Raw genomic sequence first — 254881 nt, forward strand, 5'->3', positions numbered from 1 at the left:
TTTATAGCTAGATAAATGTCAGTAATATGCTGTAGTGTAAAGTCTTTTAACTGGGAATAGTCAATTTTTTTAACAACTACTAATGTAAATAGGAAAAGTTATTTAAAATCTATTTTTCTGATGCCTTTTCTTAATATTTTAATTTTTTTTTTAAAAAAAAGAAATGTGCAGCTCAAATTGGATGTGAAACTTTAATCCCAAACTGAAACCATATGTGACAAGAAAAGAAGATTATGTGGATTTCTTGTAGCATTTTATCAAGAGGTTTACAAGGTATTCTAGCATATGCCCTTTCCTGGTCAGGAGTAACAGGACAATGGAAGAGGTTTAGGGTTCCCCTTCCACTAGATTGCAGAGACCTGGGACACAGATCCTGAGGGTGCAGCTTAGTCCAATGTTCAGAATATAAATATTCCTGCTTAAAGAAAAGTATATTAAAAAAAAAAAAAAAAGATTTTTTTTCTTCCTTCCAAAAAAAACTTTTTTTTTTTTTTAAAAAAAAGGAAGAAAAGGAAAAGAAAAAAAAATAAGAGTGAGAAACAGAGAGGAAGGTTGGAAACAATGGCAAAGACAGAATGGGATTATAATGGTCAAGGACACTGAACTACATTTTACCCTACGGTAAATCAATAGACTTCTCCAGGCTGCCCAAAGTGCTGCTGGCAGTCTTCCTCCATCACACACACTGCGCCTGTCTCCTGTGGCTCCCTGTTTGTGGCCAGGTCGAAAGGCAGGCTGAAAGCAGTCCTTGCCTGAAAAGCACCTCCAGAGGCAGCAGATTTGTCAGTCTGAATCCCAAGCTACATCATTTTACTCACAGTAATGGCAGTGACTAGTTAGAAATCAACTGGGGTGCAAGCACACATCGAGGGGGGCTGCTCTGCTGGGAATATGGCCCAGATGTGGCTGGACTGGGGGGTCTCTGCCTGCAGCCTGGCAGTGGGGCATCTCAACTCCACATCATGTGGGCTGTGTGCCTGAGAGCATGGCCAGGACAGGGCTGCAGCCAGACAAACCTCACGGGGATTGTTCTGATCCTGAGCTGTGTTGGCAGGGTTGGTAGCTAGGTCGCGGATGAAGCATCTCCAAGTGCAGGGCTTTGCAATGTTCCTTTTTTTCTCAACTTGTTAAAAAATTGAATTTTCTACTGTGAGTTTGTTCCTGTTTAGGAATGAAGGCAATCGCTACATCTTCTTATAAGCTTTCAGCCTGTTTTGCTGTTGTTTTTTTTTTTTTTCTGTCTTACTAGGCAGTATTGAAGAACTGAGGAATATGGGCACCAAAATCAATTCGTCTGAACAAGACATCTCTAATTGTTCTGTAGTACTTATCCAGGCTCATTCCCTCTCATGGAAACATGCTGAGGGCATTTCTGCCTTGCTGAACAGCCACAGAGCAGCATCCTGTGACAACATTGCCATGGGGTGTTATGCTATGGGGCCAGGTTGCCTCAGAGTTGGTTCAGGGACCAGCCATGCTATACCAAACTATGGGGTCTGGATCAGCTTCTGGCTGCCTAAAAAGCTGCTGTATTTTGTGGATATTTTGTATGTTGCATAAACATAACACTGTTCTACTAGTTGTAGATTAAATCTGGAAGATTTATTGTCTGCCTTGTCTCCCCGAATCCCTATGCTGAGATTAGATATTTTCATCTTTTTTTGGTCCCCAGTCCCCATTTTATCAACAGAAGACATAGACGTTCACCTTGGGGGAGACATTCTTTTTCTTAAAACCATAAAGTTTAAATGGGGAAAAGAATACAGAACAGCAAAAACAAGCTATCATTGCTATCAGATGTCACAGGAAGAAAGCATGACTTGCCCAGTGTCACTTGGAAAACATGTGGTGTAGCTTGCTGTTCCATCCAAATCTATCATGTGATTTTCAGCTTTTCACAATGCCCCTTTTCTTTGCCTGTTTTGTTTGTTTGTTTGTTTGTTGTTTGTTTGTTTGTTTTACTTGGTGGCGATCTGTATGTTTTGAAACTGGAGAGGAAAAGTATATTCATGATTTATTTTGCAATAGTATAGAGTGTAAATACAAGCTATTGCCTTCATGTACATTTATATTTATTGGCTGTGTGAAGTTTAATGTGTCCCAGATTATAGCTGTAAGAGCCACTGAGAATGATCTTCGTCCTAAAAAAGTGTGGAAAGTAGAAAGGCAAGAGCTGGCAGACAACACGCAAGGATTTCCATAGGGAAATACACTCTGTTTTCTATCACTTACTTCTATTGAAACTATCTCAGACCAGAAAGAGTTGTTTTTCCAACATAATAATTTCTAGTCATTTTTGTTCTCATTGCATGAAAAAGCTCTGCTGAGACTAGGGAAATACTAGCAAACCCCAACAACAGCATTGCCCGAGCCTGGCTAAAGTAGTCCCAGGTAAGAGGGAAGCCGCCTCCGCTGCTCTCCTCCTCAGAAACGCAGGCCGATTGCTCTGCTCTGACTACCTGGGGTCACCTCTATGAGTAACATACAGGCCAGAACCTGAGCTCCCTGCCGATTTTGTTGTTTTTAGGTTAAGGAATGTTTTCCCTCTGCTAGCTATCATAGAATCATAGAATATCCCGAATTAGAAGGGACCAATAAGGATCACTGAGTCCAACTCCTGGCACCACACAGGTCTACACAGAAGTTTAGACCATGTGACTAAGTGCACAGTCCAAATGCTTCTTAAACTCTGACAGGCTTGGTGCAGTGGCTGCTTCCCTGAGGAGCCTGTTCCAGTGTGCGAACACCCTCTCAGTGAAGAACCTCTTCCTGATGTCCAGCCTAAACCTCCCCTGCCTCAGGCTGACACCATTCCCGTGGGTCCTATCCCTGGTGACTGGAGAGAATAGATCGGTACCTGCCCCTCCACTCCCCCTCATGAGGAAGCCGTAGACTGTGACGAGGTCTCCCCTCAGCCGCCTCTTTTCCAGGCTGAACAGGCCCACTGACCTCAGCCACTCCTCATATGTCTTCCCCTCCAGGCCCTTCACCATCTTTGTAGCCCTTCTCTGGACACTCTCCAACAATTTAATGTCCTTCTTGTACTGTTGTGCCCAGAACTGCACACAGTACTCGAGGTGAGGCCACACCAGTTCAGAGCAGAGCAGCACAATTACTTCCCTCGACCGACTAGCAACTGCACCCCAGGGTACAGTTGGCCCTCCTGGCTGCCAAGGCATACTGCTGGCTCATGCTCTATCAACAGAGCATTGGCTGATGAGTCTGAAGGCCATGCTGTACACCAGATGTGCAACTTTCTAGCAAAAAGAATGCTCCACGTTGCAGGAGATGACATGCTACTACCATCCATGCTGCTGCTCGCAGACATAAAGCTGCAAGGAAGATGGGGAAGAAAAAAAGTTCTTCTCATTGCAGGATGACAAAATCTGCCTCTCCCTCTTTTGTTGTTGTTGTTGTTGTTTGTGTAATGATTTAAGGCTGGGCAAAGGCATTTTACAAGGTGTTTGCCATGGGGCTGGGGCATACCTGCAACCGGCCCTTCTGCACCACTGATGAATCAGGAGTGACTGTGCAAAGATAGTTGGGAATGAACAGACAAGCTGTGAGAGAACATCAGCATGGGGACATGTTGTGGCAGAAGCTTCTGAAGATGATGACCCCCAGAAGAAGCAGAGGGTGAAGGCAAAGGTCTGGTCAAGGCGTCTGCCCTGCAATGAATGGTTTGTAGCCTCATGCTCTTCTTCGTTCTTCTGTTTTCCACCTGAAAAAAAAAAGGGGAAGACCAACCTGCATTTCATGGGAGCACTATGGCTGCAGCCATTTTGTGTCCTAAGTTCCTGTGTCCCACCACATCCCAAAGCAAAGGAGGAAAAAAAAAAAAAGTGAGTGCTCTCAATTCCAGTGTTGGTTTTTTTTTTTTTTTTTTTTTTTTTTTGCTTTTTTTTTTTTTTTCTTACCAAAATAAGACTTTCATATGTATGAAGCAAAATATTTTGTGTCCCTTTACAAAAATCAACTCAGATACCTTTTTAAAGTCATCTTATAAACAAAGCAAAAAATAATTTGGAAGATGTCTAAATGACTTTGCTTTTTGAAATTCCCTTTCCTACACTAGCCAAAGTTAAAGAAATATTCATTTGAATCCAAAATGCATTTTTGATGACCAAACTCCACACAGGAAAACGGAGAGTGATCCATTAAAAGGATTCAGATGGTAGGATAAGGAGTCTCACATGAATAATGTAGACAGATTGGTCTTTAAGAGACACATTACCTTCTAATTTCTGAAGCAGAGTTTCAGTCACTGAGTTATGTGATGAAATCTCTCTTTTCCCAGCATCTTTGTACCCATAAACAGGAGATTTATCCTTCCAAATGGTGAAGTGTTCTCTCAAGTGCTGCTCAATATTAACATAAAGGACTCCCCATTAATATTTTGGGAGGAGAGTTAGTGGTTTCTTTGGATATCACAAGCTAAGAACATTAGCCAGGTGGGGCTTGGGAACAGACATGATATCTTTTATTAGACAAACTGGTACAGTTGGGAAAAATAAAAATGTTTTCTGGCACACACTGGCTGAAATGAAAGCAGCAAGTTTCAAAGTGAAATACAGAGTGGGAACAGTTGCTCTGAGTTTAACTGTTTGCCTTGGTGGTTAGGCTGTCTGAGACAGAAGGTAAGAAGCAAGGGGTAAGGGAGGATTTTGGTACTAGGAAAGGCAGCTAAGGACAGAGGAGGAGAAGGAGGAGGAGGGAGTTATCACTTGTAGAGCCCAGAGGGGCTAAGGAGTGACTGCTGAGCTCTAATGTTTTCTGAAATCACAGCAATAGAGTGGTCTCTCAAGGAATCAAATACTTTTATCTTACAATAAACTATTGAGTTTCATAGTTTATTTATTTATTTATTACATTTTTGGATTTCTTTTTCTTCTCTTTTCTGCCTTTCCTTATCTTTCCTTCTGTCAGGCCTTTCAAAGTACCAAAAATGAACGATGCCTACAAATTCTCCCCAGTGTTTAGAAAAATTCTTATTTCTCCCTACCTCTTTCTCACCTGTAAAAACTCTCTGTCCCCAGAAACATTATTGGCACAAGGTAGAAATCTGGAAGAGAGAGAGAGGGTAATTTTTAAATGAAATTTCTTTGAATATGATTTTTTTTTTATTAGCAGCTGGAAAAATATTTAATGAAAAGAGTTGGTTTTAAGAGCTAAACTAATGCTACTATAAAAGCAGAAGTAGGGAGTTAAAGGCACCGATAGCAAAGAGAAGCACATGCATGTTTAGAGCCACATATGTGCATACTTTCTGTGTGTCTCACATCTGAGTCATCACCATGTTCCAGCACAGATCACACACTTTGGGGCTGTATTTAATTCACCTTTCTTCCAGGGGCTGTTTTGTTACTGGAAGGTGAAATGACAATTATACAGGGTGAAGTCCACGTGAAATTTCTCCCCCAGACTGGTTAGTCTGCCCAAATGTCAGCAGTCACCCATGTCCCTTGCTGCTGCAGTGACCTCAGCAGCCAGGCAGAAGGGGGGATGCAAACAAAGCCCTGCAGAGTGCCACAGCAGCACCAAGGGGGCACAACTTCACGCTGTGTGCACACACTAAAGCACCCATGCACACGTGTGCTGCCATCTCTCATATTCTATTCTGGCAAGGGGAGCGCATCCACTTGTCAGGCACATCACTCTGTGAGTATTCCTGCTCAGGTTCCGTGTGCCTAGTCTGTCTTGTTGAATGGGCACTTCATAATTTTAAGTAAGGAGGTCTGCTAACAGATACGATACTCTTCAGGGGGGATTCATGCACTCCATCACTTTTGAAGAAGAGGGTGCTGCTTAGTGTAAATAAGAGTGATGGTAGATGTTTTTTCAGACCTGTGCTGCTCATCTATTTGTTTACTGAAGCATCAATCTAAACTAGAGGACTTCATTGATGGATGTAGCACAACCATGCCTGTCTGTATGATACAAATTATATATGATACAGACTTTATTTAACATATATCTATTTTCTTTGTGCATGTTAGCTATGCTCTTCTCTTTATTTATTTAAGGATTTAAATGAGAAGACAAATGAGTTTGGACAGTCCTGTGAGACTTTGCTGTTCTTAACTTTGATTCTTGGCTCTGACACAGATCTCTTATGTGACCTTGATCAAATTGTTTAACACCTCTGAAATGGGTTACTCTCTGTAAATTAGTGATAATAGATTTATCTCTGCTTTCACTTTCAGCTTCTATTTTAATTGGATGCGAAGTGTCCTTTGCTTACTTTGGTTCTACATTTTACTCAGGAGCAGTGTTTAGAGTAATGTGACGTGACTTCTGCTGAAGTCTTTGGTAGTCTTACACTACTATTAAGACTGGGGACTAGTCAGTTCAGTTTAAATAATATAAATGACAAGTGCTTGAAAATTTGATATGAGTGACAATTACATTTTAATTCTCTTTGAGAAGGATTTTTTTTATGCATACCTATTTTAATAAAAAATTGTAAATTCATGCTTCTGCCTAAGCTGGAGAAATATTCAGGTTTGAAGTGCCAAATTTCTAAGAGGCTATTATCAATCACAGCCTTTCTGATCTTGCCAAAGCCAGACAGAAAATCTCAGGAGTAACCCCTCTTTCATGAAATTTGTAGACCAGTTTTTCAGCCTCTAAGAGGTTATGGGAAACTGCATGTCTAACAATAACTATTACCTCTGAGACTTTTATATAACTTTTATATAACTGCAGGAACTCACAGTGCTCCATTTGCTATTTTAGGAATAGTTTAGGGTCTTTCTTGGGTCATTAGTTGAGTTGTGAAATCATATAGTTTTTTGCAGTCACTTTATGTGTTTATATTACTGGAAAAAATATGTTTAAAACCTCCTTTTCTTTTTTTTACATGACAGTGTTGCAGACTTGTTTAGTATCCTCAGTTGCTCAATAGTGAAGAGCTCAAAGGTCACTTTGACATGTGGAGCTAGACATGGAAAGGGCAAGATTTGAGTAATAATGAAGATTTCTTGTCTTGTTCAGAAATTTACTGCATGCATCTGTCCCTGTATCTGCAATATGTTTTGCAATCAAAAATAAGACTGAAATGCTTTTTTTTTTTTTTTTTTTTTTTTTTCCTCAGTGATAACTACTTCCATATATTGCTTTTCATAAGCAGCTTGAGGTTGATGTTATCTTCCTTTGTTCCCATGGACCTTCTTTAGTTTATGGGATTAGATTTCTGACCCAGGCACCCTATTTCTTTTCCTTTACCCAGGATTTCATCTGCTGTTGATCTAATCAACATGTTAATAATAATAATAGCAACAAGGCTTTCTTTCTTAATGTTATATCCTAAAGAAAACCCTTAGAAAACCCTTAATGTTCATAGTTCTCCCCAGAAAGTGGACTGCCCTGAGGCGTTTAGGTTTTTCTTTGTCTGGAGGAATTAAAGATCAACATCTGTCAGAAATATGAGGATGTCTGTAGCTCTGCTTTGGTGCAGGGGAACTAAATGACCTCTCAAGACTCTTTCTAGTTCAATTTTCTGTCTCCACCACATAGCGTTGCAATACGTCTAGAAAGAGCAGAAAAGATCCTGCATATAAATATCCCATTACAGTACTCTTTTTTCAATAACACTTGAAAGGTCAGATTTGAAGGGAAAATCCCCATGCAACATTTAACTACTGTGTTGCTATTGATACACTAATCTCCTATGTATGCTTTAAAAGATAACAACAAAGAAAAAGCAGGAAAAAAAAACAGGTGTTCAATAGTAGCATGAGGAACCTTGGACATATGTTCACCAAGGGCAGAAATTTAAGGATTTTGAAAAAAAAAAAAAAAAGTCTTACCCTGTAGAAGTACTTCATAGACCGGAATACTCTATTTGTGCTTGGAATCACCTGGAAGTACATGGAACCATTGAAGTAAGGATAACAGGTGTCGGTCAATGGTCATAAAGCCAAACATGTAAAAGAACAAACAATTACAATTTCTTGTGTGCATACTAAGCAAAAGTTTCTCTCCTTTCAACCAGTGTTGCATGTTATAATATTTCTTCAGATGGTATAGCTGGGAGTAAATCTAGCAGGCACTGCAGAGTTGGCTGTCTCCATCTGCTCTTTCATCTCAATGGTTAACCTTAATCTCAGGAATATCCACTTTTTTTTTTTTTTTTTTTTTTCTCCTCGTTTCAAATGAAAAGTAATATTAGCCCTTAACTAGCATGGTATGTGGCTACCTACAGAGATGATAGATTTCTTAAATAAATATAGAAGTCCATTCATTTATTAAAAAAACACTCTGGCTAAATTGAATAAACATTGATCGTCTATTAATATTAAGAATGACATGTCTTGCTAATGTTTTGGCTATGGATTGGCATCATTGTTTACTGACATTTTGAAACTGCATTGCAGAATAGATGATGCTCAAATCTGTGTCTGAAAAACCCACCATAATCTTTCTGCAGAGAACTTCAGGGGTGAGGAAAACAGAAAAAGAAAGGATGAAGAGCTGTAAGACGAGACTTGTACAGCAAGTTCAGCAACTCATTTTACCTACTTTATATGCATTTTGTATAAATCAAAGGTCACACTTTGAGTCTATGTTAAATCATCAAATAGCTGCTTTCAAAATGTCAGCAATTCATTGCACAAATAGTCTGCCAAATAATAGTTAATCAAGTATAAATGGCATGCAGATTCTCATGTAAACTTTGGGAAAATTGTTAACCTCAGCTAAATGTAGATAATATTTTTCATGGAAGTCACTTCATACTCTTGCCTTGGCTGATTTAGTCTGGGCACAGCTCTGCTGTAAATCACTTCAGAAATGTGGATTATACTGAAAAGACATGTTTGATCTTATTAACATAACTGTACCTTCTATCCTGTATCTGGGAGTTCCTTGCTGCATGAAAGCAGCCTCTTCACAGATCTATATCACGAGTTGAGAGAATACTTTGGGTCAAACCTTTAAAGAGAAAGTATTTGTGTAATGACCATAAGCCTGGATTTTCCCCCATATTTCACTGTAAGCAGAATGACATACAAAGGAGTTGACAGATTCTCTGGTTACTTCAAAACACAGCCCTTAAGCTCTTGACAAGACCAGCTTTCCTCCCATTTGCACTGAGATTAGCTGTTATGCCACTTGTCCCCTTTCCTTCTTCCCTTTTTCTTGCCAGTGTGTCAGCTCCCTTCTCCTTCACTTTCCTACCACATCGGTTCTGTCAAGGCCACTTCATTTTCACTCTGTTTTCTTTATAGACAGTTGACCCCCCACCCCCACCTCCCCATCCCAGCCCAATTCAGCCCAATTCAGCCCAGGGATGAAGAGGCATGTAAAGGGAAATCCAGCCATCCCTCTTCTTCAAGGAAGTGCAATGAAGGCTGGATGAAAAGTATGCTGCTGAGCCATCTTTACACACAGACCATGTCCCATTTCTTTTCTCATGACTGGATTTTTTATTTATTTTTTTTTCTGATGGAGAAAGAAAGCTTAGAATAGGCTTGGAGCTCACTTACTGGAAATGCACAATGCTTTCTGGTGCAAAGACAGTGGAGCATGGACTCGCCTCGATGCAATCATTGTGTTCGTTCCTTCTCTGACAGACATTCTGCTCTCTAAAGCCAATTTGCTTCATGCCTTTCTTTGCTTGGCGGCTCTGCCCAGTGCTTTGTGTCTCCAAATCTCCATGGGAAGTTTGTTTCTCACTATTTTAAGGAAAGCTCCCTTGCATTCTCTTAAGGTTTTGAGTCATAATGTCTTTTCAGTCCATTTTTCCCGTCACACTTGTGCCCTGTAGCTACACTATGAACCTCTACTGTGATTTATACATGCCCTAATTTATGGTCATTAGTTAGCTATCAGCGTGAGCCACTTTTACTTCAGACCCTAGGTCTGTGATATAAGTGGTCAGGATCGAAGTGTTGCTGAGGTACATTATCTGTGCTTTCTAGCATTTGATATACAGTTTATCTCCTTCTGTTTATTGCAGGAACTTGCAGTGTGCTATGAGCTGTATACAACTAACTAAATAAGTTCTGGCATGTCTCTGCTTGGCCACATCACTTTCCCTTTCCCTTTCCCTGGCTTGCTCAGCCCTTGGATGGGGTCTCCTTCCCCTCTGTAGAGGTCAGGTGAGGGACCCCTGGAGAGGCTGAGCCAGGCCCTTCCCGTGGGCGCTGGGAGTGAGGAGGCCTGGTGCCCAGCTGGGGGCTGTTCAGGTGTCCGTGTTTGAGAGGGGAACACCTCACTACCACAATGGCATTTTGGAGTGACGGGCATTAGTAAAAGTAGACGCAGAGGTGCTTAGGAGGTAGCTGGGTGCAGCAATGCCCTGGGGGGCTGCATGCCATCCCAGGCTGACAGGGGAAAGTTGGTCCTAGCTGTATGCCAGGCAGGGCTGTCAGCTCAGGAAATGTGTCATGTGAGTGGTGTGTTTAGAGGCCATTTGTCCTCCTCAAGGCAGGTTCACCTTGACCAAGGCAATCCTAAGAGAGGTCTAGTCTGTTTATCTTAGGCCTCTTCCATCCTCTCCAGGCCACCTGTATGTGCCAGTGCCTCTGTGTCAGTAATATCCTCCTCCTTGATGAAGTCTGAATATCTTTCTTCCTGTCACTGTGCTGCAGGCAGAGGACAGTATTTCCTCTCTAGAGGGATCTTAGATATATTTGAATATCATCTTATTTCCCCTCAGTCATTGCTGGACTAAATAACTTCAGTTCTTTCACCTGCCCACCCAGGTGACTCTTTTGGGGCAGCTTTTTTTCTGTTCTCCTCTAATTTCTTCCCCTGTTAGTCTTGAAGCATGGTCCCCCCAGCTGGGTACAATACTCCAGCTGGGCTCTTACTGGAGCCAAGCACACTAACTAGAGAGGTGCCAGTGTCTCTCTTTCACATGCACTGCCACGTATCCAGCCTGGTATGTTTGCATTCTCACACAGCACTATGAGCATAGTCAGCTGTAATCCCCTGATCCTCTGCAGAGGGAACACTGCACACACATTTTTTCTCTGTTCTCTGTAGGCAGCTGGTTATTCATATGCTAGGGTGGTGCTTTACATTTGTCCTTAATGAATTGCTTTCAACCAGTGTCAGAGGAACTTTTCAACCTAGCAAGATCCCTCTGAATTATGATCCTGCCCTCCAGAGAGTTTGTTGATACTCCAGAGTTGGGCTATTCTGCAAATAAGTTTATTATCTTTCACCATTCACATTAATTATGGAAAAGGTGAATTGATAATGAAATCCCGAAAATCTGTTTTGACATTTTGTTCAGCATCATACATTCCCAAAGAACTGGTTCCTTGGGACTGCAAAGGAGATGCAACCAGTCTTGTATCAGACATATGACCCATTAGGTGTATGAATGAGTTTGTTCTTCAATGACTAAGAATAATTTATCCATAAGCTTTTTGCCTGCTGTGACACTGTGGTACACAAAAGTGGTTCAGTAATGTGTGTCATCTTCATCTTCCACAGGATAATGCTGATGAACTTTCAAAATGAATGTGTTGATGTGAGTTTACCATCTTTCTTAATATCACATGATGTCATTATAAAAAATTTTGGACCCCTTATCAACTACTTTATCTTCAAGCATTTTTGTAGAACAGCTGAATATGTGCCATCCAGGCAGTCTGCATAGTGTAGAAACAATTTATATTTTACTTATCAGACTGAACTGTCCACCTCCCAGAAGTCTATTGAATTTCAATCCTGTAAGACGTATTTCAAGTAATTAAAGTTGGTTAAGCCTTGCTGGAAAGCAGTACTGGGTGGGAAAGGTATACGTCCATCCTGCAAAATCGTCACATGTAGAAACAAAGAAGCTAAACTAGTGTTTCTGCATAATTCAGCACTGTGTAGGTATGTTAGTTCTAGCAGTAGTATACAAATTTGAATTTGCCTCCAGTTGTGGTGCTAGTAAGTTCTGTAGTGGCATGGGCATCCTTCTCCAATGGCCCTGCTGAATGCCTTAAGTTTGCCTTCTTGGGTCCATACCCCCAAAAGACAGTCCAAGAGCAAAAGCCTCTTCAGCCTCACTACTCTCTACTTTGCAGTAGTAAGTACCCTAAACTGCTGATATGAATATTTGTTTTCAGGATACTATATGCTCCTGAGGTAGACCAGTGTGTTTTCTACTGTTATTCCAGTTTTTTCCAGCCTTTAAATTTTTTAAAAAGTCATTCGTGTAAGCTGGGTATACTGGTGATACTCTGGTAACTATCTGCAGAGATAAAGCTGAAAGCAATATAAATAATGTTTTTCTCCTGTTGAATGCCTCTTACTTAACATTAGCTGTCATTAAAACCAATAGAAGGGATACAGAACAGAGTGAGTTACATTTACTGAATTTAGCCTTTAGATAACTGTGTCAAATAGGTCTTGTTAATTAGGTGTTGCATTAAGACAATTTTGATTATGGCAGCTGTCACTAAGGGCTGTTGTCAGGGATTGTCTTCCAGCTCCTTTTTCTTTATAGGCAAGCATGTCTCAACATTAAGAATACCACTGTGGTGGCTCTTAGGTGTACAGCCAAGCTTTGTGTGGTTTTGTGGAGATGTGGGTACTTTGGATGCTAAGAACAGAAACTGGAAAAGATAATTTAGACATCAATAATTGGACAAATTTGCTGTCTTTAATTAAACAATCAGATAAAGCTGTATATCTGACTTTATATCACTGCACTATCTGGGGGCCTTCTAAATGGATTGCAGTTATTGTGCTCCAGATATACCCTGATAACTTAGACATCTAGAGAATAATGAAGATTACCTTGCAGGGTTCAGTCTCTGACTGGGGTGATGTTTTTTTATAGGAAGAAAGAGAGATAATAGTTTGGGAAGAGAAGGGACAGTGACAGCATGCTGGAAAAGCTTTTCTCATGCTTCAAAGCATCCCCTAGAGACTCTCAGACTCTGATTTAATCATCACAGGAAGATTATTTAATCTATCATTAACCTGGGTTTAAGTTTTTAAAAAACAAGCAATCCATTTATTTTGAAAGGGGAGTTGGGAAAGCAGAAAACAAACATGTCTGTAAAGAAAGCTATCTTTTCTGGGTGACATCTTTTTGACAAGATAAGCATCAGTCAAATGTATGGGAAACTTGATCCTTGTACTTTCTCTTCCCTCTCAGAAAAAGCAAAAAGCCACTCACTTTCATTGTTGTTCTTGTGAAGATGCAGATTCACCAGTGTGCACAATGACTTTTTTAATGAATGGCAGCCTACTCAACTCCTCCGAGTGGGAAATCCTCTGGGAGGATTTGCAGGATACAGATGTCCTTTCCATCCTTCTGCCCCCGCCCGTGAGGGACTGATACCCAACCTCCGTGAGCAGGCCATTAATCTGACATGAAATCTGATTGAATGAAACGGGGTAAATCCCTGTTGGATAACAAAATGCTAGATTAGCAGTTAGCAAACCTTGTGATTAGAGAGATTAACTGCTGAAGACATCATTCTTTCAAATGTAAAGCCTCCATTTTCATTTAGAGTTGGTAGTCCATGAAAAACTACTGTGCTAGCAATTAAGAAACAGTAAACGTGCTGACCTGCAGAAGGGTGAATGAAACCTAAGGTAACTTTGGTAGCAGTATTTCTTGCTCTTTGCTTGTTAGGCACCCCATTTTTCTTCCTCTGGGCATTTAAAGCTGTGTCCTCTCAAGAGACACTGTTTTCTTTAAAGAGAATGTGATTCAGTGTTGGCTACAAGGAACAGAATTCATTCTTTTTGTCATTAGGTTTGTTTCATTAGGTATGGGACAACAGCTTTAAAGCAAAGACGTGCAAATGGCTCCAAAGATCAAAGGCTTCCCCACAATTTTCTGAGCTGCCTCCTGGAAATCTACCATGGGACATTAAAGGTTACAGTGGTCTCCCCTAGTGGCACTTGCAAACTCTATAATTTAAAAAATAATTATTGAAATATGATATGCACTTTAATAGGCACCATTAAATTAGTCAGCTAGTTTAATTCAATATATTTATTTTATGCTTTGAGATGGCAAACAGGAGCTTTACAAAACATACTATACTTTTTTTTTTTTTTCTTCAACAGTGCTGCATCTCTTTCTAAGTATCAGCAGAGAGTCCAGTGCTCTTCTGCTCTAAGCACATCTGCATAAAACCTGAAAATCTGATAACTACCAAATGAAAGGGGAATACCAGTATTATGTCAAAACCTGAAATGAAAGGTTTTGGGGATACTAGTGTTTATATCAATTCCCTTTCTTCACAGAATAAAGATGATTAAAAATGAAAAGAGGAAATGCAGATCAGGAAAAAAAAATAAGAAATGTATTAGGGACATATTTAACAGGTAGCTTTAAATGTAATCTCTCACATTTCTCCCTTTCCAGAGACATGATAGGTAAATAATTAGAGTTAAGCTAAATCACATTAAGAGGTGTCCTCTTGGGGTAAAAAAATAAAAAATAAAAATAAAAAATCTTGGTTTAAGCAACTGCTTTTGAATATTCTGCTGGGATTGAACTGCATCTTTGGGCATCCAAATCCTTTAAACAGTGTGGCTTATACTTGATGCAATGAAGGGAGACTCACTAGATTACGTTCCATGCTCAGACCTGCTGAAATTAACACATCTTTTCCCCTACACAAACAGGAAGATTTAATGTTTCATACAATGTGACTAAAGCACTCTGGACAACACTCAGAGTAGTTTCTCTAGTTGGTATTTTCAGCAGTCTGGTGCTTTGTGCATGAGTAAAAGCCCATGGGAGGAAGTTTCAACCCCATCTGTGGATAAAAATTTTCCACTGTTGCTGCTTGGGAATGAAGGAGCTCACTACCAGCTTGCCAGAACAAAGCTTTCAAAGTCTTTGTCACTTCCATTGTCATCCTGCACCAAACAGAAACCCATCTCCCTGCAACATGTTTTTTCTCCCTCCAGTTGTGCTAGTTTGCTGCACCCCTTCAGAAGGTTAAAATATCATCCACAGTGCTCTCATCTGGTCCTGCCTCACTGTTTTTTAGATCTGAATATTTCTTTAGCCTTGTAGTTTCCAGGAAGAGATGGTAGGCAGCTCAAAGATAAAAAAAACATGTCTGCTTTTAGGATATCTTAATAAATCACTTGAAAACACCTGAACACTTCTGTGGCAGTGTTGTTTATTCTCACAATTTTCAGAAAAATATGATGCTTTTGCTGGGGGTACAAGATTTTCAGCAGAAAACCAAGCACCAAAACCACAAAAAAAAGGATGTGGCAGCTTGCATGCTGTTGCTTTGTAGAAAACTCAACATTGGAAATAAAAAAATAAATCCAGGCCTCTTACAGTGTCTCCTTTAGTATATATTTTGTAAGTAAAGGAGTATGATGTCAGTTGTGGGCAGAACACAAAGGAGGTATAATGAGTCAGCTTATGAGTAACAAGGTTATTTGAATTGTTCATCAATTGTTCATAACAACTCACCAGGCTGGAGCTCACTTGCAAGTAGAGACCAGACCAGCTAGCCTTGTAAATGTGTGCCATCTTATTCTGCAAAGCTCAGTAACATCCCAGCTTTTAGCACTTTATCCATTCCTGGTAATTCCCCTTATAGTTTTCAAGGTGAGGAGTCCCCCCCTGCTGTAAATATTTTTGGGCTATTGATAACAAAATTCTCGTTTGATATTGGGGGTCTTTTCCAACCTTAATGACTCTGTGTTTCCTGTAGCAGGATATTATCCAGCTGTAGTGTGTATAAAGGCAGTTTACTGACTGCATTGCCCCGTATTGTCTAAAGTTTCTGGGTGCTGTCCCCTTGCAGGGTCTCTGCCTTGAGCTGTGTTAAGGGCAGGAGAGCTCCAGGCTTCCTGGGAGTCTGGTTCCTGGGAGATATACCCAAGCCCCCCTTTGCTTTTGGAAATCTCGTCTAAAGATGTGTAACACATAAAGCAACGTGGGTCTTTCTGAAGCAAAAAACTAACTGCTTCCAAGCAGTACCTTATCTGAAATCACCGGGGAGTGGAGAAGTATTTTGGGCTGCTGCACACTTGTATGCATTTCAGGGAGGACGAGCACAGCGTTATCTGGTTCAGGTGTTTCTGTAATTGTGATTCATTAGTATAACACACAGCATTCAGCGTCTAGCACCTGTGTGCTCCTGCTGGGATGGTGTCAGTGCTCTCTGCTGTGATATGAAATGTACGGCTCTACTGGCTAGTTCAAGATATTTTTCTCCTCTGGTAGTCTCTTTTCAGTGTATTTCTTGGCCTCTACAGCTCTGAAGGTGCAGTTGCAAGTAACCTTTAAATGACCCAGGAGCATAAGCAGCATGCTGAGTTTTACCCATCCTCTCAGAGAGGGATTACCCACATGTTCCCAATGACACATGACTGTTCCTCTCTTACCGAAGAGCCATTTCTTGTCCACTGTGAGGGAAGGGGAAGAATAAGGGCACTCAGCACAGATTGCCACAGGGTGACAACTATAAAAGGTGCATAAGGACTAGACAATTTTTAAGGCGGCTAGCTGTGTTTAAAAGCCTCCTATGGTGAGGATGGAGGAGTGAGGTGCCTGTCCCTTCTTTTGGCACTCGTAGGGCTGATATGTGTTCAGTGTTGCATACTGTGGGTGAGGGTCCTTATTTGCCATATTCACAGCTACCTGTGAGAGGTGATGCAGTGCCCAGGGCTCAATGGGCAATTTGTGGAATTTGAGGTCTTTGTATCTGTGGTTTTCATTATTAAGGGTCAGGCTGGAAACCCAGCTTTCCCCCAGACCTCAGCTCATCTGAGCTGAAAGCTGCCATGTGTGAGGCTGCCCCACGCCACCAGCTCCAGGTCCGGGCACATCATGAATGCATGGCCCAAGCATGGGTCTCATCTCCCAGGCTGTGCAACTGCTGTCAAAATCTAGAAATGCAAGAGGGAGTTTCATGTTTTGCCACTGATAGCTATGTAACGATTGTGCTAATGACAACAAAGCTTGAATTGAAGGAGGTTACAAGAGGCAAATGGGAATCAGAATGCATCAGCAGGAAAAAAATATGCATCTCTATCAATCGATTAAGCTGAAATAAAATTGCAGTTGTTTGACAGCTGTAAGTGATTTATCTTTAAATAGCAGCAGCTCTGATCCCTGAGAAATCGTGACTCCTGCAAGCCTGGCAGAGAGTAATTAAGGGACAAGCTCAGCAGTCAATAAATGCCCCTTGGGATTACAGGTTCACAGCAGACCCACAAGATGTAGTCCTCTGACAAAGGGTTCAAAAGGTAATAAGCTGATCCTCATTTGTTTTGCAGTAGCTTATTAATCATGGTATTGGGCTGGGCCCTGTGCACACAACTTAAACAGTTGCTTACATATTTCCAATATTTTTTCTTTTCCACTGAGCTTGCCTTCCCACTTTCTCAAGAATGTTGATGGATGTTAAATTACCCTTACTAAGACCACAGACTGGTGGTGGGAAAGATCACTTGACATTAAAACTAGGCCATTTCTGGAATGAAACACATTAAAGCTATTCAACAGCATCAGTCAATATTGTATTTCTCTCTTATAAACAATGAGGATGTATGCCTGCTGCTGCCAAGACAGAGATCTGATGAGGATATTTGCTTTCCTAATGGATAATCTCTAATCAGGCTTCCCTTGTGCTGCATGCTGCCATGCAGGAAAATAGGCAGGAAAAAATATTTGTTGGGATATGGTGAAAAGGTCACAGTAATCATATTTGCTACCATGTCGATATGTAAGATTGCCCTGTGCTCATCCCCCCCCTCCCTCAGGACAAAATAACTTTCTCAGTCATGGCGTGAATTTACAAGCAGCATCTGAAAGCAAGGAAAATGTTTTTAGTGACACAGAAACGAAGATGCTTTAAAAAGGTGGGGGGTTTTTTGTTTGTTTGTTTTATACAGAAAGTGAGAAGAGCAGGATGGCTGTGAATGGGCTGTTCGTGCCTGTATGTGGAGCTGGGACCTGTCTGTGAGTGGTGTTCCAGCAGCCTAACCAGTGACCTGAAGATGTTTTTGAGGAGGGTAGAAAAGGTCACAGCTCCAAATGAGAAGAGCACTTAGCTGAATCCTTAAATACCACTGGGATTTAAACTGATCCCTAAGCCTCTTCCCCAGCTGCAATTTTAACTAGCTGAAACATCAAATATTCTGTTGAATCAAGGTGAGAGATATGGTGGTCTCAATCTCCCATGCATGTGTCCTTCAGGTCCAGAGGTGGAGCCAGGACAAGATCACCACTGGCCTGAGGCAGGAGCAAACACTGAGAGCAGGTGTCCCTCGAATTCCTTCACTGTCTCATGTTAATCCTTTCTGTAGTTTCTTGAAAGAAAGACAATTAGTGAGGGAGTCACAGGCCATGACAGTAGTGACATAAAAATATCAAGAGAGGAAACAGAGCAAGGGGTTTGGTGCGTGTTGTGTAACTGCTTGGAGGTTTGGGGGAACCCACAGCTCATCAGGTAGTTCACACCTCAAGTCCACCCAAGCTTTGGGGAAGATTTATACTGGAGGAGATTTTATAACCCTTCATAAACCTGCATTCCAGGAGATGGAAGGGAAGGGCACAGATACACACAGGGATGTGTTGCTTCATGAAATCACGGCAGGATAGTTAGCTCCTTTGCTGTAACTATAGTTTGTTAAACTGCCATCTGAGATTAACACAGAAACTTCCTGATACAATGTCACTCTTTCAAGCTACTAAAAAGGAAAAAAGGAAATTAAATATGCTCTATTTATTGTTTCCCCAGGTATTTCTTCTCAGACAGCAAAGGCAGTTTCTTTTTTTTTTTTTCTATCTTTTTTAAGGGGTGGGCCACTAATGTGAAAACTGAAATTGAAAAAGCAACTAAACAAAATACTGTCTCTTAATTTCCGGAAAGTTTTAGTAGATTTTTTAAAAATGGAACTTGGAATTCTTTAACCTCAATATCTAAGGCACAGAAGAATGTCCCTTTAAAAAAAAAAGGGGGGGGAGGGGGGGGGCTGATCATAAATCTGTTATCACTTTGAACCTATTCATTTAAAAATATCTTAGCTAAAGGCTGTGGATGGCAGAGTGATAGAGTTACTCAGACTGAAAAATAATAACTTGCTTTTCAATCATGTTATTAAGACATTACTGGTGGTCTGAAGTGCCTGTTTGTAACCTGAAGATGACATAAATAAAAGAAACTACCTTCAGAAGGATGAAGACGCCTTATCGTAAGATCCTCTATGAGCTCTCAGGGCCAGGGGCTGTTTTTCTTAACTATTGCTTATCAACCCAGCTTGTTACTGTAGTAGGCAACAGACCAAGGCTCCCAAAAGCAAGCATTGATTTGAGAGTTTTCTACCATTGTCACTGAAAAAGAGACTATTCTCCTTGCTTTCCCAGGGGCTGACTGCTGTGAACCCTCAGACAAACTCAGGGAGGACAGATATAGTCCAGAGGAAATGCTGGAAAACAACAATAATAATTCCTGTCTTCAGCAGAAGGAAAAAATAATCTAAGGAGTTCGGGGCCAGGCAGCTTAACTCCAGGTGCCTGGCAAACACTGGCATATACTTCATAAATAATTGGTTGGAAATGAGCAGGAGTTAATATGAATGTGTCAATCCTATCTGATGAATTTCCTTTAGCAGCCTAAGGGGCCCTGTGGGTGAGGGAAGGGCTTCTCCATCTCAATTTTAATAAGCCTTTGATCCTGTCCTGTGTGACATTTTCATAAACAAGTAGGGCAATAGGCCAGATGACATATACCAGACATATTCTGTCTGGTAGCCAGGAGTGTAAAACTGTCCTATTAACTGTTAGTGCCTCACTGTCAAAATAGGAGGAGGATCTTCAGGGATCTGTCCAACATCTGGGTCTTCTTTAAGGTTGGTCTTTAGTGAGTGTGACAAAGGGGACAAACTGAAACACTGGGGAAACTGTGGTTAAAAAAAAAATATGCACTTATGAATGGGCATGGCCCTAAGCTTGTGCTGAAATCATCACTGCCTGTACCGCAGAGGGCTCATTTGCTTTACCCAGTTCAAGCAAGGCAAACCTCATCACAAGGTGTATGAGCAATGGTGCTACCTTCGAGGTACATGAAACAGTTTTTCTGCCCAGCTTCACATGGATTAGACTTTAGGTGGAAGAGCACATCTAGTTTTGGGCATTCTGTTTTGAGAAGGATATGGACTAATAACAGAGAGCATTGGACAAAGCAATGGTAATAACGTGAGTTTTAGAAAAACTGACCCCTGTGGAAAGGCTAAGTGAACAGAGGTGTCTCCTAGCCTATAGTAATAATATAAAAATGTATCACTTCTCAAGTAGAACTTTAGTAAGAAATACCATTCTTTTTCAGGTTGACCTTGCCATGCAAGATCACCAGGGGCTGCACAGGGCAATGGTGTAAGGCAAAGGTGGAAGAGAGATTTCTCCGCTCGGCAGTTTCCACGTTACTTTCTGCTTTTGCAGAAGAAACAGCCATGGATACAAGGCAAACATAATCAGTGGTAAGCAGTATGTTCCCTGGGGGAATACAAGAAGGACAATAAAACTTAACATTTTGCTGAAGCACCTGCGCGATGAACATTACCACAATTAGAAGCAAGTTGACATGACTGGGGCTCACCCAGCCCCACATGCTGTGCAGAAAAGCAGTCAGTGGCTCCTGTACTCTGGTTCCCCTCTTCCAGCCTTTCATTAGGACTAGAGATGGTTGAAGTGTTGGGACCACCCTGGGCAGACCATACCCTTACTCAACCCAGCAAGTAGGATGGCAAGATTCTGCTGCCCATCCACAAGGCACAAAGGCACCGACTCCCTGCATCCACCCTCATCCCTTGCAGGGCATCCATGGGAGTACCTGAATTTCTCAGGTTTTCTTCTGTAGGCAGCCTCAGAGATAAGCAGCTGGCACCAATAAAAGCCCTGAGAGCAACAGAATTATCAAAAGGAAAACATAATAAATATAAACGTACCTCACCTTACTCTAATGTAAAGGCACTGCTATATGGAGGAGGGATGTGGGAGCCTGCTACTCCCACAGTGCTCTTCAGACAGATTTTTTTTTCTTTTTTTTTTTAAAGACTTAATTTCTTCTTCCCAGTTAAAATATTTTGCTGGTGCCCCAAGCTGCAAAAATGGCTTCAAGTCCTGAGCATTGGCTGTATCTCTGTCAGATGTGTTATATTTCTGGTCAAGGTTTGTTGGAAATTGAATATTCTGGGCTCTAATTTCTAAAGTGATTTTTATTTTGAAGTCAAGAATCAATTTATTGGTATCAGGAGCTGGAAGATATGGCACCATGACAATGTCAGTGTTGCCTTCACCTGTTCACTGATAATTATTTCTGTGATTTTATTTTTGCCTTTTGAACAACTAGCACCTGGAGACACGGCATTACCAAATAATCTCATTTTAAAATAAATGAAAAAGAAAGGAGATAAGGGAAAAACAAGTTTGTCACAGATGAGAACCTGAAGAGTGTTCTTTATAGCATCAGAGAAAAGTAAAAATAACTCATTGTATATACCTTAGTGTTAAAAACATTTTTGTACTCATTGTTTATGAGTTAATTGCATGATTTTTTATTTTGATTGTCTAGACCCCAGTTTCTAAACAAGTGTGCAATCTTTTCTTCAAAAGAAATAAAAAGATACCACTCCTAGATTATTGGAAAAAAGATCCCTGTCTCTTGTTTATTTATTTATTTAGAAAGCACATACAGCAATGCATGGGGAGGGGAAGAGAGATGCAAAACAGGTGAGCATACAAATCCATCTCAGAAGAAATAGTGAGACACTTCCCAGGTGATTAGTAGTACATCAGTCTATGTGAGCATTTAAACTGTTGTACCTCTAGATTAAAAAAAGAAACCACAGAGAATTTCTGAAGAACAAGGTAAATGTCTATATTTCAGAAATCCCACCACAATCAACTTGTAGGCAACAAAGTTTTTGTTCTGTTTTTGTTCCTGATTTTTCCTCCGAGGGGTCTCTCTTGCTCATGCTATGGTTTCTTTCCTCAGTGTCCTCCTCTGGTGACAAGTAAGGATACTTGTGAATGAAGACTTCCCCTTAGTTCTTGACCTTTTCTTTAACTTCTTCTGATGCTTGAGTGAAATGCCAAGCTCCTCCATTATAGCATTGAAAGAAAGACACTGGTGGAACATGAAAATTGCATTAGACACTTTTCACTGAAGACAGAGTTTGACCATACCCTCTGACCAAATTGTGGCTCTTAGAAACAAGGACCTCATTTCTCAAAGACAGGATCAGAAAGCTTCTCTGGTGAGTTCTGCCAGCCTTTAGTAAGTCTCTAATGTATAGTAGGTGAAGTCTATAAGTCAGTTTTCTTGCCTAACTTGACTTTCACTGAAATTAATTTAATTTTGGTTTAACTAAAGCTGATTATGAATGCTTCTGAAATTCTACACAGATGACTGTGATATTTTGGTGGCTTCACATCGTAAAACTTATTCTTTTTTTTTTTTTTTCAGCAGGTAAATCTCCTCCTGACCTTAAAAGCAGAAATAGTTTCTTTTAAAAATCCTTACCCACCCCTAAATTATGAATACTAAAGAAGACAAACAAATATTTCGTTGTGATTTAATTATTTTCTCTTCATGAAATTAATAAGCAATTCCAAAATGCAGCACACTCCACAATACTTCTTCCTCTTTGGAATGAATCTTTTTCAAATATTGTGTATCAGAGAAAGAAGAGAAATTACCACAAGAATGAGGTAGCTGAATAGTTTAGAAAGCAAACAGAAATCTTTTTTTCTTTCCACTATCACAACATTAACAAAAACATTTTGGATAAATGGAAAAATCTGTTAAAATCTATTGCTAGGATAATTACTTGTAACACAAAAAGCACAAAGAATCTTTTAAGTGGAAGTATCTAGCAAGGCAAAAGATTGTTCCATGCAAATATGTATAAATAGATTATTTATACATAAAATGAAGTGATGGTAGCAGTGTGAAACTAAGCTTTAAACACCTTACCTCCACCACGCTAAATAAATCCTCCTACCAGACCCTTTCTAGAACAGTAGGACTGCTCAGTTTTAACACAGCTGGTTAAAACAACAGTTCAACAGTTCTTGTCAACAAATGAGAGCAACAGCACACAGACATGGTTCTTTGCATCAAATACAAATTCCCTTCTACAGTGATACCAATGCAAGGAGAGTTGTGTTCAGTCCTTAACCACTAGTAACTCAATGGTGATCTCAACTATAAAAAAGAAAAAAAAAAGAAAAAAGAAAAAAAAGAAAAAAAGGGGGGGGGGGGGAAGAGAGAGAGAGAAAAGAGTAAAAAATTGATATGTTATTGAAGAGGAGAAAATCCAAGCTTTCTACTAGCCAGCTGAATTCCAGTGGAGTATTTGCAAATGCAAAAGAGACTATGAGGTATGAGGGTAGCCTGGATAAAGGTTAGGTCCCTTGTATAAGGTAGTAAAGGGATGCCTGAGTGGTGAACTCCACACACTGCACTTCTTCCAGTCCAGTAGAAACCCTCTGGGTGGAGTCTGTAACCTCGATTCTGCACATGAGACCAACACATCTGTGCATCAGTGTGTCTGTGGTTTAAATGTATATGATTGTGCAGGTATCATCATGTCCATTTGCGGGATGAGCTGCATACAGACTAATATCCCATAGAGTGAATATCCCATAGAGTGTGACATCAAGAGTTTAATGTTTTCTCTTTGAGATGCTTAATTTTTGCTCATCTGAAGTTCTTAAGTATACGTGAATCAAACTACTATAGATTCATGCCAGACCCAAAATGTAGAAGGAATGGGCTGGGTCACTGTGTTACTTTATATATATGTACATATATATATATATTTCAAATTAATATCTGGTAATAGACAGGACTTTGGTGGTGCAATTATCATTTAAATAGCTCCTTTGGCAATGTAATATAGGAATTTCAGTGTTACTGGATCTAGAGTCAAGTGTCTGCTGCAGCCTCATGCCCTCTGGAAGCAGCAGGTGAATGAAGCAAGTATCATACTAGTACAGAACTATTTGTATATTGCTTCAGGCTTTCTTTAGAGCATAGCACCACTTATTTCCAAACCAATAAAAGTATATGCTCTAACTAGATGATTTAGCATGTATAATTTATCTCTACTGTCTTAGTTTTAACTGAGCTTTCAACATCTAAATTACCAAGTGATTCCAGAAATCCATGGCAAATAATGAAGAAGGGACCATATTAATAATTTGTAGGATTGATCAGACTGATTTTTATTTTTTTCCTGTTGTTCTTACCAACTTGTATGCTGTGTGTGTGCTTCTGCATTGTGCATGCAGGGGTGGTTTCTGCAGAAGAAAGAGTACACTTTGCTGCTTTGTTAATATGCCTATATTTGAATTTTCCAAATGGATTTGTATTATTCAGACTATGTAATGATTACAATGTCTTCTAATTTCACCAAAATAGTCCCATGAAGATCATTTTACCTTTGCACATAGATATTTGAAAAATATAACTGGCATTCTATATACGAAGTTTTTAACTTCTGAGGATATGAATTGTGAGGTGTTCAATTGGTTCTACTTTCAACTCTCCTATGAAATTTTAAAAATCATTTTCCAGATATAAGCCTTTTAATAGAAATATTACGAGAAATAGTTCAATAGTTCAAGTTTATTTTTATGACTAGGTCTGATGTTTAGATTGTGTCTCTAAGAATTGATCTTTTGCCTAAATGTTCATCGGTACCAGCTACACCTAAAACTGTAAAAATATTACTATTCTTGTCTTTCCTGCAAACTGATCATGTTTATTCATCCAACAAGGTATGGAACTAAGTCATTTAAAAATCTGAAAGATTCTGTCTGTTGAGACTCTCTCCTCTCCCGTCCTGACAGTGTAAGTCCCCAGTGGGCCGATCCCACTACCCAAAAGAGAAGTCAAAACACACAAGCTCAACACATGTAAGAATAGGCTCAGCCATCCTACAGAAACAGCAGTTTGGGAGAGGCGAAGGAGGACAGTTTACAGTGACAGCTACCTGAGTCTTACACCTTGTAGATCCTCTTCCTGACTTCATAAAAGCACAAAAGCAGATTTATTTTTACTGTTATATTACACCTAGTTTTGAGGGACTTAAAACACCATTGATTTGAGTTTTGTCAAGCTGAAGCAATGAATTAAAGATAGATTTAAGACCTTGTACTGAACTGTCAAAGGTATTCCAAAGGTTATGGTCATAATTACAAGTCTGATCAACTTTATGAGTATTCCTCTATCTGAAATCCTGCCATCTTTGAATAAACATGCTGGAAGTGGCAAAGAGAGTTAAAAGCCTGGGATACACAGGGCCATCTAAAAGAGCAATCTTAGACAATACTTTGAACTTTCAGGGGTTTGGTTAATCATTCAGAAAGGCAGTTATAACATGAGCTTTCTTTTGAGCCCTGGAAAAATAGCTCAAAATCCTGTTTATCTCCAAACTTGTTCATACAATCAGGAAACCGAACAGATGTTTGAAAACCAGGATTGCACTGAACTCTTCAAGCAGCAGAGAACTGTGATATAGAAAGGGTACAGACTCAGCCAAAATGCCTTAGGAGTGACTTGAAAATCATGGACAAGAAACACCATCTGTAGGGACTCTCAAGACAGCCTTCAGAACAACACCGTGTCTGCTGTACAATTGCAGTAGCCTTTAAAAAGGGGATGATGACATTCTAATTCCATTTAAAAGGGTAATATATTGTTCTTTTAATCTCATATTCAGATAGCCAGACCCAAAGGGTTTCTTTAAAAAGCCCTTTTTTTTTAATTATTTTTTTTTTTTATTTTTATACGTGCTGTTAAATGCACTTTAGAGATCTCTGTGAGAATGAGGGTGAAGTAGGAACAGAGCAATACATTTAACAACAGAGTAATATGTTTAACATTAAGCTTTTTGTCAGCTTGACTTTCTCATTCTAGCAGTGCCAAAATGCTGCAGTACATGGCCCGTGCGGATTAAAGGAAATCTTTTAAAAACAGAATGGGTTTGGGCCTCTTTGTGATTTGAGACTCTTCCTCTTTGCCCTTTGGTCATTTCATCAGGATGTAAAAGCTTGCTGAAGAAGGTCTCAAATCTTTCCTTCCACTCCCATACAGAAGACTGTATTAAGCATCATGATAACTCTAAATTCATTATTTAAAGAATAACATAAATTAAGCTAGAATGACTGAAAAAGTTCTATAGTTAGGCTTTATCAGTCTGCTGCTGCTTATGTTGCAGGGCTTCCACTGGAGACAAAACTTTTCTATAGTTTTTTTAACACCTTGCAAAAAAACAAACAAACACAAACAAACAAAAAATAACTAACCAAACAAACAAAAAAAACAGGGTGCTGTGCTGGAGATCTGAAAACTATGGATATCAAAGGATGTAGCCTAAATTTTATTTTGGGAGAATACCTGACCAGCTCAGACACAGGAAGAACAGGATTTTTCTCCTGCTGTGCCTTCCTCGTCATGAAACACCCATAGCTGGGACGCTGACATATGTCTTCTGCTGAAAGAAAAGTGATTTATTTTTTCCTAGTGCACTGAAGGAAAAATATTGAAAATAGTTTCTCCTAGTGAGTAAACTGCTGTTGCAGCACATTAAGAATCTGTTTGAGTATTCTGTCATTGATGGCTAATTGCATGAGGAGATCACTAAATGAAGGATTTTGAACTGTCAGAGTCCATTGAACAGTGACTTTCAGAACAATGTCACAATAATCCATGGATTATTTTAACTGTTTCTCAGTTACATAAACTGCACATCAGTTTCATGTTTACAAGAAAAAAAATAATCAGTAAAGCTTCTTGCTGATATCAGAAACTGTCCTATGCAAACATGGCTGCTCAGTGAAGGCACAGCTGGCCACAGTTGTGTTTGGAGGTGGGGTTACAGCCTGCAAATGGATGGGCCAAGGTTGATGTTTGAAGAGGAGAGAGTATTTATAGACCTAACAACTTCACAAAAAATTATTTTTTGCAAGAACCTAGATAGGGATTTTTTTCCTTCTCCCCCTTCTCCCCCTTTGTTCCAAAAAAGCTAAAGATTTGAAGCTTCAAAGCTTTGATCCAAGAGAGATGGAACAAGGACATGAAACCATGGCAGTACTTTGAGGAAATATCAATCCAGATGTGTAAAGCGTTATTGGTGTGCTTGTTCTAGCTCCGCGGTGCAGGCACATTACTAATCCACCCTGATCCTAGCTCTCTGAAACGGTGATCATACAGCACACTGCCTTTGTTCCTCTCATTCTTCTCCTTTCTCATCCTTTCTCCCCCCTACCCCCTCCCCCATCTTTGTCTAATTGGATTGCAGACTGTGTGATGATGACAGCAACTGGCACTAAATAAAGGTAGGCGTATTGAGCTCAGTCAAATCAACCTGGCAATGGACTGGGACTTGTTTATTCATGACCTCTTTGCTTTCAAATGTTGGTGGATTCTATGTGTCAAAGCTTATGCCTTTTCTTTTCTTTTCTTTTCTTTTCTTTTCTTTTCTTTTCTTTTCTTTTCTTTTCTTTTCTTTTCTTTTTTCTTTTCTTTTCTTTTCTTTTCTTTTTTCTTTTCTTTTCTTTTCTTTTCTTTTCTTTTCTTTTCTTTTCTTTTCTTTTCTTTTCTTTTCTTTTCTTTTCTTTTCTTTTCTTTTCTTTTCAAGACATTATTTTGAATATTCTGGGAACTCTGAGTAAAATGCAACAATAGCAAAATAAAAATTACTATAAACCAATGTAAGGGTATATGTTTATAGCCATTTTTCTCCCCAAATATCTCTGGTTTAAGCTTTCCTGGTACTGCAGTGCCAGAGCTGATGGAGTCTGCTGTGGCTCATCCATCGCAGGCAGAGCTGTTAACTCAATGCTGACACACCTGGGAGAGGACCTAGTCTGACCATTGGGTCCTGGGAGCAGTTGCAAGGTTGCAAATAAGGAAGATGCAATGGTAACAATCTGCGTCTGTAAATGGAGTACTGTTTTGTGGCTAGATTTCAAAGTTTAACAGCTGTAGACGCTGAGTTTTTTAAGGCTTCAGCACTTCTCAAAACCTATTACATCTCTGCCCACAGGTGCCATGCACTTCACAGGAGATGCCACGGACTACGGCTCCATTGAACCTCACTGTTAACCTGAAGGCATCTAACTCCTTCTAGAGCCATGGCAAACCTTGCAAAAGCTGTATTTACAAGTGTAGATTTATTAGTTCTCAGGTGGCATGCCTCCTCTTCACCATCTCAACTGCTGGTGTAACTAAGGAGCTAAGGAGCAGGTCAGGCTTTTTAATAACTTTGTGGTAGGTAGATATGAAGCCCTATTTGGGAAAGGAGGAGTTGCTTTTTAGTCCCCACCAGCAAGCTGAAGTCTGTGAGGTTGCCTGTGGGGACACCTAAATGGGGAAAATGATCACTTTTACTAACAATGTGACTATTTCCTTGACAGATGTGAAAATATTTACCCAAAAAGTGACAGAAAGTTTCAGTATTCTGCATTCATCTAAACAGTGATTAGAAAAATAGTGGAAACTGCAACAGTGAGGATTTTTTGTGCAGAACAGTGATGAAAATAAGCCCATTAGTAATTTTCCTTTCTGAGAGTTCAGAGAAACTGGTTTAAATTGGTTTTGAGCTTCTTCAACTGGGAAACTGCAGACAAGAGTGAATTTTTTATTTTTTAAATAAGGGATAAGGAAGATCTAATTCAGGTCTTCAGTTCTAGGAAGGTTCATTTTATGAAGACACGAAGTTTTCAAAGCTCTGTTCAAACAAGTTAAAATTCCAGATTGAGCAAGACAAATTCTTGCAGCATCTGGAATGAAACGTGAATACCCATGTACACAGATGAACAGTGGCAGAGAAGAGGTGGCATAGCCTAGCCATGAGCAACTTCATCAAAAACAAACAAACAAACAAACAAAACGAAACAAACAAACAAACAAAAAAAAAACCCACAACACAAAACTTGAGCCTACTGCCACTATAAATAATGCTGACTAAAAATTGTAAAATGAATGGAAGAAAAACACAGGTCGCACTGTCTTTTCTCAGGTGCAGCCAGGTGCAAGATTCAAGAGGAGAGCAGAGCTTTGCTGGAGCACTTTGGTGATTGATCATGAAGGCATCCACTCAAACAAGTTTTCTAATTGCAGCAGAGCCCAGAAATGGCCCCTCAATAAAACAGATCGTTAAATTGTTTGATGAGGAGGAACTGCAGTGTGCAAGAAATCATAAAGTAGGTGTGAGGGGTAGAAAATGAATTCATGAAACTAGAGGTAAGCCAAGATATAATGAAATTCAGATAAAAGGTAATTGAGTTTTGAAAATGTGGTTGTTTGCCATGGTTCATGACATCCTATGAGCTGGCATTTCTATATATTTTGTGTATCTCTCCCAAATTGTTGTCATATGTTTTTCTGTGGCAACAACAGATCCAGTTTCCAGCAGATCTCCTCCTGCTGGGACAGTCCCCAGACAAGTGGAGGACTGAAGGAAATCAAATTGATGTCCTTCCAGGATATAGAAAACGTCCAGTACCAGCTTCCTATAAAACAGATTCCTTTTCTTTTTCAATATGCAAAACAATGCCAAGGCAAGACAGTTGAACATAAATTGATATCATGATTTTTACTGGCAGTTATGTCATAAAGGACTTCCCTATGTCACAAAGCCTTACAACAATGAACATCATGAATGGCTCAGGCCAAGTCAACAGTTATGCTATGAAAGGTATATGCTGGGAGTGCCTGAGGGTGCTTTTGCTGAATATGTTCTTAAATGTTAATGGTTACATGGCATAAAATTTAACTGAATGATATGATCTTGTGCTATGATAGTTACTAAGAGGTTTTGTCTAATGAATTTTAAATGGATGAATTAAAATTCATTAAATATTGACACCAGAAGAAATATATGTCAACTAAAAATCTCTGGGTGTTTAAAATAGGGGTTTAGGAAGTCAATGGAGCCCGCAGGTTGTTTTCTGAGGTTTATAGAGAAGTGTCTGTCCCACTTGCTGAATGTTTCAGCACAGACCAAGGAAAACATTTCTCCGTGCTTTCAGTAATGAGACTGTCATGAGTTTACTCAAGTTCTGTTGAAAATGAAAGAGAGGTAAATAATTTTTCTTACCTGAAAAAGGTGAATTACCCCATGAAATGACAAGATGACAATTGTCATATTTCTTAGAAACTACTACAGTCTGTTGCTCTCACCCTTCTTGTAGGTGTAATTATTTTCTGTGATATGCATTTAAACTGCCCAAATTTCCAGGACTTTGACAATTTGCATTAGATAAGCTTATCTCCTGCTGAAGTGAGAGGCACTTTGAAGACATTAACTACATGTTGGTGAGTACAACCTTTGTCATTATGTGCACTGTTAAGGTTTAATGTTTTCATTGGACACACCTTTTTTCTTTCCTGACTATACAGTGTGAATTGAGGGCTGAGTTCGAATCCCTCGCTCCTCTCGGATTAACTTGCCACAGTCTAACTCCGTAGATAAGGTGGTGCCAGAGGTGGAGTTGGACGGATGGGTTTGCTTACACTGTAGTCCATAAAAGAAACAAAAGGCCTTGCATGCAAGAAAAAAAAAATGGAGAAAATGAATAAATGAAAGAAGTAAAATTAAAAATAGACATGAAAATGAGATTCAAAACTGTTTAAATCAAAAGAGATTATATTTATGGAAACAGAAAAGTCATAGACTGTACACAACTCATGCTGTGGATTAGCTTAGTGATAACATACAACGTATAGAATTTTCCATCTAAGCTTCTTATATCACCAGAATAAAAATAAAACAAAGTGAGAGAAATCAAAAAGTAACACTAAAATTCACAGTATTCTCCTCCTGTTCCCCAGAATAAATCTGTGAAAGTCGTATATGATGTTATGTTAACTCATTCAAAGGTTTTAGTTATTGTCATCAGTGACACATTGCTATGAAACAGTAGTAGAGTTCCACAATGTATAGAAGTTGTGCATGTACACATGTATCCATGAACATTTAGTTATTCACCCAACAAATTGCTAAGTAAATTAACAGTCCAGCATGATGTAAAGCTTTAGGTCTATTTTGATTATGACTTCAGGTATACCTTTTCCAGGAGCCTTTTCCAGATTCCTCAAGATTTTCTAAAATATTCTGCACCATATTAGTACTTAGATATTTTTACTGCAATAGTTCTCCAAAACTTATTTCAATAATAAAAAAGCTCCCTAATCTTGAATCAAACCAGGATCTCAATATATTCTTTACACATTTTGTGGTAAAACTAGCGTTATTGTGCTAATCAGAAAGCTACAATATGGGCAAAAAGCATCCATCACTTCTGTCTGATTTACTTAAAAACTTGATTACTAAGGTCTGAAGAATTTCCCCACATGAGCTCCACCTGTTGTTCATTACATGGTGACATTGCCTTTAATGAGGGCTTGCTCAGGTGCACACAGAGAAGTCTACACAGTCAGGAGTTGCCTTCTTCTGCAGCATACTATGAAATCCAAGTCCACTGACACTGGAATTAGGTCCCACGGATTGGACCCTCAGTAACACTAAGTGTCAGCTAGGAAATGAAGATGCCTGGGTAGGATTCAGCTCACTTCTTTCCAGCTGTCTGAACAGCAGGCATGTAGATTTAGCTTCATGTGACCCCGCAGCAGCAGCAAGGAGATAGAGGCATGGCTGCACAGTGCTTCATTCCATCCAGAACCTGATGTCTGCAAATGAGGCACTGTCCTCTCAAGGTCCTTAGCCCTGGCTGCTTGCTGTGACTCCGCTGTCAACCCCTCTTGTGGCCCAGCATCAAAACAATGTAAACCACATCTCTGAGACTGATTTCAAAATGTTCTCTGTCCCCTCCCACTCATCCCTGCTGCCTTTGTTAAAGTTACTTTTCTTGACAGTCGTTTCTGGCTTTTATATTATCACCCTTGTAGGACTACACCTTGGATGGACAGGATGAACTGCCCACTGAAAAGGTCGTGCCTTTCCCATCTAAATGGAAACTGAGCTTAAACAACTCATTTAGAAGTAGAAGCCTGATATTTGGAAACTTGAAGTTAGGGGATATGAACCCACCTCTTGGTGATGGGCACAGGGGCCACCAAGCCGGCAGTGCAATGATATCCCTATGATATATCCTGTAGAAGTGAGCGGGATTTGAACAGCTTTATCAGCTAAGCTGAACAGGACTAAAATAGGGTTTAGGACACTGCTAGCAACAGACCAGGACCAGGGAAGGCAGCCAGAGGGAAAGGATTAGCAGAATAGACTGTGAGTGACTGCCCATGTCTTGTTTCTTTTACGTTGTTTGGAGTCTCAGAAAATGGGTGTTTGCATATTATTTTAATGATTGATTCTGTTTCTCAAAGTGCTATGATATTCAAAGCACAATTTATATACAACAATTTCTTTGTTTTCCCTCTGACCTTTCAAATTGCTTGTTACACTTCAGTGGAGCTATATCCACATTTTATTTGGCTCCATAATCTTACCTTATTGTGGCGTTCATCACCTTTCAGCAGGTTTTCCTGCTTTGAAGTGTATGCACAGAGTGTGTAAACCTCTGGCTGTGAAAGAAATGCTTTCTAGAGCAAGAAGAAAATTACACTGGGGATTTGGAAGTGCATTCCTGTTGTTACTCAAAGGGCTGATGCTAATGCCAAAAAATAAAAAATAAATAAATAAATAAACCCACTTGCATTTATTCCTTTCCAAAATAATTTATACTTGAAATCTTAAAGATCATGCAGAAACTGTTTGATAAATTAATTGCTCTTGTTCTACATTGCCATACTAAGCAGCACTAATTGGACTGTGGATGAGGTACTTCCCTATTCTTAATAATAAATTAGTTGTCTTCAGTGCTAGAAACACATGGTGAGAGTCCAGCAATACAAAATCTGCACTCCAGCAAAGAGACTCATAATGCAGTCACCTCCATATCTACAAACCCCAGCCTCACAGACACATAAGCAAACTGGAAATGGACAACTTACCTGCTCAATATCACTGTTTTTCCTTGATTTATATATAAATTCACCAATGGCTACGAACACTGAAAGAACAAGCCCTGCGGCGAGCACTATGAAGATGCCCCCAATATTCTCCACCCCGAGAGCACTGGCTTCTTTGCTGTCCTCCTCGGGGCAGCCATTGCCTCGCCACCACTTTTCCTTCATCATGTGGAGCTTCCCCTCCTCCTGGAGCTGGAGGATGGCAATGGTGATCTTGTCCCTGTAAGGAGACCCTGCAAGGTAAGAGCAAGACCCGTCAGTGCTGGTTGCAGCAAAGGGAGGAAGGCAGGGAGGAAGCATGTTGCTGTTATCTATTTGCAGCAAAACAGCTTCCTTATCACAAGACTGATTATTCCAGCTAGAAGGTCTTGGTTTCTCTTCAGCTGGAAGGGGAAAGAGAACTATGTGTTGGTATCTGCCCCGGGGACTGGAAAACAGAAGGCTCCTTTGGTGTGGTTGTTTGTTTGGGAATTCATGATAATTTCTAGGGTCTCCTGCTGAGGTTTATTCAAGTCTTGGCAGTGGGTTTTCTTGCTAAATAATCCCTCTATATCATGTTTGAATATTGCTTTGAGCATCCTTTGAGACTTTCCACTTTGCATCTCTTCTATTTACTTCAACATCTGTTTATTTTTCCTACTGCATGTAAAATGAGTAGCTGTCTAAGAAAACCCACAGTCAGTCAAATATATTCTCTTCTCATTTATACCTGCATATGCCCACAACTCCACTTCAACCTATAAGAACACAAACTGGCTGGGTCTTTTATTTCCGTGACTTGCAACAATATTGGCATTGCAAGCTGAAAATAGCAACTATTTAATGCTTTTTATTTTCAGGCCAACAGCTTGCTAAATGATGCATCTTCAGGCTCAACAGCATTAATGTCTCTGTACAGTATCTGGCAAATGGCAGGGTCACATTGGGCAGTTCAATCTGTTTAGGTTTGCTTCTCATGCACTGTTCCGGCTGTCCAGCTTCCAAAATCTCTGTTGCCTGTGATTCATTTCAGCCAGAAGCTCTTTCAGATGCACAAGTCTGTAGCCCCAAAGGGGGGAAAAAGGGAGAGATTTTCCCCTCAACCTGATTTTGCAGCAGAGCATAGTTAAGGGGAAATTGCTACCAATTAACTTTTTCTGTGCTGCCAGTCACTGAAGTTATCAACAATAATAGCAGCAATCCTTTATTAATTATAATAGATAAGCAAAAGTTGGTTTTGGCATTGTGAGGAAGACTGTTGTTTATGTATATTATGACAGCAAGCAGGAGAGGGTTACAAGAAAGGCAGTTGGTTCTAAAGATATATTATCTATCTATCTATCTACCTATCTATATCTTGGGTACATATATATATGCATTCAACCCCTGCCATGCTGTATTCACTGAAATTGCGATGTTTTAGTGTCTGGGCTGAAATACAGCCAATGCGGCCAATCTCTCATCCATGTACCTAACTGCAATTCATTCTTTCCTCTCCTTTAGCACATTAGTAAGACTACTCCTTGTAGCTGGAATTTCACAAGTAGTCAAATTTAAGTGCAAATTGAAGCAGTTGCAATTCTTGATCCGATCAACAAACTTTAAGGCAGAAGGCGCGCCAGGATTTCAGTGGTAGCAGGGTGGAAGTAGATGTGGACATTTGTGGAAAGTGTGGAAAATCTCATGAGGCACCACTTTTGTGTCTTCATGCATCTAAACGGCCTTGGAAATTTGGGCTTAGCTTCACCTTTCCTACACTGTTGTGCAGGACACTATTAACAATAATTGTACCATGAATACAAGCCTCTGTCTCTCTTTCCATTTCCCCTAGCCTGCAGCACTGTCTGAGGAGAGTCAGTGTGAAAAACATGGCAGCTCCTCAGTTGTTGCGCCAACACTCAGCTATTTTTCAGTGTATCCTACTGCCAACAATAGGACATGCTGTGACCACAGATGCCAAGAGACATGTGTCAGATTATACAAAGTCCATCTGGGAAGCCAGCACTCAGCAGCCACTGCTTTGGGTAGCCAGCTTTGAAAGGAAAATATACTGGCTGTAAGAATGGATGACTTCTATGCATGCCATTAAAGGACCAAAAATAAGCACAACAGAAAACGAAACAGAAACACCTTCAAAAATGTTTTTAACACAGAGAGGTGAATTATTACTATGGAAAACAGGAACGCCTCCCAGAAGGAAAAGCAGAATTGTTTCTGCCTTAGGAGTGGTTTGTCGCCCTGACGGCTGGAGTTTGTTATATTGTAGGACTCATCTATTTTCCTTCGACTGAAAGGACAGAGCTGTTAGGCAAAGTGAAGCATCCTAAGTCACGGCACAGGATTTGTGGGGATGTTCATTCTTCCTTGTGATGTTTTTGTTGCCAGCGGGATTATCACAATTCATCTTGAGGGTAACAGGTACATCTATATTTCTATGCGTGCTTTTAAAGTTTGTCAAGTATGCCTGAAGTGCTGGATTGGTGGTGTTTTATCGGTGAGCACTAAAACTGCACACAAATCCATCTCAACACTTCTTTGAATATTCAGCACATCATTTATGGCCATTGAGCTATTAACAACCTACCTCACAGGCCAGGAAATACATCCATCTACTTCCTTAGCAGTCTCCCAAGTAACTGGTAATAGCTTTAGTGTTAGAATTACTTGCATCAGCACTGGCAGTGATGCTGGAAGTAATACCTGTCCTGATACCTATAACAGCATTGGTTTCTTCAGACAGATTCCTCCCAGGGTGACATTTTGCACAGCTTTTGCCTAGAGGTGCCTCTGTTACAGCCATGCTTCTAGGCTGCAGCAAGCTTACCATCAACTATCACTGCTGATTTTTCATTGGTAATGTTCTTTGCCAAGGATCTAAAGAAAACCCTCCTCCCTGTGACCCATGTGCTCAGTAATAAATATAAATGGAGGTTTTTGTTGCTACACCTGAATCCTGATCATCCTACCTCAGCAAAATGGAGAAGGAAGACAGAATATATATATATATATATACATACGTTTATTTATTTATTTTTACTTGCAGAGGTTGCTGTGATTAAAGAGGTGAAATTTCCTGTGCATTCATGGATTAATTGTTTCCTTGGGAACCAAGTGTTGATAGTATTCAGCTCATTCACTAGAAATTTTAGAGTGTAAGGTGTACTTTGGCTGCTGCAAACCATAGCCACATGGTTGTATATTCTCCTGAAGGAACAAATGCAGATTCAGATTTGCTGAAACTTTGGTGTTGAGGATCAAAGACAAGTCTTGTTTTCCATACAGATTCTGCAGTGCAATACTTTTGAATGCTATGAGAGTATAACAGAGGCTTTGGGGTCTATGTGAATAGTAGAAAGGTCTCCACAGCTTCATTAGTCTTTATTTGTCTGTCTTTAACTTTTTAAAATTTTAAAATGCCTGATGATACTGCATCATTCCAAAGTGCTTGTAGGTATCTATTGCCCTGATTTTTTTCTGTTTTTTCTTAAGAAAGAAATCAAGGCACATTTATCATACAAGAAACATCTTATAAATATATTTCACAGCTGTATTTCCAATGGATGCACTTTCTCTGAGGATTACCATCTGTTCCAATTATTCTGTCATTGTTCTTGGTTTAAAGTATGGCAGCTTTATATCTGCAATGAAACTCTTGCCATGCATTTGTCTTTATTTGGAGATATTTTAGCTTTTGTACTATTTTCCTCAGGGAGAAAGGCTGTTCTCACACAGACAGTGTGGAAGAATATAGTTAAAATATTATCTGTATGATAATCTGAGGTGCCCAGCAACATAAAGAAACACATGTCAAAGTGCAGTGGTGTTTTTCCTCTCTTATTTATATCTGATCTGCCAAGCAACTGATGGACCAAATACTTTACCTGTTATACCTGTATAACATAGTTAATTCCCCCGAAGCCAATAGAATTGCATAGCTATTAGCAGAGTGTGACATGGTAAATGTATATATGAACAGTCTGGAGAGGTATATCATACAAGAAGAAGATCTGTCTGCATAGTACCATTACTCACATGAACCCAGAGTAAAATAAAAACAAAAACAATCAAAATTAAAAAAACACATACACAAAACCCAAAAACCTGACACTTTCTAATTCTCTATGATTAGAAAAATATTGAAAAGGACACTGGATATGTTAGAAAAGGTCTGCTGGAAAGAGTTCCCAGAGACTGAAAATCTCTGCTTAGCTTGAAACCCTGAAGTCCCTGATGCAGATGCAGAACCTTTCAATTGCTTTTCATTGTACTCATGCACTGAGTCACAAAATGGAATAAAAATCAGTCTCCTATCATGTAGCTTTCTTGCAGATGTGTATGTTGGATGTAACATTTATTCTGCCCACTACTACTTTCACAGAGACACTACCTGACTCCTCCAAGTAAGCTGAAATTCAGTAGAACAACTTGGACATCGAGCAGCACAGGAACACCCTGTTTGTTCCACGTGGGATGCTCCAGAAGGCAAGCAGGCTACTTAATTTTGCTCTGCAGATGTAGCCTGCACTACTACATCTATGTTCTCTCCTGCCTGTAGAGTCTGCTTGCAGGTGAGTGGAGCCAAGAGGTGGTCTTTTGCTTTAAAGGAAGCTCCCGGGGTCTCTTTTGCTGAGAAAATTATCTAAGGCACTAGGGCATCATTCAGATGGCTATCAATGCATCTGAATAGGACATTCCTGGGTGTGCTCTACAGCACCTGTGCTGGAAAGCATCTTACCGATAGGGGTTCCCACACCGTAGCCTTTGGAGTCGATAAGCCCCCCAATCTGGGTGAGGTTGCAGTTCCTCTGGGTCACATACTCGATGCTGGTTGACTCCATCAGCAGTGCGTAGTCCGTTGTGAGCACACGCTGGATCCCCTCATCATTGTTCTTCACCAGCGCTGTCTGCTGCCTGCTGCTCATGAACGCCCACATCTTCTCATACGTGGATATCTTGGATTTCTAAGGAGGGAAAACGAGGACGTAGAATCATACCAGCACCCAAATTACACTTGTAAAATTTTCCTCTGCCTTTGGTTGTGAATGATGCCAATAGCATATCTTGAATGAAAGGGAATTTGTAGAACGGTTTTCCTTCCCACAGCCTTTTTCTCTTGCTGTGTTTTATGCTGAGAAATCTTTTTTTTTTTTTTTTTTTTTTTTTTTCTTCCTTTGCAGTGCCAGGAACTTCATTACTGGCACAACTGTGAAGTGCTTTGAAGTTTTTTGGGCTAATGCTGTTACATGGATTACAGCAAATGACTACACATAGCCCAGCTAAATTAATGCAGCTGGATACTGTTGCACTCAGAAGCAGCGTTTCTGCCTGTCAGGGCAAATGCACTGTTCCAAAAGCCTGATGATGAATAAAGTACTGGCTCTTTTGTATTGATATCATTTGCTTAGAAATCATGTACTTCAAGGATAAAGCTTGAGAAACAAACCCAAAGTGACTTCTGAGTAAACTTCTGCTTTCAGCTTCTCATTGCAATCAGACTTAAGGTCCTAATCCTTCTCCCACTGAAGTTTAGGGAGATTTTTTGCCACTGGCCTCAGAAGGAGCGTGCACGTGGCCTGTGTCAATACCCAGCTGCAGAGGGAAGAGGGAGGCCAGCAGCCCCAGCCACCTACACGCAGTGCTGGGCATCCCTTCCCCCACTCCTCTCCCTGTGCTGCAGGGAAGGGCTGTTGGAGGGGGTGGAAAGACAAACTGAACCTGCTTAGGGACTTCTCAGGGGCACTGTGCCTGCTGCCCTCAAGATGTGCTACTTACAACCCCAAAACCTTCAAGCTAGTGCTAACACGATTAAGCCTCCCTCTTCCCCTGTGTGCTGTCCAAAACCGCTGAGCACACAATGCCACTTTTGGATGAAATAGCACGTTAGGCCTACGGGCAGTTGGACCATCAGATAGTTTGTCTCAAGATGGCATAGCCAACTGTTGCTGAACTATGCTGTGCCACAACCTAGCACAAGCCAGCCACCCACAAAACAGCTTTGGGATGTACATACAAGTCCCTACACACTTATACTCTCCCACTTCTAGGGCAGAATATCCTTCCCCTCCTTCACGGGCCCTATATCTGGTTTGTAGCCATCAGAGCTGATTTTAGGCTCACTGTGTGGAGACCCTAAGTGCTCATTACACACAGGTGTCTAGGGGATTCCTGTGAGAAGCTGATTTTCTGGTTCTCTGAGCTTTAAATGTTAACTTGCTTTTCCTGTGAATTCAATACCTGTGAATTTCACCTAAATTTCACCCAAGTTTGTTAAGCCACTGGATACCACTAAACTTTGAATATAGTTAAGTGGCTCTTTACAAGAAGAAGCCATTTGTACTGCTCAGCTGGGAACACTTTTTGAAATTGATGATACATTTATGCAGTAGATTGAATCCAATGTTGAATTTACTGGAAAGATGTATTCCTTATTCAGATGAGTTTGAAAGAAAGATCTCAGCTTCTCAACTTACCAACTTGCATTTTTATTTTTTTTCAGGATATATCATATGCTGTACTCTGGCCTTTGGATTCTCATTGATTTCAATGGAAACATGCCTGCATATCAGCAGGTAGGAGCTGGCAAGACTTGCAATGTCAGATTAAGATCTATTATCACAGAGGGGCAAGAAAGCAATGGAAGATATATAGATGTGTTGGAAACAGAGCAGGACAACACTCTGGAGAAATATGTTCTTGTCATGATTTGCAGGTGTGAAACATCTTGCCTCCATTTAGATTTTGACTAAATTTGGACATTCACACACATGGAGAATGCTGTCTGAGCTCTCACTGCTTTGTCTGCCTGGAGCCCCATCACCTCACCAGGGTGCTCCTTAGTTCTCCATGCCCTGTTTTCAGGGTACTTTCCTCTGCTACAGTCAGGTTTGTCAGACCAGTGGCTCCAAGATTTGCACACAGGGAGGAAGCTGACTCCAGGGCTCCTTCAAAGCCAGGACTCTTGTCTTCCAGAAGTAACTTCAGATGGTTTTGTTTTCATTCCTACTACTACCTGGTTAGAAGGCATAGCCACTGCAGAAACTTTCTTGAAATTTTAGCCACTCTAGAAAGAAGTTGTCTGGAGAGACTATTCACAACAGTGTAAGGCATCTAGAATTAGTGGAAAACCACAACTGTTTGTATCTGCATTATAAGCAAGACTAAATAAAAAGAGCCATGTGAATTGGCATAAACACAAGCTGAGTTTTCAGAAAGGCCATGGAAATACTTTTCTTTTCTCACATGGTTGCTAACCTGCATCCCATCCAATAAACACCTTGTGTAAAGCCACACTGCGGGGGCTTGCCTCTGCTACTTGAAGCAGAAAGTCTTAGACCAAAGTTCTTTAGAGTTTACTTTGTGCCTGGATCACTTGATGCTTTCAGAAAACCCTTTTCTGTGTGTGTCACGTGCAGACTTGAAAATCAGCCCCACCTGATCATGTACCACATGTCAGGCACTGTGTCCTTTCTTCTGTGGTGAGGCACTGACAGCATGTATTGTTTTTCCTTTAAAAAAAAGTGTTGTTCTGAGGGGGTCTGTTGTTTCCCTTGGCATGCCTTAAGTACTAGGTGAAGCTCCGGGATGAGTCAAGACTTGGAATATAGGAAGCACTCCAATTCTATGGGACATCTTTGCTGCCATTAACCTGGTGTCACTGCTTCTTCTTTCCCTTTCCATTTCCCTTTCCCACAGAAACCCTTACTCCTGCCATTTCCTCATTCTGAATATTGGGATTTATATCTTCCCAGGTCACTCGCTGCAGTGTGTGTGTGCTTGCTCAGCTCCAGAAGTATGTGCATTATTTTACAAAGCAAGTGAGGCAAAGTCATGCCCTCGCAGGGCACATAGTCTTCCTGTTGCATACCTAAGTATTTCTTGCATTTATTGTACAAATATCCACACTGTGATATTTTTGAAGTTTTGGCCAGTGTAAGGAAATCATAATATTTTGAGGGTCTTGAAAGGCTTCTGTAATAAAAATAACAATGTTTTTATATAGCACCGTGTGTTTACAAGTGTGTCACTGGTTTACAAGTGTGTTAAACTGTATTTTCCATGCATCTTTCACTATGTCACCTTCATTTTGCTAGCTTATCCATCTCCATTCTGTAAAAAAAAACTAGTGTCCTTTCACTTGTGTTTGCGTACACACATATTTCAGGCACAAATAAGTTAGCATGCATTGTCTATAAATATTTAATCACCTTGTCTGAAATGTTATTAAATTTAAGAGGTTTGCATTCTTTTAAGCCTACAAATTTTACTCATAAGGATTAATTGTGAAATAAAAACAAAACCAACCAACCAACAACAAAAAAAACCCACGACAGTGTAGAACTGGAAAAAGCTCTAGAAATTTGTTTTGAACTTCTTGTAATGAAATTACAATTTATTTCCACTGAAAGATCATGGAAGCAACAGGTTTTGAAGATTTCTCACTCTGGTGCTGAATCTGACTTCAGAATAGCAATGATGTTGGGTGTCTTTGGGCAGTGAGGAGCTCTTAGACCAAGGGAATGTCCTAGAGCACTCCTCAGGCTGCTTCCTGCTGCCTTGCATTCTTTACTGGGGTTTTGTCCTTGCCTTATGTATTTTCCAGGAATATCTCAAGATGGGTTTCCCAGCATTTCTTAACAGAAATGTCAGCTCATCCTTTCAAGAACCGACTCTAATGAGGCTCTGAAAAGTACTGTATTTTGTGCATTTCTTTCAGAACAGAACATTTCTGCTCAGCACAGAGAGCCATTAGAGGAGGAGTTCACCCCTGACAGCTCCATCAGGGATAGCCTACCATCAGCTCTACTACATAATTGAAATGACCTTGGTGAACACTGCTAGTTTTGAGAGATGACCCAAATACTGTAGCCAAGATCCCTTTTATGCATGTGGAAATACTCACTTTTCCTCACGTGGAAACATGAGGGGGTGCAGTTAAAGCAAGGCAGGGAGATACAGGCAGGAACACCAGGGGAGAAGGCTCTCAGCTCAGGGGCTGAGGCTTCTCATGCAGACGTGAGTGTTATTTTGTCCCACATGTTTCTTCACCGGGGTGTCTCATCCTCAAAGGTACCACATATTTGACTGTCTATAAACATCACTATGAGATGTTACAGTGAAAAACATTATACCAATTCAGTCAGTGCTTAACTTCCCTGCTGAGACTACCGATGAAGCTGCTAATTAATTCTAATTGTCACAGGATTTTTGTGCATATATCCTATATTTATAGCTTGTTGGCTTTTACGTTGACATTTTATGAGATTAACCCATTTTGTATGTAATTAATACTCATAGTGAGAAAAAAAAAAAAAAGAAAGAAAAGAAAAAGCATTTATCTATAAAGCAATTAGCCACAGAAAATGACCTTTTACTCACGATGTGTTTATGTGCATACGTGGCCTGTATATTAATATTATATGTGTTGACCATGAACCATTTTAAGAAAGGGACAAACCAACTTGCATTTTGACTACCTGCAGTATTTTTCTAGTGCATACATGTATGTGGCCTGCGGAATTGATCTTAGCCAGGTGCTTGTAAGAAGCTGAGGTCCTGCCTTGAGAAACAGTTGGGGGGATAACTGTGCCCTGGTCCCCTTCATATTCTCCCATCAGAGGCATGGGTTTGCCCCTCAGAGCAAAGGCCACTAATTGTTCACAAGTTGGTCTGACCACTCAGAGCTGGCTGATGTCATCTTACCTTGAAGAAGGTCATCGTGGATCCATCTCTAACAGCCCCGTACTCTATCTTGGTTTGCTTTGCCAGATCGTCAGCTGAATCGATGGGGGATTCCATCCTCTCTACTGTCAGGAAGGCAGCCAGGTTGGCAGTATAAGATGAGATTATGATTAAGGTGAAAAACCACCATATTCCTCCAACTATTCTGGTAGAAAGAGCTTTGGGCATCAGCTCTGATCCTGTTACAATATTATCAAAACAATCATATTAAAATGATGCTTAGAGATACCTTTCCTGATACGAAAGACTATTTCTAGGCACAGAATGCTTTTATGAGCCATAATACAATAAAATGATTTAAACAGTAATCTCACAGATGCACATCTAACATTTATAATGATAACACACTGTGAAGGGGATGTATGCCATGATACACGACAAATGGAATTATCCTTGGGTCTAAACCCCATTACCTCTCTGAGCTAATGTGCAATGGGCCATTAACCTCTTACATCCCTAACAAGCTGTACTAGTATTTTTTATCTGCTTTCTGAATTCCTCTTTGCCAGTATACTGCAATTGATATTTTCAATGTGATGTCTTTAGCAGAAAGCTGTTCCACTTTTAAGCTGTCTAGGAAAAATGCTTTACAAGAGAAAGATGTCTGGTGTTCCTCCTATCCACATACCTAAATAGAAACAGGGCAATCAATATGGTTCCAGTGAATTCATAAACCTGTGTGAACCTGAGCTCAAAATGTAGAATATGTCTTGCTACAAACACGTGACTTACATTTTAAAACTCAGAGGGTGAATGGAACTACCCTGTGGATGTACAGGACAATGCAAAGTTTTGGACACTGAACTTAACACTAATTATGGCTGAAAAGGTTTTAGCAGATCTGCCTGCATGTCACACCAACAAGTACCAAAATGATCTGCCATAGTCATAAAAATCTCACAGAAGAGCATGTTCGCAGATTGGGTGTTAAGTGCACTTAAATGCTTCTTAGCATCTCATACAGAATGTAAGCAACATAGGTACTCAGATGTCCAAACATTCTCAAGTTTTATGCTTTTTTTTTTTTTTTTTTTTTTTTTCCTAATTTAGCTTATTATGGTGGAATTTAGGATGTGGTTTACTTAGATATCCGTATGAATACTTTTGACATCAAAGTTAAATGTTGGCATAATTTTGTTGATGAAGAATGGACTTAAGAAATTACTCCAGTGTTTGATGTAACAAACACTTCTATTACTGGAAAAACATGCTGGTAGTATGTTATCTCTCCAAAACTATTAGATGATTTCTGTAAGAAATTTAAGCAGGTCACAGAGAATATTTTCAGACTTTGCTAAAACTCTGAATGTGACTTCTGGGGCAAAGACTGAAAGTGTAACAACTTTCCAAACATCTAGAAAACAGATTTAACTCAGCTTTGTAAACAAGTAGACATGTCTCTTAAAGGTCAATGCCTGAGCATAGCCCTAGGGTTTCAGTAGGCTGACAGAATTGCCAAGCTGCAAGAGCAGATGCTCTGCCTGTGCAGCCCTGGTGCTGCACGGATTTCAAATTAGGCCAGCAGTCCGAAAGCAAAAGCTCTCACTTAAAATTTGAGGCCAAATATACACATTTCTAAAGCTGTAGCTTGATCTGGGTTTACGTTTGTGGTCTGCTGTACTTTCCTTGCTTTTCAGATAAGTTTTTTTTTTTTTTTCTTTTTTTTTTTTTTTTTCTATACCATGAAATCTTTTCATTTTTGCTGCTTTCAGGAAAAGTGTGTGTTTACTTCTAAGCTGGGGTTGACCTGCAAAGGCTGGCTTCTAGGAGAGCTGATCCAGGTTATCCTGAAGGTTTAATTTTTTAAAAAACTTATGCAGCTACACACATGCAAATTCTACACTTGAGCCCTGATGATAGGACCTAGCTCCAATGTATACAGACACATACTGCATAATAGCCAGCTACCTTGCAGAGATCCTAACAAGCAGCCACAAAATCTGCCACCATGTGCAGCCATATGGCAGCACAAGCGTGTAGGCGGAGAAGCCCTGTATGTTGAATCTGTGGGGTGAGATGCCAAACCTCCTGTGATTTCCCCTACCAAAATATTATTTGTGGAAAAGCAGCAAAATACATTCAGTTCAATTAAGCTCAAGATTCCCTGGCCTATTAATTATGCAGTGTGCTTCGATTTTGTTTCTGGGAGGTGCTGAGTGCACTCTGCTCCCAGCTGAACCAATCAGGCCCAGCATCTCTTTTGATCGGTCCCCTGATTATTTCAGTGTTCACCTTTCTGAGGGCCCTGACTGCAGCAAAGAGCATTAGTATATACTTAATGCTTCCTTCACCCCAAGCTCTCTCCTGAACTGGGTGCTGCTGCTCTGCCCACCACCTGGTTGGAGAGGGGCTCTGGCAGAAAATTTGTCTTCCTGAAAGCAGTGGTTTCTCTGAATGAATTTGATGGAATGTGCCCTGTTTGGATGCTTTCAGAGTATGTATAACATGTCTGAGACTTTCAGGGGGAAAAACAGTGGAAAAAAACATCTAAATAGAAATGTTGCTAGCAAGACTGAGGGTCGGGGACAATACTTGCTGAAGTCTCTCTAGTGCCTTTTTATGGCAGACATGACAGCCAATCCTGATCCAGACTTTGCTCACGCTCTGTAGAAAAGAGAAAGTCTGATCATCACATTTTAAAATTTAATAACAAATGGCTTCCAATCAAGCATAGCAAGCAGCTGCTGTCAACAAGAAAGAGTGTAACAGTAGATGCAGAGTCTCACAACCATTCACTTCATGTTCAAGCTCTTCACATTAACGATGATGCACTTACAGTCACACGCACCACAAGTTTGTACATGGAAACATTTGTGTTGCCTTACAAATGTTTTTTCTTTCTTTCTGTCATTTATTTTGTTTTTAGGCTTCTTGAAAGACAAGCAGAGTCTGGTTGGGGCTGACTGTCATGTACCCAAGGTAGTGGTAACGAGCAGACACTGCATCCCACAGTTTGCTGTGGATGATGGTAAACTCCAAAAAAAGGCAGTACATCGAAACACAAAATCCTAGGGCACTTTCACACACACGGCAGTCACAGTTAGGTACACACACCTGCCTGATACTGTAAAACCTCAGCCTGTGTTTCACTGATCACTTGGAAGGACAATAAAACAACAACAAAAAAAAAAAAAACAGAAGGGCTCCTCCTTCACGCAGCCGCCTTCAAAGCCATGTCTATGAGGAAGCTCTACAACCTGTCAATGCATTAGTGCACCAATAAAAGCAAGGGTATCCTAGGTACAAGACAAACTTTACTCTCTACCATGTCTAGTAAATCCTCCTAATGGTTCTTTTACTGCTACTCATGTCTGTTAAAGAGGGAAGAATAAACTGTACCTGGATGAGTGTAGAGATGGTTTTACATTCCTTACTTAAATGTTTAGGAATTTAATACCGAAGCAATCTGGGATTTCTTCTGGATTGCCTTTTTGGTTGTTGTCGTGGGGTGGGTTTTTTTGTTCAGCATTGATTCAACTGGAAATGTTTGTCAGAAAATATTTTCATCCCTTTCAGTGGACCCCAGTTTTGGTGAACAGTGATTTAATTGGAAACCTTGGAATATACATGCCATAACCAAATGTGATTAGTACACATATCTGTTTTACTTCGCATATGGAGTGAGCTTCACTGCCCTTCCTTGTCAATTGAGTATAATGTCAGCTGTTTCCAAAATCATCAGCAACAGGGACTTGTGACTGTGTTAAGTTAATGCTTCTAGGGTTGAATGCGTTTACAGAAGGATGGGACTCATACCTGCAGAAAAGCCATAAAAAAAAGGTTTGGTTTTGGTTTTAAACAAAGCGTTTGACAAGTGCCAACAAACTTAACAATCCTTCTGAAGAAAGAGCATCATCTTTTTGGTTTGGCAGTAAAAATAATTTTCCTAGGCTGTTACTGTTTCTACTGGGATGGAGCCCAATTGAGAAGATATTTTCCTGTTGCCAAACCTCTAAAATCAACAGACTCAACTTCAGCATAAAGAACATCATATCCTTCTAGTGAATATTTTCTATTTTAGCTCCAGCAGCTCCGATGAGACCCTGTCCGCTTGCCTCTCTCCCGGATGTTTCCTCTCCTTGCTCCTGCTGCAGCCCTATTTCTGGACTCTGCAGGTTCCCCTTCTCTGCCTTCTTCCAGCTCCAGAGACTTGTTGCTTTCTTCCTTTCCTACTTCACCTGGGTTCTGAGATCGGGTTTTACAGTATAAGTTGTAATTACAGAGGGTGGAGTTTACCAGCACAGAAGCCCTTGAGCAGACTGTGGGACGTGTGCAATAACGAAGTGTAACCGGTGTACCTTGCTGCATGAGAGCTCCAACTCCAAACCAGAAACTATTTAGTAAAGTAAAATTGTTTTCCACCACATCTGAGTCTGGGTTGCACGGGTGGGGGTTATACCATTCATAGGGTGTAAACCTGTGGCAGTTAACAGAAACAATCTGTAAACATCAAGTAGAGTACACACAGTGGCAGCAGACCTGCTGAACAACACACAAAATGAGGAGATTAATGAAGAAAACACAAGAAAAAGGAAACCTTAGTGGAAAGGCTGTCCACGGGATGTCTAGCAGCTGCCTCACGCAAGCTGTGGAGCAGCACTGCCACACCAGGAGCAGTTTCCACAGCCTTACTGCTAGCACAGGGACTGCATCCTTACTCCTGCTCCTCTTTGGTTACCGCCCTCATGGCTGGGGCTGCTGGAACGGCCCAAATCCCCCAGGACTTTGCTGCCCGTGCCACTCCCAGGCAGACATTGGGGTGGGGACAGCTGGAAGCCCTCTTGCTGCTTCGTGGCAAGGCATTTGGAGAACAATGAAGGAGGAGCAGCCCTCTCAAGACAAACCCTTTTAGCTGCCTGTGGTCAAGACACTCGATGCTGAATGCCTTCACCCTTCACAAAGCTGCCCTGGCAGCAGGGAAAAAAGCTGGCGGTGGCTGGAAGGCACAGGGGAGCGGCTGCAGCGGCTGAAAGCCATAGGCCATGCTGTCGGCAGTGTGTAGGAAGAATTACGCAGACGATTGCCTTGAACAGAGGAATTCTGCTCTATTCCCCATGCACCGTGCCGCAAATGGAAACCGTACCCCTTCTGGTCTGCAAAACACTTGGCAGAGTTACTTTAAAGACCGTTCCTCCCCAAGGTACCTTGCCTGCTGTTGCTTCCCACTGCTGCATGGCTTGCTACATACTTTCTCATGACGTTTATGAATATAGTTTTAATTGACAATGTCATGCCAATACATTTTAATTACTGTTTCAACAATATAATTAAGCACTGAATTTACGCACGGTTGCAAGCAGAGTGCCTTGCTCAGCTGAAGTAATGAACTCTGATAGTAATGAACCCGCTAATTGAAACAGTATGTAGCTTAGGATGCCATTAGCTGAACAATATTACCATTACTAGTACCACAGTGGTTAAAAATTATAACAAAAGACGCAGTTTTCAGATTCAAGATACAACAGTTCTGCATATACCAGTTAGAAGAAAGCAATCACCAAGTTATAGGTTTCAGAAAGTCTTTGAGTAGCAATGAAATGGTTCCCAGCACAGTTTGTGCACATGTGGGTAAACACATCCTGAACAAGAGACTCAGCATTAAGAAATGTACACAGCCTGGACACCCAATGGACAGCAAAGTGAAGCAGTCCCACACTGTGAGTTCAGTCACAGGTATGGGAGTGCTACTATGGGACAGTAAGAAGATGTACAAACAGCTCTGTGGGACCTAATTGGGAAGCCCAAAGCTGGGATGGGACAAACATCTCCATCACACATGGTTTGATTTTGGGGTGGTCCTGTGTGGAGCCAGGAGCTGGACCTGATGATCTTGGAGGACTGCTTAGCGTTAGGTCAGAGGTTGGACTCGGTGATCTTGAAGGTCTCTTCCAACCTAGAGGTTTCTGTGATTCTGTGATACCTGTGGGCCCCTTCCAACTCAGTATGTCTATGATTCTATGACACTACAGCCACTGAAACAGCCAAACTGCATTTGTTGGAAAGTGGCAATGAAATTCTGGCAGAAAAACTCTTTCTGCCAGACAGGAAAGATTTTTTATCACAACGGATATATGTTTTAATGTGATACTAGGGCTTATATTACTTTTCCACCTTAACAAAAAAGCTGGTTTTCTTCTTGTGTTTTTATTGCTGTGCTGAGATCCAAGAAGAGAATAAGTTATAGTTTAGCTCTGTGTCAGTGCTCACTCAGGTCTTCTGTTTACCTGGTCAATTACCCAGTTTTTCCCAGTTTTCAGTGAGAAACCCATGCTGAGGTTTCTGCTATAGATGAGATGTTCAAGGTTACCTAAACACCTTTTTCTATAGGTGATGTGCAAGCTTATTCACCTTGTATGACTGATGGTTATCTCAGCTGCCTAGCTCTAACATCATTGACATCAACAGCACAGTGGGTATGACATTAGCAATAAACAGAAATTTTGGCAGAAAATGCCTTCTTCATTCACTGCCAGTATACTTGGGAAAAGAGCTTTGTCAGTCTGTAACCTTTAGCAGTGATAAAAACTTCAGTGTTTGAGTTTCAGAATTAATGTAACAATGACAAGGCTGCATGATACTCAAAGAGAAACAAGAAATGGTTCAGCTGTTGAAAAATCTGAAGAAAAATAACAGCAAAATTACCCCAGTCCATGAGAATTATTCCCAAGTTTTTGTCTTCTGCAAAATTATGTCAAAACACCAATAACTGCTTAATTTGCTATGGCATTGTTAAAGTGGTTGATTACAGAGATTCTTTAAAAAACATATATTTTTGTTTTTTACTGAAAACAAGATTGCCAAATATTTACTGAGACATTTGGCAAATCTTACAGAAATCATGGCATATATGAAGACATGAACAGTCCTAGATGTGGACGTTAAGGATGGCTTAGCTTCTTGAAGTAAATTAAAATGTCCAAAGTCTGGAGTAAATTAAGACCACATGTGAGCACAGTTTCATGTACTTCTTCAGCCTACATAGTCATTATCTAATTAGGCATTGGTTTTCAGCACAAGTTCCAATAAAAAAAATAAATAATCAGAAAAGTGCATAAATTCAGAAAATTATCTTAACTATTTTGCTTAACTGGCATGTTCTTCTCCTCTTTCCCTAGAATAGGGAGGTTAAGGGGGTGATACACAAGCTTGATATGTTTAAGGTGTTGCAAGTTGGGTTTTTTGTATTGTTGCAAGTCGGCTATGTATTATAAATGTTTGTGGGTCTATGTTTGTGGGTCACCTTTAATGACATTTGAGCCTTTTAGCCACATTTGACAAATAGGTAGAGGCCTTAAAGGTTATTATGCTCCTGCAAGTTTTGTGAAATGTTGCAGCAGTAGCCCCACTAGGGGAGAAGCTGCAGGATGATCTCCCAGCATGTTCCATGGCAATTAATGCACACAGGAAAGATCTCCTACAAATCCTTCAGCTGCAGGGAAAGTAAACAAGCAAACAAACAAACTTCAATTGGTGATCACAATCCACCAGGAGACACAGATCTGTAGGGAAATCATGCTTCATTAGTTACACGACTCCTGGAACTACTGCCTTTTGGAAAGGTTTAGGAAGCAAAACATAGCACAGTTACACAGGCCAAAGCTACGGATTTACCCAAACACTGCACTGTGGTTTGGAGCAATATTTAGCAGCCAGGAGAGTAAAGCAAACAGGTTTCACAGCTGATGATCTGTGAGCAGTGCGCATTTCCATTCGGTTTATTCCTGGCCATGCATCTGTGTGTAGGCAGATCTGCAAGCAGGCAAGGGACCCTGATGCTTATTTACTCTTGCAGCCTTGATGCTTTTTTATTTTTTTAAAAAAAAAAGAAAAGGAAAAAAAAAAAGAAGAAGAGCTGAGGATAACTTGGGTTTTGTTTTTCTTTCTGCCTATTCTGAGGTGGAGAGGACTGTGGGATGTTTTCAGTCTTGGCACACAACTGCAGAAAAGTCAATCTGTCATGGTTGAGCAAATTTAATATTAGTCATGAGTGAGATCATGATTTGCGTACAGTAAGAGCAGTTATTTATGGTACAGTGAGCCACTGCAAGAGCTTGTGGGAAGCCATGACTAATTGTGTACAGTCTCGTCACTGCTAGGGAGGGATGAACTCTCTTTTTTACCAGGGGCCAACACTAATAAGTTAACCTATGACCCCTCCTCCTCAAATTCCCTCCTCTCTCTTCATGTTCTCAGAAACTTAAAGGAAAAAGTAAATCCCACAGACTTCTGTACTTTGGCACTGGAATAGAAGCATGCAAACAAGTAAAGCTTTCACATAGGTTGACCTCCTGGAGCTAGGCTTGTTCAGTAGACCACAGAGAAATGTATGCCCGAGGCCAACCACTCTCAGCTGAACTGCTCCTGTGAATAAAGGTTTTATAGGGTGTGTCTGTTGATTAGAAAAAAAAAAAAAAAAAAAAAGCAACCGTAGGAAAAGCAGCAAGAGCTCCACTTGACTTGGCTCACACACATGTGGAAGTCAGGCAGAATGTATCAGAATTAATGATTCAGATTACTATGATTTTTGTCATGTTTGAATCAGGATTATGGATGCATCTTTTGGAAAATATACATTATTGCTGATTCTTTAAAGTAGAATGTCATCACTTGCAATAAAAACTGTAGCTTTTCCATGTTACCTTTGCTGTGATGGGAAAGGGTGTTATTTCAATGATACACAACTATAGTTCTTATATTTCATAGTATAAATATTTTCCCAGACCATTTTCCCATGTAACTCATTAATGTGTAAGACATTGCTGTATATGCAAAACAATGCATAATGAAAGTGGAGGAAGCATTAATGATCCTTAGTAAAATGCTCAAAAATACAAATCTCTGTGAAATATTAATAAAAATATATGTTTTAAATTGTGAAAAGAAAAAAATGAAGGATATGATGAGATCAAATAAACAGAGTTGGAAATGAAATTCCGATGCCATTATTTGACGAAAGTGACTATACCAGTTCGCAGAGCCCACAGTTATTGAAGAGTATAAAAAATAATATGCCTCAAATGACCAATTTCCTCTGACAAGTTTCTCAGTTCATCTTCTTTCATGCTTGGTTTTCCCTTACTCAAAATCACACAGCAACTGACTCCCAAACCATGGTCCATGGTCTCTGCAGCCAAGACAAGTGGCTTGTAGCTGGCTTGTGAAACCATATCAGCTGTCTAGAATTTTTAAGGTAAAGTTTGATGTTAAGGGTGTAGAGCGCTCTTCTGTGGCCCACTGGTAGAGAAAATGTGGTACACCTGCTTTTGAGATCATCATGAGCTTTAGGATCCTTTGGAAAAGTGGTGTGTACGTGCTTATTTCTTACTGTTTTTACATTGGGACTTCACTGGGAACCTGCCACTGACAGGCAGGCTGCACCTCAGGACAGTGCTGGGAGAGACCCTTAGTTCTGTACCACCTTGCAGATTGCCCCCTCAGGATCCCAGGCATGGTATCTTGTGTTTCCAAAGGGGAGTGAGCTGAGCTAATTAGCATCAATCAGCAAAAATCTGTTCACAACCTCTCTCCCACCTTTTATATGTACTATTAGTAGGAAAAGAAAAAAAAAAGTGTTTACATACAAGTAATATCAACTGTTTTTCAACATGTAGGTAGTGTGCTGAGGTGCTGTGCTCTGACAGAAGAAGGCTGACACATTTCATCAGATATTTCTCTCCATTCTGCCCTTAAAGAAAGTTAAATCTCATCACATTGCAATATATAAAAGCGATAGCAGTGTTGATGTGAAAATAGCAAGAGACCTTCTAGAACATTATGTTTTAGGGCTGGATAAAATCCTTAGAACAGTATTATACTATAGCTACTTTGCAAAACCAATGTAACACCTGTGAGATGAGAGGTAGTTAATGTGGATGCATCTGAAACTATGTGTTTGTCTTACCTTGCAATGACAAAGAGGACACAACTGACTCCAAGGCAGGCTAGGAGAACATACATCCAAATATCAGGAGAAAGAGGGTTTAAAAATGAGAAAACACCAGGGTTTGTGCCGTTGGGCTTCCGGTACAAGATACTGATTCCCAGCGTCATGAAGGGCTTGGAAAAATCAATTACTTTCTCTCTTACATAGGTAATAGTGAGAGGAGCAACTGCCAGATCAGCTTTCTGAAAACACAAAGGGGAAAATACTCATTCTTTGTCATGTTTTCATGCATACACAATACTCTTGCTTCCATCTCTTCCTCTGAGTAATAAAGCTAAACCCAAACTGACTATAAATACAAAGTGCACAACAAAACTTAACAGTGCTAGGGTATTGCTGCATACCTGACATCCTTTTTCTGCAGGTGGGGGATCCTTGTGGCTTTTTTGTGTGGAAGGTCTGACCAGGGTCACGGGGCTTGGTCTCTGGGGGGGCTAAGTCCTCTGGGGCTCTGTCCCCAGGGAGGATTACATTCACAGACCAGAGCCTGCTGCAGGGCAGAGTTGAGTTCTGCCTTTGCATGTGGAGCTTGTAGCCAAGGGGTGACAACATCCATGCGAGCTCAGTGCCCACTGCCCCCCAACACCCAGGCACTGCTAGATCAGACATAATGCTGTGACCTCCTACTCTAGCAAGAGGTGACAAGACAGAGCAGTGGCTCTGAAAAACTGTAGACTAGTGCAAACATTTCATGTGGGCTGGCTTCACATAAAACACTGCAGGTGAAAGGAGAATAAAGAGAGAATGATTCAATCTTACATGATCTATGAGCTCTTTGACCATCCCATTCCACTCTCCTTTGTCATTCTGGGCTCCATATTTACCGTCAGAAACTAGTTTGACCTCATAGATGAAGCCCAAAATATTTGACAGCTCCTTTAGCAAATCCAGGCAATAACCCTCGAATCTGTCATTTCCATACAAGGGCTTGTCAGACTTCTTGTACATAACATAGGGATCTTCCTATAGAAAAACACAGCAGATGTAGCAACAGAAATAAAGTTTGTTTCAGATTATATCAGTTTCTCTAAATTATGCGAATATTTTATTAATGGATTGCAATTAGTTGGATACCAGTAATTTATGATGTCCATTAAAAGCTGCTCTAGGTGTGTTAACAAATTTACCGAATCAATTAGTGATAACCATAAGGGCCCTAACTGTCAGTGGAACAGACCATTCACAGCTCCCGTGGGCTTTAATTAAGGTAGTGTTTAGCAGCCTCAAAATCAGATCCAAGATTTGTACTCTACGTTGTCCCACCCTGAGGGACAGGAAGGAATATTGGAGGAAAAGCCTAAATACCAGGAAAAGAATCATAAGCAGAACCTAAAATTTTATATTCTACAAGAAATAAATCTCTATTGAAAAAAATCTCTAATGTGTAATATAGCAGTGAGCTGAACAGGTACTTAGAGGAGAAAATGAAGAACAGCATAGATAGATTGCAAACTACTTCACTGCTTTTTTTTTTTTTTTTTTTTTTTTTTTTTAAAGGGATTTTGTGTAGAAGGTCTGGGCAAGAACATTGCTGCAATTTAGTGCAGCAAAAGGCCTTTGGCAACAGAAGAGGAGGGCAGAGGGAGCCTTTGAGCTCTTTCCCTTCCCCGGAGGGGTTAGGCAGAATAATTGAAAAAAGGAAAAAAAAAAAAGGGGGGGGGGAGGGAGGGATGAGGGGGAGGTGTGGAGAGAACACATGAGCAAAACAATTGGGTGAATACCCATTTCCACATTTTCTATTCATCGTAGGAAGGACATACCTCAATCTGTCTGTCTACTATTTGCTGCTTTCTTTCATTCCTCTTCATCTCACTTTCAGTAAACAGAAAAGATGTATAAATAGTGACTATAAAACTGAGCATTTGCATGTGTTTTGGGAAGAATAGTATGCAGGGTGCACCTCTGAAATTTTGAAGTAAGGTAAAGAGTTTTGGAGACAAAGGTTCTCCAGACTCATTCATTGGCAGTGGGGTATTTTGAGTCCCCCTTATTGATGGATGAAAAATTATGCTGGTTCTGAGTCTATAACACAAAATTTGTTTGAAAACAGTCGTTTACCAAAACATGTCTTAGTATGGAGGAAAGGAGCAGTAGAGACACATCAGCCATGCCTGCAACCTGCAGCACGGATGGGGACACCAGCTCTGCCCACCAAGACTTACCAAAATGGTTGTGACGATCAGCGTCCGGTTAGCCAAGGAGTCGGTGATGTTGGTCGACCTGTCTTTGTTGCTGTCCGTCATGTTAAGGCCGCTGTAGGAGTTCCAGACGCCGATCTACACAGAACAGAGCTGGTGAGAGCCTGCCTGTCCGCAGCACACTGGCTGGGGTGAAATGCAGGGTTTCCCTAAATGCTCACAGCCTGGGAAGTGTGCATTGGCTCTAGTCACCACAAAAAGAGACACCAGAAGTACAAGATGCTAGAGAAGGGAAACAGCTGTAGATCTGAATAAGGCAACGACATCGAATGGTTGATTGTCACATTTAGAAAACACAGGGAACATACTGCTCTTTCAAAAGCAGGCTGAAATTGTTCAGCTGTATGAGTATAAGGCATGTCAATACAGTGGTGTACTAGCCAATTTGCTACAAAAGTGGAATATGTTGACTTCCTTTCCCGCTAAAAAAATGTCAAATGTCTATTTTTATGGATTTTTTTGCTTTTGTAAATGGTAGAGTTGCAACATACGCCTAGATTTCTCTTTTCCACTGCAACAGATTAAAAGCTTGAACAAATATGTTGAAGCAGATTGATGGATGCACTGGCCTTTTGGTTCTGCTGTGCCTTCACCAGGTTTAGCAAAGATTATTCTGTCATTTCTTACTACTATATATGACAGAGTGAACAAGGTGAAATCATTTCACCTACTGATCAGTATTTGCTTAGTAAATATAAGCGACCAAAGGCAAAACCAATTTTTGATTCTTTTCTAGCTCCAAATATAGTGAAGAATTGTGGCATTTAATGCCAGATCTGAAGCCTAAAGGGACCCATGATTTCAGTGGATCTGGATTTATACCATATATATATATATGGTATATACCGTATACATGTATATATATAATGACAGAAATTATAACCATGGAGTTGATCTAGTCAAATAAATATCTACTTAACATAAATGCAGTGTGAAAGCATCTTTTTTGTTTGTTTGTTTTAATTTGGTTTACATATACTGTGTGGTTGAGGGCTGGTGTGAGAGAACCTCAGGCAAGTAGCTTGCTCAGTTTGGTTTGTATTTTGGACTTTCGTGGAGAGCACCAGATGGATGGCATGGAGGACTGGTATCGTCCATCCACAGAACTGTCTGCGTTGCTGTGCCACTCTGCCAGCATGTTTCAGCTCTACCTGGGAGGGATCAACTTTCATATCCTCCCTTCTAGGATTGCTAACAAAGCTGCCAAGTGTGTCTAACAAAAAACCTGCTGACTTGTCCTGTGTACTGAAGGTCTGTAACCACCATCAGGTGCTCAGTCATCAGACCCATGCAGGACCCTTTTTCTGTGGCTGTTAACTGATGAAGAGACAGACCCACCTTTGTACCAAACCCAGCAGATTAATTTGTGCCTGCTGATAGTCAATTCAGGGTAATAACTGTATAATGTCTTACAAACTTTGGGTTTGTGTCCCTGGGTGCCATTATTCTTGTGTTTCATAAATATTTTCTCCAAAGTATGCTTAATGGGGATAGTCATGCCATTTATTTTATTTAAAATTTATTTTATTTTTTATTTTTATTTTTTGAAGAGTTTATCAGGCATTCCCTTTGTTTCCAAAATTAGATCAGGTTGAGAAACTGATCTGGAAAGTATACACAGAATAAGATGTTGGATATTATGATAGTCTGTGCCAGGAATATAGTAAATAACCAGTGTCCTTGAATTTGCACCACGGTGGCCGAGTTAATCAAAAGCTGTTCTGCTCGTTGTTACTGACTTGATTCACTTTTATCAGCTGGCAGCAGGGAAGAGGAGAACAACCATGAAGAACATGTAACAACACAGTCACAGGGCATACAAAATACACCAGGAGACCACTCTACATCTGAAGATAAGGATGACACCACAGGTCAACCTTGATTAGAGCAATGGAAGAGATCGGAGAGGCACTGGAAGAATGAGGCCAAGGTAGTACATCACTATGGTGAATCCAGGAGATTTATTGCAGTTTAGTGACAAGTCTGAGAGGTGTCATATGCCCTTCTCAGCAAGCCTGTGTTTTGAACCAACTGTAATTTGGTTTAAATCAATTCAGCATAACACGAAGTGCCTAGAGTCAAAAGCCAGATCAGTTCAATCGCGTTCTGCACGTCAGGTAGGATGATCTATTCACCAGTAATGAGGGAAATGGAGCCCTTTGTGCCTTTGCCTGATTCACTGATATTAAAACAAGGTTATTAAGTACGTCCTTTATAAGAACATGAAAAGAGTGCTGTAGGATGCTTTACACTGGTCTACTCTGTAGCATTAAAAGACACAAAACCAGAACCTTTTAAATTGTGTGTGTGGGAGGGGTGGGAAACAATAAGAGCTGTGCAAAAGATATACAAAAATATAATTCTAAGTGCTATAAGAAAATTTCAACTTGTGAATCCAAAACTCTTTCAACATGGTGAATGCAGTCGTTATTTTCTCCTTACAGAATAGCAAGTGTGTAGTAAAGAAAACTGTGGGTTGTACCTCCAGCAGGGAACAGCACATGGAGCTGGTCTCTGATTCCCTCTTTGGTGCCTTATCCACCAGACAGAGACATCCTATGTTAAAAGAGGACTGAGATTCCTGAGGTGCTTTATAAACAAGCTTAGTTCCAATTTCCATATGTTAGTGAATGACAGCATCCACTTCATCAACTATATTATTTTCTGTAAGGAGCTAATAACACACCCGTCAAAATTTTGAATCAACAATGCTAGCACATTGCCCACACAGTACGCATTCTGTGGGAGTTAAAAAAAAAAGAAACAAAGAAAAAAAAAATCCTGCACATTAAAACTGTCCTGCTGCTGATGCTCATAGACATTTGAAATGGCACAAATTTACCAGTCACGGTAAATCTTAGGTGAATCAGGAAGGATAGCAAATGAGAAAAGGAGAGATTTTGCTGCAGCCAGGAGCCTCTGCTCAAAGAAGGAAAAGGCACAGCTCCAAAGAAATAGCATAATAATTATGATGAAAAAAGATTTTGATGAAAAAGCTGAATCCTGCCAAGGATTATTTAGAGTTTAGTGTTTTAAGTTGGGACAATACTTAGCCTACTACAAAAATTCATATTCTCGGATAGACTATTGTCTCTAAACTGCAATGTGAGAGTCACCATCAAAACCCAAAGGATGAGTCTGATGACCCAACCCAAAGGTTTTTGCATCACCTGTCTGTGTACAAACCTTCTTCCACACTTTATATAAATGATTAGAAACCTCGCCAGCAGCCTTGGTATAAAGAAAAATAAACAAAGTGCTTCATTAAAAATGAAAAGAGAACCAGTCTGGAGAGCTGTGTGGGAGCAATTGTATTTACAGTCTCAATTAACCTGTCAGCAATTATTATGCAGAGTCAAGCCAATGTACACAGAGCACAGGACAGCACAGCCTTGGGCTAACATGAGCTGGTGACGTTACCTACCTTGGGGATCTTTGGACACCCACAGCATCCTCCTCCTGCAATGCCTGTTGGGTACCAGTGCTGGCTGGCTGAGAGCTGGGGCAAGGCCATCCCACCTCCCTCCAGGACACTCCGAGCCCCCTTGTTGTCCAGCACGGTCCCTGGCTGACAGTGTTGGGACTTGCATGATAGGAGCAGTGCCATCCAGCTGTTGTGAAGCATGGCCAAAAACCTCTTTGCCTTTGTGGTCCTCCTTAGTGTCTGCGAGACAAGGAGTGCTCCACACCCTACCCTTCTGCATCTTCAGGACAATTAGTAAGTGGTGAAATAAGGGAAACAAGACATTTGGACATCTTTTTTTTTGTTTTGTTTTGTTTTTGTTTTGTTTTTTGTTCCTGAGGCATGTTTCCCTGAACTTCTTTAAGGAATGTGAGCTTTATTTGGCTTTTGTTTGGAAGCAGAATGAGTTTCTGAGATGGCATCGTGCAGAACTTACTATTTTTTAACAGAGATAATGCAACTAATTTAGTCTCCTGTTCAGCACAATGTATGATAAGCAGTTAGGGATGTGAGGGCAAAAGAACTGATCATGTTCGAAAACACAAAGGATTTTTAACATCTCAACTCTTTTTGAGGCTATTACTCAACCATCTGCTGTTCCCTCTCCCTTGTGTCACACCTATTAAAAGCAGTACATCTAAGTCCAAATTTTATACATATATATATATATATATGCATACATGTATATAATCTTACCCCACTAGTTACAGTGGCAAGAACAGAAGATAACGTGTACTTAGAGTAATTATTGTCATCCAGATAATTATCACCAGTCTCAAATTCCTATCCAGTGTCTCAAAATGCAAGATGCACATTGTAAAACAATTAAAACAATCTTAGTAGCTCTGTTTAACTTTAATTTAAGTAGTCTTGACAGTGTGTTTTAGCCCAACTACAGAAAATACAAGCTGAGGAGAATGGACTTTCCCATGCCACTGTCAAATCAGCTTCCCATCATTATTTTACAAAAGATCTGGTTACCTTTTCTGTTCCTTCTTCCTTGAGACTAATAATGTCTAAATCAAAATCCTTTCGTAAGCCGTCAGTTTTGTTGAAGGTTATGCGCCCTGTCAGGCCATCCCACCGTGCCTGTGTAAATACAGAAAAACACCCTTCCATGTAATGATTAGTAAGAACTACTTGAAAACCATGACAAATATTGTATTTCAAATTAGTCACAGCATTCAATTGCTTATACATGGTTTTTAAAAAATGTGCTGCTTTGTTACTTTGATTAAAAATAGCTTTTTTTTTTTTTTTTCACCCAGTTTCTCTTCAATATATTTTATATTTTATAATCAGGCACAAGTTTGTGACAGTTTATATATATTGATTTGTATATGTATTGTATACTGTAGATAAAAAAAAAAAATCCACTGAAAAGAAAGAAAGAAGTACGTATTACTTGTGCCTGATGACAGAGCAGTTTTGCATTGCATAAGAGTTCACCAAGAAATTTACAAATGTTTGTCCAAACTTTGGGGCTGAATCTTGGAGTGAAGCAGTCTAAATCTACCAGCCTCTCTGAAATGATCCTGCTTACCTCAGCCCAGGATCTTTTAAGTTTTCCATGAGGAAGGGTTAATCAATAGCAATTGCTGCTGAATGGGATCCCTGAGAGGTCTTCCATGAAGGAAAGCTGGGAAACATCCAAAATCACCAAAGCTTTCTAAATACTTTAGTTATGCATTTCATAGTCTTGATGTTGCCTCTGCTACACAGAGAGTCCAGAAACCTAGATTTTTCCAGGAAGAGATAAATGAATGAAGGGCTTTTGTCATTCTTCTTTGGTTTCTTGGACAGTTTATGGTTAAATCTCCCCCATCAGCAGTGGACTCCTAACATCCTTGGACTGCTGAATTGTTTCACTAATTCCTACTCAGTTTGCATTACCAACGAAGAAGGCCCAAGTTCCCAAGTAAGCAAATGAGGCGTATCATTTCAAATAGGAATACTGCCACTGCCTGTGCTCACAGATGCTGATGGTATGAAGAGGATAGCTCTAAAAGCAGGCTTTCAGGAAAAATTCACAGAGTGCTAATAAACACTTTGTAGAGTAACATACACACAAGTTTTATGTATGGATTTGAATTATAGCATAGGAATTGCATATGACTAGTTCTGGTCCAGACAGCATTTTACTGTTCTGTCATAACAAAGTGAATTTATATATTCATATATTTTTATATATTTTTATCCTTGTTTTAGACATTGGCATCAGGAGTAAATTAAAGTGGTGGTCTTTGTACTTCAGCCTGTAAAGCTATGATGATTCCCTGTGCGGTGGAATGCTTCTTCAGTGTGGCAGGATCGATGTCCAGAACTAACTTCTGCAATTGAAGTTTTCTGTTATCTTATAGGCTTCCAAGCAAGCTCACTTTCTTTTAAGTGAGATCTATCTGTCTCTCACATAGTTCCCCTTTCTCCCCAGAGCTGATGCTTATCTACAAAGGAAAGAAAGTGATGGATTTCAAACTCAAGATTATTTTTATAATCTATTTTGGGGAACTCCTATGTTAGATTAAATTCCTCTAAGGTAAAAGAAAAGCTGATAATAAACGATGAGATAATTTCTTCATGTGTGTCAACTATATAAATCTTAAATCTAGAATTTTGTGTAAATAGGTAGGATTTCTAAATGTGGTTAAGTAATGTAAGAGTACAAAACCATGAGCGGAATGAACTTTGCATGAGACTTTCCACCTTAATGACATGGGAACATGAAAATCTCAGCTATAAACAGTGAGAAACTGTGGATTTTGTATGCTGTTATGATAAAGATAACAGGAGGGTAGACATAGGAATGCATTTTGTTATATAATATCTCTTCTCCACTCTTTATTACTCTGACACGGCCCTAATCTCCTATTCGTAAAGATGGAACATTTTAAAAAATATGGTCTTTAGCGATCAATTCCTCCTCGGAGGGCAATTTGCTTCTGTAAAATGCTCACACTTATTGATTACATATCAGATGCTCCGCTTCTCTGCTAACGTGATATGATCTTGAATAAAGGAATAAAGTAGCTAATACATTATGTTTGGAAATGGTATCAGAAGCCTAAATCTCAGTTCTATATGGTGAAATGTGACTTTTGAAAAAGGTGTTGGTGCTTTTGTACCCCCGTATAAAACAAATGGAATCAGAAGATGTTACAAGCTGCACAGATGTATGCTTAAATTTCAAGGTAGTAGGTAAGTGCATATAGCCTTTGTCTACCTTAAGTGCCGGTTAGGTCATTAAATAATGACACAAATGTTACTTAAATTATAAAGAGGAGTCAGCGAGTGTTTCTCAGAAGAGTTAATCCTCAATGTCAAAGGTGTTCTTCAGACCCTGTTTGTGAGACACAGGCCTCAAATAGCATTTAAATTCTATTCTTTTGAAATGTGTATTTGTTTTATTTATTTTAAGTAAAAGCAAAACTTCAGCATAATTTAGTTTCAGACTTTGAGACAGCTGTGGTGCCTCTATGTACAACATGTCCAGATAGATATGTGATGTTTCTTCTCTGACCAGAAAATCAAGTTTTCTCCAAGAGCTGCTGGGAAGGATGAGCTAAGAACTTGCAGTAGATTCTGGGTCTTCCGCAGTCTATAACAAAACTTCTCAGCTGTTAATATGGTTTACCTCCTATAGCACACTTGCCTGATATATGCAAAGGAACTGAAATGTATCATTGCTAGGAAAATATATTTGTATGCCACTTCTAGGTGCCTGTCAGGTAAATTGAAGATACGGGTGCCTATTAGTCATCATGTTCTGGCAAACAGAATGAGCAGCAGTTGCACAGTTCTCAGATGCAATTAATGACCAGAAATGAAGCAGAACTTTCTGAATAGTCAGAAACCACATGACTGTTGAACACAGCAATGAGAAGTCATACTTTTATATGCAAGATTTATAGCAATTTTAATGTTTCTAGTGTCACTCCGTGTTAAATGTTACAGGATATAATAAAAATTGAATCGGAACCTAATCATGTTATTCATCAAAAGAAATTGCTTTTTTGCACTCTGTCCTTGCTTTAATATTGGAGGAACTAAGGACACAATTTGATACTCTTACAGAGAGAATATATTTTGGTTTTGTTGGTATAATTTTGAGTATACCCTGCAGCTTAATTAAAAAATGTGATTTTCAGTAGCTTTCATTTGTAATATCTTTTTGCTTGTCTTTATCCCACTCTGTAAAGGTTGTAGGCTGCCTCTGACAATAGAACGGTGATGAGATGCTGCTCTCTCAGCAGTTTGGTTTGCAGAAGCAGAGTAGTACAATGTTTAGCTGAGACTCAAAATAAGACTTCTCTGTCTTCAATACTGTATTTTATCTGATAATTATAATTCTCATCTATGCTGAGATGTAAATATTTGATGACTTCTTCCCTCTTATTAAATAAAATGGAGAATTAATCCAATATATTAGTTTTGACTATCCATTGAGAAGCAAGTTGTAAAGGACCTTCAGCTATTCAGACACTTTCTTCCTAAACAGACACTTTCTTCCTAAACATTGAAAAGGCAGTAGATAGAAGAGATTACAGATAAATCTTCAGTCCTCTCTGAAGGCTGTCAGGTACCTGATATGGCAAAACTACACAAGGAAACCTAACTAAAACTGTGAAACTTTCTTTTTCTATTTATTTACTTTAAAAGATTAAGATTGCAGGTTAACTACAAAACAACATCTGGGTTAAGTGTACAAATCACAGTATTGGTTTCTATATAAATATACTGATAGAAAATTATAATAACTGTAAAATGAAGCTGACTCAGCTTCTAAGAGCAAACACTCCAGAAGCTTGCTATCTATTCACAGTACCATCATATGGTCTTTATATCAATTTCCCCTTCATCATCTTGAGTCAATGACTATATTAGCCTTAGTTTCAGCCAAGGCCAATCAACAGCTCAATCACAAAATCAATTATTTCAGCTACAGCCAAACTTGCTAAGGTAAAAGAACAGGTACATTTCAGGTTTTGCTGCTTTTGTCTCTAGCAGACCTCACAGATTTGCAGTAGCAAGATATAAATAGATGAGTAAATCATAATGCATAGTGTGTATAATGCATGGACTGAATAAATATCCAGCTTTATGATATAGCTATAATGGGACATTGACAATTTTTATAGCAGATACTGTATTGCAGTACTGCATACAATAAATATCAATCTTTCTCAGACAAATTGATTGCCTTTTTATTATACTTTTTTTTTTTTCTACTCAATAGATGTTTATCCAAATATTTTAGTTAACTATTTATCTGCCCATGGCATATTTACTCTTTCCAAGTCCAGTGTTGAAATAATAGCTACTGGTTAATTATGTTTCAGATTAGATAATTTTGATATTTTTCAAGGTCTTTTTAAAATGTTCAAAGCCTCCTGATAATACAAAAATGCAAAGGCTTGATATTGTTTTAACTTTTTAAACTATTATGTTAAATAATGTTTAATAATGTGCATCCACTTTTTCCTTTCTATTAATAATTTATTCCAATGACCTGTGAAATAAACAGTTTTTCTGAACCTGTTCTTTTGTAATTAACCAAGCAATCTCTTTTGAGTTTCAGACTCAAGTTCTAACCTTTTAATATGATTTAATTTCAAGTTTAAATACTCAAACTGTTCAGAGAATAAGATTCCCCCCATTTCAAAGATATGTCTCGAACTATTGTTAGAAAAAATTATCTGAGACACATGTAGGCACCCCATAAATGCAAATAAAACAGTGACTATATCACTTACAAAATATGTGTACATAATACATGTACAATAAATTGTAATTGTATTACAATAAATTGTAAATGATTATAAATTAAATTTTGGACTATGTAGACAAAGGAAGTTAATAAAACTTCTGAGTGAAAAGCTATTTTAGCACAGTATTACTGCAGAAAATTATCTGTTCTGTTTTTCAGCTCCAAAAAAACCTGTGTAATTCCAGGCTCAAAGTTGCCTTTGTGCAAAATATTCTGACACTTTGCATCTGCCACTGAAACTTGAATTATTGTTTAGGATGAAATTATATTAAATATACGATAAATAACATCTTATGTGAACATTATCTTTGGATAGAAATGAGGTGGTAAATGAGAGCCTTTTTCATTCAAAAGACTTAATTATTCATCCAGGCACATAAAAAGACTACTTTTTTATTTCTCAAGTATTATATTAATTCTCAGATAACTGACCTGAGAAATTCCCACAGTAGACAATGGACCATATTTAGGTATTAAGGTATTTATTATCCAAAACAGCCTCCATATATTCTCTCTCTCTCTCTCTCTCTCTCTCTCTCTCTCTCTTCTCTTGCTGTTCATGTGTAACAAGCTTTTTGAAACCTTATCTTAAAAGCATGCAATCAGAGTTTTTCTATGCATTTAATGGGAGCTTGGAACAGGAATTGATTAGTTGGACTCTTCAGTATCAAAGAAGTACATTCAGAAGCCAGAGTAAAGTCCAGTAAAAGATATGGATATTACCTTATCTACTCAGTTTTGTCAAGGACTGACCCTTGACCCTTGGTTGGTAGCTTTCCCAACCATCTTACAGGTAACCTACAAAGGCAAATAATTGAACTGCATTTTTATGCTGAATATATAGTCAAGAGTATTTGTATTTTTATCAATTTGGCATTGTTTGGTGTATATTAACTATTATAAGTTTCTAGGAAAAAAATAATATCTATTACTGATTTAATGTACATTTCTAAATAACTGCCGTTACAAAGAAGAAGATATTACACTATCATGTAATTGTTTAGAAAACAATGACAACTTACCAGGAATCATCTGGCCTGGAATTCAGGAAGAGAAGATATCTGTTTTCAACTCCACAAATTATGTTTGCCCATTTACCTTTGCACAGTGGCAGAGACGTGCTAGCAGTTTAGTCTTTTTGGACCTATACATACTCCAGAATAACTGTGTAAGATGTTTGGGCTAAAATTAGGAAATTCTTCTCTACCAAAATGGGGCTCTTGAAAGCAAATCAGTTCTGTGTTGAAGAGACATAGAACTTTATATTATATTATAATTTCCTTTAACCACCATCGCACTAGAACATTTTACCTCAGATAAACATTATCAAAGTATAGTGAATGAAGGTGAAGCAACCTCTGTATGTAGTGACGCCATGCTGTTTCAGGTACAGCATCCTTCAGCTTTTAACAACAGGTGGCAGATGAGTACATACAGGGATCTCAAAGACATATCAAGATTACTGGAGTGATAGACCTGTTGTGCTTGGTCAGTATTACCTGTTTATAAAAAAAAAGTAAACAACTGCTTTAGCTATGAACTGCTAATCCAAAATGTCTGATGAGGACTATTGTGCTAACTGCCATCCAAATGCAGAGGTGGATGATGGTGTTTCCTCCAATGGCTCTTAGACTTATTAACAGAGTGGATTCTGATCGTTACAGAATCGTTGTTGATGACTAATGCACATATACATAGGATATGAATTGTGTTGCTTGATGGCAAGAGGTGAGGTGGTGAGTGAGCTCCTTTTTTCATGCTTTTTCCCTACTTTAAACTTACGCTTCTGGACTACAAAATCAGCTATCTGAAAAAATTGTAAAACAGTAGGTTTAAGTACATCTAAATTGTGGCCATGTGCTGACAATACTACAGCTCACTTTTCTACAACTAAATCTTCCAACTCAGTAAATAACATAGCCAAAATGTCCTAATCAAAATGCTAATGACAAGGAAAATATTCCTTTAATTCTCTTGTTGTTTCTTTCCTTTTGGAGGAGAAAGCTTCTGCTTTATTAGAATTGCAGAGACAGTTGATAGATTTAAGAGATTGTGCTATTGCTGCTAGTTACAGTGGAAATCATAATAAATGTGCTCTGAGCTACACATCAACTTATCAGCTCTTACAATTAATCCTCTTATTAAAAGAGATTCTCAAGGATTAAGGAATATAGTGAGTTAGTGTATGACTTTTCCATTATCCCAGTCCAAATCCAGCATAACAGATGTAATAAAAGGAGTTTCAGCATTCACCATTACAGGGCTTTATCTGCCCCACTAAAAATCATGATGTTTCATAGTCTCTTTCCTCCAAGACTGATCCTGTCCTGGGCTTCTAATAAATGGCACTGATGAAAAGGAGGAGGTGTAGGGAGGCTTGTTTTTAGGAAGGAGTTTAGGCAGCTATTATAAGACATTCCTGTCTTGAAACAGGAAATATAAATATTGGGTGAATAGAGAAGGGGGATTTCTTAGGGAAGAAAGGCTTTTCTGTGAACTGCTCAAGAGTGCTTGTTTCCAGAGCAGTGGTTGAGCTTAATAACTTTCAGGTAATCACAATAAAGGCTTTTGGTGTTACAAATTTGATAAATAAACCCTGAATACTTGAGGATGACAGTTCAGGTGGATTCATTTCAGAGCATATGTTTGAAACGCCTTTAAGGTCCTTTAAAGCTTACACTTACTAAATTGCTTTATAATAGCAGAGGTGAGGGAATGGTGTTGAAGGATCAGAAGGAAAAGTTAAACCTTGTCATGTATTCTTCCTAGTGTATTTTATGCTACACAAATACGACTGCTACTGAAGTGGCTGGGTGGGTTATGAACTTGGAAAACAGCTTCATACTATTTTACTGTTAATGGGGAATGGGACTGCATTGTAATAGATACTGTTTGTATAAGCAAGACAGTATAGAGACATCATGTTCCACATAGCTAACAGACTAAATACATTAACTAGACAAGAGCTGTCATCTATCTTTAACAGAGTAGAATTGCAGCATTTCCAGCTACAGGGCTTCTTCGCCTAGATTTCAGGCCCTGTCGCTTTTGTTTTGAATGAGGTGATAGCTACAAGTGCAGATAGTGAACAGCCTGATCATGGCAGCCTACAAAGTGGTGACCTGCTTTGCCCTCTCAGGTAACTGAGGCACAGTTTTGGAGCTGGCCAGAAAAGACTTGCTCATGGTTGCAGAGGCCACAGCAGAGCTAGGAAATAGTGTTCCCACCCAGCATCTTGTGTGGGAAGCATCCTCCCTGCCTGCACTGTTGTCCTATTACAGTGACATTGATCCACTGGACTACAGAGATGACAAGGAACCCATGGGGACTTCATGTGGTACAAAGTTCTGTGTCATTTCCACCTGGGATAACAGTACACGAGTGCTGGCAAATATGTGAATGAGTGAGTGGGAGGCTGCGTGGTTGAGGGACAGATCATTTTAATGAGTACACTGCTTCGAAATCTAAACCATCTGCATTTAACAGTTTTCTTGTAAAGTCGTTGGAGGAAAGACTGTGCATAGTGAATTGCTCAATGGTGGCATGGTTAGGGTTTCTGGGAGCTTTTCCAATACAAATAATTATAATCAAGTTTAGGCCATGCACTAACACTTAAATGGAAATATCAGTGTGGAATAAATGAAGTGCATTTTTAGTAGGCTAGAACATATAAAATATGTTCTGAAAAAAATGATTTTGTGTAGCAAATATAAAAATACACTCCATATATTCAAATAAAAACACTTTGTATGAATTCTTTCTCACTGTTTTTAAACAAATCTACTTTCTACATAATATTTGACAAAGTAAAAATTGAATGGAAGAGAATATACATAATCTTTTTGTCAGATTTCTTGTTTTCATTTTAAACATTTCAGTATCAGAGCCTTGCCAATAATTTTCGTTTATTCAATATGTATTTATTCTTACCATGCAAGTTGTAGGACCGTTATTTTGCTATTTATGTGTGCACAGATCACTGCATAAATTTTAAACTTGAAATTTGATTTCAGAATATGAATCTCTGTTGGCATTAATCTCAGCCATACATTATCTTCATGGAAAGCTGACCTTTATTTTCTCATAAATCATCATGGGATGAAAGTCTAGCAGTTGTTTTGTTTGCTCTTTCAATTAAGAGTTTCCAGTTCAAAGCAATAGGCTTATATCAGAAATGCATACCTTAATTTATGGGCGAGAAGTTTTTAAAAAGTGAACAAAAGAAAAATATTTATTTTAATGAGAGTGGATCAAATCCTAACACCAAATTATCTGGTGTCCTGCTAAACTAAGCAACTGCTTTTTTTTGGATTAACTAAATATTGGAGTATCAGAGCCCAGAGAAAACTGCCACCCATATGTTACAGATGATATATTTTATCTTAACACTGAAACCCAATGAAAAGGATGTAACAGAACAGATATTATTTTATGTTTTGGAATTTAAATATTCTTGTATTTCCTAAGTCATGTGAATAGAGATTTCTGTGCATCAGAAAGGTCAGGTGACTGACACACAGAACTTTCTTCAGGCAGTAGGGGAGATGTTGGGTTCTTGGGTCTCCTAACACCCACAGTCTTGTGGTGCCTGACTATAGATTTTTATAATCATGAAAATGCTCCAACATGTTGATTTTAATAACAACAAATGAGCATTTAAAAAAAAAAAAAAAAAGCAAAAAAAAAAAGCAAAGCAGTATTTTCTTCTATTGTACAAGGTTTTGTGTTTCTTTGTTTGGAGACTCTGAGAATTTTAGCCAAAAATAATGATGAATATCTCCCCAAAGGGATTACTTTCCTTTCTGTCTTATTTTAAAGTCATGGTATTTCTGTAATGAAAAATCTTCAATATCTTTTTCCAGTGATTTTCAACATTCATTTTAGATTTAGTTAGTTATTATCAAGAAATCCCTGAAAATTACACCCTGTGATTTGATACCAGTTCATCAAGACTCTGACTGTTCCTGTCCTCTCAAAATGCTGGTCAGCTCATGAGACTTGGGCAAAATCAATCTGCATGTGGTGATGCAGATTCACTCAGTTTTGGCTTCAGTTCCCTCTATAGGAGCTTCCAAGAAAATATAGTAGTCCTGAGGATGTTTCCTTCCTCCTTACCAAGAGGAAAACAAAACAACAAGATATCATCCATACTGGCGGATCAGAATGAGTGCACAGTTGCCTCATAGTGCACAGTTGACATCCATCTATAGTGCTGGGTAAACATTGAAGAGTCCAGAGATCTCAAGGAGATAAACTTTCAAACATCTATGTGCTGACAAAAAAAAAAAAAAACAAAAAACACAATATCTCAGACCTGCAAAACTGCACTAAAAATGTGAGAAAACAGACTTACTGATGCTTCTTTTTGGTCATAGATCGGTCTGGTGTAGAATAAGCATGTATATAACAGATACCTTGGAACAGAAGGAGGTGGGGTTTTTTTGTTTGTTTGTTTGTTTGTTTGTTTGTTTGTACAATCTCAGCAAAGGTGAGATAGATACGCAGCTGATTTTGTAGAGAAGTATGGGCCAGTGGCTAACGTTCTGAAACACTTTCACTCATAAGAATTCTTACAAACAAGTTTAGCCAGAGGCTTGCAAGATATGTAGTCGTCATAGTCCTCGTATGACCAAGTCCTCCTATCTTTTTGCTTTCCATGGACATTACATGAAGAATTGGTTTAGCTCAAGAATCCTCTTTTACTTGTGGTGCAGGACTCAGCTGCTCCACAGCTCTTTTTGTGGTGGCTGGAAAATATGATGCCTGCTTGTTATCAGCTTCCTAACTATGCTGATGGAAAGGCCTCTCTGCAGACCAAGGCCAACATTTGTTTAAATGCCTTGAGTTTTGATTACAGGAGTGATATTATTCTACATATAAGTACTTTTTTTTTTTTTTTTTTTTTTAAGGAAGAAGCAGAAAATTAAAATATTTACAGCCAATGTAACCAGAATGCAGAGTACCACACTCTGAATTATTGCCATGGTTTCAAAAAACAGGCAAAATTATAACCTAAGTAGGTAAAGATGGTCTTGTTGGATAGCTTCATTTCTTGATGCTGAACCAGTTATTGTCCTCTTGTACAGGGAAGAACTGGACACATTACTATTATTTATTAATTTTACTCTTGAAGCAGAGTGTCATCCACAGACAATCTCATAATGCTAGATACTTCAAAAACTATACAATGTGTTCAACACTTACAGTATCTTTTCTCTGTAAAAATAACTTAAATTAAGCCCTCATTATAGGTTTTTAAGAAGGAAAAGTGATGCAAGCTTCTTCAGGGACTTAGGACTTAATGTTACTAATCCTTGTCTTTGCTGCAGATCAGAGACCGTCTATGAGAAATACCATATATTACCTGAAGAAATAAGAATCATCTAGAAGAAAAACTTATAAATTCTAAGGAAAAAGTTTCTTGAGCTTAAAACCATTTGAGTTGTCTTGGTTTTCCAATCTAGTTGGGACATCTTTGCTCTGAAAAATTACTATAAATAAGTTTATCCATAGACTTGAAAATTATACCATCATGGTAGTCCTTCTATGACTAAGTCTAACTATCTTGTTTCTTTCTGTGATCATTCTGCTAGCCTACATAATGAATTCATTGAGCTCAGAGGATTGTCAAGAATCGTGTTTTTACAACGTGTTATTGATGGTGGTGGTGTTTTTAATAATGTAAAACCAGCAAAAGAAGCCTGCTCTTAATTATTTTATTTATAACATAGATGGATTTCTCTCACTCCTGGTATCTACTAACCAGACGTGCTTGAAACATATCTTGTCAACAACATAACATAAGCTCAAGTGTAGATTTAAATGCTTCAGATTTCTTTTAATCTTTGAGATTTGTGTGTGTGATTCTGTTTGAAGGGATTTAATAAAGTCACTCAAGATAAAGTCTTCATCTCTATGTTCTGAAATACTTCTCAATACAGTTGTTCTTGTAATTGTTACTGGATTTGAGTGAAGGGAATGCACGTTAGTTTACATGATAACTGAATAAAAATCAATTGGCAGTTGTTATTCTGGAGCTTATCTCATGATTTAAAGGGGAACTGATCATTTAATTATGAACACCTGTTTCATGTTTACACACATGGTCGCTTAGGAAAGGTGGAATCATGCTTGCTCGGTTTCTTCCCTCCATGAAAAGAGAATAACCTCATTTTTCTTTCTGGGCTTGCAAAAGATGGTACTCTGTGCAAACACTTCCACAAGGGCTAAAATATTAAAATATCATACATATATATCAATGACAGTAGGTCACTGAGGGAGACAAGCTTCTGACAAGGATTTATTTTTCATTAAATAGATCTTCATGAGCTATTGTAGAACAGTCTTGATCCCAGACAGTGTATTTTATGTATAACAGCCTCCTTCATGGGAACTAGCTGATGACCTCTCTGACCTCAAAGCCATCCTCAGGGCTGGGTGACTTTGGGCAGGCTTACTTTTCCATGCAATTTTCCAAATTTTTCCTACAATCATCATTAGCTCATAGAGCTACCTTTAAAGAGTAGAAGAATACTCTTTTTGTCACTGTAATTGATTATCCTGTAGTTTCAAACATTTTTTTCTAGTGCTTGTCTCTTGTAGTCCTACTAGTAGCACTGCAAGTCTTGGTCATTAGGGAAAACAGGCAGTGGTTCTGATACTACTCTTGCCTGGTATACTTGCCTGAAGTCTTAAGGCTAAGAGAAGACTATTATCACATTAAATTATCAGATTTTTTAATTTTATGTACTCTGAAAATTCAGAAATGGACTCCAATGGGCATACATTCCAACCAACACCAATCAGAAGAAGATATTTTGCCCTAGGATATCCACTTTCCTACTGCTTTCTGGAAGAAGATAACTTGTGTACCTGAAGACTGGGTATGACTTGTGTTTTGATTACCCAATAGGACAGTAACAACATAAAAAATTTAATTTGTCATCTGGGCAGTGAAGAGAGAAGCATCTTATCAGCTCATATAAGGCAGATTCTTTCCACCTTATTTTCTGCTTGTGTCCTCTCTGTTACCATCAGCCTAGCATTTCATAGCATGGGATCATAAAGCAAATGGGATGACTGCAGTGCTTATCACCACCAAGTCATAATGAAACAAACAAAAAAAAAACCAAAAACAAATCACACTAGGGAGCCATTGAAGTTCTTGCTAAGCTCTCACTCCTGAGCTACTCCTTGCATGCAACTTCGTTGTCTGAATATTATTTACTGGGACTGTGGCATTGAACATTTTAGGCCAGTCTGCAAAATGGCTTAAACTATTGTCAGTGCCACATAACTTGTATTTATGTGGGCCCAAACCACCCTTCCACCTGCATGATGTTTTTCTCCATGCCTACTCACTTGATTCCTAATTTATATAGTTCATCCCTCCTTGTTGAGCAAACCATATCCTGACATGAACTAGGAACATATAATTGCATTTGCTATTTAGTTTTCAACACCTGTTATAGCCTTTAAGGGAAATGTAATATTGTCTTATTAAACCTTATCATGTAATTTTAATAACCATCTTCTGGGCTAGAACAGAAACAGGAAGATAAGACCCTTCGAGTGTTTAAATCAGTGTTTTACTGACCATGAAAGACACTATCTTCACAACAATCACTAATTAGCTTACACATCTCACTCCATGCAAGAGAAGCCAGCTGTACATGATAAATGTGAACTGTATAACTGTTTAACATTAAGCTTTGAATTGCATCTACTGAGATACGTCCAGTGTTTTTGGTCAAAGTACTTCTGGCTTAGGATTCAGGACCTTTGCACTATATTTTCAACATCACCCAAAATAGGTATGACACCACTGTAGAAATATACAGGTGCATTCACTGTTTACAAAGTCTTTTGCTGATTTTCAATTTGATTGTAAATTTATTTTTTTTTTAATGTATCAGAAATTGTATGAATAACACTGCTAACTCATTTAGCTTGTGATTTAGTAAAAGAACAAAGGTTGCTGCTTAGATCAAATCATAGAGGAGGGAGGAAGGGAAAGAGAAGTGAGATCTTTGAGATCTCTGAGATCTTTTTCTCATCTTCTGCTCTTGCTTACAGTCATCTGCATATGGCATGGCTGAGATCAGTGTGAGAGAATGAGGTTTACCGGTGCTGTCTCCTGTGACTGTTCCCTCGATCTGTGTCACAGGCTGGGAAGTATTTCAGTTTCCTTAATTCTTAAGTCAGATGTCTGAGCACTGGGGTGACACTTTTTTTTCCTTTTTTTTTTTTTTTTTTTGTACTTTCAAGAAGGGAAGCTTACAAGTAAAACTTAAAATCCATAAAACTGTGTGTGGAGAGTGCTGTGTCAGTAGGTTTCACTGCTTTCTGTGTAGGTGAATCCCTACATTGTAGCCTGCCTATGGCAATTCTAAAATGCTTTCTTGGTTTTGGAGAAAATTACAGCAGTTCTTCTACATATTCTGTAACTGCCACATGTCCCACCTTTCAGATCATTCCAAAAATATTCCTGGACTCGGTCATATGTCCTGACATATTACCTTGTGCCAACAGGACCTGTTCTACCTACCCACATGGTAATGAACTTGGCTTTGACAGGAATCCCATTGTCATGGACAAAAACTAAGGTGAAAGATTAAAAATAGATCTAGGAAACTTCACGTAATTTCTCATTTTCATTTCTACACTGTGCTCTAAAGGAAAAGTTTGCATTTAAGACTCACAATAAAGACTGGATATTGTGTTATTGGGTGTACTGCTCAAACAATCTGCAAAACAGCCAGGCTTAAGTGATGAACCAACTCACTTTTCTTTCACTTTCTAGAATGCTTGTTGTTAGTTTTAGAAGTTAGACATCCATAATAAACATTAACCAAGCAAAATCCATGTGAACTCTTATGTCGTATTAGTCTGAGATTTTATCATCCTATGGTTTAGTAACTTTTTTTTTTTTTTTTTTTGAAAGACCAGGTAGAATTGCCACTAAAATTCAGGTCACAACCTTGTGTCTGTAAGTCAACATTTCTCTGCTAGGAAGGTCAAGAAGAATTGAGTTTCTGGATGCCAGAAATCAGAGGACAGCATATGACAAAGGCACAGGAGCAATAACACAAGCCAGTGTGGTTAAAGAACAGAGGAAGGATTATGCTGTCCATAAGCAGATGGTCTACACTTGCCTCTTTTATCAGATTCATGAATCTGGGTCCAAAACGCCACGGCTTGTGTCTGTGACACTGCAGGGAGCTGACAGTCATTTGGGAGGCACGCTGGGAGGCCACTGCTACCATGTAAACAGCGTCATACATCAGAGCTGCTTCAGTCTGTGTGAAGAGAAAAAAAAATAAAAACACAAACAAACAAACAAACAAAAACCCATACACAACAGAAAGTGTTTATTTAAAGTTCATCTTTGTGTCCAGTCCCTGCTTTTCTCTACTGACAACCATTCTCCTGAGCTGCTAGTATGGAAGAGGTCTCTGTTTCCTTGTTTCCTTCCTGGGCGCTCCATGGAAATCTGAGCTATAAGAAAACATAGTGATTTTTTTGTTTGTTTTGGTTTTTTTTTGGTTGGCTGTTTGGTTTTTGCTTTTGCAGCTCATTTGTGAGTATTTCCAGATGTACACAGGGAGGAAAACACAGGAAGGAGCTTGCAGGTAGCTGTGTGTCATGGAGAGCAGTTTTAACAAGCCTAAGGTGATACATAGCCCAGGTCCCAGCTTTCCAGGAAAATCAGTCCCACCAAGCATCCCAAAGGTATCTATCATTTCTAAGTGTGTACTGCCCTCAGGGATCCCAGCTTTTGGCACAAATGGGTGAAATGTCTCTACTGAGCTTTGGCCATAGCAATTCCCCTGCCACACCTGGCATGCCACCTTAGAGGGAAGTGACTTGTCATTTTGATGTGCCTTGGTAATAAAGTTGAACTTCTACATCTAACTTATAGTTGTCTAAGACAGGGCAGATGAAAATACTCCTAAGATACCAAAATATTACTACAGTAACCAGATGCTTGTTACATTTAGTTTTGTTTTGTTTTGAGAATGGTTTTAGTGGTTTAAAATAATGCCCAGTAAGCCTCAGTCTAATATCACTCACCTTATCAGCCTTTGTCACTGGGAAGTTTTAGAAAAATCTCACCTTCACCTGCATTGCATTTCAGTGCTCTGGTGTGTGAGGTGGGAATGTCTGTGTTTCACTTAATGCACAGGGATTGTAAAAAAGAAGTGCTTACATTTCTTGAAAAGCTAATGAATAATTAAGGAAGGATCTTAAAAAAAGGCAGTAACTGGAGATGAGAAAAACTGGCCTCATTTATATGAACTGCAAAGCTCATCCATTTTTATTCCTTTCCCGTGCAATTCCCATGGGAAATTAATAGATTTGATTCTTTGTCTGTTTCATTTACCTAAGTACATTACGACAGCATCAGTCTTATCAGCATTGGAAGATTTTGCTGGCAATCAAATGTGATCTGAATTTATCAACTAATCTTAATGTACTGCAGATGAGGAATCACTCTTGAAACACCCATCAGAATCTGCCTGGAACAATGCTCCCACAACCCACGCTAATTGAAAATCTTATAAATGACGAGGCAAGAAGGAAGAGACAGCAACAACTGTTCTCAGCGTCAAGAATCTTTAAACAGATATTTGTTGCAAACAGACCCAGTGACTAAAGGCCTGATCCAAAATCCCTCCATGTCAGTGGGAAGTTTTTGATTAATGCCAGTGGACTTGCGATCATTTTCTTTTTGTTTGATGGGAGAGTTGTCCATTCAGGATTGAATATTACATGAGTGATGGTCTGTGTCCAAGTCCTAGGGGTCAGATTTGAGTGGATCTGGAGATGCTTGCTGAAAATGTTTCCATGCATACCTCACTTTGCATTACCACCTGGGACCACCATTGCTTTTACTTGATGACATGGTGCATCCTGCATGGTTGGTATGTTGGGCAGCACTGCCAGGGCTGGCAGTTGGAATCTCATGCAACTTGTTAGTTATCCATCCTGCCATGCAGCAACTGAGAGGTTAGGTTATATTACCTCCTGCACTCATTTGTTTCTGCTCTCATTCTTGTTATGTTTTAGGGCTTGGGGTAGCATTGAGGAAAAAAAGGTCACCCCATTTTCTGAAGCAAAGTGTCTATATGTTGACACCTGTGATTCTGCTTAAGAAGAAAGGCACTAAGAGATAGTCCTGGAATTTGTCTTTCTGATTTTGATATTCTGTTTAAATTATTGCAAAGAAATTCTAAGGTCTTAGAACAACTATGCCTATGTGTGTAATTTGTGCATAAAGTGGGACATGAACTCAAGACTGCCTTGGTCATGCTCTGCTGACCTCCCACAAGCTCAGATCAGGGTAAAAAATATAGCATGAGCCTGAAAGAAGAAATCCTGAAATAACAATAGGACATGTAATCCTGATCTTATAATGTGCAGCTTGTCATAGCCTTACTGTCTAATGAAATATAGCAGTACTGCAGCTCTCCATCAAACTGAATAAGCAGAACTTGCTATGAATATTTAAATGATCACATCCAACGAGGAGCATGCTTTCCTTGGTATTCCTGCTGTTTCAGAGCATCAAGGACACTAAAGTATTATAGAGATGAAAAGGAAGGTTTAAGACTCTAGCAAGGACTTCGTTTTTCCTAAAATCCTAGTTTTATAGCTAGGTGAATGTAGGTGAATAGCTAGATGTGAATACCTACTCTTTCATGTCTTGTCTATTTACATCAGAAGCTCCCAGAGAAACTTTTCTCCCCTGAAAACTGAAAAAAGCTCTTTTTTTTTTTTTTTCTTTTTTTTCTTTTTTTTTTTTTTTTGAAATGCTAGATAGCACACATAATGCATTTCTCTTCAGGATGTCAGGACGCTTCAGAATTTCCTCTGCAATCATCTGCAATAAAGTCTACTTCGTATCACCTCTAACACCATCCAGTATACAAGACACATTATCTTATACTGCAAAAAGATGGCAACCCTTTACCCCACAAACCCAAATGGAGTCACACAGTCTGTGCAATTGTTCCTATTCTCTCCTTTGGTTCATGGGGGGGTGGTAGGCAGGAAATCCTGATTTCCTGGCTTGATGATACCTTCCATTTATCCTTAAATTATATCTTAAAAGCCAGAGTTGCTGTAGATGATGAAATGAAGGGAAAGGGCACTTTTCCAATTTAGAAATGCTATTAACTGTCCACATGTACAATATCTTTCCCTGCAGGTCATAAATCCTATACCTGCTCTGAAAGTTTTTATTTCCTGTTATGTTCTATACTCCATCCAGAACATTAATGGAGAAATGAGGCAGCAGTATATACATTCAACAACAAAAAGATGAACGGTGTAAGCTGGATGGCACTGTGATGGAGAACTGTTATTCATCCCCAGAGCTTCCCAGCAGTGGCTTGTCACATGGGAAAGTACAACAGTGGTTAATGAGGCAAATGCATTCTTGTGTAGAATCACAGGAGAAGGAATCTGTTTTGGAGATTCTGTTTTCCAACATTTGCTTTATGAATGGAAATGCTGGTGGAATTGGTTCACCTCCGCTAGTATAGAGTTGTAAAATGTGCTGTAGACATCACTGCGTCATAGCAGTCATTCACTTACTGTCATCATGCCATCAAGCAGTCCAGTCTCTGGTTTTGGTGGTGCCTGCAGACGCTCCATTGACCATTTCTCAATGACTGATGAAACCTGGGGATTCTCAATGTTGAGCAGACGAAACCCTGTCATATTTACTCCACTGTATCTGTAGGGTTCCAGGTCTAATGCAAATAGATCCTAAATCATCATTAAGAAAACAAACAAAACCAGATGTAGCATTTTTAAAGCAAGATGTTTGGAAGGTACAATTAGGCCAAAACTGTATTTGATTTTTCAATCCAAAGCTTAAGTGCGCTTAAGTGTTCTGTGTTTTTTTTTTGTTTGTTTTTCCTCATGTGAACTCTCTGCTTGCCCTCAAAACCTAGTCACGACTGCTTCAGTTATAAATCTGAATAAACCAAAGCTGTGTGAAATTTATGACAAACCACATATCTGCTTTGTTGGAATGTAAAAATCAGTCCCCCACAACAACGTTATTTTGCAACCAACCCGCACAACACTATCTAATTTTAATTTATAACAGTCCTCCAGCAGCACTACAGCTCTGTCAAACCAACACGAGGAATTAGTTGGCCAACGTCAAGCTTATTTCTCAACTTGGGGAAGGAAAATTCCGAGAGATGTCGAGAGCAATACACTTTTTCTGCTTATGAACCCCATTTTTCTCCTGCCTTGCCTGCTTCAGGTGACTCGCTGCCAATATGCCTAATGGACGTGTCAGGCCAGTGCGCAGTAACTCCGTGCACTGCAGTGCTTGGTGTTTACAGGGCTGGGAAATAATGGATATTCTAAATGGCATAATTGTGTGGCGCGTTCTGCTGCTAGATTTATCAAGCAGTGGGAAGATGCTAACTGCTTTTCAAAGCCTGAAGGCTGGTTTTTCAAAACAACTTTTTGTTGATCCCGGCAAGCTAGTAAAATGACAAATGTGGTGGTCATGGTTTAATACCACAGTAGCCATGAAAATGTCAGCATTTACAATACCACAATGCTGAGATACCACCAATGCTGCTTACTGCTTGTTCTAATGTATGCTCCATGCTACCTTCTGTATACTGTTTTTCTTGGTCACCATTATATGGTAGATTCATTGCTATTGTATAAAACAGTATGATCCACATTAAACACTAAATTTTCACATTTTTCTTGGTGTTAAAATGGGCTCAGAAGAGTGCTATTGCAAACTACTACTTCAAATTCCAAACAGTTTGAGAGTCTTTTCTGACTAATGAATTGATTCGTGGATTCAGAATAAATTTTCACTTCCACATAAAATTTTATATGGAATGGAAATAAAGATTAATCTGATGCACATGAACTGACATAATCCAAATGTCTAGGATTGTTCTAGTAATATTGGCTCTTGGCTGTCTTTCTAGTCTGTCATGCGAATAGATCTTAAACACGGATTGTTATATGTGGTATGTATGGTAAAATGTAGGAATAATGTGTCTGAAATGAATATCCATAGATTTTTACTGTAAAATAAAAATTAATGTTTTTATTTTCTTATCATATTTCCCAAGTGAGATTATAAATATAGGATTTTTTTTGTTTGTTTGTTTGTTTGTTTGTTTGTTTGTCTTCTATATATATGAGTAAACATTTTAGCTATTACCTGTGCTTGTCCAACATGTGCTAAGACAAAGTACACATCTTAACCCCTGAATTACAGTCTTCTTTTTACATTGTACTCAACAAAAATAGCTTGGAGGGACAGGGTCAATGCAATAGACTGTGGTGGTCTTCAACTAGCTAATAATTAGGTGATGCTTTTTAAGCTAGGTAGAGAGAGACTGAAGGGCAAGCTCACATACTGTGCAGGACGGGGACTATACCCCACTGCCTGCAGAAGTCTTGATCTCAGCACCACCACAAAACCTTAAACTCGTGACTCCTGGTATACTAAGGAGTGTTAGTACTCATTCTCCAGGGGATTCCTTGAGTAATTGCAGTAAAATACACCGAGGGAAAGGGTTTACTTGGCCTTTCTGCAACATCGAAATTTCACTCCCAAATCTCCAGTGTTTCTTACCAGTGTTGTAAAAAAGTAGTGGTAGTATTCAGTCATCATTCCCATGGAGAGAATCTGTTGAAAGAGATTAAAAATTGAGTGTACTTTACACTAGACGCTTTCAGTATACTCCACTGTCTTTTGAAAAGCACGGATTAATCTGGAACAATACATTACAGGTTATAAAAGCTTGATTACAATAAAATCTACATTTTTCTTCAGGAGCAAAAAATAACATATTTGTATGTAAATGATGTTTTTATCACCTCTACTCAGGAAAGAGATTAAAGATTGCAAAACTTCTAGGACAAGAAAAATGACTGGCGATAATGAGGAGCTGATTTTTTAAAAGTGAAATTCTTTAGTCTGCAGTTTAGAAGTGTTAAAAGGAAATTTACTAGCAGACAATGGAATTTATAGGAAAAAGTGCTTAGATGCATTATTTTTATTCTACATTACCATGTGAGAACAAGACACTTGGTGAGTGCTCACTGAAGTAAACCAGAAACAAAGAAAAGAAGAAAACTTCTTTAAATGCCTTTTGTTTCACCTGGGGAATTCAGGTCTGCGGGAAGTTGTCAAAATAGCTAGTAGGAACGGATTTTGGTTCCGGAATAATTTTCCAGAGTCAGATGTTTTTAAGACATCTACCTCTGCAAGGTAAGGTGGTGTTTCTGTGGCAAGGATGCCATTTAAATGCAAACTGACTGACGACACTGGGCAGAAAAGGAGGAAGACTTTCTTCCCAGCCCTCACATTGCAGTGGTGCTTTAAGGAAAGTTCTACGGGGATATGTTTTTGCTCCAGCTCTTCTCCAAAAATTGTTGAAAATGCTTACATAAGATACCCCTGATCACATGTACGGGGATGCCCTACAGCTCCAGCACAGCATCACCTATCTTATCACCACATCCATGCATGTTGTTACTGTGACGCAAACATTTTGCCCTCTCTGGGATTGTGTGAAGTGGAGGAACAACTGTGAGCTAGGAAACTAGTGGTAAATTCATTGTCGTGACAGAAACACGGGCAAAGGTTAAGTGTTATTCAGTCTGGATCAGAGTAAAGTAAGCATGTACTATTAATAGTGTTTTAGAACACTTTCAGCAGTGCCTGAATAGCTACTTGAAAGACAGGGGAAAATAATATGATTTGGCTTGCCAATATTCTTTGCCTCTGAAAATCAGTTGCGTGATTGTGTATGGAAATTCCTTACATAAAGAAAGGAAAGAACCTGAACCTTCTAAGCTGCAGAAGATAATAATCAGTGTTAATCACAAACAACTAATCCATTTCCAGCCACTAAAAATCAAGCCAGAAGGCAAGTATTTTATTGAAACACTCCATTGAATTTACATGTCAAAATTGCCTTTTTTATTTCTTATTTTAATAATCCTCTTCTCTTCCATTTCTTAGAGTTATTTTATTACCTGTAAAAATGAGCACTCTAGCAATCATGAAGAGTGATGTTCCTTCCCTATTTATGCACAGAAAATGATATATAGCAGCATCAACGTAAACTTCTGCATGCTGTGTTTCCCAGCTGATTTGACTGGACTCAGTTCTGTTCCCTGAAGCAGCTGGATTTCTGTGACTACAGTCCCTGCTGTGGGAAGGAGGTGTCAGGAAGGATTTTTATGATGCAGGTTTCTTTTTAGCTGAAACTGTACTGAAATAACCCAATTACTTCATATGGGGCACAGAGCAGCCACTCACTAATAATGATTCACGTGTGGTTTGAACCCAGGTAAACCTCTGGATGCCCAAATTTAGCTGGTCCTCTACAGGAAGTTCATAGTTAGTTCATGGTGCTACATTATTATGAAAGCTAGATTATATTAATAAATGGGACAAGGAAGGATACAAATACACAGATTTAAATTATTGATTCATTAGAGTTTTAATTCTAGCCTGAGATACAAAATCTGAAATCAAGTCATTGCATTTCTGTTATCAGAATGTGTAATCTCCAATCTGCCTGTGTAGAAATAGTAAGACAACAGAGGACCAGGACAATGCCAAGTGATATAATGCCTTAAAATACAATTTTAAGTTAACTAGAAGTACATATTAGCTAGAAAGATTATAAAGTGTGTAGCGGGGTGGGTGGGGGGGAAGCATTACTTAGCTTGTGCTGCTGCAGCTACACTGCTCCTGGGTATGCAGCTAGTTAATGCAAGGTAGCCCAGTTATTACTTTCCCCATACAGCCAAGGGCAATAGCCTGAGAGAGAGAAGTGTTTGTCTCCTGAACACATTTCTGATTAAAACATTTTTTGAAAGTATTGATTCCCAAATAATACACGATAAACTGAGCTGGCAGGACACATACACATGCCTGTGAATAATAATGACTTCAAAAGTCATGCTACAGAACTGTATTTGAAAACAAAACAGAACCAGAACACTTGAAAAACAAGGGCAATTGCAGCAATTGCATGTGAAAAATGGGATTTGACCAGCAATGTTATCTGCCATAACCAAAATGCAGGTTCACAATGACCAGTGGTGGAAGGGTGTCCTAGATTTGGCATGGACCTGACACCAAGAGTGCTGTGAGAGAAGCTTGCTGAAGATCTCCCTTCCAAAGAAAGTATTGCAACCACCCAGAAAAGCTTAACCAACATGTCATTTTTGTACTTTCTGTATTAATAATGACTCAATTAGGATGTGAAGCTACAGATAGCTGGAAGGAAGCTCATAAGTGGCACACATGCAATAATAATGTCCTTTTCTGGCTAAGGAATCAGCACTGATGCTGGATCTGTCCCAGGCTGGCCTCTGATTTGCCACTGATCTCTGGCCTCTCATTTAGCACTGGTCACATGAACAAGCTTCACTGGTTGTCTTCCCCTCTAACACTTGTTAACAATGATAATTAGTTAACAGGTACATAGCATTTTTCTGTGACTTGCGAATTAGATTTGTAGATTGACCTAAATAGGGTGCTTTTTATTCACAGATATGAAAGGATTTGCAATAATAATTTATTTCTCTTCTAGGGTAGCATTGTTGCTAAGTAAAATTTCCAGTGAATGGATGGATTTTATAATAGTATCGAATGCCCACTCTAAAAGATGGTATTAGGAAGACAGAAAATGGAGGCAAGTTAAAGCAACAGTGAGAGGAATGTTGGCTATTGTGCTGAAGACCACAAAGCAGTGCCTTAATGACTCGGATGCTCCCATTAGTGTAATTAGAAAAGTTGCACTTGTGTGCTCTCAGCAGCAAGGACTGATTTCCTGCTCTCTGCAACACAGCAGATACAGGGGCTGCAGATTCCAGGAACTACCAAGAGACAGACAATAGTAAAAGCATGGTAGGAGCTTTCAGATTGGGACACCTGAATAACCTGGCAAAGCAGCTGCACAGGCTCTTCCCATAGAGCAAGCGCCCTCCCCACTGCAGAAAATGAGAACAGCCCAGAAGATACAAGCGAAGGCAACGAGATTCGGTTTTGTGTATATAGCTGTCCATAAGAAACTAGAATGGAATTTCATTACATATTCCTATTTAAATAACATTGTGTGCAATTAGTTAAATAATTATGCATCTGATATAAATGTCCTATTTAAATAATAACAGCTTTTACTTGCTGTGGAACTTAGCTGAATGTAAATTAGTGAAACCAGGATAAAATACTCTGCATTCTCCTTGCAGATCTCCTTCCCATCCAGTCCTGTATAAAATCTGTTCTTTAGCCAAACCCAGATATGGGTTATTGTGGTAAATGAGATAAAGAGACTTCCATCTCTAACTATCCATTTCAAATAGGGTGTTTGCACTTATGTGTAGCAGACCTGTGCTTTTAGCTGTAGTTCATGAACTACAGTGTGAATCTGAACAAGCATCAATGATCAAAATATATATGTCAAGTGGACAGAGGCTGTATCAAAATATAATCTCATATGTCTGTAAATTTCTTTGGGTTCCTTGTTCTTGGCTTGCATTATATCTCAGCTCTAACCTCTGTTCATTCGTATTGTGGAAAAAAAAATAATAAAAAAAAAATCTCCTCATTTAGAGCTAGTCTCAGTCTTCCTTCAAGGAGGGCTGTAACCAGACTAATGGAACCGCATCAGATACTTCACTTACTTTCACTTAGCATTTTCCTCACTCATGCTATTATTCAATTTCATGAACATTAAATGAATGCATTTCATTATCCAATTAATTAGTACCACCATTATGTTCTAGGATCAGCAAGATATGCCATGATGAATAAAGTCCCTCTGCCTCCTAGCCTCTAAAATGTTCAACATAAAAGCACTGTGCTTACTGTGCTTTCCTGGACTTCATGCAGGCAGCTTTAATCGTTCCTGACTGGAAACCTTCCATGTAACCTATGTCACACATCCACAGCATCAATCCAGCTTGAAGTGGTAAAAAGTTCCTCCAACATGGACATGAGTCATGTCAAGAAACATGACGAGTTTCACCTCGAGTACTGTGTTCAGTTTTGGGCCCCTCGCTACAAGAAGGACATGGAGGTGCTTGAGTGGGTCCAGAGAAGGGCGACGAAGCTGGTGAGGGGCCTGGAGAACAAGTCCTACAAGGAGCGGCTGAGGGAGCTGGGCTTGTTCAGCCTGGAGAAGAGGAGGCTCAGGGGCGACCTTATCGCTCTCTACAGGTACCTCAAAGGAGGCTGTAGCGAGGTGGGGGTTGGCCTGTTCTCCCACGTGACTGGTGACAGGATGAGGGGGAATGGGCTTAAGTTACGCCAGGGGAGTTTTAGGTTGGATCTTAGGAAGAACTTCTTTACCGAAAGGGTTGTTAGACATTGGAATGGGCTGCCCAGGGAAGTGGTGGAGTCACCATCCCTGGAAGTCTTTAAAAGACATTTAGATGAAGAGCTTAGGAAATTGGTTTAGTGGGGACTGTTAGCGTTAGGTCAGAGGTTGGACTCGATGATCTTGAGGTCTCTTCCAACCTAGAAATTCTGTGTGATTCTGTGATTCTGTTTCCCAGTATTGGAGTCCAGGTGTAAAAAAGGCCCATAGAAATAGGACGGAGTGAAAGCATTGGCCCAGGGGCCCAAAAAGCTGTAGCTGGCTCCTTATGCTTCCTGAAGAGATCCCAGAGAGGTTGGGCAGTGACATTGTCTTTGAAGCTCTGGTGTGGTCATAGTCTCACAGTACAGACTGAAAACACCCCATCACTTTGAAAGTTCACTTGAATTTGCACCATCCACTGAAGTTTCCAAGGCAGCAAAGAACTACATGTGCAAGAAGTATGGGTGGTGGTACTGCAAATAGTTTGATAGCATGGCTAACAAGAACAGAGAAACAGAAGATTCAGAAAAGCAGAGTTATGATGAGAGAGAGAGGAGAACCAGTGAGATGAATATCTCTGCTTCTCACACTGGGGTGTGGGGGTCACCTGGGAGGATCTGCCACAAGTATTTCTTCAGCAGCAGTGAGAACAGAATAATCCTGCCTTTTCATAGCAGATAGTAGGCTTCAGCCTCTCTGACAAGCTAATGGAAGGAGAATACTTTGGAACTGAAATTTTATATTCTCACAGTTATTTTACTTAGAATGTGTACAATGGTGACAAAGTTTTTGCACTTCTGTAGGAACCACATTAGTTATTTTGCTCTTTGTCACGTAGAGAAAGTGAACACAGAAGTCTTTATAAAATGTTTTATGAGTGTCTTAAACCTGATTAAATATGCTTTACGTTTTATAAAATTTATTTTAAAGGTGTGGAGGAAGGAGTAGATAATTTAAGGCTAGTAGCAACATAATTTATGAGATGTGAGTTTGCCTAACAGTAAAATCTATGCCAACTATTGGTGCGTTATAAGAGTAAATTGAAGGTTAACCCTAACAACTTAACCTCTTGAACAAAGTTCCTGATACAAAAAGACAAAATCGAGAAAAAAAAGATACAGTAAGTGCAGAACATATTGGAAGATTTGCACCCCAAACAGATCGCTGTTTGCAATAACTAGAATTAACTGACTTGTGCGATTGCTTACCTAGTCTAGACCAGCACTATATCTCTGTCCACAGAATATTTCAGGTGAGTGTTGTAAACACCATGTTTTTCCCTAAAAAAAAAAAAGTGTTTCTAAATTCCTCATATAATTGATTCAGTCCTGTTGGTCTTAGGCATATTTGGAAGGTGCCTTATTACCTCATGCTCTCAGGGATGTCTGTTATGGAGCTTGGAAAGACAGGAGATGCTATGCACCCTTGCAGAAGGGCAAGATAGGCACAGTATTAAACAACCTGGGTGGCTCCTACAGAGCTTGAGCAGATCCTGAGCTGGGTCTTTGGAGATCACAATTCTACCTTTAGAAACCTCAGCTGCACTTAGCTCCTGCTTTCAGCACCTGACTCCCTACTAGATCTTGCTGCTTGTCAGAACATTTGTTCAATCTTTATGAATTTTAAAGCTCCAGTAACCAATATTTTCAAATAGGCTATGGGAGTGACAGACCAGCTAAAACTTTTTCCATCAGCTCTGCTGGTGCAGTGCATCTTGTTTGAAAACTCTGCTGGTGTAATGTTTTGGCTCAAGTAATTTCAGATACCCTGATGCCTGTGGCATGGGTCATTTTGGGCAGCAGATGTGCTGGTTTGGGAGGTTACCTGTCTACCTGGCACCAGCAACAGAGATGGAAACCTCCTTTAGCCACCATACACCAGCCACACAAAGTTACCAGCCCTCAGGAAGGAATATAGAAAAAAAAAAAAAAAAAAAAAAAAAAAAAAGATTGGAGTAACGATTGGAAAAGTCAGTAATTAATAACCACAATTTCTGTTTACTCCTTCCAGATGTGGATGATGGAAGGGCCAGGTCTCATTAACCTGGTCAGGGACTGTGAAAGGCTGGGCTCTCTGCAGCATGTCAGAGAGAAGGGAAAATGTGTGAGATTAGGGAATAGGTTATTCAGCGTCTTGCAGGCTTTGTATTTTGTTTAAATTAGGTTATTGATTCTCCTGTTCTTGTGCACAAGGAAGAAGAGTGGTTCGATGGCATTTTAGTTGAAGCTATAAATAAGCAAAACATAGTCCTATTTAAGAGAAGAAATCTGTCTTTTGTGCTGGTTTGTAAACAAAACTCAAAGGAGGCAAGTGAAGAGGTCACCTCCCCATGTCCCAAACCTGGTAACGCAACCAGTCCAGGCAGCTCCATGCTGCCAAACACAGCTCCATAAGCTGACACTTTCAGGACATAAATTTCTGATATGCTAATCCTTTCAGTCCCAGAAAGAGCCTGTGGGTATCCCTTGCCCCCCTGTCCCAGCAAAAAAGCTGTGCCACAGCTGGTGTCCCCCACACACTGGTGTAAGCAGCCCCTCCTTGGAGAGCCACTGGTGCTGAGTTGTAGCTTGGAGGCAGGGAAGAGGTGGCCTTTTGCCTCTTACCCAGCCTAGGTGAGGCTTGGAGGAGGTGAGAGATGCTGCCTGCCTGAGGTGGGGGGTGCTCAAAGGAGACGGAGCCAAAGCTAGTAATGAAGGGACACCCTTGGGCTTGGAGGTGGGAGGTACAAACCCTTGTGCAGACTCCTCTGGGGTGAACCTGGGCAGACTTGGAGGGTGAGCAGGATGAAGGAACCTTGCATTTCATAAGTGATGGGGGCCACATGCCAGTGTGACCCTGCTGCAGTTTTAATCTGTGAAATATCATTCCCACCCCCACCGGCTACACGCTTACACCACCCTAATATATCTTCTGTATGGGCTACCAAGCATTTACTACATTACCGTAAATACAGTGGTCAGACAATAAATTGTTGCTTTGGGGACTGCTTTAGGTAGCCATTGGCTGAATTTAATGATGGTATGTGTTTTTTGCTGCTAACATTAAAGATTTTTCTTAAAATAATTTCTATAGTATTCTCTTTAATATATTGTTGCAATTCAGTGTAAATTTATATAGAGGCTTCTGTGTGCAGGGATGAGAATATGAACCATGGTACTTCAAGCAGCTGACCTACAAACAGATGATCCACACATGAATTCAGAGCCCTCCACACCTTTGCATTTCACAGCTGCCTTTGGCAGTGAGGAATATCAACACCTGAGTTACTGCTGCCATCAACTAGATGCAGCCACAGAAGGATCTCATACAAGACATTTTCCTTTTCTTTCTCGCCTATATTTATGATGCTTCCTTTCCTGCAGCTTTGACCTACAGGTGTACCTCCCTTAATTTTCCTGTTTTCTTCCACACTGCCATTCACCATCCTTCTCTGGTCTCTTAAGGCATTGGAGAGCATTATCTGTATTTGCAGCCTGTCAGTTGTCTCCCCCGATCCATTTCCCACACAAACTGTTCTGTCACTTTGCCCTGTCTTAGTGCATCTTTTAGCACTTCCTCTTCTTCTTTTGACACTAAGGTTATTTATTTTTTTATATATATATATTTTTTTACACTCAGTCTGGTACATTTGAAGCTCTGTGCCTCCTGCAGTGTGCCAGACATCTGCACTTTCTTCTTGCAGATCCCTGAAAATCCATGCTGTCAGTTCCCCCACAAATTGCATTTGGGAGCAGCTTGTTCCTGCTGACATGTTTTAATATTTTTGGACAGCCCTCCAGCAAGCAGAGTGCAGCTGGACAGACAGCAGCCTCCAGACAGCAGCTCTCCTACCCACCCCTCTTCTCACATAGAGCTGCATGTTGCAGTGTGCTCCCCATCAGGTGAGAGAGCAGCTATGTGATTGCACACCCTGCCCTTGCTCTTTCCTCATGTTCCCAACATCATGCCTACATCTGGTCTCACTGTAAATACATAACTTGCATGGAGAAAACCCTAAAATATAGTACAGATCAACTTTCCTGACTGCAATAAGTTCAACCCCACCAGCTCACAGGAACTTGTGTACCTGCTCTCAGCTGTGTTGCTCAGCTGATTTAGGACACCACCCTGCAAGTCTGTATTGACAGCACCAAGAGTCTCCAGCATGGAGACAACGGTTTCAGGCTCTGCAGACAAATGCATCCAGTAAGTTGGCTTACCCACTGACACATAATGCTACTCTAAATAATATAAATATTTCAGCCATGGGATGGAAACGTTAGGTCCCAACTTTTATGGGACAACGCATCCTTGTGCATTTAGATCAGTGGAACTTCTCCTGATGGTCTCCTGTGATCAATGTTTCCCATTAGACCAACTGAGAATAACCAAAAAATAAATTAAAAAAAAAAATCCAAATCTACAACTGCAGCAAAAAAAGGGGAACACTCTTCCCAACCCATTACTTGTTTGGTATTATTGTCTACAGGTCAATGAATTGCAGAAGCTGGTGCTTTAGACTTTGATTGTCTGGAAAAATATAGTAAGTGACAACAGCAAATTCTAATTTGCACCACTCTTTGTGTGCCCCTGGTAATGTCCCAACCCATTAACATCAGGCTTTGTGGTGCTTGTCCTTGCCTTGTGTGACTATCCAGCTCTAGCATTTAGGTCAGGGCTATGGAAACCTTGAACAATAGCCTCCTTCCTCTTCTAAAGTACACGTTTTTCCTCTGTTAATGTCTCCACTCCATCTTCTTGCTGCACCAGAGTTTGAAATGTAATGAGGTGGTGCCAGTAGACCACATATTGCTTTGTTACGGGCATGTGAATGCAGAGCTGTGCTATTCTCTGCAGTGGATTAATGCCCTGTTGTTACAGTCAGTGCTGAACTTGATGTGCAGCCTCTGAAGAGGCAATAGCTTGATGTGAGCCACTCTCTAAGCACTCCAAATGGGTCTCTTTCATTTTTTTTTATTTTTTTTTTTTTTTTTTTTTTTGTGGGGGGAAGGCATATAAACTGTATCGATTAAACTAAGACAACCTAAAATAAATGCAACAATCTTCCTAGTCAAGCAGAACCTGAAGTATGAAACAGAAATGCATATTTCCTTCTGCTGGATATTTACAGGCTTCTCTTTAGACATCAATACGGCTGCTGGTTCTTATGGTTCTGTGAAGCCCTGAAATCTTGAGTACTCAGAAATTGCTGCACATTTTCTAGCAGTTTCTGTCCCTGATATTAACTAGTCTATGGCTGAACTGAAAACTGATTCAACTTTAGTGTTTCCCACAAAATGAAAACCAGATAGGCTGATGACTTTCAGGATACAAAATGAGTGTTGTGTGTTTTTACTCCCTTCCCCTTACCTGCTTAAGGATTTCTGCTGCTGTTTCATGTGAGCAATCAAATATCACGTAGAACTCCTTGCCCTTCTTCATCTCCTTGAGTAAAGGCCTGGCATCTTTATTCCCAGAGGGCAGCTGACGGATTTTGATTTTAATGTTGTATCTAGAAGGGGCTTTGATGAGCTCTTGCAGTCGAATTAGACCTGAAAGATGATATGCAATTATACAACTAACCATTATGTGCAGGGAGTATTTATTGTCACTTAAAAAGGGTCTCTTATCAGTCCTAACATATTTCACATATCTAAAGGATAAGTTGTTAACCTCATATTTTCCAGCTTTGGACTGATATAGTTATAGATTTTCCTTTTCATGATTACATTTTGCCTCAGCAACTAAACACTCTGAAATCTATTTGGAATTTGTTGACTCTAGGATATGTTTGTATTGATGCAATATTGATACCGTACATTGCAAAAAAAAAATATAATTCTTCTTTGCTGGCAGCTAATTATTATTTCAGTATTAAACAAGAACCTCCTTATTAAACAAGAAAACCTTACTATCTTTCCTGGCTAATATAAGGCATGAGCAAATGAGGAGAGACAGGGAGAAAAGCTTCCAATGGCAATGTTACCCTAAGTGAGCAACAAGTTGTTAACCTGAGCTAGTGATTAACCTGAGTGCCACTTAACAATAATTATTCTTAATAGGCATCCATATGGCTTTCATTGTCCTCATTTCAGCATACATTGCAATACCCTAGAGAGGGGAACGTTATTTTTCCCTTATCATCAGTTTAGAGACAAAAAGCTCGAGGACATAGTGAAATTAAATGACTTGCTTAAGGTCACTCAGCAAGTCTGAGATCTTCTAACGAATTGAAATACTTTGATATCTAACTCCATATCTGTAAACACAAGAACATGATTTCCAAGACTATGTCTTCAGCTGGTAGAAATCTACAGGGCTTATTTGAAGTCAGTGGAGCTCAACCAGCAGAAGATTTGTCCAAGTATTTAAACACAGTGCAATTCTACTAGCTAATTCAGCACTCCTATGTAATTTGTACTGCCTCCAAAAACAAAGTAAGATAGTTAAGAGTTCTTTGAGGTGTGTGATTACAATTTCTTTCTCATTACCCATGAACTTAATTTTCCCACCAAAAAAAAAAGCCCATGATCTCCTGCTGAGTGAAAGTAAAAGGCTGCCTTAAAAATCTGTATAGGGAGAGAGAATACGAGCAAGAAGCACTTCTTAAACAAAAATCAAAAAATGATTAATATGAAAAAAAGTCATTGCTCTCTTGCTGGGTGTGGGTATATGTTTGTCTTGTTCATGAATGTCCTTGTCTGAATGATCCAATGGTACATATAAGGCAAGGTGAAGGATCACTATTTCTTCTGAGGTTAGCAAGTTATTGCTAAGTTGGCTATTGGTTGTTGGCTTTCACTGTTGATTTTCACTCAATTTATTGGCAATGGTTTTTGAAAAAAAAAGTCTTTGTCTCTGCCTGCAATACTGGGTCTGTTCTTTGGAGGTCTTCAAGTATCAACAATCAATACAGAATATTAAGCATTATGACTATTCAAATGTAAATTACTGCACACACTGTGAGATCGGAACCTGGCTGGTAGCCAGCCTGTGTAAATATGAAACAATTTGAACTCATTATTATGAGAGTGGAGCTCATGCTTCCAACACTGATTAACAAGTAGGAGAGTTTATGCAATCTGTCTGTAAAGCTGTAACTTGTCTGTATCATGCATTCAAGTGCACTGCTGTTGACTGCAGTGCCTCAGACACTATCACAAACAGCGACACTAAGAGGAAAAAATGAGTTTGGGGATGGGGAGAGTCCAGCATGCAGGAAATCTTGCATTTAATTCACAGGAACAGATTGAGTGTTATATCTCTTTCCAGAATCAAAAAGTACTTAGCTGCCAGTATGGTGTAACTGAGAGAACTGAAGAATATTTAAATACCTGCTTCAGTCACATACCACTTGGAATTGCACCTCCCATCACTTCCTACTGCAACACCGAATGAAAGCAAAGTCTGGTTACAGTGTACCAAAGAAATCAAAGAAACATTTAGGTGTGAAAAGTATGCAGGTATTTTCTTGGAGGACCAGACAAAAGCCTGAAGCTGGTGATTGCCATCATAATCAATAACTACAACAAATAACCATCAGTATTCTCATCTTCCTCTTTTTCCTACTCAAGAACTCCAAACCCTTGGACATACTATCACCAAGACTTGACTTGTGACATATCTTAAACATTAAGAGCTTAATCTGACTCCCAGGGGACAGGGATAAAGGCCTGGGCAAGTATGGTTTAGTGGAGTACTTGCTAGTGTTAGGTCAGAGGTTGGACTTGGTGATCTTGGAGGTCTCTTTCGACCTAGATGATTTTGTGATTCTGTGAAGTGCAGCACTTAGAACAGTCACTTTTCTCTTGCTTGGTACGACCATACACCCAGTTAGGAGGCATTAGTGACTCCCCACAAGGCTGGGAAGAAAGTAGTGGTTAAGATGGGAAGGGGTCAGAAGAGACATATCCTGTGCATTGGTTCACCCTCTGCAAAGTGGATGATACGGCCTAGACAACGTTGCAGGACTGTGCTAGAGCAGGAACTTGAGTAGGACAAATACTGTTTTAGAGTATGGACAGGTGGAAGCTGTGTGTCTGGATGTGAACTTCAAAGAGCCTGAAGAAGGTATCAGCCAATTCTATTGAGAGGAAAAGCTCTTTAGAACTTGAAAACAAAAGCTGTAGGGATGGAAGCCGAACTTGTATCACTAACTTGTTTGGGTTACTGTCTGTATTCTTCCGTCTTCTATCCAGACAGCTGAACACTTTCCCCTTTTCCTTTGGAAACAGTGTTGTGATTTTCTCTAGCATTGATGGATTCAGTACTCTTCCAACTTGTCTTTTAGTGGTTTGAACAAGAGAAATGGTTTGCTCTGACGCTTAAGTAAAATGTTTAAATATGTGAAAGTCTTTGAATATTTCATATAAATTTGTAATGTCTAGAACTACTGCAAGTTGTGATTGACATTTTTAGGAGTTCAAACACGCCTAACATGAACATAATGTTCCAACAGGCAAATAGTCATAGACACTAGTGGTAAGTATGGTAGTGTGTGTCAGTAGAAGTTGTTCAAGTTGTTCATCTCCTCCTTCCTCCACCTTCCTCTCCTTTTTTTAATAATAAAACTGTGTAGCTAATTCAGTCATACTTTTAAAATATTAAGAAAAGTTTTTACTGCTATGGGAGAAAGTACTTATTTTTTTATTAGAAAATTGTGTTAGGATTAGCCAAGTTTGATATCTCTTGTAACTGTGCAAGTTCAAAGAAAGCAAATTCAGTAAGAACTAAAATTTTGCACAGTGCAAACAGATAAAACTAATATGACAGAAAGATTTAGTTCCTCTAAATCTTAAAAAAAAAAGAGAGAGAGAGAGAGAGAGAGAGAGAGAGAGAGAGAGAGAGAGAGAGAAAGAAAGAAAGAAAGAAAGAAAGAAAGAAAGAAAGAAAGAAAGAAAGAAAGAAAGAAAGAAAGAAAGAAAGAAAGAAAATGAAAAAAGGTAGGAGAGCTCTCTAACAAATAGGGAAAATCAGTGATTCTTACACAAGATGAGGAAATTGATGTGGCTGCCCTTCTCAGTATCTGGTAGGTTAAAATTATTGAATTCAGAAAAGGTGGAGTAGATGAGAGGCAGAGACAAACCTGCACTGAACAACTATTATTGTTTGAGTTTTTGATAACTGAGGCAAAGTTATGTGTCTGTTACAGATCAATGTGTGAAATAACAATGTGCAGAAGTGGGATATTGGAAAGGATATATTAAAAATCACTGAATCTAACCAAAATACAGGATACATACCCAGCTCTAGCATGTGGAAAGGCAAACAACAGTTTATGGTACTGAAGTTTGGAAAATGCAGTGATCAATGTATCATAAACTTTTCTGCAAGGATTTGTTAGATTGTCTTTAAAGTTCTGGAGACAATTCCTTGTCTTACCTAGGCAGCAAATTGCACTTGATATAAAATAACTCTTTTTAATTAATACCCAGAATAAAGGTAGATTATGGCCTGGGTACTCTAAGAATAAATTGGATTATGCTTAACATGTAAAAATGAAGGAGCAAATATTTGCTTGGGAGTCTTATTTTTTTGCTCAGGAGTCTTATTTTTCATTAGTATAGGAAAGCTATAGGTAATAGGGAGTGGGGTGAAATTTTTCAGAGATCTTATTCTATAGCCCAAAGACATTAATTTACTATCAAGAAAGACAGTAAAAAAAGTTACAGCTGAAAAACAGTTGGATTACAAAAACTGATGGGATGGGAAGTAGCGTTTGAGATAAGAAGGGTAGACATAAGTGATTTGGATCCTTTAGAAGCCCAAGCTCACTCAAATGAGGTAATTTTCTAATTTTATTTTTTTTAATCATTGCTTAGTCCAAACTTGTAACTGTATTTCTCTTGATGGATGTGTCCATTCAGCAATGAAACCCATAACTACAGGAAGTGGGGAGAAACCTCAGCTTGGCAAACAGGCACAATTTTGCGGCCTCTCTACCAGAGGTGGCCATGATGGCACGTGGGCTTGCAGCAATCCTGTAGTGTGAAGGATAAAAGCAGGATCCCCTCAGTCTTCAGAGTAGACTCTTATGGATCATTGCAAGTTCACTGTTACAGCTATGAGTTCATTGTTTGTTTAGAAATGCAAGTGCTCTTCACTTACAATTAGCTTCCGAGAAAAAAAAAAAATCTTTATATTTTTTTTTCTTCTTGTAGTATAAAAATGTCAAACATCAGGATGAGAAATAAAAAGAAGAGCCTGAGCTAAATGGTGCCAATCTATACCAAAATCCAAATACTCTTTATAGTGACCAAAATTGACCTGTTTACTTTCCTGACTCCATGTTAATAAGATGATTGATGGTTAATTTACTTTAGAAATATCTCTACAAATGAAGTCTCTTTAATATCATTCATTTAATATCAATCATTTTTGTAACTGAACATGTACACAGCACCTAGTGTTTTTAAAAGGAGTGGGCTGAAAAAGACCTTTATTTATTTACCCCTAAGTATATTTTGGCATATAGGGCTAGGAGTCCGTAAGAATCCTGCTGAGCTAAACCATCTTAATAGGAATGCAGAAAGATTGCTACTGTAAGCCCAGCCTGACTTGCTCTTTTACCTCCAGCACTCTGGTATACACTGCAACTCTAAGGTGATCAGAATATTTCCACTGAAACCTGCCTCTTGGATCCAGGAAGGGATGTTCTTTTTTTGTGCTGTCTACAGTGTGGAAATAAATCTAACATTTTTAGCCTTAAAACTAAGTTTGGTGTGGTTTTTGTTTGTTTGTTTTTAAAGCAGAATTTTGTCTTTCAGTCAATGTGACTTTTTATATAAATATGGTGTTTTTTTAATTTTTATTTTATTTTATTTTTTACATACTCCTTTTAAATGCTTAGAAAGCTGCTTTCATGACTCAGCCAGGAATGTTTTATGCCAGTATCACAGAATCAACTTAAATGTTGCTTGCACATCTGTAGAGCTCTGAAAGGTGCTATATTTATGTAAGCAATGAGAATCGAAAGGGAAATGCAAATCTCAGAGCAGAGTTGACAGTGAAGTGTTTACTTTGCACCAGTGAGAGTTAACACACACGATTTTTCAGAAATGCATGCAGTTCATCTACATCTTAAAAAATACATAAAAAGATAGTGTTGAAGGATTGGGATGGTGAGAGTTTACATTGGAATAACTGATATGCTTTAGCTACCCCACTGTAAAATGTTGCCGGAGGTAAGAGATCTACCAAAAGGTAAGATCATGCTGTGACACAATCCTCAGCTGGTTTCACCTCATTTACAACTCCAACACTTTGGTCTAGCTAGGATCTTCATGGTGGGTAACTTTACACTGGTTTAGGGGAGGAACTTTAGCAATGGATCCTTGATAACGATAGTTTTGTATTGGCCAATAAAGACCAATTTAAAAATGCAGTCTTCTTTGGGCCCTGGTAATAGAACAGAGCTGTGGTTTGTGCCCCTCCAGTGCTTCTAGCCATCAGCTAATTTCAGTGTCAGGGCTGCTCTGTTCCCAGCTTCAGCCAGCACACCAGCAGATGCTGTGGGCACAAGGAGCTTTGTGTCTTTGCTGGAGATGCTACGGCTACTGCTTGTCCCAGGAGGAGGACAAAGAATGGCACAAGGAGTGAATGATCTTCTCTGAGTTAAGACTCACAGGATGGAAACATTTACATGAATTGCACCTTTTAGATTCAGCATTCAGTATCCAGCTGACAATTGTTTTTTTTTTTTCTGAGACAGTTCTAAGGAATAAGAGAGTCTCTGCATTAAAAATGCTACAGCTTGAACTTTTAGTTTGTAAATGCATTCTTCTAAAGATCAACCCCTCACTGAGACAGGGAATCACAGATCAGCCCCACACTAGAATACTTATCAGTTTGAAGCTGTGTTATTGGTTCCACAAACAGGAAGCAAAATGTAACTCAGGACCAAGAACTGAGGAGCTACCTCCTGGTGACTTCTTAACTTCTGATGAAGTGAACAGCTTTCCAAAAGCCTAGGAATGGAAGCACAACTACGAAGCACAACTGTGCCATAAGAGATCTTTCTCTTCCATATTCTGGGGAAACCTGCTGCAAGAATGCCAAACTGAACTATCACAGGCACTCTCTCACAGAATTTATCCGTGAACCTACATTAACATTAGCAGAAGCACATAGCACGTGACTTGCAACACACCACTTACCTGTGCTGTCTTCATATACTACTGTTACTATTTTCCAGTTGTAGTATAGTACGAGATCCAAAACTGCTCTACTGATGGCTGCATAGTCTGGGTAGAGGTTGATATAAAAAGCATCCTTGTGATCCACTGTAGGGTGTTTCCATCGGGTCTGAATATGTGGGACTTCAAGTGCATTACAAATGGACTGCACAGCACTGACGGAGGAGCTGTGGGAAGGTCCAAAGAGGGCAGCTACACCAAGAGCGAGCTGATCACATGCTGTGGAGAGAGGAGGGAGGGGAGGAAGAAGCTGCTGGTAAGCCAAAGCAGGAAACTCGCATGGTATTTGCTAAGATAATTTATTCTCCATCCATGCTTATCATTTCAAAGTGACAACAGGTAACCATGTTGCTCCAAGACCCACTTGGAAATGGTCCCTGAAAATGGCATTACTGATTAGCAATATATCCTAGAACCAGCTTATAAAAAACAAAACAACTTCTCTGTCCATTGCTTTCAGATTGCATTGATTCCCAAACTGCCTTTCTCTGAATGGCATTATCCTGGAGAAACCAGGAGCTTTCTGACTATGGGCTTGCCAAAGGGATGTCACATGAATTAAGTTTCATGGCAGTGTGTCAGGGAATATGTTCATGGAATCACAACAGACACCATACAGATTCCCCCCATGACTGGCAAACTACTACCAATGTGAGTTGCTTTAATTTCAGGCTACTGAAGTAATATAAACAGTAAAGGGCAATATGATTCATGGCGCTCCATAATTGGTGTTTACAGAAGATGCAGTAAAGCCTAAAGGCCTCAGTAACAACACAGAGAAATAAAGAGCCAACATCACTGATATTTTAATACCTTTCCAAATCAGTCAGATGGTAGTATCAACAAAGGCTTCTTTGTTGATACATTGTGCCTGTATCTCATCCAATGCGGTTAGTATTTCTAGAAAAGAATCCCTTCTGTAGGTGTCTTTTTATTTTTCTTCCCCTCCCATGTCTTTTCAGGCTAACTGACATAAGATGAAGTAATTTTAATTACCTTTGTCCATTTGTAAAATGTACCACAAATGTTTCTAATAAGGTATTTATGGACTGAGACAAACCTCTGCACTGAGTTGCAATGCTGTACTCTTTGTAAGGTAGTTCTTTGTGGAAAATCTAGAAATTACTGCTGTTGGATGAAATACTAAGTATCTGAACACCCACAATGAACAGAGATATTTTAAATTAATATTTAGTGTCTGATAGTAATAGAATATGACAGAAAATCAATTATTTTCTGTTTTCAGTCTACAAATGGGTGTTTTACAGACAGCATAAAATGCACAGGCTTTCAAGGTTTAATTCAGAAGCCTTCTGAAAGGATAACAGGTTTTAATGTGAAATTGCATAAATAATATTAATAATTCATGCAGAGAAGAAATTACTATTGTCTGCATGGATCCCTTGTGCTTTAGTGTGTAGAATTACAAAAATATTTGTAATGAACTCCTTCCTACAGATTAAATGGTGAAGACACTGAAGTATTTTCACAATAGTCACAGAAGAGATTCTCACTATAGAGGGAATGTAAAATCCTCTCTGGAGGTCTGGATTATATGGATTAGAAATGCAGAGTATTTGATTTTTGATAGCATATAGTTCCAGAATATATTTGAAAAAAATAAAAAATAAAAAAGCAATAAACAGAATTTAAAGCTATCCTTGATGTTCTTTGAAAATATTTTTTTCCCAATCTTCAGTAAGAAACTAAAGTGCCGTGAGGAGAATTTAGTAACTTAAACATTTAAAAAACAAAAGCTTAACAGTGTTCTAACATGATTCATGATTTGAAGTGCATTAATTTTCAGCCTTCATTTTCCTTATAGCAAACATATCTTTTAACTTAGACCAAATATATCTTGTACTTTTTACAGAAAGAGATGTTATAATAAAGCGCAAAACACATCTGCAAAGTCTTGGTGACTTATGGGTCTCTTCCCTAACTTGTTTGCATAGATTGTGTGCACACCATAGATTGTGTGCACACCAAGAGCTAGACTGCTGAATATAAATCTTAGCAAACTTCAACGTTGCCTCCTAGAGGTGAAGAAATACACTGTGCCTAAGAAAAGTTGTGTGTTTTTCCCCTTTTCTGTTTACATTTGCAAGTAAAGTGGATTAAAATAATTGGACCATACTTTTCCCTCCAGGAAAACTAAACAATATGCAAAAAATTCCAAACTTGTCCATTCCATGTCTTAGAGTTATATATAACAGAGAAATTGTACTTCTGTCTAACCCACTGAAGTTTTAATATTTCAGGACTGGGGCACTACTGGCCTCTGCTCTTTAAGGTACAATAGAAATCATTTGTTATGAATAATGGATATCTGTGTGCATGTGCTAATTATGGGTTGTGACATCCCACTGTGCTCCCTGTTAGTCAGTGATCATTTTCTGCAAAATTCCAGGTGGCAAATCTATTTTTTGGAAAGAAAAACTGGTTGGACCTGTCTCCTTCCATCTGGGGCTCTTAGCATGCAGACAGGATGTAGGTGTTTTATCAGAAACTAGATGACAAGATCAACTCCAGCTCGATTCTCTTTGAAATATATTTTTTATGTTACTGTTTGTATACACATACTACAATTGGAACAGAAGATCAGGCAGTGGAAAGGTAGTATAGAACATGTATGTTACTGACACAGTAATTGAGATAATTACCTCTTCTCGAGGCTTCAAAACTATCAAAAAGGTTAATTCTCTGGATGTCATAGGTTAATGTTGTATTAGGCATCAGAGTTCTGTTTCTATTAATGTTGGTGACTGCAAACTTGAAAGCCAATTCTTCAATATTAACAGGTTCATTTTCCACGGTTTCAAAGATCCCTCCTGTTGATACAGAGATAAATGAGAAGTATTATTCACCTCTTCATCGCTGTACATAAAAAAGAGAAAAATAAATTATGAGCAACAATAAGCTGACTGTTCATAAAGTAAAACAGTTTAACTTGCTGTTAAAAGCAAAAGCACATTGGACCATTAGTTTTTATCTACAATGTCACTGTAGGTTAACTCGGTATTATGAATGCTGGCTAGGCAAACATCTGTGAAAGATGATACATGTTTATCATTCAGGCTTCTGTAGTAAAATGTTTAAATGCTTGCAAAAACTTCTGTCAAGTTCCCAACTAAAAGCAGTAGTCATATTTATTGGTCTTGTTCCTCCTGCTCAGTGTAATCTATGTTTAGAGATGAAGCTTGGATGTGTTGGAGATATTTTCTGAAGTGTTTCTACAAATCTTGACAGTACAAGTTCCACATTCACAAGTGATATGTAGTTGGAGTAGGAATGGACCGAAAATTTCCACTCGAGGTCTTTGCCTTAAGAGGGCTTTTTTTTTTAATTATTATTCACATGTTACCAACAAATGTTGGCCATTTCTCAGTTTTCTTGGGGACAGGTGAATATTTTTGCTTTATCAAAGCTCATTGCTGTACAAGTTGAACTTGTTGATATAAAGCATCTGAGCCACATGCTGCTCCCACAGAAGATTCTGCCTCTGTGCCAAAGTGATAAGTGATGTCTCCAGTAATGTGGTGTCTACCAGTACCATCATGACTGCTTTATAAGTCCCCTTCAAAGGCCAGTGCTGCATGTAGCATAATTGCTCTCAACTTCCTATTGTTCCTCTAAACTCTTCCATTAGCATCTGTTCTGAACTATTTGAACAATGAGGTGTCCCAGCCCCTCTGTGCAGTTTCAGCTGGGCAACTGCTATTTGAGCACTGCTCAATTTGTCAGGACTTGTTTTCTACCTTTCAAATTGAAATTATATATACTTCTTGCTCCTTGTTAAAACAAGTGATATCAATAAGAACTTTAACATGAAAGTAAGTTTTCCAGAAGAGGACCTGGAAAGAATGAATTTTAGTTTTGGCACTATGAATTACTTTGGCATGTACTCTGAGATGGGAAAGGTGCTTGTGTTTCAAGCCAACATACCATCCCACTTATACTGGGATGTCTACTCCCTCTAGCCTCTAGAGACTATATTATGCCAACAACATATTCAGCCTATCTAGGAGCACTGGGATTTGATGAATGCATAACAAACACAGCTAATTTGAAAAAAAATAGCTCCTTTAAACAGCAATCTCCAGCTTCAGTACTTGATTTTGCAAGTATAATTTACTCATTTAGTGCAAGTCACTAGAGAATACTTTGGATTTCTCACTTACATATTTTCACATTTCCCCATGTGAAATTTGAGCCCTAGATATCGCTTTATATTTTCTGAGCATCAGAATGTATTCAGCTAATGTGCTGCAATCTCTTGCAATTTTGATGTCACCAGTGTAGGAATAGTGCAGTCATTAGCTGATAATCAGGAAATGGAAACACAGTGGAATTAAAACCTGTTTTGAATTTTAACTCAGCAATGAAAACACTGGAGACTATCAAACCCAAGTTGGCAATGTAATCTCTAGCTACTCTTGAATACGCAGCATTATATGTTATTTCTCAAAACCATATGTAACAGCACCTTAACGTGACTTAATCAATTCTACCAACTTAACCAATTTTTTCATTTACTAAATGGATTTCAGACTTTCATTTTAGTTAGATAGATCTTTCAGAGCCTATAATTCCTCATGACAATGACGAACCCAACAAACTTACTTCTTTTCTGATTCAATAAAATTTACTTTCCTTCCTTTCATCTGTGGAAGACAAGTGTTTTCAGTTGGCAATAATGTCAGTTTGTTCTTAGGCCAGCAAGATACACCTTTTGTGTTTTGCTTGGACCCCTACTAGGATTAGCAGAACATTGTTTCATGAGGCAAGGTGGAATCCACTGAGTATAATCAATAGCCTGAGATAACTTTTTAATTAGACAGTTGATGATAACAAAAAAATTTTCCATCATGAAAACTATTACTGTACTGTGCTTTTTCATTTTGTTTGCTTGTTTAGCTTAAAATAACTTTTTTTCAAATATCATGAGATAGTCTTCATGTCCTATGCTTACGCATAAATGCAAACATTTTCTCATTTTAGGACTAGGACTTTTTCCAAACCTCTAATCAGTTGTCTATTAAATTGAGATTAATTTTAATTGATGTATATGCAGGAACTATTTATACTTCATTAGCAGAAATTTGCAGAATTTTTGTTTGGTCCCCTTAAAAAAAATTGAAATTCACTGAGCAGAGGGAAGAAGTAGAAGGAAAGGAGGAGTGATGGATAGCGTGAAAGTTTTGCTAAGCAAACTAATCAAAATAGCACATGCACCATTGTGTATACTTCAAATGTATTCAGATATGTCTCTCTAACAGTCTGCTGTACAATCAATATGTTGGTACCCTTTCAACACATTTTCCAGGTTTCTTTTGTGCATGTTAACATGTCAGTAATGCACTTACAGAGAACTTTGGTTTCATGTTATAATTTATTGGTGAGATAGTCTGGGTAGGTCTGTGTAGGAACAGAACAGGCGGTTACAACATTCATAATTTATGCATGAAATATAATTCATAGAATCACAGATTCATAGAACATTTTGGATAGGAAGGCACCTTAAAGATCATCTTTTTCCAACCCCCCTGCCATGAGCAGGGACACCTCCCACCAGACCAGGTTGCCCGAAGCCCCATCCAGCCTGGCCTTGAACACCTCCAGGGATGGGACATCTACAGCTTCTCTGGGCAACCTGCGCCAGTGCCTCACTGCCCTCACAGTAACAGGTTTCTTCCTAGTATCTAATCTAAATACATGCTCTTTCAGTTTAAAGCCATTACTCCTTGTCTTCTCACTTCACTCCCTGACAAAGAGTCCTTCCCCAGCTTTCCTGTAGGCCCCCTTTAGGTACTGGAAGGCTGCTCTAAGGTCTCCCCAGAGCCTTCTCTTCACCACACTGAACAACCTCAGCTCCCTCAGCCTGTCTTCATAGGAGAGGTGCTCCAGCCCCTTGATCATCTTTGCGGACCCCTCTGTACTCATTTTAATACTTCTATGTCCTTCTTGTGCTGTGTGCCTCAAAGCTGGATACAGTATTCCCCTACTCCATAAGAGCAGAGGGAGAGAATCACCTTCCTCGACCTGCCAGCTCCACTTCTTTTGATGGAGCCCAGGATATAGTCAGTTTCCTGGGCTGAAAAATGCACATGGCTGGCTTGTATTCAGTTTTTCATCACTAATATGCCCAAATCCTTTCCTACAGAGCTTTCCTTCAGCCATTCTTTTAGCTGAAGTAGAGATGTTAAACAAGGTGCCATTTAGAGTCTCTGAAAGATAGTACTCCCCTTCTCCACCCCTATGATAGGGAAATTTTGAGACCACTAGCATCATTCTCCAAGCCAATAAATGTTTATTTAACTGTATGTTCTCTTGGTTAAACCCTGAAGTAAGCACAAAGAGAGAGGCCCTGCTGCCCATGAACAAAGTCCATGAGATAGTTTATGGAGGAAATCATTGTTTGTTGTGAGTGAAGTTTGGGAAAACCTTGAACTACTACTTATTTGAGACTGATTTTTCTGTTGGGACCCATGGGTATAAAAAAAGCTGAATCAGTCTATAAATTTGCATCACAAACAAAGCAGCAAATACAATCTGTCTGTTTCATTCTGTTGTGTTTTCGTCCATATACTCTTAATGAAATCCTGCAATTTAGTGAATAGTTTCTCTTCTCTCATGGTCTGCTGATGACTTACAGTCAAGCTCAGAATATATTGTAAGGTCCAGGTTAAAAGAGAAATAGCAGAGTAAGTGACAAGTTTGACGAAGAACCCGTTTGTCAGATGATTCATTTAAATCAAGTAATTACTGTACAACACTTTAAAAACAAATTAACCAAAGAGTTCTACAAGGGAAGGGAAAAAAATCAATGTTAACTCAAGATATAAATGATGTTCCAGAAATGAGGCTATTACTGCTAAGCACAAAAACAAGCACTGGTTTTCAAGGTAGGCCACTGGTAGCACATACATGGGAGAAAGCTTGGGTTTTGAGTCTTCCCTTTCACCTCCCTCCCCTGTAGCTCAGCCAGGATATGCTCTGCTGCAGCTCCAGCCAACTGAAGGCTGCTTAGCCTCGGGCAGTGGCAGGCCTGTCCTTTCTTCAAGGGTAGTTGGGCACTGGAACAGGCTCCCCAGGTTTCCTCCCCAAGCCTACCAGAGTTCAAGAAGTGTTTGGACAATGCTCTCAAACATATGGTCTGATTTTTGGGTGGTTCTGTGAAGAGCCAGGATTTGGACTCAATGATCCTTGTGGGTCCCTTCCAACTTGGGGTACTCTATGATTTGATGGCTCTGCAGCAGTGCCGTGTTTGCTGCCATGATGTGCAGGTTTCAGTCTATTGAATCAGCTGGAAGCTGAGTACCCCATGTCAGGTGAGTGCAAGACCTATAGAGTCTGCTCTGGTTCTTATGTCAAAACTTCCCAAGGTCTGTGCCAGCATATATGGCTGAGGAGTGTTCTCGTGCTCTGGTCCCACATGCCCTATTGCTTGCAGGCTGCAGAGTGGCAAAGCCAGATGTACATTATCCAATCATACTGCATGCAGGGAGTAACTCTCCATCAGCCACATGCGAGCACATCAGTGGGAGAACCCAGCAGTCATGTTCATTTAACAGATAATCCTGCTTCAGTGCACAACATGTGTGAAAAAAAAAAAAAAAAAAAAAAAAAACCTTTTCCTTTCTACATTTACTTTACAAAGTGATGTCTCAAAGGCTGAAGAAAAAAAGCTGTTTTTTCCCCTACTTTTAATTTAGCCATGGAAAGTAAGAGAAAAATGACTTTTTTCTAATGTTACTCTGACAGAAATGAGATCTGAGCCACATGAGTGACTCCTCTTCAGAAAACAGCAAGGGATGCAAGTCAAACTGACAAATATGACAAAGCATCAGCCCCATTCATCCTTTGAAAAAAAAAAAAAACCTACAGCAAGTAAAATGTCAAAAATATAAAAGCACACCTCAGTAGGCACCTGAAAAAGTAGCTTCAGTCCTTCTGAGCAAGCAAATGTTTCCATTTAACGGGGTCATCACAGACTGAGACAGTTTTAGAAAAGGTCATGGCTGAATTGATTTCCATATCTCTGAATGGGTATCAACATTTTGCTTCAAGACAAGGCACAGCTCAAAAGATTATTATTGGGAAAAAATCTCTGTCCCCACTTTAAAACCAGTCGTAAACAGCAACAGCTAAAAATTGTTGACCTTTCCAATGTCAGTTATCAACCTAGTCTTTTTTTAGTTGGGTTTCCTCAATGCAGAATATCTCACTAACAAATTTCAGTCCCAATACCGTGGATCTAGTATATTCTTTTAGCTGCATGAACACAGAATTGCCTGAGTAGACATGAAAGAATTTCTGTGATTTCAGTCAGTGGTATTATTTGATGCTTTCAAAGCTAAATAGTTAAATGCTAACTTCTCCAAACATATATTTTTAAAGTTGTATCCTGATTGAAGAGATTTTCCTTAGCTATTCTAGAGCTAACATAAGAACAATGCCTTTTTTTTTTTTTTAATGTTGTACTCCCTATTAAATTACTGAAGAAAGCCACTTGGATGAGAAGTTGGCTTGCAGAGAAAAACAGTCCTAATAGCCTGCAAAACAGAGGTGTGAAAATACAGCTGTTTTTTGAGGGTGGTCTATATTACCCTCTGACACCTAAGGGAGAATAAAGAGGAAAAACATGTTCTGCCCTTAAAACAGCCTGAAACTCAGCTGTTGCCATGGACATGCCAAAAGGGCAGTTATTTTTCAAATTTAGATCTTCCTCTGGAACATTCTTATGTTTATTATCTTGTTAGAAAAACTTCAGATTTCCCAATTAAATTTTCCATGTGTCTCTCCAGCTCACTGGTGGCTGCATGAGGCAAATTTATGGCAGGTCTCTGCCCATGCTTACACACTGGACCAGTGGTTAACCTCCTTTGCACAGCATGTAACTGCTATTGAACCACCCTCCAGATATTTTTAAATTCTTTATCACTAAAGTAATTCCTTCTGCTTTTTGACCAGTGAAAAATGCTGGCATTGGACGTAAATCGTGTTTGTGTTGTTAAAACCGAGAAAAGGTAGAGTTGCTGAACACTAGATACAATATTCAAGGACCATAGGTAAAGCTACCAGACACAATGAGATTTAAAAATATATATCGCTGGGATTTTTATCTGCTGACAGCTTTTCCTCCCTTAGTGTACCACCTCTGTCCTACATCCAGCAGTTCCAGCAACTTAATAAGCACAGCTACTTATACATACACATGATTCTTGTAGTAAGCATATTAATACTAATTCAAAGTATCTGGATATTATGACAGAAATTAAAGTGAGAGACAGGAGTTTAAAAACCTCAGAAGCCATATGTAGTTTATGTTCTTATTCAGATTCTACATTCAAAAGGCAAAAGAATGCTATTTGAAAATAAACATACTGACCATGCAGTGTGTTTGAAATATTAAAAGGTACAATCAAATAAGAATGGAAATATATAGTTAGCAACTAAGATTTTCTTCATAAAGACACATGAATTTTTCTCTTCCCTAGGGAAAAAAAAAAAAAAAGTTGTTACAGTTCTCTCCAATTAAGTATAAAACTACATTTCTACGTGGCTGATGTCCAAGTGTCCTTTCCTTGCTCAGAGGATATCCCAGTTTCATAGACTGAGTGTGACATGCACCTTCTCGCCTCCCTGGGGAAATGTTTGTCGCATGAGAGGACACACAGGATCAGTGATGTTGAGGCACATGGCCCAAGGGAAGTCACTGCCCAAGGCTTTGAGACACTGACAGCTTTCAATGGCGTCCTAGTGCCATGATGTGAAGGTGATTTTCTAGCAGGATTTCCAGAAACACCTATCTCCCAGAGGGACTAATGCTTTGAGAAGACTCCCCTGTTTTTCTCAGCACCTTCTGAACACCATGAGGTCCATGAGACCTCATTAAAACCCACCTGTCTGCCACTGAAGAGAAATGAGAGTTCAAATCCTAATAACTGTGCAGCTACATGTCACTGGCTTCCTGAAAGAGAAGCTGTTGCTGATGCCAGGTTAACATAGGAGATTCATAAAGCAAAATTAACATACAGTTTGCCCTTGCTCTCAGTCAATATGGACATGGACTTACACCACTCTGCTGCCTGAATGGCTATGGGCTCACACACACTTCTGACTCTCAGTGGGGCTGGTGGAGTGGTAGGGCTATAGATGCTATTCCAAAATGGAGCTAGGGGAAATAGTACTTATAAAGAATTTTCCTGCAAATAATGTCCACTTACACAGTTAAAGAGGGTGCTGCTGGGACTGGAAACGCTGCTAGAAAACACCCCAAGTGTTTTTCTCCATCCTTGCCTTTTACCAGAGCACTTCTCCTGTGCCACAAAGAGCCTGACTGAGAGCCAGTGCAAGTGTGCTCATCACAGAGCTAAGTTTGGGCATTCATCTTACAGGGAAAGAATAACCAAACAGGTTATTACTTGCAGGCTTACCTTTAGCAGACAGTTTAACAGTATCTTTCTTTTTAAGTTTAGCTCACCAACTGTGTAAGATTAGTCCAGAAATTGGATATTACCTCTAATTTATACATGACCTAAAAACTGCTCTATGTGTGAATTAAAAAAAAAAAAAAAAAAAAAAAAAACTTTCTCAGGAATAATCATCAACAATCATAATTCTATAACCAACAATAATTGCATTTTACGTTCACAAATCCAGGCTGAAATGGGTTTACTCCCCTAGGTTTTAATGGAATTAAATGCATGGGTTTTGCATTCAGCTCACAGAATATAAACTAAACACATTAGCATTCTTTGCACGAGTGAATTTAGCCTTGCAACAGGGACCTTTGAGTTAGGCAGCTATTATCATCCTCATTTTACAGACAGTGAAGCTGAGAGCTTGAATGACTTTTCTGCCATCACTCCCTCTTCAATCTGTTCAAACACTGCCTTGGAAGTCCTCCACACATTGCTCTTTCCTTCAGCCTCTTCCCTCCTTTTTGGAAGCCCCAGTCCTTACCTCAGCATTTGCCATCTTTGCATTCACCCAGCTTGTTTTTCTGCCCATCATGCCTTTGATTTCTTTCTATACCCTGCCAAATGTCATGGCCATCTCACTGCCTGTGCCTGATCCTGGATTTGGAACATGATCTCTGAAACCTTTCATCCTTCTGTAGCCTCCTCCTTTTGGGATGCACTTCAAACAACACTTGAAGCCCATACCTTTTCCCCACTCCTCCTTCATTGTTTCCAGCAATCCAAATCAAAAATAAAAGAGAAAGCAGGCACAAAAGACAAAAATGCAACGTTCTGGTTTTCACCAGGATTACTTGTGTCCCTTACCCTCACCTCTGTGTTTATTTTCTCTGCTGTCTCTGTAGATAGCAAGCATCTCCAGACTACAAAAAATCTCAGATCAGATTTGTTTTTTGAGGTTAGATTATTATTATTATTATTATTATTATTATTATTATTATTATTATTATAAAGGTCACTTTGACAAATTGATGGTCCTAGGTTCAAAACTGCACAAATGAAATCCACCTCTGGGCCCATGTTTAGGACCTGAGTGAATTCCTGCAGCTTCTGTGGAGACTTTGCTACCAGCTTTCACAAGAGGCGGGGTATAGTTTTTCAGGCTTTGAAGTCTGATTCAAAATTGGATTGATTTAGACTGAACCCTCACAGAGAGTCAGACTTTCTGTTACATTCATGCAGCATGGTCAGTGCTTTAGTTGCACGGCGATGAAAGTGGTAGAAACCACATTTCAGTTTCAGCCCTTGCACAGACAGGTGCAAGTGTGAGTGCAGCAGAGCCACCAACACTCACATCAGGTCAAGATGCAGAACTCCCAGAAAACAAGACCTGATTAAAGACTGAGATGAAGGGTGCGAAGAAGGGAAAGGATCTTAAATAGATAATGCTGAAACATCCCTCTATCCAAGACATTCTCTACAAGAGTTGGGAACAGGTTTTTATAATTGTCTTTACACTAGTGAGCTACTGCATTCAGCTATGCTTTTATCGTTTGGAAAGCAAAGGGATAAATGTATGTGTGTATGTACATATATAAAAAGTTGAGCTTATTAAGATACAAAGATCTGCCTTTTCCAGTGGGATCTGTCTGAGTTCAGTTTGTGAGTGTGGAGATATTTCCCAAAGGCTCAATTGGCATGATTCATGTTAAAGAATTTCAAAGTAATGAACTTTTTCTATTTTTACAGGGAAACAACTGGTTGACCTGATTTATACATCTCTTGCAATACAGCAGCAGTACTAGCAAGAAACCAAAGGATCATTTCAGAAGTGCAAATTCTTTATTTGATGGTAGTTTAAAAATGATTGTCTTGCTGCCTGTATTTTATTGTTTTTACTTGATGCAGAGGATAGTCAGCAGGCACTAAAAATGCCAGATAATACATATGTTATTCACATTGTTTGTTATTCTTCCTCCCACAGAACCATACCTGCTTGGGTGAACTAGTTATCCATGCAATGCAGCATTAATTTCGAATGAGAGAAAAACAGGAGAGGGAGAAAATTGGTTCTAATTACCCAGTTACACATGCAACATTGGGTCCCATCTGATGCTATTTTTGGTCATGCAGCAAGGAAAAGGGAATAAGAATTGTTTCCCTTCTCTTCTTGGAGCTAGAATTAGGCAGATGAGCCTTGCAGAGAACGGGCTTTGCTTTTGTTTGAGATGTTTTCCCCAGGAGCAGTGCACCTAGAAAGGGCACAGAAAGAAGTGTGTGCAGGTTTATAGCACCCCACTTTTCTGCTGCACATGTGCACCATCAAGTCTGCAGTGCTGCGCACAGGTGGTATGCTGCATGTTGTGAAAGTACACAGAAAATCAAGTCTCCACCTTCAACAGAGCCATATTTTAATCATTAAGTATATTATGAATTGAGCTGCTCTCTTCAGGACGCCCTAATATCTGCAAGACTCATGCTGCAGTGAGCTGTACTGACAGCAGGACAATGAGGAAGCCCTTATCAAGCAAGGTGGGTGCTTCAAGTGGATGTTTTAGTTCAGTGTGAGCACTGCCAAAATGCTTGTAATGATGGTTCAGGATATAAAGTAATGAATATTTCTGTAATTAATTCCTTTAATTAATGAGATGAGATGATGGGTTTGTTAACTCTGCATTGACCATAGCTCTGTAGCTGGATCCATTCATAGTTTTTACTGTCATTCTCCTGCTTCCTGATTTTTGTGAGGAAACAAAACAAAACAAAACAAAACAAAACACTCTAGGACTCTAGGACTCTACAGAAACAGTGATCTTTACAAAAATAAATAAATAAATACATAAATAAATAAAAATTTAAGGCTTCCAGCAGCAAAGTAGCAGTTAGTCTTTCTCTCTGTCATTAATTCAGCAGAAATAAGACTTTGCTGAAGAAAGTAAATGTTTCTACCAATTTCAATAGGTTTTGATCAAATTCTCTCATGGCTGAGCATCTCTCCCACTAAGCTGTAACAATTTAAATACTCCCACTGGAAGAGAAATTTACTTTCTGGTGTCTCTTTAAATTTTTCAGAGCACTAGTTCACAGATATGTTTTTCCTACATATTTGCCTGGGTCAGAGGATTTCCCTTTCAGACATCTTGTCACATTAATTGCTGATCATATGTTGGACTACAAAATGCTTCTGAAAATGAAAAGGGATGGAAAGACAACATGAAAGTAGAGAAGAAAGACCAATTTCAGAGACAGAGAGAAAAAAAATGTTTATATTAAAGAATAGAAGAAGAGGGAAATAATATCACAGAAATATAAGTAGATGAGGATAACAGGAAGAAAGCTGGCTGAAAGAAGGCTAAAAGACTGATGGCCTTGAGCTGCAGAACTTGCTGGAAGTTTTTCCTTACTGATTTTAGTTGGATCTACCTCAGAACTATTAGAAAGCTTAAAACATATAGTCAGATTTGTTGCAAATACAAAGTAATAGTACTTTATATTTGAGGAAAACCAGGAGTAACTGCTCCAAATAGAGCAATAGAGACCCTATCTAAAACAATGGCAAAGAAAATTGATTTCAGAGGGTTTTTTGCCACATGCTTTCATGTAGGTACCTGCTTATAACGGGAAGCACATCTGTGCAAAAAGTGCTTTACCACCTTCCTTTGCATTTGCTACAAGATCTTGCACTTCCCAGAAAGCAGCAATCAATACAGCATGTACTGCCACTTCACTTTATTTTTCTGCACTCTGACAGCAGCTGACCCATAGAAAGATGTATAGCTTCATTTGGCTGAATCCCTGAAGAGTTTAGCTACTGTAGCTGGAGAGCAGTCCTGAGCTGTGAGGATATAGCTTTGCCATGAAGAAATTGTTGAGTTTGTATATGCAGTGACACTATTTAAGGATTAGCCGTTTTCTCAAGCTCTTAAACAGAAATAGAAAATCAGATTTCATAATCCTAGACTGTTCTTTCAAATGTGCATTATTTAGTAAACAGCCCTTTTATGCATAAACATCAGGTTTATATATTTAAAAGTATAAACTTTTTGTGAGTGCCCATTAAGCACTATTATTTGTAAGATGCTTATGAAAGTAAGGTCTTTAATAAAGCTGAAGAAATCTGAGCTTATCCTGAAAAAGCATGGATAAACTCAGATCACAGACTGTCCAAAAGTACCTCTTTTCCAGAACAGAAGTGGAGGAGGAGAGAGGTTAAAGTTAGTAGGGAAAACATTTTGCACTCTAACTTTAGTTAATCGCTCTTCTCTTTCTGAAATCCAGCTGTTAAAATTCCCCTAAAGGCAGTGCTAGCTATTGATCCAGAAATGATTGACATGGGTTTCTCTCGTGGGGTATGTCAAGGAGCCCACAGCTTAGCAAGCTACAGCAGAGATATCCCCTTGGAGACTATTATGGACACTGTGTTTTAAAAAAGAACAGCCTAACATAGTGGATCAAGAATTTAAATGTTAAAGACACAAAGATTACATTAGCTTTTGTTGTCACACACCGCACATTCTGTAAATGTAAATTTTGGCTTTGTTTCTTTCTGATACACAACAACTGTCTGGGGTAGACTGGTCTGAGGCTGAGGTTGGTTCTCTCACTCTGGAGATGAGAATTAAAATAATTACTCTAAAGTGGAGAGGACTTTACTTGTGACAGTCAGCATCTTTCCCTTCTCCCATGGTAGCCAAATGTCCACTGCAACTTTTCACTAACCCTGCCAAAATCTTGTCCCATGACTGGAGCCTGTGGCCCCACCAGTTCAGGCAACCAATGTGGTCAGTGGGGTAACACCAGGCAGAAAACAAGAAACCTGTTGTAGTTCTGGTGTGTTTATCCTTCCTTTATCCTTCACATCTTCCTGATTCAGCTTCAAAAGCACATCAGAGGCAGCATTTGGAAACTCCTTGACACCGTATTCTTCTGGCCACATCTCTAATCCTGTAAGGTGCAGGTCCTTAGCAGAGTAGGAAGGGGGCCAGTGCAGAAAAGCTGCTGTTCCCTCACTTATCCCCCAGCACAGCCTCTCACTTGCAATGTCATAAACTGTGGCCCCAGGATCACTGTTGTTTTTCCCTATAGTCTGCTTGAGCACTGTTTAGGTGCAAACAGCCCAACAGCCATTTAAATACCACTGTTCCAGAGATGGAGAATTGAGCCAAGTATGCTCAGTCCTGATCAGACAGAAATGATGGCATTTCTTGTAACACTTCAGCAAAGGGAAGCATCAGCTATGTTTTATAGCTATGGATAAAGGTAGATGCTCAGAATCCAGAAGACATGCATTAATAAAACATAGCCAGCTTGACACACTGCTTGCTGAGCTCGTCTTGGCTTATAGGGGAACTATGTAACATGTCTATTAGGAAGAGATTATACTGTGGAAGAGCTTTTGAACTCTGACAAAAAAAAAAAAAAAAAAAAAAAAAAGGCTAAGGACTTCCAGCCCATAAAGCCCCTCTGTGAATAGAGTATGTTCAGATGTTCAGGCCGTGGCTAGCCTAGCAGAAGAGTTTTCCTAAGCCTCTTTTACTGATCTCTCTTACAAATGAGACTTTTGCAATAGGACTGGAAAACTTGCATTCTTCTAGAAAGAGTGGCAAAATACAGGTAAGACTGCAATCAGCTAATCAGACCACATAATGTATTTAATTAAGAAAATATGAATGTAAGGTTTAAAACCACAACCTTTTAAAAAAAGACATGATTAAAATGATTTTTCAGTAAAATACATAAGTCGTTCCATCCCTTAGTCTTTTATTGGAGTAGAGGACAGATATAAAATCAAATGTCACCAGGTTTCCTACAGCATAAATTGTTTTGACCCTCTTGGAATTCCAATCACACCACTGGGAGCCCTTCCCTGACTGTCCCCCATGCTTTGTAAGATGCCAGCAAGATGAAGTAAGCAGATTTTACTCAGGGATTATCTATTATTCCTTAAAGTTTATAGAAATATATTTTTTTCTCCATCCTTCAGTCTCTCTCTTACAAACATTAATGTAGTTTCATCCTTAAATACCCAAGTATCAAAAGGAACACATAGAAAATGAGCTGACAGTTTTCTCAACAAGATATTATTATATTGCAGCCTCAGCATAGCAGGTGCTTTAAAGAAAAATATCAGGATACATTTTCAGTCTTGTAAAGTATAACATCTAAGTAGGCTCATCTAGGATTACATCTTTAAGGATGGGCTTGCAGATTTTGCAACCGATCCACTCTTACATGTAATGTTTAATCAGCACCTGCTCTTTGAGTTGACATATTTCTTTATAATAATGATGGTTGGCTCTTGAAAAGACACTTAGTTGAGATGCCTGCAATTTAAAGCTTTCTTGGTAATTATCAATCTGGAACATTTCTATTCATGAAACTACTGAGGGCCATTTGTGTCTGAAAAATATCTTATTCTCATCTACATTTGCAAATGTTAAAATAACAAGTGTAAACACAGTACATCTGCACCTGATCACAACTTTATGAAATGTTAAATTATGCAACTTCAGTGGAAATTTGGAATGGGAACCTGAACTGGAGCTACTAACAACTAGAGGAACACTGTTTTCTTGTAATGCTTTTTTTTTTTTTTTTTTTCTCCCTCAGAACTTATATTCTTCAAAAACCTCTGTTCTCACCAGACTGATTGGAAAATACTTAGAATGTGTGGAGGAAACTAAGCATTCCCAGTGGTGTTGAGGTTTCAGATGGAGATGGGTTTGAAATATATGTTTTTGAAATTCCTGTGCATACTGGGGCCTGAATTAAATAGGATATAAGAGCCTTAACTCCAGAAATTCTTGCATTAGAGAACTTTCCATGCTGTATCACCACTTTTCTCAATGCTGAATGTCCAGATATGTTCTTTGAATCCAAACTTTTAATTTCTATGATTACATTTGTACATCAGTCTGTGAATTTCAGAGGCCCCCACTCAAATCAGACACAAAAGCTGTTAAAGCAGTATCTTTTATGCAAACCAAATTCATGATGTGTTGGCAAATTTCAGGATACTTAACCCAGCAAACTTCTAACTAGATAAAACCCTAACATGAAATGCCTAGCAATTGCATCTAGTGCATACATAGAAATGCCTATTGCAGCAGCAATCATTCTCAGGCATACCAGTGCTCGAACTTACTAGCTGATTCTTAGGGATGAATTCAGTATAAAACATGATTGGAAAAGACTGTAGCAGCTACGTATGTTTCTCTTTCTTGTTTCTTATTCACAGTGTTTTGAATTTTCCTCCGTGTTTCAAGAGCTATGTGCACCGAATATGATTTGTGCAACAAATACGGAGCCTGTGAAAGGCTCCTAAATTTCCTAAAAAACAAACGAAAAAAAAACCCAAACAATTAAAAAAAAAAAAAAAAAAACACACACACAACTCAAATGTGTTTACATCTGTGCTTATCAACAAGTTTTAAATGAAAATTCAGAATGTATTTACTTTATACTTGGTTGCAAATGAAATTGCTGTAGCATGACTGCACGCAATGATACTTGGATTTTTACCACAAAGCTAAGTAGTCTACTCTTGCATTAGAAAAGATTTCAGTAGCAATAATTTGGCTGAAATAACAAGACATGAGAAGTGCAATAGGCATTATCAGTTTCCTGTAAAAGAGATGTAATCTTTATGCAGATTTTTCTATCTTGAACAGATTTGCTTGTTATGTGCAATGAGTATGTTAGCAGTTGTGCACACTTAAAATTGTGTTGCTCTGAAAATACACTTTTAGATTCTACCTCTCATTGGTTGTTCCATTCAACATTGGGTCTGGACAGGACTATATTCCCTCTTTGTGTTTTTTGTTTTTTGTTTTTTGTTTTTTTCTTTTTCTGATCTAGCTTTACCTATTTTAGACAAACAATGTGATTGAAGCCAAAATCTTCCATTGACCAAGCACAAAGTTTTCCAGAAAATCTCTTATAGGCTCTGCTAAGGCATTACGTACTCCATCTCCTCATGCCTAACCACTCAGTTAACTTCAATGGGAACAACTTCATCAGGAATTATTAACTTGTTAGTTAGATATGTTAGTTATGGTAGATAACACAGTTATTAGTTGTAGTTGTACTATACTTGGTTGCAATTATAAGTTATTGATAGACAAGTTAAATATACACCTTTTGAAAGGTGGGGGAAATTTGGTTGTGGAGAATTTTACAAATGCATTAGTCACATTGAATTTGAAGTACAATATTAAATGATCTAGAAAAGAAAATAAATGAAAGAAAATGACTGTTCACTGAAAAACTGGAAACTACATCTCTGGGCTCCTGAAGTGAATATCATGGTTACTAAATCATTCCTCAGATGTTCACTATATAAAAGCTGAGGCTACTAGGTATAGCTATTATGTATGGTTTTTTTAGACTCATAATTTCATTGTTAGAAATTATGACAAAAAGTCCATAAAACAACCTTGCTATGAAGAGGAAACTGTAATTACTTATAATTATCACAGTGTGTAAAGTATGGCTTGAAACCCATTCCATCAATCATTAGAGAAAAACTTAAGTTTCAAAGTAAAATTACAACTTCAGCTCAGGAGAAATTAGATTTAGTTTTCCTTGTTAGGTGATTCACTTTTCCTTTCTGCATATAAACCTTCCTATACATTGTGTTATTTGTAGTTTTCTTGGCATTTGCTATATCTGAAAGGTCTTCCATTGTTTAGAAGTTAGATGTTAGACCTGTTTCAAAGTGACATCAAGGCTACTCTTTCCCTTAAAATCAAACACTGAGCTCCTCATGTCGCACATTTACAAACCCCTGGGTGGATTTCCATAACAACAGAGCTGAGATTGTTTCAGGTTGCTGGAGCTGTTTCACGCCTGCTGGAGCTGGAGAAAGAGAACTGCCTGAACAGGCAACTCTACCAGCTCTTGTTAGGCATGAGCTATGTCTCTAAAAAAAATATCGAGCTAAGGTTTTCAGAAAATTAATTTAATTTAAGAAGGCCTTCTAAGGGAAATACAACAGATCTCAAGGAAAGTGGGGTAGAAAGCACTGACTGACTAAAAGGGCTTTGGACTTAGGGCACATTGTCATATACACTCTTCAGATTTAAGTAGGCACTGTGAATACTCTCTCAGAGTATATGATTCTTGTCCCACTGAGGTGAATGTAACTTTTTTACCCATATTCAATGAAATTAGTATTTAACCAATATGCCCATTCCTTTGTATTATCATGTTGGTTTTAGTAACTCAAGAAGTAAAATATTAAGGCCAAACCCTGTTATTTAAACTCTTGCTGGCTGGTGCAGATGTGTCAAAGAGGCTGCTTTCACTTATTGTATTGACATACTTCTTTTTCTTTATGCTTTGTTTAGTTATTTTGTACCTACAAAATGCTGGTGCCTGCTGGGCATGACTCTAATCTCAGTATCTATGAAGTATCTCAGGCTACTTCTGTTCACATTCCCAAATGACTTTCTTCCAACATACACTAAAGATAATAAGTGAACCAGACTCATTGATTATTGTATTTAAAGATGCATTTGGTGCAATCATAGATAAGTCTCCAATTATTCTTTTCCCTAACACTTACACCTGAAACACCACCAGTCCATGTGCTACTCGAGGATGAACAAGTCTCCAAAGACCAGGGTGCCCATAGGAAATTTTGTATGATATGAATCACAGAGACAGAGGGAGATTTGTTTCTTTTCTTTCTTTTTTTTTTTTTTTTCCTTCTTTTCTTGTCCACACTCCCCAGCCCCCCAGGGATGTGGCAATTGATGGGGTGTATGATTTTAGAAAACAGAGACAGTTTTAAAGACCATAAGCCAGAACACCTACTCCTTGGCAGGCTGTAATTTATTTGGATCAACGCTGAGTGCCTTTCTGAAAGATGTGGCACAGTCCTGTAGAAGTTAATGGGCTCCATTCTGAGGTAAGAGTATGAAATTCTGCTCCTTTTTATGATGGAAAGGAATTAGGTGTGGATTATCTAATGATCCCACCTGGCATGAAACTTTGTGAAACTCTGAAGGTAGTAATAAATCATAGTTGAACAAGAGGTGGGTTGTTTGTACGTGGCAGGAAAGCTTTCTTTCACAGTTACATATGCCACAACAAGCTGGATAACAGAATTGTGTGCACGTGTGATTTTTGCTTGGTGACAAGGCAAGTGTTGCTTCTAACTATGTATGTTTTCTGTGAGATACTGAACATTGAAAAATGGTCAAATTAACAACTGCAATACATTTTCTATGTAAATTAAATGCTATGTAGACGACACTTGTAGTGATTATAGCTCTCTATGTGACATATGTTTAATGATTTAGATTGGCTCCTGTTGAGAGGGATTTAATTTAAGGCACTTATGGTATTGGGCTCAAATTATTTGCAAGAGTTGATTGAAGCTTATGTTTTACCCTGCAGCTTGTGTTCAGCTAAGGATCATCCACTGAGTACATTTCATTTATCTCTTGCAGGATCTAAACTGTGGGGTTTTGCCACACTTTCCTCTCTCCATACATATTGCTTAACCACTTTCCAACACTATCAGCCATTGGTGTAAAGTCAAATGTGAGAACAAAATTGCTGAACTCTTCTATTTATTTATTTTTTTTTAATTAAGTGCAATTTTTAAGGCTTCCCCACCTATTTCTCTTGGGAACAGGTTTTAGGTGTTCTGCTTCCCATTAAAACTGGCAAGAATTGGTTATCCAACTCCTCAACAAGCTTTTAAAGCCTCCAGTTTTCTGTTTATCTGTACCATTGATCATCAGTGAACTGCTGACTGTAGGAACCTATGGATTCAGAACTTCCACCGTCAAGTTTGATAGCAGTTTAAACTTAATCTGTGGCATGCAGTTACCACTAACCTTCCCTGTGCATTGACATATTATCTCCCCATGTTGATAAACTCTACTGATCAGTGTCTTGCAACCATATGCTCTCCATTAAACATCTGCAGATGCACGTGTATGCCTCTTGCTGGAGTGACATGGGAGATGAGTGCACAGCTTTCACTGAAGTTGTTTGGGTGTGAAAGCATAATTTTGATTCAAAATGTAAAGGCCTTCCATTAACTTTTTTGGCCTTTGTATTGGACCCTCAGCACTCACTTGCCTGGCCCTTATTAACAGTAATGATTGTTAAATCCAGGGGGAGGGTGGGGAATGCAGACTGCAGATGAGAGTAAATAATCAAAATGGATGTGTAATTTCCCTGTAGCACAATGCCAGCTGGCTTAGAAAAGGCAGAGGACAACTGAAGCAATGGTTATTTCATTACTGCTTGAAAACTAGATGTCTGGTGATACTGTTCTGATTTGTCAGGTAGTTGACTGTTCTGGTTCCTAGGATTTCTGTGTGGAAGAGCGGATTAGTCCTTCGGGACTCTCCTGTGCAGGGTCTCAAAATACCCAAAGGACATATGGATGTGTATAGTCTTTTAATGAATTGGAAAAAATCCAGTTGATGTCTACTTGTATTCAAAGAACCTGGTAGGGTGTACAGTACAGTGATGGCACAGGGGACAGAGCAACACAGAAATTCAATCTGCTGCATTGCACGGTCTTGACCAAACAATGGCCATAATGCTTGGAACACTTTACATCTCAACTCTATGTTGTTTGTGCCAGAAAGCCTGTGTCTTTTCGTTCCTGGTCCATAAAGAGAATAGCTGCACAACCCTCTAGCCCAGAAAGATTCTGAAAATACCCACAGAAAATGTGGACTAGAGCTAACTCAAGCTCTGTGCATCATGTAAAGCCTCTAAAGATAGGTTGCAGGACTGGCACTGGCTCATTTAACAGAAGTACAATTTCCATCGCTAAAGCCATCACCAGAATCTGAGACCACGTACCAATAAATGTTCCACTAAATGAAGAACTAGGATGCCTCTCTTCTGGCTGGAAGCTAGTTATACATGTCTTTTGGCCATATTTCATTTCTTAAAGGCAGTGCAAGTATGTCTGTCAGATTTAAAACATAGGTTGAATACTCAGTGAAACCTTAAGAGCAAGCCTTTGATTTAGGAGAGTATTAAATAGAAATTCACTATTGGGGAATATAAGTTTGGGAGGAGAGCAAACTAAGCAATTTTAAGGAGATGAGTTAGAATAATTTGCTAAATAATTTTCACACTGCAAGTGAAATTCTACACTTTTCAGTGTGTGGATATCTTGTATACCTTTATTTTGATTTTTCTTTGCCCCCTAATTATGATTACATTTCCCTTTCCCAAAATATGGAGTATTTCCTGAATCACACCTTTGAATTTATATTCACTGTAGCAAATACAGTCTTTGAAATATTAAATTGTTTTAGGTAGTTGAATGACTATAGACATACTCCTTTTATTTTACATGAAGCTGTGATGCATAGCTCTCTTTACATCTGGGTCAAGGAAGGAAGAACTGCAGTATAGCAGGTCTGTGTGATAGGTTTGATTTACAAGAAGGGAAGTGACTATGCTGTGATTCAAACACTATTGATAGGAGAAAAGAGCCTGCTGGCCTCGGTGGGCTTGTATTCATCATGGCACCTCCAGAACAGCCATTTGCAGAAACACCCTGCTGTGGAGTCTGGAGGAACCTGTGTAAGTGATGCTTTTCTGCTCAGTCCTGTTCCTGGAAAAGTAACCTGTAGTTACCTGGGACTTACAATGTGTATGAAGAAAACAGAAGTCTCAAGAAATAATACTGCAAGTTTGTAAAACTGAAGTGTCAATTGCATATAAATAGCAAGTATATAATAAATTGTTCCATTAAAATAAGAAGATATCTTTCTCAGATCATTTTGCTGAATACATAAACCACAAACATGCTAGCCTCCAGACTATTATTAAATATGTATGCAAATCAGTAGTGCTGAATCCAAACTCCAGCTCCCTAAAACAGACCAAACACCAACTATAGAAAAGAGGTTTGTGTTTGGATGTGGATATGAAAATCTGAATCTTACTTCTCCTATTCATAGTGGCGTTCTGACTTTTTCCTAGGAGCAAAGTTCAGGTACAGACTCGGATCTGAGCATAGATGTGAATTGAAAAGAAGATATAAGGATATAGAACTTTTTGTTTATGAGAAGGAATTTTATTTTATTTTTTATCATTGCTTCCATTCAGATTGTTTGGAGGACAAAGATGTACAACAAACACAAGATTGCCATGTCAGAAATGCAGTTGCTTGTCTGTTGAGATAGCACATACATTGGCCATAATCATGGGATATTCTACTTTTTAATCTCTGCGCTCATACTGTTAATCCTGCCAAAAATAATACCAGTTGAGCTTGACAGGATTTCAACATGTGGTTTTAGCATGCCAAGAAATGATTTCTTAAATTTGTCCTTCATGAACTCTAACAGATGCTTTTTCTCTATTGCAGCTGTATTTTTGTCATATATATCATTTTGTGAGCAAAGGTAGACTAAAGGTATGAATTCTAGAAAAGGCAGTAAAATGTGTTATTAGGTATTTAGAATTCATTTTTATTCAATAAAGTTTCAGCAGTTGACCGAATAAGCTTATTATTATAAAAAATTGCTGTTGGTCCATGCTACATTTCATTCAATGTTTGAGCATTTGCAAAAATGAAAAGCAAGATAAAATAGAAGAAAATTAAAAAGAAAAAGATCACTGGAATTTTTCTGTCTGAGAAATTTCTGTTTCCTTAATTCTTAGAGGGTTTTGTTTTGTTTCGTTTATTTTTTAAGTGTGATCTGATTGGTGTATTAGAGCATGAGTTGGATAATTGTAGATGTATCTATACCTTTAAAATCTTGTGTGGTAACTAGGCATTTTTTAAATACCAAATTATCACAGATTACATGTACTCAAGAAGTCTGGGGGAATAAAACAGCAGAAAGGAAAAGTAGTTGAGCTGCTAACAAAATATGCAGTTTCTCATTAGTGTAGGAATCATCACCAGAAAACTCAGGGGTACCAAATGCTGCTGTACTAGTTTTTAGAAGAAGGTGCTTGGGACTGATTTTGAGGATCGCTGACAAATTTGCTTCCTGGAACACCGATTGAAATGATAAATTACAATATGGAAATTATAAAATGGCTGATAGAAATAACCCAAGTTATGCATATATTATTTTTTTTTATTTATTAATTAAATTAATTCTTGCTATTCAGAAAAGGCACCTCAAAGCCATTGTGAACACTTCTCTGAAAACACTGGTGTAGCATGCAGCAAAGATCTAAAAGGCAAGTAGCGTGAAGAGTTTTAGAGAAGCAATAAAGGCCAAACCAGACAGCATTCTCCCAGAGGGGGAATACATTCACGCTGTAGTGCCCAGAGGAGTGCTGCGCACTCAGCCACAATGCTGCAAGCCCTGTGCTGAGCAGCAAAAATGGCAGTTCCTCCCTATTTGGCAGAAAGTCTCTGCACCTGCTTGTTGGACAGACCCAGAAAGTGTTAACAAGCCTTTTCTTGGCTTTGAGACTCGGGGTCTTCCTATGTTGGAGGTTGCTTTTCTTCTGTCCTGTACCCCTGCAGCTGGGGAAATGTGGGTGGGGGAGGCATGAAGCATGCGTGGCTGCACGGCGTGAGACACCATCTCTGGCTCTGCACCACAGGCTCAGGGGCTGCAGGGATGTCTGCCAGCTGGAAACAAACAGGGGTGGGCTCTCTGCCAGCTGCTGAGGTGCTGCACCTCCCACCTACATACCTACCCCAAAGGCAGAGGGAAAGGGAGGAGGAGGAAGATAGGGAGATGAAGAAGGGAAAGGGAGATGAAGAAGGGAAAGGGAAATGAAGAAGGGAAAGGGAAAGGGAAAGGGAAAGGGAAAGGGAAAGGGAAAGGGAAAGGGAAAGGGAAAGGGAAAGGGAAAGGGAAAGGGAAAGGGAAAGGGAAAAGACATCCTCAGAAGCCTTGTCCAGAGGAGGACAGAGCTGCACAAGCCCTCTTTCCCATTTTTGGGTGTGAATGGGTCACACTTGTTGCTGCCTAAGAGTTCTTCTTATTACTGCAAATAGCTCCTCTTGAAAGCTGTGTGTGGAGTCCACACGTTTCATCATGTCCATCTCATCAGGATGTGAGAAAACCTATTTCTACTTGCCTAAAGTGGCAAGTGCTTTATTTCAGCAGTGATCTTTTTAACTCTTCTAATGCTGTGTACCCTCTGAATAACCAGCTTCCTTGTTTAAGGCATTTCCTTGTAATAAAAAGGAGGAAGGGAGGGAGGAAGGGAGGGAGGGAGGAAACTTTCTCTGAAGGTCCTATGTAATGTTTGTAAATGTTTTAGTGTGGAGGTTGCGCATTTGTTAGGGAAAAAAAAAAAAAAAAAAGCTAAAATTAATTTCATAGTGTTTTTGTTTTGGAAGGAATCTTACCATATACCCTACATAAAGCAAAATGATTTCAGGAAATGCTGACAGGAATTTTATCTAAATTTCTCTGTGGCACTCCTCAAATTCAATTAAAAAAACAATAATCAAAACACTTTTTTTTCACAAAAACAGTTTGAACACGAATTCATTTTTTCACTCTTTTTTTTTCACTGAAAATGTGAGAACTATCTGAAAATCTGTGGGATGCTCTTTTTATGTTATCAGGTTTACTTTTTAGTAAGAAAATACAAAATTACTTACAAAATTAGCCTGAATCACACTTTATACAACACTTAAACTTGATGGTTGAAGTCCTGGTACATGGAGGTTTTGTTATTGACATTTGAATGAGTAAAAAGTTTATATGTGGCTTCTGAAGAAATGTTGTCTTTGTCTCATTATGCTAAGATGTATAAACCCATGCACACGACTGATCCTACTGAGCTCAAGAGGACTAAGGTTAACACTAAGCCAATGCATGCTTCCTTCCTCGGTAGGTGTTAGAGAGCTAAAATATTCTAATCCTGGTATAAGAGATTTCATGCAGATGGATACACAGCATGGGTCTCCAAACCTCAGAAGTTTATGCATGTGTAAAATCTGCTTTTTTTTTTCTTTCCTTTTTTTTTTTTTTTTCTTAAATAGAAGAAAAAGTTTTCTTACTTTTTTTTTTTTTTTTTTTTTTTTTGGGTCTATGGTTGAGAAAATCTTTATAAGGGGTTATTAACAAGAACCTAACAAGGCTCCCAGTTCAATGGAAATAATAATCTACATTAAAAAGTGAGCATTTGGAAAGTTATTTCTGACTGTAGCCTCACTGCAGGAGATTACACTTTGCAGAACACTGACTGCAGATGTGAGATTAGGAAGGAGATTGTTAAAGAAAACAACTACTTCATTCAAAACAGAAAAGAGGGAACCCAAAAGAGACAATATGAATTTTTGAATTAGGTTTTTCAAATACAGATGATAACTGGATAAGAAGGGTTGCTAATACACCTGAAAACGCAGTGATTGGTTCAATTGGAGACTGTCCTCCTTGCCATGCATATGCAATGCCACTTGCTCACTACACTTTGCCCAGATTCTCAGTTTTGAGCTGGTGCTGTCCGGAAGGAAAAGCAGAGAGGCTGGATGTTTGCTTGGTTGTTTGTTTTCTATTTTTAAATCATAGCAAAGCTTTTAGTATTACAAGCAATTTATTTATATATATATATATATTTTGGACTGCATATGTTCTCTTGATGCCTCAGTGATCAAAGGGCGCTTGTACAAAATAAGAACATTTCACTAAAGAAGGCAGCTGCTTTGACAGAAATTTACAGTCACCATTAAGATCTTTAAAAGCAACAACAAAGTGGAACACCAAGAAAGCAAGTTCACACTGAGGTAAACCATATGGGGCTTTTAAGGGGTAAAGCAACCTTTCTGGGGATTTGCTGTGCTTCTTGCTGTGTCCAGAAGGTATAACGTTACCAGAAATGCAGGCAATGTCTTAATCTCCTTGAGGGCATATATTTTCCATATTTCCATTAACTTACCATTATAGCAGCATTATGATTTTTTGCAAAAAAAGAGTTTTCCAGTTTCTCACCTTATGAATATTGCTGATGCAAATTCACACCAAAGAGGAAAATGACATGGAGAAACTACTGCTCTGCTTTTTATTTAAAACACAGCACAAGGGTTGCTTTGATGTCCTGTTACTGACACTGTTTTCTTCCCTTAGCACATGAAATTTTATTATTGGTACTGAAAAAAAAAAAATGCAGATAGGTCTGGATTACTTCATTTTCCGGAGGTACAGCATATGTATGCCAGCAGGGATGCTGGTTTGGCAGCACCCCATTCCAGAACCCGCCCTCCTGGCATTAGCTCAGGCTATGTGTGCTTCATCATGGGGCATATGTCTTTACACGATGGCCCACAGTCACACAGGTAGCTTTCCCTGACTTTCCCTGACCTTATTGTTTTGCATTTTTAACTACTGTGCCTTTGCCACCCTCCTCGTGCCCTGCTGCTGTGCATACGTGTGCCCCACTCAGTGGGCATTTGGCAAGGGCACACTCAGCCTCAGCATGGCCTAACTAGCCAAAATAGTTTGAAAGGGTACAAGAAAGCCTTTGCAAATCAAGCTGCAACTCTATTCAATTTATGTCAACTTAAAATGAAAAACAAAAATAAAACTCATCTCTTGGCAATAGGGCTAGTGCTGACTGCTCACAGATGTAAAAATGCGAGAAAACAGCCTGTGGGGCTGACCACTAGGCTGCAATCATCTTGCTGACAGATCACACTGCATCCATTTTTCCTTCCCCTTCATCTGTTTTTGCCACTGCTAGAGTGATGCGAGATCTTCCAGAAATATGCCAGGCACAATGCCGAGCATGTGGGCGTGGGGTGAAGGGCGCAGCAGCGTCTGCCCTCTTTGCTCTTGCCCAGGAGACCTCTTCTGGATGCCCTTCTCAGCCTCATCTCCAGCACCTGGAGTGATACAGCCTTGGGTGCTGCAGTTAATAACCGAGAGCTACTTGCCCTGCTGGTACAAATCCACCTGGAGAGAGTAGTTTCACCAGCAGAGCACTTGGCATTACAACCTTTGCGTACTCCAGGTGAAACAAGCCACTTAAGCTTCTCTCTGAGGACAAGGAGGCACAAACAAGCTGTCTTTCCACCTTTCATTCATTTCCATCCATCCTCACAAATAAATGAAGCTGGCCAAGCAGAGGTGATTCATATGTGGAGCAAAGAGAAGGAAGGCTTCAGCAGAAATCAGCTGCATGCCTGCAGGTAGCCAGGGTTCATTAACTCAGATGCTCGCAGAGCAAGGTCTGGGAGGACAGCTATGAATATTACTTTTTTCCAATATTCCTGGTTCCTTCCTGACTGTTCTTTCTTCTCTGTCAGCTTCAAGTGCTCGACGGGCTCTGCTGCAGCTGGTGCCAACACATTGCTCTTGGTCCTTTGCTTGAAGAGCTTCGTGGTCTGAAGGCTCCATCCAAACTGATAACCATATATTTATGTATACATATTGCTCTTTTCATAACAATTTTCTGCTGTTTTTCTTCATAACTCTTTGAGATCACTGCTTTAATAAAATTATCTCACGTTCTGAAACATTTGGATAATGAACTAAGTGATACAGCTGTCAGCTCTTTGTTACTCAGCTGACCAGCTGTCACACCGAGAACTGTCTTTTGCAATTGGTAGCCATTGTTTTTGATGTTTAATTCCCTTATTTCATCAAAAGGCTTTCTTTGAAAAGAATATTTGAATCATGCATGTGTTGGAGATGGTTTCTTGTAGCTAGATCATCTGCTAGAAACAACTGGGGTTTCTTGATTAAAGATTTTTTTTTAAAGGAAGCAATATTTATTTTTTTTTCATTTGGGGATTTTTGTTATGAAAGTGATTCCTTTGCATTATACAGACATGAATATAATTAATTTAAAATTCCCAAGTCCAGAACAGCACACCATGTGCAATATTTCCATTGTGCTGAAATGGCTTAGAGACACAGTGCACCACGTGTTGAGTTCCCCTTCCCCTTCCAGCAAGGGGGGGGGAGGGAGAGGGAAGGCAGCAGGAGGCCTTTCATCTTCAGCAAAATTTAATAGGTAGTAGCAGCTGATTGCTACTGATGTCTTACGATAACTCTCTTAGTGTATTTCTTCCACAAGAGTGCTAAAATCAGTCAAAGTTCATGGATGAGAGATGGGAGGTCTTTAAAAAAACAAAACAAAACAAAACAAACAAAACGCAGAATAAAAAGGCCTTACACAATTCTGTATTGGGAAGGTAAGAATCTAGCAAAACTTCAACAGACTTTGCTATTATGGACACATAGTTTGATGCTTCATTTTTCTTCTTATTTTTAAACAACATTAAAAGTTACTCCTAAGCTTCAGTAAATTTGGGGATATACAAGTTCTGCTCTACATGGGAAGATGTTCATGGCTGTGAACAGAACCGTTTCACCAGGGTGAGGACCTGTAGGTCGGATTACAAGTATTATATTGAAGTTAAAACTTGTTGCAAATTAGCATTCAGAAATTCCCCCAAAAAGATTTGTTTTGTGTTTTCCTCCTGAAAACTGGATGGCAAGTAATGTGTATCCATGAGAGAAACATCCAACCTCCCTCCTCAGGGTTTCAGGACCTCTCCGAGAACACCCTGAGGCTGCCTGCTCTGATCTCAGAGCTGGCCCTGCTTGGGGCAGAGGGCTGGACTGGAGTTCTGGGGGCTCTTTTGACCTGAGTGATCTTATAATCCTACGAGCATCTCAATAGTTTCTTTTCTGGAGTAGAAGCTAGCCAGCACAGTTTGCAGAAGTGTCCTTTATCTGAAATAATGCAGATGATGTCCCCTTCTAGAATATTGCATAGGCTCTTCCCTGATTTTTGCATGTACACACATCCTTCTGCACTGCTTTGGTGATGAAAAAGAGTGTTTGACTTATCTCTTAATATGAGAGCATTTATACCAAATTTTGGCTAATCTGTGCTGGGAATCTGCCTCTGCACTTCTCTGCAGTACTCAGCACCTCCCCCAGAAACTGGTAGCATGCAAGGAGTAAACAGAAAGAGCAGAATAGTTTTTGCAGATTGGTTACTCGCAAATATATTCTTTGAGGATCTGTCCCAATGCACATCTCAGCACTGAAAAGGCAATATATATTTTGCATATTTCATTTATTCTGTCTTTTTCTTTTGCATTGTGGTTAGCTTTTGATTTTCATGAAGGCTGAGCTCCTTGTTTTTAATATGAGGAAGGGTGTAGGAAAGTGGGAAGGACTGCAGAGACTTATTTCCATTTACAGATTCAAATATTGACCTCCATATTTGTCTGCTCCATCTATTTGCATTGCATTTTTGGAGATTTGTGACCTTTGCATTTAAGTAGGTGTTGTTCTGACAGCAAACTGTCCCAGAGCAGCTCTGTGGTGCATCATTGTAGTGCAGACAGGCTGCCCAGGCTTGGAATCATCGTTCACATCCAAGAAGCCAAGGTCTTATCCTCATATACTGCATAAAACTACTCACAAGTCAGTGCCTATCCATGGCTAATTCCCTACTTATTTATTTAAAGCATTGCCAACAGACACTGCTTTGTTTTCCATTAAAGGGCCTACAGTTTTACATAAATATCAACGACTAAAGCTCATTATAATTAAACTCCTTAACATTGCTGGGTAACTGTCTGTCCTGGTACAGTGTGCGTATGTACAGAATATTTTTCTGATATTAATAAGCCACTGTATCTGAAATCCCACCATATACAACTGACTGACAAGAGTAATGATGAAACTGAAGCTGTGATATGCTCCCAAGGGAATCATTTTAGGCACAAAGCAGGAACTAACCTTCAATAATGTTTATGCATGTCATCCATTATTACAGCAGTTAAATGCTATGGAAATCCGGTGCCAGAGACAAGCAGGCTTAGGGAACTCAGTGCAGCTTTGATACAAATAGGAGAAAGTCCCTTTGCCTCTTTAGTGTTGAAATTGCTTTTACACCCTAAGTTGGCCCATGTTAACCAATATGCCAGATGGATATAGGAAATTCCTTAGATTTTATGATGCTTTACAACTTGAAAATTACCCAAACCCATTTTCTATAAATTATTCAAGATATTAAGGCCCTAATTGCCAGAATTAGCCTCCAATTCTGTACCCGCAAATAATTACAGGTACAATTTATAGCAAAGAGATGCAAGGGCATATTTTGATATGTGGACTTTTGACTGATGATTACCCCACAAAAGGATGTCTATGGGTTATAAAATGTTCCCAAAGTAATCTGTCTCTGGCAAATTGCTTCCACGAAATTGAAGCCTGAGCTGAAGTCCTCTCAAAAACCCTAAGTTTAAAAGTAATTATATGATTACTGTATATCTTTGTGGGGAACAGCTTTAAAAATCTTTAAAATCTTTCTTTAAAGATGTGCTTTATTGTTATCATCATTTCCCTGGGGTCTGCTGCACTGGCAAACTTACGTTCCATCACCTAAAAATGTCAGTGTGATGCCTTCAGTACACATAAGAAAGATAGATCTTCCTTAATGTTGTTATAAAAACTATTTTCATGTTCCAGCATTTGGATTTATGAAGCATGGTGTATATGTGTTATACATTTTTTTTTTAAAGTAGTAGACTTAGGAAAGTAAATAGGGCTACTATTAGTAAAAATATATAAATAAAAGGAATGATGTTAAAGGAGGCAAAGCGTTAGGGATTTTATAAGGCTTCATTTCCACTCTTCTCCACAGACTTGAGACAGCTTACATCTAAATACTACAAGTATTAGGGTGAAGAGGTTATTTAGATTAATTCCAAATATCTGCTTACACTGAGCCATGTCTAAAGCAGTGTGCCCTCTGGAACCTGTGGGCATGTGTATGTGAGCAGATGTTGTGGCAGAGTTTCTGAACTAATAAAGCTGAAAGTCTTATATGCAAAAATCTGCAAGTAATTTTTATTATCTATTCCTACTTTAGTATGTTACCGCCATCCCTTCAACTGGTTATTAAAAGTGTGGTTATTTGATCTTTGCTTCAGATGCCCATTACTGCAATTGTGAGCTCTGGTCAGATTTCTAACAATTTTGGTGAGGAAATCATTCCATTTAGAACTGGAAGTTAAATATCTGCTGAAAGAAAGAGTGACTAATTCTACCTTGGCAGTCACAGCACGCACCTCAGCAGTACAAAACCTGTGAACCTAGCATATTTTTCTGAAATGCCATCTAAAGCCAGCTTCAGTGAAAAAATGTTCCTGCATATCAGTGGAAAAAAAAAAAAAAAAAAAAAAAAAAAAAAACACCAATTTGACAGAGATTTTAATAGATGATAGCAGGTGGGGAAAGACAGAATTAGAAAAAGTGTGCCTGGTAGTTCGGAGACTTATTCACCATGAGAGTGAGGCTCTAGTGTCTTCAGCAGATGGAGCAGAATAACTCTAGACTTACCTCTCCATACTAAATGCTCCTACCAGTGCCAGTTTTTTTCAAAAAGTTTCACAAGAAAAGGTTTCATCAAGAACTTCTCAAACAAAATGTTTATCACTGCCACCAAAATTGTGACCATCTGGCAATTCAAGAAATTACAAGATTCAGATTTCTTGGTCATGACTCACTGGACCAGGGCTGTTCCCAGTTCTGCTCATAGATTTGTCCTTTGTGTTTGGTTTTGGTAGTAGATAAAGAATATTTCGTGGTCGGCCATTTGTGTAACCTTGAACAGTCCCAGGTAAGTGATTAGGGCAACCAGATACCCCACCCTATCTTATAGGCCAACCAGGTGTAGTGCCTGAAGCCGTAACCATATTGCTCACCTGGAAATGCCCATGCACAGGAGGAGAGAAAGTCTCAATAGGCAGGACCTACAAAGTGACAATGACCTACCTATGAAGTGACAATGTTTCACGTGGCAAGGAAACTGAAGCACAATGTTAACATTTTTTTCTCTGTACTGTGCAGCCACCATATAGCTGGAAAACTTGCCAGAGCTGTTAATTCTCTTGCAGAAAAATGAAAGGTGATTTTTTTAAAAAATGTAAATTGTTATGTTCTTAATCATGCTGATGAGTAAGTATGCAGAGAATTACTAAGGTAGCAAGAGGATGCTTCCTAAGGAACACTGAGGAGCTGAGATATTCCCTACACAGAGCAATGCAGCATTTGGTCAGATTTGGAAAAAGGTTCCCCGGTCAAAATTACCCTGTATTTTCTGACAGCTCCACTTTACTGATGTCTGCGATCTTCTTAATGACCAAGAGCCACCTTTATGGAGTAAATACCTTATAAAAATAATAAATTTATTTCCTACTGAACTCCCATTCTGAAACTTGGCTCCTGTCTTTGCTTTCGAACTGGGTGACTTCATTTCTCTAGAGAATTCTGCAGCTACCATGAAATTTAATGCAAATATCATGGTAATGATAAAGAGATTGTAGCATACATATACACAAGCTTGCATAATGGCACATACCACAAATGTACCATGCATTTGTTAAGACAAGTTATCATAGTGCAGGATTTAGTCAATGGATTCTAACTGCAGTATTGGTATGGAATATTTGGAGTGGGACTTAGCTGACATTTTTCACCATGTCTTCCATTTGGTACATCTACAGAATGCCAGACAGGAGAAACTTCTGGGAATCAGTTCTGAAATCAATATAAAATGTGTGAAATAAGTGGAAATTCCATCCAGAAAGGAGAAGGAATTAATGTTTTATTCAAACTTAAAAAAGAAATAAAATAAAAATTAAATCACAGTCTAAACTTTCTTCAAAGTAAAAGTTCCAGAAAGCTCATACGGACTGAGAACATAAATGGAAAGTACATATGAGAACATGCAAATATGATGAAGGTTACAGTTCTACTGCAGGGTTGCCTGCTCCTGTGACCAAGAAAATAGTGCGCCAGTGTTGTCCAGAAGCACTGATGCCATCTCTTGAAAAGGTGAAGAAAATCTGACTTCAGTAGGAGATGACTGACAGCCAATGTCTTTAGTCTTTTTTACGGCTATGAACTCTGTCTCTATGTCTCTAATGAAGGTAAAAACTGACATCCTCACAGAGATGATGTGGTCATACAAGCCTCTGTCATGGTGGAAAGTAGCTCTTATCCCATAATGTCTTTAAGTCAGCTTGTTAAATAGAAATTAATGCTCTTCTTTTAGCTGTTCTAAATTTAGGCTGGACAGAAAATGAGAAAAAAGAAAGAGTTTTGCAAGGCATGTGTGAACCCTTGCTTTGAAATCCAATTTTTCATAAATTCATGTTGGATCTAATTCTGTACACTTTTACCCAAACCTCCCCCAAAAGTAGGATGAGCTCTGAGTGCCTGAAGAGAGCGGGATGTGTCCCCTGGTAATGTAGTGAGATGAAGCACCATAACAAACAGCATGTCTTGGAACCTGACAGTTATTGACAACAAAAGCTATAAGCACTTTAAAAAAGCAATACTGAAACACCCCAACAAACAGCGTGTAGCAGTCTCACAGAGGCAACTCATGAACTCAGTCATGTCCTGTTGGCCCATGTAGTGGTCAGATGCTCCTTCCTATTCTTAAAGCTGAAGAGAGTAAGACTGGAGGGAGAAAGAGGAATAGGACACACTCCCTACCTCCCCTAGAAGCAGGTGTGACTGACTATAGCTTCAGAAGACAAGATGAGGCCAAGGCAGACTGCCATGTTTCCCTTGCAAAAATTGTAGCCACCCTTCTCTTGTTTGCTCTCTCTGACTTGTGTCCTTTGAACTCATTTCCAGACTAACTGCCCATTGGGGATGCCTTGGGCAGCTTGCCTCTGGCACTAGACCTCCAGTTCCCCAAGCGTAGTCAGAACATGTGGGGATGTAGCATTACCCTTTGCAAAAGAAGAGGAGTTAGGTGTCACTTAGGTCAATGGGGCATACCTAAGCCCATGTGCCCAGATGGGCTACACCTCATTGTGCTAGGAGAGCTGGATGATGCTGTTGCAAGGCCTCCTTCTGTCATCCTAAAAAAGTTGTGGTTATTGTGAAGGTTTCCAATAAGAGAGAAGAAGGTAAACGTCACACACATCTCCAAGAAGGGCAAAAGGGAGGATCCATGTAACTGCAAACTGGTCAGCTTCATCTTAGTCTCTGGGAACGTTACAGAGCAAATCTTTCTGGAAGTCATTCTCAGCCATGTGAGGGACGAGAAGTTCAAAAATGAACTCCTTCCTTTCACAAGGCCCTAGCACAAGGCAAAACAGCTGGCTCAAAGTAGCTGGGGAATGAGATCCTTGGGCTTTTAGGTGAAGGCTTCTACATTTTACCCTGTCAGATTGTTGTTTATGGCCATAATATCCGTGTGGCAGGCATATGTCTCTCTGCAGTGAGGTTGTTGCTCTATTTTCTGCATAGCCGTAGCATGCTGAGTGGAGGTGCTAGCTTTCTGCTGTGAAGTAGGGCAGGAGTAAGACTTTTAACAGCAGGTTTTATTCTTGTAACTTCAGTCTTTCCCTGCAAAGGTCATAAAGAACACATAAAATATTTTATTTTTGCAAATATGCTAAAGCTGTCACATAATCATTGCTTGCTTTTTACTCCCTGACAGGGCAGCTGTTCTAGTTATGGGAAAGGCACATGAGGAGAACTGTGGAATATTAACAAACTGTAAAATTCTAGTGACAAAAAATGAAGGAAATTGAAGCTCTTTTTTTGTTGTTGTTTTTTTTTTGTTTGTTTTTTGTTTTTTGTTCTAGAAATGGTGTAGACTATGTTATATAATTACAGTGAAATAAGGAATGCTGTTTTGCATTAATATCTAAATGAACAACAATAACAACATTCTGCTGAGAACTTTCCACAATAACTAATTCTGCTGGTTATTTTCTCATAAGCATTACTTCTAGCCCCATTTATCAGAGATGTTCCTATGCAAACTAACAAGCAAGCTAACAGTGGTCCAGTTAATTTTTTTAATTATTACTACTATAATGATAATTTTCCAGACATTCTTCAAACATATACAGACATCCCTATGCCAAAGAGACAGAAACCAGTAAACACCATTTACACCACTGGACTATCAGTGGAATACCAGCGTAAGAGAGAACAGTATAATAAAATCTCTCCCCTAAAGCAGTTGAACCCTTCACTAATATTCAAACAAACTTATTGGCAATGACAAGTGCATTGTGCAACAGGGAACAGGTTGTCTCTGCACCTGAACAGGACGTATCCTGAAAGGGGGGAAAGATGACTTCAGACAGAACTGGGAGGACACAACATATAAGAAGGTCAAGTCTCATCTGCTCTTAAAATATGTAAAACCAATGCAGTTTGTGTAAGCCACCTGAACAGTTAAACCATGTCACTCCACTGACACATGAAAATGAACATTAAAATGCATGACTGGTCACACTGACATCTCTTCACCCTAAGCATGTGATAAAAGCTCATGTTTTCATAAAGAGAGGGATCGAATGAGTGCTAGTGTATCTGACTGTGTATTTTGTGGTTACTAGTCCAAGTTCTGCTTTCATAGATGGAAGGAGAAAGTAAGAAAGATGTTGCCCTGTGGCCTACAGATGAATGGTCCAATAAACATGCTCCACCTACCTTTACTGAGTAGTGCTTGTGAAGGAGCAAAGCACACTTCAGTTTACCCATGTAATACATGGAAGAAAGTTTGCCACATTAGTCTAAGATAGTTTCATACATTATAGTTTCACATATGACTTACAGTGTTATGAAGAGAAGGAAAAGACCAAAGTTCAGTGCTGGAATCTTGGAACAGCTAGTGGATACCACATTTCACAAAACACTTGCATGAACTTGTGCATGGACCAAAACATGGTGTTAATGACTACAGAGTTTTGTTTAATGGGAGTTCAACAAGATACGGTACATCAGGATTTTCTGTGTCTGTCTGCTTCCAGGCATTAGATAATCTTGTCTGCGTAAGCTTCAGGAAGGTCAGAAGCTGATTTAGCAGCCTTATCTTTCTGGAAAGGAAACCTTATTCTCAGAGGTGTAATACAAGCACTCACGTAGATAACAAACTATTGAACCTTTCCTGGGAAATCATGAGTGTGATCCTGCCTAGTTTTGCAAGAGCTGAAAGCCGATTCCAAGTTCCTGTCTTTAAGTTTCTATTCCTCAGCCATGCAAACAGTTTTGTATTTTCTAACATAGTCCCTGTTTCAGTCCCACTTGTCTCCTTCCCCTTGTCATGAGTACCCATTAATTTGTTCTCCTGTGCTGGCTCTTTCTTTCCTGGTGCAGTTATGTTTTAATACAGATGAAGAGAACCTTATCACAGTATCCAAAAGCAGTAAGCACTTGAGATGATAGTACAGAAATATAAGATTTGATGTATTTCTCTCATTTTTCAGACCTTTCTTCTTCTACCCCCTATGACCTCCCTTCTAGATGGCCTCTACACATACTGCTGAAAATTGCCTGTTTCCAATTAAAATGAACAAGTATTTCTGTAAATTCTAAACTCTCTGAGAAACACTGTTTCAAAGTAGGGTTATTATATCTCCAAGACACTGCCCACCCTCCCTCACCAAGATATCTTAAGTGCCTAAGCAAGCCCTGGCCCTTCGTGCTCGTTTCCACTCACAGAATGCCTTGTGCTCAGCACAGCTGGGTGTGCAGCCACGTGGTGAATCAGATAAAGAAACAGACACAGCTGGAGAACTAACTATTTCTTCAGACTGTGATCCTTCAGGACAAATCAGTCCTCCACCTGGTTCTCTGTGGAGCCACACAAACAACTGTGCAGGAGCAATGAAAGGCTGGCCTGGGGTGCCAGTGGGTGAGGAGGGCACAGGCTAGCCTCAGCAATACCTGCCAGCAGGAAAAAAATAAATAAATAAATAAATAAATATATATATATAAAACATATACGCAGCAATCAGTTGTTTGTTTTTTTTTTTTTCCCTGCAGCCATCAGTGATTTCCCCTCCCTTGCTTACAAAGCAGTTTGGTTTTGTTTGGTGAAAAGGAAGCAAATGGATTGATTTGGTCTCAGATTAAAACTAAATGACTGCTGTCCAGTAAAGAAATCTCTAAAGAGATTCAATTAGCAGGTACATGGGATAGGAATATACAGTATGAGAGCATTGCAGTTAAATATCTGCTCCCATCACAGTATTCCTTCAGATGCGGGACTAACAAAGTTTGGTATGAATTGGTCATCAGAAGCTAAACAAGTACATCTTTATCAACTCTGCTCTAAGCCAGTTTTCCTCCTTCATTGTCTCAGATTTCCACACAAAGATGTAAAGATTATATAAAAGAAATACTGTGTGAAGACCGATAGCACTGAGAGATTTTGAAGATACAAATAGAGGTTTCTTTGCTATCAGCAATACATTGAGCTTCTTAAGAAGCATTTATTAATAACTTTAAAATAACTGCAATACCACTATTACCACACTGCACCTTGGGTTATGTTGGTAGTTTTGGATCTTGTTTCTAGGGGCTTGTATTAGATCTTGAAAACATGACCACAACTAGAATCAGATGGCATTCTTATCCAGTATTATTTTAATAAGCAATTATAGATACATATTCTCTCCTAAAAATAGATAACCTTTAAGGAGGGCATGGAACATCTATGTTCTATCTATTTCTCAAATCCTGAGTTAGACTAACTGTTGGATTTCAAGGGCATAATTTCAGCTATTGATGTAGACTGGTGGATTCTAATTTAGCCATAATTTAGTCGATACCAGACATAATTCCCTTGCTTAAAAAGTTATTAAAATTTTAATAAAACCAAGGAGATGCTAGGACAAAGTATATTAAGATGGCATAAAAGTTGTGCATACATATTAATTTAAAGACAGACTAGATGTTAATTATAACATCTTAACTGAACATTTCCAAATATGAACATTTTACGATTCTTTTAGAATGCAATCTCAATTCTGAATGCAATGGATTTCAAATGCATAGTAGCAAGAAAGGTCTACCCCTCACCCCCAGATTGTTCTTTTATGGAACTTATATATGTAAGTGCTGAAGGTGAGTTGTTCTTGCATGTTACATGGTACATGTTTCTGTATGTTACTGGTACTGATACAAAAGACCTAATATGGGTCTCACCTCTGTGTAGTGGTGTTGAGTGTGTGCAATGTAATGTATACACCTTCAGCAAGCAATGCAGAGTGAGCTGAAGGAAACAATTTTATCTGGAAACCCAGTGTTTCAATTGCTCATCAAAATAAAGTTCAAAGTCAATTTTTCAGTCTTGTTGAATTTAGGTATAAGTTTTTTTGTTTTTGTTTGTTTGTTTGTTTGTTTTGTTTGTTTGTTTGTTGTTGTTGTTTTTTTTTTTTTTTTTTTTTGTGGTGGTGGGTTTTTTTACCTGCTTGGTTTTGCTTTATTTCCATTCTCCATTTATCAAAGCAAGCCATTATAATAATGTATAGTTGGTGTCTGCTAGCACGTTGCAGAATCTGCAAACAGTAATTTATAGCCATGAGATACATGTGAGAATTTGGATACTGGCTTCTTTCATTTTCAAGTAGATTTAACCTTCAACAAAATCCTAGCATGCATTCAGCTCATTTTCTACAAATTTGTTAAGAACTCAGTCTTTCTTTTACTGAACAATCAAACTAAGATTTTCCCTTAAGTCCTTGAGTACCTATGTGTATACTGCTATTTTATTAGTTAATTTGCCAGCATAGTAGTTGACATGCTCCTGGATTGCTTTGAGAGTGTGTAGAGTATTTGCACTAATATAAATAAATGAAGACTCTTTTCTGGCCTATCTGCAGTGGGGTGTCTCACAAGCAGGTATTATTCAGGGTAATTGCAGTTTGATAAGGCTTTTTGGTTAAATTCTACATCACAAATATATGTTTTCATACACGTCTTATGGGGAATTTTTTCTGTTGAATCTTATATAGCTCAAAAATAAGATTAAATTTGCTAAGGAAAATAACAGCCTTAAAAATGTAAACACATTCACGATGTGTATAGTGAAATACCTTTTATTCATCCAGACCTACAGCAGCAAATGAAATGCATCAGAAGCAGTACAGTAAAGTCTGTACTGGTTCAAAAAAAAGTCTGGATGCATCAGGAACCTCTTGACTTCAGACCACAGTATTAGAGGCTCTGTCATCTGCAGTTTTTCACAGGTCTACATGGAGTGTGTTAGTGGGTCACAGATAGGCTTTGTACTGCAAAACTCCTTGCAGTTGACTCCTTCCTCTGCCAATTTGAGTGGAAAGCATACAGAGCTGCAAAACTGCTAAGCTGAACTGGAGTGCTACTGCAGAGCCTGTCTTCACACATTGACCTCCACGTATACTGGCAGGGTGGCTTTAGAAAGTTTTCATGTATAAAATAGGGCGAGGAGGTCGACTCCACGCATCAGGACTGCCTCCACCAAGAAAGAAAGAAGGGTGATTGTCGTGGGAGACTCTATCCTTAGGGGGACAGAGGGCCCTATTTGTCGGCCTGACCCTACCCGTAGGGAAGTCTGCTGCCTCCCTGGGGCCAGGGTCAGGGACATTGCCAGGAAGCTCCCCAACCTGGTACGCCCCTCAGACTATTATCCTCTTGTGATAGTCCAGGCAGGTAGTGATGACATTGATGACAGAAGCCTGAAGGCTATCAAAAGAGACTTTAGGGGGCTGGGACGGTTAGTGGACGGAGCGGGAGTGCAGGTAGTATTTTCGTCCATCCCTACGTTGACAGGGAGGGGTACGGAGAGGACAAGGAAAGCCCACCTGTTAAACACGTGGCTCCGGGGCTGGTGCCTACGCAGAAATCTTGGGTTTTTCGACCATGGGGCAGTTTACTCAGCACCTGGTCTGATGGCCGTAGATGGGTCCCTATCCTTTAGGGGAAAAAGGATCCTGGGCCAGGAGCTGGCGGGGCTCATTGATAGGGCTTTAAACTAGGTAAGAAGGGGGATGGGGCTGAAGCAAGGACTATTGGGGCTGTGCCAGGGGGAGCAATGGCAAGGCCGGAGGATAAGGTGAAGGCCCAGCTGAAGTGCATCTACACCAATGCACGCAGCATGGGTAACAAACAGGAGGAGCTGGAAGCCATCGTGCAGCGGGCAGGCTACGACTTGGTTGCCATCACGGAAACGTGGTGGGACCAGTCTCATGACTGGAGTGCTGCGATGCCTGGCTATAGGCTCTTCAGAAGGGACAGGCAGCACAGAAGGGGTGGCGGTGTGGCTCTCTATATTAGAGAGTCTTTCGATGTTGTAGAACTCGAGGCTAGGAATGACAAGATCGAGTCCCTTTGGGTTAGGATCGGCAGGGACAACAAGGCTAGTGTCCTGGTCGGGGTCTGCTATAGACCGCCGAACCAGGATGAGGAGACGGATGAGGAGTTCTACAGGCAGCTGACAGAAGTTGCGAATTCGTCGGCGCTTGTACTCGTGGGGGACTTCAACTTCCCTGACATATCCTGGAAGCACAACACAGCCCAGAGGAAGCAGTCTAGGAGGTTTCTGGAGAAAGTGGAAGATAGCTTCCTGACGCAGCTGATTAGTGAACCTACCAGGGGTGGTGCCCTGCTAGACCTTCTCTTCACAAACAGAGAAGGACTGGTGGAGGATGTGATTGTTGGGAGCTGTCTTGGGCAGAGTGACCACGAAATGGTGGAGTTCACTATTCTTGGCGGGGCCAGGAAGGGAACCAGTAAAACCACTGTATTGGACTTTCGGAGGGCTGACTTTGGGCTGCTCAGGACACTAGTTGGTGGAGTCCCATGGGAGGCGGTTCTGAAGGGCAGAGGGGTCCAGAAAGGCTGGGCGCTCTTTAAGAGGCAAATCCTAATGGCGCAGGAGCGGTCTGTCCCCATGTGCCCAAAGATGAGCCAGCGGGGAAGAAGACCAGCCTGGCTCAACAGAGAATTGTGGCTTGAGCTTAGGAGGAAAAAGAGGGTTTATAATCTTTGGAAAATTGGGCAGGCCACTAAGGAGGACTATAAGGATGTAGCGAGGCTGTGCAGGGACAAGATTAGGAAGGCCAAAGCTCATCTGGAGCTCAATCTGGCTACTGCTGTTAAAGATAACAAAAAACGCTTTTATAAATACATCAACACAAAAAGGAGGACTAGGGAGAATCTCCATCCTTTACTGGATGCGGGGGGAAACTTAGTTACAAGAGATGAGGAAAAGGCAGAGGTGCTTAATGCCTTCTTTGCCTCAGTCTTTAGTGGCAAAACCGGTTGCTCTCTGGATACCCAGTACCCAGAACTGGTGGAAGGGGACGGGGAGCAGGATGTGGCCCTCACCATCCATGAAGAACTGGTTGGTGACCTGCTATGGCACTTGGATGTGCACAAATCGATGGGGCCGGATGGGATCCACCCAAGGGTACTGAGAGAACTGGCAGAGGAGCTGGCCAAGCCCCTATCCGTCATTTATCAGCAGTCCTGGCTATCGGGGGAGGTCCCAGCTGACTGGCGACTAGCAAATGTGACGCCCATCTACAAGAAGGGCCGGAGGGCAGACCCGGGGAACTACAGGCCGGTCAGTTTGACCTCAGTACCAGGGAAGCTCATGGAGCGGATCCTCTTGGGAGTCATCATGCGGCACTTGAAGGGCAAGCAGGCGATCAGGCCCAGCCAGCATGGGTTTATGGAAGGCAGGTCCTGCTTGACGAACCTGATCTCCTTCTACGACAAAGTGACGCGCTGGGTGGATGAGGGAAAGGCTGTGGATGTGGTCTACCTTGACTTCAGCAAGGCTTTTGACACCGTCTCCCACAGCATTCTCCTCAAGAAACTGGCTGCTCTTGGCTTGGACTGGCGCACGCTTCGTTGGGTTAGAAACTGGCTGGATAGCCGGGCCCAAAGAGTTGTGGTGAATGGAGCCAAGTCCAGTTGGAGGCCAGTCACTAGTGGCGTCCCCCAGGGCTCGGTGCTGGGGCCGGTCCTCTTTAACATCTTCATCAATGATCTGGATGATGGCATTGAGTGCACCCTCAGTAAGTTTGCAGATGACACCAAGCTAGGTGCGTGTGTCGATCTGCTCGAGGGTAGGAGGGCTCTGCAGGAGGATCTGGATGGGCTGCACCGATGGGCTGAGGTCAACTGTATGAAGTTCAACAAGGCCAAGTGCCAGGTCCTGCACCTGGGGCGCAATAACCCCAAGCAGAACTACAGGCTGGGAGAGGAATGGTTGGAGAGCTGCCAGGCAGAGAAGGACCTGGGAGTGATGGTGGACAGTCGGCTGAATATGAGCCAGCAGTGTGCTCAGGTGGCCAAGAAGGCCAACAGCATCCTGGCTTGTATCAGAAACACTGTGACCAGCAGGGCTAGGGAGGTGATCGTCCCCCTGTACTCGGCTCTGGTGAGGCCGCACCTCGAGTACTGTGTTCAGTTTTGGGCCCCTCGCTACAAGAAGGACATCGAGGTGCTTGAGCGGGTCCAAAGAAGGGCGACGAAGCTGGTGAGGGGCCTGGAGAGCAAGTCCTATGAGGAGCGGCTGAAGGAGCTGGGCTTGTTCAGCCTAGAGAAGAGGAGGCTCAGGGGTGACCTTATTGCTCTGTATAAGTACATTAAAGGAGGCTGTAGAGAGGTGGGGGTTGGCCTGTTCTCCCATGTGCCTGGTGACAGGACGAGGGGGAATGGGCTAAAGTTACGCCAGGGGAGTTTTAGGTTAGATGTTAGGAAGAATTTCTTTACTGAAAGGGTTGTGAGGCACTGGAACGGGCTGCCCAGGGAGGTGGTGGAGTCACCATCCCTGGAAGTCTTCAAAAGACGTTTAGATGTAGAGCTTAGGGATATGGTTTAGTGGGGACTGTTAGTGTTAGGTTAGAGGTTGGACTCGATGATCTTGAGGTCTCTTCCAACCTAGAAATTCTGTGATTCTGTGAAAATCAGTGGTAACCTACATGATTTCAGTTCAGATATGCAGGTTCTGTGTAGAACAGATACACAAAATGAAGGCCTTCTCTTTAGAGAGAGAAGGCCTGATTGATCCTTATGGGTCCCTTCCAGCTCGGGATATTCTATGATTTTATTGGTAATAATGTATTTCAGAAAGGATGAGCAGTTAGCCTACACTGAAAACCTTTCCAAACATTAACCAATATCACATGGTTCAAATTGTTCAGAGGAAAGTATGGGAGTTTTAAAATACAATTGACAATGAAAAATATTATTGTACTTCTGTACATCTGTATGATGTTGCATTATCCTATATATAATGCTCCAGTATAGCTGGAAAGCACATAACAAGCAATGTTAGGAGAAAACCTAGTCATAAGAAAGCTTCTGGTGAAATGTGGTGTTTCTGACCTCCCTTCCCACTGTTTAATCAGATCTATCAGACTAGTAGGCCCTGCAGTATCTTTGTTTTATGACAACATTGGGATCTGATCAATGGCATGACGAAGTAAAAGGAATTTTATGCAAAAGGAATGAATAGAGACTCTAGACTGGCCTTTTTCCTATTGATTATTTGACCTGCATTCTTCCCCTAATTGATGTCTCTTTGCTGCTAATTGCTATGAATATGTTTAGGCATGATTCACCTGATACTCAGTATATCACCCCATGGACAGTTACTCTTTGGTGTGGTTATCCTGCACCAGAAGGTGTAGGCTTCTCTACCAGCACTCAGCTTATCCCCAGATTCAGTAAAAGAGATCAACCAGCTCGGGGCTGAGACCTCGTTTAATTGCAACCAGTTCTGCTGATACGCTAATCTCATGGTGGTTTAGTAGACTGTTAATGAGAGCAATATAGAGAAGAGAAACACAGGGACAGCTGTGCTGGCTCCAACCAAAGAGCAGGCTCTCCTGCTATCTCATCACCAACAGTGGCAAACTGGATATTTAGGAAACAGCATGAAGTATGAGGGAAGCATATAACAGTTTTATTCCCTGAATAGTCAGTATTCATGTATCTTTAGCTCACTCTGTTCTAGAGCCAGAGGTGATGTCCGGGCTTTTCATAGGCTTCACTGGAGTACTCTACCAGGATTTTTCCAATGCATTTTTGAACCTGTGAAAGGCCATTGGCTTCCTCAATGCCCCATGGCAAGGAGTTTCACAGTTTAACTACAAGTTGTGCCAGGAACCACTTTACATTGCTGTTATAAATTTGGCCTTTGCTAGTTTCATTTCATGCCCCTTGGTCCTTATGTTCAGAAAGGCAGTGAACGCTCATTCCTGATTCACCTTCCCCACTGCACTGATGATTCCAGAGCCCTCTGTCTCAGCCTGAGCATCTTTTCAGGCAGGCTCTATATGCTTTCCTGTCATGCTTCAAGATATTTTTATTGCCCTCATCTGAACCTGCCCTATTCCTGAAAAAAACAGGCGACGCTCTCACAAATAACAGGCTGTCAGACTTTCAAATATGCCTCTCAATTAGTATGTGCATACATTTTGCACATGCTTGGATCAAATGACCTTTGTAAATGTGCCTTGCCAATACAGTTACTTGAATATTTCCAACACTACTCTCTGAACGTTATTTGGCTTGTTAATCCTGCTCCCAAGAGTCAACCATTTGGTGAGCTCCAGTCAAATAAATACTCTGTTGAATCTGATCTCACTGTGGCAAACACGCAGAATGCAAACAAACCAAAACCAAACCCCAGAAGTGATACAAACTCTTAAAATCTTACTTGAAATAACTACTATATACGTATATGTGTATGTGGTCTATGCTTTGTGGTTTCTTTAGTCTGTTTTCTTTCAATGAAGGCTACGGCTACTGTCAAAAATAGGAACATTCTCAATAAATCACTTCTGCAGTTATCAAATGTCTTTGGATTCATTTCAGCATTTAATCACCCACAAAAGCTGGTTTTTGCCTCATATGTTTCTGCATCCTTTAATCACAAAGGAATTAACTGCCAAATCCTGTTTTGTTTTATTTTTTTTATTTTTTTTATTTTTTAATATATTCATTTCATGTACTGAGACTAGGAATGATGTTGTGTTTTGTTGGTTGTTTTTGTTTTGTTTTGTTTTTATGAAGCTACCCACAATTCTCCACCCTAAATGAAAATTATTTCTCATTCGGATTGGATCAAGAGGATCGCTGCTCTCTTCCCTCCATCCCCGCATAGCCTGCCTTCTTTCCTCATTCTGTGCTTCTTTTCAATGAACTGCCCTTAATGAAAACTTTTTGTCTCCCTCTACACTCACTTCTCAAACAAATAAAGTTGTTGCTGGGGCTTTGAAGACAGATAGAGATTCACAAAAAGCTTGTAGTTTTTTCAGTAGCGCTTTCCTCTGAAATGATCTGCTGCCGGGGATTACCAGCTAATGCACCTGGAACTACATTAGTTTGTTCAGGCTCTTGGTTTATCTGAAAAACATTTTCCAGTAATCTTATGTACACCATCTGGCTAAACATCCTGCTAGGAGCCAGCCGCTGAGCGGAGAAGGAAGCTCTCTCTTCCCCCAGGCCGTTGCTAAGCAGCTCAAGTAGGAACAACCGAGCCATTGATGCCCTCTTATGCACCAACCTGCATTTGGACACATCCTCTGGCCCCTTCTGGGGCATGGACAAGCAGCCACCACTCTCAGATAAGCTACTGGGAATTTTTACTCCCATCCCCTCCAACTGTCAAGCCAGCATACTTTCTTTTGGTTTTCTTTTTTTCTTTTTTTTTTCTTTTTTTCCCCTACAGTGATTATTTTTGGTGAGCAGGGTGCATTGTCCTTAAGCACTGCAAGTCTTGGGTTCCCCCTAAAACTAGACGTGGCAGCTAGGGACAAATGGAAGGATGCTCTACAGCTATCTGGGTGCTCCCTCTGCACGGCTTCTGCCCATGTACACACGGGACCTCACCGCCTGCTTCAGAGCAGGCAAGTTGACCGGTGAATTCCTGCCAGCAGCTTCCCACTGAAATGAATTCTGCTGAGATCTTGCTCATTAATCTCTGGGATGCTGCAGGTGCATTTATTAATGCAAGAGCCCCATGTTCAAATGCTGTGATCCTTTCTGACACATTAAGCCATTTTTAATTTGCTCTCATCATCTCCAGACTCTCTAGTAGGCATGAGATAACTCTGGGGTCCTAAACAAGCTTCAGTGCTTTAGGTAGAAAGCAGGTGAGTTATTAATCTTATGCAAATGCCTGTTTAATTTTCAGGGATCTTGGCACCCTTGTAAGTGCTGGAAGTCATGGACTATAAAGAGAAAAGGTAATTTCCTGTTTGTTTAATTGATCTTCTGTAACTTTTCTTCTGGCTGGTAAAGCTAGGTAATGGAATTTGCAATGTATAATCATTATTAGAAGTGCCAGTATGACATTTGATTAATCCAGTCTATTTAGGCTTAATAATACATACTTGACTTATGTTCTGGAAGCAAAATTGCCTGCTACTTCCCCTCCTGCTTTCTAAATATATTTATAAATATCCCTAATGTTATTATACATGGACTTATTTCTTCATGCATTATTACTAGTAAGTGACAACTCCCCCAAATGTATGCTCCATCAACAACAGCATGTTTTCTCTAAGCTTTCTACCAACAGGAAACATTTGGTCTACGAAATGTCCAAAAATTCCCTTAAACAACCAGTGCTTTTCTCACTTCCATTCAGGTTGAGGAAGGTCAGCTCTGGCCGCTTCTCAACTGGCAGGTTTCCAGGAGAAACCCAGAGCGTGGTGATGACTCAGGAACCAGCACTGCTCTCATTCAGCATGGAATCAATTTTCTGCAGTGCTAGTTCTTGGATAAAACAGAAAATAACAGTACTTCTGATGGTTTGAGGAAAATAAAGGCCACCTGTCATTTCTTTTCAGTGCAGGACTGTTACACCCAAAACCAGGGACAGATCCAATTCATGAAAGATGTTTTCTCTCCACCCACACCTTTTTGTGTCATTTCTAATAGATACAGCTTCTTTTTGCTCTCCACAGCTCAAGCCACTGTTAAAAATTATTGTATATTATGACAGGTATTGCTTTAACTCAACAATGAACAAAGATATTTACTCTTACAAAGTACTTTGGAGTGAAAACAATATTCTTAAGTAAAGTACAGCCACTGCAAGTGATGCATGAGCATTTTGTAAGATTTGGATTACTTTACAGAACTCTATTTTTTAATTGTGCTAAAGAAAATATTCTATTTCTGGTTTCGTTTCACTTTACGATAATTGCTGTAACTTCTATTTCTATCATAGTAATATTAAGTGCAATCATATCCATTTAATTTGATCATTTATGTTCCACTGCAGTGATCAAAGCAGGCAGCCTACTACTTCATGTTACCATTCGTTACACTTTACTACATCAGATATCCAAATAAATATAATTGTTGTAAACACACGTGAAATGGTGTATTTTATGCAACAAAGTGTTATGAAAAAGCTTTTAGAGTATTTTCAAAGTAAAAAATGGTTCCTTATGCTTTGTTTATACTTCTGTGCTTCATAGCCTGAATTTCATTTGTAAGTCAAAACTGCAAGGGATATGTGATGTTACTGAGCTTTAAAAATAAACAAAGTGTTATTCTGTAGTAGGCTTCAAAAGAGGTTTTATTCACATAGGTTTCATTTAAATGCTTCTCACTATATGTCTTTTGGGGATAGGACTACCTGCAAAGACAACACTGAAACAAAACAAACACTGGGAGGACCGATTTGAAACCAAACCAGTACTGATTTTTAAACCAAAAAATGTTATTTAAAGCAAAGTATCTCTGTAAACCTAGGATCTCACTGGTAGACCAGAAGTGTTTGTTTATTTGCTTTTTAATGGAAGGTGTGCAAGTATCAAGTACAACAGCTGAGATGCTCCTGAGGGAACCCTGCAGAGATGCTGGAGCAGGGCTGGGCAGAAATGAGCTGAGTCCCTGCCCTCAGAGGTAGAGCTGGGACATGGCCCTGCACCATACCAAAGTGCGATTTTTGGAGAGCCTGAGGAGAGCTCCCGCCTTCCTCTTTTGTCAGTGCTGTCATAATTTATGAGTCTACCTCAGTTTTGAAAACGCTAAAATGAACATTCTTCAAACCTTTTCTCTGCCAAAACCATATACCTGAATGTACTAAGAATTTCTATCTATTTTTTTTTTTTTCTGAAGTTTTGTTTTCCAATGAGTAAGTGATTCATCCTTTCCTTCCTTCCTCCTGACAATCTTGTCCTTTGTCTGCAGCTCTTACAAAATGAACCTCTGATGTTGTTTTATGCAATCAGTAGCCAGATGGTGGCTGGACAAGAAGCAGCCTGATTTACCTCAGCGTGGTACTAAACTTCCCCAGCTGCTACTGAGAGACAGCATTCCCTTTTGAATGAAGCATGGCTTGTGGGGCTCACAATAAAGTGGCAAACTTGCCGTAGATAGGTGTTTATGGAGAAATACATTTATTTTTTTTTTTTACTTGACTGTACTTCCATAAGCAAGAAAAATGAAATCTTTGGATGCATCTGTTAAGCTCTATCCCCAAGAGAGTAACATATTGATGTCCTTGCACTATGTATTGGTGAGGGTCCACCAGGAAGGCAGCACATAGTTCTCATCACTTATATTCCAAAAGAACGTGCAGAGTTTGCCCACCAGGATGCTCAGGAAGTGGAAAATCCATCTTCTGAGTGGAGAATAGATGAGAAAGGCTGGATCACAGACCAAAATAATAGCAGCAAAGGAATAAGGTTTCTCTTTCTAAAACAAAATTTTGGTGGCATGGAGATGTCTAAAATACAGAGAGGGAAAGGCTGAAGGACACAACTGGCACATAGACAAGTGAATATGAAGCAGTCATGAATAAATCAAAGACAGCAAAGGAAATGAGGTTGTGGAGCAAACTCTCATCCTGACAGGCTCGCTCTTGCTCACAGATTAAACAACAATTTCTTAGAGGGCTGTGGAGAAAAAAGAAAAAAGAAAAAAAAAGGGGGGGTGGAGGGGAAAGGAAAAGGGGAAGGAAAGAAAAACTCTCACCTACTCCCCCACAAAAAGATTTTGGTTAAGATAGTGTGAAGGAGAGAGGGAACAGAAAGGAGTGACTGCTCAGGATTCCCAGCCACTCTTCAGGGGAAGAGAAGCTGCGTTTATATGGTCTCATCATTCAGCTGGAAATGACAGGCAATGATTTCCAGGCTCTTCCCTCTCCTTTTGGTGACTGTTTAAAAACTGTTTGTGTTGGTTTGGGGGTATTTTATTATACAGAGAATAGGTATATTTGACAAGCCTTAAATATGAATTGCTGCTGTGCTGCATGAAATATCTGATAGCAGACACATTTCTAAACAGTGTTTTGCTGTGATGCCTGTGCTTGTTTCTGCTGAGAAGTTTTCCCTCTCTAGTTTGTTTATCATTATTATATCTTGTCTTGCCTGATGCATTCAATGGTTCGTAAATACAACTTTCATTCTGCAGTTAACAGTCTTGTGGATTTTAATAAATTGCCCTCCAGTCATGCTGCATTTTCCTTCTGCAGAGTGAGCCTTCTTTTGTGCACACAGAAGTACTTATTACACATTCTGTTTTGCAGCGTAAACCTGGGGAAGGTGAATCTTAAAGCACCCTGCTAATGAGCTGAGACCTGCCTTCCACTGTGTGCTGCACAGGCAAGAATAAAGCCATTTGCTTCTTCTACATCCTACCCTTCTAGATAACAGTGCTACCAAAGTATTGCACGTACAATATCCCTGTAATTCCGTTCTATTAAATTCACTTTACCAGTTTAATAGTCCTCCTTATGTAAATGCTGAACTCAGTCATTGAATGCATTTTGATTCTCTGAAACAGCTCTTGGTATCTCTGCAGTACATTGCTTCAACTGAAATTGGAACACTAGAGTTTTTAAAGATTTTTCTTGAAAACTGAGGTACTTAATCTTATTCTGAGAAAGTAAATATTGGTTAATTGAAGTTTAAGCTTGCAAAAAGATTAGAGACATTTAATTAGTCTAAATTATATATCATGCTGTAATATAGTAAATTAGATTAGACAAGCTTAACATTTCAACATTACATTAATGACTGCATACATTTTATTAATATTATAATCTTTAATCTTAGATCCCTTAAGATACTAATAATTCTCTAACCCATCAGTGACTTTAATATTCCTATTTAAAATCATAATCACTTCTAAGATTTTAAATTTAACTTTACGATACAGAAAGTAGCTATATATCAGGAAAAGACAAAATACATATAGTTCAGAATGTGAGATTTCTTTTAAACTTGGATTAATGAAGAGCCTATTTTGCATTACTGATTAACTAGGACCAGCCGCAATAGTTTCCTGTTTGATTTAACTTAAAAGACAACTGCTTTGTTCAAATTTAGCTTATTCTCCCCCAAGAGATGGGCTTGGCAGAGCTAGGTAACTGTTAGTGCCATGTCATCACTCCAAATTTGCAGAAAACACTACCTTGAAAGAAGCTTGTGTTGAAAACATGCAAACAAACAAGGTAAAATAATTCAGGTACACACATTCAACTGATGGCAGAGCTTGTGATGGGTGCATGGCCACCATGTTGACGTTGGGATTTCTTCCTTCATGCCCAGAATGGCTAGAGCTGAAGTAGCACAAGAAGAATGGAAAGATGTGTATGGGAGTATCAGTTACTAGTTATTTCACACAGACTGAGACTAGCACAGCCTGACTGAATCAGAGATCTTCATCTTTGATCTTCACTTCAGTGTCAGGTTTTGGAGAGAGATGTCAGTATTACTATGGCACACCATACCCCAGAAACATTCCCCCAAACCATTCACTTTCACAGGGACACATTCAAGCTTCCACCTTTGATAGACAAGTGCGTTATGGAAGACTTCATTTGCACAGTTTCACTCCAGTTCTTGATGTAGCTCACCAGCAGAGCATTGCAGTGATACGGGATACAGTGGCTCTTTCTGGCTCATGGGCTGAGATTTACATATTTAATAGATTATTTAACCTATTGTATCCAACCCATGAGCAAGACTCCAGAGCACTCCTTCAGAGGAACTAAATACCCTGGGGTATGTGATTTGGATCAGGAGCCTTTGGTTCAGCAGTTAAAGAGCAGCTCATGTTAAGAGCTGTTACCAGCAGGTGATGGCTGACCAGCCTCATGTACCCTCAAAAGCCACGTTCAAAGCTGTAACACTGACAGCCCTAATCTTCTTAATCCTAAAGTCTAAGGCAGCCTGGAGGCTTGCTGGGAAGTTTGTATTGCTACAGTGGGCTGGGACTGCTCTGAAGAGCTGTGTCTCCAAGGCTAAATTTCAGTATCTCTCACCAGCACTATGTTCCTCCGGAAAGCAATAGCTTTATCTTTGCCTTAAAATATTATCTTGCTTCAGAGCTTCAGTTTGTAAGGATACTTTTGTCTGGTTTCCCAAACTGTATTTCCTCATGTTCTACTTTAATCTGTTTCATCTAGGTGCTTATGTTTTAAAAGAAAGCCCCTGACACTGTGCACATACCTCAGTGAGAGAACTGGAGAGGAGCATGTGGGAGTGAGAAAACTCAGGAAAAGCAGAGAATGGTATGTGCTTGAGGGACATTTTAGTACAAGAGGAATAGGAAGAAGAATGGGCAAAACCTATTTTCCTAAGAGCAAAATCAAAGCATTAGTAGATTTAAATGTGAAAAGCAAAATAAAGATGTGATTGTTTCAGCCATTCTGATTTGCACAGTTTCATCCCCTCATTTGCTGTTTTGCCACTTTGCTGTGCAAGCAGAACTATGGAAATTCCATGGTTTTATTCTCATAATTATCTACTGATAAAGAAAAAAGAAGACTTGGCAAGGTCCAGTTTTGTAGCCTTCCTGATGAGCTGTGTAGTGTCAAGAAGACACCACGCAGCAGCAGACAACATAAGTCCTAGTCACAGCACATTATGTAAGAGACCTCCTTAATACTGTGGAACACAAAAACAATTACTACTTGGTTGCTTTATGATAGCTCCTCGAGTTACTCACAGGAATCATGCTTATATACTGTATGCTGTTTATTGCTGTCTTTACTTGTCATTTCAATGCTAAACTTCCCAATCAAAATCAGAATTAGTCCTATGCTTTCATGATTTACTTCAGAATTTTGGTTCCCAGTGTGCCTGGCTGAATATTAAAATGAAACAGAAGGTTGAATGCATCCACACAAGACACAATCAGAATTTCTTCTGTCTTATGGAATCCACAGAGGACAGTCAATAAGTAATTTGGAACTGAAAATGTACATACTTGCAGAATTTTTCCTCTTTCAGGGACATTTTCTTAATTATACTAATTTGTCAAATATATCTTCATTTTTACAAGAAGTTTCCTTTTCAAACATTTGTTAAAAAAAAAGGTAATTGCAACTGGAAAGCAGAAAAATGAAAAGAACTTTAATTATGCATTATAATAACAAATGTGTTCTAGTTCAGGTGAGCCAGACCAATTATATATGATTAGTGAATGGAAACAATTGATGCTTCCGCATTTTCAATTGGGTCTCCTGACCTTTTATGGTGAACATGCTACTATCTGTCTTCCCCTGCTGCTCAAGACAGACCAAATATTTTAATTTATAGAGCCATTTGGAAAAATTATTTCTGTCTCCTTGGAGACAAGTTTTACTAAATTTCATCGGTATTTACTCCAGTCCCACAAAAGGAAGGAATGGAGTAGCTCTTTGTAGCTCTTATTAAATTGCATATGGTCTAACTATGAAAAACAGCTATTAGGCTAGTACTTCTTTTCTTCATATCACATTTTGCATCACTCTGTAAAAACATAGACAAAGATAGATTGAAATGTATATTTAAATTCTACTTAGGAATTATGTGAAATTGAATAAACATTAGTGTTCACTAAAATTTAAATCTGTATGTACAAAACTATGGTTAACTCCAAACTGCCAGTATTTGGCTCTGAAGTGAAGACCATTATGACCTTAGTGTTCCAGCTGAACCCCTACGTTCCCCTGCACTCCTCACTGCATGAATTGTGCAAGAGGCACCAACAACTTTATAATCCAGTCAGAGAAAAAGTATGAGGTATGGCACATAATGAAAACCCAATGACCAAATGAATTACTGAAATCAAATGGCATTTCATTCAGCTTGGCTTAGATGCAATTCTCCTAAGACACTGACCAGTGTCTGGTTCTGCTGGATATCATGGCTATAGAGCCACAACTGCAGCTCCTCAACAAGAGATGTTCAAAATTTTGTAATAGAATATGACTGCAGTGTTGCCAGCTTGAAGAATTTACTGAGTGTTTATTGTCCAGAAAATGTTTCAAAACGCAAAGCAAAAAGTGAACTTTTTGAAAGGACACATAAGGTGATAAGGCATTCGATTTCTTGTGGTAATGTTGACATAATGTAAGAAAAAGTAATTAGAACTCCTACTAAAAAGTAAGTTGTCTTTAATACATCATTCATTTTCCTTTGACTGTGACATGATTTCTGATGTTTACTTTTGCTTAGTACTTCTGAATAGCTCTTTAATCCAATGCTTGAATCATTTGGGATGCTATGTTTCAGAATTCCTTCTTTAGTAGAGACATATAAGAGATTCAGCATGTGAAAGTAAATTGCCAGAAGCTCTAGTAACTAAAATACTTATTTTTTGAAACCTTAGTTTCATACAAATATTGGTAAGAAAATGTGAATCTGTTCCAAATGGGATATGAAAATGGACCAAAAGCATGTAATTGTTTGTCCCCCCTTACTTCATATTGTATTTTTCTTCAAAATTTTTTCTTCTACCAGAAAGCTCAGCCAAGTCTCTGAGAGTGTAGCTGGGTCCTTCCCAGCATCAGCAGAAAGATATTCTGCAGGTAATGTAATATCCTGTAACTCCATTACTTTCAGACTGTGCCTTTGGAGAAACCTATGCAAACTCCCTCAAATCTAATGAGGCTGTACATCACTGGATTCACTTTGAAGGTAATAGGGTTGCACAAAGTGACCTGAGGGCATAATTTGGCTACTTATAATGATGATGAGTGAGAGGAAAGAAACCCCCTTAAGTCTCAGAATCCACAGAGGACCGGAGGACAGGAAAGTGCAGTTTTATTCTGGGTACCTCTGACAGAGCATCAGGGTGGCACAGTAAGTACATCTCCCTGCAGTGAATCTTGGTCACATCTTCTTTGGGCAAAGCTTTGTTTTGAGTCTACTTATGTTATCAAAGAATTAATAACAATTCAATTTATAATCAAATTAACTGCAATCATCTTTATTAAGAAAAGAAACCCTTATTGCTCAAACTTACATGGAGGAGTGTGTGGAGGGCGCGGCAGAGGTATACCCACTAGAAAACATGTGGAAAAGACTATGCATCTAAGAGCCCAACCTTTTTTTTTTTTTCAGACATCAGCAGATGCAATCAATGATACCACCTCTCATAGCCAATGAGACCAAATCAGCTGGAAAGAGGAGAGGATGAATGGAAGAAAAATCCTGCAGGTTTTCCTGGCCTTTTTCTCTTACACTCCTCAAGGGTGTTTGCACAGAAAACTGTGTTTTTATTCCAGATATCTGTGGTGTAAGAACATTAAACATTACTTTCTCAGTTGCAACTGATAAAATGATTTCCCCGATAACCAGTGAGTGCTGCATTTTATCATATGCATTTGGGAGGATACTGATTAATATTTTCATACCAGCAAGCTTGGAGTTTAGCAGAGATTAAAGGGTGATTGTCCCTCATGCATGTTTCACATTCACTTGCAACTAGAATTAATCAAAGCAAAATTGTCTGCACAAATTTGCAGCACAAAATGAGGACTCATTAAATCTTTGCATGTGAAAACATGAAGAGAAACCAATAAGGATAAAAATCATATGGCAGTAAGAAAAAAAAACAAACAGAAATGTGTGTTATTTAATTATGGGCAGGGGCAGGAAAGGGGACAGTTCTTAAAATGCCCATTGACCAACTCTACTGCTTTTTCCTTTCCTATTTAATGCTCTGCTTTCTTCCTTTGCCTGATGCAAACTAGTAGCAGGCATCTCCTCAGAAAGTGATGGTCCCACAAACGTTAGTAGAGCTGAGTTGCTCACTGTCTCCAGATGAATACTTCTCAGAAACCATACTAGGTGATTGCTATATACAATAGTGTACATCTTAATTCCCTTGAAAATAGTATTTATCATATTATGACTCCCATCAAGGTGTCTAGAGGTCACTCTTACCAGGCCTCCTCCACAAAACTTGCTCTCTCTATGTTCAAGAAGCAACGCTGCTCCCTCCACCCCTTGCCATTTTAAGCTTTTCAGTGCACATAGGTAGTACAGTCTGGTGGTCTGCATCATTCCTTAGGAGACAGTTTGAGATGCTACTAAGAGCTTTAATCATGATAGGTAGGGCACCATCTCCTCAAAAACTACTTCTCTAGCTCAGAAATCCTGTACCATAGTCTAGCATCTGAAGCACACTTATCCTCATTAAGTCTCTTTTTTACTAGTTTCCCATGAAAAGAATTTTTCATTTCAACCAATCAAGTAGTTTGAGCAGTTCTGAAGGTCAGTCAGAGGTACAGGAAAAATCAGTATTTCCTTTATGTTGTGTAAGTGCACACAGAGAAGTGGTTTCTGCCCCCAAAACTTGTATCCTGAGTAGACAAAAGTGAATAACAAAACTAAATGACCAGCCTTTATATAGCATCTTAAATCTTAACCTGTGCAACATTTTCTCTGAAAAAACAGAACAGTCCTTCAATTTCTTTTTCACTTACAATGCACTTAATCCTATTCTCTCTATAATTGCTTGCTGAAATGGAAATCAGAGCCCAGCATTAAAAGTACACTCTGTTGGCACACTGGACTGTGCAGAACTGAGAGGTAGGTAGCCACCCCATCCTGGCTTTGCTTGGAGCTCACTTCCACACAGAGGGCCAGCAAAGGGCCTGCGCACATCTAAAATCCCACCAGGGTCTTATTTTGAGGCTTTATGTTTTGTTCTGCACATTATTTCAAACAGCACAGTATGCCAGAATGTGCCAACTGCCTCCAAATATAGGGCAAACAAAGTATTCTATCTTTAACATGTCCTAGAACTGGTGACATTTAAAGGGTGTGTAGAATTTAATACAAAGGAGTTTGGTGAGCTTAACAGATGTTAAATAGCATGTCCTTTCTCTGAGAATAGATACAACCTTTGCATGACATAAATATTTGCTACAGTGAAAGATAATTAATATCACTGCCTTTACCCAGTAATTTCTTCAGATATCTGTCATCCACCCATTCTCTTCATGTTCTTGAGAACTTTAGTTCAGAGGGGGAAGGCAGATTATGCCCTATAACATGGGGGCTAGGATGGACACCCAGATTTAAATCCTCCCACCAGTAGGAAAGATGTCAAAGGTTTGAGGCTAGTCATCCCTCAAAACTCCACACAGTTGGCAGATTCTGCTTGTGAAAATCCCCCAGAAGCTGGGGCTCCTTGTACGCCTCATTCCCTCATATGCAGCACCAGTGAGACCACACCTCGAGTACTGTGTTCAGTTTTGGGGCCCTCACTACAGGAAGAATACTGAAGTATTCAAAAGTGTGCAGAGAAGAGCAATGAAGCTGATGAAGGGACTAGAAAAATAAAATTTATGAGTGGCTGTCCTCATTGGAGTCCTCATCCTTGGAGGTATTTAAAAGAGGGGGGGACATGGAACTGCAGCACATAGTCTGGTGATGGGACTTGGTAGGTCATGTTGATAGACTTGATGATCTTGAAGGTCTTTTCAAAACTAGATGATTCTATGATTCTATTCTATGCTTCTATGAAACTGAAACAAATTATGGTTAACTCAACTTCCTTGGTTGAAGTTATAAACTTCACAAGAATTATACATTGAGAAAAGGTAACTCACATAGTCAGCAGTACCAATTCCATTTCAAATTATTCTACCTGATATATTATGTGAGAAGTTAGCTATTATCTAGCTGCACACCAATAGTGATTATTTATTCATTTGGAAATACATCTCTTCCCAGACTGAAAAGTACTGCTTTTCCCTGAGCTGGAGCCTGCACAAAGAAGGCAATTTACGCATTCCAGAGAAAGCCTACACTGAACATCCCTACAATCTGTTTAAAATTCATCACCTGAGCAGCATGAGTCTTGTCTTCTTGTGAAGACAAAACTAAAACCAGAAGAGGAATACTGCAGCAAAAGTTTTAGCGTGTGTTAGTGTTTCACTTGTAAATTGAGGTATTTTTCAGTTTTACTTTCTCAGCTATTTCAGATTCTATTGTGCTGCAGTCTGATATGGTAGATAATTCATCAGCCTGTATGTCTTTTATTATTATTACTGTTACAAAAACAAACAAACAAACAAACAAAAAACCTTGAGTTTAGGAGAAACAAAACAATAATTTTGCAATATTGTCACAGCACACTGGGTTAGAATATAATAAACCTTGTTATTATGATCTGGGAATAGCAACGAATCACAAGGCATGGTGCGCAAAAGCATTCATTCAAAAAAAGTGAAGGTTTAAAAAATACATAGATAAAATGAAATTTCAAATAAAATGGGAGTCTCAGAAAATGCATTTTCCAGCAAATGAGTTTTTCAGGTCAAAACTGGGATCTGTTCCTATGGCCTCCTACTGTGAGACCAAGCCCTGGGTCCTTATCTTACACCAATATGTAATGACTGTGTGGGAGATCAACACTGAGGTGTACGTTGGAATTTAAATGCACTGACAGTCTGACGGTCCTAAGTCTTGTAAGATATAAACACAATCAGGTGACCCAAGCAAATAGCTTTAGCTCAACAGTTTTCTGCTTTGCTGCAGCTTGAAGACAGCAACTACTCCCAGAACCAACTGCACGTCTTCACTTAGGTAATGCCTTTGACCCCAGCAGGTCATGCTGCTAGCACTTGCAGGACAGAGCTGCCAGGGTGTTTACTGATTTATGATTTGGTAACGCTAAATTACTGGTTTGAAGGGTTTGGATCATTGGTGGAGGCAAGTGGGGTGTTTTTTTTGAGCTAGAGGAGAAACTGTCCACCAGACGAGTTCTTTGGACTACAAGGTCTAAACTGGGTATTGCAGAGTTACATTGTCCTTATTCTCCACTACAGCAGTACCACTGAATGGCATTTCACTCAGCCTAAATGATGAGTTTGCCACCCAAGCAGAAATACAATGAGCTGATGCAGATGAATTTCCGAAGCGCGTGAGGACCTCTCTGCCATGGAAGGCTGCCGGGTAGCACTCCACAGAGTACGCTGTCAGATATGAATTATGCATTGACACTTCACTCCCACATCATTATACCTTTCATTCTGCTGTGTGTGCACAGATAGGATTGATTCACACATCATACACTGTAACATTCATAATGGGCAAAAGCTGGAAACGTTTGCATAGTGAGGAAAAAGAACATGAATAAGTACACATTTGGTATAACCTTATTAGTAGTTGGTCCTCTAGTTTCTAATGGGGCATGAAATGCCATCAGAAAGCTTTTTGCTTTTATCAAAATATTCCCTATTTAGGTAATAATTCAGAAGTAGGCACTTGGGGCCTGATGCAAACTGTCTACTTGCATATGGTCTAGCAAAAGTGAAAAAAACAACATGTTGTGAATTTTGAATATACTGCTTTCCAGAACAATGTTTTATAACAGCCCTGCCAAACATTCAGAACCATCATTTAAGACATCTTGCAGTACAGAGTGATCTCATCCATGCAGTAAATTAATCAGAACAGAAATGTTGCATATCAGCAGTGTCATTATGTGACTGTAACACAGTGCATTGTTTTTTAGAAAAGAATAGACTGAAAAATAATCTGCCCATTTTTTGCTTCAGGATGTTACATTTCTCAGCCAATCTTTTGTGTCTTCACCTTCACACTCAAGAGAGGATCCAAAATACTTATCAGGCATGCTGCCACAAATTCCTGAATGAGATGTTAAGCCAGGATTAATGATCAATTTTCCTCTATCAATCCACCTAAAATTGGATCTGTCTGAAAATCTCGATAAAGTAACACAAAGGTTTAGAAGGGACTTCCTACATAGAAAAAAACAGCTTCTGCATGAGGATATCTATCCATCACTGTTTAAGGATATAATTAATTAGTTTGGCTTGGACTCTATCACTACCTCTCCTATTCACTCCAGGATTGTGAGGAAAAAAATAAAACAAAACAAACAAAAAAAAATCTGGAAACAAAATTTATATTCTGTGTACGCTCTTGTCCACAAAGACTTTCACTGTCACAATGGAAGGATGCAAAGAAAAGAGTGATTACTGAATCCTGTCCCTCAGAGAATTGTTAATGAAAACACATCAATGATTCCAAAGCAAGAGCTTAGATTCATACCCAAATTCTTCTCAAGTATATTGAGAACACCTAACAAAGTCAAATATAGTTTTAGAACAAACATGATTTGCATTTTTAAGTGTTCAAAAAACAACATTAGAATTATTAGGTGTGAAGATTTCTGTGGCCTTTTGGTTAGGCCCATAACACTCCAGGAAATGTTTAATCATTTCAGAGTTTGCATCTACTCAAAATTCTCCACATATTCAGCTTTCTACAGTCCTGACTTTTACATTTCAATTCCATTCACATTTGAAGTGGTGCAGGAATAGTTCAGATCACAAACACGAGTTTAAGGTAGTTCAAAAATAATTACATTTTAATTAATTCTGGTAATTTGGAAGTTGTTTTTAATTTTTCTTTTATTTTTAAGTATGATGTCAAATCATTAATTTATTAACCCAGAAATATTCCTTATCTTGCCACTACAGTAGACAATGGATTTTTTAGATTTAATTTGTATTTTGGGGGTCAATAGGATTTTTGAATACAGACAGATCTGATATTGTACATTTCAATTTTCCATTTTTTGTAGTAAACACAGGGTAAGAAAAAATGCAACATATTGAGATTCCTGTGATAAGAATATAAGATTGAATTTGTGGTTTATTCATTTTTTCACGTTCCTTCGAAAAAGGAATGAAATCAGATAAGAATTACATATGAGAAAAATGGTCACTATTTTCATTTTTGTTCAAAAAACTACAGAGCAGAATCTCTGTGATTTTGCATTTCTGCTGCAGGTTTCACAAAACCAGATCAGAACAACAAAGCATCAGCCGAAATTTTAGATGCAGAAATAGGTTCACATTAAGCAAGTGGAGAATTTGCAGCATTGAATTTTAGGCATCTAATTAAGGTATTTAAATTAGTACTGTAATAAAGTCAATGGAAAGAGGTAGGTACCTAACTGGAGAAGAGGGAATTGCCCTCTGGAGAAATGTCTCCACTGGCACAGCATTCTGTGGGTCCCTAATCTAGACACCAAAGTTCAGTGCTCAAAGTTAACTAATGTGAATATTCCTTCTCTCTAAGGCAGCAATCATGGCAAAATACTACAGGCTAATATGTTAAGGAAGAATTATATTACTTTTTACTTTTATCAGTGTTTTCCATGTCAGTCCACTTAAAGCAGAGGTAGTGGTGCTGCTAATAGATGAATGGTGCCTACTGAAAGGAATACGTTTTCAACTCTGTCTTGCAGGTAGAGCTGATAAAAACCATTCCAAAGATTTTTTTTTTTCAGTGAGCTGCAGTAGTATAATCAAATCCCAACTTCCCACAGGAGGATGGTGGGTTTGGCCCCAATATTTGGAAAAATAAAAATTGGAATAAGGCATTCCAATGGCATACACCGTGACACATTTCCTGTAGAGATGTTGCACACATTTTTGCTTTGCTGAATTTTAAGCCTCCAAGAAGGACATGATCCATCCATATTTCAGAGGGGATCTCCCATGGATGCACAAACAGAGAAACCTCTCAAATGCATTTTTTGGGTGGCACTGTGATACACACCTCATCTGTCTTGTAATGATGTGGCTATGGCCCATACAAGGGGATGCTGTGAGCACTCTTCCCTGCACCTTTGCTCCTGCTGGGGTACAGGGCTTAAAGCTACACGCCTGCAGCAGTGCACAGGGTTATCCTAAAGGAGAGTGACTCCTTAGAGTACTAATCACATTTCCCTTAATTTGGACTCAGAATAAATTCAGGAACATGTAGAAGAGTCCATTTTGAAAAAAGTGTGTACAGTGTACAAAGAAAGACAGAATGAGCATGGATATTCACTCTGCATAATCATTTCTTAGCCATGTTATTATTTCAATTTCCCCAAATTAATATTACATCTCTGGAAAGAAAACTAAGCGAAGTTTTATGTATCTTCAGGTACTTTAATTTTCTCATGTTTTCGCAAGTACACTGAAATTGAGGAAAAGTCTGATTTCTCAGAAGGGCTCTTTTATGTTAGATATTCATCTATATAATTATATTTTGGATTCAAGCTTTTTTTCCCCGTTGTTCTCCAGCTCCATACTAATAACTATTAAATGGTAGAAAATGTCTTTGCAAAACACCTCACTCAAGAATGAGAAGGACTTTGGCCCGCACAGCCTTGCCTTCCTGCACCAGCTCCCTCTCTAATATCCCTGATATGCTCCCTCTGGCAGCTCTGCTCTGCTCCGCCGTGCACTGGAGGCATCGGCCGCAGGACGGACAGTGGATTTCCAGCTCTGCAGAGGTGGCTACGAGGGACAGGAAGCCCTGCCGGCTGTAAGGCCTGGTGCACCTTTTTCATCTGCATCGCTCCACACGAATTGTTTTGGCGGGTAAAGGAAATTTATTATCTTGAGCACTTAGGGCAGTGATTAGAACTGTATTAAATGGCACTTGGAACCCAGCAGACTGAGCAGGCAGAAATGGGTCTGCGGTGCTGAGACGGGGAGAGTACTACAATTGTACATGAGGAAGTAAAATTCAACCAGAATTGGAAAACGAGGAAATGGATGTGATAATGAAGAGTCAATGTAATGAAAGTGTCATGATAGGTGAGATGGAAGAAACAAAAGCAAAGAAAATTGAGAAGTGAAGCTGGAAAAAGGATATTAAATCCTTTCTCTAAGCAGCACATCTAATTCTTATACAAAGGACCATGCTACAGTGATCACAGAGCACTGTCTAACAGGCAAGTGGGTGTAATTAAATACCACTAAAAATCTACTGACTATCCCAAAGGAAAATTAATTCCTTAAAATAGATTGCACCTTTGGAAAGAACTGGACACACATCACAGAATATGTCAACGATGCCATTACCTCCACTGCTAGTTAAGTAAGCTGCCAGGTTTACAAAAGCTTTGTGCCTGCAGAAAATCAAAGATCAGGAAAATATGGCAAAATTTATTATACAACTCTCTCATACAAAAACAAAATGGTTTTCAAATTGAAGATAAAAATACATTAAACAACATTTCAAACATAAAATACCATGGTGTCCATGTGTGCTGGGGCAAGAAAAAAGGGGAACACACTACCGAGGCGGCTTTGATAGACCTGGGAAGTTACCCAGCTCACTGATAGAGAATTTCCATGACACTCTGGGTTCCTCGCATAGCTCTCCAAAGTAGCTCATTAACAGAAAACAATTAATGTTTTCACATCCTATTTATGAGTAGATACCATTTTGCCGAATATTAACTTGGGTTTGCTGCCTACTAAGGGAAGCCTGAAGCTTTCATAATCTGAAATATGAGACATGCCAAGGAAACCAAACAATTTGTAAGATTCAATCTACAGATCAGTTAGACAACTTCAAGCAGAAGCTGCATACAACCCATAACCCCAAGCAAAATCATGCATCCCTTAGAAATCCCATCATGATACCAAGGAAACGTAAATCTCAAATGTGACAGAAAATTTCATTCTCATTCATTCACAGCCACATATCTTCATATAGCTTCAAGCATAGCCACAAAATGTATTATTCTCCATTCAAAAAAATAAAAATACAAATCCATTTCTTCATCCTACATTGCCACATGTGGGAACATGCCACAAACATTCAACAGCTATTATAAATATGCTGCATCTCAAGAGTGTTGTGGCAGTAATCCACAAGACTATTTTATTGTTTTTTCTTAGACAACAGTTTTAAGAGACCCTTCTGTCAGACACACCCTCTCCAGGGACAAGGTGAATATAGCCAGAAGAAGAAACTGAAGGAGCTACCAATGTCCCCAAAGCTGATCAGGATGTTGAAGGTACTATCATGGTCAGCTCAGCTTATTCCAGTTGAGAGTTGGTGCTTTTGAATGTGAGCAACTCTGGAAACCATTGATTTTACCAGACTCACTTTCCTATGACACTCAGCTCACCCAAAAAGAGAAGTAGAAAGGATCTTTTTTCCAGAGGCTGTTTTTTTTTTTGTTTTGTTATTTTGTTTTTTGTTTGTTTGTTTGTTGTTTTTTAACCCACTGAGTCTACTCAGAGGTTTGCTTGGAGTGAAGTGACTAACTTCATTCTCTGTATCTGAGAAGAATTTTCACCCATGTAAAAATGCTAGTTCTGTGTAACAGGGTATGTAGCCAAAATGCAACAACAACAACAAATAAAACCAAACACGGTAAAGAGTAAACAGCTTAATTTCTGCTCAAACACCACATCTGTTTAGAAAAATCCAGACTTGAATATAATCACAGAATACAACTTGAAGTCATTTTCCAATGTGTGAGCTATTAAGTCAAATGCATATTTATATAAAAAACAACAACAACAAACAAAACAAAAAAAAACCACAGCTCTACAGAGAATTAAGTTGTATCGGCTACTTAAAACAACTCTGGTCTGGTGGCATTCTTCACATTTCTCATGCAAGGAGAAAAATATGACTACAATTCTCCATGGACAATATGCAGTTACAATTTTTTCATCAGGGTTTCACAGCAATGATCTTGACAAATGAATCCTGTCAAATTGTCTTTTTTCCCATAAACTTCCTTTGTGATCAGTTTTGATCTTGAGGCTGGTCCAGTCCCTAAGAAAATGCCCCACTGGATCACAGTTATCCCCATCAGATAATAGTGTAGTTTATCCTTAAATTTCCCTTGATCCGTAAATCAAAGAAAAAAAAAAAAAAAAAAGAAAAAAGAGGTAAAATGGAAACCAAACTAGCAAAGGCACGATTTATTTCTGTGGAAATAAAACACATAACAAATTCTGCTTTTATCAGATAAATGCTCCCAGGGCAGAATATCTGTATCTGTGAAAAAGCTTATTTTAATCTGAGGACAGTAGATTTATGTTCACCTCTAAGCACACAACAACAAAAAAATAAAAAAAAAAAGGAAAAATCCACCTCGTGGGGTGAATTTTTATGACCACACAGACTTTAGCATCAAGACAGATGGCAATGGGTCAGCTATCAACCCACCTAGATTGCCATTTTTCAGGCAAATCACAATGTCCCACTCTTCCTTCTTAATAAACAGTCACAAATAGTCACCTATGGCTCCCACAGGAACTTTTAAAAAGTAGACAGCTAGGACTGGGGCACAGGCAGAGCTTGTTTTGGGATCCACTTCTTCCCTATGCTGTTCTCATTAACAGGAAACAGTCTCCAAATTACCTGATTTTGACACAGCTCTCATGTGAGCTCGTTCTTCTTGCCTCTCAATTTTTCTTTGAAAAATTATTAACCTTATCACAGTCAACTTAAAAATAATTGCTATTTCAGCGTGTAAACCTGTGATAGGCCAGATGTTGCTGAGCCATCCAGTGCAGACTTCACATTTTTCCCAGCGCTTGAGGAAATCCTGGGCTGAAATCTCTGGGATTCTGGCCAGGGAAAGACTTGGAATAATTTAGTATTTCTGCTATGTGTTACATTTGTCTGCTTCGTAATACTCAAGCCATTCTTAAAAACACCTGTTTTATTTTTTAAAAAAATTTCTCTCTTTTTTTTTTTTTTTTTTTCTCCTCTGTGAGCAAGCGTTACCTTGGAACTATGTCTGCGTCCTTCTGACAGAAGTTGTTTCACTCCCTTAAACCACAGTGAGCAAATATTTAAATGTCTCATCTGTATTGCAGTGAAGTTTTATCTAATTAGAGGAGGGAAGGAAGATATTCTCCGTAGGCCAACTAAATATTTTATTTGTATGACTGTTTATTCATTTATTTATTCATCATTTGAGAGAATTTTGTTGTTCTGTATATAGACAGGTTTAGGGGACATGCATTTGCACACTGCAAAAGCACTGACAGAATGCTTCTCTGAAGTTTCTCATCTCATAGTTTCTGCACAATGGTCTAGTTTGTGCACCAAGCAATTGGTACACATCGTTCCAAGCCTGAATGACTGACACCTCCTGGAAACCTTTAGTTTTCCATCCGTGTGACTTCCCACACAAAATAGAATGAAAACAAAGCTGATAAGAGAAAAACTATAAAGGGCTGTATAACCCACAAGATTGAAATACATATATAAAGGTTTAATCTTTTAAGCATAAGTAAAACTTCCAACAGGACCATTTGTTCAGCTTCTCTATGGCTAAACCAAAGCAAGTAGGAAGGAAGCAGTGAATGGCATACCAGGAGATGGCACTTAAAATTATCTTCCTGGGACAATTAAGATCACATAACCTGGGGAAAAAAATGCTCTGACACTCAAATTTCACTAAATTTTCAATATGCAAGGGCTCCCTGTGAGTTCTGAACATATCTTTGGAAATACATAAAGTAAGGAAGCACAAAGGGTCCAAAACAGCATGTCACATTGTGTCAACAACAAAAAAGAAAAAGAACAAAGGAGGATTTATTTTTAATAATCCCTTACACTTGAAAACCTATGAAAAGCCTCTCAGACCAGTGGTATGAATGAAGGCAAACAAAATGGTTTATGTCCTCCCTTCCATCAAGAGCTCCCTGCAGGAACAGGTTAGGGGAGAAATTAATCTGAAGTTGTATGGCAGCATGGACGCTCTCGTGCACGCTCCGCTGCAGTGGTCCTGACATCTGGCTAGCTGCCCAGCAGCGGCTGCACTACAGGGCACGCTGGGCTCCCGGATGCATCCCACTCAGCTGCACATTCCCAAGAAATTTCCTATTTCAGACGAGCTGAGTGTGATGACTGCACCACCCTGGGGCAGTCCAATTTTGCACTTGCTTTAACAAGAAAGTGCAGGGAAAATTTGTCGCTTTCAGTACCACTTTTAAGGATGTGTACTCTGTCCAGGATTTTTTTTTTCTTTCTGCTTCCTGTTCATATCCAAAAATATAATTGTCACTGACAGGGCTTTTATTTAGAGCCTGATGATTAAGTAACCATTTTAAGAACCAATTGGTTGTGATGCTAAGTTACACATTTCTGTCCCTTTTGACTCATTTATGACAAATCTCTTTTATTTATTTTACAGAAAGGAGGGCTATATTGGATTCAGAGTCTGGTCTCTGGCTCACTGTTCTTCCACTATGTAGCATTATAATCAACTCAACGATTCTAAAATGAAAATAAAAATGTCTTATTTCTATTTTGGCCTTCATTTACCTCCTACCAAACTGGACAGAAACACCTAAGAGATTACAGGTTATTGTTACTGATTCCCATTATAACAGACAAGGCTGAACTAAATCTAAATCCTACCTGCTGAACTAGCCTCCCGTCCCCTGGGGATTGGAGCGCAACCTGGGGCTCCAGCCCTTCCCTGTTTTATGGCACTGTGTACAGCATGACTCCCCAAAAACGTATTTTCTTTCTGCACCTGACTTTATCACAGCCACAGTGCAACTTTTCACATTTCCTTTGACTTTTACTGTCACTTTTGTCCTCATCCATAACATACAGTCATGCAGCTTCCTCTTCAGGACCAGCTGTTAGGATGATGCTGATGATGTTTGCACTCCAGCATTTTTTTCCCAAGCTTCCATTAAAAGTTGTGTTTTGAAATGTCATAACTTGCCTTGTTTTTGTTCTGTTATTAGCACAACTGGGGTTTGTTGGATTACCGAGGAAGGATAGTTGCCAAATAAAATGTTCGACACAGAGCCTGTGAATGACAGATCCACTATGAAATGAAAATTTGGAGTAAACAAGCCTATAATATATTCTATTTACAATAGAGGGCACACAAAACGTATACATATTTTGTTCAATAGTGATGGTTCTGCTGCTGCTGTTAGGTGGTGAGTCAAAAGCTTTGTAGGGAACAGGTATGCTACAGCTCAAAACATGTTTTTGGAGTTAATATTCTGATTGTCCTCAGTCACCAGGTTTTTGCTTGCATCCCTGAGCAGTTCTGGACTACATAAGCCAGATGCACCACATCTGGACAAAGACAAAACAGAATATATTGTCCAGAAGTGAAGCCTAATGGAAGCCTACCACTGGCAGGCATCTTGTGAGGGCACTGGAGCTCAGCCACCATAGATGCCTGCAGCCACACGAGTGGGGCCGTCAGCTGTTTTGTTCGACGGATTTACAGCACCTTCTGCTAATATTGGGAGAGCCTTGTGCCCAGACACATCTAAAGATACCATACTGAAAGACAGAATAACCTCTTAGTGCTAAAAGTCTGTGTCCTCAGACCTGTATTATTTTTACCTGATTATGAGGACAAGATGCTCATCACTGCAACAAGATGATGCATTTTTGTTTTTTACGTGCAAAATGAACTGCTTGACCTAGGTAGTAAAAGGTTATTTCTATTTACTATAGTTATAAACTAAGCAACTTCACAATGTTCTTCCCTATAACAGATTATTCCATGATATCATGGGTCAAGGCCACTTAGTGATAAGTGACCCTCTCAATTTGCATTGATTTGTAATTTTTATACTACCAAATGCATATAAATTTGATGCTTTAGAATTTCACTCCTATTTCAAATCACATTTCACATTTGCTTCTTTGGTAAAAGTGTGCTTGTATAGCACCTTGCACTATAGACATCCTGTCAGGGCACGTCTACACAGATATTAAGCATCTCTATTGGCTTTCCAAGACAGCTGAATAAAAGCAAGGACTGGAGTCAAACCTGTGGAGCCATGCTGTAGCACTCCCTTGACACAGCACGTTACCCTGGGCTGTGTTCTCCAATTCATTTAAGCCTTCTTTGGACTGAGCTGGCTCCGCTTGCCTGTAGACATCCAAGTACGTATGTCCTTACAAGCCTCTGGGGACTCCCATGGGTAAATGTAGCATGTTGCATATTTCTCAGAGTTCTGAAAAACTAGATTTCCAGGAAAATGAAAAGCAGGAATAGCAAAGGTAATTTTCATTCAAGTAATCCTGGGTTATTTGAATTTGGCATACAACAGTGAATTTCTCCAGTTTGTTCATATTCCTCAGGGTTGCTTCTTGGTGAAATGTGTAACTTTCAGTCTGGGCAAAAATAAGAAAAAAATCCTCCTACTCAACTACTGGTGCCCACCTACATGTATGACTAGTATTTTTCCTTTTCTCTTGAGAAAAGAAAGGAGTATTGGCAGGTGCAATATGGCTGTAAAGAGCGTTTTAAAGACTCTTCATCTCCTCAGGGGTGTCTCTCTCTTGGGAACATCTGTTGTCATGATCTCAGGAGTCCTAGAGTGTACATCCTTCTGTCCTGCTATTAACCCTCCCCCCGAGATAAATAAATCCAATTAGCTCTTCTTGACACAGCTTTAGATAAATTTATATATTTATAGGATTGCATTTTTCTTTCTTTCTTTCTTCTTCTTTTTTTTTTTTTTTTAATCAAAAATGGATTCTCAGCAGAGCTGTAGTTGCTAGAATTTCTGAACTGGAAGGAAAAACAATGGGACTAGTAAATATAAATGTTGCTGTATGCACTAATAGGGCTGGACAACCAGGAAAGACCTCTGGCACATTTCCAAGCACCTGGTCAGACATGGAACTTATCTTTTGTCATTTGAAGTAACACATACCTGGAAAAAACTCACTTTTCCAGTACAGAGTCTTGCTTTGCATCTGCTGATGCGCTGAGGACAGAGAACTAGCAGAGAGAAATATTTAGAAGTGCTTGACATGAGCCTAACACTACTCCAGTGAAGTCTGAGGCTTTACCATCAAGAACATTTGGTGCAATCAAGCCAAATTACAGCACTTTTGTAAATCCCACACGGAAGATACAAGCACTTGGTTATACTGTGCCCAGCATAGCAGCTCCCTGGTTTGTAACGCAATGAAGCACAACACCTGTTTTAAAGAAAATGCTGAAAGCAGTTGCTGCTTGCAAGCAGAAAACCCATTTCAATGGGCATGAGATATGTTATACAAATGGGAACAGACGAGGGTGACAGCAATGTGGGCACAAATAACTAGACTCCTGTTTTTTGTAGCACAAAAATTAGATGACATATAAGACATCAAGGGTACACCTTTTGCTTTCTTCGTTTCACAGATAGCTTTCCTATTTCAAATGAGACAGTGGACCCTGCTCTCTGTGGTTGCTCATGCACATCTCTGACTTGTACACACATATACATTTTCTGAACTTAAAGAAAAATGGCATTTGCCTTGGTGCGGTAAGCCATGTCTCTGTTTAAAAGCCCACAGGATCATTTAGATCAGTGTGTGTTTTACTTCCAGATCTGAACACAGCCCCAGGGAAACATCCTAGCCTTTCCAGACAAGATCAGAGAGCATGTCCCTGTGTCTATTTATACGGGTGCTTATTTTGCTGTTGCATAAAATACATAGCATTACCTGTGGACAAATATAGCTAGCAAGGGTCTATCTTTTCTGTCTCACAGTGTGACCAAAACCATTCTACAGCATGAGACAATTGAGATAACTCCAGACAATAAGGTGCTGAATAAAAGGTGGGAGGTTATTTTCAAAGAAACTCTTGTTTAGCAGGGGGCATAGCCCACTTTCAGAAAAGTTAACTTTATGTAGGATGGAAGTCTTGATGTTATACTTGATGTTATAATCTACATACGGGAAATTACCATTTCCTTTATACCAGTGCCTACACAAAAGTCAACACCTATCTATAGCTGTACAACTGGAGGCTAACATCATAGGCTTTCTATATGAAAAAAGTTAAGCTTTGATCTGTACAAGAAAATGCCCTCCAGAGGCAGAGGGCAGAGTGCTATAAAAATCATGGTTGGGTGACCTCAGAGTGCCATGTCAAAAAAAAAAACAAAACACAATGCCACAGCAGGGTTTTACAGGAGAGAGCTCACCTCTGCAGGGCAGTTTGGGAAATAGGATGTCTTTTTTGGGAGATCAGAAGATGCTGATCCTCTCAGGGCATCCTTTTCTGACAAAAGGGAGAGGGCAGAAGCAAAAGCACAGATGCAAGCTCCAAGCTGTGAAATTCCTGCTACTGTTGCTTAACCTTCACAACTTTCCTCTCAGGACCAAAATTTCCCAGCAGGATGCCTCCAGAGGGAAAAGCAATCACTCTCCCTTCTCTTAGCTGTTTCTTTCCTCTTCCCTCAACAAACAGCACCTTGTTTAACTGCAACTAAAATTTGGATTTGACTGCTAATACTAAGGGGAATAAAGACTGTCTCACCACTCAGGCTCTACCTTTGTGGATGGGACTGCCAACAGACAGAACTGCGCAGAGGAAATGGGATGCAGATACAGCAAACAGCAAGAGTGGTACAGGCAGATGATTATCCTCTCCAGTTTATCCTTTTCATACTTATGGATAAAAGAAAGTACTCAGTGAAATCTGAAATGGAGAAAAGAAAATGCTGCTTGATACAAAGAACAATTAACTTGCAGAATGTGTTGCTACAAGGTGATACCGAGAACAAAGAGGTCAGTGGGATTCAAGAAAAGATGAAACACATGGAGAATGAGAACAGCTATGATTACATCAAATAAGATTAAATGCAGAATTCATGCATGGTAGTAGTAGAGGATAAGAAGCTGGGAAAGAGTTTTCTTGAGGGATAACATTCCATAATTCTCCTTTAAAGGGTTTCTGATTTCTTCCTTGCAAACCTGTAAAAGTAGATACTGCCTGACATTGAAAACCAGAATGAAAAGCTCCAAACATGCTTATGTTGTAATTCCTCTCATTTATGTAACAATTTCTGGGAAGTGCCTATTCTACAGCAATGAACAGTCCGACTGTTGAGCTAAAACTGTATATCTGTGTTTACCTGGGTAAAATTAACCTTCTGTTTCCAAGCTGCTTACATCCATGAGTTTCACAGGACTTGAGGACAGTGTGCAGCCCTGAATACATACCACGTTACCTCACTTTCCCACCAAAGACCCCCTAAGAGGAACAGCACCTGCTTAAACCTTCTCTTCATGTACACAGATAAATTACAAAACACCTCTAGCTCGCACAGAGTAGGGAGAGCTCGCTAATAAATCCACACACCTCCTTTAATTTAACATCTGGGTCTCCAAGTGGCATTCTAATATCGGTTTTGTGATCTGTGGAAAGTAAACTCCAACTGCTCACTGGACCGGGCATAAACTATGTCTGGCAATTTCACAATTTGGTGGATAAATACTTGTGCCTGGGCAAAAATAAAACAACAGATTCTGACTCCGAGGGGAAGCCCATTTGCTGTGATTTATATACTTACTGCAGTGGATAAACACTAATGCCATCATGATTGCCCGTTGTAAAAATCCTGTCATCTGCAGCAACCTGTCTTTTCCATTGGGGCCAACTGTGCTGTCTGACGATAAGCAATAAAGCTCTGGAAGGTGACTGTAAAAGTAGCAGACTGTCAGCAGCAGTCAGAGTTGTCATTGTTTTGTCACTGCCAGTTATTTGAATTTTTAAGACTTACACAGCCAGGAAACTTTCCGCCTTTCTCCCAACTTGCTCGATTTTTCTTTTCCTGCCAGAAATACTGAACATTTTGAGTCTTAACTTAATACAAAGGCATCCCTAACGAAAGAAAAATGAATAAATCCTTATTGCCCATTAGCTGCAAATACATTCTTATACTGTCTTGGTAGCTTTATAAGCACATCCATATTTCTATATTTCTTAGTTCATACTGCAGTGCTCCTTCCAGTTTGGGGCACACCACAATATACCAGGATAAGAGATGTGTATTTGGGAACTTCATGACAGTTTTTGCAATAAACCCTGCATTCTATAATCTCTTAAGAATTCTGCATGCTGTTAAGTACTACAGTTTAACTAGAAAACATGCCTAAATGCAGTTCCACATACTTAAGATTATCATCAACCTGCCAATTCACTCTTATCTAAGATTTTTTCATTCCATTTCCTTTTCTTTATCCTCCTTGTGTCTTTGGTGCTTGAGCTCGTGATGACAGGAGATAGTAGGACTACAGTAAAGAGCTATTGTAGCAGAACTCCAATCACTGAATCTCATAAAAGCGATCACCTTTATAAGGCAAGTCTGTTAGCTTCTGAAGCAGCCTCCAGCTTCAATTTTGAGGGCTGTGAGGGCAGAGAAAAAGAGCACACACTGAATAACGGTGACGGGTAGGAATTTGGAGGGCTATAAGCTACCTTACTATGTCAGCAAAAGCCTACAGTGAAACAGTATAGTACTGCTTCAGAAGGTCTGCCATCCCTGTTATTGTATATGGCCCATAAGTACAAACTGTATAACCATATGCAGGAATCACCACACAAATTATCACCTGCTTTCCTAACATTTCTGTGTCCTTCCTGCATATTGCAGCAGTCTGAGTCACTGAGAAAACACCACATAAGCCCCAGCTCCTCTTCCACCACCACCTTAAAGGACATCATCTCCTTCAGTGGCTCTCTGCTGTCTTTGCAAAGGCTTCTTTTCTTCCTTCTGATTCAAACATATGAATGTTTAAAGGAACGTTTATGAAGATACCTGTGAATATTCTGCATTGTAAAGGGCTTTTACAGTAAGACGAAAAATTCTCTTTGATTTTGTGCTTTATTCATCACCCATAACATAACAGAACGGGGTAAATTTTGAGATGTGTGAAGGATGTAGATCACACGTTTTGAATAATAAACATCAGTGTACTTCTGAACTTCCTGTGCTGCTTGATTTCTTGAAACATGTTTCCCTGTAATGAAGAGAAAGCTGAGCAATACTGATGGGCCTGATATTCCAAAAATTGCTATCAAAGCTTTTCCCTTTGATGTCTGTCTGCATCCTGATTGCACTGTCTCCCAGGCTAGAGAGGAAGGAAAGATATTGTTGGCATAATGCTGCATGGCTTGAATGGAACTAGCATAGCATCTTAATCCACTTTTGCCCCACAAGGAAAACAAATCTCCCCAGATCTAGCCTTTCACAAAAGCACAGGCTTTGCTGCAATAGCAGCGTCAATTTGGTTTTGATTACACAGTTTCACAGGGTGCAGAATGGGGAAATATGTATTTTTGCTATCTCAGCTATAATCTAACTTGTGGGTTCAGAAATCAGATACTTCTGATTTAATTTCTGATTTAAGCCAAAAAAATTAAGTCCCCTCTTTAGCCAGATTTTCTAAGAAAATTAGGTTTGCAAAATGATGCTCTCTGCTCTTCTGTCTCAGTCTTGCTAACACTAATAACTAAACCACTGGCCAACTCTAGCCAACTTTGACAGTTGAGAGAGGTCTCAAAGTTATGCAGTTCCTACAAATTTTGTAAGAGTTTGAGGACTGCTGGAAGTGGCCTCACTGAGAGTGGAGCTCAACAGTTACCTGCAGGTTTGGTCTGATGACTGTGTGTCTCTTGGAGACAGCTCTGCTGCCTCTTGGCAGCTAGTAGTTTGGGGGACAGGTGTCTGGAAATGGAGAAGAAAAAGAACTACTAGTGCTGCTGCAGAGAGGACCTCAAGAAGGAACAAGAAAGGCAGCTGAGGTTACAGTGACTGCAGGATGGGGAGAAGCAGAAGACAATTCTAGGCTTCATTAGGTCATCAAACGCTTTGTTTCCTGGATCCTTCTAAGTAATTTTCTTTCTTTTCTTTCTCTCTCTTTTTTTTTCTCTTTTCTTTTTCTTTCTTTTTCTCTTTTCCTTCACTTTCTCTTTCTCTATCTCTGTCTTTTCTCTCTCTTTCTCTTCTTTCTTTCTTCTTCTATTTCCATTTTTCTCTTCTTCCTGCCTTCCTTTACTTGCAATATACACATTAGTGTGTCTCCGAATAATTGCAGCATCATTATCTAGCAAAAGGGATCTAGCAGTTACATTTCATTCTTTAGTATGCAATACAAACAAACTGAACAGACACAGGTCCTTGAATGATGTAAGTCTATGTGGCTTTTTGGAGGTCAGGGAATTCTTCAGATTTTTATCAGACTGCACCCAAAGTACTTCTGTGTATTTTGAGATGAATGTGTAGGGAAAAAAAAATAAAATCCATACATGATGACTATGTTGCAATCTCGTATTTTATATGTTCACAGTTATCTCTCCTTTCTTTCAGCAACACACTCCAGAGTCCATCAAGTACATCATGGAGACTGGCAGGAGCTAATTCATCCAAAAATACAGAACACACAATTCCTAGTAGCTGTAGGTGGGACAGGATGACCTCTTTTGACCTTAAAATGCTCAGGCAGAATCACAGTCCAAGGAGGAGACAGATACCCTCATAAGATCCTATGTGTGAATACAGACCAGAATTTTAACATTGCAGCACACTATACAGGATCTTTCTATTTCACTTTGGCAGTCATCAAACAGAAACCTACCAGGCTGCCTGCAGTTCTTCAGTCAAGAACAGGTTTCACAGATATGGGGGTCGCCTGTTGCCCCCCATTCGCAGAGAGCTCAGTGACAGCATGAGGGACCATGTGTCCTGTGGACACAGATATATTACACCATGGCTTACCTGCAAAGCTGATCAGTTTGGGTTCCTTCTCCCTAAATCACTTATAAACAGTTTTGCCAGATTAAGTTTAAATGCAACTCTTTTAATCAGGTTACTCAGTACACTACAAGCAAGATTATAAAATGGATGCTGTTATTGCATTACTGATTTTTATCTCCATCGATTCTACTGTATCTTTCATGAATCACCCTACTGAAAATGTGACAGGTTTATGTCAGTCACGACAGGACTATAACAATATTAGCTCTACCATGAATTCAGCGTGACACCAGAATTGTATCATACTTGACCTTATTTGATATATTCATGTACTGATTCAGAAGCTAAGCTGTATGAAGAAGGGAAGGTTCTTTCTAAGACATTCTTCTATATAAATTGAGGTTTGTGCTTTTAGTGTTTGCTGTGCTAGCTCCAGTCACATAATAATATGTAAATAATTATGCTATTTCTAGAAATGGTGGCTAGAAGACATTCCAGCTCTCTTCTTATTCAATCCTGTTCATAGCACCACCAGTAGCTGGAATAATTTACACCTGACTACACTTATTCTTACTATAAACCAGTGATTTTTGACATTCTTTCTATGCCTCTGCTTTGATGAGAATAAGCTGGGCAAAGAAGAAAACCTTTGCAAAAGTTGGAGATCTCAACAAAACCAGCAGCTGGAGGAAAAGAAAATAGGAGAAGGACTTTATCCATTGATTTCCTCAAACTAATGAAATCCAGAACTTCATTTGCAATTTGGATGAACCATAGTAAACTGTCCAACTGTTCTCTTCTGTCAGAATCATACACTTGCCAGAATTTCATCACTATAAACTGGAACAGTTTCATTGACTTTAGGAGAAACAGAGCTAAAATAGCTTCTGGGTCATATTTTTTTCTGAGACCAAGTGATCTCTCACTTAAAGAACTGAGGATCAGAAGAGATAATTTTGTACCCTGTTTTCTCATAGATTTTTTCATAAGAACTCATAGATAAGAGCTTGGTTTTCAAAGAAGTTTCACAGTTTTATCTGCTGAAGATAGGCAGCTTAAAGCTCATGTCAAATCAAACCTCCTGGAGAAGCCGTCTGTGCACTCGCTGGGCTTTTACCTGTTGCCCATGATGTTTATAATAGCACTACTTTACTTACTAGGAATCAATATTTTAATTATAAGCTTTGTTTCCAATGGGTTAAATACGGAGTATGGCTGACCATCATCTTTTTGTATCCTGCCTGTTTTAACTTACAGAAATAATGAAGGAGCAGACTTGCACATATTAATATTCTAAAATGTGAAAATGAATATGTTAAATATTTCCTCTAAAATGTTTCTTTGATTTTTGTTAATTCTGCAATAGAATTAATTCAGCAGTGATAAAAAGATGTAAAAAAGTGACAATTTGACATGAGCAGTAACTGTTATTACATTCAGATTTTTCCCATGTGTTTGGAATTATGGGTCAACAATCAGTGAAGAGACTGTATTAATAGAAATGTATATTCATGTTAATTATAAAATAACATAAATCACTGCATCATTCTAAGAATTTTAATAAAATATGCTCTTGATATTGCAAATAGCTGAGCTACAAGTACAAAAGCCAGGAATTCCAGCATTGATTACAGCTTCCTAGAAAAGACAGTTCTGCATCTTTTAAACTTAGTTATTTAAATTATTTAAAAATCCTATTTCTTGCTGTGCAAACACACAGTCAGCTGGTATCAATGAGCAGCTCAGTCTCCCACCTAAGAAACTCCAGCCCTTACAACAGCAGTTAAAAACCAGTGGAGAGAAATAGTTTCACAACACTCATTTTAGATGTTGCTAAAAATGAGCAATTCCAATATATGTCTTGGAAATAATACTTATCAGTTTTTCTCCATACTAGTTGTGGAGGGTTGACCTTGGCCAGCTGCAAGTGGCCCACCCAGCTGCTGTCTCACTCCCCCTCCTCAACAGGACAGCGGGACAAAATAAGACAAAAAAGCTCATGGGTTGAGATAAAGACAGGGACATCACTTACCAGTTACTATCACAGGCAAAATAGACTTGACTTAGGGAAGATTAATTTAATTTATTGATATATTTGGACAGTGAAAAACGCAAGTCAAAACAACACCTTTCCCCTAACTTCTCCTTTCTCTAGCATGGTCTCTCCACAGGCTGCAGGGGAATCTCTGTGTGGATACCTGGGGCACCTCGTGCCCTCTTCCTCCTTCTCCTCTCCCCTGGATGTCCACAGGGCCATTCCTCACAAATGTTCCCGTCACCACCCCCTGCCATGCAGTGTTTGCCCTCCCTTCCCCAGGCTGTCCCTGAGACATTGCCATCTTGGCTGCTGTACTGACCATGCATAATAACAATTTAACACTCACAGAAATACTCAGGGTGAACATTCATATAATGGCTTCCTGGAATTAACTTTGGGAAAAGGAAGAAAAGGTACGATCTCATCACCCTTATGGGTGCTTATGGACTTGTAGAAATAAATCAGTACCTAAGTGACCATAGGACAGTAGTTGGCATATTAATTATTCTGGATTTATAAAGAAGAATTATCTTTTCCCTCATCACCCTTTCTCATTATCTTGCTGTGTGAAGTATTTCAATACGCTATGGAAACCTGGGCTGACTTTTGCTTACATAAAGTAGTCTGTGAAACACCCTGATTAACACAGAAGAAATCTGCACAGAGAAACACCCCCATCTAACGCAAAGAACCAGAGGGCATAAAGCATATAGCCATCTAATTAGTAGAAAACACTTTCCTTTATTTCCTCTGACTCTGTGCTAAATTGCAGCTCTCACAGAAAGGCTAAGTGAGACCTATACTGCCACCCTGGCTGTCTCTGTTGGTGGAGGGTTTGACATGGTGGACAGGGCCTCAACACACTCACTTGGATGACTCTGCCTGCAGTAGTCCCAGGTGTGCTTGTGCCCACTCTTTTCTTTCCAGCCTAAGGAAGACATTGATGTGCCGCTCCTGAAAGAAGGGCAGTGCAGCTGCCACAGGGGGAATAAGAGAGGTACCAAACTAACGTGTCTCCCCTCCATGAAGGTGACAAGGGCAACATACAAGAGAGGCCATGGGGAACCACGATGCTGGCACTCTTCCCACATTGGTTAATGTCCTCTGGCCCCATGTAGTGTCTAATAATCATGTAGCAATTTTGAGCAAACAGCATCTGGGGAATCTGCAATGTCTGGCTTTTGTGTGCATATGTGCATGTATGCAACACAGTTCATAGGAAGAAACTAAATTCACCCTTTTATACAGAGGCAACAGAACTGTTTTCAACACTTGATCCTGTTGGATTGAGTTGTTTTATATTTCATGTCACTTTAAAGAAGGCACCCACTCACCTTCCTCCCAGGGGCCTGTATTAGACACAGAAGGAAGGAAACACATGAGATCTCCCCACATCGGAAGAGCTAAGAGAAAGAAAAGGGATTGAAGCCAGGAATTCAGCCTGATAGAGGCATGTGTCTAAGTAAAATGGCAGTGCAAAAGTATTTCACTTGGAAGCTGCAGGCAACTGTTTTAAAAAAAAAACACATCTGTATATCATACCTACATTGTGCAACTACAGAAGGTCTAGATGAGATAAATATCTCTAGCTGATTTTCCTTCATGACCGATCTGGTGTCAAGATGACAGCATAAGGATTACAGTTTCCCAGACCAATTGCTGTTCAGGGCACATCCCACACTCACTCCATCTGCAGATGCTTTCTAATGTCAGTACACAGATCACCAACAGGACTTGGTCCCCAGGGAACAGCCTGGCACCCTAGCAGAAAAATAGAAAGGCTTGGGCAGTAAAGTGTGCAGTGAGCCACACTGATGCAAGACAGATTCTTCATTTCAAAAAGAAAAATCTGCATTCTTCAGAAAACAGTGTTCAAAAATTTAATCTTCATTCAGTTCAATGGAGCAGCTTTATAATTTACAGCAGCAGATAAAGCTAGAAGATGTAATGTGAAATATCTGAAGCAGTTCTTCTCCTGTATTAAAATGCACCTTGGGCAACAGAGCTTTAACTTCTCTTAACATATGTTTCTAGCAGATAAGTAAACAATTTGGACGTGAAATGAAAATTTTCAAGATAGTTACAGTCAAAAAAGCATCAACTCGTATTAGACTTCAGCTACAGTGTCCCACTGCCCACTGATAAGTTTTTGGGGGTGGTTTGGCATAGTTAAAAGCAAGCAGCTTTGGAAGAATAAAAAGCTTTTTGTGTACAAGTTGTTGGATCAGAGATAGAGAGAAAAAAAAGACATCATTTTACATCAAAATTCTGAAAGTGGCCTTGGTGGCTGGATTGAACCATAACCTGGAGCATGTGGCCAGGGTAAAGTTGTCAGACAGAGGGGAAGCAGAAACAAAAGGATCAAGGCTTGGAAGTTTAAAGGCTCCTGCACAGACAAGCGATCCACTTGCACTGAACTGCACTGACATTTGGCTTCCTTACAACCACAGGCTTCCTTTAGTCATGTGCATGGTGAACTTTGCGTTTGTTTCTGTTCTGCTCTGTGGGGCTTTGTGCATGGCAGCAATCTCTGATTGAGTGCCGAAGTCATCTTTACACCACCACTGCGACAGCTTAGTGTAGATCACAGAAGAGCAAATCATCATAAGTAAAGTTCGGCGCAGGCCCAGACCAAATGGTTTCTCTTCAAAGTCCCCATACATGCTGGCTCATATACCTGAATACTAAGCTTTTCTTTGCAGCTAGCTCCCTCTCTGCCCAGATCTCTGCCACCAAGCTTAGGGATGTGTTACAGACAAGGATGCTATGTGTCCTTAGAGGGTCTTCTCTTGAACTGTTTCCAAATGGAGAAGGAGGATACCTTGTACTTCTCCTTTCTGCACTACTTGGCCATTAGCAGGCAAACAACTGGAAAATTGTTCGAGGAAGAAAAATATGCCCCTCTTTAGTGGTCTTACTTGAGCACACAGAGCTCTCATGAAGGAAAGGCATATTGCTGTAACAATCGCAGTATTTCACCGTGTAAAACGTCAGGATAAGAATTGCCTATGTTGACTGGTCCAAGCAGGTCTGCTTTAGACAAACCAGACTGCACTCCCACAGCTGTCAGTGCTGCTGCTACCACCATCCTGTCACCACACCTCAAATTTCCAAGGTCCTTAACCAAACAGCAGACCCGAAGCTTTGATCAACTAGACCAGACCTACATGGCTGGCCAGGCTAATGCTGGCTGATCATTTAGGTACTGTAAGTGCTTCTCATCCAGCAAAGGCAAAAGAGCTTTCCCAGAGGGGAGCTCTGTCTCGCCTTTTGTAAGCATTGTCAATAAGACCTTGTAGCATTTGTCAATAAGAAAAGACTCCTGACATTGTCCACTATACAACTGTGTCTCTAGCTGTTTATAACACTGTCAAATATTAGCCATTTGAAGTGACATTTCCCCAATCCTGCATCAGTCTGAACACAGGAGGTTTTAGCTGTTCTTGAGAGTACCAATTATTTTTTTTTGTTTGTTTTCATTTTTCTCATGATTTACAAATATTCTGATAATCGTTTTACTGAGAATATCTTCATACAGGGACTTAAAATTTGATGGCCTAGTGCTATGAATGCAGACACAGTGATGGTGTTTTACCAATGGACAGACCTTACCTGTCAGCACTGTGAACGTTTTGCCCGCATCTGCAAGAATTAACCTGTTCCTTTTCTCTTGTGGTGCCTGGAGACCTATGAGCCAGAAGCCTGTGCTGCCCCTGGGCTTCTCGTCACCAGACACCTTTGGAAAAACACAAGCAGTAGCCTGACTTGTTCTTCTCTAGGGCTGGGTCTGTAGAACAGCCACCTCTACTGGCAATGGGTGGCAAAAGTCTCTACACGGCATCACAGAGCTCCCGCACCACCAGTCATGTTTGCTGTGCCCATTGGGCATCAAGGGAAGGTTTCTGGGTTTTCTGCTTGTTTTTTACAGTCATAGAAAATGATACCAGAAGGTTTTTTTTATATAAACATATAAAAGCATAAGGTGAAAACCAAGAAGATGAGAAATGTCCAACAACTTCAAAACCCATCTTTTGTTACCTAACTATATACATTATTCTACAGGATTTCTGCCTCATTTACTAAATTCTTTTACTAAAGTCTTTTACATTTAATATTTTTAAACATGGATGAATGAATTGGGGGCATAAAATTCTATTAGCTAAACAATTTTGTTTAGCAAAAGCACTGCTTATCATGCAAAATACATTTTAACAATCATAAGGGAATGGCAGTGAGTCTATGTCCTTCCTGAAGCCTGTATATTTATTTACTCATTCTTCTCCCATTCTAACAGACTATCAAAGATCATCTGTTCAATTTAAGTAATTTCCTATGCTTTCTCTGAAGCCTAAGATGAATAAAAGCATTCAAAAACAAAACATGAGAATATTTTAAACAGAAATTATAATTGTATTTGTCTCCAAATTGCAGTGAAGAATTCTTATGTGGCTTCTTACTAGCTTCTTTAATAGCTCTCCAATATCTTATTACTAAATTATTTTATGTGGACAGCAAACGTGCTTTACACATGAGATTGCTGAAGTTATTCATCATGCATTTTGATTCATTGGCCAATCTGACAGTGACTGACAGTCTTTGGAAAAGTATAGTACAGCTAAAAACCTGACCTAACTTTTAAACAGCTTTCTCTGTGATACCAACATAATCAAATAGAGTTTTACATATGTCATGCTGTTGCTGCAGCAACCTGGCCTCCTCTCCTCTGACTACTGATAGGAGTCTCTAAGCTTGATATGGCCTCAGATGTCTTGAGACTAATCTCTTGGGACCATTCCAGAGAAATACAGATTAATTTGCGGTTCCTCAAAAATGAAGTAACTATTTCACATAAACTGCTTTTCACATTCCATCAAGTCTGAGCTTCCTATTCATAACCTTTATAAAAATGACTAGTTTGGCACAGCGCCCCCAAGACATTTAGGAGAAAGCAGTTTGCATGGCAGGAAGGAGGATTAAAATGACTTTGGCTTCTCTTGTATTTTTCTTGAAGGTAAGGAGAGAAAAGGTTATTTTTGAGAAAGCAAAAGCTGCACTTTTTTTTTTTTTCTTCCCAATGTTAACATCTTAATGCATCTAATTTTCAGTTCTTCGTATCCTTGTCAGGGATGAGATCAAGACAATAAAAGCAAACTGTAAGCACTGAGAAAGGTTTGGGTCTGTATCACTGTATACAGCTCAAATGCCATATACAGGGGTGAAAAAAGGAAATTGTACTGTATCCTAAAAGTGTCCATCCTTTGCTAAGACTTATCATGCCTTATTTTCAGAAGAACACCATTCTGCTGAGCAGATGCAAAGACAGAGGCTGGCAAGGATATGACAAACCATGCTGAAAAGATGCTAAGAAATGTAACCAGTGAAAAGTCACTTAAAAGGGACATGGACAATGGTGGCCGCTGAGGGGCTTCTGGTTAAGGTCAAACACAGCACCTAATATTTAGTCTCTACCTAAACTGGGACAGGTCAACACATGCTCTGCTTCTTCAGAGAATCCACCAATGTCAGGGTGGTCTGTGCTGTTTACTTTATACTTCATATCCATGGCTAAGCTCCAAGTGTATGCTAACAGGACAGGACGTAAGACATGACTTCTCATTGCTACCTATAATCTTTTTAGTTAAATACACTTAGGCTTCCATAGCAACTCTTAGCACTTTGTACTACTAATTTCCATGGATCTATGCGTATATTCACCTAATATACAAACTTTAAGAAAATGTCAAAGTTGTAATGCAGTGGACAGAGGTCTAACGTGGTGGCACTCAAGAGACGTCGATTCACTCCCAGCTTTGCCACAAGTTTGTCAGCAAAACACTTCAGTTGTCTGGACTTGGCTTCCCCAACCATAAAATCAAACTACCTATAGAAGCTCTGTGAGGTACTCTGAGCTCTACTGCCTGGAAGATCGCAAAGTTATTATTATTCATGACAATACTTGTTGAAATACAATACAGTTAATACTACATGAATTATGGCAGTAATGAAATGAGCTCAATTCCACCTTTCATTGCATGGTAGACCCCATAAACATCAATTTCCAGGGATTTACCTCCAAATTATATGAGCCCAAAACATAAGGTACATGCAGCTTTTCTTCTCAGCACCATCTTGCAGAATCATGCTAAACCCAATTTATATAAAACCCCTTTCCCTAAGAATAGCACAATTCATATAAGTTGTTCATCATTTAATTGTTCTATTACACTACAATATCCTGCAGTAGTGTTACTGTAGCTATAATGGTCTAAAGATATAAGTATGGCAAAGTCTGCAATGAGAAGTAGCCTTTCTTAGCCTTTTTATTTAGAGGCATAGCCGTGAGACCAGATACATGGGTTGCTCTTGCTATTCACTGTTGGAGAGCAGAGAGCTAGAAACCTACTGGCTTCTGCATGTACTTTCATGGACCATGAAGGCCAAAGCTCTCAGACAGGAGAAGATACTTGGCATTAAAGAAATACACAGCTAAAGTAATACTTACAATATGTTAGGCTGACATACAGACTGCCATTAACTGCAAAAACAGCAGTGGCAGATTAGGCAAGCCTAATTAATCACCTGGGAATCTGGCCTGCATGCTGAGGACATTAATGACACATCTCTCCCTGGGAGGTGAAGGGGAGGTGATCTTTAGTAGAAATGAGTGGCAGCAAGGGCAGTATAAACATTCCGGCAGGACTCCGCTCCATCACATATCCCCGGGGATGTGGAAAATAAACTTGTATCTTCAAATATTGTTTCTTCTTTTCTTACAGCTACCTAATGTTGTTCTTTTAAAATATTTTTTTTTTCCCAAATCCTTTGATCCACAGCATACACTAGTGTCTCTCCTGCTTATTCTGTCCAAACCATTTAGAACTGAAAAGCCTGTATTACTTACAGGGCAGTGAATGTTTTTATATTTTAGCATGTCTGATCTTTTAAAAAGTGTGCTTTTAAAAAACATTCTCTGTATGCTAAAATCACTGTGATGCAAAATCACGGTGATTTTAAGGTCTTGGTGGTGTACCACTGAATTCAGGGAGGGCTCTGTCCCTTCTTCATCTGACAGAAAAAGCAAATCCTCACATCTCTGATCATACTTCTAGCAAAAGTACTGGTTGGGTACTTTTAACTTCGGGTACTTAACAGATAGGGGAAGTTTTGCTGCCCCTTCATATTTATGTAGAACAATGAGTTTTTCACACTTGCTCACTCTAAACAAGTTCTGTTCCTTATTTCCTGAAATACTGCTCTGACTGTCACTTCCACCTACTCAGCATTTCACCAGGGCCTCCATGCCAGTTAGCAATATGGAAGGATAGCTGGTCTTGAACCCTAGCCAGAATCAATGTGTTGGAAACATAATTTTCCTTGAAATAGACAAAGTTTGCATGGGCAGATCTAATGGCAGCATGTGGGAGCAGTTTCAGTGCTACCAGAATTTATAACACTCATCTTTTAAATTTTTGGTGTTACAATCTGAAAGCTCAGACACAAACAACTAGAAGGTGTGATTGCAAAGAGGATGATGGACCAAAGAAAAGAAGCTCAAAACTGAGCCTTTTAGACCATTTCTAGTTCTTTGACCATACTGCCATGCTGTGTTACTCATTCATGTTTCCCAGTTTTGTGCCACCCTAATTTAGTGTGCAGGTACAGGGGATGCTGTAAAAATAATACAGGGAACCCTCTGAAATGCCAGAGAAAAACAAAAAGAAGATATTTTACCAGCCCAATCAGATACTCACTCTTGTGGTTGAAATGAAAGGTTGCCTATTTGGAATAATGAAACAGTTTTAATTTTGAATTGTGATTTTTCTCAGTGAGAACAAATATATTACTTGAAAGCTAATTATTTTCTAGGTAATACTGAATCACCTTCAGCAGAAAGAGAAAAAATAGAGAGGTAAGGGTAATAACATTCCCACTGTAAAGCTTTCCTGAAATCATAAACTCATTATTGCAAACTAAAACCTAAAGTCAACAAAAACTAGGACAAACTGGGCTTGCAGGTTACAGATCCAAAGCTGTAGAGTAAAACTAATCAGTTCTTGGACAGGATTTTTTTTTTTTTTTATTGCAGCACAATCTATAGTCTAGTTGGTCAAATCAAGCCTTTCTGAGAAAAGAAGATTAGAGGCAGTTGTTTAAAATATTGTCGGGAGGGGGGAAAGATGGACAGACAGGATTTAAGCTTTATTACTGACCGGGATATATAAAACAGACTATAATGAAAAAACAGTATTGAGACTGTACTTGTGGCCTGAATAGAAAATGTTAAGTGAAGACAGGGCCATATGGAGGAGTTTATAGCTACAGCAAGAACTGATGCTAAGGCAAATGTCCTCTGAATATGTAAAATTAGGTTGTGGGAAGGATGCAGGTGTAATCAAAAAATCGATTACACCTGAAGAGAAATAAGCTCTTAGGCAAGAAAGAAAAATCAAAGAAAATTTATTTTATTTACAAGGATTGTTCTTCCTCCAGTGGTCACTGCACTGTGCATGAATGTGAAGAATTACTAGGCTAAGTGTCAATCTCTTTGCATAAACAAAATATTTGATGAAAAATACTTATCCTTTGGCAAAATTTCATCAGTTTCATTGCTGCAAAGATTTCATCCTTTATTTTACTGAAGTCCTAACTGAACTGGTGCACATGTGCTATATAAATGCATTTGAAGCCTTGGTGAACCACAGCAGGATGTCCTATTTATCCGCCCACATGGAGCTCACTGCAGCACTACAGACATGCTTTGTCCATTAGGATACACCTTGCATAAGTTAAGAGAATATAACAAATTATTACAGCACAGATACCAATGACCTGGCTGTTTTCCATTTCATTTTCCTGTAACCCACTTGACTTTTGACAAACATAACTCTATCAAATGTGCCATAGCTAATCACCCATCTTCCGAGATGTAAAATGCAGCAGTAATACACCTTTGTGGCATTTTTTTTTATTGTTTTTCATCTCCCTTGGTACTATCTGAAGCCTCTGAGCTCTGGTCTCAGGACCTTTTGTTTGCTTTTCTCCTTCATCCTCTACTGACAAGTGTTCCAGGACAGAAGCAACTCATGTTCGGAGTTTTTGTTAATACAGCTGTGAGTGGTTGGCTGCCTGCTGCATAATCATCAAGCCGCAGTATTCTATGCTATTTGAAGACTATAATTTATGCTTTTACAGCTCATCTATTTCATGCTAAAGCAGATATTTAGGACTTAGGTATACTCTGACAACAGAGATGCATACTGCCAGTTTTCTGGAAAATGAACCTCTCTTCTACAGTCTTCTTCACATACTGAGTAGCACTTCACACCATCCCAGCAATAACAATTTTCTAGCAATGCCACAGGCATCCAGCAAGTGCTGCTGTTGAGGTACCAAGAGCTGGTGGTGTAACCACATTTCTCACTCGAACACCAGTGAGTTGCACACACTCAGTGATCACCATTGCCCAGCTCCATACAATAATTCTCTGGAGAATGGATTGTCAGAAAACAAGGGCAACAAGACATGTAGACCTGATTTTGTCTGATCCTACCCATCATTAGGAAGGGTGGTAAGTAGACAGGGCAGTTGGGGAATTATGAAAGTTTCATCCCTCTAATATACTAAGTATGTCTAAACAGCTCTCCAGGCAATTTAAACCAGCATAGCTCCCCTGAGTTCAATAAAAAGATGCCAATTTACATCAGCTGAGCACTGGCTTCATGACTTTTTAATCACGTGGAGCAACCCAGTATGGCCAACATGTTTCATGATACAAAAGCCTGGAAATACAATGGTACAGAACCCAAAGTAATTCACCCCTCGGCATCATCAAGCCTAAATGGCAGAAGACATAGAAATTGCCAGTGGGATTTTGATTTTAATAATTTAGGTTGCAACCATGCAAATCATAATGCAGTCAAGTGTTTTCCCTGAGATCACCGTATGCATCAAGGCCACTGAGCTCCATTGACCTTTCTATGTCCAAGTACAGCTTCACTGGAGTGCCACTGGAATGCTGGCAATACATTTTTCATCCACCTCTTTTAGGCTATTTTTGACTTGATTAACCATTTAGAGCACGTGAGCAAGGTGTTGCACTATCTCACACTTCATGGAGTACTATCAAAGCCAGCAAGGAGGGAGACTGATGTTTGGACATTTTGGTAGCAATCCTTTAGAAGTACTTGTAGCACGGTAGTCTTCTGTTAAGTGCAGAATGAGGAAATTCAAGCAAATTATAGTGCAGTAAAATGATGAACCTCTGAGTATTTGGGATCTAGTGAACAAGCTGAGGTTAATGCCATCTTATGATATAAAATGCAGTCACACTTCCTACAACATTATGGAACAGAATAACTTCTACACACCTGGTAAGGTTTTTTGTTGTTGTTTTTGTTTTCTAATTAGCATTTTTAATGATGGTAAAATGTGACAGAACTTTCTAAATATAGTTTTTGCCATGTCACACTGAGGAAGCTCAAATATGTATTAATATCATTCCCTTCACAACCCTGCAGAAATAAAATCTTGAAAAGGGTTGACAAAATGTAGCAAATTTGCAGTGAAATTAATTAGGTTTTTGTCTTTATCATTCTGACAGTGTTGGAATGCTAAACTCACACAGGAAAAACCTCCCAGCTCTAGCCCTGCTTGGGGAAATATAAACAGATATTTTCAAATCTATATTGAAAATTTCACCTTATTAGAAAAACCCTATTTCACAGGTTAGGCTGATTTCTGTTTCTGTTTTAAATCATATTGTGGGGCTAGACTTGCATCTTTGAAAACACAACTCGCTAAGCCACTGGGAATTTCGCTGAAGTAAGGAATAAATCAGTGCAGAGCTTGAACCTGAATTCAAATATTCCATTTAACTACAGAAACACACAAAATACTATGGAAAATTACTTCTGATGAAATAGATACTCTTCAGTTAATACCAGCTAATGCTGTTTCTATGAAACCTAAAAATTACTCATTTGCTCATTTTCAGGAATTGTTCGTTTTAGAAATTAATTCTAAGATCTATCCAAGTGTAACTTCCTACATGTATCTGTTAAAAAGTGGCACATTCTCTTTTTAATTAACTTCAGCGATATATTAATAACTTGTATAGTTTCTCAACTATTCTTGATGTCTAATCCAGAGCACAACTTAAATGACTACTATTTATAAATTACCATGCGATAGCACTGAAATGTATTCTTATAGCCTAGTTAGAAGGTTAAGTTGTAATGGCCCAAAGGATAATACGCTAAGAAATAAGACAGTTCCGCATCCAGCATTAGTACCAGATTTTGTTGCTGTTGAGATTTCAGTGCTTTTAAGGCTGTTTCTGCAACTCGGTGCCTTAATTTGTATTCTCCCTTCTCTTATTTGATTTCGTTCATTTTAAGCAAGTGGTACAAGTAGGATAGGCCAGAAGGTTAGGCTGACTCAATGTAAAAACTAGAAATTCTTTGGTATTAAATGAAAAATATTAGGGTCATGAACTTTAAATATACCTTTATATAATGTAGTCTAGTGGGTTATGGGTAGATAAAGATGGTATTTCCTTGGACAGCTCAATTAGTTCATATATCAAGGAAAAAGCTTTTTAGCATAAACGTGAAAGAAATATTCAGTAAGGCACTAAAATTCAAGTACTGTATTACCAGAAACTGAAAACTCTATCTTATCTCAAATTCCTCTGTTTTGTCCTAGTGAATCAGTTTTACTGTTCATATTGCCACCCCTCATTTCTTGTTTAGAGGACTAGAAAAGTAATCATCACCTAGATGCTGAGAAATAGACAGAATTTCTATCACTTGCATGTCCCTTCTCAACTAATTAAATACCAGCAAAAGAATCCATTCATTTGTATTATAAGCCAACAAAATCACAAAAATCCAAAAGCTCCCTAACAGTGGAAAATGCAATTAAACTACCAGTGTATTAATTCAGGCAGCAAACTGCAGCACCATTGTAAAGCAGTGCTTTCCTTTCCTTAATTAACTAAAACACGACGAAGAAAATCTGATGGCTTAATAGCATTTTCTTCACTCAGAAATGCTTTGGGATGATTTTATTATGTTATCACCAAGAGCGCTGAGGGAGTTATTTCCAGTACTTCTGTTTGTCACCTCGAAAAGTGACACACTCCACAGAGAAACTTGCCCCTGTTAACTGGTGTGAAGGATTAATATTTTATGACACCGTTACTTTATAGGCAGGGTAACTATAGTAATAAGAGTACATTTCATATTTTATGCATTCACAGCCACATAACACAAGGAGGATTCATTCTCCAGCAGCATCTCTTTGGATGTGTATTTGTTGCTGTGACTGAAAGCTGAGCAGCTTGCCACTCTTGTTATTGTTTATAGCGTAGCAGAAGTAGCAGACCATAATCAGTATCAGGGTACCACCGCCGCACGCCCTGTCGGAGTGAATCTGCACTGGAGTGACACACACATCTCGCAGCCTGCAAACCATGCAGAGCAATTTTCAGGAAAAGCAATGTGGGCAACTGGCTGGGCGCCTCGCTAGACCGAACATAAGCGGCAATGCAAGTTATGCAATGGGGAGGTTGACAGAGGGAGGAGTGCACACCCTAAATCTCTGCCTGGGTCACTGCAATGCCAATGCCAGCTGAGAAGCCAAGGTTTCACCCTGCATGGAGTGAAGCATTTAGGGAACATTCAGGCAAACATGTTTCCCTTTAAACTCTACAATGCTCCACTTTCTTCAGAGGCTACTCCTGGTAAAGCCAAGTGAGTTAAGGCAGTCTAGCAGCAGCAATCATGCCAAGTGTATTGCCAAGGTATCCTGCTACAGCATGCATCCAAGTTATCTGAGCAGGTTTTACTTTCTCCCACAAGTTTCACTGGCCCTGAATCTCCTGCTCAGTGAAAGCACAAAGCTCGGCATTTCATGTGCTGTGTGCATGCACACAGCCATTCCCCTCAACATTAAACGGGGCACAGCTCCACGGGCAGTGGTGAGTGGAGACAGCAGCAAACTTCAGCTGCACCCCATGAGAAAGAAAAAAGAAGCGAGAGCACGCTGAACGCGAGCAGATGAGTATGTACAGCTTTTCAGCTGCAAGTTGCAGAGTGCCTTAAGGTTTATTATTTTTTTTCTCTCCCCTAGCCTTTGCTCAGCACTTTGAGGGACTGTGCCCCTTAATTTTTCTAAATGCTTCCGTGATCAGCTCCCTTGCTCTCTAAGCCTAGGAGTCGTCTCCCACTTGATTTCTAAAGGAGCACTCGTGAGAAAAGCCGAGCGGGGTTAACACTTGCAGGTTGACAAGCATCCATCTCCTGCTTCGCGCAGGACTCTGCCTTCACCGGTGCATCTTCCAGGGTGGCTTCTCTTCTCTTTACTAGCTCCGTGCTCGGTACTCGCCAAGCCGGAGAGGGGCAGGCAGGGCAACAGAAGCGCGACAGCTTCTGCCCACAGCTTTTCCGCAGTTTTCCCTAACCCCTAACTCCGGCGATACTTTGCATTCACCGTCTCACTTGACTGACACAAGAAACCCACTGTCGGGAGAGAGGCTTCCTGTGAACCGAGCCTTGTTTCCATGGTGCGGGGTTTTCAACTTAAAAATAAATCCCTGTTTTCTGGGGCTCACACGTATGTACAGCACTTGTGGAGCTCTCCCCCCCCTCCCCCCTACCTCCAGGGTTAGGGGCCGGGACCAAAGCAGGGCAAACCCACATCCCCAAAGCGGGACGGGGGCTGGGGAAAACGCCGCCAGGTCGCGATTCGCCTGTCCCAGCTGCCGACCCGAGCCGGGGATCCCCCGACCCCTTCTCGGGGCGCGTTTTGGGGCCGCCGAAGCGCACCGCCGGCTCTCTCCCCGCCGTCCCGAGCGGGTGGGCAGCGGCCCCGCCTCGTCCCCAGCCCCAGCCCCGTTCCCGGCCGTCCCCCCGCTCCCCTCCGCACCGCAAAACTTTCCGAAGCGGCCGAGCCCCGATGCGGGAGGTCCGTGGGGGCACCCCCGGGGCCGGACAGGGGGCACCCCGCGGGAGATGCAGGGAGGCACCGCGCAGAGCCCGGGGAGGGGGGAGACGCGCAGGGGAAAGGGCTGGCAGCCCCCGGGCGGCACTCACCGATCCGCAGCACTTGCTGGCCGCTCCGGGGCAGCCCCGCCGAGGCGCACAGCAGCACGAAGAGGAGCCCCCCGCCGCCACCGCCACCGCCGCCACCCGCTGCCGGGCGCCGGGGCCACCGCGGGCCGAGGGCGCTCGCCATCCTCCGCGCCCGCCTCAGTTCATGCTGGGCTCCGCGGGTGCGGGGCGAGGGCGGCCACCCCCGGTTGTCCCCGGCCACCCCCGGTTGTCCCCGGTTAGCCCCGGCGGGGCGCCGCCGCCGCTCCTCGCCGCCCGCCCATGGTGCGGAGGCTCCGCGCCCGCGCTCCCGCCGCTGCCCTCGCCCCCCGCCGCCGCCGGGAGGGGAGGGGAAGGGCTGGGAAGGGAGGGGAAGGGAGGGGGAGGCTCCTCCCGCGGGGCGGGGCGGCTCCGGAGAGGACACGCGGGGACGCGGACACACGGACGCACGGACACACGGATGGAGGCACCCTGTGTGCGCGCTGCTCCCGTTTGGGGTCCGGGTGTGGGATAAGGGGATGGAGCGCAATGTATTGGGGCCGCTTGCAAAACCGTTAGAGGGACACATCCTCGCAGCGCATCTCCCCCTGTGTAGCGGGAGCCTCAGCAAAGGGGCTGCGGGGCTGCGCACCCGGGGTCGGGACTTGGCAAAGTCCCACCTGTGAAGACGAGGTCGGTTTTGAACATCTGGGCACAGGGCTCATAACGCTCCCCATGCCTGACTTAGCCGGCAGATCACTTCTCCGCCGCGACTCGACGTTCTCAAGTTGTTTTTGAGATCTGCTTTAAAGGCAAAAATGCTTCACTGCGAAATAAACATATGGATCCTGAGCTGATCTGAAAACAGAAAAAAAAAAATCATAATAGGAAAATGACTCCCACCTAGCAACAGAACTAAAACTGCGTAGCTGAGATCCAAAATTGAAATGATTTAAATTTGTTTATTTTGTATTCCTCTCCAGTCTGTCTAACAATTGTTCCAGAAATTAACTCCTCAGAGGAGTCGCAGCACACGCTGAACTGCAAGGGAAATGCAAGCGTCTGCATTCCACCTCCCCGTCAGCCTCAAAGGTTTCCTGAAAAGCCTGCCTCTACCGTTTGCAGAGTAACTCGGTGCTTGTTCAGAACTTCTCACCACCGAGATGCCCAACCAGGATACTGGCTAGTGCACCACTTTGCATTTCTTTTTACACGCGTTTCCAGGATGCAGGATGTGCCTTAATGTAGGATGAGGGGCTCAGCCTGCACTCTTTTATGTCTAGCACCCATCACACCGGCTAAAAGTGACAATTATATTAAATCACTCAAGTAGCTAATAAATATAGCATAGGGTCTCATGTAGGCGACAGAAAGGGAACCCATCAGGCCACCCTGGGCTGTACTGAATGGCTCTGTATCTTTTTAGCACTATTTTATAATCTGTCATCCCCTCTCAAATTCTATTCACAAGAGAAAGAACACATCACCTAATCTGGGAAAATCTCAGTGGCTGAGAAGTGGCTGACAACAGCTGTACATCAGGTACACATCCACCCACTACAAAACCAGACAGCACTGACTGGACTGGCAAGTTCGATTTTCAGCCACAATGGCATGGCTAAAAACAGGGACATAAAAGCAAGTGCCAGTTCCAGAGGGAAATCATACTAATCCCAGTTTACTAAGAAATGGTACTTTTCTGAAAGAAAACAAATAAATTAAGTATTTTGTAAAGAACAAGTAGTGATACTTTCCAAATCACTTGTCCTCAATGTAAATAGGTTCCTGCAAAAAGTCAAAGACAACGCAGCATTCATTGCAGTGAGACAAGTTGAGCAGAACCATACGGTTTTGAAAATACCACTGGTTTTAGACTGCTGTTGAAGTACCTAAGAGCACAAACTGAACAGAATGGGAAGAATAAGAGCATTATAATGACTGTCAGAGGGTGGCAGAGGTTTGTTGACACGTGCTGCCAGTGGGAGACACATGAACAGCTCAAAGTCTGCTAACCCCTTGAGGCAGGAAGGGGATCATAGTGAACTGGATATAGGCACTAGTTTCTGCTTCAGGGTGCAGTTCAGAATTACCTGGATTGTTTTCCACGAGTTCATAGAAAAAAAGAGTGATTGCCTTTAAAAAGATGCCAACAAATATGGAAAAAAATCAAATTGGCTCTTATTTGGCAAACAGCAGCCAATTTTTAAAATGAGAAATAGTCTAGTTGTTATTGTAAAATACCTTTCCTGCCCAGTTTTCTGGTTTTATTTGTGTATATGACCCCTGAGTTCTGCGTTGGCCTGAGCAGATGTGAAATGGAAGGTTGTATTTTCAGAATTATTCACAGGAAAGCTGAGGGACAGGGGCAGGGTCTTGATCCTCCCTTTTTGAGATTTATAATATTTTCTCTTCCCAAAATATCTATAGAAAAAATATTTTAGATTGAGAAAGGCAGCATTTTGAAATGCAAAAGGACAGAAAAAGATTTAAACTAACTGAAATTGCCCTAGAAATATCATTTAGGTTTCTAATTTCTAGCCCATACATCTCTTCCATTGCTTGCCAAGTAGTAAGCCACCCAGTAAATTCTATCCAACAAAATCATGGCATGCTTTACAGGGAACGTTGTTTTATTTCTGGATGATATTTTAAAATTAGAAGTCTCGATAGAGTTCATTTTGCAGGTCTCCAGATATTGATATCCCAGGATCATTAATCTCCTTTTGGACTTTATTCAGAGAGAGTAGGGAAGGGGACCCTAGGTCTCTGGCCAAACTTTTTCCCCCAGTTAAGCAGGTTTGAAAGCATTAGCATGTGAGCTGTTACTCAGCTACCACATTTGCTTACTCATTCATTGCATTGCCAATATTTAGATGAATTTATTAGTAAGATGTGTTGGAACACCTTGAAAGTGAAAGGTGCCTTGTGTAATCAGAGTCTGTGCTGATCGCATAGCATATTATAAATAGTAAGACGGAGTCCTTTACATAGGAATCTGGGGGCTTTATTCTTGTTCACAACATCAAATTCCAATTTAATATAATGTGTGATTATTATGCAATGTTCAAATAATAAGGCTGATAGCTAAAACCACTTCTAATGTCAGGGCCTCGAGACTGAATCTGAGAATGTAAACCATCTCCCTCACATTTTGCATCCATTTTAGAATTCTAGTTTTGAGTTTGGACATCAGTCAAAATATCAGTACTCACAATATCTGTGTGCAAACTTGTAGGAAAGGCTCACCTGGAAATTTTCTCAATTTCTCAGTCAAGTCCTGAGGAATTTTGGCAGTGTTGTGTTACAGTCCTGTTCCCTCAGGACTTCAGGCAGACCTTACCCAGTCTAAACTACTTTCTTTCTGAGTGCAGACCACAGGCTGCAGTTAGCAATCATTGTGGGGAAGCTGTGTTTTCCTCATTTGTCTCCCAACACCCCTCTACCATCATGCAGAACAAGATTCGACAATAGATTGTAGAATATCACGGTAGTAAAAGCTCCAAATGGAGGCATAATAAATCAGACTTCCCCAAGTCTTTCACAACCTACATGCAACACCTGATAACACAAAAATTGATGGCATCATCTAAAAAATAACCACAGCAAGTCAGCATTCTGCTTTTCAAACAAATAGCTGTGATCTTCACAAAATATTTCACTCTGAGTGTGCCTTAGAACAAGGCTGCAGCAGAAGGGTAAAAGAAGAGACAAGAACCTTCCTTTCTTGTCCTTTCCCTTTCCACTTGATCAAACATTTTCCTTCAAAATCATTTGCAAAATAAATATCACTCCGAAAGAGACAGGTTCTGAAAACCTAAATGATTTGTCAAGATCTTAATCTTCGGAGCCCTGTCATCTCTTGAGTCTCCTTCCGTGACAGTCTTGGGCCTGGCTGCTCCGATGTCATTCTGATGTTCCCTGCCTCTTTGCGTGTTCTTTCATGTCTGACCGTCAGGCCAGGATTAGTGCTGCCCCTTCACAGAGACCTCGCCTCACTGAGCTGCTGTCATCACAGTGAAACTGTGCCATGTGCTGGAGAGGAGAGGAGAGGAGAGGAGAGGAGAGGAGAGGAGAGGAGAGGAGAGGAGAGGAGAGGAGAGGAGAGGAGAGGAGAGGAGAGGAGAGGAGAGGAGAGGAGAGGAGAGGAGAGGAGAGGAGAGGAGAGGAGAGGAGAGGAGAGGAGAGGAGAGGAGAGGAGAGGAGAGGAGAGGAGAGGAGAGGAGAGGAGAGGAGAGGAGAGGCGAGGAGAGGAGAGGCGAGGAGAGGCGAGGAGAGGCGAGGAGAGGCGAGGAGAGGCGAGGAGAGGCGAGGAGAGGCGAGGAGAGGCGAGGAGAGGCGAGGAGAGGCGAGGCGAGGCGAGGCGAGGCGAGGAGAGGAGAGGAGAGGCGAGGAGAGGCGAGGAGAGGCGAGGAGAGGCGAGGAGAGGCGAGGAGAGGCGAGGAGAGGCGAGGAGAGGAGAGGAGAGGAGAGGAGAGGAGAGGAGAGGAGAGGAGAGGAGAGGAGAGGAGAGGAGAGGAGAGGAGAGGAGAGGAGAGGAGAGGAGAGGAGAGGAGAGGAGAGGAGAGGAGAGGAGAGGAGAGGAGAGGAGAGGAGAGGAGAGGAGAGGAGAGGAGAGGAGAGGAGAGGAGAGGAGAGGAGAGGAGAGGAGAGGAGAGGAGAGGAGAGGAGAGGAGAGGAGAGGCGAGGAGAGGCGAGGAGAGGAGAGGCGAGGAGAGGCGAGGAGAGGCGAGGAGAGGCGAGGAGAGGCGAGGAGAGGCGAGGAGAGGCGAGGAGAGGCGAGGAGAGGCGAGGAGAGGCGAGGAGAGGCGAGGAGAGGCGAGGAGAGGCGAGGAGAGGAGAGGAGAGGAGAGGAGAGGAGAGGAGAGGAGAGGAGAGGAGAGGAGAGGAGAGGAGAGGAGAGGAGAGGAGAGGAGAGGAGAGGAGAGGAGAGGAGAGGAGAGGAGAGGAGAGGAGAGGAGAGGAGAAACATTTCCACCTCTCGACTGTCTGGGAACACACAAAGAGCAATCCCTGGGCATCCCTGCAGCCAGAGGCAACACAAATAACCTTTATGTCCTCTGAGGGTGCCATTTCCCATAAAGAACAGCTATTCTGGGGAACCTGAGGAAGGCAGCATGATAAGACGCATTTGATCTGTAGAGCAGGGCTGGTGGATATGAGTGATGGAGCACTGTGCAGGTGTGGGCAGGGGAGAGGAGAGAGCTGTTTGAGGGGAATCATTCCAGATCCCCTGGCCTGCCCTCAATTTTGCTTCAGGTGAAGTCAACACAGATGATTTTTTACAATCTTTTCTTCCTCCCCTTTTAACAATGTTACCAAACCACCAGTGAATTTCACATAAGGGAGGAGGTTAAACTACTTTTTAAACGTAAAAACATCAAGGCATGAGTATTTGTGCTGAAGCATAGTAATACATAGGACAGTTAATATAAATTATTCCCCCGAATGAAAATAGCACCATGATTACAGCAACTTAACGCATCACACTTTAAAAGCTCCTTTCAGTTCAAGTGTTTTCTTTATTTATGTTTCCAAACCCATAAATGCAGTTCTCCCCTTTCCAAACTCTTTTCGCTAAAAAACGCTAGAATCTCTTAACAAACTAACATTGATCCACTCCATTGAACTGGCCCAACATTAATCTGCAAAACTGCTTTTCCCTGAGCAGTAGATACTTTTATCCACCATACTATTTAGCTAAAAGACATAAATAACCTGCAACTCAAATGCAACCCACTGAAAATCTTTCTCAGCCAAAGACTTATTACATTTTTTTTTCTCCAATAAATGATATACTAGAGACATCTTGAAAAAGAAAGCTTCTGCTGTATATATTTAGAACATGGTGGCACATCTTCTATTGAAGAAGAGACTTTTATCAAACTCTGTTTCATTGCATTAACAGAAATATAGAAATTTACACTAAAATGAATGGAGTCAATGTGTGAGCTTCCAATATTTGACCAAGAGCAATACTTCTACCTTAAGAAGCTATTGAAAATGTTCTTTTCATATTTCTTTTTCACAGAAGGAAAAAAAAAGAAAAAGAAAAAAAAAAACTTTCAGCAGATAGTGCCAAGGGGAGAAGAGTTAATACTATTTTTTATTAAACTGCATTAAGTATCGTATTTACAGTTTCCCCAGTGTATATTTCTCTTTTCTGCCATTGAGTTAATATTAATTATGAGTAAGTTGATGGGGTAAATTAATGACTGTTCCAAATCTCTACCTAGTATTATTAAAATACGTCTTGACTCACTTTTTTCTTTCCACATTTATTTCAAAAGAGTGGCTTAAATGTCAAAAAGAGAGTATTTCGCTTTAATATTGTAGTACCCCAGCACTGATTAAATCGACTGGGACCTGAGGGAGGAAGGATATTATGATCCTGCTATTTTCTGCCCTTTTCTTCTTGGATTGACAAGAGCAGGAGATTGAGTTCCCTGGATTCTCCAGAGATGTATTTTTCCTGCTCCGACACAATCAGCAACACGGGAATGGACAGAACAGCTTCTCCTTGCCCTCCCAGGGACTCCAGCAGACATTTCACCTCCTACTACCAGCTGAGGCAGCCCTGGGGTGTGAGGTACCTCCCTGCTTCAGCAGATCCTAGAGAATGCAAACTTCTGGGGTCCCTCAGAAATGTCTTGATGCTTTCCACAAGTCACCGTCTCCATTGTACACCTCAGTCCCATCCCAGACTCAGCTGCTTCCTATGCCCAGGGAAGCTGGAGTAGTAGCAAGGAATGCCAAGAGCAGTTCTGGCATTTGTAGGCTCTTTTCCACTCATCCACAGACACGAATAAGGAATTTGGAAAAGATTCTCCACTGCTTAAGAAATAATGTAAGTTTGCCTATAACAAGGAGAGTTTCCTTTTAAACATGTATGATTTATATTGTGATCACTCATATCATCATTTATGCAGCACCTGGCAAAATTAGATTCAGATATGCAGGTTTTGCTTTTAAAGCTCTGCACCCTAAAGATCACAGAAGTCATGTTTATTCTGTGAATATTTTGGCATTTACTTGATGTTTGTAGGATCTATTCTATATATCCCCAAATAATTAAAAATTGCATGGTATGTGTGATTAAATATATATATATGTAAAGGATTTTGACTACGTGTGTAGACAAATAGCTTTATATACACATAATTATCAGGACATAATTTTAAAACCTACTTAGAAGATTTTAATACCTGTATATTACATGCTTGGTATCTATATATGATAATATATGTATATATGTTATACAGATACAAACGTTAATCAACTAAGTCACTGGGTCTTCTTTATTTATATTTACAGTTTCTTTGGCGGCAATGCGCAGCACTTTCAGCTCAGATGGGGTTCCACTGTCACAGAGCACACATGCAAGCAGCGCTGGAAATGAAGCAGTGTGCAGCTCTGTGCCATGCCAGCACTGCTCAGAACTCCGCAATCATGTATTAGCAGACTTTCATCTCCTCTCCCTGTGTGTGCGAGGAATTGGTTGAATACAGGATTGCTTCTGCTGCTTCCCCTCTTCAATCACTATCCACAGGGAGATCCTCTCCCCTCTATGAAGAGCTTATATTAGAAAAAGTAGACAGATGAACAGGAAGGCAGGCACTGTACTTCAACAGGAAGACAGCATGGTCAAGGAAAACACTAAAAAGCAGCTTTTTTATATGTTGATCAAGTTTAATTTTTATTATGAGCATAAGAGTTAGTGGGAATACTGGAAGAATGAATTAGGGTACAAGTGTCAAGGGAAGGGAAAAAGTAGAAGGAAACCTATTAAGAATGAAGGATGGAGGGGAGAAATGGAAGTCCTGGAAGGAAAGAAGAAGAAAGAAGACAGGCAAGTGAGGCTGGAGTGGAAACATTAAGAAGCAGACAAAAAATATTTAGAGTTCATATATCTTGGAAACAGCATTCTCTAATGGCTGCAATCCAAGGATCAAGTAGACCCTGAAATAGTCACAGAGAGGCTGGCATGTGGCAGATGGAGGGGAAGGATTTTTTTTATTTGGGGGTTGAAGAGGGAGCTTTCATTAGCAGTCCCCATTTATACATTCCATGGCACAGCTCTGTGGTGAAATGTGAGAACCCACCTGGGCCTCTCTCTATACTATATCCCTCGAGAACTTTGTTAGTACTGATAAATACTGTCTATTGCTAGGTTTTCAGCAACGCCAGATTTCCATTTTAAGACAAGTGTCTACAGACAGGCAGCACTGCTGCAGCACTGAGTCTTGAGTGGTCTTGGAGAATTTTTTGTTTGTTTGTTTGTTTCCTCCAGTTCAGACCACACTTATCAGTATGTACTTGTGTATGTGTACTTTTTTATGTGCACAGATGTATGAGATAAGCACCCTGCAGCCACCTCAGGCTGCCCTTAGATGATATGACCCAGTGCTGCTCCCAGCTCCCACCTCTCAACCCCCAGCATTGCAGAAATCTGACCTGGAGGGTGCTGTAGGTGCAGTGTGCAATGGGGAGGACATATCTCTGGGAAAGATGTATGGAAAAAGCAAGCCAACATGCCTCTGTGGATCCTTTGTCACTAAGGTTGTTTCATGTAAAGACACCTTTGTGTCATTCTGATGTGGAGCATCACTAACACAGTGCTCTGCTCAGGCCAATTTACTGCATTTCGTATTAGTGCATAAAACCTGGGGCAGTGCAGTGTGGCCAGTACCTTGTATCCATGTGTCTGACAATGAGGTTCATGAGCTGGCCCATATGTCTCATTGTTGATAGATTGTACAGTGCAGATATTTACTCTAATGCTGACAGTAAATTGAACAGACAATGACTGGAGTTTGCTTTTGGCTGGTCCTCCCCTTGCAGCTAACATCACATTGGTCTTGCTGGGATTGAGATTGAACATTTCATTTCCAGCTGTGTTCAGCTCCTTGGGGGGCTGCCCATTCCATTGACTTTGGGGTTTGGTTCAAGTTCTTTCATATTCTGGTGTTTGAAGTAAGCCTCGTATATAATATACTTCCAATAATTACTAAAGGAATTATGCATGAAAACAATTCCAGTATTAAATGCAATCAAGTTAAGGAGAAATGTTCTTTCTGAGTTAGCCTGAAGTTCCTATGTACAAAGAAATTGCATTACTTGAAAACCTCTACCTTAATGTGATATTCTTTTACGGTTGTATTAATAACCCAAAGCCTACACAAATTGCATTTTCATAAATAACTTGGATATATTTTTTAAGTCACTCTCTTTTGCAGTGTTCAAATTAAACTGCTGGATTACATCTGTAAACCAATTTCTTGCATGTTTTGCTTTTTGCCTCTCATATAGCTAATGATGCTGAAGACCTTGGTATTGGCACTACACTGTGAGCTAAAAACAGTCACATTCTCCGTGTTCTCCACTGCTGTCTGGGTTGTTTTGTCCTGACTCCTAACTAATTCACATTCTGTCCACTCTATTGTGTTGCTGCATGAATGCTCTCTGCAACTAGCTGATGACTATCCCATTATTTGACCTAGTAGAAGCACTTTACTGCCTTTTCTGTAGGAAACAGAAGAGGATAATACATCTCAACCAAAATCCTTCGGTTTTCTGTGTTCTGTCAAAAAATTAGGGCTGGCATCGCCAGTTGCTAAAATGTCCCTTTGGAAAAAATACTATATATAACAAGACTCAAATTGGCTCTAAGCATACTTTTTTTTTTTTTTTTTTTTTTTTTTTTCCCTCTCTAGCTATGACACTGCTAGCTATGTAAATCAAAGCCAGGGTCAGAGGAAGATGATCATATCTGAAACAATGATGTTGTAATTGAGAAATTCTCTGTCAGCCTTCCTAGATCTCTTTTGACTTGTGGTTCGTAATTAGCCTGAACTACAGGTGATTGAAACAGTCCAGTTGATGTAGGGCAACTTCTGTATCTCTGACTATGATATGTAGTGTAGTGGTTTTAGGAATGAATACACTTACACAAACTGACAAATTAATCAGAGTAGTTATTTTTACTGCTTTGGATTATTTAAGGCTTCCTTCACAACACTAATTCCTGATTTTTTCCTACTTATGTAATCTAAACACTGCTGTGAATATGCTGATTTTCTCACCATGACCGTTTTGTTTTCCTTTTTTCTATTTTTTTTTCTAGTTAATTTTGGCTTTAGCTCTTTGACCAAAGAGTAAAGAAGACTTACAAACAAAGGAAAGAAGACACTATAAACAAAATATTGAACAAAACACCAGGGAAAGGCTCGTTATTTTGCACCCCTAAGTGCAAGTTGAGACTTGCGAGTATGTGCAAGTCTCACTGACTATCCACATTGGCAGTATTAAAATTCTATGTAGAACTTAGGGCAAGATAATTCAGTATAGCTCCATATGTCTTTATTGGTACTATGCCAACTTATGCCAATGAGGACACAGACCGTTTTGGGCTACCACCCGACTGCATTTTAAAACAGTATGTATCTGGAGTTGTATTAAATGAGAGCAAGGGAATATTAAATCTTCCAAATTAATGGAGTTTTCCCATTTGATTTAAGATTTTAGTGCTACAAGCCAAAACAACTTGAAATCCAGACATAATGACTTGAAATCAATCAGATTTTTATCCTAAACTACACTACAGTCCAGGGACCCAAAAATCCTACCTCTCTCACTGGAGAAGTGCCATTAAAAATACTGAGCTAGTGTTATCCCCTTGCTGCAGTGAGGAGTATTTTCAGGCTCCTTAATATAATACTAAAGTTTAGCAGAAATATCCATGGAGCAATAAAACAGCCTGAGTAAATACATTTTACTCCACTACCAATGAGGTATTTGCTTTTGTGGATTTGGGATTAAATTGGTGGCACTGGACTCAAAAAATCTCATTTTCTCAGATTAGATATAGTGCAGAAAGCATGCAGAGGCCAGAATCTTCACTTATTCTTTTGATATTTTTATGATCAGGATCCTCACTGGTGTTTACTAAAGTATATTTTAACTTCAGTGGAGCAGGCTTTATTCTGAGAGTGGCTCATTAATGCACACATATTCCCTGATACTACTTACAGCTGCATTATCTCCAGCACGTAGTTTTTATTAGCTTTACTAATTTTTTTATAACTTTGCTGGACTATCTTCATGTGTAAATGTCTTATGGAAAATTAACTGAAAACATCCAAAAAAAGGAATGAAAAAAATGGCACAGTTAACCTATTCTAACGTGTACTCCAAGTGTCCCTTTATGATGATAACCTTGAATTTCCCAGAGGAATAAAAGCAGCTTTGGAAGAATGGGGGCAAACTGATAGATCAAGGCTAACCTTTGTGGCCATTCCTAGAACCAAAGCACAGTACATGTGTGGTTCCTGATGTTGTTGGAGACCTTCAGTCCCAAAGCATTACTTCTCCAAGAAAAAAGCACCTGCAAGTTTTCCAGTGTTCCAGGGCACAAGCAAATCAGTAAAAGTGACAGATCTTCGTCAGTAAGACTGCCTATATCCGAGGTAGACTTATACTACATAAAAGCAGATCATTGTTTTCTTTCCCACGTGTGAAATTTTCAGAGCTTTTAATTGAAAACTTTCCTTCAGAGAAATGTTAGTCACAAAAAAAATATTATAAATTAAGTACTTAAATAACATACTGTCTTACTTCCATGTTTCCTTGTTTGTTTCCTTCTGACTTTCAAAAGCTTTTATTTTTAATTGCATGATTAACAAAAATTTCAAACAAATTTTAGAATGTGTGTTCCATCTAGCATCTGTACCACTGAATCAGAGGATGGCAGAGGCTGGAAGGTTTCTCTTGGCATCACCTGGCCCAACACAACTGCTCAGAAAAGACCACCTCCAGGGATGGAAACTTCAGAAGCTCTCTGGGCAACCAGTGCTGGTATTGGACCACCCATACAGTAAAAGAGATCTTTTCTTATGTTCAGAAGCCATATCACAAATGAGAAGCCATCTGAAGCCAAGTGATAGTAGCAGCTGACTTTCTTCTGAGAGGTATGGAAGCACACATTTGCCAACCTGACACACTCTCTAGAGAAGTGTGCTGCTTACCGGAGACTTGTATCAGGGATGTAATTAAGACCACCAAGCCTTGTACAGCCCACTGACTATTATCCACTGCTGTTTCATGTGGACACCAATGATGTCGCCAGGAGCAGTCTGAGGAGTACCAAGAGGCATTACAGAGCACTGGGAGAGGCAGTAAGGGACTCAGGAGCACAGGTAGCTTTTTCATCTGTCCTGCCAGCCAAAGGGAAGGGGATTGAATGGGCCATTCAAATCCAGTATATTGACAGATGGTTACAGGACTGGTGCCACAGACAAGGCTCCAGCTACTTAGACTATGGGACTCGCTTTGAGAAACTTGGTCTGCTGGGGTCCACCTGTCAGAGAAGGGGAAGAGCATCTTTGATCATAGGCTTGCCAAGCTGGTAAAGAAGGCTTTAAACTAAAGGTGCCAGGGGAGGGGAAAGGGGAACTTCAATCCATTCCACTATTCGCAGTTTGGTGCCAGTGAAAACAACAGGTGCCCAGAGCTTGGAGAAGGGTCATGGTTCAGCAGGGGAGCGAGCCCAAGAAATCTAGTTAATATTCAAGGATGACCACTTTAAAACTCAGGAGCAATGCATCCCAACAAAGAAGAATTCAAGCAAAAACACCAGGAGGCCTGCATGGATGAGCAAGGAGCTCTTGGACAAATTCAAGCAGAAAAAGGGAGCCTACAGAGGGTGGAAGCAAGGACAGGTAGCCTGGGAGGAAAACAGAGAAATCGTCCAGGCAGCCAAGGGTCAGTCTAGGAAATCCAAAGCCTCAGTAGAATTAAATCTGGCCAGGGACATCAAGTGCACCAGGAAAGGCTTCTATAACTATGTCAGTGATAAAAGGAAGACTAAGGGAAAATGTAGACCCTCTTCGGAAGGATATGAGAGACCTGGCTACATAGTGTATGGAGAAGGCTGAGGTACTCAATGACTGTTTTACTTCAGTCTTCACTAGCACGAACTCTGAGTCACAGAAGGCAAAGGCAGAAACTGGGAGAATGAAGAACTGCCCACTGTAGAAGATCAGGTTTGAGACCAATCTAAGGAACCTGTAGGTGCACAAGTCCATGGGACCTGATGAGATTCATCCAAGAGTCCTGAGGAATCTGGAGGATAGCATTGCTAAGCCATTATCTATCATATTTGAGAAATCATGGCTGTCAGGTGAAGTTCCCACTGACTGGAGAAGGGGAAACAGAACCCCCATGTTTAAAAAAGGAAAAAAGGAAGACCTGGAGAAATACAGGTCAGTCAGTCTCACTTCTGTGCCCAGCAAGATCATGGAGCCTCTTTATTTTCCTCTTCTAGGAGTAAATTCTGCTTTATATTCTAGGAGGAAACTGTGCTTTATTTTCTTGTTCTAGGAGGAAACTATGCTAAAGCATATGGAAAATAAAGAAGTGACTGGGGACAGCGAACATGGCTTTTTCAACAGAGGCAAATTGTGCCTGAGAAATCTGGTGGCCTTCTTCAATGGGCTTACAGTGTTGGTGGATAAGAGAAAAGCAGCTGACATCACCTACCTAGACTTGTGCAAAGTGTTTAACACTGTCCTGCACAACATCTTTGTCTCTAAATCAGAGAGACATGGATTAGACAGATGGACCACTTGGTGGATAACAAATTGGCTGGATGGTTGCACTTAAAGAGTTGCTACCAACAGCTTGATGTCCAGGTGGAGACCAGCAATAAGTAGCATTTATTGGAAATCAGTATTGGGATTAATGCTGTTTGACATCTTTGTCAGTGGCATAGACAGTGAAATTGAGTGCACCCTCACCTCACCTTGGTGCCAATGACACCAAGCTGTGTGGTGCTGTCAACAAGCTGAAGGGAGAGAAGGGATGACAGGCTTCAGAGGTGGGCCCATGCAAATCTGATAAACCTCAAAACCTTAAAAAATATATGTATTTTAAGCTTTGTTGAGCTCAAAACATTTGCTCCCATCTCATAACTGGTTCATTCTCTGTGATTTTCTTATATGCTTGCATTAATTCATATTGCCAGTTATTGCTCTTGGTTTGGAAAAAAAAAAAATCATGGAAAGTATTTATATTAAAAGACTAAAACTGGAGCAATGTCTATTCTTATCTTTACAGACCAAGTGTCTTGTGTAAAAATTGACTTTTAGGGACTTCTGTTCCTCTGTTAACTACAAAGAATTACAAGGAACATCAATTCCCTGTCCTAAGCGTACACTGAGACAAATTTAGAGACTTTGTATGTGAACACAAGAGAGTTTGACATGCTTTTGAAGTCAAATTAAGGAAGTGATTATGAGAACAGCAGCCAAGGGTTGGACTGCAGGTTTGTGAGCCCTGTATTCTGCCTGTCTCAGCGAGACCAGCAGCAGACCCACAGGGGAGAAATGTAAGACGAGGCACACACAAGGAAGATGTTGGCCCATGCATTCCTTCAACCCTCCATCCCAGCTCTTCCCACATGTGGACCAGGGACCGTGCAGCTGTGCCAAACTCAGTGGACTTGTGAAGATTTAATCCAGTGTGAAGCCAACTCTTTGACACTGTCCATATATGTATGCTTCACATAGGTACGTTACTTCTATCACAGCTACAGAAACAAGTCAAGGGTCATGATGTTTTCTAGAAAAAAAAATGTAGGTGTAAAAGACTTCTTTCTGCCTTGGAGGAGTAGGCTGTCTGTTGTACACAGCGTCAGAACATCCTGTTAATACTTTAGTTCTGGAAAAAAAGGCAGAGATGTATCTTTCATCTCACCCCCAGCCCAAGCACATCAGAGGTCCACCTAAATTTTAACTTCCTTAAGCCTGTTACAAAGAAATAGGTTTGTATTTCAAAGACCACCAGTCTGACTTTTTTCCCAAATGTAGTGTAATTCTAGCAAACTCCAGAATCTGCTTATTATTTGTAGGTGAAGAAAACTGAACTCAGTGGAACAATCCGAGAAAGAAGAGTGCTCCTCATGGTGCCTAAGGCTTGCCAATCTCCTTATAAACACATAAAAAGGAAAAACAGACTGCTTGACAAGACATGGGGAAAAAAAAAAAGCAATCAGATAACACATATACCAAAGAAATTCACTACATAAAATAAGGCAGAATACACAAAATAAGTATAAAATGTTTATCTTCTTTAATCTTTTCTAAGCGTAGTAATTTTAGTTAAAAATTTTCCAGGAAGACATGTGATGTTTAAAACTCCTTGTACTATGGTGATTCTCTATTTTAAATTAAAGAAAAGAACTGCAGCTCAGATTCTGGCTTGGCATATACCTTATTAAATATATAACTTATTGTATAACATCTATGCAAAATTTAACTTTTATTTTTCAAATCAATTTCCATAACTTTTAACATGAATTCATTGAACCCTGAAAATTGATTTTAGCACTAATGATGGTCCAGTACTAATACTAATAGTTGCATTGATTAATATTTTGCATAATCATTCTCTAAATGTTAATTCTTAGGACTTGACTAAATTTCAAAAGATGCCACATTGTGTTTTTTGTTTGTTTGGTTGGTTGGTTTTGTTTTTGTTTTTTTTCCCCAACACATTTTTTGAAAAGTTAGCAAGAAGCAGTCTGGCTATTTCCAAGACAAAACAAATAAACAAACAAACATTATATTTTCCTGATGTTATAAAGCAACAGACAAACATCACAAATCTTTCTTTGAAGAGTTTACTAATGTTCCAGAGGACAAATTTTACAGCACTGAGGTAAAACTTAGTCTTATCTATCTACCATGCTATCTTTCAGGAAAAAGAGGGAAGGCACTGATTTGGCATGCAGACCTGTAATGTCCATGATCTCGTGACCTTTAAATAAGCCCTAATAACCCAACGGATTGTTGTTTCACCAAGTTGTAGATAAATGGGAGACAAACTGAAGTTTTACGTGGAAAAAAAAAAAAAAGTGTTTGGATATTGAACTTCCAAATAAAATACTGGGCCACTCCAATGTGACTATCAGCAGAAAAGAAATGGACCTACAAAATTGCTGGGTGGTTAGAATCTCTTTTGCATAAGAAAATTTGCTGTTTGTCTGCATATATGGGCCACAGATTTAAATGTGCATCTTTTTTCCTCTGCTATGTCAGGAGAAGAAACGTTAAATTAGGTTTCAATGCTGTAGTCCAGTATCATTTATCAGACTCTTCTCCACTGGCTGAAAATGTGGGTTTCTCTAACTCCAGTAGCTCTTGTCAGGATCAGGACTCTTGTCAGGGCTGTTCAGGAAGCTCTTTTCTGTATCAGATACAGGACAAGGTACATTGGATCCAAAGGGTGAATTAGATTTTCTGCTACTCTGTTTTAAATTCTATCCCCACTTTTCCAGGTAGTACAACCACAGTCCTTGAGGAAAGTATAAAGTTCCCTCTTCTGCCTCACTTGCTCTGCACATGGTGTCTAACACAAAAGCTGATGGGAAACAATTGCATTAATGGTTTATCTCCTGTTTACTGAACTACTTAACCACTTTTCTGATGAGAGCTACTCATATTCTACCATTTATTGCTCACAAAGCTCAGCCATTCAGTAATATGCTGTTAAGCATTTGCTGTAGGAAAGTCAAATAGCTATGAAAATGCTACCTGTATGGCAGCTTAGCTAAATGCAAAGTTCAAGTAAATGTATTCACAGACTGCTCTTTTCTGTCCATCATGCTGAGAGACCACCTCACTGCCTATTCTTTCTGTGCTGCTCCCATATACGTGATTATTCTGGCTTTTCTAGAGCTAGTTACTAAGACACTTTACATCTTGTTACTAAGGGTGTGTTGTTTCCTTAACTGAAAGCATTACTGTTTAATCTCCTTTCTTAAATTCTGAAGGTTCAGATATCCTAATCTATTCTCAGTTTCACAGTTTGCTGACAATTTTTTAGAACTGAGCAGCAGAATGTGTGGCCAGAATTCATATTTTTTGCTATCAATTTTTGAAGCACCACCTACGCAATGTTTTCATATTTACCCCCAAGACAGGTACTGTTTTTGACATAGCCTTATGATTTGTCAAACATTATTTGCAGCCTGACTTCTTAATGAAAGAAATCTAAGCATGCCCAGAGTCCCAGTTTAGCTTTTGCCAAACCCATTATATTCACAGTTAACATCCTGAGAACTACCTTCATTGGCACTGGAGTTAGAGGCTTCTATCTTGACTCAGTTGTAAACCCTATTCCTCATTTTCTTGGTCCATCCATTTGGAGTGGTAACTCCATTATCTTGTCTCAAAAACTAGCCCTTACTCTTTCCCAGTGAAAACATTACAACACATTTCATGTTCTTGTCTGAATAACCTGCCAATTAAAATAACCTATGACTTTTTAAATAAATAAGCCTATTTTAATCCCAAACTGTATAAGAAAACAAAGTTTTCTGCTGACACACACACACACACACACACACACAAAATGTTTTGCTTGTGGCAGCAAGACTGTCCCCTTTGAATCTGGATGCTATTGCACTTGACTTGTTGTCTTCTCAGATATAAAAGGTACTTGTAAACCAACACTGAACTCTGTCTTTGTGAATATAACAGTACTTTGCCCTTATGCAAAGTACCTTTAGAACAAAACAGAATATGTTACTTTCATCTAAACGTCAGAAGAAGTATTTTATTTCTCAAAAGTGATCACTTTCTATATGCCATAGAAGTACTAGAGATAAGAGGTAGTTCGTGTTCTGTTAGCCAAGCAAAATTCTCATTGCAGGAGGAAAAAGTTCAAAGTACTATGTTATAGTATTTTTTGCGGAGCATTTAGAAGCCAGTGGCAGCTGGCATTGTAAGAAATTAATACAATGAAGAAATGTTGGCATTTACCATATAACCTCAGTAAAATGTTGCATTCTGCAATTTATTCTGCACTCTCCTCCTTGATGGAAGACCATGGCCCTTCATAATGTGGTCATTTATAATAGTGAATTATGCTCAAATGGTGTTAGGCCTTTCTTACAGTGCTTCCAAAAGAGAACTGAATCTATACTGACATTTAGCAAAATTAATAATAATCTTGAAAAATATAAACCATAGAAAAAACACGCGAAAAGAGGGTCAAATGTCAACAGCAGTGCCGTGTTCACAGAAGCAGCCTTGCTGAAAGTGGTGGGTGGTACGCCACAGGAATAATGCTATCAGGATGGTTATCCCACTGAGAAAGCAAGAGCAAGGAGGAGCCACAGAAGCGGTTGCATATTTATGGTAACTGATCCATTTAAGTGTCATAAATGGTACTGGTCAACCCTGACTTTGGCTGAGGTGTCCATGGCAGAAGAGAGGACAGAGATGACTTGAGGTCAGAGAGGTGCTCCTTGGGAGCACCTATGCTCTGTGCTCTGTGCTGCATTTCTGCCACCATCAGCTGGCTGTGCAGGGAATACGTGCCATTTAACATCATGTCTTCTGCATAAAATTGCTATAACACACCAGAAAAGTTGATGCCACGCTTCAACTGCAAGAATAAAAGTTGTTCTAATTAAGTCTCTTGATATTTGAGTCTTTTAATAGTCTTTTAATAAATATTGTCATATCTTGTAATCAGATTGATGACAAGTTAATTTACCACTGTGAAGATTTTGGCTGAGAGTGGATCTTTGGACTGAAATAGAATTTAAAAAAAAAAAAAAGCATGGAGCTGAGGCAGGACTATAGATGTGTGTTTCATACTGAACAACAAGTGTCATTGACCTTAAAAAGTCTGAACAAAGTAGTTTCCCTCTGCAGTCAACAGAAACATATTCTTCCAGGGGACAGTTTAAAGCAGGAGCCTGTTCTCACCAAAGGAGCCTAGAATATGAGCTTAGTAATTAAGCACCTAAAGTTAGTCAGAAGCAGCAGCCACAAAATGTGCCTACCAGTTTAAGTTAAGCTATTAATTCTACTTCAGCCTATCATCAAAATGACAATCAGAAGAAATAACATCTGCACGAGACACAGCCATGCGCTCTTGGTCCAGTGGATCTTTGTCATCCTTAAGCCCTGTTTTACATGAAAGAGCACAGTCACAAATTAAACTTACATATTCCTCTTCAGCATGCATACGCGATGTTCATCTGTCCTTGTGGGAGTCAGCATTTGAGATAATATACATGCATTGTAATACCTCTGAAGATGTTTATTTAAAATCAGCCACTACAAGATGTTATGCTAATACTGCACAGAATGACATAAATTAGGATGAATTGACTAAGTCCTCAGATCTTATTGCCAGGAACACCCTCTACAGAGAAGCATCAATAGAAAGTGTTATTATTACTGAGATGTGTCAGTCAAATTCAGTCCCATGTTCAGGCTCCACATAAATATGTGTTAAGAAACAATACCTGTCCAAAAGAGGTTACAGAGTGGGGCATGAAAGACTTATCATATTAAAGGATACATTTATTTTAGTTTTCTCTAACAGAAAATAAAGCATACAGGGATTAAGTATATATACCTGGCACCAAATCGGAAGGAACCCAACAAGAAAGCCAAAATCCAAACCAAGCATCTGACTCCACGTTAGTGATTTAACTCTTTCTCTTGTACATAACTAGCTGGCATCATGTCAAACACTGCATAGTGATTTTTACTTTGGGGAAGCAAATTTCTCTAGCATCAGCACAACCCTAATTGTCATATCATGTGTCTCTACTCTTAAAATAAATGATTTATAGCAATTGCCTTTTCAAAGTCCACCCTTAAAACAACTTTCATAAACATTTAAAGCTTTTCAGGTGTAGCATGATGAATGATATTTCTCTGGAGGGAAGAAAAAAGTGTGAATTGTTAGTAGTATCGCTGTTATGAATTCAATACCTTCACTGTTAAGAAACCAGGTGTTTTCACAAGGAATGAAAAATGTTACATGATATGCTGAAGAATAAAAGTGGAATGAGTCATTTAATTTTATCATGAAAATACAAATGCACTAAGTGTCTGAAGTACACACAATTCTCAGTATATGTCCTTCAGTTTGCTGCTCCTCTGAATTCTTGAACACGGTAATTCTTAAAATGAAAGCAGAAAAATCAATGAAATATATTATTCCTGCTGAACCATGTTATTGTAATGATTTGGTATATTTTACTCATTATATTTTTCTCAATTTGAATTGTAGAAGGGGAGGGAAGAGTAGTAGACAGGAGGAAAAGGCAGAAGGGAATACTGTCACAGTCAGATATTACCAGAATTTGTTTCAGTCAATGACATTCTTTAAAGCTGAACTTCAGTAGATTTGTATGCATCAAAATTAATTTTATCTGCATGTCATAATTACTTGCTTTCATTTCAGTGATGTTCTTTTGAAGTATTAAAATGGCAGTTGTGCCCTCTGTGGTGTTAGGCTTCTGACTTAGACCAAAATCCAAACAGATTTGGAATGAAACTGCTTTTGCTGACTTCTCCTAGGCCTATATGGTGCTCAGCTAGATATGTCTGCTGGGGTACATGACCGTACATTCTAAGTGAATAATTTGGGGACGTGTAATTAAGTTGTGTTAACTGTTTGCTGATGTAGTCACTTTACCAGATGAAGAAGATACCAATAAACCTAGATAGTATAAATATATAACAGTTAAATAGCTAGATGGAAGAAATTAAAGCTTCTGCTTAATAGTCCAATCAGGCTTTTAATTATGCAGGAGTCTATAGCAAATGAATTCAGTTGGTCTAACAGATATATATATTTTTAGGGCGGGAACACAAAACTATATATGCAATAGCTTAAGCACATAGGGAAGTAGTCTTCATCCATATGGGTAGCTCCCAGTGTACCTTGAGCACTTAAAACCTGCTATTTCAGTCATTCACTCCAAAGCAATTTGAAAAGAGGGTATATAGGCCAAGATAATGTATTGGTAGCTGAAGAACTCCTGAGCCAGACTGTAAGCTACACAAACCTAGGAACTTTGCTTCCCCAGCATTTTCTTTCAGGGAACAGACAATATTTGCATTGCTGTATCTAGCCTCTTCTTCATATGCTGAGAAAACATATATGAGAATGCTGAGCATGTGCTCAATAAATAGCTTCTAAAATGGATAGTAACTAGCAGTTTGGGATTGCCTTCTGTTGGGAGAATACATTTGCTGGAGAGCTTGATTTTGATTAGTTTTCTCCTTAGGTTGTTTATCCTACTTGTATTCACTGTGTCTTTTTTCTGTAGCATGTGATCATCACTTGGCCATGCGGTGTCTAAACTTTGCTCCATTTATATTAGTTCTAGAGGGTCTCTCAGATAACAGCATAGGTGGAAGAAAAAGCGGAATAGGGTTTTTACAGAGTTTATAACTGTTCTGTGGTACCTGTGACCTAGAGAGTGAGTTTCAATGGTCACATTTTCTTTCTTCCTATTCCACTTCAGCCTGAGCATCTGTTTTTTACTCTCCACTGTATGCCATGGATGCAAAGGGCTACAGTCACTGTATACATGCTTTCAGTTTCAGCTTGAACAAGAACACCGATCCCATGAATTCAATGAACTGGGTACTGAGTCCACAGCCTGGCTGTCTGCTGGTAAAGTTCATTGCAGGCTTACTTTTTGAAGGTGATGCTTCCTAGTTAAAAATAATAGTTTTCAGAAATACAGGTTTAACTACCAAGAAATGAAACTGGATAACAAAACCCAACTCCATTCCCAAGCAGAGAATTTAGAACAGAAAGAATGCTTCCATTAGACATTGGGCAGTGCCTTATGGGATGTTTTCATTTTGGGAAAAGGGAAGAGTATGCGATAACTGCAATACTGAAGGATGATGCCTATTGATAGACAATAAGGCCGGTAATGTCTCTGTTAGGTTTGTTTCTATAAGGCTGACTTCTCTCAATTTTGTGTAAAATAGAGAGAAAATTTTCTTCCTAAGTCTCCAAATAACAGCTTCAGTAACCTCACAGCAATTACCTGGCATTTCATAAGGAGATACTGGCTCACTTTCCATGACAAAATGTTCATTCTGCTCAGATTTGGTGGATTGTTACAGTTCAGTAATCTTAATCCCAGAATGGAAGGTAATTTTTACAATAGATAGGGACCATTCTGTGGCACTGTATTTCACCTCCATTGATTTTAGTTTCTGCAGGCCAAGCAGTTTTTTCTCCCTGACTCCAACTCCTCATCTTTTACATAAAATATGCATTGTTCCGTGCCAGTGACAGAATCTGTGAAAGGGCCATGGAAATCCTATCCATCAACTCTGCAGGAACCAGCTCTGTCTCGCCATCAATCTTCACACTTTCTGACTGGAAAAGGATGCTGTCTGCTCCAAGAGCTGACTCGAAGAAGGGCCTTTAATGTTTGGTTCACTTTCCTCAAGAAGGAGTGCTGCCTTGAAAGAGACGACAGAAGCCGTGGGGAAAATCATAGGAAATAAATGTTACTGACAACACCTGGCTGAACTAAGTGGTGTTTTAAAGGGAGCGTGCTCTCTGGCTGCACATATCCTTCTTTCTTCCTAAACTTCCACACTGTGCTGTGCTGATATTTATTCAGACAGTGCTATGGTTGCCACAGGGGAGTCCTAAGGTGACAAAAAGGTAAGAGGAATACAGAGTACTCCAAATGAGAGGTGAAATATAAAGTAATAAAAGGCTTAGGGTTTCTTTTGGTTGGCTGGGTGGTTTTTGTGTATCTGTGTATTAATACTATCTGATAAATGAAGACCTTCTAGCCAGAATTATAACTCAGCTGGGTCTGTTTATACTTTGGAAAGCAGGAAAAGAAGCTCCCTGCTCAAGGTGATGCTAGAGAAACCCAGCAGGTCCTCAGAGGATGTGACCAAGGCTGTCACATGGGAGTTTCTTACACCTGCTGGAAGAGGGCAGAGGGGCTGATCAACCACCTCTCTTTGGTACATACACATGCAGAGAAATCCTATTTAACATTTTCTTTCCATTCAGGAAAGTCATTGCCATACAGTTCTTCCTAATTTTTCACCTGTGCTCTTTAGTAAGGTGAACAAGATTAGAACAGATTGTAAAAAACAAACAAGCAAAAGAAAAAAAATCATTTAAAAATGACTTTTATATCTTCAGCTTACCTTTAAATGACCTAAATACTAATAGAGGACAAAATCAGCTTTGTAATTGGAGGTCCTTCCCCTTTCTTCACTAGGGTGACTAATTTCTATCTTTTTTGTCTGGAGTGTAGTCAGTGCAGTAGCTATTAGAGTTTAGCTAATGCCATTTTTTTGCCTATATCTACTTTTTTTTTTAAAAGCTTGACTATTATTCTGGTTCCTGCAGCACTGTAGGTGAGCATGGCCCTTTGCAGGCAAATGAAAAGACCATATCATTCTCTTCAGAGCTTAACATTTAAGTTCAAATCTCCAATTCTTATTTTCAGACCAGTATTATACCATGCAGAGCAAAGAGGTGACTGTGGACTCTCTTTCCTGCAGAGATATATTATATGTTGCAGTGACGTCCCTATATTTTCTTGAACAGCTTGAGAGAAAAGTGACATGTTCAAACTGCACTTGCAGATATTTCACAATTTAAAATAAATTCTAGGCATTCATGAGGAATTGTGGTTACTTCATTCATCTAGACTACAAGATGTCTTAATGAGAGGCTATTTTAAGAGGCAGCATGGCTGTGGAGGAAGGTTTGAGAGGTGCGAAAGAATGAATGGAAGGAGAATGGGTGCTCTGAATAATGGAACAGATGAAAACTGAGACATACATCCATAATTAGTGGGATTACACTCAGGATGAATATTGCTTTGTTTTTCTACACTCATGTAAATTCATTATGTGCTGTATGCATATAAAGCTAGCAATTAATTGGATACTCTATCATCAAGTATTGTTTGTAATACAAAGGTTGTATTCTAAAGAAAATAAATCTAAACTTGTTATTAGATGCTACAAAAATGCTCTCATGCAGTGCATTCACATTTTGAAAACAAAAGGAACAAAGTATATCCACCATTTCTCTGTCTCCACTGAACTTTTCAGACAGATGTTAATGCAGACAGTCTACATTTGTTTTACAAGGACCCCCCAAACATCCTGCTCACAAACTGTGCCTCTCCCATTTCCATGGGGGACTGTGATTTGGATTGCTTATTCCTGATGCATTAACACTGTTCTTTGCTAACTAATAACCTTAGCCATGAATCTCAGACTTATTAATGGGCTTTAATGACCCTTACGGGAAAATTCCAGGTTTGATCTCTTTAGTAACTACAAATGCAAATATAAGTCCCTCTCAGTTAACAGCTTGTTATGCTTAAGAAGTAAAGAGCACCGGAAATTATTATGGCCCATATGTTACTAAAAGGGTTTGATGTAGATTAGTGGCTTATGTAACGGGTGGGTCTAACCCACATTGGGCTTAATTTAGGGGTTATTCTCCATTTTAAAGAAAAGGCTTGTTTCCTAATGATATACTTTACTACTAATTTAATTTACATTTTGTTGCTCTTAGGCACAATCAGCATACATTGGAATAAGCATTTAAAGCCCCTTACAAAACAATTTGTTGCTTTTGCCATTATTCTTTTTACTTTTGAGTAGTGTTCTTGTTTCTCCTGATGAAATAGTGCAGTTAGGTTTGAACTGGAATTACAGAAAATGCAAATTAAAACAATGAGTAACAATCTGCAGTCTTCTGGGGGAAATGAAAACAGCTTCAAGGAAGTTCGACAATGATGGAAAATTTTCGAGACCTGGTCTAAACAAAGGCCAAAAGATAGCTCCAGACATACAAAGAAAATTTAGTCAATGTCAATGGTATAGGATAGCACAAGTGGACAGTTACATACCATAGCTGGTAAAAAAAAAAAAAAAAAAAAAAAATGATGTTCATGATGAGTTCTAAATTTATCACTAAAAAACCTTCAAATTTTCAAATTTGAAATGTGGGTTTTTTTGTGTGATTTGTGTTTCCCAATAAACATTAACATTACTTCAGTGTTGCATCTTAGAAAATATCCAGACACTCAACGCAGTTTTTCAGAGAAGACATATGTTCGCTCGTGATGTGTCAGTATTTTATTGCCAACTTGATGTACTCTGGGGCAGTTCTAAAATGCTGAGCTGTTTTAGAAACAGTTCCAAATTAAATCAGAGACATACAGAGATTCAGCTTCTCTGAAAGGCAATTTAAAATAACAATAAAAAGGAAAAAAGACATCCATCTTTTATTAACCAGGTATTAGCCCCAATGCTAATTTGAAATGAATCTAAATGATTCACAAGACATTTCTTTCTTCCACAGAAGTCATATTAATACATTCTCATTACCTCTTTATACATGTACTAACTCAGGTTTTACCACCGTTATGACTAATTTACCAGTAAAGAAATTGGGGCTATTTGTTTGTGATTTCTGATTTTCTCCTGCCCGGGATGTTTTTTAATAAAAACAAACAAACAAAAAACCAAACAAACAAACAAAGAAATAAACCTTGTATTTAATCATGTATCACTCCCTCTCACACTGATATCAAGACTACTTAAGGGAACAGGCTACCTACAACAGCAGGTTAGCGGTTATATATCTAAATTCCTTTAGCATTTTTTTCCTCATAGATGAAGGTCTTTATTATCTCAGACTGCTAATACAGTGGCCCTCATGAGAAGGTTGCAAATCTCTGAAAGCTTCTCCAGAATGTATAATTCTTGATGCCAACAATTAACTTGCCTATTTCCCCAATACAGATATAACTCCCACTTCTGAAAATATATTTATTTTACTCTTACACTGAACTGCTAATCTTCCTTGCTTTAAGGGGTTCATTTTGCTTGTTTTGTTTTGGTTGGTTGTTTTGTTGGTTGAGTTTTTGTTAGATTGCTTTTTTCTCTCTAAAAATCATTTTAAATTTTCATTCCCAGCTTGGAATATGGCAATGTCCTGAAGCAGTCTTCAGGTTACCTGCAAACATTTTACCCAGTTAGCAGTTCCTTTTAATTTCCTCTCACTAAAATTCTTTACTTGATTATAGTTTTACACCTTATGTTATTACTGTGAATTTGTGTTTTGACCTTTCAGACCTAGAAAAATTCAAATTTGCATACTTTAAGGCTCTTTTACCAAGAAGAACTTCAGTGGTTGCATCTCAAATAGGTTATATGGTCTGCTTGAAACTAAATCAAGAATATTTTTTCTTTGTGGATTTTCTGACCATTTAATTAAACAAGCAAACTTTTAAAATGTTTAAAATAATATTTTCTGCTACTTGCCTTATTACAACAGTCTATCTGGAAGACATGAAGTCTTTGGGATTTCTAATCTGGTAGCCTCTTGGTCTTCTTACCACACTATCGTCTTTGTCCCACCTTGGTGGAATGCTCAGTATGACTATTCTTTCTGCAGTGACAAAGAACTAACACTGTAATAATGGTTCACACAGATAGAATACTTAGTTTCCCAGTTTCTCCATCTTTACTGGTTCAGAGCTCTAACACTAATACAAGCAAACATGTTTATTCGGTCTTAGGTGCTTCACCAATTTCTGTGTATGTTCTGAAATGGGGATTTACTTGTTAAAGATACAATTTGCTATTGTTTTTCTGCATTTTACATTTCCATTCTATTCTTTATTTGAGGATATAACAGTTTTGTACTTTATCCCTGTGAAATACACCATCCTGAACTATGTGCTCTTTTCACATTTATTGACTTTCTCCCAGTCTTAGCTTAAAAATCCCCCCTTACCCTTTTAATTTCAGTTATCAGTTATCAGGTTCAGATTTGGATTACACAGACTCTGTCCACAGAGTAATAAATCAGACAGTAATAAATCTTAGCTGTCTTTCCCTGCAGCGTGTTTTCAATGAAGCAATGAGTCTCTGCCTCTCCATCTGCTGCCATGTGTGGGCCTGCTAAGCTTGAACTTCTCTTCCTACCTACACTTAGATTTTTTTCTCCACATCTCTTCTGACCATCACAACACTGTTGACATTTATCCCTATTGTTTTTGAAGAGATCAGTTATGTGCTTCAAGAGGTCTGCCACTTTCGTCCTTGACAGATGAGAGTAGGTTTTCTCTTTATGGAAGAGCCATTATAGTGATCACAAGATTAGATATTTATATGTCAGATAATTGCAACCCTTCATACCATTCACTAGATGCTGAAAAGTTATATGACAGTCCAAATGAGGCTAATGCAAAGTAAAAGCAGCTTTAACAGGGACAGTCTCTTCCCATGTGTTTTCACATACCTATGTGACTACAAATGCAAGTACACAAAGTAATCAGTTTCAAAATAGCCAGGAAATGATCTTGGAATCACTATTGGAAATATGTTGAAAAAGTCAATTTTCTGCTCAGCTGTGGTCTTTAGGAACTGTTTAAAAAGATCAAGAAAATAGACAACATCATTGTGTCACTGAAAATATAAGCAGTTCACCCAACATTGTGTGCCAACCCTGTCAGCCCTGTCACCTTAGGAGTATGAAACAAGATTAGACAACTTGAGGTGAAAGGAGCTAGAGTAGGGAAGGACTTCTGAAGAAGGAGAGGATGAACAGAGTAGGACATTTTAGTTCAGAAAAGAGGCAATAGCAAAGAGAGCAGAAAACATGAACAGCAGGAAGGTAAATGGGGGGTAATCATTTCCTAGTTCCATAAGCATAGAAGCTATCATTCACCAAAGGAAATTACCAGGTGGCATGTTACGACAAGAAAAAAAAATAAATTACTTTTCTACAAAATGCACAAACTGTGGCACGTATTCACAGGTTGTGACTGGGCAAATTCAGAGAGGAAGTGGCTGCAATGTCAGACATAAGGCTCCAATGACAACCTCTGGCTGAAGAAATCCCTAAAATGCAGATTGCTGAAAACAGAGAGAGAACACTCTCCAATTGTTAAAATATTATTTCCTTGACCAAGTACTTCTGATCATATCAGAAACAACAGAAGGGGTAGGCAGATTTTTGGTCTGATGCAGTACAGTTGGTCTTATAACGTCCTTTAAGACCGAAGCCATCCAGAGGAATGAACATAGAAATTGAGGATCCAGATCTTGGCATCTCTCTATTACAACACTGGCCAAATGCACTTCGGTTTTATTGTTTTCCTTTTACTACTTTTATACAGTACAGTATTATTCTATGAAAACACAAGTAGTAAACAAGCTTCTAACTGTTTGTGCAGATTACAGCTTTTATGACAAAAATATTTTCCATCTGGAAATGAGTTTTAATATTCTAGATAGAAGAAATATCTTGTGTGTAAATCTTTCTCTTGTAGATGTTGCTGCTATAGACACAACTTTACGTGATTGAAACAAGTGATTTAAGATTATACCATACTTGCAATCAAGTACCAAATGTATTTGTTGGACATGCAGTTGAGACAAAGAGGAATGCAATGTGTTCTACCCACAACAAAACATAAATAACAAAAAAGGCATAGAGTGAGACACAAAAGATTGTACAGTATTTTTGTGGACTTGTTTGCAATATCTGAATCAAAAGTGTGTTCCTGAAATGGTTTAACATTGACCTGAAACCAAGTTTTATATACTTTTGATAATCTCTTGTTGCAGTTACACAAACAACAGATATATATCAATTGCACATGTAAATGTGGAGGAAATTCTGAGAAGCCATGTGTTGCAAACTCGTTAGCTTGCATACTGAAAATATAGGCAAGAATACTCTGTATTTCAAGAGCACTAGATCAAGAAGGGATTCTTAAATTTAAAAGGGAGGAGAAATTATGATGCCTTGAAGTTTGATTATAACAGAAAGGGGATATTAAAGGTCCAGAGCTCAGGAGAATTTCAACATGGCAGAAAAGTGCCTGGAGGTCCTGGCAGATATCAAGTTGAACATGAGCCAGCAATGTGCCTTAGAAGGTGAACTGTGTTCTAAGCTGCATTAGCCAAAGTGTTGCTATTAGGGTGAGGAAGGCGATCCTTCCCTTCTACTCAACACTAATGAGGACACACATGGGGTGCTGGGTCCAGTTCTGTGACTCCCAGTACAAGAGAGACATGGGGCTACTAGAGAGAGTCCAGGGAAGGGCCACAAAGTTGATGAAGGGACTAGAACATCAGCCCTATGAGGAAAGCCTGAGAGAGCTGGTGTTCTTTAGCCCAGAGAAAAGCAGGTTCAGGGGGGATTTATTGATGGAACTAGATGATCTTTAAGGTCCCTTCCAACCCAAGCCATTATATGATCAATATGATTCTATGAAATAACTGAAAGGACAGTACATAGAGGATGTAGCCAGGCTCTTTTCAGTGGTTCCAGATGACAGGACAAGAGGCAACAGCACAAACTGGAACAAGGGAGGCTTCATCTGAACATCAGAAAACGCTTCTCTACTCTGAAGATGGTGGAGCACTGTCACAGGTTGCCCATAGATGTTGTTGAGTCTTCCTCTTTGGAGACATTCAAAAGTTAACTGGATGTGGTTCTGAGCATTCTGCTGTATGTTTCCCTGCTTGAGTCAGCAGGGGTTAGACCAGATGACCTCCAGAGGTCCCTTCCAACCTCAGCTATTCTGTGATTCTGTGATTCATGGCATCTTCAAGACCAACGCAGAGTAAGATTAAAGAATGACTTGTGTTCCTAGAGCAGAGGGACAACACAGAAACAATATGTGGCTTCACGAAATTTGGGGTTATAAACACAACCACAGGCTGTGAACAGAAAAGCAGAAATGCAAAGAGATCCCTTCAAGATTTCAGAGCAAAAGGATACAAAATATAAGTTGCTATTAGGTAAGAAATGAATGTAAACATTTAATGTAAAATTAAAAATACAGTCGGGAATGAATTGTCATAGAGCAGGAGGTAGTGGGCATATGAAAGGCTCTTTAGGAGGTGTCGCTACATCTTTTTTTCAGTGATTGTCCTCACAATTACTCCTGGGAGTAAAGGAGTACCTTGATCTCTGTGCCCGTTCACTTGGCATCATTTCTGAAACTGGCATGAATTCACTTTCCATCTCCCTTTCTGCTCTGCTTAGGGAGTCCTAAGTCCTAATGGAAGCTGCTATTCACATTATTTTGGAAGCTTTGATCATGAGTTATTTATGCTAACAGTTGCTCTTATCAGCTCTGGCAGCTAAGCTTGCATGTAATGTGATCATATATGAAGTCTTTGGACACTGACTGAAGGAATGAATGCTCCTTCAGAAAAATTCTGTACTTTGCTGGTAAATTAGCAAACCTCTATCAGCCTTAAAGAAGTACACCAGTTTTTGCCGGCTGCAGAACTCCCACTGTTTGTCCAGTGATGCAGTGTGACATCATTACCAGCATGGTGGAGCTATTTGGAGCTGGAGCAACCTAGAGGTTACCAGCTCTCTCCAGCAACACAAATGTCATCAAGCAATGCAAGGCACTACTTATCTATCTGTATGAGCAGCGCACTTTAGTACCAGCTAAGTGTATCTCAGAGCCCATTGGTCTCTGAGAGTTGAACTCCATTCTGGAGTTCAATCATTCAAGAACATTTAGAAAACAAGCAAATCTGAACATTTAAATGATGAACAGATATCCCGTTACCCATTCAAAATTGTACTTTTCTATATAGAACTAGCTAAAAGTATATTTTTAAAAAACTTAGTGGTTTAGAATACACATAATACATCCAAAGAAAGTACTTCATTAAAAATAAAATAAAATAAAATAAATAAAATAAAATAAATAAAATAAAATAAAATTAGTTTTATAGCCTTCTTTATAGACATGAGAAAATGAAGGAATACGTTTTTTTTGAAAGGGGAAAAATGTTAAAGATTTCTTTATTTTTTATTTTTATTTTTTATTTTTTTCTGAAATCAAATTCTTTAAGAAATAGCAGCTGTACTCAAGCTAGAAAGAAAACACTGAGCAGTACCTTCCCCTGCCAGGAGTCAATATTCCCTTTGAATTCACCCCACCTGGGATTTTAGCCATGTTACTAACATTAGTTTTCCAATGTCACTAACCCACATACGTGGATTTATCCCCCCCAATACAAGGCTCAACAGTGCTAAAACAAGATTACAGTCTTGTTATTTCTTCTAGTAAATCTGGTTTGTAAAACACTTTAGGCACTTCTGAGCTGAGTAGGGCTTGCAAGTTGTTTAAATTCACTGCAACAGTAAGCTTGTTGGCACTGATGCTGCTCTCCTGACTGTCATTCATCTCCTCTACTCGGTCCCTTTTAGTTCCTAAAATATTCCATTTCACATGTCGAAAATTAAAGAAAAAAGGAACTTTAATCTTCCATTGTATTTAAAATACATATGCAGGGGCTTTTTTGTTTTGGTTTGTTTTGGTTTGTTTTGGTTTGGTTTTGGTAGGTTTTTTGTTTGTTTCTGTAGTGTGTGTGTGTGTGTGTTTATTTGTTTCTTTTTTTCAGCTGTTACCCATATCACAGTTTGAAAATGAGAAAATTGGGCTGTAACAGATTGTTTGAGTTTGTTTTCCACTATACTGGGTCCAAACTGGGAGCTGTTAATTTTACCTGGGAAGGTACTGTTGAAGTCAAGCTGGAAAATGGAATGAGTAACAGTTAAAATGAAAGAGCTGCACAAGTAGAGGAGACAATGGCTTTGCACTGCTGGAGAAGCAGAAACGTCCTCTGGGACTTTAGGAACCAGCAGGATGAGGCTAGAAGAACCTGATAAAACAGACATAAGAGGTTAGATCAGGATCTGCTTCCTGGTAGGTCACAGGCCTAGTCACAAACACACCTTGTAGAAACCTCAGATATACTCCACTAGGGTACATGGGCCCTTGCTGCCACATCTCTGGTGAGCACTTTTAGCTCCAAGCACACCCTTGGGGCTTGCCTTGAACAAGGGGAATCCATAGGGTCCAGTCAGTTGTCATTGCCCACCATGAGTTAATAAATGCATTGATGTACCAGCAGGGAAGGCCTGCAAGTATGGCAATGCCTTATTTTTGGGAGGCAGTGCAGAGGGGTTGTGCATGCTAACCTCCCCCTGATGCACACCCTACAACGGTCTCTGATGGGCAAGGTGTTCATCTGCAAACCAAAGTCTGCGCTGCAATTGCCAGTTCAATTTGTTTCTTGTCAATAAAACAGTGGAACCACCGGAGCTCTGCATTGCTCACTAGTAATGAAGATTAAATTAATGCCAATATTAGTTCCTCGTTCAACAAAGAAAAAAAAAAGAAAAAAAAAAAAAAAAAAAAAAGACAGCCCAAAAACAATATCCCTGGAAGAAAAAAACAAACCATGTGCAATAGACAGAGCTGTGCTCCCACTGATTATTTTTTTTAATAAACTGAATTACCTTCTATTTGGGGTTTCATTAAATATGAGCCCCCTAAAGCTTGTTTCTTTGTAGTTTGGAGTTTTTAAATCAGGATTTGAAATTCCCAGTTGATGAAGGAGCTGATGAATTTCTTGGCAGCCTTGTTCAAGGATGTATTTTGTGTTAGTTAGGGTTTTTCCTTTTTTCTTTTGTATGGCATTTGGTACCCTCCTTGACTTGTCTGAATGCCTCACGACAAATGTAATTATTCCTGTCAAATGTGTGCAGCCAGCTAGATTCCTCTGGATCTCGTGTGTATAGTTTAATGACACATTTATTGGCATGAAAATCTCAGCAAAAAATTGACTGACTCAGGCAAACTATTTATTGTTATGTGTAGTTCTCCCCATGACTAAAATGCACTTTCAGGAATTAGATAGACCATCTGACAAAAGTCTAGCCTGCTGAAGCTAGTGAGTATTGTACTGTCAAATGGCTATGGGCAGGATTTTAATGGCAGTTTTGTGCTGCTAGTCACCCTGTGGCAGGCTCTCAGCTTGACTGCAGGCAGAGGCAATGCATGGGTTTACCCCAGCTGACAGCCTGGCTGCTCCATTTCACACTCTACAAGCAACCTGTTCCTGCTCAGTAATGTATGCAAGCATGTACTTAGAGTTAAGCATGTGCTTAAATGTTTGCTGAAGTGGGCTTCAAAGCACAAAAAATGGGTATAGTTTCCTCTTCTAACTACCCTTATTTAAATAATTTAATCTGCTATTTTGCATGCTTTTAGGGAAATGATGCTACGAAGGGCTCTGATTACCTGCTGTCAGTGAGCTGCGTGACTTTTTCTAGCTCAAAAACAAAAGCTAACAGTTAAATGCTGCTTCACTGAAAGCAATTACTTTAATGCATTGTCTAAGTGCTCATATAAGAGATACAGTTAATAAAAATGCATTGACTCAAGTGTTCTTATGCACAATGTCCATATTCCTTTAGGCTAGCAGGTAGGAAAGGCTGTGTTCTGAAACACAATTCAGTTTTCTTGCCAATGACTATTTCTACCAGTTACTGTCTTTTGCTTGCAATTCGTGCTACAGAAGATACCAATATTTTTGTCACAGAATGTTGAGTGACATCTTTTCCCTGGAGTGCCGTCTTGTAACTTACATCAAGTACAACTATGTGCTTTTTTTAGTCTGAATTTAAACAGCCTAATGATGGGGTTTAGTCATTACTATAGTGGAAGTTGTGGGCAAATGTGAAAATGGTGTGATCAACACTTTGAGTTCACTTTGATCACTGCTGAAAGACTGTTAGTTGTTTTTCACTAACATGCCTGAAAGAAATTTTCTGACTTTGCTGTGGCTTGTTTTCCTTCTAGCTAGTTCTAAAGCAAATGGTTGATTTTCTTTCTTTCACCCTCCTAAAAGCCACAGTCTAACTCTTCTAATATGCTTTTTTTAGACATTCTGTATTTGGATGTTTGGAGAATTGAATTTGGGACTTTTGTTTTGTTTTGTTTTTCAATTGGAGAAACTCAGGCAAATCAGGTGCTGAAAAGAGCCCCAAAGAGTTACGATTAAGATCTCAAGGGCTGCAGGTTACTTTAGAAGTCCCTTGCATCTCTAGTTCACCATTCACCTGCAGTCTCCCCAGTCTCCACTTACCTGCGGCAGCATTCCCACTGTCATCTTTCTTCTACTGCTTCAAATGCTGTAGCATGTAATTTTAAATTTAAAACATCTCTATCTCTACCCAAAACTCCTGCATGAAATTAGAATTTAAATATGGAAATTGTTAGCTTGACAGCTTTAGCCAAACTAATGAACCTTGAGCTCAGTATTTTCTGTCTTCTATCTCATATTATTTAGGAAATGCTCACAATGGTGCACAATGTCATTTATAAAAGAGAGCTCTGCCATGCTAGTTGCCAAATATCCATGTGCATGCAAAGGCAGGCCTTGTGCCAAGGAAGGTATCACAGTAATCATTCTCAGCTCTCTATTTTCACCACTTACCTGCGGTTAGTAATATCTGCACTTACTCCACATCACAGTACCATCGCCAGCTGTGCAAAAAAATCTTCCAATACTTTTAAAAGCAGAAAATAGGTGCCTGTCCTTTCCCTCTTTTCTTTCTAAGTCTATTTGGACTACTAAGCCTACCGTGTAACAAATCACTAATGCTGATTAGAGAAATCTCCCCTGTAAATGAAGAGAATGCCTCTATCGGTAAAGCAGTAAGAAGAAAATACGCTTTGGCAATTGAAGGAATAGACTGGCTTTGCAACCATTCAATTTCTCAGCAAGCACACTAGACTGTTTTAAGTTTCTCTTCTGTCAGTGCTTGATGTTGAATGCAATATGCATCCCCAGCAAACCATATATATATCAGTCATCAGTGACCAGGTCTGTGTAAGAAGAAAGGAACATTGCAACCTGAAATAGAAATAATGTCTGGATCGCATTTTTACTTTGTGTTTTAAGGATATTTCCCTTTGTAGTACATTACCAGAAAAACTGTACTAAATGCCTTTCTGCTTCCCTAGAGCACTGCCTGCTTATTCCAGGGCTATGATTGATAAAGCTGTGAAATACACAGTCTATACCTGTGAACAGACCAATATGTACATGCAGACAATATTATTTCAGATTGCAGACTCAAACTTTGAGGAATAGCCTTAGGCCCTGCCTTAGGACTCCCTCTGTAGTTGCTTTGATATGACAAATGTAGTCATACATGGACTGATATATAAAAACAAAAGGAATGGGGAGAAGGGGAAAAAAATCCCTAGTCAGTGTTGAGCATGATAGAGTGATTTAAAATGAGACATCAGCCCAAATTCCTTCATGGTCTCAGTGGCAGGAGTTCTGCTGTTGAAGAGATTACACAGTGCAAAACAGGGTTTTCCCTCCATGCATGCTTGAACAGTTTGCTCCCATATTCCTAGGGGAGAGTATGCTTTTGCTTCCTGAGAGATACCAGCTCTTGAGTTAGGTGGGTCTGTCAGAAGATCAACCAAAAAGGAAAAAGTGGATTCCTTGCACAGAAATTCCTGAAGCAGGTTGACAGTGACAATGTCTTTGACTGTGGCATAAGCTCTGTCTGTTCTGAATAGATATTTGCTTGTCTCAGGTCTAAGGAGGCTAAGCACTACTTGTCTGAGATGTATTTGCCTTCTAGCTGTTATATCGTGAATTTATGACTGCAAAAGGAATTTGCAGGACTCATTACCACAATAAATACAAAAGGTGTCAAAATAATGTATTTAATTTGTAAAAGTTTAAAATGAGAAAAATTTAAATTACAGCAAGAGAATGCCTTGGTCCCTTTCCAATATTTTTGCACATAAATATAAAGGTCGGCAAATGGATCTTGCTTTTCCATGGAGACTACAACAACTCTTGATTTAGTAAACCACAAAATTCAATACATTTAAGTTAACAATTACTTAATTCATCATAGCATTTTAATGACTCAGTGTTTACTTTGATTTAAAGTTGTTTTTTAAATTATCTCAGTTCCCTTTTATTCAGGTAGAAGAGATAATCCACTCTGGCATGAAGCATGTGGTGTTAAATAGATCTAAAAATGCCGTAAGACTCTTTAAAAAATTAACACTCCAGAAAATTCATTTCACTGATCTTGTACCTAATAGTAAGATTCCAGAATGCATCATATCAATGCATGATCCTCAAGGTCCCAAGCCTTCTCAGAAGGGAACCATTGCTATCTCCTGTGTTCACGGCCAGGGAATGTCTGGTAGACACAGGCACTCTGTTAAGCCAAGGTTAGCAAGGGATAAGCTCTGGAAATAGGTGTGAGACAATTTAAGATGAGTAATTGTGGTACCACTCCCTCCAGACAAGCACACCCCATGGGAAGATCTTGCTGCAGGAGGCAACCTTGCACGCTCCTGACCAGCCCAAGGTGAAACCGCAAAGGAATCAATTTACTTGTTCAAAGTGGTTAACACAATCGATTCCTTTTTGGCAGCCCTGAATGTCATTTAGGCAGCTCAGATTTCTTTTTCCAAGTACTGCTTACCCTGAGTATAGCCAAACCCCTCTAGATTTCTCCATGATTTTTTCTTTGGCAAAGCAAAAACAAACAAACAAACAAAAAGGCTTCTGTTTTTTGTTTGCTTGCTTGTTTTTATGCTTGGTTTGAGACCCTCCCTTTATTTCAGATGTTTTTGGAGAAAATAACAAAGTTCTGGGGTGCTGTTTTGTATTATATGTGTTTTATTTTTATTTTCTCCTGATCCTCTCTGCCCTATCAGTGTTATATAACACATAACATATTAAGTACATAAAAACTAACAATGTGAAAATTCACTAAGGAGGAAAGAGAACTAGGCACCCATATCTTATTGACTCTGATAGATGAGAAGTTCATGAAGACAAAAGTCCATTATTAATCTACAAAAGAGATGTGATGTAGGAGACACTGTAATCAAAACCTTTTGCCTATTAAGACCAGTATCTTCAAGCATGGGCTAAAAACAAGGTACCTCACTTTTGTGTTTCCAATCTCTTGGCAGTAACTGATTTTCAGAAGTGGAAAAAATATCCATGGTCTGTACAAAATTAACTGGAGCTTTGGGAGATCCAGGCAAGAGAATGTCTGGATTTTCATATCTGAAAAAAAATACAGAAAAGAGGGAAATACAAAATTTCTATGTTTGTCCCAATAGGTGTAGTGTATTCTCACTAAGATTGCCTGAGAAAGGGCCAACTGTACTTTTTGCTTTCAAGATATGATGTATATGTAATCTTCATTACAGTGAGAAGGACTGCTTGCTCACTCATAATCATACGACTTCTCTTCTAAAATAACAGATATGTCAGACATTAAATTTGTAACTGCATCTCAGGCTTTTAAACAGAAAATGCCAGCTATGTGCTGGTTTGAATAAGAAATCATGCTGGAGCGCAGTTCCTAAGTATAGGGGCACTGTTACTGTTCCATTAGCGGATTCAGGTAAGATCATGCATCGTGTGAGTGAAGGCTCTCAAGAATCCCTAACATATATGCAAGACCTTGTTGCTTGAAACTCTACAGTTGCATTAACATGTCATCACTATGCATCAAAATCAAAGACCCGGGCACTTCTGTACCCAGCAGCACTCAGCACATTCTATAAAACTATTAAAAATATGACCTTAGAAAATTGGGTTTAATGCTGCAAATTTGATTCCTGAAATCAGCCCAAGATACCACTTCTGACTGTCTCCTAACTTCTTTAGGAAGTGAATGGATTCTTTTCAGATTTGTATCTCAATTTTATTGAGTCTGATTTATACTGTGTCCTTATTTTCTGGGTCAAAGTTTTGTCCTACTGCATGAAATTGTAGACATTTAATTAACAACTGGAAAATGGAGTTAATCTGACTTAATAGCTGATAAGGATCTCCATCCTATTGTCAGATCCTTTTGCTTTCAGAATTCCTCTGCAAATGTAACATATAATGAAAAAGAAAAAAAAAAAAGAAAAAAAAAAATGCAGACTTTTTTAAAAAACTCTGACTTAACCAAAGATTTTATTTTTTACATCTGCATTTGTGTTCTTCCTAAAATTCTTCTTATCATTTTACCCTTATATATCTATAAATATTCCTTAGACAAACCAGAGCAACTAATTGCGTAAAAAGATGGATACTGTCCCACTCCATTTCAAGTAAGTTCAGCCTTTGATATACTACATAATCAGGGGTGAAAAACATGGTAGGATATTACTTTTTGAGATCTGTTTCAAGCTGACTACTCTTTTATTTTGGTCTTTAAAAGGTTGTGTCTGTAGTTTAGGTTCCAAAGGTGATATTTAAAACAAATACCTTCAGCTAAACTCTGGGTGCAATATATTTGAAAATGTGGGAAGGAGGATATCCTCTTCGTCTCAGTCTTTCCATGGCAAAAATTCTCTTTGCTCAAATGGAGCCAAAGTGTCCAGTGTCCTAATTATAGACCCTATCACTATTTCGCAGCAAGCCTAGCCTATTGAAATAGCAGCCAAAAGAGAAAAGCTACCCATAGTAACCTATACAGGGAAAAAAATTACCTGTTCTGACATTTATAGTCCAAGTGCTTTTTAAATTCTGCTCCAAGTGCAGCAGATCACTGTCCCTCCAGGGAGTGGGAGCAGCTGGGGTTTTTGGGACCAGCCATCGGATGTCAGTGTTGAGCTGCTCGGATCCAGTGACATGGTGAGCTCACCAACAGGCAATGCAAAACTCTTGGCTCTTGCAGGTCTCTTGTTTTTTAGTTTCAAGTAGTTTATCACAGAGCTCAGCCTGGAGGCGAAGCTATTTGTCACCCTGTGCATGTGCACATATGTGCGTATTTGCTTGGATTTTTATGACATAGGGAATGCCAGCCCCACGGACTCACCACATGTGCCTGTGGCTCAAGACTGCACTCAGTTCTTTCTGGTAATATTCATGGTTTCTTCTTAACAGGCAGGACTAGTTTGATATTGCTGATCCTGGAGATAACAAGAGTTTTCTGTCTAAAATTAGCAACATTTTTCCATTAATAAGCATTTACTTTTCCATGTAAGCAAGATTGCAGAATGGCAACACATCTATGCATATGCAAAAAGAAAATAGAGTTAATCAAGCAACAGAAAAACTTTTTATTTCCTGAGTCATGTTTTCCTTCTGTCTAGCAGTAGCTTTCAAGGACATATCTAACAAAAAAAAAAAAATAAAAAATCTAAGCAGGTAATAAGAAAGTGGAAAACTTGCAAAATGAGTAGAAGTTGCTTAAAATAAGTGGGTGGCTGGATCAGCAAATCCAGCAGCTAGCATGGGCCAAAATTGCTGCATAATCTGCATAAGGATTTATATTGCTTTCTTTAAGTAATGGCTTGTCTCTGAGAAGGAACATGATTTTTCCTCATGGCTAACCACTCCCTGAGAAAAGACGGATTTGTCACATCCCATGATCAGCATTTAGCAAAAATGAAAAATTTGTTGTCCTTCTTTTGAAAATATTAGGTCTTCAGCAAGCCTATGAGGGTTTTTTTTTTTTGTGTGTATACTGATAATAAAACACCTAATCTTGGTATGCAGCCACACCTGAAGTTTTCTACTGCCCAACAAGGGCAGACAGAGCAAGACATACATAAGGATGTGAATTTAAAAGTGGAAAGACACTTCAGGGAAATGAAGGGATAATCTACAAGTATAAACTACCAGTTTTAGAGAAATAAATGATAGAGTGGTAATTTCAATATTATTACCTTTTTGTCATGTTCAAAAGATGTAAAATTTCCTTTGTGACCTAGACCACTGGATTGGTTTTGCTTCTGCTACATGTGTGACAACAGAAACCTTGGTGATGACATTATTGGCTTCACTACAACAGCAGCCAGTGCCCCCAGATGGGGCTCCAGTTGCCCATCTGCAGGGTGCTATAAAGGTTCAAAACAGTAAAATTCATTCCATTCAGCTTTGTTTTCAATTGCAGGAAAATTCATTTAATGAACAGCATTATGAAATGCATAATGAAAAATTTGTTCACTTTGTTCACTTCTAGGAAAATCTGGCAGCATTTGTTTTCCGGGCATCTTTACAGACAGTGCTTTTAATACATGCTCTTTCCAATTCTCATTTTGTCCCTCCTTCTTGCCGCATCCTGAAGTTAAGTGTGGTAGCTTTGACTCATTCCTCTCTGTAAGAAATTGGGGCAGCACAGAGTAAAAGGAGCAAGGAGGGATGGTTGGTGGGCAGTTGGTGGCTGTGGAGGGGATCTGACAGTTATACAGAAGGGAAAATGTCTCTTTTTAGGTTTTACCCCCTTTTTATTAAAAAGCAAGAGGCTTGTTTAAATTTAAATAAGTAAACATACACACGTGAATACTATTTATGCCCTGGCAAAACAAATTGATCTTTTTGAAGGAAAAAAACAAACAAACAAACAAAAAAAACTTTCCACTTCTCTGTTTAAAGGCAACTACAGCAAACAGCTCATCCTTTGGTACCAACATAACTGACAAATACATCACTCTCTAGTGAGAGCATATGGAAATGGAGCACTGGCCACAAGTATGGATGCAGTTAAAGAAATTATTCTATCACTATACAATAGCCAGTAGCATACGATTAGCAACACTTGTTTTCCATAGACACCAGTGAGAAGAGTCTCTGGTGCCCCACACATTAGTGAACAGTACTACAACAGCGGCAAAGGTCCTGGCTCTGCAGCTCCATGTTATGAGGAATGTCGCAGTCCAAAATCCACCATGTGTTGCAGGGGCACAGTGATACCTCCCACAAATGTTCTGCTGAAAAAGACAAAATAGTTTTGAAACACCACTTGTCATCTGTCAGTCACTTAGTGTCTCCTTACCCCAATCAGCCTGTCTTGTCTACTGCCTGCTAACCATAGCTGTTGTAGATTACCACTTTGCAGGTAATTTACATTTGCACATGAAGACACATAAAAGCTTCCAGTCTTAACCATCTTGCTGGTAGTCCTCTAAATACTTTAACAAAGAAAATCTCTCAGTAGTTTTGCTCTCTTGGTCACAGAGGACTTTTTCAGGGGATATTTTGTGCGGGGATTTTCTTCCCCAGTTCCATCTCCCAGCTTCTTTAATCTGTGAAAAGGTGTTTCTCTCCAGAACTTTTATTTACTGAAGTACTAAGCAATGGTGAAAATCACCTGGCTCTAGAATAGTTTTTTGCCGGCTGGAAAATCTTGGAAGTTGTTAGGTGACCATTTGATACATTCATTCAGTTTCCAAAAGTATCATATCATATCACCAAAGCTGCAGATTAGCCTAACGTTGACCATTTATATTTGGTTATTTAACTCTGGATGGTCTTCTGATAATCCATGCTTGTTACACCACTATGAAGATTTCCAGTTTGTCTTCATTTCTCGTTTCTGTCTTCACAAAACACTCCTGTTTTTCTGTGAGCTCTGGATGAAAATTTATCAATAAGCTAGTAGCCAAGACAATGCGTCACAAGAGGAAGATAAATAGCTTGCTTCAAAAATGATTGAGGACAAAATAAAGCTTTAATCACCATTAATCTACATGTTTACAAAGGTGTAAATTGCATTAAACCAAAAGGTCTTCTCTGTCAGGCTGAACCTACTTTTGCTTATTTGCTTGGTATGTTTCTAATTTCCTAGGCGTTGTCTTCAGTGGACACTACAAGGAGGTGATGGTCTCAGCAGGTGCATTCTAACCCCATCAGATCTTTCCTGGATGCACAGAGTGTGCTGCCTTATTCTCCAGTATTGACCCCAGAGAGTAGATTATCTGTGTTCAGCAAAGACAACCAGATTGTTATCATCGTGAAATGAAGTTTCTGCACATTGGCAGCTAATTCAGTTAATGTTATGGCCTATGTGAGGAGTCAGGATTTTATCGAGCCTTTTGGTATGCTTGGTGATATAGCTCGTTAGTGCTTCTGAAGCCTTTAGAGCCATTCTAATATCCTTGGGTTACAACTGTTATCTGCTCACCACCCATCAGGTGATAAGCAGTAATTGTCCGTGTTTATGGCCTTGGCCTGCCCCACTTGTGACTTGAAGCTATTGTACACAGGCTAAACCTAATGTTGTTCACCTCATAATTAGTGCCAGGTCTGTAACTGGGGCAGCTGGCTGGGAGTAATGGTCGGAAGTAAGCTGTACTTACTTCACTGTACTTACAGTGAAAAGGTATATGTATTGAGGCAGGTGATTAGCTTGGTGAAGAGAGACTAGTCCAAAAAGCATCTTAGTACTGCTAGTAAGAGTGGGCACAGTAGATGCGATTATTTTTCTGCTTTTTAACTGTGTATGTAGTCTAACTACCTAAGTTGCAGGGAAAAGAAAGCAATAAAGGTAGGTAGAGAAAAGAAGAAAACAAAGAAGGAAGGAGAAAAAAAGCTTAGTTTAGGAAGAAGTTTTCAATTTGCTGCTGGGTTTTGGGAGATGGTGTTTTTTTTGCTACGTATGTTTTGTGGTTTTGTGTTTGTTTTGTGTTTGTTTGTTTGTTTGTTTGTTTGTTTCCATTTCATTTGGACTATATGGAAGGTGCAGTATAACTAACAATATCAGAGAACAATGACATGTGGGTTGGCACTGGCTGTCCAGAGGCTGGGCATCCTGTAAGGTTTCACTTGCCCCTTGTAGGACGCAGGTAGAAACCATTATTAACAATTGCAGTTAATTATTAACTGTATAAAATCCAAAACAAGAAAGACTGAGATTTACTCCTGGACCGCCCCGCTGAGTGTTAAGTTGTGAAATTCAGTTTTTCCAAAGGAGGCAAAGAAGCTGTTTTACTCAAGGCTCTAGGAAATAAGACTTCAGCAATTCTGCATGTCCCTTCCATCAGCTACCTGGTCTGAGCAGGGCTCATTTAAAGCCAGGAACTGCACTGCAGAATAGCACAGAAACTATGGGCCACATGAACTAAATGGGTGTCTAACTGGCATGTAGTGCAGTTGTGAGTTATTTTAACAGGACTGGCTCTTTGATTGTTCAGATGAACAGAGACTTTCATTTTTAAGCTGTACTGTTTTGCCTCACTGCTTCAGGTAACAGCTATTGCTCCTTTTTATCCCAAAATGCAAAAGATCCTTGTATTCATTTGTATGTAATATTAGACAAAGTTTCCTCCAGCTCTCCAAGGAGGCTTGCAGACTAGAGCCTGATGACCCAGTACCCCTTTTAGATAGCAGCATGCTGACAGCTTAAAGATTTTATCTCATCCTTGTATTTGAGCACCTCCTATTCTTCAGTACCGTTACCCTCATAGTATTAACATCCCACTCTAAAATCAAACACCTCTTCCCTTTTGTGGAGGTAGATGTCCTCAGCCTGCCTAACAATGCCTATGAGCTCAGCAGAGGAACAGGGGTCTGTCTGAATCTGACCCTCCAGGTCTGAAGCACCTGTCCGAAAGGGTGGCTGCTGCTCCCCATGTAGAACAGAGCCCTGCTCCAGGGTCTGAAAGGCTGCAGTTTCCATCAACTTCAGCAGGATTCAGGAGTGCTCCTTACCTTTGGGAATCACATACATAGCCTGCTTTGGAAAACCTGGGTATCTACATGCTTGCATGTTAACAGTCTGCACACAAACCATATGCTCATATTTCTGAGTGCATGCAGAGACTTGCAAACAGATTAATAAATTTTATGATAACCATAAATTCTCAGCTTTTGCTTACTTGGAAATGCTTGAAATTTGCTGCCGTGAATCTGCTGCGGAGCTGCGGCAGCCAGTTAGACAGTGAGGGCTTTACCACTTGAGGAAAGTGAAAATCAAAATGTTAAATAATTATAACCTCTTGCAGTCATACACTCTGTAGACAGAGTTCTGACAGCAACATATCGTCCTTTTCTTCCCTGATTTGCATCCTGAGCAGTCTAGGTTATTCCCTATTTAGCAACGTGCTTTGCTTTGTTTTCTGCCTCGGTACACTGCAGCATTTCCTGCCTTGCCATCACCAGTGACAGGGTGAATGTTCTTCTGAGCTGCCTATCAAGCTGTAGAAGGCCAGAGATGGCAAGATAATGCTGCGGTCACGGGGGAGAAAGGAAGATTAAGAGGAACCAACTCTTCATAGCGATGGTGCATGGTCCAGGTTCCCACAGCCTGCTTCTCCCTGAGTATTCAGTAGCTCATCAGGCAGGAGGAAAGGGCAAATTACACTCTCCTCGTGAGTATCTGAAAGATATCTAGCCATTAAATTTATTCTCAAGACATACTGAGCTTGAACAGAGCCTTTTCAGACCTCTAACACATTCCACAATTGTGTGTGCAATGATTTTACCACCAGCTCCACGGCTGTTCCTCAATTCCATGCACACTCACTGCAGAGGATTGCAGATGGCAGTGGGGGAATATACTGACGAAAAATAGCTTTAAAAATGCAGTCCTTAGGCCCCCAAATTAAAGGGGAATATATGTTATCTCTCAGAAGGATGTTTGTTAGCTATAAAACAGAATTATGGCAAACAAGCGTAGGTCAGCCCCTGAATGCGACCTAGGATCATTCCCCCTCCCTACATTCTTGAATAGTTCTGACAGATCTTGATTATTTCTAGGAAAGAATAGTGGTGTGCACACACCAAGGCATTACCATATCATCTAAAAATGCAATAATACAGAGGAGATATAGCATTGGAAGAGACGGTTAGGAATCCCAGGATGTTCAAATTCTTTTTCCTTGGGGAATGTGACTGAAGAGAAGGGAACTTCTGCATATTCAAGAGTTTCATCCAGCCGAGTTTCTGAATACCCTGGAAACCTCATGGGAATATGGCAACTTCCATTGTACTTGCGGGCTTTTTATTTGAAGTGCAAAAACCCCACCTGTACTATATGAAAATCACTTTCATTTTGAGCAAATATAAAATTACTACTTTTCAGAATTATATTTCAGTTTTGGCTCAGATACTTTACTGTTTATTAAAACAATCTTACAATCTGCTTTTCTGCAGAGGTATGAAATCAGTACAGTGAGTGATGCCCCAGACATTCCCTTCCAATTATGTTCAACTATAAGAGTCAATTGCTATAAGACATTTCATTATTCAATGACTATTTTCATGGATGTGATTTAAATTATATCAAAGGTTTTTAATTAAAGTCACCCTTGTCATGCAAATATTTAATTTGCATTGATATATTTTTAGCTATAAACCACTGTCTTGAAGCTTGGAAAAGACTCTTTAAAATTCATAAGACTATTTTAATACAATACTGACACTGTGTTATTTGTGACATGAGATATCTGTCAGTCATTCATTATCTGTCTGGCTGGTGAGATTGTAGAAGTGAAATTCTAGCTTCGAATGTTTCAGAACAGCATAGGTTTCTGTCAGGCTTGTATTAGCTTCAGTTAGGAATGAATAAAAAATAACTGTTGATAACAGTGGGGTTGCAATGTCTGGAAATTTTTCACAAGTCATATGGTCTTATATGTGCTTCTCAGAGGCTTAGCTTTTGAAGTCACCTGTCTGCAGGAAAAGCTGAGTTGTTTTTTGTTGTTGTTTTTTTGTTTGTCTGATTGTTTTTGTTTGTTTGTTTTTAATTTTCTGAAGAAGAATTCTTGTTCTAGCCATCAGCATTACAAATAAATGCTTTAATGTGAAATGACTCAGGGATCAGAATAATAAATAATAAAAAGAGAGAGAGAGAGAGAGAGAGAGAGTCAAAATAACTTAATATTTGCATCTTTCTTTTAATTTTGTTATTTCTTTCCCTCCAGAAGTGGCACAGCGCTGAACTGGGTTATGAAGAGAAGCTGTAGAATATCCATCATATCCTTCCTTCAAGACATGGTCAGAGAAAGTCCCCTGTCCTCATCTAGTCCTGTGTTGAGTGGGAAGCTGTACTAGCTGGCCTCTGGAGGTCCATTCCAGCCAACATTCCTAAAATATTATGATCCTTATGGGTCCCTTCCAACTCATATTCAATTGTTATAACCTTGAGGTTTCCCACATACGATTTCTTTGTCTCTAGAAACTGAAGAATTAGGTGTCCAAATAATGTCACTGCAGATGAAAGACTTTTGTAAATTTCCAGGTATTTATTTGGATTAGCTAGGGGATTGATCAGACAGGAAAAGACTGCTCTTAATTTCACACTCTTTCATGCAATTTACCATTCTTACATAGCTCTTATTTATATTTTACCTTCTGCAAGAGTGAAACCAGCCACTTATTCGTACCTTTTGTTTCCTCTGTTTTTCAGCTGATCTCCAGACATACAGTCTTCGCCTCCCATTCTGTAGCTGCTTGGCTTCTCGAAGAGCAGCTGGCAAGGCAACTTTTTCCCTTTGTAAATCTGTGCCAGCCTCATCAGCAGGCTGTTCTTGGTATATGTGCTCACCAGCTCTTTCTGAGGCCAAAAGATTTGTAAGGCCTGACTTCCCTTTGCCAAAGCTCTGCTGATTTTTACCAATACTCTGTGTTTATTTATTCACCCACTGTTTCATTCTAGTCTAGCATGACCTGGCTGCTCAGTGAAAGTGTCAGGCTTTTTGATCACAACTCTCTCTTACATGAGGTCTCGCTAGCCTCCCTGCAGTTCTGTGATACGGAGACAGTCTCATGCAAGCAGTTTCTCATCACAGTTTCATCATTAAGTTCCTTAGAAACTCCAGCTGGTCCAAGAGATTTGTGGCTCTTTATTTTATCAGTCTTATATCTGGTTTTGTCCAACATTTTCATTTGAGGCAGAATATCTGGTGCATCCCCTGTAAAGAAGCCTTTCAGTATGGGAATAGCCTTGAGTTTCCTCATGATAAACGGATAAAGAAAGATCTCGTACAATCATCATTTCATTGTTCTGATTGTTCTGCTTTGTCCTTATCTTCCTTAAGCTTTCATTCCTTTTGTGCCTTTGTTGTTTACCAGATCTTCATATTTTCTGGCAAATATCCTACACCTGCTGTATCTGGAAAAAAAATAAATAAATAATGCTGTTTTGCAATTCTTCTTTATGACATTTTTACATTTGACCTGCCAAAGTTTAGGATCCTTTCTATTTCTCTGCTCAGGTCACAACTTCACAATTCACTGGCTGTCCTGTTCATGTTAATTTTGCAGAATGCCTAACACATCCAGGTTTGTGACTTTCCAGGGCTTTAGAGGTCATTCATTGCTGTTCCAGGGCACTTTGAAACCATAGCACTTCCTTATTTTATGAACATCAGAGGGTCAATGAAGAAAATAAGTAGTTCTCTGAGCAGCAAACTTAATGAAGCCTGCTTCCAGATGAACCGCTGTGAAGTGGTTGTATTTCCTGGGATTTAAAAGTACCGGCCCTCATCAAAAAGCTTCCCACAGTTGGAGTATTCATAAGGCCACTTCTTTTAATATGGATTCTCTGTTGTGTAATAATTGAGTTTACGCTGCTACCTTTCTCATAAAAAAAAAAAAAAAAAAAAAAAAAAATCTTTTAACAAGACTTGACCTCTGCACCCAGCTTCTCAGGTTTACAAAACTCAAAAACCCTTTCTGTTAAATTTACTTTAAAATAGGAAATAGGGACAATATGTTTTATGTGAGACCAACAGATAGGTTTGTATGGATAGCACAACCACATAGTCCCAATTTCTACAAGAATGGAAGCAGAAAACCGTCCATCAGACAAAAACAGTGAACATAGGAAGAGTAAGTGATGAGGCCTGTGGCTGATTTAGCAACTGGTACCTTAGCATTCCCACACCAGATTTCACCAAGAAGAGATCTTCCCTGTGTCATGTTTTCATTGTGCATTCAGAAAGCCCAGACAAAGTGTCTTGATATCAGAGAGTAGTCTATGCACAGAACTCAGCCCTTCATCCAGGCATCTCACCTCCAGCCTGCTGCAGAGCACTGCCCAGTTGTGTTCCTTAGCCACGCCTGCTCAAAAGGGTTTCAACGTGAAAACTAGGCTTACTGGCTACCTAGTCTAGTACTTGCTGGTATTCGACCTCCCTTGCTATTCCTCTGCCCTTGCAGGCAAGTGTGTACTTCAGCTGCCCAAGGGCCCCAGAGACGTGTTCTCATGTTACAGCATCCTCAGGGGCAGAGGGAAAGTAAAACATTGTACCTTAGAGCCACTGGAGATAGGGTGCTGCCTCTGCTCCAACACAATCCCTCTTCCCATTTCCTCTAATTAGGTTGTGCTACCAAACCAGTGAGTCTGAGCCTGCTTGCAGCTGCTGTGCCTTGCAAAGTGGCGATGGAGGACTACTTAGATAGAAAGCCTATGCGATTAAATTACGCAAATTAAAACTAGCAGAAAGATAATTGCATCTCAACAGCCTTTCTTCCCTCATTCACCATCCTTTAACCTCTCTTTCAGGTCATAGGGTAGAGATGATGATTAGGCATCTGTTGTGCATTGGACCATAGTAGCCTTGCCTTTACTACTGTACTCAAGTGTCTCCCTTACCTCATGTGCTCCCTCTCTGTTACCTCATGTGCCCCCTTTCTGTTGTATCCAGTATCCCTCATCTGAAACCTTGACTGTAAACATTTGGGGCTGAAACTGTCTCTTTGTTACACTTTTAGAGAATGAGGAGAAATGGGTGGTGGCATTTAGACTGCTGCAAAATAAAAAATAAAAATAAAAAAATACGATAATAAACCCAAAGGCTCATCGGTTGTTCTGCGGTGTTGGGAAAGTTCCTCCCTGAATCCTCTGTGACTCATTCCATTTAATGTTGGTTTTGTACATCATGTTTGATAAGTTCTACATAAGTAAAAATGAAATCTGTGGCAAAAAGGGGGTATAAATCATTCATAAGACAGTTAAAACTGTGTGTCATTTCAGTTTCTTCTTGCTGAGACTTAGTTTTTCTAACTATGTATGCAAAAGACACCTCCTGAAGTCCTTAATAGCACCACACTGATTTTTCTTATGGTGTAGCTGGTCTCACAGAGGCTGATTTTACATCAAATATACTACATCTGCACTAAAGACAATTATATAGTAAACCAATGGATGAAGTACATTGAATTAAAAGCAAGCTGACAATCTGCATATAGCTTCCGTTAAAAGTTAAATGGAGCAACAAAGACAGTAAATGCCTAAGACAGAAACCTATGCTGCTTTTCATTTTCCTGCAAAGAATGCTGATAAGGGCTTTTCTGGAGTGTGGCTAGGCTTATAAGCAAAAACATTGTTACAGCTTTTGGCTCTGAAATAGCAGTTAGAGAAATCCAAGAGATTTCAGAACATGTTTCTGTTGAGTTCAGTGATTATTTTTTTCCAGTCAGCTTTAATATTGTCTACCTGTTTCAAGTGCATGTCCAATTAAATACACAGAATATGCAAGATAAAGGCCCTGGTTGCAGACATGCCTTCTAAAAATTGGTCCTTTTTCTCTGGTCAAAAAATAGTCTGCCTACAAAACTTAAGGTTTGCAGTAGAGAAGGAATGCTTATTCCAAGATCTGCTCCAGAATTTCTGCATTAGTGTGAGGAAACTGGTCCTTCTTTTTCTTTGTGATGTGGTTCTGATTTTGCTCTCTTCCACTACTGCCTTTTTTAGCTGTTATCATCATGGCCTTTGAAACAAGTACATGTAATATACTTGGGAAAAAGAAAAAAAAAAAAAAAAGAAAGAAAAGAAAAGTTGTTTCAAATAGTACTTTAGGGTAAAACAGAAAGCCAGCAACAATGTTGTTTTTTGCCTTTTTTTTTAATGTCTACTAGCAAGACATAGATTTCCAAGAGAAAAACAGTAGCACCCTTTGCTCTAATCAAGGTTTAATTGAGTCTGCACTGTCAGTCAGAAAAAGGGCTGAAGGAAAGAAAACAGGATTTGAGAGAGTAGCATTGGAGAACCACAATTTAGTAACTTCCAGAGGTTGCCAGCTGGGTGACAGAAGTGCTGCTGAGCTCTTTTTAAAACAAGCTTTTCTAATTACTAACGTTTTTGGTTTCCCTAATTATCTGCTCATTGTTCTATAAAGGATTAAGCACTTTTTTAGCATTCCAACTAAGAAATCATAATATGCTAGTAATACAGCAATATAACAACATATAATCTGGCTCCAGCAACAGCTGATGTCTCCCTCTGTGCCAGCCTGGACCCCTTCTGCCTCTCCAGAGAGAACACGATCTTTCACTTTTTCTCTTTTTAATGCAGCTCACAGCATCTTCTGATGAACCAGTCAGCAGGTTTTGTTCCTCCTCTTCTTTCATACTTCTATTCTCCTAAATAACAGTGGAGGTAAAATGACATATATTTTAAACAAATCAGTGCTTTTGTTTTTCAGCACATAGCAAGAGAAGCTTTTCTTTTCAGAAAAAGGCAACAGGAACATTTTGTTTACTTGTGACTTAATGTGCCTCTGGAACTTCATAGGAGTGCACTTTGGGAAAAATTAGGAGTTAGACATTTGTACTTGAAGACCATCTATGTTGGAACAGGACTTCTACAACTCTTCCACCAGCCCTGCATACATATATCAGCCACCAATCCTTGGCTGGAATTAACAGTTTAGTAGATAACTCATATGACACTGCTTGCTATTTTGCTCAGCACTGAATCCCACATCTTCCACAAGCCTCCAAACCAGAGTTCCTACAGGGATCTGTGAAAACATATTGATTTTGGTGACCACTGGTACTCTTTGACTTGATTGTAGTATAATATGGCCCTGCACTGTAGATCAACGTGACCTTTTGAAAATGAGTATCAAACATTTGTTTTTAGAAGTTACTGTGTTTGCTTTAGCATATATTCATCCACTTTGTACTGCTAATGTATTGTGGTCACTGCACACTCAATGAAGTCAATAATTGCTTGCTATACATCCAAACCTTTCAAAAATGTTGCACTTTTGAGAGAGTATCTATAGTACGTCTGTTATTGCTTGCAAAACTGACTTCAATGAGCTCTCAATAACCATGTATGCCTTTGGAATAATAATTTGATTTTTTCTTCTCATGGAGATACTCATTTGGCAATGAGTCAAAATCATTCTGAAATGTAAACCCATTGATTACTGGTTTTTCATTCTCAAAGCCTTGCTTTGTTTTTCTTTTATTTGAGAGTCTTGTAGCTTGTGGAAGATTTTTATCAAATGAACTTCATGTAAATTGAATATAAGCAGTGATTTGCTACTGACATTTTTTACATCTGGAGTTACAGCATTTCCTCCAACGTTTGTCCCCTTTGCCACCTAATACTGCTGTAATCTAGTATCTTCTATGTCAAATGAATGGTAGCAAGGAAACTTGTCACAAATCCATGAGTCTGAGTTTCTAGTTCTTCTTACCTTTAGTGTAAAAGCTCACTTTGGGCTAAGTTAAGGGACTTAATATTTCAGTTTTTCATTGTCATATTCACAAAGAGATGACAGGTATTCTTCGTTTCTCAAGAGCATTTGTTTTAAGTTGATGCTGGTTTTCCTGGTGGAACAGAAGGATGCCAATACTTGGTTGTTTTAACTACAGAAGAAAGACTTTTTGGAAAATGTAAACTGTACAGTGTTTCTTAGAGATAGTCAACCTCTATTCCATTGGAGCTTCCTCCAGGTGGAGTGAGGATACTCTTGTCTCATCTGCTATAATCTTTCTGCTGGTCTTCATGATGTGTATTTTCCCAGGTATCTGCAAATGACATTGTGACTCCTGCATCAAAAATAGGTTTGTTTGTTTGATGGACATCATGCTTTGTCTGTTAATCCACACTTAACATATTCGATAGGGAGTACTAGGCTCTGGTGAGGCTCTGTACCTAGTTCTGATGAAGCCACACCTCAAGTACTTTGTTCAGTTTTGGGCCCCTCACTACAAGAAGGACAACGAGGTGCTTGAGCGAGTTCAGAGAAAGGCAACAAAGTTGGTGAGGGGTCTGGAGAACAAGTCTTATGAGGAGCAGCTTAGGGAGCTGGGATTGTTCAGCCTGGAAAAGAGGAGGTTCAGAGCAACCTTATTGCTCTCCACAGGTACCTTAAATGAGGCTGTAACGAGGTGAGTGTTGGTCTATTCTCCCACATGCCTGGCGACAGGATGAGGGGGAACGGGTTAAAGTTGTGCCAGGGGAGGTTTAGGTTGGATATTAGGAAGAACTTCTTTACCGAGAAGGTTGTTAGGCACTGGAATGGGCTGCCCAGGGAAGTGGTTGAGTCACCATCCCTGGAGGTCTTTAAAAGACATTTAGATGTGGAGCTTAGTGATATGGGTTAGTGGAGGACTGGTTAGTGTTAGGTCAGAGGTTGGACTAGGTGATCTTGGAGGTTTCTTCCAACCTAGATGATTCTGTGATTCTGAGTAGATTAATTATTACTACTTTAAGAAACTACCACTACCAGAGCACTTTTTTTGATGTTTTTACTGCCTTTATGAACTGTAAATGGGAGTAGATATTTCTTACAGAGTTGAGAAATCACCCCTGAGTGAGGTCTTCTAGATGGACGGTACAGAGAATCCTGACTCTAGCTGTGACCAGGTCCCAGGGCAAGCTCTTTCTCCTCAGAGAGGCAAGATCTTGCCTTGGTATCAAGCGTAGGGGCAGTTCTGGCTGTTTCCTCTAGAGGCATATACTGGTGTTAATCACCTTCCTGCCAAGTCTACTTTGCTTTGAATTTCGATTGTTGATACGTATACAACAGCCATACTAGGAGATTAAGAGTTTAGACTAGCATCACAGCCCAAGCCACACAAGGGGCACAGCTGTGGGCCAATATACCTGCAGCAGCCCAAATCATGGAGAAAGGAGACAGCTGCCCTGTGGACAAACCCAAAGCATGTGCATAATCTTCTCCTTCAGCCTTGAAGTACAGTGAATTGCAGTCATCCCTCCCAGAGGTTGCAAACTGCAGGATTATTAAGGTTTTCTACTCCTGGCAGAGGGAAGACATTTTTTTTCTTGCAAGCTACAAGTGAAAAAAAAAAAAAAAAAAAGAGCCTTTTTTAGAGTTTTTGTGTTAAGTCCATGTTTTCTTCTAATCCTAGAGAGAAACAGAAGAAGTGGGCAAAACAGCATTAAGCAACGTTTGATAAAAAAACATGATTTTTTTTTTCAGACAGGGTATCTGTTGCAGATCCAAACAATATACCTTCACACTATACAACATGTATATACAACTGGTGTGAATCAGTGTGGTCCCACTAATGCTCTGGGTCACTAGCAAAGAGTGACCTTACTAGGTGTCCTCCCTTAAGAAATATGCCTAAAACACCCATTCACTTAAAGGTATCACTGACCAGAGCACTGTACCACAGAGAAAAGCACAGTGACAAGTGGGAAGGCAATATCCTTTAAGAACTTGGCTGATTTCTCTGAGTTTTGCACAGATTGTGCCCGCTCCAAATGGAATTATTCTCATCAGGGTGATTATAAAAAGAAAATAAAACAGTTCTCCCATTGCACTTTTGTTTCCTCAGATTGAGGATTTATTTCCGGATCTTTTGCTAGAACTTTAATTTCAGTGTAATAGTGATCATAGAAAATTAACCTCATACTTCTGCATGGACAGGCTGGAGGTTTCTTCTTGGGAAGAAAAGTGGAGGCTTGGTGGTGTGCTGATGGATCATCAGCGTATCAGATGGGTGATTTCTAAATCAGTATTGTGAGTTCATAACAAATATCTTCTAAATATGCTTTTTCCTGGTGTCTTGGCATGTCCAAATCTGAGTATGCCAAGAGTCATAAGCAACACTCTTTGGCTTCCTCTGTGGCAATAAGGGAAATGTAACTTACACAGTGGCCAGACATGGTAGAGTTATCACTGGAACATTGTCTGCAATAATTGTCAATTCTCAGAATTTAGAAGCTGGAATATTTTTAACAGTTGCTTTGTTGACCCAAGAATGGTGCAGGGTGATATGGTACAATCCATTATAAAATGTCATTATCAACCTGTTGCAAATAGATCTGTCTCTGCTTTGGCAGAGGTCTGTTGCATCTCATGTAGTTATCCATGTACATGCTTTCCAGGAATTTCCTGAGAATCAGCCTACGCTTTTAACAGACATGGCTTCCAAATCTATTTCAAGTCTTCATCGGTCATTTTGGTCATAATATGGCTATAAATAAATCTGGGCTATGATAATTATATAAAAGGTATCAAAGCAATATTAAATAACTTCTTTAACCCAGCCCTACTCCCCAGCTCCAAACAGCAGAAGTTATTAGCACATTTTGTGTGATATTAACACTGTGCTCGATTTAAAGCCTTTGAAGTTGACAGAAAGATTACCAGGCTTTCATTCTGACCTTGACCAAGAAGGTAAACACTAGCAGTAGTGCATGGGTAGGGAAAGATGAATAGTATGTGGATAAGAATTTGGAGGCAGTACTTCTAGGAAACAGCACTTTACCTCCTCACTCAATCCCAGGGAGAAATGTTGACCCTGTTGAAATTAGTGGCAGTTCTGGTGCTGGTCTGAATGAGACCTGTTTTGCCTCCCTTACCTGCACCTTGTGCAAACCATTCTTTGAGAGGTTCTAGGAGTTGTCTTGGATGGAAAGCTAGGGTTTTAAAGAGAAACAATGCAAATAAACATCATTACTGTGGCAGAAATTTCCTTTTTGTAGAGGCTTTGAACAGTCTGCTCTCCCCCTCACCCATACTGGTCTAGGATACAGTGTCATAGGATACTAGGATAGTGGTCATAGGTGCTAGGATACAGTGGTCAACCCCAAACATCAGCCTGAGTATTGTTCTTATGGAGGGATTTTAGATAGATATTCATCCAACAAAAAATGCACAGAAAATATTTGGCTGCATTTGTAAAGCAGACTGTAATTCCAAGCCTTTTGTGCTTTCTTTCTTCCATAGCTGTCATACCCAATTCACTTGAATATATCACATTCAGATATATATATGCATATATGTTTTGTTCATGAGCCCTCCTCTAATCTTGCTTCATATTTTCTTTGTTTCTAAGAAGTTCCTGTTGCAAAGTTTTACAAAACGTACCATAAATACTTCTTGAGGTGATGATGAATTTGCTCTTGAAGATGACTCAGTATTCCATGGAGCTTCTTTTTATTTTGGTTAATTTTGAAAGTGCTGGAAAGAATGCTACAGTTAACCAATGGGATCATTTTGAAAAAGGCCACTTATATGTTTGGTACTTCTCTTAAGTGCTCATACTTGCACTTTAATGAGACAATAATTCAATTTCAAAGTAGCTAAACTCTGAAGCCAGAGGCTTATAGCATATCCCATGGTGGGAAATAGAGCCAGTTATCCTACCACTGAGAAGAGTTGTAATGCAGTGAATATCAAAAATAAGAATAGAGAAACTGCACTTCACTGGGGTGTTTTAACTTCCTAGTGTTCTGAAATAAACAGCATTACAGTTACAGCACTGAGAAATGAGATGATGACAGCATTCCTCACCCTCTTGGAAGAGCAGTGCTGTAGGACCTTGATGAAGTTCTTTGCATCCCCCAGTCCAGAAGATGCATAGGATAAAAACAGTGGAATTCACTGTTTTCCACAGCTCACCCAAAGGCTGGTATAATGTGAGAAGGAACATCCCCTTCTTGGGTGCCCAGAGGACACACAGAAGGAGCTGGCCTCCTGTAGGTGGCTGAGCCCCGCAAGAGAGTGAGCTGCCACCAGACATGCATGTGTATCATCTTGAGCCATGGATTTCCAGGAGCTATCACAGGTACCTGTCTGCCTGCTTTCTGGGTTCATACAGCCTGAACCGTCACCATGTCAGGGATGTCTGGGGTGTCTGAAAGACATTTTCATGTCTGATGGATGATATGTGCACAGCTTAGTTAAACTAGTCTACAACTTCCAAAGAAGTAGAGTCTGGACTGAGACATCCTTAAAGCCAGTCCAACTGGCTTTCACCCACAGAAGATGCTAGCAAGGATGAACGCAGAGTCTTCTTAGAAGCATGGTCTACTGAAGTTCAAGCTGTTCTACAGTGTGAGAAATGATGGAAAAGTAGGAAATGATTAATTTAGGCCTATCCACCTATCCACAAATGCCAATTACAAGAAAGGCATTTTCTCTGACAGGTAATGAGGGGTTGACATGTTGCCTCTCTCTCACTGTAAACACATAACTTTAAGCCTCCCATCTGAGGGAAAACATTATTCCTCTGTACTTTCCTTGGAAATGGAAATTACTTGACAAAGGTAAATATATTCTACTAGAGGAAATATTTCACTGTGTTACAACTCTCCCTAATTATAGCTGTGTATCTGCTAGACAAGAAGCCATACAGGACAGCTGGTGTTGGTCCTGTCAGCATCAACTAATTTCCCATCTGGTATTGCTACATAAAGCACCTTCCAATGGCCCTGTTTCCTGTAAAAACACTGCTCCTATCCCTTAATATGGGGTTTTTAATATACTTTGCTTCAACTGAGATGTTCTGAAAGACATGTAAAACCAGGGATCCCATCTACTTGGAATTTCCAAGGGCCCCTTTTTAGAATGCAGATTTTTCCATGCATCCTGTGGTTAAATAATTATTTCTGACTTTTCCCCATATTGTAGAGCTCTTTGTTAAGTGAATATTGCATTTCCCCTCAAGGTGGATTTATTTCATCGGTACTGCCTGTATATCACTTGCAAAGCACTTAGGTATCCTTCAGGGTGAAATGTACTGCATTCTGTTTTATTTCATATCATGTCCTTGCCTGGATCCTTGAAAGTTTTATATTACTTGGCATATGTTGGTTGTTTTTTTCTTTCTTTCTTTCTACTTTTTTCTACAATCAGTTTAAATGTAATGTGTCCCTTGTCCAAGTTAATTACTTGGTTGGGTTAATGACTCATTGCTTCAGGCACTTGAGTAGGGATCTTAGCCAGTCATTAACGCACTGGCTATTTTATTGCCTCTAAGCTGAAGTTTTGCTCCAAAACCTAGACTACAAAGTGATTACCTTCATCAGAATCAGGTGAAGGTAGAAGATTTATTCAAAGATGGTTTCTTATGCAAAACTACCACTGAGTTCAGAAGCTATTGGATTAGGTGTTTAGCAAACTTGACAGATAAGAGTTAAGGGAATTGTATCAGATTAATATCAATGTGACAGGGGGCCAAATCCACCATAGACAATCAGATCAGCCTGTTTGGCATGGTATCTGCTGGCTGGAGAGCAGAAAATGAGCCCCCTGAAACAATTATAGAATCTCTGAGGACACTTAAAGTTACATCAGAATACATTTTTGCGGTGAAAAAACATAAAAGTCAGAAATCATAAAAAGCCTAGTCAACCTGAACTGGAATACTGAGAAGAAATTGAGCAAGAGTTTTGAAATCTGTAGTCCTGTCTATCTGCGGGAAGCAGGCATTACATTTGTTTTGGGAGACAGATGCCCATCCATCACTGCAATTCTCTGTAGGAGTGAACAGAAATCCCCTTCAGCACCTTTGAAAATCCCCATCTGTTTTAAAAAATAGATGTCACTGACCACCGGAGGCATTTCTTCCTTTGAGAACAAGAAGCAGAAGGAGAGAGGAAGTGGAAGGCTCATGGGCAGGTTTCATTATGATGCTAATTATAAACTCCTCTTCTGAGCTGGTTAGCACTTATTTCGATTAGCTGATGATCAAGACCACTTTCTGTCAGAATTTTGGCAGTTCTGGTGAAAAGAAATACTTTTCTCATGCAGCTCTGCTCCCCTCCTTGGGTAAGCCAGTTCTTTGCAAGCCTGAATGCATCTCTGTTTGTATACAAGTCTCCCAAAGGCAATGTTTGTTTTCTTTGTTTCAGTAGACAGAGGAATTGGTTCTCTCATGTTTTATTCATGAAAGTATATCTTGTGAATGTGGCCTCCAATATGTATTAGAGGCAAAAAATATCACTAACAGTAACGCCTGAAAGAATCTTTACTTGTGTAACAAATGGACACACAAATTAAATTACCACTGGTAATGCATGCCCACTCCATAATTGTAGCCCGGGTTGGAATGCTGCTGAAGCAATTATCTGAGTTCAGAATTGCAAATCAGGAGTTCGTTTTAATCAGGAAAGTAGGACATCTCATCTTAAACAAAGACAGTAGTGCAGGTCTGTAACATGTCTGACAAATTACTGTCAGGTTGGCAGAATGTATCAAATTACCCTCTCCTGACACCCAGCCTTAAAATGAACCTCTAGCTAAGCACTCATTTTCTTTGTTCATTCCCAGCAGCTGTATTTGGTTGCAGAAGTGCTAATTAACACAAATATTTTGCTTTATTTTCTCATTTATGACTTCGTCATTCCACCTAGATACAGCCCTTATATTTACCTGCAAAAATGATTAAAGACAATAGGAAGTGATTATTCAGCTGGTGATATCCTATTTGTTATAATTTAATCATATCAACACTGAGATGTTTAGATGCCAGTGCAGGGTGGTAGCTGAACTGATCTAAGCAGGTGCACTGAAGCACCATATCAGTTCTTCTTCCCCAAAGTAAATAGATGTTGAGCCTCACAGTGCCACTGTCTGGGTCTGGAAATCAGTCTTAGGCTTGGATGAACATCAACAGTGCAAGCCACCACTTCTTCAGCAGATGCGTGGCTCAGTCTGACTTTATCACTGCACTGAAAGAAACAAGCCAGGGATCAAAGATGGTTTCAAATCCTTGGACTCTCAGCTAGGAGAAATTCTCATCCAATGACTTCTGGTGAGAGGTTGGCTCTGACCCCCATTGTTGCCTCAGCAGGCTCTGGGACAGTGTGGGATGTTATCCCCTCACATCTGGTTGCTTCTCTCCTGCAGATTACCGCTTGGTAGCACAACAGATTGTGTTCCAGAGCCCCAGTCACTCCAGTTCTGCTGGTTTCAGCTCAGGTGCCAAGTTAGTTAAGGTGGCCCAGACATGCACATGCATTCCCACCTGTGGACTCAGTCCTAAAGGCAGTGACCTGCAGCAGAAAATCTGGGCAGATCGGTGGGAGCTCATCTGTCTGAGACCTAGCTCCCAAGTGTCATTTGTACCACTGAAAATCTCTCCTAAATCACTTTTGTTAATGAGTTCAGCTCTCCATATTGTTTTGACATGACTGAAAGCTTGACTCAAGATCTTATATTGACAAATTACTATTTCATAACAAATAAGACATATTTTTATGTCAACACACTGAAAAGAAATCCAGTTTTTAATAAAATAAGCTTGGTGTCAAACTATAAATGACATTCTACTTTCCAACTAAGCTTAAATAATCTGATCTGACTGAAGATTTATTTATTTCTTACCACCATCCACATTCTTTATGAATATGAAATAGCTTGCATAGAAAACAGAGCCTTCTATTTTGCAGGAACCCAAGTGGTTTTTGGAGGTCACTAAGGAAGGCAAAACTGTTTTTTATTTTCATTGTGTTGTTAACATATGAGCCACAAATTTCAGCCAAGAGTTTCATGGAAAATTAAACCCTGCTAGAAACTAGGAACTGCCTACTCTGTGTCATGCACACGCAGAATTCAGGAAAATACTTATGAGCTGAGGAAATGTGAGAAGTTCAGAACAGGGATGCCTTCTCAGCTGTAAAAATAGTGTTATTAACAAGCACTATCATAAGAGAAAGAATAAAGCGCTGCTATCATTTCTCCTGAGGCTTGGTACATGTCCTTCTAACTTCTCAGTGCTTTCCAAATATGTCACCTTTTGAGATATCAGAACTTAAAAATTTTAAATTCCCAGTAGAAGTAAGTTTTTAATATGTCTTTGACTAAGAATTTCCATTCCCCAAACTCAGCAAGGACTGAGTTAGCTGCACAGTGCACAGGCAATAGATATCTATTTCTTACCTGTTCTCCTGACATGGTTTAATACTAATGATACATCATTTCATCAGATTTACCAACCAAAAAAAAAAAAAAAAAAAATCCTGACAGGCCCAAGCAGGTCCAAGAAGCAACCAGCAACCACAAGAGAAATAACTTTTCCTATCTTTCTCTCCCCAGGCAACGGAGCAGCTGTAGATCTATTCTTCCATGAAGTTTTGTTCAGCTCCAGAGTCACAACAGAATTAAATAATATTAAAGTTCTTCTTTTCTTTGTTAGACAGGAGTAATGTTGGACAAAACAACAGAAAAAAAAAAATCAAGAACTAATCAAAGGGCATAGTTTCAAATATTCTTGGTCTACTTATGCTGGAGATTACACACGTGGCCTCCAGGAATAAAAACCTGTAAGAGCTGTAAATTCCTTTAAGGCAGGGAATAGTTCTTTTTATTATAGTTATGTGCCTATATTCAAATGCATATGCATACATACCAATATGAATTTAGTATGGCAATTATTAAGAATTAGTTGAAAGTCTAGCTTATTTTGATCTTAAAATCCCTTGAGTCAGCAGATTATGGAAAAATCTCAAATTCTTCCTAACTTTAAACATTATTTCAGATTTTATGATATCAGTGCAGAGTTCATGAACAAAAACCTAAGGACCATGAGATGCAGAAGGGATAAATAGTACTAAGGCAGTCATTTTCTTTTAGAATATGATTTTAAGCCAATATGATTAATTCTGTGGCAGTGACAAATAATTCTGCAAGTTCTGGTGCAGGCAAGTTTGTGTCAAGTCCCAGGCTTTGATCCACACACTTCAAAACCCACCATATTTAACACTACCAACAATGTCTGTTTCTTTAATTCAATTTAATGTCAAAACTTTCAAAGTGATGCACTCAAATACCATGCTGTTCTTCATCTCTCTGATAATAAATGCCCAAAAGAAAGAAGTTGAGCTTCAGTCACCTGAGAAATACAGGCAACACAGAGTAAATGACTTCTGCATCCTCTCCAGGTGAAAAGCTAGTGATGAGCTACAACTCCTTTACTCCATGTTGATGTTTATTTAGCCACATTACCTGTACAAACTTGTATAAATGAGGGATAAGTTTTGCAGTGACATGAGCACATGCAGGTGTAGTTCTCAGAGGATTAACACGATGACAGCTGGGCTGTTCAGTCTCTCCCAGCCCTCCAGCCTTCCCTTGTGCCAACACTCACGTCAACGTAACCACAGGGTGAGCCATTTCAAGACAGCTGATCTGGCCAAAAGCTGATACTTCTTTTTTGCTGGATTAACTTCAGCGTTAGCTATCAGCTCAGTGACCTTCCTGAACTGGCTCAGCATGGGGCCATGAAAAAGCTTTTGACAGCATCTTGCCATGTGACCAATTTATCTGTATTATAACAACACACCTTGAGCATGTTTTCTTATTTTGTTGGTCTTCATAATTCCTTGCAACTGTTTTCTACTCTATGTCATAAATAAATGCATTTGTTTGCATTTTCTCTACCCTATTTGAGTTAAGATTCTTTTTCAGGCAACTGGGTTTATAAAAAAAAAAAAAAAAAAAAAAAAAAAAAAAAAAAAGGTGTTTTTCATTCCATGAAAGAAGGCAAAAGGACACTTTATGAATTTCTATAGTTTCCCAAAGCATCCAAAGCATAGCAGAGTATATCCTATTGCAGCTGCAGGGCAAGCTAGTATCACAGAGGCCAGGAAAGTCAGAATCATTTTTCAGTGACCAGTGGTAACTGCCTGGCATGCAATACAGCCATAGGACGCATGCTTAAGTGCTGGGACTCTGGGGACTACGCCACATAAAACAGATATTTTAGGAATCCACATTTGTCAGAAAGAAAGCAAGTGCTCTCTAGGGGACAAGGGGACACATCAACTCTGATCACAGGAAAAGGAAATTTTGAGGAAGGGCTGAAAGGCAAAGATATTCTGGAAGGGCAATCAGCTAGAGAGAAATAAAAGCAAAGATGTCTAGGTGAAATGCCAGCAGCACGACTCCAGTACTTTAAATGTACAGAATACCACAGGTTTTCTGAATCTTTAGATGTGAACCAACCAGCACAGGACTTGTGCTATCTAGAGCTGCTTAGTGTAGAGCCACAGGGCATAGACATTGCTCTAAAACTTCCTTCATCATGCTGGCATGTATTCATTCTACTTAGGTTATACAATACTTGTTGTAGTGGGGATGCTTTGGGTTATGACACAACCTGCTAGTCCGAGCTCTCAAGTGAAAGAAAAGGAATAATAGGACCTGCTGAGTGCAAGCCTTGTTGGTAGACCGCACACTAGAACCTGATCTCCTGCTGTTTGTGTGGGAAAGATGTGGTGTTTGATTTTATTTCCCCAGCAGTGTTGCTGCCAGGCCTTCTTTAACATGCTGGGACAGAGAAGACTCAGAAAAATAGTTAACTCCCAACCATGTCAGTGGGGCTTCTAGCACAGACGGAGCAAAATACCTGTTTAAAGATTATAAAAATGTATTTTAAGGAAGAAAATAGCCTAAGAAAAAGGTTGTCCTGCACACATTTCTTTCTGAAATGTGCAAAACAGAGAGAAGTGTATTTAATCATACAGACCTACTCAACAATCATTTATTAATCCATGATTAAAATATGTCTCTTCACTTGAAAGTCCTTGTAATAACTGCAGTATTTATGTTATCTTGTTGCAATCACCTTCCTAGCTGAATGATGAAGACAGAACAAAGCTGAATATGTCTGTGGCCTAGATTTTGCTTACTAAATTATAACTTTCCTAGTGGGCCAAATTCTTCTTTCTTGACAAGATCCCAAAGTCACGGAGATGAGTTTGAGATTTTAAAACATGGGAAAATAATTTTAAGAACCATTTTACATACAAAAGGGTCTACCCTTTGGGTTTCCTAGAATACATTTAGCAAGGTTACCTAGATAGGTACATGTCAAATTCAGATATAAAATGTGTATTGTATAAACATAATCACATTTACTGATTTTTCCTTAACAGAAATTTCTCTGTCTTTGATCTGTGCCAGGCAGGTGATTACAGAGCTAGCAAGCAATTTCTCTCTCTTACAGCCTCCCCATTTGTAATTGCTGGTGGCAGTTTTTGGACATCCGTGCAGTAGGGTCAAATGTATCCTTTTAAAAATCATAAGGCTTTCCAGGAAATAGATTTCTAGGCTAAGCAATACCATCTGATTGAATTTTCCACTTTTTCTTACATAATAAGTCTGAAAGTTTCCATCATATAGAAAGCAGACAAAGGAAAGCACCTCTTTATCCATGAAGTATCCTTTCACAGCTCATGATTTTTTTTCCTCTGAGAGACAGACATTTGGCAAGTGTGCCAACTCCACTGACTTCCATAAAACTATGTTGACTTATGCTCCTGGACACCCTCTGGGTGTCTAATGTGGATGGAACCTGTTTTTATCTGCATGACTGCGAGGGTCATACACCCACTTCCAGCAGTTGGGGTTTGGGGTGAGAAATCCACTATAGATACAACTGCACATGTAAAGCCAACTTTGAAATCACCCTTTGGTGCATCATATAGGAAAGGCTGTTGACTCTTTCTTTCTGGATACACCTGACTTCTTAAGACACACATCCCTCTTTTTTTTTACAGGTTTTGGAATTTACTCCCTAAATTCATTCATTTCCAACACTTTCATACCTGCTTCTGATGATTACTCTCCACAGCCAATGTCAGAGGCTGTCCAGTATTAATCTTCTCTGCTGTAACTAGACCTGATTTTTACTTTGGCATTCTGTAGTGAAATATAAGCAAAACTTACATTTTTTGAAGCACAAAAAGGGAACCCTATTGTGAACTTATCATTAAAATGTTAAAAAGTTCTTCTGCTCCAAGAAAACTAAAAACTGCTGATTTACATATTAATGGACCTTTCATGCTCAGGAAAATAACAAATGCAATCTTTGGCCAGATGCAGAGAATTAATTACAGCAATAGAAAGGATCCCGTGAAATATACAGAGCAAGCTCTGAATATTCTGAAAGAATATTTTTACTTGAAGTTTCAGTATATGCTATAATACTACAGGAAGAGTGATTTTTTTTCTGTTTGATGCAGGGTTTTAGGGTAACAGAGACTAGGTACATATTAGTATGTGCTGTCTACTCAAGACACTGTACCAAAGCAGATACAAAACAGATTAAATAGATACAAAGTAGGCTACTAAGCCTGAAAAGCTGAGCTCTTTATTCATGTGAAAAGTTGGAAATCTGTAAAAGAGTTCGCCACTGGCAAATAAACAGCCCAGTTCAAGGAGAATCAACATACTCCAGAAGGTAAATAACTTATTGAATCTGTTGTGGCTGCAGAACAAATAGGGGAGATACCTCCCTTCGAGCTACTGCTTGCCGGGAGCGTAGATAAAGCAATGTCAGAGACAGAGAGCTGCTGCTGGAAAGACATGAAGCAGAAGTGATCATTTAAACTGCATCAAGTCACCAGGACCAGAGATTTCATCTAAATGCTCTGCAGCAAATCGAGAGTCCTGAAAACTGGGGATTAGTCAGTGTTTCTTCATCCAGAATATTACAAACCAGGTGGCATTTCCACATGTTCAGTTAGATTTGATGAATAGGTAATTAAAGTGAGAGACGTGAAACATCTATTTATCTCTTCATCTATATTCTTAAACTGTTGCTCCATCACTGTATTATTTAACAAGAACATCCTCTGCTAGACAAACCTGTGTGACTCTGTGAATGTATACCCACACTTCCCGGATTATTAGAATTCTTTGAGCTAATAGAGAAACAAAGGAAGGACAATCTTTCATGATTTATTTGTGCTTTTCAGAAGCACTTAATAAAACCACTGACAGGACGCTACTGGTGAGCATAGGTAGTTATACTGTACACTCACACATACTCACGTGTAGCTCCATCAGCAGCTGGCAGCTGGTCAAGATGAACAATGCAAAACGTTGATGAAAACTTTTCAACATTGTCTGGACCTATACAGTCCAATGAGAAACATCAATTTCCTGTGCAGCACCCATAAATACTATTGCAGTGTATTGGCTTTACTGAGTTTTGAAAAAGGCCTTATATCACTGATTTGTATATATATTTAAGTCCCAGGCATACACATGCAGAGTGTGAATCATTTCTTCTTTAGTGAGCCACTTGGCTGCTGCACACCATCCTCTGGACCATCGGATTCCCAGCCACCTACGGAACCTTTGTTAGATCCTATTAACTATTTCCTTGTTGAAAATAGCTTGTATCTACCAACACTTTTATTTTTGATACTGTTTTAATAATTTGTAGCTATCCATTTTGAGCATAGCTGAGCGGTCTGATCTTATGGCTGAGAACAAAGTATTTCTTAGCCTCATCCCCTGTATGGTACAAACCATTCAGGTTTCACTGAGCTGATGAAGCTGACAGTGTGCATATAAGGAATCTGCCCCTGGAAGTGCTAGCACAGTTTTGCTTCCTGGGTCTTGAAACATAGGAAATCACCGCGGCATCAATTTAGCCAGGCATGCAAGAAATTAGCAAAGGCAAGCATGTGCTTGCATGCATTGCATAACTAGGGCCTTAAATTTTCTTCTGTCTATAAAACCAGAATCATATACCTTCCCAGTTGCACAGAAATGCAGATAACCTTTTACATAATATGTGGACAATGATTTAAAGGCACAAAAAAAATGTGGAAGTGCTAATTTCTTGTAGCCTTACTCTCTCCTTCCCATATGGTCTAGACAGCCATGTTTCCCAGCACAGACTCCTCTCATTTGGGTGCTTGTAGCGTTTCTGAAGTCTGGCTGTTATTTGGTAGAAAACACTATGTATGTGTTGACATTTCAAGTGCAAGTACTGTAATTCTTATTACAGTGTTCCAAATGCCACTAGCGTTGTTTTTCTGCACTCTCTAAACCTTCCAGCCTCCCTCTGCTCAGTCATTATCCTTTTAAAATAGGTTTTTGCCTTTCTCTGTCCTTACCCACTCATAATTATTCCTTCTGTCTATATCATATATCCTACCCTTCACACCCGGCTTTTATTTTTATGTATGGATTTCAGTAAAGTCTAAGGCATCCTCTAATAGTTCTGTTAGAAGATACTTTGCAGAAATAAATTGTTCTGTGCAACTAATCTGGTCTCCCGGTTTGTCACAAAAGAAAAGTGCAGAGTAATCTAAGAATACTTGGTTTTCCTGAATAAATAGCTGCACTGGGAATTTGGGGAACCTAAGATTCGTGACTTAACAACAGAGAGACAATATATATTTTAAATCTTAATAATTACAGTAGATATGAAAATAAATATTCAAATGTATAAATAAACTCTGTGGGGGGGGAGGGGGGGGGGGGAGGGGGATGTTAGCTGGAAAGGGACAGGGAATTCATCTTTTATTCAACAAAAACTCCACTATATTGAATGTTGAATTCTGTTTTCAGTTGTTATTAAGATTGATTGATTTAGGCTTCATTATATTTCTTGTAGCTAAAAATTGCAATATTGCCACTGCTATACATGCTCTGGAAAAAATAAATTCTGAAGGGAGGGTGTCAAGAGGTTGGAGTCGGTCTCTTTTCAGTTATGCCCAGCAACAGGATGAGAGGCAACGGGCACGAACTGAAGCACAGAAGGCTCCACCTCAATATGAGGGGACACTTCTTTACTCTGAAGGTGACTCACTGGCACAGGTTGCCCAGAGAGGTTGTAGAGTCTCCTTCTCTGGAAATTTTCACAACCTGTCTGAAAGCCATCCTGCACAACATGCTCTAGGTAATCCTGCTCGGCAGGGGGGATGGACCAGATCATCTTCAGAGGTCCCTTCCAACTTCGGCCATTCTGTGATTCTGTGAAATAGCAATTTGAATTCCTTCATCTATTTGCATGGTTCCTGTTTTTGCAATTAGCTTGAAAAATAAAACAACTCTGTACTAGTAAAATTTAATTATTACCCATTATAAAAGGTAAGAGCTTTTCATACTTTGAATATTACATGGAATGATATGAATATTTGAAAGAGATTGTTTTTTCTATCCTTCCCTCAGGTCATCTCACCTTTCCTCACTTAATTAAAGATCAATTAATAATTTTGTACAGAATTGAAAGAGAAAAAGAAAATTAAACATTCTAGAGTAGCACAAAAATAGCATTTTTGCTGTTCTGGAATCACATTCTTGAATAATTTTTATTCCAACTGAAG

The 254881-nt window shown here is 39.5% G+C and overlaps 1 protein-coding gene and 1 long non-coding RNA gene across 5 annotated transcripts; one reads left to right on the forward strand and one right to left on the reverse strand.

Moving 5' to 3' along the window:
• Window positions 1-21595: 21595 nt before the first annotated feature.
• On the reverse strand, window positions 21596-188718 carry GRIK1 (glutamate ionotropic receptor kainate type subunit 1). 4 transcript variants are annotated; one of them, XM_027449231.3, is made up of 18 exons: window positions 188399-188717; window positions 99248-99415; window positions 96546-96803; window positions 89761-89942; window positions 79662-79715; window positions 77630-77803; window positions 74185-74328; window positions 59248-59355; window positions 57990-58034; window positions 54768-54881; window positions 53365-53568; window positions 52564-52787; window positions 46961-47079; window positions 42624-42841; window positions 37660-37885; window positions 32928-33178; window positions 30333-30498; window positions 21934-22070 (listed from the first exon to the last, which is right to left on the reverse strand). In XM_027449231.3, the coding sequence occupies exons 1-17, from the start codon at window positions 188538-188540 to the stop codon at window positions 30349-30351; spliced, it is 2781 nt and encodes a 926-aa protein (XP_027305032.1). In that variant the 5' UTR covers window positions 188541-188717; the 3' UTR covers window positions 21934-22070; window positions 30333-30348. The 4 variants fall into 4 exon arrangements, with proteins under 4 accessions (XP_027305031.1, XP_027305033.1, XP_027305032.1 ...); XM_027449230.3 differs by lacking the exon at window positions 30333-30498 and having other exon boundaries at window positions 21596-22070; window positions 188399-188718; XM_072026255.1 differs by lacking the exon at window positions 57990-58034 and having other exon boundaries at window positions 188399-188716.
• Window positions 29900-41065, forward strand: LOC113842344 (uncharacterized). Its single transcript, XR_003494714.3, has 3 exons — window positions 29900-30272; window positions 37303-37492; window positions 39421-41065. It is a non-coding gene; the product is annotated as an uncharacterized lncRNA (long non-coding RNA).
• Window positions 188719-254881: the final 66163 nt, after the last annotated feature.

This window comes from Anas platyrhynchos, chromosome 1 (assembly GCF_047663525.1).
Source record: "Anas platyrhynchos isolate ZD024472 breed Pekin duck chromosome 1, IASCAAS_PekinDuck_T2T, whole genome shotgun sequence".
NCBI classification, from domain to species: Eukaryota; Metazoa; Chordata; class Aves; order Anseriformes; family Anatidae; genus Anas; species Anas platyrhynchos.

Excerpts from the sequence above, each read along its gene's own strand:
- GRIK1 (XM_027449230.3), bottom strand. The coding sequence starts at position 188,540 with ATGGCGAGCGCCCTCGGCCCGCGGTGGCCCCGGCGCCCGGCAGCGGGT. Across the intron at positions 79,716-89,760 it reads CAGCAGAAATCCTTAAGCAG|ATTCTCTCCATGGGAATGAT; the intron begins GTAAGGGGAAGG and ends CTCTTTCAACAG. Across the intron at positions 74,329-77,629 it reads TGCTTGATGGCATGATGACA|ACTGAAGCAGCTCTGATGTA; the intron begins GTAAGTGAATGA and ends CTCTTCACACAG.